Source organism: Xenopus laevis, chromosome 5L (assembly GCF_017654675.1).
Source record: "Xenopus laevis strain J_2021 chromosome 5L, Xenopus_laevis_v10.1, whole genome shotgun sequence".
In the NCBI taxonomy this organism is placed as follows: Eukaryota; Metazoa; Chordata; class Amphibia; order Anura; family Pipidae; genus Xenopus; species Xenopus laevis.
In genome coordinates this window covers 145,694,616-145,936,590 of record NC_054379.1, presented here as the reverse complement: position 1 = coordinate 145,936,590, position 241,975 = coordinate 145,694,616, and the positions used below count along the sequence as shown (strand labels likewise).

Below are 241,975 nucleotides of genomic sequence, written 5' to 3'. Positions count from 1 at the left end.
GGGAGTCAGCGACGCCCATTTGAAAGCTGCAAAGAATCGGGATAAAAAGGCAAATAACTATAAAAAATAAATAATGAAAACCGATTGATAAGTTGCTTAGAATTGCCCATTCTATAACACACTAAAAGTTACTTTAAAGGTGAACCACCCCTTTAAGTTGAATTTGTATGTAAGTTGGAACATATACATTTACTTATTAAAGGAGAACTAACCCCTAAAAAAGAATGTGGCTAAAAATGCCATATTTATAACTTATTGCACCAGCCTAAAGTTTCAGCTTGTCAATAGCAGCAATGATCCAGAACTTCAAACTTGTCACAGGGGGTCACCATCTTGGAAAGTGTCTGTGACACTCACATGCTCAGTGGGTTCTGAGCAGCTGTTGAGAAGCTAAGCTTAGGGGTCGTCACTAATTATCAAGCAGAAAATGAGGTTGTCCTGTAATATAAGCTGATGCTACAGGACTGATTATTAAATTCTGATGCTAATTGCACTGGTTTCTGTGCTGCCATGTAGTAATTATCTGTATTAATTACTAATCAGCCTTATATTGTGACATTTCTATTCTATGTGTACTGTATATTGTGAGTGGGTCCCTAAGCTCAGTAAGTGACAGCAGCACAGAGCATGTGCAGTGAATCAGCAGAAAAGAAGATGGGGAGCTACTGGGGCATCTTTGGAAACACAGATCTTTACTGCTAAAGGGCTGTGGGTGCCTTGGGCTGGTACAGAACCCCAAAATATAATGCACAACATTTCTAGCCTATTTCGTTAAGTTAGACTTCAGTTCTCCTTTAAATGCAATTTAAATAGTATTTATTTTTACCTTTTTGTACATATGTATTTTTACCTTTTTGTGCTCTGCAGTAGATAACAGGCAGGTGGATACGTTTAGCACTGGTTAAATCAATGTATAATACAGAAACCAAGTAGGGTAACTGCATCGTTGGTTTATTTCCACCCGCTGTGGTACCTGATCCCATCCAAATAGGATTGGGTGTGGGTCATACAAGAGAAAAGGACTTTGGTGCTGATTATCGTTGGAAATTAAGTAGAACTTTGTTGGTGTAATGAAGCTTGTCAGATCTTCACAAACATCTGATGTATTCCACTTCACATGGGAGGGACAAAGAAGTAAAAAATGTGCCTGAATTTCAGGATGAGATAGAGGGGGTTCATTTATCAACACTGGGCAAATTTGCCCATGGGCTGTAACCCATGGCAACCAACCAGATTACTGCATTCGTTGTTCTACTTGAGGCTGGCTTCAAAAAGGTAATCACTGATTGGTTGCTATAGGTAACTGCCCATGGGCAAATTTGCCCAGTCTTAATAAATGAGCCCCACAGTGTGTGCGTGCGTGCGCACAGTGACTAACTGCATTCATTACTGTCATTACACCAAGGCACAAGGTTATAGTTATGTGAAAAAACTATGTAAGTCATCCTTCTATACTTTTTGGGATATTCAAGGAAATAGATAATCATTCATTCTGAAAGCTCACTCTAACTGGCCTTCATGCAGCAATAGCCACCATACAGTGCAGCCGGGAAGCACTGGTTTACTGAAAACTGGAGCTGATTTTGTATCCGTCAATCTCTTGCACTTGTGTACTGGGCATTAATTAATAACCCCTTATATTTATTCTATAATAACAGCCAGGTCTGGACTGAGAATCAAAATAGGCCTTGGCATTTCAGGTACCCAGAGACCCCAGCAGGCCACACAGAGGCCCAAAATAGTGAGTGTCTATGGCATCTTACAGCAGCCCCTCTGGCATTTGCCAGAACCCACAGATTGCCAGTCCGGGCCTGATAACAGCAAGAAACATGCTTCTCTTGATTTTGCTTAATACAACTCTCAGTACTCTGAGCCACTAGAGGGCACCATGGTACTGATATTGTAAGGTACCTGATTCGGTACAATACAGGCAATGGATGCATTGAATTTTATTTTGTGTCAGGAAGAGATTGTTGCCTTGATATGTTGCATGCCCAGTTTAATACTAGGGGGCAAATAGAGATTTAATGGATTCCCATTTGGATTCAGCTAGCCCAGAGAAGGTGGATAAATGTTTTGGGTATTTGATGTTTCCTTCTTTATAATGCCAAACTATTTATAAGACCTTCTAAAATGCCAGCCTTGGGCAAAGTACCTGAGAGACAAGTGTTTTTTATCCTTATAGGGGTTGTTCACCTTTAAATTTACTTTTTGTATCATGTAGAGAGTGATATTCTGAGACAATTTGCAATTGGTTTTCATTTATTATTTTTTGTGGTCTTTGAGTTAGTTCGTTTTTTACTCAGCAGCTTTCAGCAGTCTGGTAGCTAGGGTCCCAATAACCCTAGCAACCATGCATTGATTGGAATATGACTAGGAAAGGTCTGAATAGAAAGATGAATAATAAAAAGTGACAATAACAATAAATGTGAAGCCTTACAGAGCATTTGTTTTCAGATGGGGTACCCCCATTTGAAAGCTGGAAAGAGTCAGAAGGAAAAGGCAAATAATCAAAAAAAATATATAATGAAGACCAATTAAAAAGGTTCTTAGGATTGTCCATTCTGTAACATACCAAAAGTTATCCTAAAGGTGAACCACCCCTTTAATTGCTTTGAGACTCCATAATCACACTGAGCATCACTGCCCCACTATTTATTTTCTGGAAGAATCCTTATATGTGTTTTGCAGTATGTTCATGCCTTTGGGAGGCAGGATTGATTTAAAGGGGACCCAAAACCCAAAACATGTATTCCAAATCCTATTTTATCATGTTAGTCAAACAAAATGAACTTTAATTACACTGTATAAATTATTTGAATCTTGTTTCCTTCAGTCTGGGAATTCATAATTATAGCAAGCAGGCAGGAGCCATTTTGTGGACACTGTTATTAAAGGAACAGTAACGTCAAAAAATAAGTGTTTTAAAGTAATGAAAATATAATGCAGTGTTGCTCTGCACTGGTAAAACTGCTGTGGTTGCTTAAGAAACACTACTATTGTTTATATAAATAAGCTGCTGAGTAGCAATGGGGGCAGCCATTCAAAGAAGAAAAGGCTCGGGTTACACAGCATATAGCAAATAAGCTCTGTCTGTCTAATGCTGTTATCTGTTATCCATTAGGTAACCTGTGCCATATAGCCATTTTTCAATTACCGCCATTGCTCCACAGCAGCTTGTTTATATGAACTATAGTAGTGTTTCTGAAGCAAACAGATCAGTTTTACCAGTGCAGGGCAACAGTACATGATTTTTTCATTACTTTAAAACACCTACATTTTTTGGTGTTACTGTTCCTTTAAGACAAGCCTTGTTTGTGCACCAGAATGGGGGACCTGATGTCCATCCCCATGCCCTGGCTACACAATTAAATGGTGAAGTGAATGGGGGAATGTGTGGAGAGCAGTGACATCTAGGAAGTGCTGAATGGAAAGTGAAAGTAACTTCTGGCCCCGCCTCTATACCCAAGGCATAGAGGAAGGGCAGGCAATATTTGATTGACAGCTGAGATTTTTAAATGAGAACAGCTATGAACGCTTTAATGAAAAAAAAAAAGAATTTGGATTTCATGTTTAATATGAAAAGTACTTTTATTATACAGCCATTTATGTCGGGGTGACATGTCCAGTTTAACCCAGGGGTGAATGTTGCAGTGCTTGTAGGGGCAGCTAAGCCACAGAAAGTGTTCTTAGCCATGTTTAACCTGTATGCCATTTTGGCTGATTGTGTAGTCTGTAGGGCTCTTACAGACGAGCGTTTTTACCTGCGCTCCCCTGCGTTCCGTTTTTCTGCGTTCAGCCGCAGGGGAGCGCAGGAATAGACGCATTACATTTTTTTCCAATGGGGCTTTACTCACACAGGCGCATGTAGGCGCCGAACGCAGGTTGAGATGCAACATGCTGCATTTTTCCTGCGTTCGGCACCTACACGCGCCTGTGTGAGAACAGCCCCATTGGAAAAAATGTAATGCGTCTATTCCTGCTCTCCCCTGCGGCTGAAACGGAGCGCAGGTAAAAACGCTCGTCTGTAAGAGCCCTTAAAGAGATTTTTCACCATTTAGTAAGTTATGGAGTAGCTAATTCTAAGCAACGTTTCAATTGGTCTTCGTTATTTATTTTATAGTTTTTAAGTTATTTGCCACCTTCTTTTGACTCTTTCAAATAGGAGTCACTGGCCCCATCTAAAAACAAATGCTCTGCAAGGCTGCAGTTTTATTGTTGTTGAAAACTTTTTATTACTCATCTTTCTATTCAGGCCTCTCCTATTCAAATCAATGCATGGTTGATTGGGCAATGTGGACCCTAGCAACCAACTTGCTGAACCTGCAAAACTGGAGAGCTGCTGAATAAAAAGCTAAATAAACTCGAAAACCACAAATAATAAAAACCAATGACAAATTGTCTCAGAATATCATGGTCTACATTATAATAAAAGTTAACTCAAACTTGCATTTGTTTTGAGGTTTACATTTGTCTGTCTCCTAGTATATTCATTAGGGATGCACCAAATCCACTATTTTGGATTCGACCGAACCCTCGAATCCTTTGCGAAAGATTCGGCCGAAAACCGAACAGAATCAGAATCGTAATTTGCATATGCAATTTAGGGCTGGGAAGGGGAAACATTTTTTACTTCCTTGTTTTGTGACAAATGTGATTTCTCTCCCTGTCCCTAATTTGCATATGCAAATTCAGATTCGGTTCGGATAGGCAGAAGGATACAGGCTGATACATTAGATAGCTTTAAGAAGGGGTTGGATGGCTTTTTAGCAAGTGAGGGAATACAGGGTTATGGGAAATAGCTCATAGTACAAGTTGATCCAGGGACTAGTCCGATTGCCATTTTGGAGTCAGGAAGGAATTTTTCCCCCTCTAAGGCAAATTGGAGAGGCTTCAGATGGGTTTTTTGCCTTCCTCTGGATCAACTGGCAGATAGGTAGTTAATAAACAAAAAAACAAAAAAAAAGGTTGAACTCGATGGACATGTGTCTTTTTTCAACCTTACTTACTATGTTACTATGTTACTATGATTCGGCCGAACCCGAATCCTGCTGGGAAAGGCCGAATCCTGAACTCGGTGCATCCCTAATATTCATACAGTAACAGATACAGTATGATAGCGGCAGCAGTATGCAGGCCAGCTATATAGGTCTGTGTGGCACATAGTGATTCTATTGCACTTAGCCAACACTACATGGGGTTTTAACCAGGGTTGCCAGCAGGTCCGAACTGAGAATTAAAATAGGCCCTGGCATTTCAGGTACACAGAGGCCTAATCAGCCCACACAGAGGCCCAAACAGCCCCCACCAGCCCACTAAATACTGACTTTCTATGGCACCTTACAGCAGCCCCTCTGGCATTTGCCAGAACCCACAGATTGCTTGGTTGCCAGGTTGGCCGTTTTCCAACCAAATTGGGCTACTAATTTAAAGCTCAGGCGGGTTTTCAAAGTACAAACTAGCTAAGGTACGGATTTGGGCTACTTTTTGGGCCTTTGGCTGGTTTGTACCAGCGAAAGATTTTTCTTGCCAAATGTGCCAAACCTGAGTCTCCCAATGCATGTTGGGTAATGTAATTGTTTAACAATTTGCCTACTGCCAAGTTTAATGTAAGACTACAATACCCAGCATGCAATGGGACTGACTTGTGTAGAATTCAGGAGTTACCAGATTTTGGGCTCTGTACCCCAGTCTACCTTCACTCTGAAGCATTCTCGCATTTTCTGGTGACTTTCCTCAATTTCATACAATTTTGGGACAAAAATCTGCTGGCCACCAAAATGTCTAGAGGTTGAGCCGTTTTACCAATATTTATTGAAATTGTATTTGTATTAGGGCCTTATGGGGCCCCTATACCTCCTGGGCCCCCTCTATAGTCACCTGGTAACGGGTGAATCTGTCCCATTTTGCTTCATGGAAAAATATTCAAAAGTGAAAATTTAAAAAAGGCGTATTTTCACATATATTCATTTATTTTTTAGACTTTTTTCACTGCACACATTTTACTATTTTTGGGCTACTTTTGAAGTGCCTCTTGGCTAGTTTTGGGCTAGTGTTGTAGCAGACTTGGGCTGGTTTTGTAAATTAGACCAGCAACCCTGAGTCCATAATATTAAAGTTTCAGCCAGTATAAGGTGGAGTGACACTGTTCAGCGAGGCTGGGCTTAGAGACCAATGAGATGCAACCATGACTGAAAGGCTGGAGCCCCAATATGAAGGGAAACTGTAAAGAGTACAAGATCAGGGATATCCACCCTATTGACGTCTTCCAAATGGGACGTACCAAATCGTTCTGCTGTGGGGGTAGTTATCTCTAGACATGTCAGAGGGTACTGCTACAATACAAGTGCAGCAAATCAGTCAGGCTGAGGTTGTTCTAGTGTAACCGAGTTAAAAAAAAACTGTGATTTGCATAAGGAACAACGTCATATAACAGAGAGCCCTGAGCTTTATGAGGAAAAGTTAAAATCGCGCATTTGGTTACACCTGAGTCTAGTGGCGCGCTCTGCAAACCTTAAGCTCCGCCCGTGCCGTCATGCCCCTCCCCGACGCTGCCCCACCAAAACTTGAGGATTCTTTAGTTCGCCGTCGGTGTGAGACACGCCTTTGAGTTGCTCGTGTATCTCCTCACTTAACGCGATGCCATACGCAGTGCGCCGCGGCCGCCAGGTCGGAGTCTATGATACCTGGTAAGAAAAAAATACTAGTGATGAGTGTGAATCCCACCTCCTGCGCATCTTTATTCCCCTTTAGAGGCGTTCCTTTCTAGGGCAGGGAAGGGCTAATGGCAACCGCTGCTGTACTACAACTCTCAGCATCCTCCGATAAGCTTTTGATAGCGCGCGGCGCGGGCGGGTTGTCTTCAAACGTCGTTCGGGTTTTATATTGGGAAATTAATAGTGATTAAGGATTACGCTCATATAATTCTTATTTATGCGTACGGCCCTACCTGTCAGTGCAGGACGTATGGGGGTTAAGTTCTCCTCTCTGGAGGCAGGACAAACAATGATTAAATCTTTAGGCTCCTCCTCTTCCTGTGTCTCCTCTATCCCCAGTTTTTTGTTTGTCCTGCTCGGAGGTGGACACTCCCAACAATCCTCTTCCAACAAGAACATTAAGGATTTACCTGGAGTGCTCTGTCTAAGGTGAGCCCCTTACTAAGGTTATGTGCTCCTTTAGTATAAATGCATGAGCCCCGGTTCTCTTACTGAGCCCCTTCCTTATGGTTTGGTGTTGCTCCGCTTATTCAGCGTGATTCCCGGGTTATGGTGAGCCCCCCCCCCCTCACTCGGCGGGCAGTGTGTGCTCCCTAACCCCTGTAATACAAGGGAAACTCTGGATGACCGGCGGGACCCTTCCCCCTGGCATCCTACGTGCCTCAGAGCCTTCAAGAGCTCCCCATGTGTGCACCATTGGTTCCATCTCCTCTGCGCCTCTGCCTAATCGTGCACGCTGTTCTATAACAGCCTCCAGGCGCGGGGGATGAAAATTCTGCAGGCGCGTCGCCTTCCTAGGCGCTGTGGATGACGTCAGTAGAGGCGTTCCTTGTCTTCGCGCATTTTTTCCCTGACTAAGGCGCTCTTTGATGACGTCACGGTTCCAGCTTCGCGCCTTTTCTCTGTGCTAAACAGAGGACATCACGGAGCAGAGACATAAGAACAGATAAGTTCCTGTTTTTTTTTCCTGTTTCCTCAGTCTGATCATTGCACACTGGGTTTTCCACAGTTATGGCACATTCAAAGGAGCTAGCAGATCTCATTGCAGATCTTTCTGAGCCAATAGTCATCCCCAGGAAATCTTCCAGAGTCACTAAAAAGAAAGCAAAAAAAGCTCCTCTTTTACCTTCACCATCTCCACCTAGGCTAACAAGGATGGTTAAATCTCACCAAATTTCTGACTCAGACCCAGATGTACAGCAACCCAAATCTATTACTACAGCTTTGGGGCATGCAGCTCAGGACACTTCAGATTTTGAGAATAACCCACAATTTTCTCCTGGTCCTGTTAGCTCTGCAAATGCTTCACCACAGCAGCAGCCAGATCATAATATACCTTCTATTTCTGCCAATACATCTACTGTAACTGACAATCAGTTCTCTCATTTTTTGGGGTGGCTACAGACCCAGATTAACTCATCTGTACAGCAAGCTGTGTCTGTTCAATCTTTCTCTAAGCCTAGACCTAAGCCTAAATTTCCAAAACGTTTTCACGATAGTTCCTCTTCCTCTCTATCTGACGAAGAGTCCTATAACAGCTATTCCTCTGACTCTGATAATTCAGATTCTGACGAACCTGCCTCCCATAAACAACCAGAGGACATTAAACTCCTACTTAAACACCTTCGTGATACCCTAGAGATCACTGAAACACAACCACAACTGTCAAAGGCTGACAAGGTACTTGGCAATACACCTAAAAAGTCTAGATCCTTTCCTACTAGCAAATCCATTTCTCAGATGATATCTAAGGAATGGTCTGATCCAGACAAGAGAAATAACATTCCACAAAAGTTTTATGCCAAATTCCCCATAACAGAGGAACACAAGCAATGCTGGGACAAATCACCTAAAGTTGATCCAGCCATTGTACGTTTATCAAAAAACACTACTCTTCCCGCAGAAGATGCGGGTTCATTCAGGGATCCCATGGATAAAAAGATGGAATCTGCCCTAAAAAGGGATTTTCTCCACTCCGCAGCTATTATTCAACCAGCCTCGGCTGCTTTTAGCGTAGCTCGCACCGCCAAATTTTGGTGCCAAGAATTAAAACACCCCTCACCTCACACAGATTCCGATGCCATCCTAGACAAGCTCACACTAGCGTTGTCCTTCCTCAGTGACGCTTCACTAGAAATATCTAAGTTGGCTGCCAAATCTTCAGCAGCAGCCATAGCCGCAAGAAGAGCACTCTGGCTCCGACAGTGGTCAGGAGATGCGGCCTCCAAGAACAGGTTAGTCTCCTTAAAATTCGAAGGTCAACAACTTTTTGGTCCTGAACTGAAAAAAATCATTTCAGAAGTCACAGGAGGTAAAGGTGTCTTCCTTCCTCAAGGCAAAAGACCACAGAGAGACTCCCATAAACGCAACTACCATCGGCGTTCTTGGGGTTCCTTCAACAGACAATCCAGTAGAGGCAGACCCCCTACACAACAGGCCTCCAACAAGAGGTTCAAGTCCTGGCAAAACCATTCCAAGGCACCCAGGAAAGGTGGCCCATCAAAGACTCAGGATTCCTGACTCTCTGCCTCCTCCTCAAAACAATACACTAGGAGGCAGACTAAAGGAATTTTCCAAGATTTGGCAGACATCCATACCGGATTCTTGGATTCTAAGAACTGTCTCTCTAGGTCACAAGATATTTTTCAACACCTTTCCACATCACCGTTTTGTTCCTTCCAAACTGCCTTCAAACCCCGTCAAAGCTTTAGCAATGTCCAACATTGTTCAAGATATGCTTCAAAAAAAGGTCATTGCTCCAGTTCCAGTGAAAGAACACTTTCATGGTTTCTACTCAAACCTTTTTCTAGTACCAAAAAAAGACGGTGGTTTTCGTCCCATCCTCAACCTTCACTCCCTCAACAAGTTTGTACGTTATCAACGCTTCAAGATGGAGACAATTCGCTCCATAACAGCATCCATTCCATCAGCGGCCTTCATGACCAAAGTAGACTTGAAGGACGCTTACTTACACATTCCCATTTTCCAGGAACATTACAAATACCTACGCTTCTATATAAATCAGCAGCATTACCAGTTTCAGGCCATGCCCTTTGGACTCACTTCGGCCCCACGGATATTCACAAAGGTCCTCGGGGCCCTGATAGCCACAATTCGTCACCAGGGCATTCATATCTTTCCATACCTGGACGATATCCTTATTTTCGCAGACTCCGCACAGAAGGCAACAGAAGCAACTCAGCTCTGCATTCAACAGCTGACAAGACACGGTTGGATAATCAACTATCAAAAAAGTATCCTTTGCCCCAGTCAAAATCTTCCCTTCTTGGGCATGATAGTAGACTCCAAACTACAACGTCTTTTTCTACCAGCAGAAAAGATCACAAAGATTCAATTCCTTATTTCAACACTGGCAGGCGAAGTAACAACCACTTTCAACGCCCTACAACTATTGGGTCTAATGGCATCTACCATAGATGCAGTTCCCTTCGCAAAGTTTCACATGAGGCCTCTACAAAGAGAATTCCTACGTCAGTGGAACGGAGATCATCAAGATCTTTCCCAACAAATTCTGCTTCCCCAGACTGTACAAATCAGTTTACGTTGGTGGTCTCTCCATCACAACCTAGCCAAGGGCAAACCCTGGCACTTGCCCCCACCCCTGGTTATTACCACGGACGCGAGTCTCAGAGGATGGGGAGCAACCTACCAACACCAAAGTTGCCAAGGGCTTTGGAACCAACAAGAGCAAAAGCTTCACATCAACATTTTAGAGATGCGGGCTGTGTTCAATGCACTCCTTCACTGGACCCCACTCTGTCAGTCGGCCCATGTGCGGATCCAGTCGGACAACTGCACAACAGTTGCCTACCTCAACAAACAGGGTGGCACGAGAAGTGCAGCAGCAATGGCGGAAATAGCAAAGATCATACATTGGGCCGAGTCCAACTCAGTTCATCTCACAGCCATCTACATTCCAGGCCTGCTAAATTGGCAGGCAGACTATCTCAGCCGCAACACTCTAGACCCAGGGGAGTGGAAACTGAAAACTTCCATATTTCAAATGCTGACAGTCAGGTGGGGAACACCGTGTGTAGACGTGATGGCGTCCAGACACAACAATCAACTGTCAAGGTTTTTCTCCAAGATCAAGGATCCAATGGCAGAGGCTGTAGACTCGCTGGCTACTCCCTGGTCATTCAGGATGGCCTACGCCTTCCCGCCAATACCTATGTTGCAGAGGATACTCACCAAAATTCGGCAAGAACGAGTACCCACGATCCTGGTAGCACCAGCATGGCCTGCACGGACATGGTTCGCGGACATAATGTCCATGCTAGGGGATCAACCTTTCAAGTTACCAGCACTACCGGATTTGCTAACACAGGGTCCATCCTGGTACCCAGACGTGCACAAGCTTCATTTGACGGCATTTCTTTTGAATCCCGTGTCTGGGAACGCAAGGGATTTTCAGCCCCAGTCATAGCTACACTACTAGCGGCTAGACGTTCCTCTACAGCTAAGGCTTATCATAGAGTTTGGCGGACCTTTCTTTCCTGGTGCGAATCTCATAGCATACTATGGGATAGTTGTCACTCTCCACAAATCTTACAATTCCTGCAAGCAGGCTTCGACATGAACCTTAGCATAAACTCTCTTAAAGTTCAAGCTTCCGCTTTAGCAGCCCTTCTTCACATTCAGTGGGCTGTTCTCCCAGAAGTAAAATTATTTTTTCAAGGCCTATATAGAATTAGGCCTCCGTCCCGGAGACCAGTCCCTCAGTGGGATCTCAACCTGGTATTAACAGCTCTTCAAGGACCTCCCTTTGAACCAATAGAGTCCATTGACTTAAAATATCTCACTCTCAAAGTGGTTTTTCTTCTAGCCATAGCCTCAGCTAGGAGGGTTTCCGAGTTGGCTGCCCTCTCATGCATACATCCATGGTTAAAAATTCACGCTGACAAAGCGGTACTTCGTACCAATCCAACCTTTCTTCCAAAGATGGTGTCAGAATTCCACGTCAATCAGGACATTGTAATTCCGGTCCTTCGTCCTCTAGGTTCAGAGGATCACACGCTAGACGTTTCGGTTCTTGATCCTGTTAGAGCCTTAAAGACTTATGTCTCTAAGACCAAGTCCCTCAGACAGTCAGATGCCCTTTTTGTCCTTTTTGGGGGTAACAGAGAGGGATTTCCAGCTTCAAAACGTTCCATTGCCCGATGGCTGGTCACTACCATTTCGGAGGCTTACACCAAAGCTGGTCTAAGTCCTCCGACGCTACTTACAGCCCATTCTACAAGGAAAGTTAGCACTTCTTGGGCTTTTCAACTAGATGCTTCTCTAGAAGCAATTTGCAAGGCGGCCACTTGGTCTTCTCCGCATACCTTTTCCAAGTTTTACAAGTTTGACATTTTTAATTCAAGCCAATCAGATTTTGGAAGGAAGGTGCTACAAGCAGCAGTAGCACATAGTTAGCTTCCTTATTCCTTTTTTTTCTTTTCTCTTTCCATTTTGACCAGTTAATAGTTCACCCTACCCTTTTTAGGACGACTTTGGGACATCCCCATACGTCCTGCACTGACAGGTAGGGCCGTACGCATAAAAGTAGATTTTCTTACCTGATAAATCTCTTTTGCGTAGGCCCGTACTGTCAGTGCAGCATCCCGCCCTTGTATTTTTGGTGGGGTGCCGGTTGCTGCCGTGCCTGAGTTAGATAGGGAGTTAGTTTCTCTCTATGTTGTGTGTGTGTGTGTCTCCATTCACAGACTTTACAATAAACTGGGGATAGAGGAGACACAGGAAGAGGAGGAGCCTAAAGATTTAATCATTGTTTGTCCTGCCTCCAGAGAGGAGAACTTAACCCCCATACGTCCTGCACTGACAGTACGGGCCTACGCAAAAGAGATTTATCAGGTAAGAAAATCTACTTATTTCGCACAAGGGTAGAGCTGGATTATTACGTAACGCGCCATTATCTCCCGGAATAACGGCGCCAGTATATACGCGATCACGTGGTGCGCATTAGGCGGGAGCGGGACTGGGTGTGGCACTTAAATCTGTGTGCTGGGTTGCCGGGTCAAATTTTCAAAATTAGCTACAAAACCAGCCACGAATCACTTCGTAGCACATGTAGCCCAATATGTGCAGGGGAAAATAAAATATAAGTGGAAATATGCTTTCTTTAAACTTTCACCGATTTGCAAAGTTTCCCATGAAGTGAAATGGGACAGATTCGCCCCTCACTAGGGTTGTAACTACAGAGGGGGGCCCAGAAAGTATAGGGGACCCTAATTCATATATAATTTCAATAAATATTGGTAAAATGGGTCAACCTCTAGACATTGTGGCGCCACATGATTTCTTTGCCCGAAAATTGTCCAAAAAACGCGAGAATGCTTAAAGGAGAAGGAAACCCTTTCGGCGCAACACCCCTCCCCCCGGTCAAATGCCCCTAAATTGCTACTTACCCCTCGGCGCAGGTCCTCTCCCGTGGAGTTCGCAGACGCCATCTTCTTCCTGGATTCCCTGGCGCGCATGCGTAGTAGGAGCATTTGCCGGTTGGAATATACTGCGCATGCACCAAAAGTCAAAGTTGCCGAAAAAGGAAATCGGAAAACTTTGTGACTTTCGGCGCATTGCGCAGTATATTCCAACCGGCAAATGCTCCTGCTGCGCATGCGCCGCCAAACTCCAGGGAGAAGATGGCGCCTGCAAACTCCACAGGAGAGGACCTGCGCTGAGGGGTAAGTAGCAAATTAGGGCCATTTGCCCAGCAGGGGTTTTGCGCTGAAAGGGTTTTCTTCTCCTTTAAGAGGAACAGGAGACTGGGGGTACAGAGCCCAAAATCTGGTAACTCCCGACTTCTACACAAGTCATTCCCATTGCATGCTGGGTACTGTAGCGTTACATTAAACTTGGCAGTCAGTAAATTATTAAACTACTTTACCCAACATGCATTGGGAGACACAGGCTTGGCACGTTAGGGCAACAAAAAACTTTGGCTGGTTTCCAAAGTACAAACTAGCCAAAGGCCCAAAAAGTAGCCCAATTTTTACTTTCATAACCTGCCTGGGCTTTAATTTAGTAGCCCAATTATGGCTGGAAACATGGCAACCCTGGCTGTGTATTCTTCCCCAACTCTTTGCCCTTTTACTCCTGTGTCTGTACCCTGAACCTTTCCTCATTCACTATTCCCAACGCCTCAAGTCTCTCTCCCCTATACCATCTCCCCATTGGACCAGACCAGTGATCCCCAACCAGTGGCTCCTGAGAAACAAGTTGCATTCCAACCCCCTTGGATGTTGCTCTCAGTGGTCTCAAAGCTGATTCTTTTCATTTTGTGCTTGGAGGCAAGTTTTTGTTGTATAAAATCCAGATGTACTGTGAAACAGAGCCTCCTGTAGTCTGCCGGTCCATATAGGGGTACCTAATAGCCAATCACAGCCCTTATTTGAAATCCCCAGGAATTTCATGCTTGTGTTGCTCCCCAACTCTCTTAACATTTGAATGCAGCTCACAGGTATAAAGGATGGAGACCCCTGGGCTAGAGGCTAATACCTCTATTATGACCAATACCGACTATTGGAATCAGTGTTTCACATTGTCATGCGGTTACGGTTTTAATGGGCAGGCAGAGGTTCCATCTCTTTTCAAATACAAAGGTGTTTTAAGTTTTTTTTTTTTTGGATCTGCCCGACCCCGTGCCTACACTAAGGGACACACAGTATTTTAAAACATTGGGAGAGTCTTTCCAGGTGCCCATTGTTTAATCCGCCTGGCTGAGCCAAATCCTAATTTGCATATGCAAATTTGGGGTGGGCAGGAAAATCGCATGACTTTTTGTCACAAAACAAGGAAGTTAAAAATGTTTTTCCCTTCCCACCCCTAATTTGCATATGCAAATTTGGTTCAGTTTTCGGCCAAATCTTTTGCGGGGGATTCAGTAAAGGACTATAGAGACAAGGTTTGTGCTACTGCCACATCATAATGAATAAATGTGGTACCCTTTAATAAATAAATCGATATTTAAATCAAAAAATACCAAATAAAGTAAAGAATGAAGGAGAAAACACTCACAGTTCACCTCAGTCCCAAGGTGCAAAATCAAAATTACTGTGTCCAAACGGAATGTGAGGTTCTCCAAAAATGCGAAAACAAATGTAAAAAGTAGAAAATTTATTAGGACATGATACCTAACGCGTTTCGTGCCAATTGGGGCACTTACTCATAGGATACCTAACGCATTTCGTGCCTATTGGGGCACTTACTCATAGGATATGAGTAAGTGCCCCAATAGGCACGAAACGCGTTAGGTATCATGTCCTAATAAATTTTCTACTTTTTACATTTGTTTTCACATTTTTGGAGACCCTCACATTCCGTTTGGACACAGTAATTTTGATTCAGTAAAGGACTTCTAACAACCTTTATGCCATGAGTGCTTCCTTTTATTTTTGGACTACAGTGGTGTGAAAAACTATTTGCCCCCTTCCTGATTTCTTATTCTTTTGCATGTTTGTCACACAAAATGTTTCTGATCATCAAACACATTTAACTATTAGTCAAAGATAACACAAATAAACACAAAATGCAGTTTTTAAATTAGGGTTTTTATTATTTAGGGAGAAAAGAAATCCAAACCTGTGTGAAAAAGTAATTGCCCCCTGAACCTAATAACTGGTTGGGCCACCCTTAGCAGCAATAACTGCAATCAAGCGTTTGCAATAACTTGCAACGAGTCTTTTACAGCGCTCTGGAGGAATTTTGGCCCACTCATCTTTGCAGAATTGTTGTAATTCAGCTTTATTTGAGGGTTTTCTAGCATGAACCGCCTTTTTAAGGTCATGCCACAACATCTCAATAGGATTCAGGTCAGGACTTTGACTAGGCCACTCCAAAGTCTTCATTTTGTTTTTCTTCAGCCATTCAGAGGTGGATTTGCTGGTGTGTTTTGGGTCATTGTCCTGCTGCAGCACCCAAGATCGCTTCAGCTTGAGTTGACGAACAGATGGCCGGACATTCTCCTTCAGGATTTTTTGGTAGACAGTAGAATTCATGGTTCCATCTATCACAGCAAGTCTTCCAGGTCCTGAAGCAGCAAAACAACCCCAGACCATCACACTACCACCACCATATTTTACTGTTGGTATGATGTTCTTTTTCTGAAATGCTGTGTTACTTTTACTCCAGATGTAACGGGACGCGCACCTTCCAAAAAGTTCAACTTTTGTCTCGTTGGTCCACAAGGTATTTTCCCAAAAGTCTTGGCAAACATTGAGATGTTTTTTAGCAAAATTGAGACGAGCCTTAATGTTCTTTTTGCTTAAAAGTGGTTTGCGCCTTGGAAATCTGCCATGCAGGCCGTTTTTGCCCAGTCTCTTTCTTAAGGTGGAGTCGTGAACACTGACCTTAATTGAGGCAAGTGAGGCCTGCAGTTCTTTAGATGTTGTCCTGGGGTCTTTTGTGGCCTCTCGGATGAGTTGTCTCTGCGCTCTTGGGGTAATTTTGGTCGGCCGGCCACTCCTGGGAAGGTTCACCACTGTTCCATGTTTTTGCCATTTGTGGATAATGGCTCTCACTGTGGTTCGCTGGAGTCCCAAAGCTTTAGAAATGGCTTTATAACCTTTGAAATTGAACTCAGGTGTGATAAACCACAGTTAAGTTATTTTTTAACAAGGGGGCAATCACTTTTTCACACAGGCCCATGTAGATTTGGAGTTTTTTTTCTCCCTTAATAACGTAAACCTTCATTTAAAAACTGCATTTTGTGTTCAATTATGTTATCTTTGACTAATAGTTAACGGTTTTTGATGAGCAGAAACATTTAAGTGTGACAAACATGCAAAAGAATAAGAAATCAGGAAGGGGGCAAATAGTTTTTCACACCACTGTATATATATATATATAGAGAGAGAATAGCGTATAGAAAATCTGTAGATCTTGATGAGTGGACAGTGCAAATGCCCGTGAAACAGATGGTATATGGGTAGAATGGCTGTACTATATTGCTAACGTTCAACTACCCAGCTGTTTACTGCTGTTAATAAATGCTGGGAATGGTTGACAAACTTAGGTATAGGGGCAGAGGTCAGGTGGTTGGGGATAAATCAAGGGACTGTAAGGAGAAGCTGTTGGTTGGGGGCACCTTTCTGGGCTCTTAGGGTAATGGCAGATTGTCCTTGCGGTAAAAATTCGCTACCACGGGTGACAGATCTGATAATGCTGCCTTGTTTGCTAACATTTGAATCTGTGCACGTAAATTTACATTACTTGTGGTGATTTGGCTTAATCTTTGGAAAATGCAAATGAAGGCAGATCTTACCATGTGCCATTGAACTTATCTGGAGGCAGCTCCCTGGTTACTTACTATCCCTGAGTTTACTTTGCGTTACGTGACTTCTAATTGATCTTAGTGCCACTGTATCTGGGGCAGGGACAAACATTAAAGTTGAGTAACAAGTAATTGCAGTTGAAATAATGGGTAATAATACAGTAAGTGGCCTGTTCTGCAGTATAGAGGCAGTGACGCAGTATTTTACCTCTGGGTTCAGTTGTGGATGACAAAATGCTGTCTTATTGCCCATAATGTAAATGGCAGCTGAGGAATTACTCAAATGTGATTTTGAAGTCAGATTTAAAGGGGACGGTATACACTATTTTCAACATGAGTTCGACAATTAGGGCTTGTGCTGAACATCACTTTGCTTGAGCACCAAACGGAATTGACACAGTATTTTACCTCTGGGTTCAGTTGTGGACAACAAAAGTGCTGTCTTGTTTCCCATAATGTAAACGGCAGCTGAGGAATTACTCAAATACCCTAATTGTAGAATCTGGCCTCAAATGTGATTTTAAAGTCAGATGTATACACTATTTCCAACATGAGTTCAACAATTAGGGCTTGTGCTGAACATCATTTTTGCTTGTTATTTTAACCATGAAAAAGTCTACTCTCTTTTTGAACGAAATGGGTAAATTGAAGCTACTCCATGTCTGGTCCTTGTGCAGTAGATAATCCGACTCCCAGTAATTAACCCCTTCCCTTATTGCTTCCAATAAGGATTAATTACGGTATATCTAATATCGTAGAACAAGGTACTGTTTTATTATTGCAGAAAAAAAGGAAATCATTTTTAAACATTTGGATAAAATGGAGTCTATGGGAGATGGCCTTTCCGATATTTTGAGCTTTCTGGATAATGGGTTTCCAGATCCCATACCCATAGTATGCTTATTTGCCTCGAGAATCCATTGATCTAAATACATTTCTCTGACTTCCCATTTTAAATAAAATTAAAATTCAATTTTTATTTTTTTTTACTAGTGGGGCTTAAATTGGCACAGAAAGGTAGTAGCCATGCTGGCAGTGAACCTGAAACCCATCTCTGGGGGCAATTGTTGCCCTGAATGTGCCCAACCCAAGTGTCACTAGTATAGAATTAGTTGTGAGGAGGGGGATACAGCACTTTGTGTCTGATATTTCTGTTGATGTATACATTTAATTTGTACATGGGTTCTAAGTAAGCTCCTGGTATGCCACTTAGGGAGGAATGCAGAGAACAAGTGGATCGCTATCCCTATGCAAGCTTTAGGAAATTTCCAACATACAGACAAGCGAGGGACTTTTCAGAGAGCCACGAGAGATATTCTCCTTATTCCTCAGCAGGTGAGTGTGTGTGTGCAGGGAAGCTTGCTATACAATCCGTGTATATGATTCTGAATAAAGAACTAAGGTACATGCTACATCTTCATTTTCTACATCTTTAAAGGAAACTAAAAGCCCACCTAAACTTTCAGGCATTTTTCAGTTTTTATCATTTTTGCGTTATTTAGCTTTTTATTCAGCAGCTCTTCAATTTGCATTTTAACCAATCTGGTAACTAGAGTCCAAATTACCCTAGCAGCCAAGCATTAATTCGAATAAGAGATTGGAATAGGAGAGACCTGAATAGAAGGATCTGTAATAAAAAGTAGCCATAACAATAAATTTGTAGCCTTACAGAGCATTTGTTTGTTAGAAGGGAGTCAGCGACGCCCATTTGAAAGCTGCAAAGAGTCTGAAGAAAAAGGCAAATAACTTAAAAACTATAAATAATGAAAACCAATTGAAAGGTTGCTTAGAATTGGCTGTTCTATAACATAATAAAAGTTACCTTAAAGGTGAACTACCCCTTTAAAATGCAAAGAAGAGCAACAGAGCTCCTGGCCGCCACCCTGGTATATACACAGTATCTGAACTTCCGGGATTCTATTTTTAAATAAAACACAAACTGAAGAAAACTCTGATATTTCCAAGGATCTATTCATCCTCTTCCCATGGTTTGTCCAAGATGAATTCTGGGACTTGACATCCCTCTACTTAACATAGTCCAGGGATTCACTAGGGGGTGATGCACAGATTCACTGGAGAGGAGAAGGACTTCAAGTCCCAGAATTCATCATTTTACAATGGAACAAAGGTTGCATTACAGGGAGGCTCTAGGAGGGTGGGGAACTGACAAACAACCAGACATGAGTTCTTTTGAATCTAGTATCGGGTATGTCTGTAAAAAAAAAGTGTATATCCTGGAAAATTTGTGTCATTTACCACTTTCCTAAATAAGCCCAAGTGAATGAGCTTATGTCTAAAATAAATTGGGGCCTATTTCCCTTTAAATCTGCCGTTTAGCAGAGAACAACATGCATTTATATCATGTAGTTCCTCTAAAGAGGCTTCTCTCCTGAACTGCACTGCTGTGCATCCCCAATACTACCCCATTCTCAGTAGCTGTACAGAAAAGGGAGAGTAGCACAGAGGGGTTGTCATCTTCCACCACTTGATGTTTTCTGCCGAACAATTGGCAAGGATTCAGCTGCAATTGCTTCTGGTGCGACATTGCTGGGAAGAGAAGATCAAGATGGTGCCTGTGACGCTACACCAGGGACCTTATTGAAATGACTGTTGGCATAAAGTTCTGGTTACACCTGCAGTAATAATGATAGTACTGATGCCCCCCATTACAATGCTGAGCAGGATAAGCATTCTATGTCCTTAGATCAGTAGTCTTGTGGGTGTTACAGGGCTGGGTAATTGTTTAGTCCTATAGTAAAAACACTAGTTTGCTCATCTAGTCCTGCTGTCTAGAACTAGTGATGCTGCTGTTTCTTACAGGACGTTCAGCTGAGGTGTATACAGACGGCTGCTGCTCCAGGAATGGTCAATATGGTGCAAATGGAGGCATCGGGGTTTATTGGGGTCCTGATGACTCAAGGTATGTTTCCTAATTCTTCATGAGCATCCTGTGTGTTACATTGCACAAAGCTGAAGACATTTAAGAGGCTGTACACTTGGCTACAAGTTATGTCATAACTATCGTGTGGGGGCATCCGAGCTGGTTTCTTTGAACAATGAAAAAATGTATTGATCTATGAGATGAAAATTTCAGTTAAAAGACCAGTAACTTTTTTTTTTTAAAAAAATGTTTTCTTTCTACTGAAAAAAAACCCATCAAGACAGTTTTCACTTTTAATTCACAATGCTTTTATCAAGAAATTACTTACCGATTCTTTGCTTGCGCTCCTCTTCAGAAACGGCGATAGGGCGGCAATCCATTGTGCTGCCATCAATTTATCCTCCCTCCTATAGGTGATAGCCAGGGAGGAGAAATTGAGCACCACACGATGGATTGTCGCCGTTTCTGAAGAGGAGCGCAAGCAAAGAATCGGTAAGTCGTTCCTTAATAAAAGCTTTGCGAATTAAAAGTGAAAACTGTCTTGGTGTTATTTTTTCGTTAAAAAAACATTTAAAAAAAAATTAATGGTCCTTTAACTGGACACTTAGGGTATTATCAGCCAACCAGAAACAAGTGTGGGCCACTGGCTGAGCAATTGAAAGGCATCAGTAGAAGTCATATGTGGAGGGCTATTGGGCCACTGACACACAAGAAGATTAATCTCCTGCGAGTGGTTTCCCACCAGAAATAATGTTGCCTCCCGAGGAAACTTCAGGTGACCTTGGAAAGCTAAAGAGACTCACCAGTGATTTACATTGCCGGTGGGAAAGTATTCAGAGGAGATTAGTTACCTGCACTAGAGGAGATATAATGGGTCGACTAATATCTTTGTATGTCAGTGGCCTTGTTTGCAGTTTTATCACCAACTTATGGTGTAACATGAAATGTAAAAAATGTCCTGTGGTGAGTATGTTAGTCTTATGTGTCTCCTGCTTAGTGTCACCTCTATCCTGCAGACTTAATGGAGCCTTGTGTGATTTCCTCAGCAGCTAACGTTAGTTTGACATTCAGTGCAGTTAAATGTTTGTTTTGATATTATTTGTTGGTTTAGAAACTTAATTCACAGAAACCTGAAATGAAGGGGGGCGTGTGTGCAAAGGCCAGTTTGTTTTCTAATGCCTTTGCCTTCATTGTTCTCTGATTTGTACAGCGTGTCCTTATGGTCTGTTCTAAGGTAGCCCCAAAATTAAGAAGTACTTATGTTACATTAGCTGACACAGAGAATGCTTTCCCCTTTCTGTATACAGGTATAAGATCCGTTATCCGGAAACCCGTTATCCAGAAAGCTCTGACGTACGGAAAGGACATCTCCCATAGACTCCATTTTATCCAAATAATACAAATTTTTTAAAAAAAAATGATTTTCTTTTTCTCTGTAATAATAAAACAGTAGCTTGTACTTGATCCCAACTAAGATATAATTAATCCTTATTGGAGGCAAAACCAGCCTATTGGGTTTATTTAATATTTACGTTATTTCCTAGTAGACTAATGATATGAAGATGCAAATTACAGAAAGATCCGGAAAACCCCAGGTCCTGATCATTCTGGATAACAGGTCCCATACCTGTACTACTTAGTTTTATATACAGCATGGATATGTTTCAGAAGTCTTTTACATGAATTTGTAAACGTAGCAAGTGGCTTTTCTAAATGAGTCCGTGTTTTTTTTGTTTTAATATTCAGTTAAGACTACTGCTATGATGTCTGAAATTGAGTTAAGAATGGACTTCCCTCCTTCTGAGTGCTTTAACTAATACCTTTTTAATATACATATTATTTTCTTTCACAGAAATGTTTCTGCTAAGCTTAAAGGAAGGCAAACCAACCAAAGAGCAGAAATTGAGGTGAGCGTATTTTAAAGGAGAAGGAAAGCTTTAGGACGGCATGTCTTGTTTACCCCCAACTGGAGTGCAGGCTCTATTAGCCCTCACTTTTGGTTGGAGATATTTATTTGCCCAACAGGTGCCCTTTAACTTTCCTTCTCCTCCTTTAAGAAATACATTGTCAGTAATTATGTTCTCCCAGTCCTTCTTTCCACCACGGACATTCATTTGTAACCAATTGTAATGATTGTCTTTATCAAGGCTGCCAGCACTGCTGTGAGACAAGCCCGGAACGACAATATCACCAGTCTTAAAATAAATACGGACAGCAAGTTCACTATAAATGGTAAGTCTTCATACTGGCACTTGTGTATTCAAATTGTTTAATTCATGTATTTAAATTGTTTTGTTTAAACAAAATTAAAAATGAACCTAGAGTTATACCACACTTCGTCTGGTATCTTAATTGGCTGCCATTTCGTTTATATAGTCTCATGCCTGAAGTATGGACCAATCAAAGATTATAATAAAGAATGCAAGCTTGTTTATGCAAAATCATTTTGGATTTTTAATTATATGAAGTCCCTATCTTGAAAGCACAACAGGCCATATACATGATTAATGATCCATTTCAACTAATTTATAAAAGGCTGTTGCAATGTATTACCCCAAATATAGTTACTTTTTCTGAAACAATTGAATGCTGTTGATATTGGTATGAATAAAGGGGAAGTACACTCATTTCTAAATTTTAAATCTGCCAACTAAGGTACATTGAAATCATCTGGTCTGGCCAGTCCTATGATTACTTTCATCACTTTCATCATGCATCAGATAATGGGTGGACCTCGTGTCTTTGTCAATACTGATACGAATCGGCCAATTTGATCTTTAGGAATTCCCAGCAAATGTTACACAGTTAGGAATTCATAAGGGATTTAATTTAGGATAATGATTAGCCCCTATAACTTGAATATTTTCGGTTCTGTTAAGGTATGACAAAGTGGGTGCCACAGTGGAAAGAAAATGGTTGGAAAACAATTGATGGTAGAGATGTGATCAACAAGCAGGACTTCCAAAAGCTTGATAAAGCGTGTGAAAACATGGACATCAAATGGGTAAGAATAGCTGCAAAAAATAAATAATTATGGATTAAATTATAGGCGTTTCTGCTTAAATGCTGTTTGAGATGATTTTTGTTTTAAAAATATAAAGGTAAACTACAGTAATGTTTTGGTTATGATGTTGACTGATCTATTGTTACACTGCAGTTGCCCTTCATTTTATTTGCTGTAGTTTTTAAAATGATCTATTTTTAATCTAGCCGGGGTCTAACTTGCTCTTTCAGTAAACCCCTGGACTGATGGGTAATTGTAAGATTAGTTAAAGGTAGGGATACACTGAATAATTTGTGAAATATTTGGCCCAATCCTAATTTACGTATGCTTCTTAGATGTCACTGCTCTCCCCACATCTCCCAGTTCTCTTAACCATTTAATTGTGTAGCCAGGGCATGGGGATGGACATCAGGTCGTCCCCCATTCTGGTGCACAAACAAGATTCTGTGATGATGCAAGGCTTGCCTTAATAAGTGTCCACAGTGAATTCCCAGACTGAAGGAAACAAGAATCAAATAATTTATATAATGTAATTAAAGTTCATTTTGCTTAACTAATGGGATAAAATAGGATTTTGAATAATTTTTTTGGGTGATGGGTCCCCTTTAATAAGAGGGCCTAAAAAGAAAAAAGTAATAAAATGGTAGCTATACAGAGCAAATCTGAACATACAGCTGAAGGGGTAGCCTTCAATTTTCCAGAATTGTTCTTTAATAAAATAGGCTATAAGAGAACACTGACACTGCCACCAGTGTCCCTGTTTTGCTAGTTAAGTCTGTGATGACTTTTTTCCTATGTTAATTGGATTGTAAACACCATGGAGGACCTGTAAGATCATACATTTATCTAAATATCAAAGTTACAACATGTAATACCACCATTATCAATTTCATTTTCTTTTATAACAACAAAACTAACTACTAAGTGTGTATCACTTGCCCTTTTTAAATGCATGATGTGTTTTTACCTGCTATTGCTTGAAAATAACACACAGATTTTCTTATACCTCTGTTTTGTTACAGAACTATGTCCCGGGACACTCTGGCAGTGTGGGGAATGAAAGGGCTGATCATCTGGCTAGAGCTGGATCGAGAAAATAAAGAGCAGAAATTTAGGCACCAGCTTTAATTATATGACACTAAACCAGCCTTATGCTACATACAAGTTGTTGTTTTATTACAGACCTAGTTGGGTCGGCAGTTGATTTTCATGTGACAACCTGCAACAATATATTTATGCTGAAATGCTTGCTCAGTTGTCCTTCCCTGAAGTTAATGTTGCTGCTGAGTGATGCCTTCACCTTTTTGTGACATTGTTTACAGACTGGGCATAAATATGAGTGGGGGGGGAAGTGTTAATATATATGGTTACATTATATAAAATGTGAGAGGAAGTGATGTTCTGTAAGATTATTGTGCAGGTGTTCTATTTACAGATTATTGTGTTCATGTTTTCTGAAGTTCTGAAATACTTGAGTGGTGCCTATAAATTCATATTTGCCCTGATGCCTTTCAGTGTTTTTATTAAGAATTGACAAAAATACATGCCACTCATTAAAAAGCCCTAAGGCAAAGAATAAGCAAAGGTCCATGTGACTAGGGATCGTATCTGCACTGTAACCACAGCAATGGTAGGGTCACTCATAGGAACACTTTTCTCTAGTCGGCCCTCCTGTCAGTGCAGACGTATGGGTTATGTCCAGGTTCACCTTTGCAGGCAGGACAGAAAAATTGGTCTCTTGGCTCCACCTCTATTCCCCAGTTCTTTTGTCCTGCCTTGGAGGTGAAGGATAGAAATCTCTCTTCGGTTTTTATTTTACCTTTCCTTTACAGCTACTACAAACTATGGAGGCATGCAGAGCTGTCTCCCAACACAGATGTCCGTTCCCTTCTTGCTGGCATATTGCAGCAAGTGGAACATTGATCAAAAATTCCATGGATACATGCAGTGCTGTATCCCAACATTAATGGCTGTTCCCTCCTTGCTGGCATATTGCAGCAGACGCCAGATACCACTGAGGCATGCAAGAGCTGTCTTGCTTTGGTTATGCCTCTCCCTCCTTGCTGGCAGTTTGCAGCAATTGGACTGGCTCTGAATATTCCAGTACCCTGGTACAATAGGGTTTTGGGCTAGGTATGTAGAGCTACCAATATACCCATTATCTATGGCATGGTATAATTGCAACACAGAGGTTTGCCGGGCTAACTCCACTTCCTGTGCAGTTACATTAACCAGGCTGCCCCCCTTATCTAAGATACGCATAGCATTCAATCGGCTTACTGATTGCCTAAATGAGGAGACTTGCGGCGGTCAGAGGGGCAAGCTGAATCAGCTGTTCCGCACTGACTGCGAACATACTCTGATTGTGCCATTAGGAGTTGGACACGCTACTATTTTGGCGGGCGCGCATTCTCGGAGCGAACAGTGGGACGTAACGCGCATGCGACGTGATGATGTCATTGTCACCATTTAAGATCCCCTGCATGAACGCACGGAGTGCTGTGTCTCTCACAGATAAGTGGCACAAGGCTAATAAGCCTGGCTCCAGCTCCTCAGCTGTACTAACAGGGAGCTGCAACACACTTTGGTGAAGTGAAAAACCCAGTATCTGGTAACTATTCCAACTTACTATACGATGGAAAGATCAGATTCATTAAGAGAATTAAGGGAAGGCATTCAAGCTGTAAAATCTGTTAAGAAGTCCACAAAGGAGCCTGAGAAAGTGATAAAATAGGCACACACTTAGAAAGTTAGAATCCACATACTGTACTGTCTGCAAGCCTACTGAGCCACCAATCTTGTCTCCGCGACCGCTCACAATTGAAACCAATTCACCCATAATGGAATTCCAAAGTAATGAGGAGTCTTTACCTCATACACCCACAACAGGCAATGCAGTACCACAGATCCCCCCGCAGATAGGGGAATTTTTAGAATGGGTTAAAACTGCCCACCAGCCTTCCACTTCCCAACAACAGACCACTAAGCGCAAGGCGCTTGACTCTCCACCTGATATTTCAGACGGTGAGCAAGGCCCTCCCTTCCGCTTAGATACCATGTCAATAGCACAGGAATCCGATGAAGTGACTTCAGACTCCCATATTGATTCAGACACTGAACAACACACCTCCATCCCCAGAAAACTCCTAAGGGAGATGATGGAGACATTAGAGATAAAAGATGAATCTGTGACAGTCGCTAAAGCAGATAACGTACTGGGTGTTCACCAAAAGAAAACACATGCTTTTCACTATGTTTAACTCAATCACTAAAACTATTGGTACAGAATGGTCACAACCAGACCGAAGATTTACCTTGTCAAAACGATTTTATAATACCTACCCTGTTCCAGAGGAACAGCGTAAAGTATGGGATAAGCCTCCAAGAGTGGATTCGGCCAATTCTAGACTCTACAAAAAGACTACTTTACCAACTGAAGAGGCAGCATTCAAAGATCCCATGGATAGAAAATTAGACTTCACTAAAAAGAACATATACTCAGACAGCGGCAATCCTCAGACCAGCAGCAGCAGGCCTTGCACGCACAGCTAAACATTGGGCACAGGAAATTGCCCAAAACCCACCTGTCTCAACTCAGGAGTTAGCAGGGGACATTAACAGACTTAACACTGCCCTTTCCTTCTTAGCCAATTGGGATTCGAAGTCATCCGGCTAGCAGCAAAATCCTCAGCCAATTCTGTGATAGCTAGACTGGCTCTCTGGCTACCCACTGGTCAGGGGATACAGCCTCCAAGAATAAACTCTTGGGACTATGCTATACCGGTGAGTCCCTGTTTGGACCAGACCTCAAGCAGATTATCACTGAGGTCACAGGAGGGAAGAGTACCTTTCTCCCACCAGGAAAAAGGGGGTGCATCGATCAAACCCAACAGATCCACCAATAGACTTACATGGACCACTTCTAACCACAATTTTCGCTCCTTTCGTTCCCCTACCTTTCGTAACACCAGCACAGAACAGGGAGCGAGAGGCACTAGACAGCAGTGGCAGCAACACAGTAGACACAAAAAGCCTACCACCACAAAGGCCACCTCAGCCTGACTGTCTCCAGAAATTTCCCAACGTAGGAGAGTGCCTGTCCAACTTCTCTCCTGCTGGGAAACACATGTTCTGGACAGTTGGGTACTTCAAATTATCAAAGAGGGCTACAGAATACACCACAAAATTACCAACAAGAGGATTTGTTCTGTCGGTAGTCCCTCCGCACAGACAACTTGCCTTAAACCAAGCAATTGAATCACTTCAACAATCGGGGGTCACCATACCAGTGCCACAGAACCAAAGATTCAAAGGGTTCTATTCCAATCTTTTCCTAGTCACAAAAAAAGAAGGATCATTCAGACCAGTGTTGAACCTCAAAATATTAAACCAGTTCATTTAGAGCCAAAAGTTCAAGAAGGAATCGATCAGATCAGCCATAGCCTTCATGGAGCCCGAGTGCTTCATGACATCGATCAATCTCCAAGATGCGTACCTTCATATTCCCATACAACCGTACTCCCAGCAGTTCCCCAGGTTCGTAGTCAGAGACCTACACTTTCAATTTGTGGCTCTACCCTTTGGACTCTGCACAGCCCCACAAGTCTTCACCAAAGTGCTTGTACCAATGACAGCCCACTTGAAAACAATGGGAATTCATGTCTTACCATTTCTGGACAACCTTCTCCTCAAAGTTACATCTCAGAATCAAGCAAACAAAGATACAAAGATCACCCTACAAGTCCTAGCTCAGCACGGATGGCTCATAAACCACCGAAAGAGCTCCCTCATTCCATCCCAGGCCATAATATTCCTGGGTCTACAATTCAACTCCAGTTACGAAACAGTACAACTCACAGAAGACAAAATAGACAAATTGATCATTGTCACTACAAGCCTCTTCAAAAAGTCGACAGGTCCTGGGGTTCATGGTGGCAGCCCTGGAAGCCGTGCCATTCGCCAGGTTTCATTTGCGTCCACTACAACGTAATTTCTTACAGTACTGGAACAAGGATCATCAAGACCTACAGCAGATCATTCCCATAACAACAAACCAGGAGCAATCTCTCTTGGTGGATGAACCGCTCACACCTAGCCTCCGGCAGGACCTGGGCCCCGGTCAAGTGGGACAGCGTCGCTGGACTCCACAAGAATCTCGTTTGCAGATCAATGTACTAAAACTGCGAGCGATAGTGCTGGCCCTTCAGGGCTGGACCAACCTCCGAGCTTTCCCAGTCAGACAATGCCACTGTAGTGGCTTACGTCAACAAACAGCAAGGAACCCGCAGCAAATTAGCCTTGCTCGAGGCCAGAAAGATCTTAACATGGGCTGAAAACCATGTGCCAACCATCTCGGCAGTATATATACCCGGGGTACTAAATTGGGAAGCAGACTTCCTCAGCAGACAAACCATCGACCAAGGAGAATGGAGTCTACATCAGGAAGTATTCTCCCAGATAACAAGCAGGTGGGGGACCAGATATAGACATATTGGCATCCAGACACAATTTCAAAATTCCCTTCTACTGCTCCAGAACCAGAGATCCAGGAGCAGCGTTCACAGACGCACTAGTCATTCCTTGGAATTTTCAAAAGTTGTACGCCTTTCCACCACTACCAATCCTACCCAGAATCATCGCCAAGATCAAGCAAGAAGCAGTGACCACTATACTCATTGGTCCAGATTGGGCCAACAGACTTTGGTACACGGATCTGATCAGCATGTCCATCTCCAGACCGTGTAGACTTCCCATATGGTCAGATCTTCTCATGCAGGGTCCAGCACGACACCCCAACCTGCCAATGCTACGTTTGACGGCCTGGCACTTGAGACCCAGTTGTGGTCCCAAAAGGGGATTCTCCCCAAATACAATAGATATTCTCCTACGGACATGTAAGGAGACCACCGCCAAGGCCTACTACAAAGTCTGGAGAACATTTATAAACTGGTGTTCAGATGAACAACAGAACTGGGAAGATAGTACACCACAGCTTATTACAGACTTCCTTGCTTAAGCTGGCCATAGATGCAAAGATCCGATCGTACGAATCATCGTACGATTGGACTTTCACATCTCCCGACCCGCCACTAACCATTCAGATCAAAGTCTTACCAGTCAGATTAGTTAAAGAACAGATCATCAATGTTCTGCCCCTGACAGCAATCGTACGATATCTATGTCCAACCAAAGCTAGTGACAGTCTCCCACTGAAAATCGTACGATCGGCAATACACGCAGAGATATTATCGGCAGCCGACAGAAATTTTCTAACCTGTCCGATCGACCAAACGACCGATCTCCGCCGGACGAAAAATGTCGGGACTCTCCACACACGGTCCGAAAATCGTACGAATCCTCGATTCGTACGATCAGATCTTTGCGTCTATGGCCAGCTTTAGGGCTTCGGAAAGGGTTTGGCACTAAGAACATTAAAAGCAGTTATCAGCCTTGTCGGTACTATTCCAATTTAAATGGGCAAAACAACCTGATATGCAGCAATGTTTGCAGGGGTATTGAGTCAGACCTCCCTTTAGAAGCCTTACACCTTCATGGGACCTAACAATTGTCAGCTGTACAAAAAGAGCCCTTTGAACCTCTTCAATCCTGTGACCTAAAATGGTTAAACCTTAAGGTTGCCTTCTTCATTGCAATCACTTCAGCCAAAAGAGTGTTGGAGATAGCAGCATTATCCCATACCGAACCGTGGCTAGCCATCCATAAAGACAAAGTAGTCCTTAGGACAGTTCCTGGTTTTCTTCCAAAAGTGGTGTCGGCTTTCCATATCATATCAGGACATTGTCCTTCCATCCTTTTGTCCAGATCCTGCTAATGACAAAGAGAGACAGCTAAATAAGCTGGATGTTGTACGAGCTATTAAGATCTACAAGAAAAGAACGTCTAAGTTTAGACGATCAGATGCACTCTTCGTTTCCTACTCACCGATACACAAAGGCTTAGCCGTGTCCAAACAAACTATTGCCAGATGGCTAGTAGAGACTATCAACCAAGCCTACATTCTTAGCCAAAAACAGAAACCATTCCGAGTGGTAGCTCACTCTACAAGGGCACAGATCACCTCTTGGGCTCTCCAAAATGTATCTACTCCAGAGCAAATCTGCAGAGCAACCACATGGGCTTCACCCAACACTTTCGTTAAATTTTACCAGTTTCATGTTTTTGCTTCTACACCGGCCGTGTTTGCCTGTAAAGTTTTACAAGCTGCAGTTGCAGAGCGGCATACTTAATTCAAATTGTGGGTTAAAATCAGACATTGTAGTACCCACCCAAATTATTACGGGACAGCTTTGGAACGTCCCATACGTCTGCACTGACAGGAGGGCCGACTAGAGAAAAAGGGATTTATACTTACGATAAATTCTTTTCTAATAGGCCCGAACTGTCAGTGCAGTAAGTCCCACCCAAGCTGATTTTAGTATGGGTTTCTCTATCTCTAAATTTTCCTACTATTGTCTCTTGACCTTCCTTCATATCTTGCTGTCTCCTCATCACCTCACCGAGCTTTACAACAGAATTGGGGAATGGAGGTGGAGCCAGCCTATATATCCTGAGGGAGGGGCCAAGAGACCAATTCTTCTGTAACCTGGACATAACCCATACGTCACTGACAGTTCGGGCCTACTAGAAAAGAATTTATCGTAAGTATAAATCCCTTTTTTGTGGTGCTTATTCTTTCAGGTCTTGATTTTGCAGCAAAGTGTTGCATAACCAAGTACAGGCATACAGTGTATGAATGTAATCAATGACAGAGAATTCAGAAGTGATCACTCGCTACAAGAAAGCAAACATTGCATCATTCTTCATATTAGGCCACGGTTTTGTTACAGTTTATGGAAGTGGACGCAAACAATCAGTTCAACAAGGCTTGTTGTACAGAACCATCTACAGTAAATAATATTTATTTTGAGGAATTGAATAGTACAGGTATGGGACCTGTTACCAGAATGCTTGGGACCTGGGGTTTTCCGGATAATGAATCTTTCCTCAATTTTGATCTCCGTACCTTAAAGAAGCAGGAAAGGCTAAAACTATGTAAGCTTTATCAGAAAGGTCTATATAAATACACCAGTAAACTGTCAAAATAATGCTGCTCTGAGTCCTCTGTAAAAGAAACACAGCATTTCTTTCCTTCTACTGGGTACACTTGGGCTTCTGTATCAGACTTCCTGTTTTCAGCATAAACCGCTAGGGCTTGAGCATGCTCAGTTTGCTCCTCTCCCTTTTCCCTCCCTGCTGTAATCTGAGCCCAGAGCTATGAGTGAGCAGGGAGAGACTCCCGACAGGAAGTTATGTCACACCAAGATAATATGGCAGCTGCTATCCTAAACAAACAGAGAGAGCATCAAGAGCTCAGGTATGGTAAAGCATTCTACCGAATAAATAGTGTTATAGCTTGCACTATTGTGGATAATCTATTGGCAATAAACTGCTTCGGTAGCTTTCTTTCTTCTTTAAGTCTGCTAGAAAATCATGTAAACATTACATTTATCAATATTCTGGTTTTGCTTCCAATAAGGATTACATCTTCGTTGGGATTAAGTACAAGCTACTGTGTTACAGAGAAACATATCATTTTTAAAAATTTGGATAAAATGGAGTCTATGGGAGACGTCCTTTCTGTAATTCAGAGCTTTCTTGATAACTGGTTTCTGGATAATGGATCTCATACCTGTAAACCAACAAAAAAACTATTTTTGGGGGCAGAATGAGCCATCTTCTAAGGTAAAAGAAGTCTTATAATTCAAAAATAGAAAATGACACCCAGCATGTTCATGGAAGCAGTGAAAGATTCACAGTTGATGTGGGATGTAACTTTGGGTCCAGTGAATCAAACAGTTGCTACTCTGAAATGTCCGTGGCAGCCTGTAACAGCACTGGAGATGATCATACCAAAATATTATCAATATTTAATTCCTTCAGTTCACACATAAAGAGCAAAAGAATAACAGCCACTGAAACAGTATATGTAATACATGCTGCATTGTATAACTGTAGCACTCATTCTGTAACTGGAGTAGAGTGGATGCGCCTCCAGCTTGTATTGAATCGAACTTTCCTTTCAGGCTTCTGTAGCACCCCTGCTTTGTTTTTCAGGAGCCCAGACCAAAAAAGGTGTAAAATCAGGGCAAAGCAAAATGGAACAACGCTGTCTTGCATTTGAGACCAGGGCATTAATAAATTACCTTTTATATGTATTAAAATAAACATCAAAGCAACAGGAATGGGCTTCTGTAGATTAAGAACTGTATTCTATAGATGCAGTACAGCCACAAGAGGGCTCCATGTCACTGATATTGTAGTTAAAGGGATACTGTCATGGAAAACATGTTTTTTTTCAAAATGCATCAGTTAATAGTGCTCTGAAATTCATTTTTCAAAAGAGCAAACAGATTCTCTTATATTCAATTTTGAAAGCTGACATAGGGCTAGACATAGTGCAGAAAAACTTCACTCACTCTTTACTGCTGCACTGCAAGTTGGAGGAATATCACCCCCCCCCCCCAGCAGCCTAACGAAAGAACAATGGGAAGGTAACCAGATAGCAGCTCCCTAACACAAGATAACATCTCCCTGGTAGATCTAAGAACAACACTCAATAGTAAAAGCCAAGTCCCACTGAGACTCCTTCAGTTACACTGAGTAGGAGAGATAACAGCCTGCCAGAAAGTAGTTCTATCCTAAAGTGCAGGCACAAATCACATGACTGGGGGCAGCTGGGAAACTGACAATATGTCTAGCCCCATGTCAGATTTCAAAATTGAATATAAAAAAATCTGTTTGCTCTTTTGAGAACTGGATTTCACTGCAGAATTCTGCTGGAGTAGCACTATTAATGCTGCATTTTGAAAAAAACATGTTTTCCCATGACAGTATCCCTTTAAAGGAACAGTAACATGAAAGTTTTTTTTATAAAAAATTTGTTTGCCCTTAACGGAAAAAAACCCCACCAGCATACATTTAACTTTACATACGCTAAGACTTTATTAAGAAATATCTTACCGATACTCCGCTTGCGCTCCCCTTCTGAAAAGGCGACGATCAATCTGGCGGCGCTTGATTTCTCCTCCCGGCCTTCTATAGGAGATAGCCAGGGAGGAGAAATTGAGCGCCGCCAGATGGATCGTTGCCATTTCAGAAGAGGAGCTCGAGCAGAGTATCGGTAATATATTTCTTAATAAAGTCTTTGTGAATGTAAAGTTAAATGTGTGCTGGTGTTTTTTTCTTGGTTAAGGACAAATTAATTTTTTATAAAAGAAAATGTCCTGTTACTGTTCCTTTAATTGATTCAGTACAGGGCTGGGCCTGGATGTGGCTCATTCCAATGAAGTACTGGACTAAGGGCAGGATAAGATTGTTGCCTACAAGGTCCATTAAATAGAGTTTGGCAGGTCCACAAATCACGTGGTGCAGAAATGTCAGCATGTTTGCTATATATTATGGATAGCCTTGAGACATTGTAATAATCCAGTGTATCGTGAGAAGCACGCGCACAAATCTGGGCGTGGCAAAGTGTAGGGGCGTGTCTCCTAAGCGCCGAGAAGGCAGGCGGGGCTTGTGGCTTAAGCAAGTGGTGTAAAACTAGCAGGGCCCTCAGAGCGCAGGTTTATGCAAACTTCTACGTTCACAGGCTCTCTATAAACACACACCCCTCCCATACAGCGGCACCCATTCCCTCTATCCAGTGTAGCGTGAGAAGCGCGCAAATCTGGGCGTGGCAAAGTGTAGGGGCGTGTCTTTTAAGCGACGAGAAAGGCAGGGCTTGTGGCTTTAGCAAGTTGTGTGAAAGTAACGGGGACATCATGGTGCAGGCCTGGTATATGGACGATTCCGCGGAGGATCAGAGGAAGCCGCACCGCCTGCAGCAAGATGTGCCCGTGAGCTTAGAGCAACTGAAAGCACTCGGGGTGGACTCGTTATCAGTGAGTAAAGTCCCTATTACATGCGCTGCTTATCAACTTCCTGCCCTGTCCCGGAAGTACTCTCCTGTCAGCTAACTCCCAGCATTCCTCTGTACTGTACTCCCCTATACATGCGTGTCAGGGCAAAGTTTGCTCTTATCCAGTGTCCGTACAGGCATGACTAAACCGTTCTCCCCTTTCCTGTTTATATATCAGTGTGCTGTCCCAGCTGCTGTGTGTCTGGCCAATTGGGAATGCTGGGAATTGTAGTTGCATTGCTTTACACTGGTACTTGTCATTGTGCTACAGCTGCTGCTGGTTCAGTCCCAGTGTCTGTAGAACTTTACACTGCTTTTATTATTGGCTGAGGAGGAGAGCAAGGCCCACGCCTCAGGGGAGTCACATGAGCCCCATGATCACTGCTGCTTCTCTAACTCCTCCAACTGTAGGAATGTAAAATCAATTCAATTTTATATAAGATCTGCCTTTATAATGACACGCACACATTATATATATATATATATATATATATATATATATATATATATATATATATATATATATATATATAATATATGTGTGTATATATATATATATATATATATATATATATATAAGCTGAACTTTATATCCACCTCATTCACCCATTGGCCCCCAGTGTGCAGCACCCTGAGCAGTGACGTTGGTGAAGGTCTCCCTGCTCCCCTTTCCTATTTCCAGCAAACATGTCACATGTAGGAGAGCCGCCATCAGTGGGGGACAAAAGGGTTGCCAGGTGTAATTTACAAAACCAGCCAAAGTCGGCTACAAAACCAGCCCAAAACTAGCCAAGAGGCATTTCAAAAGTAGCCCAAAATAGCACAATATGTGCAGTGAAAAGTATAAATAATAAATGAATATATGTGAAAATAAAAGATTCACCCGTGACCAGGGGCGTAATTACAGAGGGGGGCCCAGGAGGTAAAGGGGCCCCATAAGGCCCTAATAAATATACAATTTCAATAAATATTGGTAAAACAGCTCAACCTCTAGACATTTTGGTGGCCAGCAGATTTCTGCCCCAGAATTGGCTGAAATTGAAGAAAGTCACCAGAGAATGCTTCAGACTGACGGTAGACTGGGGTACAGAGCCCAAAATCTCGTAACTTCCGACTTCTACACAAGTCAGTCCCATTGCATGCTGGGTATTGTAGTCTTACATTACAGTAGGCAAATTGTAAAACAAAAACGACATTACCCAACATGCATTGGGAGAAGCAGGTTTGGCACATTGGGCAAGAAACGACTTCGCTGGTTTCCAAAGTACAAACCAGCTAAAGGCCCAAAAAGTAGCCCAAAACCGTACCTTGGCTAGTTTGCACTTTCAAAACCCGCCTGAGCTTTAAATTAGTTGCCCAAATTGGCTGGAAAACCGCCAACCTGGCAAACCTGGGGCTCAATTGTGCCTGGGCTGGTTGCTTTTAAAGGGGTGGTTCACCCTTAAGTTAACTTTTAGTATGTTCTAAAATGGCTAATTCTGAACAGCTTTTCAATTGGCCTTCATTTTTTATGTTTTACAGTTTTTGAATTATTTGCCGTTTTCTTGTGACTCCAAGCTTGGGGGTCAGTGACTCCATCTAAAAACAAATGCTCTGTAAGGCTACACATTTATTATTTAATCCTCATATTTCTATTTAGGTAATCTCCTATTCATATTCCAGTCTCTTATTCAAATCAGTGCATGGTTGCTAGGGTAATCTGGACTCTAGCAACCAGATTGCTAAAATTGCAATCTAGAGAGGTGCTGAATAAAAAGCTAAATAACTTAGAAACCACAAATAATAAAAGACAATTGCAAATGATCTCAGAATATCACTCTCTACATCACCTTATAAGTGTTTAGGGGGGCCCAGCCTTTCTGCACTTCCTGGATTAGTCTGTACCCCCTTTAGTTGCCAAAAGGAGCTGGAGGTAAGAAACTTGAAAGGTAAGTTCCACTGAACACAAATGGTATTTATTTTTAAACCCCTGCCCACCAATGTTGTTTAAACTTGTACAGGGGCTACTGTTGTTTTTTTATTTGCAGGGGGGCAGAAAATTTTGTCTTTTGGGGCCCCTTGATTTCTAATGGCGGTCCTGTGTCACAGTCCTGTACTATTCCTTATGCAGGTATCGGACCTGTTATCCAGAATGCTCGGGACCTGGGGTTTTCCGGATAACAGATCTTTCTGTAATTTGGATCTTCATACCTCAAGTCTACTAAAAAATCATGTAAAAATTAAATAAACCCAATAGGCTGGTTTTGCTTCCAATAAGGATTAATTATATCTTAGTTGGGATCAAGTACAAGCTACTGTTTTATTATTAATACAGAGATAAAGGAAAGCATTTTTAAAAATTTGGATTATTTGGATAAAATGGAGTCTATGGGAGACAGCCTTTCCGTAATTTGGAGCTTTCCGTGTTCTATTAGCATTTCCATACATTATACATCTATTATACATTAATATGACTACCTTCTCTATTCAGATTTCAGGTGGAGAGTAATTGCCTGTGAAAGTCAAAATCTAATAAATGATTATGTTTGGGGCGCCTCATTAGTTGTACTGTCACGGTACCTGGGATTTTGGCGCAGGTTGTGCGAATACAATTTAGATGCAGGGCAAAGGCCAGTTGGGACATTCCATAAGGTGGGGGGGGGGGTAGAAATATCAGTTTCTCTGTTATATGTCCCTGCCTATAAGTAATGGCTTGTGCCGGAGGGTGAGACAGAAGAGCTGAACAGTGGGATAAATATTAATGGGAGTTGCGTAATTCTTGTTACTTTGCTGTATTGCACCAAGAAACCTTTCACTGCAGTTGTGAGCCATTTGTCTCCTGCTGCACTAGTGACGACAACAAAACTGCACTCGGCAGGACTTTACATCCCAGCTCACGTACACTGCGACAACATTCCCGGGAAATTGTGTCCTTTAAAGGGACAGTGTGCAAATGCACATTATACTAGGAGCCAGTCACATTTAGGGGGTTATTTATCATGGGTTGAATTTAAGTTTTTTTTTTTTTAATACCTCGAATGGTTTCTACTTTAAAGGGGTTGTTCACCTTCAAACACTTTTTTTCAGTTCAGTTGGTTGCAGATACATCACCAAAAATAAAGACTTTTTACCAATTACTTTCTGTTTTCTATGTGTGACTGATTTTCTAATCGAAGTGTAAAGTAAATTTTTCACCTTCTAAAGCAGATCTGGGAAAGGGGGCGGGGGGGGTAGCTGACTCCGTAAACTGGTCTAAACTAAGTTGATACATTTTCTTGTGTTTGTCCCTGCTGAGCAGAATGTTGCAAAATTGTAACCATTCAGATGCTCCTGGATCATTGAGCTGCCAGACTGAAACTCCAGAGACTGGAACATTACATTTTAAATTTTGGGAAAATAGTAAAATATAAAGAATGGAAAGCAATTGAAAAAAGTCTTTGTTTATGGTGAACAATCTGAAAACAACTCAACTGAAAAAGTGTTTGCAAGGTGGACAACTCCTTTAAAGGAGAATTCAACCCTTAACTAAAAAAAACCCTACCCTACGTAGACTATGGATGTAGCTCCATGGAACTGCTGAGATTTCACAAGTGGGTTTTGAGTTAGAATTCTATATTGGGTCAGGTAACCACGGACTATCCGATGTGTGGGAGGAATGCAGTCAAAATCAGGGCACTGTTCATTACCATGTTAGGTGGGTTTCAGTTGGACCATGTTGGATCTGGTGTAGGACACAGGTGTGGTGATGGGACAACTCTTCTCCATGTACAAATGAGTTGGGTGGTCTCTGACACAATATCACACACATTACATTCTGTTTCTGACTAACTTCCAGCTCATTGAATGCCTAAACCATATATCACTCCAGCATGGGGTGTTTTCAGTTGCCGGGGTGCTGGTCAGGTTCAGGAGAGGGTTGGGTATGGGTCAAGCTGTGGGCGCAGGCCTGAGCTTCAGAAATTGGACCTGCACCAGACCCTAATTTGTCTATTAGTAATACATTTCTTGTGCCACTTCCAGTCACACTGTAAGGGTAGGACTCCACTGGAGATTTCTGCACAATCCGATGCGCTGAGCAAAACGCAGGCGTCACGTCTGTGACACGACTGTTGGATGCAGACGCATCAAAATCACCCGTGGAGTCCTACCCTCAGCGATGGGAAACATGGCAGCAATGGAAATGAGATCCAGGGACGGCAGCAATAAGATTGGCAGCGTGAGTGGCACCTCCCATAAAATCCAGACTCTCCCCTCGTATCCTCTCATGATCAGCCCAATAATGGCAGACATTGGATCCATGAGGGATTTATTGGGTCACTAGGAGGCTCATCTGAAGTAGTTAAATTCAGCTCCGACACATGAATTCCATGAAAGTTAAGAGACTGATCCATCGAGAAAATGGATCAGTTAAAGAGGTGGTTCACCATAATGTTAACTTTTAGTTTGTTATGGAATGACTTATGCTAAGCAACTTTTCAATTGCCCTTCATTTTTCTTTTTAAGTTTTTGAGGCCCTGTGTACATACCCATGTCCATAAACATTTGTCTGCATATTGCTGAATGGCACAGGACTTACACTCACATATACCAATTTTTTGTGCTGTTTTTAGGCTGACCAACCAGAATGAGAGATGCGATTAGCTGGTATATTATTGTGTGTGTGGATATGTATATATAGTCCGAAAGCCGGCACAACACGTCAAATGGTCATAGCTGCCTGGGTGCAAAAAGCCCAAAAGTTAGGTAGAAAGGTAAAGAAGCTCACACTCACAGGTCTTATCAAAATCCAAAATGGTGTTTATTCAGTAAAAAGCAACTAACGTTTCGGCTTGCACTCAAGCCTTTCTCACTTTGAGAAAGGCTTGAGTGCAAGCCAAAACGTTAGTTGCTTTTTACTGAATAAACACCATTTTGGATTTTGATAAGACCTGTGAGTGCGAGCTTCTTTACCTATATATATATATATATATATATATATATATATATATATATATATATATATATATATATATATATATATATATATATATATATATATATATATTCAACCCTTTTTTAATATATAGATATATAGATATAGAGAGATAGATATATAGATAGAGAGATATAGATATAGAGAGATAGATAGATATAGATATATATATATATATATATATATATATATATATCCCCCATGTGCAGTCCCTGTTCTTCTGCTTCCATCACTATCTTGGCTTCTCCCCTTGCCCTGCAGTTGGATGCCGATAGATACGAGTCTGATCCAGAGCTGGCCAAAATCCGCAAGGAAAACAATTACACCTGGATGGATATAATCACCATACACAAAGATACAATGCCAAACTACGAGGAGAAGGTAATACTTAGAAGCACATTTATCCAAGGTCAAATTTTGAGTTCATGTGAGTTTTAAAAAAACTTCCATGAACTCGAAATTTGAAAAAATTTAAATTTATTAAAAAAAAAAATTCAAATTTAATTAAAATTGAATTTGATTTGAGTTCTAAAAAAAATTTGAATGTCAGAAAGGCTGCAAACAACTCCAAACTGATCCCAGGACGTCTTCCATTGACTAAAACAGCAGGTTTTAGGTGGTGAATAGACAGTGTTCTTAAAGGGCCAGTGTATGATAAATCTTAAAAATTGAATTGTAATTTTTACAAAACTCGAATTGAATTTTAATAATTCCCTAGTCGAATTTGACAGTTTTGGCCATAAAAAAAACTCGAAAATTTACATTTTCACTTCAACCCTTGATAAATCTGCCCTAGTACATTGCATGCCTTGTGACCCACTGGCAATCCCCACAATGTCCTGTGTAGCCAATCACATATTAGGGAGCCCTAGGATTACGCCCTAGTTTGTCACAAAAGCCTGTCCTCACACTGGCACCTAAGGAATATATGTATCTGTAACTGTTAAAGAAATTGTTCAGTGTAAAAAAATAAAAACTGACTAAATATATTGGCTGTGCAAAATAAAAAATGTTTCTAATAGTTAGTTAGCCAAAAATGTAATGTATAAAGGCTGAGGTGACTGAATGTCTAACATAATAGCCAGAACACTACTTCCTGCTTTGCAGCTCTCTTAGCAGTAACCAATCAGTGACTTGAGGGGGCCACATGGGTCATATCAGTTGCTTTTGAATGCTGAGGATCAATTGCAAACTCACTGAAAAGTTATGGCCCATGTGTTCCCCCTTAAAGTCACTGACTAACTCAGTGATCGAGAGCTGCAAAGCAGGAAGTAGTGTTCTGGCTATTATGTTACACATCCAGTCACTCCAGCCTTTATACATTACATTTTGGGCTAACTAACTATATTAGAAACATTTTTTATTTTGCACAGACTATCTATTTACCCAGTTTTTATTTTTACACTGAACAATTCCTTTAATAAATATAATATGTAAATCTCTTTGCATTCTGTCTGATTCTCACATAGAGAAATGTGCGACTGTAACTTGGCTACGTCTGGTTTCTGCATTGCTCACACACTGACGGACACAGCAAGTAAACACTTTCACTGGCAACAATGACACAGGTTTCCCATGAAACAATCTGCCCGTTCCAGGTAGTGTTTGTCCTGCGTCTCACATCACACAGGAACTGGCCGTCCAAGCCAAGTAATGGGCTCAGCAGTTAATGGCTTTAATAAGTCACTATTTACTGGTTACTCTCTGGCTGAAGCACTGCTGTTCCCAGTAATGAGCTGTGATGTTCCAGTCTATGAAGAGGGTTTATGCCGCTCTACAGGCTAATTGGACAGAATAACTGTTTGACAAATCTCCATCCAAGGCTCAATCACTTGTATACATACGTATCTATGATTGTGTGTAATGTTTGCCAGGGAAGAATTCTGGTTCTGAAAAAAAATAATATATATACTGCAAATCTTAGACCCATTATTATTTTCACCTTTAAAGGAGAAGTCAACCTGTAATAAAACAATAAACCCTTTCCCTCCCCCCCCCCCCCCGTCAAATGCCCTTCATTTTTTACTCACCCCTCCATGCAGATTCTGGCCTCGAAGTTCGCGGCAGCCATCTTCTTCTTCTCCGGTAATCTTCATGTCTTGACGACATTTTCGGTGCATGCACAGTTGGGGTAAATTTACGGTCCCGAAAAAAAAATTTTGCCAAAAAATTTTTTGCCAAAGAGGTAAACATTGTAAATTATGGGAACAATAGCGTGAATTTCTAAAGAATGAAGGATTATAACAACTAAGAATGGGGTGATCATATTCCTTTTTTTTTTTTTGTTTTGTGTTGTGCCTTATTCGTTATTATTATTTCTATAATGTATATGTTTATGTAAACATATAAATGTACTTTGAGTCGAAGATGATTATGTAATGAGAAAACATTTATTGCTTTATTGTTTCATCGTGTACTTTATTTCTTGTTTTAAAAAACAAAAAAAAAAAAAACAATGCGCAGTGGTTCAGGACCAGAAATTGACTCCAACTGCACATGCGCCGAAACTTACAAAAAAGACAGAAGAAAGAAGATGGCTGCCGTGAACTCCGAAGCCAGAATCTGCACAGAGGGGTGGATAAAAAATTAGGGGGATTTGCCCAGGGGGCTGGGTAGGCTGGAGGGGAGAGGGTTTTTTTTATTTTTTATTACAGGTTGAATTCTTCTTTACGTGAACTTTTAATATGTTTTAGAATGGCCAATTATAAACAACATTTTTATTTTTATAGTATTTTAATTATTTACTTTCTTCATCTGATTCACTCCAGCTTTTTAATGGGGGTCACTGACCCCATCTAAAAACAAATGCTCTGTAGGGCTACAAATGTATTGTTATTGCTACTTTTTATCACTCCTCTTTCTATTCAGGCCTCTCCTATTCAAATTCCAGTCTCTTATTCAAACCAATGCATAGTTGCTAGGGTCATTTGGACCCTAGCAACCAGATTGCTGAAATTGCTAAATAACTCAAACACAAATAATAAAAAATGAAACCCAGTTGCAAATTGACTCAGAATATCACTCTCTACATCATACTAAAAGTTAACCAAGAGCTGAACAACCCCTTTAAGCTTGTTTAATAAGGGAACAGAACAAAGGCCAATTATTTCTTCTAAATATTTGGCTGATACATTAGATAGCTTTAAGAAGGGGTTGGCTTTTTAGCAAGTGAGGGAATACAGGGTTATGGAAGATAGCTCATAGTACAAGTTGATCCAGGGACTATTCCGATTTTGGAGTCAGGAAGGAATTTTTCCCCCTTCCTCTGGATCAACTGGCAGTTAGGCAGGTTATATATTAGGGATGCACCGAATCCAGGATTCGGTTCGGTATTCGACCAGGATTCAGCCATTTTCAACAGGATTCGGATTCGGCCGAATCCTTGTGGCTGGCCGAACCGAATCGGAATCCTTAAAACCATCTGACTTTTCATCACAAAACAAGGAAGTAAAAAAAAATGTTAAACCACTGACTTTGTACGCAGCTCTCTTCCACCCCCCCTTCACTGATTTGCATATGCAAATTAGGGTTTGGCATTCGGCCAACTCTTTCACAAAGGATTCGGGGGTTCGACTGAATCCAAAAAAAGGTGGATTTGGTGCATTCCTATTATATATAGACATAAAAGGTTGAACTTGATGGATGTGAGTCTTTTTTTTCAACCTAACTATGTTACTGCGTATATTATTCATGTTCTGCTCTTACTAGTGACCATTTGAAACATGCAGTTAATATATCATATACATGTGAACAAACCCTCGACTGCTGTGAAGTGTAAAAAGCACGGGCACATTGGGCTCCATTCCACTCTATCCACGTGCAGAACCAAAGTACCGGCCTGGCTTATAGCTGGAGAGCATACCCATTACACCTGTTAAATAAATTCCTTCTAACCAACTAATCCCTCCCCTGTAGCTGAAAATCTTTTATGAGGAGCATCTGCACCTGGACGATGAAATTCGCTACATCCTGGAAGGCAGCGGTTACTTTGATGTGAGAGACCAGAAGGACAAGTGGATCCGGATTTTCATGCAGAAGGGGGACATGATCACTCTGCCTGCCGGGATTTACCATCGCTTCACCCTGGATGAGAATGTGGGTGTATATATATATATATATATATATATGCCCCTCCCATTGGGAAACCACCACTTGTGCTGTCGGCATGTCCCATTCAGGTTAAAGGAGACATTTTATGTAAAAAACAGGAACGTGCCAATGCAATTTTACTCTTTCAGATAGAGAAGGAATGCGCTTGAAAAAGTTTCTGGTTACTTTATTGAAAATTTTTGTAAAAAACCCTACTAGTCCCGCCCATCTGTTCCACTTCCCGCTGCCTCCTTTCCCAGGCTGTGCAGGGGAGCCGACAGCACTCCGTACACTGCACTGTAGGACAGGAATCAATCAGCAGCTAGCAAGACCTGATAGAGAACTGAAGCCTGTATTTGCTTGTGTGACTGCAGGGCTGTGATTGGCTGTCCCCCCTCCTGCTGTGCTTCTAAATAGGGTCTGATAGGACACGCCCACCCCTCATTTGAAATGGGGACCAGTGAACATCTATAGGGAGCTCAAATAAAAGAGCCATTTGTAAAGATATTTTAGCACAATTTGAAAGCAACACCATATATTACAGGTATGGGACCTGTTATCCAGAATATTCAGGACCTGGGGTTTTCTGGATAATGGATCTTTCCATAATTTCATACCTTAAGTCTACTAGAAAATCATGTAAACATGAAATAAACCCAATAGGCTGGTTTTGCTTCCAATAAGGATTAATTATATCTTAGTTGGGATCAAGTACAAGCTACTGTTTTATTATTACAGAGAAAAAGGAAATCACTTTTAAATAATTGGATTATTTGGGTAAAATTGAGCCTATGGGAGACAGCCTTTCCATAATTCTGAGCTTTCTGGATAATGGGTTTCCGGATAATGGATCCCATACATAATTGCCTAGAAAATGAGGATTTCTTAATTTATCCTATATGTCTCCTATAACCTGCTGTATAAGCTGTAGCTAGGGTTGCCACCCTTTCTTATATTTTTACCGGCTGGTGGGGGGCGGGAACAAAGGGGCGGGTCGTGCTGTCAAAAGGGGCGGGCCATGATGACAAGGGGTGGGGCCACATCGCAGAGAACCGAAGACTGAGGAGAAAAGATAAGTTACAGGGGATTGAGGGCAGGCCGAGGGCTCTTTTTGAAGGGTATTATAAATTTACCAGCAGCTAAATTGCCGGTAAATTTATAATACCGGCCCCAGCCTTGGCAGGTGGCAACCCTAGCTGTAGCCTTTCTGTTATATTAGTTAGTGGGGTACAAGGAGCACTTACTGTAACACCTTTTGTCTCCTCTTGTAGAATTATGTGAAAGCCATGAGACTGTTTGTGGGAGACCCAGTGTGGACCCCGTTCAACCGCCCAGCTGACAACTGCGAGGCTCGTGAAAAATACGTTCAGTTTCTGGCACAGACGGCTTGAGCTTTATTTCTCTTTAGCTTTGAATGACTGGTTTTATTCAGACAATCAGTAGAAATGGAGACCAGACTTATTCCAACAAGTAATATCCAATCAGAGCTCAGCATGTGCAGAACTGCGATTGGCTGGAATTGTGTTCCTGTCTTTGGATGAGGCTTCTCTGCCCCATAAGTGTCATGTGACGTAGGATGGAACCATGTTTATTTAGTGCTGTCAGTGAATTACAGGAGAGGGGCAAAGGCAATGATGAAATGATTACATAGTAAAAATAATCTGTCCTTTCCTCATCACAAGTCTTTTATTTCTTTTATAAATAGAGATAAAGGATTCCCCCCGTAGTTCCACAGTTATTAAACAATTGATCAACAAATGATTATTTCTAAATTGGTAATCTGATGAAAATATGAATGATAGATTTAATTTCTACACCGATTCATTTTACACTCCAAATCTATTTATAATGAATTCACTAACCGCTATGAATACTTATTCATTTACCACAACAAAAAAGAAGTCGGATTACAGATTAAACCACCACTTTTATACTTGTGAAAAGGGCTTCGTGCTGATGCCAAATTTCAATAGATTTAAATATTATTAGGGATGCACCGAATCCAGGATTTTAATTTGCATATGCAAATTTAGGGATGGGGAGGGAAATTGTGTGACTTTTTATCACAAAACAAGAAAGTAAAAAATGTTTTCCCCTTCCCACCCCTACTTTGCATATGCAAATTAGGATTTGGTTCGTTAATCGGCCGAATCTTTAAGGAAGGATTCGGGGGGTTCGGCCGAATCCAAATATCCAGGATCCAATCCAAAAAAATCCAGGATTCAGATTCGGCCGGATCCTTCTGCCTGGCCGAACCGAATCGGAATCCTAATTTGCATATGCAAATGAGGTGAGCGGAGGGAAATAGCGTGACTTTATGTAACAAAACAAGGAAGTAAAAACATTTTCCCCATCCCACCCCTAATTTGCATATGCAAATTAGGATTTGTGTGTTTGGCCGAATCCAAAATAGTGGATTCGGTGCATCCCTAGTTATAATGCCCTACACATGAGCCCACTGTATATGTATGGGGGAACCCGGTTACCCCCCAAGGTTGCAGGTTATCACTCTGAAAAAAGGAAAATTTGCCTGGTGTGAATGACTGCTATCGTCTATCTCCTTTGCTAGTGAAGTTACGCCTGCGCCCGTCAGTAAATCGGCAAAGTGCTTAAAAACGGTAACGCAGGCAAATCGTCATAGTCACTTCGCCCTTTAGTAAATTTACCACCATATTGGCTATTCCGTGAGTAGTGATGTGCAGGGTGGGTTTTTCGTGGTGTAGAAAGAACCTCACGGCACACAGGTCTGCATGAAGTTTTCAGTGATTTATTGAAGCGGAGTGCACTCCGCTTCAATAAATCACTGAAAACTTCATGCAGACCTGTGTGCCGTGAGGTTCTTTCTACACTACTGCTTTGGGGGGTTGCCGAGCCTCCACCCACGTGCACCAGGCATATTTTTGCTGACCCAGAAGGTGGGTGTGCTAATCCACACTACATTGCTTGGGTTTTTCGTGGCCCATCCGCCTCCGCCCCTCTTTTTATAGGCCCACAGCGCCTCGCTGATGATGTCACCAAAAGGGATGGGCGTGGTGAGTGTTCAGCAATAGAAAAAAACGCGGGCAGGGAGAGCAGGCAGAAAAGCTCAACCTGAATTCGCCCACGACCAGCAAATGAAGTGCTGAGGTCAGAAGCCGCAGGTCCAGTAGGTGTTGGGCTGCCCCACACATTATTACTGTGCGTACCTGACCTAACATAGGACTCCAGCTGTGGCTACAGACAGCAACAAGTGGGCTCCTTTAACTCCTTCCTTCCTGTGCTGTAGAACATAAAAAAACCACTCCATGGGAATAGACCCCCTTAGTCATGTGACTTTAAAACTCAAGATGACGGAAGCTGCCAGTCTTTGTCCAATCCTTAGTGATGGAGTCAGTATTGGTCTGTATCCAGACAAGATGATTGTGTGTATCCCTAGGGATCTTACATATTCCCCAAGGATCACAGCTGCTGTCCCACAAGATATAAGGGAATCCATTAGTCTTTATCTGATCGGTTCATTAACCCTTTACTGTACAGTGGCATGGAATTCCTATTGTCAATTCAATACGGAGTGATAGAGATAATGAGGCTTAGCTGAGCCTGTGTATAAATAGATTCTATCTGATGTGGCAGCGAAATACACCAGAGTGCAAAAATAAACCCACTGTTGTACAGGTATGGGACCTGTTATCCAGAATGCTCGGGACCTGGGGGTTTCTGGATAATGGATCTTTCCGTAATTTGGATCTCTATTCCTTAAGTCTACTAGAAAATCATGTAAACGTTAAATAACCCCAATAGGCTGGTTTTGCTTCCAATAAGGATTAATTATATCTTAGTTGGGATCAAGTACAAGCTGCTGTTTTATTATTACAGAGAAAAGGAAATAATTTTTAAAGATTTGGCTATAACTGAGTCTATGGAAGACGGCCTTTCCGTAATTCGGAGTTTCCTGGATAATGGATCCCCATACCTCTCGATATGGGGTGCTAAGCTGCAGTGTGAGTTTTTAGAATACATTTGCCATTTAAAGGGGTTGTTCACCTTTGAGTTAACTGTAAGTATAATGTAGAGAGTGATATTCTGAGACCATTTGAAATTGGTTTTTCCTTTTTTATTATTTGTGGTTTTTGAGTTATTTAGCTTTTTATTCAGCAGCTCTCCAGTTTGCAATTTCCCCAATATGGTTGCTAGGGTCCTAATTACCTTAGCAACCATGCATCGATTTGAATGAGAGACTGGAATATGAGTAGGAGAGGACTGAATAGAAATGAGTAATAAAAAGTAGCAATAATAATAGCTGTGTAGCCTTCCCTGATCGATATCTGTCTGAAAGTTGGCCAGATGTCGATCAGGCAGGGTTAAATATCATGTCGGATCACGCCCGTATTGGCTCCATTCTGATCCCTAGGGCCCATGATCGAAACGAGCGGATCTCCCTGTGCATGGCCCCTTTACAGTGCATTTGTTTTTAGACGGGGTCAGTGACCCCCATTTGGAAAGAGTCACAAGAAGATGGCAAATAATAAAAAAAATATATAACATTATTTGTGGGGCTTTAGAGGTTTTTTTTTTTTTTATAAAAAAAATGAGTGTCCAAAATGACCGGCCCCAAACCTTGGGAACATGCTTGCGTATAGAAGTCATTAATGTGGAAGAAGCAGTGAAGAAGAGAGGTATAGACATATATATAGATGCTGTATTTATGGATTTGTTTCAATGGAAACCATAAAATAAGAACAGATTGATTGTATGCGAGCCAATGAAGCTGTGAGTGAGATGTTCCCAGATGAGACAGGGATTGTGACCCAGTTCATTCTGGGATCTGCAGTGCATAGCAACAACAGTGCATAGCAACAACAGTGCATAGCAACGACAGGCTCAAGGGCCCCAGACAAGCATTTGTACTGATGCAGGGAGGGAGGTGGATAAATATATATCACATGTGACTTCCCCGGCTGCACTAGAGGCAAATGTGAGGTTATATACAGGCTCTGGGGATCTGCCATATGTTTAAAGCAACAGTGCAGGGAATCAGGGAAAGACTAATAACTGGAATGCTGCTGAACTGGCCAAAAGATGGGTATCACTACATATCCCAGTGACTCACAGGAATCACATGTGCAAAGACAACAACACAAGGTACTTTTATTTAATATGAAACACTATACACCAGTGGTCCCCAACCAGTAGCTTGTGATCAACATGATCCTCTCCAACCCCTTGGATGTTACTCCCAGTGGCCTCAAAGCTTATTTGTGAATTCCAGGCTTGAAGGCAAGTTTTGGTTGTATAAATACCCATATGTACTTCCATATAGTCTGCCAGTCCACATAGGGGCTACTAATCACAGTCCTTATTTGGCCTCCCCATAGCCTATGATGGAGTCATAAAAGCCTTCTCATGATCTCAGCCAAAACCTCTAGCTGATAATACAGGACAAGGAATAAAACTGCCCATATATCATCTTTGTCTGATTTGTTCGTCTGAGTGAAAGGAAAAAGGACAGCATCTAAGATCTGATGTGGTGCTCACAAGATTTTTAGTCAATACCTGAATGAGGCCCAGTCAGACATTAGACAGGGAGGGTATTGGTTTAGTAAATAAGCGGTTACCTTCATCAGGAGTGGACGGTCAGCAGCCATAGTCGGCTAATGGAATTTTGGGCAATATTGAGCCTTATAACGCCTCCTGAGACACACACACAAATAACGTGAGGTCCATACAAATAGGTTTGCTGAGAACTTAAAGGGGAACTATTGCAAAAATTAAAATTCATCATACTGAAATAAGAAACTTTCTAACTACAATCACTTAAATATTCTGCATCGTTTCTGAAATAATCAAGTTTATATTCACTATTCCTCTCTCAGCATCTGTTTCTCTTCATTCTGTCTTCATGCAGCAGTTGGGTGTCAGATGAATGATCCAATATATCTTATAGGGGGGGCTTCCTTTCCTGGCAGATTTGTTAGAGCTCACTTAAATAAATGATTCCAGCACAAACAATATAACTGCCTTTTGCATTAAAGGGGTTGTTCACCTTTGAGATAACTTTTAGTATGGTATAGAGAGGGATATTCTGAGACAATTTGCAATTGGGTTTCCTTTTTTAAAATGTAAGGTTTTTGAGTTATTTCACCTTTTTATTCAGCAGCTCTCCAGTTTGCATTATTATATTATAACAATCTGGTAACTAGGGTCCAAATTAGCCTAGCAACCATTCATTAATTTGAATAAGAGACTGGAATATGAATAGGAGAGGCCCTTACTAGAAAGAGGAGAAATAAAAAGTAGCAATACCAAAACATTTGTAGCCTTGCAGAGCATTTGCTTTTTAGAAGGGGTCAGCGAAAGCTGCAAAGAGTCAGAAGAAAAAGGCAAATAATTATAAAAAATAAATAATGAAAACCAATCGAAAAGTTGCTTAGAATTTGCCATACTATTACATACTAAAAGTTACCTTAAAGGTGAACCACCCCTTTAAACTCTGCATGTAGAGAGACATGATGTCTGGTGAGTTTAATAGAGTGAGCTCTAATACATCTTCTAGGTTAAATAAGCCCCCCTATAAGATATATTGGATCTAACTGTCAATGAATATCTGACACCCAACTGCTGCATGAAGACAGAATGAAGAGAAACAGATGCTGAGAGAGGTATAGTGAACATAAACTTGATTATTTCAGAAATGATGTAAAATATTTAATTGATTGTATTTAGAAAGTTTCTTATTTCAGTGTGATGAAGCTTATATGAATTTTTCAAGATAGTTCTCCTTTAATGAAACTGCATAGAGCCCTGACGTCATTCTTCTGGGATGAATTGGAATTGGAACCCCAAGTCAGGTCTGATTCCCCCAATATAAGAGTCCAACCTCACTAAATGAGAAGCAAATCCCACGAGCAGTATCTATAGAAATCCTTCCCAGAAGAGCCGAGGAAAAGGACACGTTATTGGCCTCTTGCCCACCCCTCTCCAACGAGCTTCCTGTTGTGAGCTCAAGCTAAAATGATAAACCCATTTATATAAAAATGAAGTAAATGTTAAAAGTTGGTGTTAATTGGTTTAATACGTGATTGCATAATAATCTGATAAGTGGGATCAGAGCGCTAATGTCTCAGTCTCACTTAGCATCAATAATTGGAGCCGCCGAAAACTGTGAAAGGAGTTCTGTAACACCCCTGCCATTTCCCACGGAAGCTCCTTGTGTGCGGCACAAATCCGGTTGTGTAGGAAAGTCACACAAGACACGGCACAGATGTTACAGGATGAGACTGGTTTGCACTTGCAGCTTGAGGAGAAACGAGGAAAGTGGATATACAGTGAAACCTCAATTTTAAATCCCCCGATTGTAAGTTTTCCCTCATTTTACATTTTTAATGTTTCTAATGCATTTCAATGGGTGCATTTCCCTGATTTCAAGTCATGGTTTCCCGGATTTTACATCTAAAACTGTTTTTTTTTCCCCTCTATGAATGTTATTATTTGTGATAGAAAGAGGTTTAAAGTATTAATCAGATGAATATTGTGCCATGGTTCTGCCTGAAAATGGTCAATTCCAATTAGTCTGCCCCTAAGGGCAGAGACACACGTCGCTATTTCGGGAGATTAGTCGCCCAGTGACAAATCACTTCTTCTTCGGGCAACAAATCTCCCAAACTGCCTTCCCGCTGGCTACAATAGCCAGTGGGATGGCACTTGGAACGCTACGTTTTTCTAAGTCGCCCGAAGTTGCCTTATGAGGAAACTTCAGAAAGCCGAAGCGATCCGAGTGCCATCCCGCCAGCGATTTAGGGTCTAGCCGGAGGGAAGGCAGTTTGGGGAGATTAGTCGCCCGAAAATGAAGCGATTTGTCGCTGGGTGACCAATCTCCCGAAATAGCAGCGAGTCTCTTCCTTGTTTTGTGACAAAAAGTCACTCGATTTCCCTCCTAATTTGCATATGCAAATTCGGTTTAGCCGGGCAGGAGGATTCGTTTTCCTGCTGAAAAAGGCCGAATCCTGGATTCCTTGCATCCCTAATTTTTTCCTGGTCCCCTGAAAAACATAAAATGGGTGTTCTACTGTATAACAACTAGGAAGGAATAATAGAAAAAAGAGCAATAAACTGATCAAACAGGAGAAACGTTAGCCTTGTTGCAGGTTTCCATCCCAATACAACCAAACCCCTATTGATCCATTTACCTGTCCTCGGCCTACGCTGGTTTCCGAGCACTTTTGGATCAGAACCAGTTTGACGGTATTTGTCCTGATTTCCCACTACTACACTTTACTCGCTAGTGACACCTCTGAAGCTTGAACCTTTCACTTCAGCCAACCCCCATCTTCTGCCTTTAGATTTTTTGCGAAGCACCACATTGTCTGAAAACGCTCCTACAAGCCCTGATGTATTTAAAGTGATATACAAAGTCTTGTTGATGCTTGCTTGATGATTGAGCCTCTGCCAACCCAAATCCATGCTTGGAGCTCACATACTTAAAGGGATACTGTTGTGGGAAAAACATGTTTTTTTTACAAAATCCAGCAGACTTTTGCACTGAAATCCGTTTCTCAAAAGAGCAAACAGATTTCTTTATATTTAATTTTGAAATCTGACACGGGGCTAGACATATAGTCAGTTTCCCAGGTGCCCCCAGTCATGTGACTTGTGTGCTAATAAACTTCAGTTACTCTTTACTGCTGTACTGCAAGTTTTAGTGATAACATCCCCCTCCCCTCCTACACAGCAGCCCATCAGCTAGGGTTGCCACCTGGCCGGTATTTTACTGCCTGACCAGTAAAAATGGTGGTTGATCTCAATGATATTAATAGGGAAAAAAAGATAAATATATAGGAAGGCTGGTATTTTTTTTCAAGAAAAGGTGGCAACCATACCATCATCAGAACAATGGGAAGGTAACCAGATAGTAGCTCCCTAACACAAGATAACAGCTGCCTGGTAGATCTAAGAACAGCACTCAATAGTAAAATCCAGGTCCCACTGAGACACATTCAGTTACATTGAGTAGGAGAAACAATAGCCTGCCAGAAAGCAGAAAGTGTTGGCTCTTTCTGAAATCACATGACCAGGTAAAATGACCTGAGATGCACCTACACACCAATATTACAACTTAAAAAAATACACTTGCTGGTTCAGGAATTAAATTTTATATGAGTGAATTCTTTACGGTGTAAACAGTGTAATTTAAAAATAAAAACGACATTATAAAAATCATGACAGAATCCCTTTAAATACTTTATTAACGGCACAATATCATTTACATTCCAAGCTGAATATTTACAGATTTTGCAGCCTTTCACTGCGAAAACATAAAAAAAAAGGGAAGAGATTTAGCGATGAGAGAATTAGATGAGCTTCAGACACTGAGTGTTAAAACTGTCACCTTCTCTGACAGCCACCGCCTCCAGCAGCGCCTGCTTCTTCTGCATGCTCCGAGACGACTCCAGCTCATACATGGTTGTCAGGTTGAAGAGAACGCTCTCGTGCAGATAGTGCTGGGGATCCTGCTGAACCAGCCCCTCCAAGTGCCCGAGAGAATCCTTTAATTTGCCCAAGTACAGCAGGCAAACGGCGGCGTTATTATTAGCCTAGGTAACGAGAAGTGCAATTAGGAGAAACAGACTCGTTAATTAGCTCGTTGGTTATATTAGTCATAGGTTGGAGCAGAAATGATCTAATCCAGTAAAATGTGCAGATTATCTCTCTGTATGTTATTAGGGATGCACCGAATCCCTAATAACATTCCCAAATCCTTTGCAAAAGATTCGGCCATTTTTTATTTCCTTGTTTTGTGACAAAAGTCACACGATTTCCCTCCCAATATGTTTTGCATATGCTAATTAGGGTTCGGCCGGGCACAAGGATTCAGCCAAATCCGAATCCTGTTGAAAAGGGCCAAATCCTGAACCAAATCTTGGATTCGGTGCATCCCTAGTTAATATGTCAGGTCCTGTAAAGGGAACCCCTATATAGCGGAATAGCTGGGGTGGGATTTAAAGGGGTTGTTCATAGAGATGCAAATCCAGGATTCAGTTCGGGCTTCAGCCAGGATTCGGCCTTTATCAGCTGGATTCGGATTTGACGGAATCCTTGTGACTGGCCAAAAAGAATCTGAATCCCAATTTGCATATGTAAATTAGGGGCGGGAAGGGAAATCACATGCCTTTTCATCACCAAACAATGTAAAAAAAATAGTTTTCCCCACTTTTTCCTTTCCCTCCCCTAATTTGCATACACAAATTCAGCTTCAGTATTCGGCAGAATCTTTCACAAAGGATTTGGCCGAATCCCAAACAGTGGATCTGGCGCATCCCTAGTTGTTCACCTTTGAGTTAACTTTTAGTATGATGTAGAGAGGGATATTCGGAGACAATTTGCAGTTGGTTTTCATTTAATATTTCTGTTTTTTATTTAGCTTTTTATTCAGCAGCTTTTCCAGTTTGCAGTTTCAGCAGTCTGTTAATAACCCTAGCAACCATGTATTGATTTGAATAACAGACTGGAATATGATAAGGAGAGGTCTGAATAGAAAGAAGAGTAATAAAAGGTAACTAGGGATGCACCGAATCCAGGATTCAGTTCCTTTTGCAGGGCCGAACTGAATCCGAATCCTAATTTGCATATGCAATTTAGGGGCCGGGAGGGAAATTGTGTGACTTTTTGTCAGAAAACAAGGAAATAAAAAATGTTTTTCCTTCCCACCCCTAATTTGCATATGCATATGCAAATTAGGGTTCGGATTCGGTTCGGTATTCGGCCGAATCTTTCGCGAAGGATTCGAGGGGTTCGGCCGAATCCGAAAAAGTGGATTCGGTGCATCCCTAAAGGTAACAATAACAATACATTTGTAGCCTTACAGAACATTTGATTTTAAGATGGGGTCAGTGACCCCCATTTGAAAGCTGGAAAGAGTCAGAAGAAGAAGGCAAATAATTAAAAAAAAAAAAAACAGAAATTTAATTTTGAAGATCAATTAAAAAGTTGCTATGCTATAACATACAGTAATAAAAGTTAACTTAAAGGTGAACCAACCATTTAATATCATTACCCTAAGCTTGATTTTATGAATCAATATGGAAACTCATTTTGACATTGTCCTTCCAAGATTTGATTTCAGTTCCAGTGAAAGGGTTTCTAATTGTGCCATAATAAAGCAGCGTGGATCATGTTGTGGGGTCAGGTGAGTTGTACAGTTCGAGCACTGGGCAAGGGCAGAGAACTTACCACAGCATTTGCAGGGTCTATCTTTAAAACTTCAGAGAAAAATCTGTGCGCCTCGGCAAAATTGTTCTGTCCAAGGTGCAGGAACGCTCTGAGAAAGGAAACAACACAAAGTTGTGTTAAACATCAGTGCCAAAAAGTGATGACCTGACCCTCTAACAACAGACTGAAGCGCACACACCCCGGGGGAACCTGATCCCTCACTCACTCTGGGGTTCTGTGTTCATCCTAGGGATGCACTTAAAGGAATTGTTCAGTGTACAAATAAAAACTGGGTAAAGAGAAAGGCTGTGCAAAATAAAAAATGTTTCTAATATAGTTAGTTAGCCAAAAATGTAATGTATAAAGGCTGGAGTGACTGGATGTCTAACATAATAGCCAGAATACTACTTCCTGCTTTTCAGCTCTCTTGGTTTCCACTGATTGGTTACCAGGCAGTAACCAATCAGAGACTTGAGAGGGGCACATGGGTCATATCTGTTGCTTTTGAATCTGAGCTGAATGCTGAGGATCAATTACAAACTCACTGAACAGTTATGTCCCATGTGGCTCCCCTTCAAGTCGCTGACTAACTCAAAGTTAGAGAGCTGAAAAGCAGGAAGTAGTGTTCTGGCTATTATGTTACACATCCAATCACTCCAGCCTTTATACATTACATTTTTGCCTAACTATATTAGATAAGTTTTTTATTTTGTACATCCTATTTACCCAGTTTTTATTTGTACACTGAACGGTTCCTTTAATCCAGGATTCGGCTTTTTTCAGCAGGATTCGCATTCAGCAGAAATCTTGTTCCTGGCCGGACCGAATCCAATCATAATTTGCATATGAAAATTAGGGACGGGAAGGGAAATCGCCTGACTTTTTGTCGTACAACAAGGAAGTAAAAAATGTTTGTTTTTCCTCATTTTCTCTTCCTGTCCCTTATTTGCAAATGCAGGTGCTCATTCGTCCAAATCCCAAATAGTGTATTCAGTGCAGCCCTAGTTCCTCCAATTGTCTCGAATACTGGTTATATATATATATATATGACGTAGTTGGCCAGCTTAAATATATTGCAATATATGGACAAACAATCCCTGTTTTGTTTAAAGGGTAAGGCATTTTTCAGTAGCAGTATGCACAAAATGTCTCAGTGTCTTAAATATATTGATAATGGGTTGAGTGCAGAGGACTCTTGTAGTTGACTATATATATATATATATATATATATATATATATATATACATATATATATATATATATACATATATATATATATATATATATATATATATATATATATATATATATATATATATATATATATAACAAACAAGGGAAAGTTGTGCTCACCACTATTTTTTAAAAACCATTAGGCGGGGGTGCAATGAGGCTGTGACCACAAAATACATATAGTCAACTACAAGAGGTCCTCTGCACTCAACCCATTATCAATATATTTAAGACAGAGACATTTTGTGCATACTGCTACTGAAAAATGCCTTACCCTTTAAACAACACAGGGATTGTTTGTCCATATATTGCAATATATTTAAGCTGGCCAACTACGTCAAAGTCATCCCATATCTGGCCAGTCCTACGCTGAATTTTCATCTGATTCATTAAGAATTCAATTGCTTATACATTTTACAAAGGGACTAAGTTTTAACTCCCAAACTTGGGCAGCCTTACCCTGTGTTGTTTAAAGGGTAAGGCATTTTTCAGTAGCAGTAGCACAAAATGTCTCTGTCTTAAATATTGATAATGGGTTGAGTGCAGAGGACTTCTTGTAGTTGACTATATATATATATATATATATATATATATATTATATATATATATATATATATATATAATGTATGTACTATAACATAGTGATGGGCTGTGCTGCTCCGAGTCAAAGTGATGGACAGATCCAGCCCTCCTGTAAGTGGATCACATGAAGTCCTATGTGGTTCTTTAATCTATTCCACCTCAAACCAACCCAAACAAAAAAAGAGGTGGCGCCGAGTCCAGTCGGATATGTAATGGGGGGGCAGGGATTTGGCAAGGCCAGTGATTTTCCCTAAATAATGCCACTGAGGCAGATGTTTAAAGTCACAGAGACACTTTCTTGGAGGAAACAAGAATATGACGGGATCACTTTAATAGGGGAAGACCTGGTTGCTAGGCCTGCAGACCCCAGCAACCAGGAGTGAAAAATAAATAAGACAGGGCCACAACACAAAGCAAAAACGTTACCTGTTCATCAAAACGATCATTTTGTTCTGAGGCGAGTCGCTGGCAGCCGAATTCTGGATCACGCTCTCTGCGTCCTGAAAGTATTTCTCTGCTGTTTTTATGTCTCCAATCTACAATGGAAGGGAATGTATAATGAGACTGAATATACTAAAGACCCACAACAGGGGCAGATTTATCAAAGGTCGAAGAGAAAATTCAATCAAAGAAATTGTAATATTTTTTGTGTACTTCAACAAGGGAATAGTCTAAATTTTATTAGAAATGTATCATGTACTGTCTCTTTAAAAATTCGACTTTGACCATTCGCCATCTAAAACCTGCAGAATTGCTGTTTTAGCCTATGGAGGACCTCCTAGAACCCATTTGGAGTCAATTGGTGGACTATGAAAAAATCGAAGTTTACTTTAGAAAAAACTGCAAATTGAATACAATGTTACTTCGATTCGCACGATTCAAATTCAAACAAAAACAGCCTATTCACCCTCTTTTTTTAATAAATTTCGGTTGGTTTTTCTATATTCAAATTTCTAAGTTTTTTTTATTTGAAATTCGACCCTTGATAAATCTGCCCCACGGTGTCTCTTCCTCACTGCTTTATATCACAGAATTATTGTTCACGTGCAGATTAGCGATGGGCGAATTTGATCTGTTTGGCTTGGCAAAAAATTCGCTAAACAGTGAAAATTCCCCGAAAAGTATTTAAGTCTATGGGCATTTTTTTTACAGTTAAACATTTTTTTAAAATTTTTTGACAAGCGACAAATTTTAAACACGCAATCATTTTTTTTTCACCCATTAGAGTCTACGGGCGTCATTTTCGCTTCATATTTCCCAAGTCCCTTGTGGGATTTTATTGTGCGGATACAGAGGTGAGAGCCAAATAGTCGTGTGCGTGTCACAATATGATCTGTAGGAGGCAGCCAATCAGATGCTTCAGTCACTTCTATAGTGCCTTTATAGTCTAACATCTGGTAAATGCTGTATATGAAATAGCCAATAACATCAACATTATCATTAGAGAGAGAATGTGAGAGTTTAGTAAAGAATTGGGAGTAACCCTTTGTATGCCATGAAGTTTAGAAGGACGGGGTCATGAGCATAACATTCAATTGAGAAGATTTCTTCTCCCCCAGTACTGAGTGTGTATGAAGGAATATTATTGTACAGGGTCAGACTGGGGGGCCCGGGGCTGTTGTCTCAGGGTCCCCCTCCTCCCCCCCACCCGCTCACCGGCCGAAATAAAGGGAGGTCGCAGATCTGGGCTGGCGGGCTCACCGGGTTTTTTCCGGGTGTCCCGCCGGCCCAGACTGTAAGGCTACAAATGTATTGTTATTGTTCCTTTTTATTGCTCATCTTTCTATTCATGCCTCTACTATTCATATTACAGTCTCTTGTGCAAATCTAAAATAAAATCCAAAAATTTGGACCATAGAAACAGCATCGGACTGGGGTGCCCAGGGCCCCCAGCCCCTTTAAAGGGAATGTAAAGGTAAAAAAATAAAATACCATTTTTACTTTCTTTAATGAAAAAGAAATCTATCTCCAATATACTTGACTGTGCAGTGAAATTCTCCCTTCGTTTTACTTGCTCTGACAGCTGAGGATAGGAAACTTCAGACGGTCCCTAACTGCTCTGCAGGGAAACAATCATACTTTCAAACGACAGGGGGGAGGCCCCCTCACCTTACTTTCCAGAACTCGAGCAGCTTTGTTTGTTTCTCTGTAACAACTGTGTAGATTTGTATCCACAAACCCAGTGCAGTCTGTATATTCTGATTATTAATCAGTCTTGCTGTATCAGGTTCTATGGCAGATGTTATTTGACTTGTGCTGTTTTCATCATTTATGAAGATCCCTAAGTAGCCCAGACCACACTGAGCATGTGCACAGTCTTGGTCTTGCAAAGATGTTTACAAACTTTCAAAGCATAAATCATTAGTTTAATTGGGCTTCTGGTGCAGTAAGTTCATGTTTATATTTAGTATACAAAATACAGCATTTCTAACATTATTCTATTTTAGACTTTAGTTGCCCTTGAAGGACATCCCCACATGTGCACCTGTTGTGCAAGGGCTGGAATTTTCCTACTATCTTTATATCTACTGTGCCCTAAGCGCCTGCAAAAGGCCAAGCTGTACTGGAGAGACTGTACCAGTCTTTCTGGATATCAGATTCCAGACACAGGCTGACATTCCAGTATGGAGATCACACGAGCAGAAGGCAGTTTTGTCCCTGAAGGAATTACCTGTAGAAAGATCCGTCCGATGCCACTAAGCAGCTGCGGCTCCTGCTCAGGGTAATACTTTACGACGGTCTGATAGGCATCTACAGCCAGAACATAGTCCTGAAATAGAAAGGCAATGACATTATATAGAAATATTCCTCCAGGACTGCATGGAAGAATACGTGTGATTGGGAAACAGGTACAACCGCAGGCACACTTAAACCACAGTCTTATAGAAGACCTGCCATTACAATTCATTTCACACTGCTAATAATTGAGCGAGCCTTCACTAGTGCATGCTGCAAAGCTGCCATAAAGCAAACCACCTCTAGATGGCAACAAAACACAGACATTCTGCAGGAGGGGAAGACCTATTTTTTGTGTAGAATGTGCCCAGGAGACAAAGGCATTATAATCAGAAGCCTAAAAACATCCCGACCACATTCCTTTCTGCAAATACCTCAACATAGTGTTATAATGGTCTGTGACAAAATTCAATGAAAAATCTGGCAATGATGAGCCACCCCCCTCCCCCAAAAAAATAATAAAGGTAACCGGTTATATATAGAATGTGCTATACATCTATAAGGGATCTATAAGGGTAGTAGTAGTTCTACTGGAAGCTTGTAGAGACTGAGACAGCCCTGTGATAGGGCAACATTAAGACAAAAATTACTGATACATCTGGCAATAATGAGCCACCCCCCCCCCCCCAAAAAATGAAGGTAACCTGTTATATAATATGTATGTATGTATGTATGTATGTATGTATGTATGTATGTATATATATATATATATATATATATATATGTATATATATATATATATATATATATATATATATATATATATATATATATATATATATATATATATATATATATATATATATATATATATATATATATATAGAGACTGTGTTATCCATCTTAAGGGTAAGGGCACACTGACAGATTCAGGGAGATTAGTCGCCCCAGAGACAAATCTCCTCTTCTTCGGGGCGACAATCTCCCCAAACTGCCTTCCCCTACCTTCCCGCCAGCTAGAATGAAAAATCACCAGCGAGATGGCACTCGCGGCACTTCGTTTTCCGAAGACGCCTGAAGAACTTCGGACAACTTCGGAAAACGAAGCACCGCGAGTGCCAAACAGCTGGCGATTTTTCATTCTAGCTGGCGGGAAGGCAGTTTGGGGAGATTGTCGCCCCGAAGAAGAGGAGATTTGTCTCTGGGGCGACTAATCTCCCTGAATCTGTCAGTGTGCCCTTACCCTTAAGGGTAGTAGTAGTTCTACTGGGAGTTTTGCTTGTACAGACTGAGACAGGAATCTACAGCTCCCGTAACAAAGCATATCCAGACTCCGTTAAGGTAAGGCCACACGGGGAGATTAGTCGCCCCGGCAACAAATCTCCTCTTCTTCAGGGTGACAATCTCCCCGAACTGCCTTCCTGGCGGCTAGAATGAAAAATCGCCAGCGGGATGGCACACGTTTTCTGAATTCGCCCGAAGTTTCCTTGTGAGGCAACTTCGGAAAACGAAGTGCTCATTCTAGCCGGCAGGAAGGCAGTTCGGGGAGATTGTTGCCCCGAAGAAGAGTAGATTTGTCGTTGGAGCGACTAATCTCACCAAATCTGCCCGTGTGCCCTTGAGAGCAGCTGATGTGGGCTATATGGATGATGCTATTGGCTAGTATTGCTTACGAGTCATTCCTGTGCATAAATGTGACAGTAAACACAAATAAAATGTATAAAAATGTATATTTTTTCTGTGTGTATTAAAATGAAAAGCTGCCACAGACTAAGCAGTGCTGGAGATGCCCAATATCCAGTGTGAGGGGCACTAACCCCTGCATTTCTGACTCATTTAAAGGTGCAGGTAGGTGGAAACTGAGTTACTACATGGGGCTTAGTTAGTGGAGATCATTGCCCTTTAAGACAAGCGATAAAACAGAATTATTTCTAGCTGGATGGGGAGTGGAACAAACAAGAAGCATTTCAGCTGTCAGTGCATCTCTGGAACACAGCGAGACTCTGTGGGTCTCTAGGGGTTAGTCGGGAAGCAATGGGCAAATTACTCGCTGCTACCTGCCTAACAAATGAGGGTCTCTGGGGATAATCATGTTTGTACATTTACAGCACTAACACTGTGGTTCCCATATGAAAGAGAGAGAAAAAAAAGATCTGGCTTCCCCCCAGAGGTTCTGACTCGAGAATCTAAAGTGACTACTGCTTCCTGCAAAAATATGAATTATTGCTGCTAAAATACTTTTCCTACTAATAAATGGGCAGGAGCCGTAATTACAGGCACACTGTACAGGTGTAAACACACATATATATTTGTAATTAAGGGTCCTGCCCATTTATTACTGGCGATTACTTTCCAGTAAGCCCCACCCCACTACAGGAAGTAAGGTATATGGGAAGTCATTAGGAAAGGAAGGGGAAGTTATGACGGAATTTTAATTTTATAATTATTCCAATATGCCCATTGGCTACAGCCAAATTCTAAACCATGTTGGGGTTCCAATGACAGTTTGAGCTCCCCAAACCTTGCAGAGAGAAGGACAAAGGGCCTGTGCTCACACCCCAACACATATTAGATTATAGGGATGCACCGAATCCAGGCCCGGGCTGAACCGAATCCGAATCCTAATTTACATATGCAAATTAGGGGCGGGGAGGAAAATCACATGACTTTTTATCACAAAACAAGGAAGTAAAAAATGTTTTCCCCTTCCCACCCCAAATTTGCATATGCAAATTAGGGTTCGGATTCGGTTCGGCCGAATCTTTTGCAAAGGATTCGTGGGTTCGGCCGAATCAAAAAAAGTGGATTTGGTGCATCCCTATTAGATTACGGCACAGATCTTGTTATAATTCAATGTGACAGCGAGTGGGAGATTTATTCAATACAGTTCCCTAAATTAGGGATTAGAATGCAGGTTTGGAGTTTTTAAAGACCAGGCCCAGAGGTCCGTTAAAGGGGTGGTTCACCTTTAAGTTAATTTATGTTATAAAATGGCTAATTCTAAGCAACGTTTCAATTGGCCTTCTTTTTTTTTATAGTTTTAGAATTATTTGCCTTCTTCTGACTCTTTCCAGCTTTCAAATGTGGCTCAATGACCCCATCTAAAAAGTAAATGCTGTGTAAGACTACAAATGTACTTTTTATTACTTATCTTTCTATTCAGGACCCTTTCCTATTCATATTTCAGTCTCGTATTCGAATTATTGCATGGTTGCTAGGGTAATTTGGATCCTGGCAACCAGACTGCTGAAATTGCAAACTGGAGAGCTGCTGAACAAAAAGCTAAATAACTGAAAAACCACAATTAATAAAAATTGAAAACCAGTTGCAAATTGTCTCAGAATATAACTCTCTACATCATACAAAAAGGTGAACAACCCCTTTAAAGGCAATGAACTGCAGCCAATAGGACAGCAGATAGAAGGGAATGTCTGTATTCCAGATTGATGCAGTTTGAGCTTTGGCTGCAGGCTACATATTACTGACTAGAAGGCAAAATGTCTCATGTAAGATAGGGGAAAATGTCCATGGCCAGTGCATCTTGTGCATCTGTAAAGACGTGCATTAAAGAATCTCCTGCAGTCCTAGGCGACCCAGCCGCCACCGCGCTCCACCCCGTGCTCGCGCTAGGGTTGCCACCTTTTTACAAAATTTTCATTGGCAGTGGTGGGGGCGGAAACAAAAGGGGCGGGCCGTGATGTCAAAGGTGGTGGAGCCACGGCAGATGATGGGCAGAGGGCAGCAAAAAAAGGTAAGTTTTGATCGGATTGGGGGCGGGCCAAGGACCTTTTTAAGGGGTATCACAAATTTACCGGCAGCTACATTGCCGGTAAATTTGTAATACCGGCCAGGTTTCAACCCTAGCTCGCGCGCGATCCCCTCCGTGCACGCATGACCATAAACGTTTGTGTGCACGCATGTGCATAGCGCCAGAGGGGAAGGGGGCAAGAGAGAGTGCCGGAAGGGCAGGGGAGAGAGCCAGAGGGGAGGGAGCTGGGAGGGAGGGGAAAGAGGGTAGAGGAGAGCAGCGAACATGGACTAGAGGTGGGCAGAAAACCAGTACCTGCTCAGCGCCCCCCTAGGCCTCTTCTGCCTACACCTAGTTCCGGCCCAGCCTGTAGTTGCCCCCCCCCATATGCGATCCCTTTCGGAGAGCCACACATAAAGGGTCAACAGAGAAACAAACATGAATGTGGAATATTTGCCTTGTTGCAAATCATGGATACATGTGTATATCTATCCCAGTAAATTCAATATTTCAGCGTGAATAAAGGAAAAATGACAATTGGAGCAATAAAAGGGCTACTGCGCTGTCCACGGTGCCTTGGCAGAGCTTCTTTGTCTGTCCCCGTGTGCTGCCAGACAGAATTTTAGCACACAGGGGCTCTGCCTGCCTGTGCCGCTCTATTCAGGTATATACGGTAAGTCTGCAGTTGGCAGTCGCCCACGTACCTTCATCATTAGCAGACAGTTTGCCATGGAGTACATCACCCGGCCCAGACGTGACCTCCACTGCTGAACAGAGGCTGCAAAATAAGATCAGCTCGTGAATGTGCACAAATAAATTACAGCTCTTTTCTAGCCATCAATCAACCGGCGCTGGGAATTCTGATTTAGAAAAGATCCCCCTTGTTAACACGGCCGTGCTTCAGGCTGGAATTCTAATGCTCTGCGGGCTGCAACTGGAAACAAAAGGACAGGAAAAAAAATATACATATATTCATCCCCCTGTCCCCTTAGGATGAATAGTGACCGGCATAGCGAGGTAGGAGGCAGCCCTACTATACTGCCAGCAACTCAGATAATAATACTAATAATCATGGGAAAAAAGGAGAAATAAAGAAAGTATAAATATGAGAGAGGAATGGGTATAGTCTGGGAGCTGACACCCTACATACATACAGGTATGGGATTTGTTATCCAGAATGCTCGGGACCTGGTATTTTCCTGATAACAGATCTTCATACATTAAGGGGTTATTCATCAAAGTCCAATTTTATCTCAACATGTTCTGCTACAAACTCTGATCAAATCCGCTCAGGTTTTTTACGCTTATTTATTATTACATTTTCCCGAAAATTTGCTTTTCACGTTTTTTTCATCCGATTTTCACGATTTTTTTCAAGTTTTTCATCAGATTTTCACCCGACATCTTCGGGGTATTGCACAAAACCAGGCGCACATTAAAAAAATCATTGGGACTTCTCCCATTGACTTATATACAACCTCAACAGGTCTGAGATGCCGGATTTTCAGATTCAGATTTTTGCATCCTCGGGGGTTTAATAAATTACGAAAAATTTGCGTTTTTTTTTTTAAAAGTCCGAGGATTTCCAGGTGTGGGAATAGATGCGGGTCTCATCTAAATTTCTTATTTTATGTAATATTGTCTATATTTTACTCCTTTTAACGTTTGAGGTTTGTCACTTCCGGCTTGCAGCACCATCACTTCCTGTTTGGGTTGTGGATAAGGCAGTTGCAGGTCCGGGTCGGGTAAGGGATCAAAGTAGGTAAATATGTGGGTTTGGTTCGGGTCTTAGAAATTGGTTCCGCGCAGGACTCTAGTTCTAGTAAGTATTTTTGGCTGAAAAGGGCCAGAACTAGGGTTGCCACCTTTGCTGATAAATATTACCGGCCAGTGGGGGGCGGGCACCAAAAGCAGGCGGTCCATGATGCAAAAGGGGTGGGGCTTTGTGGTGTGCCGCAAAAGGGGGTGGAGCAACATCTCAAAGATGTCCACAGCGCTGCAAAAAAGGTAAGTTCTCTGCATTGCCAAAGAAATTTGTAATACCGGCCCCGGCCTTGGCAGGTGTTTTACCGGCTAGGGTGGCAAATACCGGCCGGGTGGCAACTCTAGCCAGAACCAGTGCAATCAAGTACTGCAATGGGAGCTGACGTTACAGAGGGTGAATTGTATTTAGCAGCAGCAGCCATGGGGAAACCATGTTAAAAATAAGGGGATGTGTGGGAAGAGACATGGCAATAAAATAGGATATCATAACCAGCATCTGGGCACAATCAATTTGAGCCTAAGCTCGTGTATGGCAAAGGGGAGGCAGAATTCTGACTGTATTGATTTTAAATGTGTAGCGAGAGAGACTGTGCGGATATGCGGAGCTACCCAGTCATGGTGAGATGTGTCTGAAAGGCTTTGCCCTCAACTGCCCCCTCCTTTGACATGACCTTCCAATCACAGCAGCTCACGCTCTAATCCCTGTGTCGGAGGCAGACAATCCAGTACTTGCAGCATGCATTTAATTAGATGGAGATCAGCCTCGCACATAATCCTCTGTATATCCCACACTTTATAGCAGAGATTCCCATATGGCACTTCATACAGACGTGCACTGCAAGAATGTTATTTATTAACAAGTTACTTATATGGCAAACGTGGCTTAAAAAAACAAACCTTGTTTAAAGATCCTTTAGACTTAACAAGGCATGCTGGGAGTTGTAGTCCAGTAGCATCAGAGTTGTACTGCTGAAGCGATATTGCTCAGTAAACCTTTTCCCAGACGAGAATGCGAGTCTGAATCCATGTTCTTTGTTCCTGCAATCTGAGTTGGAAGCTCTATACACATTTTTCCTAGCACTGAACTAGTCTGTCCTTTATCCCCAGTGTAATATAATGAGACTAAAATGACATAATAATCAGCGACATGCCCGACATGCAAAGCAGGGAATCCCCATTCTCATTGGTGAATTCTCTTGCCTCTATAATGACGTTTTTGGTCAGAATTCTCATTAGTAAATCGTTTTCTATGTGTAATTGAACAAGGAGCGCAGTGGTACAGCGTTTTGGGCGGGTTCAATGTTCCTTTACAAGTAATAGGATGACAAAAGAGCTGATCTTTGCCCCATTTGATCACCCTGGTAGTGGCCAAATCATGTCAATTAAAGGGTTGGACCCACACAGTCAATAAAACAAATCCATAGCCTGTCACCACTGCCCAGCTCAATTTGTTCATCTTTCCCAATCAATATTTTGGTAATTCCCAATAATATATTGCTCGAGGCAGACGTGGTTTTGGTACCACACATGGGCCGACAGATTGGCAAGGGTAGCTGAGATGACAGTCAATAAATGATCGAATGGCGGAGGTGAGTGCCGGCAACCAATGGCTTTATATCTATATATATATGGCAGTGTGTTGGGAGTTTCCTTAAATGAGAAGGATCTAGGGGTTCTGTCTTGCATAAAAAAGGGCATTAACTCAAGGGATGAAAACATAATTTTGCATCTTTATAGGTCCCTGGTAAGGTCTCATCTGGAGTATGCAGTTCAGTTTTGGACTCCAGTCCTTCAGAGGGATATAAATGAGCTGGAGAGAGTGCAGAGACTAAGTGCAACTAAACTGGTTAGAGGGAGGGAAGACTTAAATTATGAGGGGAGACTGTCAAGGTTGGGGTTGTTTTATCTGGAAAAAAAGGCATTAGAGGACATTATAGACAAATGGCAGGGGACCTTTTTACCCATAAAGTGGATCACCGTACCAGAGGTCACTCTTTAGACTAGAAGAAAAGAACTTTCATTTGAAGCAACGTAGGGGGTTCTTCACAGTCAGGACAGTGAGGTTGTGGAATGCACTGCCGGGTGATGTTGTGATGGCTGATTCAGTTAATGCCTTTAAGAATGGCTTGGATGATTTTTTGGACAGACATAGTATCAAAGGCTATTGTGATACTAAACTCTATAGTTAGTATAGGTATGGGTATATAGAATTTAATTAAAAGTAGGGAGGGGTGTGTGTATGGATGCTGGGTTTTCATTTGGAGGGGTTGGACTTGATGGACTTTGTCTTTTTTCAACCCAATTTAACTAACTATATATATATATATATCTATATCTATATATCTACTGTGTAGCTGGTGCACACGGCAAACGATCCAATGCCCGTGTGCTGGTTTACAACAATCACATAGTCCACTGAAAAAAAACCGCATCAACCAGGTCTTAGTATGAAAAATCAAATATCAAAAAAAAATTTTATTGTCAACGTTTCGGCTCCATAGATTGAGCCGTCTTCAGGACGGCTCAATCTATGGAGCCGAAACGTTGACAATAAATTTTTGATTTTTCATACTAAGACCTGGTTGATGCGGTTTTTTTTCAGTGGACTATATCTATATATATATATATATATATATATATATATATATATACAGCCAGTGTATCACACTGAAAAAAGCTCCATTCTTTTCAGAGTATGCATTAACAAAATATACCTGGCATGGTATCCATTTATTTCTGCACCCTTTCCAAAAAGCGATGAAATATTCTTTTTATGTCTAGCCAACTTTACAAAGTTATTAGGCATCACACTGACTAGTGATCCCCAACCTGTGGCTCGTGAACAACATATTGCTCACCCACCCCTTGTTGTCCCCAGTGGCCATGCTTGTATTGCTCCTCAACTCCTTTTATATTTGAATGTGGCTCATGAGTAAAAAAAAAAAAAAAGCTTGGGGACCTCTGACATGAGTCTGAAATGAGTAGCTATTAGGCAGGGCTACATTGTGTCCCCTTGGGAAATAATTCAAAATTTCAAAATATCTCAAGTGTCATTATTAATCATGTATGGGATCCGTTATCCGCAAACCCATTATCCAGAAAGCTTCAAATTACGGGAAGGCCATCTCCTAGACTCCATTTGAATGAAATAATTGAAAATTTAAAAAACGATTTCCTCTTTCTCTGTAAAACAGATACGTAATATATAATTAATCCTTACTGGAAGCAAAACCAGCCTATTGGGTTTATTTAATGTTTACATTATTTTCTAGTGGACTTAAGGTATGAGGATCCAAATTACATAAAGATCTATTATCCAGAAAACCTCAGGTCCCAATCATTCTGGATAACAGGTCCCATACCTGTACTTTTGGCCTTCCACAGCACTGCATGGATACCAGCATTGAATTACTCTATATACTTTATAAGGGCATCAGTCTTCTCACATACACAATTCCCATTGGGACCCAGTCAAGCAGTGTTGGGGTCTTTCTCCAGGTATTCAAACATCACAAATTGCCCCCCCCCTCCCCAGCACTAGAACTTACTGAAAGCTTCACTTTCTGTCCATGTATTTGTACAGCCATTTTATTACATTTAAACCTTCCTGCCTTTATACTTTTAGAACTTATGGCATGTACTTGTGAGAATATAAAGGCTCTCTCATTAATACCTGATGGCCTTTCCAATTAAGTGGCTGAGTTTTGTCTTCACAACACAATCGTAAGCTTGTTAGAGCCGTGCTGATTAGCAGAGATCAGCCACTTATTATGGGCCTCCGCGTATGATAATGTCTATTAAACCAGTGCATATACTTTGCAAAATACAACTTCTCCAACAATTAAATCTGATGCAATTCATTTGTCTGCAAGAAGATGTTAGTGGCTTCAACGTTCAGGCTTGGAAAAGCATCCATTCCTCACTGGTTGTCTGGCTTCTCTTTATTGTACCCCCAAATCTCTCTGCAGTGATATCGTCCCTAGGCAGTGGAATGCGTGCCAGTAAGTCAGACTACTTGTGACTATGTCCGACTGTACAATTTCTCATTGGTGCTCTAGTCACCCGGGTGGGGGGTTTCATAATACGGTTCCAACAAGAAGCAGATAGGAACACACTTTAATTAAGGTGCCCATACACTTGTTTGAGCTCAATTTGAGTCCAATAAAGTGATACTGACACATTCCTATAAAAATAAGAATCAATGAAAATAAGCTGCACGCAAAATATAAGCAGCCAAAGTTCCCTCGTGAGGCTACTTTGAAAAAAGAGGCGCCGCGAGTGCCATCCTGCTGGCAATTCCTCATTATAGCCGGCGGGAAGGCAGATTGGCGGCCCGAAGAAGAGCCGATTTGTCGCCTGGGCGACTAATCTCCCGAATCTGCTCGTGTGCCATTACCCTTATGCTGCTTAATAAAAAAGTGTGTGCTTTATTGAGATAAATCCAATTAAAACACACTTAGAGGCAAGTAGTAGTCTGCTAAATTTGCCGCGGCCTGTATAGAGATATCAGCCTAAGCAAAACGCAGCAGGAAAATGTAAGTATCCAGGGCCCTTTAAGGTTTAGGGGAGAAAACCATTATGAACAAAGAACAGAAACTGCAGTGTATCCCCAATTGAGACATCTCACAAGCTTTATATCCCAGCGTGGCTAGGCAATTCCTGATGCTACAATTTAACATTCAGCCCAGTCTCTAATGCTCATGTTTCATTCAGTAAATCACATCTAAATTAAAATATCTTTTAGGCAGCCGTCCAACCATCAAATGTTCCCTAAAACACATCATCCAATCTTACCAATTAGATAGCGGAGATATTTGGAAGCGGAAGGCGCCAGCGTTTCACTGTACTTGTGTTCTGGGGGGGAAGCATTCTGCGGAATGATTTAAGGTGGACCTCAAATGGAAAGACGTTGGATCATTTATCACCGAACATGAGAGATATATGCCGGGTAGATTTCCATTTTGAAGCTGTGCTGAGCCTGGAGTTTACAAGGGGAATACTTTCCTACTGAATTTATTGAACCTTTATACTTGGATGACCCAGAGCTCGTTTTCTCAAGCCACACGTCTTCCAATCTATTTTGTGGCTCTCAGTGGGGGTGACTGAATATTGTAGTTGGCTTACGTATTTGTCATTGTGTGCCCTCACCAGGCTTGCACAGTGGATCTCTATTACACACACGGGGCTTAGGATAAATGGGCAAGTAATGATATTGCAAACGGTTCATTTTCAGCATCTTGCGCTCTATTAAAGTCATTAAGGTTTCATTTGGGATTCAGATAATTTGGAAGAAAAATATACATGGCTCAATAATAGACGCCAACCATAAGCTTCTGCACTTCATGCTTCCAAAAACACTGCATTACAAGCTACAAATACAAATGTCTTATGTGGAGACAGTAGGAAGAGAACCTACTGTAATTATTTGGTATTTAAAGGGGTTGTTCACCTTTAAACTCATTTTTAGTATGATGTAAAAGTGTGATATTCTGAGACCACTTGCAGTTGTTGTTTTTTTTTTATCATTTGTGGTTTTTGAGTGATTTAGCTTTTTATTTGGCAGCTTTTCAGTTTGCAATTTCAAGGTCCACATTAACCTAGCAACCATGCATTGATTTGAATAGGATTGATTTTGAATAATGGAATAGGAGAGGCCTGATCAGAAAGAGGAGTAATAAAAAGTGGCAATAACAATAAATTAGTAGGCGAAAAGGGCATTTGTTTTTAGATCCATTTGAAAGCTGGTAAGAACCAAGAGGACTTTTGAATTGAAAAGTTGCTTAGAGTTGGCCATTCTGTAACAAGCTAAAAGGGAACTTTAGAGTGAACCACCTTTAAGGGAAAACCTTGAATATTTTTAAAACGCCAATCATAAATGAAAGGTTGCTCTATCCTAGCCATGTTATGGATGGCTGCAATCATTCTTGTTAGGTAATTGTTATATATACACACATATATATATATATATATATATATATATATATATATATATATATATATATATATATAAAAATATATCTCTCAAACCAAATCCTTATTAGTATGTAAATTAGGGGTGCGAAGGGGGAAACATTTCCTTGTCTAGTGACAAAAAGTCATGCAATTGCATATTGCAATTGCATATTGCATTTGCATATGCAAATTAGTATTCGGATTCAGTTAGCCCGGGCCAGTGTCAGAATGGCCCATCCGGATACCAGGAAAACTCCCGGTGGGCCCAGGTGTTAGCGGGCCCTCTTATTTCTAAATATTTGGCCTATTTCATGGTCATTCCCTATTTCTTTATGGGGAAAAATGCTTAATAATGGGAGAATATTGTAAGTATATATAAAAGACTAGGAGAATAAAGAGGTTGAGTGAGTAGAGGAGGAATAATAGTATGGAAAGGTCCACTGTTTTCTGGCGGGCTCACGGTTTTAGCCTTTCTGGTGGGCCCCTGGCTTCCCAGTCCGACACTGGGCCGGGCAGAAGGATTCGGCCAAATCCTGCTGAAAAAGACAGAATCCTGTCCGAATCCCAGATTCGGTGCATCCCGGATATATATAGCAGTCTATAGAACAGCCGGCACTCACGTCACTAAGTTCAAACGTGCCTGGGTGCAGTGTCCAAAATTTCTGAAAATTTATTCCACAAAGAAGGTCCGCACTTTCAGGTCTTAAACAAAATAAAAAATGTTTTATCAACTACAAGGACTAACGTTTCGGCCTCTCCAAGGCCTTTCTCTAAGTCACTTTGAGAAAGGCCTCAGAGAGGCTGAAACGTTAGTCCTTGTAGTTAATAAAACATTTTTTATTTTGTTTAAGACCTGAGAGTGCGGACCTTCTTTGTGGGAGATATATATATATAGTCCACAATGGAACGCACAACCATAAATTTAATCCAAGCCTGGGTGCCAGTCCGTATTTTGTTAATAGTATAAATCTTCTGGTGACAGCACTCCGAGTTAAGTAAATAAGAAAACAAAAAAGTTTAAACTGTAACAGGTTTATTATATCCAACGTTTCGGTTCTATCTAAGAACATTTATTTATATCTATCTCTATCTATATCTCTCTCTCTCTCTCTCTATCTATATATAATAATGCACATGTTCCGCACTCCGAAAAACAAAGGCTCAACCTGGGTGCTAATCCGAATAAAAATGGATACAAATGCAGGGTGGCAGCACTCCAAGGATTTTGCAACAAGATAAGGTGTCAAATAAAGCAGGTTTATTAAATCCGACGTTTTGGGAACTGAAACGTTGGATTTAATAAACCTGCTTTATTTGACACCTTATCTTGTTGCAAAATCCTTGGAGTGCTGCCACCCTGCATTTGTGTGTGTGTATATATATATATATATATGATGAAAGTTCCTGTGAGGAACTGAAACGTTGGTTCAGTCCTAATAAACCTCCTTTATTTTCAAATCTTTTGTGTTGTTGCAACTCCTTGGTGTGCCGTCATTTTGCATTGCCTATTGGATTTTTTCTAGACTGGCACCCACATTTACACCATTTTGAAGGTGTGCGTCCATTACACACACACACACACTCTCTCTCTCTCTCTCTCTCTCTCTCTCTCTCTCTCTCTCTCTCTCTCTCTCTCTCTCTCTCTCTCTCTCTCTCTCTCTCTCTCTCTCTCTCTCTCTCTCTCTCTCTCTCTCTCTCTCTCTCTCTCTCTCTCTCTCTCTCTCTCTCTCTCTCTCTCTCTCTCTCTCTCTATATATATATATATATATATATATTTTTTTTTTTGTATGTAGGAGGAGAAGACCGGCAATCTTCCTTAGGCTGTGCACCACAGTACAGATCATTTTCCAGAGAGTGCTGCTACAAGTGTGTTGTTTATATATATATGGACAGAGACAACTTTTTTTTCTAATTTTGGTTCTGTGCATTACCACCATTAATTTTAAATGAAACAACTCAGATGCAGTTGAACTGCAGACTTTCAGCTTTAATTCAGTGGGTTGAACAAAAAGATTGCACAAAAATGTGAGGATTTTAGGGGCTCAAAAGTAATTGGACAATTGACTCAAATGCTATTCCATGGGCAGGTGTGGGCAATTCCTTCATTAAGTCATTATCAATGAAGCAGATAAAAGCCCTGGAGTTGATTTGAGGGGGAAGGGGTGCTTGCACAAGGAAGATGCAATACAGATACAATAAGAAAAGTGCTTTAACAGGAATCCAACATGTAGGGGTCACTATAGACAATTATAAGGCAATGGCAACAACCCCTTTAATTTGCAACCTAGACTGGAATGTTTCCTAACAATATACTATGGGGTCAAATAAGTACCCACCTTGCCGGTTGCTCTGAGAGATTGTAATCATGCTTCCATCTTCTGCACGTCCCTTTTCCAAATTGTCCAAAATCTACAATAAGATTAGAACAAAGGGTAAACACATACATGTTTGAATACGATCGACACCATTGCTAAAAAAATTAGAATGAAATTCAGCAAAAGTGCACTGCAATGTACCACCGACAATGGGAGCCTCCTCCTGCTTATCTAATTGTACCTACTTGCAGACAGACGGCTTTCATATTGTGCAGTCGATCAAGAGACTCCTGCGGGTTCCCAAGATACTGACGCAGCTCGGCATGTAATATGCGCATGGAAAATGGAACTATGGACCCTAAAAAGAAACGTATTTTAGGATTGAAATGGAGAAAGAAACCTCTACAAAAGTATTGATTATGTGTCTCGTAATCACAGCTGCCTGGTTTCCCAGGTAAGTGCAAGAATGTTTCCCTTTAAAGGAACAGTTCAGTGTACAAATAAAAACTGGGTAAATTATGTGCAAAATAAAAAATGTTTCTAATATAGTTAGTTAGCCCAAAATGTAATGTATAAAGGCTGGAGTGACTGGATGTGTAACATAATAGCCAGAACACTACTTCCTGCTTTTCAGCTCTCTAACTCTGAGTTAGTCAGTGACTTGAAGGGGGGCCACATGGGACATAACTGTTCATTGAGTTTGCAATTGATCATCAGCATTCAGCTCAGATTCAAAAGCAAGAGCTATGACCCATACGGCCCCCCTAAAGTCAACGATTGGTTACTGCCTGGTAACCATCCAGTCACTCCAGCCTTTATACATTATATTTTTGACTAACTATATTAGAAACATTTTTTATTTTGCACAGCCTATCTATTTACCCAGTTTTTATTTTTACATTGAACAATTCCTTTAAAGGAGAAGGAAAGACATTTTACCTTGGGGGTGCATAACTTTTAGTTATTTGAGTGCGCTCTAATACATATATTGGATGTAACTGTCACTAATTATCTGACACCCAACTCCTACACGCAGACAGTGAACAGAGAAACAGTTGCTGTGAGGCATACTGAAGATAAACTTGATTGTTTCAGAAATGATGCAGAAGATTTAATTGATTGTATTTAGAAAGTTTCTTATTTCAGTATGATGAAAATTTGAAATTATCGCTATAGTTCCCCTTTAATGAAGTGACCCAAGACACCCGCAGGCCTGCCACAGCCTAGATGGAGCGCATGCTAATTAGAGCCTGCAGTCACAAGGCTGCCCAGCAACATAATGAAAGATGCAGAATGACAGTTTTATCAGAAGAGCTCTTTTGGGACAAAGGTCATATTGGCATTTTCTACAGAGGGAAAATGAAGGCGATGGGAGAGAATTACAGCACAAATAAAATGAAGATGCCCATTTCAAAAGTAAAATAAACGACCGCAATTTCCCATGATTAAAACGGAGAAAGGTGCTGCTACATTGTTTCTAGAAAATGAAATAAGGGAGGGAAAAAAAAAATATTTATCTATTAGGGATGCACCAAATCTACTATTTTGGATGCGGCCGAACCCCCAAATCCTTTGTGAAGGATTCGGCCGAATACCGACCCAAATCTGAATTAGCATATGCAAATTAGGGGTGGGAAGGGGAAACATTTTTTACTTCCTTGTTTTGTGACAAAAAGTCACGTGAATTCCATCCCAGTCCCTAATTTGCATATGCAAATTAGGGTTCGGATTCAGTTCGGCCGGGCAGAAGGATTCAGCCGAATCCGAATCCTGCTGAAAAAGGCTGAATCCTGGATTCGGTGCATCCCTTTTATCTATATCTCTCTAGAAAATGAATGTCTTAAGGTGGCCAGACACGGGCCGATAAAAGCAGACTGAGTCAGCAGCTTATTGGCCCGTGTATGGGGGCCCCCGATCGAGATCTGGCCGAAATTTTTAGAAATGAAGTTTAGCGGTTTAATGTTCTTTTCTCTGGTGTATCAGTCTGGCAGCTTAGTAATCTAAATAATCGATCAGATGGGACCAAAAATCCCATTGGATCGCGGCCGCATCTGTTCGTTGATGCGGTCCCGCGATCCGACCGCCTGTTCCCTAGGATCCGATCATTAGGCCCACGATCGGATCAGCCCGATATTGCCCACCTCAAGGTGGGCATATCAGAGAGAGATCAGCTCGTTTGGCGACATCGCCAAACGAGCGGATCTCTCCGAGTATGGCCACCTTTACTCAAGCCTGGTCCTGCAGCCCCACAACAATGGGAGGCACATTTATCAAGGGTCGAAATTTGAATTCATGTGAGTTTTTTAAAACTCCCATAAACTCGAAATTCAACTTATCGAAATGTAGGAAGGCTGCAAACAACTCCAAATTGATCCCTGGACGTCTCCCATTGACGTAAACAGCAATTCGGTGTCTTTTAGGTGGTAAATTTGAGTTCTTAAGGGGCCAGCGTATGATAAACCTCGGAAATTGAATTTAAAATTTTTTGAAAAACTCGATTCAAATTTGACAGTTTTGACCATAAATTTGAAACTTGATAAATCTGCCCCTGAATGTTAATGCTCATTATCCAGAAGAATAAAAAAACAAGCCCTTGATTTATTTTTGTCACTTGATGCAACCCCACACATCCAGGGGCACACGTGAGCTTGCACTTTTGCCTACAACTGGCAAACTTTTGCCTTTGGGTGGCACAGGAGCATCAGGGGGCTCCTCCTAGTGTTTATTTCCAAGGTCTCCATGCCGAGGGTAGCAAATGTTACATGCAGATATTGCAGTGGTTGAAATAAAGAGAAGGGAGTGAGGAGGGACAGCTAAAAACAATCCCAGGACTTGGATTTGTTTCAAAACTGGGGGGACCATTTATCAAAGGTCGAATTTTTTTTTTAACTCGAATATACTCACAATTTGACTGGGGGGTTATTTAAGAAAACTTTTGAATGTCTAATATTCGATCGAATAGTTCTGACCTGAAAATTCTAATCGTATTAGATTCGTATTATTCAATTTGTGTTTGATTCATATTATTCGATGCTCGTTCTATTTGTGTTGTTTCGATTTGTGTTGTTTTGATTTGTGTTCAGTTTGTATGAATCGAGTTTTTCTCAGGAAAAAAAAACCTTGAATGTCAGGAAGGCTATTTACATCTCCAAATGGCTAACGGACCTCTTCCATTGACTTGTACATGAACACGGCAGGTTTTAGATGGCGAATATTCGAATTAGGACTGTTTCCATGGCCGATGTGTGATAAATCTGACATTCAAATTTACATTGAAATAGGGGGATTAAAATTACAATGTGTGAGCTTTAACACTCGAAAATTCGAATTTCAATTTGCTATTTAATCCTTAATACAAAGTTATGGGACAATTTTTTTTATTAACAGAATATGCTTTTTTGTTTTTCTAATATGTAGTTCATATTAAATTTGGTATTCACAAGATCAGTTGTATTAATACAAAGTGGCTAACTGGCTGCTTTGCATAACCATGAATGTTTAGTGGCTGGAACCTTAAAGGTGTGGTCTACCTTTAAGTTAACTTTTAGTATGTTATAGAATGGCCATTTCTAAGCAACTTTTCAATTGGTCTTCATTATTTTTTTTTATATAGGTTTATTTAATTATTTGCCATCCTCTTCTGACTTTTTCCAGCTTTCAAATCGGGGACCTCATATAAAAAAACAAATGCTCTGTAAGTATAAAAATGTATTGTTATTGCTACTTTTTATTACTAATCTTTCTATTCAAGCCTCTCCTATTCATGTTCCACTCTGTTGTTCAAATCAGTGAATGATTTCTAGGGTAATATGTAGGGATGCACCGAATCCACTATTTTTGGATTTGGCCGAACCCCTGAATCCTTCACAAAAGATTCGGCCGAATAACGAACCAAATCCGAATTTGCATATGCAGTTTTGTACTGAAAGGATATATAAGCACAGGAGTCCGTTTAACTTTGAGATACAATATTTAGTGTGTTAATAACAAGGGTCAAACATTGCAGCATTAATGTTACACTATGGGGGGCATGTGCAAGACTCTCTGTCACATACACAACCTAAAGCAATAAGTGATTGGTGCAGGACTGTATAATGGGCAGACTAATTGGAATTGACCATTTACAGGCAGAACCATTGCAAAATATACATCTGGTTAGTACTTTAAACCTCTTTATTTCATAAATAACATTCGTAGAAGAAAAAAGCAGGTTTTGGGGACATCAGGACAAAAGTTAACTTAAAATCAGGGAAAACTTAAAATCAGGGAACTGCACCCACTGAAATGCATTATAAATTGGTGGGACCACAAATAAATAATGCAGGGAAACTTAAAATCAGGGTACTAAAAATCAATATTTCACTGTATTGTCATTCCTTTAAAACACTTTCATGTTTTGGTGTTACTGTTCCTTTAAGAGAGAAGGCAGTACTTACCTCTGCGTCCAGGATAAACATGAGGGTAATATTCATAATAAAGATCTGGCTGATCCAGGTTTTTAAAGGGCTCAAATTCCATTTCAGCATTTTGGAAAAGACCAAGCTTCACCAGTAAGGATAATCTTACAAACCAGAGCTGGAAGAGCAGAAAGAGGGGGAATTTCTTTAGTAACAATAAACATGCTTTGTAAAACATCTCATACAATTAAAGGGTATATGGTACATGGTGCTTTCTATGAAACCATACATTTAAAAAGGACAAGGAAACAAGATTCACCGTGGGGTGCCAATATGTATATAAGCCACTGCCTTCACCCCACAACTGCATCCAATCCTTAAAGGGGGTGGCATGTTATAGAATGGCTAATTGTAAGCAACTTTTCAATTGCCTTTCATTTTTTCTTTTTTTTATAGCTTTTGAATTATTTGCCTTCTTCTGACAATTTCCAGCTTTCAAACGGGGTCACTGACCCCATCTAAAAACAAATGCTCTGTAAGGCTAGACATTTATTGTTATTGCGTGTTTCAGATGGCTGAAATTGCAAACTGGAGAGCTGCTGAATTAAAAGTTAAATAACTGAAAAACCATAAATAATTAAAAAAAATGAAAACCAATGGCAAATTGTCTCAGAATATCACTCTCCACTGCATACTAAGGGGGTTATTTACTAAGCTCCAAATACCCGAAATCCGAAAAATTTGTGGGTTCTTTTATAAACAAATTTTTCGGAATTTACTAAACCCCGAGGCATCTCAAACCTGTCGAGGTTGCATAAAAGTCAATGGGAACAGTCCCATTGATTTTTGGTTGTCTCAGGGGTTTCGAAATGTTTTTGGAGCTTTCAGGTGAAAACTCCAGAAAATTCACGAAAAAATCGTGAAAAGCAAAGCAAAGCAAATTTTCGGGAAAATATAATAATAAATAAATAACCCGAGCGGGTTAGATCGGAGTTTGTAGCAGCCGATATTGATAAATTCGGACCTTGATAAATAACCCCCTAAAAGTTAACTCAAAGGTGGAAAACCCCTTAAAGTTGAACTGTTAGTATGATGTAGAGAGTGGTATTCTGAGACAACTTGCAATTGGTTTTCATTTAGTATTATTTGAGTTTTTTAGCTTTTCATTCAGCAGCTCTCCAGTTTGCAACTTCATTAATCTGGTTGCACCACGCACTGATTTTAGTAAGAGACTGGAAGATGAATAGGAGAGGCCTGGATAGAAAGATGAGGAATAAAACGTAGCAATGACAATAAATTTGTAGCCTTACAAAGCATTTGTTTTTTACATGGGATCAGTGACCCCCATTTTAAAGCTGGAAAAAAAAGTCAAATAATTCAAAAACTATAAAAAAGAAAAATGATAGCCAATTGAGCCATTGCTTAGAATTAGCCATTCTAGAACATGATAAAAGTTAACCTAAAGATGATTCGCCCCTTTAAACCACTGTGAGTGAAAGTGTAAATACACCCTGAAATAAGATCCTTTGTGAGAACCGGCACTTAGAAAATCATGAAGCATTCCTGCTTGGCAGTGGTTCCTGTGGCTCCTACTCCTGGATCCTGCTACAGAATTCCTCAGCAACTAAATGTGGGAAGAATGCACCAATCTGAACAGTGTTTGCAACACACGTTCTACTTTAAATTGTACAATTTAAGTGTAAGACCCGGTGAGTGGTCCCCACCTGCAAGGAATCCGTGGTGTGATTTGTAGGCTGGCCACTCTTTCCATATCCTTGGCCATGGACAGTCAGAAGCCGCCCACAGAGATCAACAGCCCCTCTCCAGTTTTTGCTCTCCTGTTGGAAGACAAGATGGAAGGAGGTAAACAAATGATGCTAATAAAGTACCCAGCACCTTAATGGGCTTGAAACAGCTCTATCCAGTCATCTGTAATGATGACAAGGTCAGTAAAGATGGCCAGATAAAGCTGGGGTTGTTATTTGGCAAAGCCAAAGCTACTGTACAAGCTACTGTTTTATTATTACAGAGAAAAAGGAAATAATTTAAAAAAAATTGGATTATTTGGATAAAATTGAGTCTATGGGAGACAGCCATTCCGTAACTTTCTGGATATCGGGTTTCCGGATAAGGGATCCTATACCTGTAATAATAAAACAGCACCTTCAATTTGATCCAAAGGAAGATATAATTAATCCTTATTGGAAGCCAGCCAGCCTACCAGGGCTTATTTAATATCTAAAAGACCGTCTAGTAGACTTACCGTATGAAGATCCTAATCATGGAATGACGGACAGATCAGTTATCTGGAAAACCGCAGGTCCCAAGCATTCTGGATAACAAGTCCCATACGTGTATGTGTATATCTACAGTATACTGTATATCTATCTATACCTCTGATTACATGGAATAAACCTACAGATCCTTTTGTTTCCTATGTGATTTCAAACACAACATTTCCACAACTTCCTCCAAATTCCATATAAACTGACCAGAACAAAAAGGGGAACAGGAGAAATGTCACACACACACATCAGAGAAATCAAAAACATTACATTTTTAAAAGGAAAAATGTGCAGAAGTAGAAAGACGAAGCACGCGGCTATATACTTAGTAACTCAACATGCGCCCGAGACGTGCGAGTACCTACTTGCATTTTCCTCCTCTGAAACAAAGACTCAAAGGGAGCCATTAACGCTACGTGTGACACCATTAAAGTGATTAAAATGTCGTCCTCCTCCACTAGCGATGACATTCATTTCCATCATAAATTAAATTTTTCTACCACACTGCCACTAATTTGGAAAACACATTTATTAACCCCTGCCAGAGCCTACCTTACTTACTGGGGGGAATATCAGAGGTTTTACATTAAAGAATTAAAAGCATTTTAGCAATGTGCAAGTGCCACCAACTCCCTGCTCGGCTGAAACCCATTCATTGACCTGTCTGTCTTTTGTGGGTGAGTAAAAAAAAAAACACCCATGATGGTGGGGGGTTTTTTTCTCCTTTTTATCTTCTCTTTTAACCCCTGATCATTTTTTAATTATGGAATTGTTTTTCCTAAAGAGATTCTGTGAGGAAGAAGTGGGAAATGCTTTTCACAGGGTTAAACACAGAACAAAAATGGGAAGTCTTTAAAATGCTGCTTAATAAATATACTTGTCAGTATATTCCACTTGTAAGCAAGGAACGTCGTTGCAAAGCAAAACCTTTTTGGTTCAATAGAAGCGTTGGTGTTGAGGTGGGTAAGAAAAGACGTGCTTTTAAGGCTTTCAAGTTAGCTGGTACAGCCGAAACATTTATAAGGTACAAGGAGGCCAATAAATCATGCAAAGAAGCTATAAGGCAAGCTAAAATTGCTATAGAAAAGGATATTGCAGCAAGCAGTAAAAAAAATCCAAAATTATTTTTTAAATATGTCAATAGTAAAAAAATGAAGCAGGAAGGGGTGGGACCCTTACTATCAGAGGGGGGTCAGCTGGTTGATGAAAACAAAATAAAAGCGCAGATTCTGAACTCGTATTTTTCATCTGTGTACACAAATGAAGAACCAGTAAGTGAAGGTTTCCTTTTTAACACTCCCAATTCTAGTAATACAACTAATGATGCATGGTTCACACATGAAGAAATTCAAAAGAGACTTGAACATGTTAAGATTAACAAAGGTCCAGGGCCAGATGGTATTCATCCCAGGGTAATTAGCGAGCTTAGCTCTGTGATTGCCAAACCTCTTTACTTAATTTTTCAGGATTCATTGAGATCTGGCATTGTGCCGAGAGACTGGCGAATTGCTAATGTGGTGCCTCTATTCAAAAAAGGATCCCGTTCTCAGCCTTAAAACTATAGGCCAGTTAGTCTGACGTCAGTATTAGGAAAGCTTTTCGAAGGGTTAATAAAGGATAAGATACTGGACTTCATAGCAAATCATAATACTATGAGTTTGTGCCAGCATGGTTTTATGCGTAATAGATCTTGCCAGACTAACTTAATTTCTTTTTACGAGAATGTAAGTAGAGACCTCGATTCTGGGATGGCAGTGGATGTGATTTACTTAGACTTTGCTAAAGCATTTGATACAGTGCCACACAAAAGGTTACTGGTTAAATTAAGGAATGTTGGCCTGGAACATAGTATTTGTACCTGGATAGAGAACTGGCTAAAAGATAGACTACAAAGAGTGGTGGTAAATGGAACATTTTCTAATTGGACCAGTGTTGTTAGTGGAGTACCGCAGGGCTCTGTACTAGGTCCCTTGCTTTTCAACTTGTTTATTAATGACCTGGAGGTGGGCATTGAAAGTACTGTTTCTATTTTTGCAGATGATACTAAATTGTGCAGAACTATAGGTTCCATGCAGGATGCTGCCACTTTGCAAAGTGATCTGTCTAAACTGGAAAACTGGGCAGCAAACTGGAAAATGAGGTTCAACGTTGATAAATGCAAGGTTATGCACTTTGGCAAAAATAATATAAATGCAAGTTATACACTAAATGGCAGTGTGTTGGGAGTTTCCTTAAATGAAAAGGATCTAGGGGTCTTTGTAGATAACACGTTGTCTAATTCTGGGCAGTGTCATTCTGTGACTACTAAAGCAAATAAAGTTCTGTCTTGCATAAAAAAGGGCATTAACTCAAGGGATGAAAACATAATTATGCCTCTTTATAGGTCCTTGGTGAGGCCTCATCTGGAGTATGCAGTTCAGTTTTGGACTCCAGTCCTTAAGAGGGATATAAATGAGTTGGAGAGAGTGCAGAGACGTGCAACTAAATTGGTTAGAGGGACGGAAGACTTAAATTATGAGGGTAGACTGTCAAGGTTGGGGTTGTTTTCTCTGGAAAAAAGGCGCTTGTGAGGGGACATGATTACACTTTACAAGTACATTAGAGGACATTATAGACAAATAGCAGGGGACCTTTTTACCCATAAAGTGGATCACCGTACCAGAGGCCACCCCTTTAGACTAGAAGAAAAGAACTTTCATTTGAAGCAACGTAGAGGGTTCTTCACAGTCAGGACAGTGAGGTTGTGGAATGCACTGCCGGGTGATGTTGTGATGGCTGATTCAGTTAATGCCTTTAAGAATGGCTTGGATGATTTTTTTGGACAGACATAATATCAAAGGCTATTGTGATACTAAACTCTATAGTTAGTATAGGTATGGGTATATAGAATTTTAATTAAAAGTAGGGAGGGGTGTGTGTATGGATGATGGGTTTTCATTTGGAGGGGTTGAACTTGATGGACTTTGTCTTTTTTCAACCCAATTTAACTATGTAACTATGTAACTATGTAAAGCCAGCAGTTTTGGGAATGGTGACTGTATTTTCAGGCCAGGTTTATATAGGATGCAGTGTTTCGGCAGCTCAGTATTCATTTACAGTGACCACCCACATGTACATGACCCCATACCATAAAGATACAGATGTCATGAGACTGGTATAAATGCCCAAACCTGAGAATCATAGTGCCCATCATGTAGCTTTCCATATGCCAAACACTCACTCAGCCTTTCGTCTTTATGAAGAAGCACTCTCCTTCCAGGAGGCCACACAGCTTCCAAACCCTCCAAAATCTCCAATACATGTGGTAACATAATACATAATGCCCTCTGAAAAAACTCCATAACACCCCTAACAACATAAAAGTGGAATTTAAGAGTATTGTATACCTCAAATGAACTCGAATGATTGCTAATTTAAAGGGGTGGTTCACCTTTTAAGTAACTTTTATTATGTTATAGAACGGCCAATTCTAAGCAACTGTTCAATTGGTTTTCATTATATATTTTTTATAGTTTTATAGTTATTTGTCTTTTTCTTCTGATTCTTTGCAGCTTTCAAATGGGCGTCGCTGTCCCCTTCTAAAAAAGCAAATGCTCTGTAAGGCTACATATGTATTGTTATTGCTTTTTATTACTGATCCTTCTATTTAGACTCTCTCCCATTTATACTCCAGTCTCTTATTCAAATCAGTGCATGGTTGCTAGGGTAATTTAGGCCCCAGTTACCAGATTGCTTAAAATTCAAATTAAAGAGCTGCTGAATAAATAACGCAAAAACATTCAATAATAAAAAATTAAAACCAATTGCAAATTATCTTGGAATATCACTCTCTACATCATACTAAAAGTTATCTCAAAAAAAGTCGAATCAGCGAGTTCGGGGATAACAATCAAAAAACTAGAAATTGAGTTTTCAGCGGAGGAAAAAACGTGAAACTTGCAAACATCATGAAGGTTATTAACGTTCAATTGGTTCAAGGAACCTCTGCCATTGACTCCTACATGACCTAAACAGGATTTAGATGGTGTATTTTCAGATTCAAGCTATTTCTTGGTCTGGGTATAATATATCTCGAAATTATTTTTTTTTAAACTCAAAATATTCGAGTTTTTTTAACCCAAAAGTTTGGATTTTGACAAAAAAAATCAACTAGAAAACTCAGATCTTAAAGGGATACTGTATTGGGTTTTTTTTTTTTTCAAAACGCATCAGTTAATAGTGCTGCTCCAGCAGAATTCTGCACTGAAATCAGTTTCTCAAATGAGCAAACAGATTTTTTTTAAATTTAATTTTGAAAGGTGACAAGGGGCTAGACATATTGTGATTTTCCCAGCTGCCCTCAGTCATGTGACTTGTGCTCTTATAAACTTCAGTCACTCTTTACTGCTGTACTGCAAGTTAGAGTGATATCACCCCTCCCCCCCAGCAGCCTAACAACAGAACAATGGGAAGGTAACCAGATAACAGCTTGATAACACAAGATAACAGCTGCCTGGAAGATCTAAGAAACAGCACTCAACAGTAAAATCCAGGTCCCACTGAGACACATTCAGTTAAATCGAGTCGGAGAAACAACAGCCTGTCAGAAAGCAGTTCCATCCTAAAGTGCTGGCTCTTTCTGAAATCACATGACCAGGCAAAATGACCTGAGATGGCGCCTACACACCAACATTACAACTAAAAAAAATATACTTAGTGGTTCAAGAATGAAACTTTATATTATAGTGTGAATTATTTGCAGTGTAAACAGTGTAATTTAGAAATAAAAACTGCATCATAATAATCATGACAGAATCCCTGTAATGAATAACCTCCAAACAGTGAAGAATCTCTAGACACCTCAATAACACAGAATTATAAAGATCAGTCTACACAGTGGCCCAACTATAGTGAGTCACAAGTTCTCATTGTTCCCCCAAAACTGCACAAGCTATAGTGTTAATTTATTATAAAGCCAAATACACATTGTCACCAACAAACAATGAATGGTCCCACAAAGCCACTGTCTAGTTTTTACCCCAATTTTTTTTTTTACCCCAGTTTCAAAGACTGGGCTTAATGAATGTCAGTCGAGCCAGTGCAGTTCATATCATCAGACTCAATAATCTACCAGGATTGGGAGAGCCAGGTTTTTCTGATTGGGGTTAACGGGCCTGTAGAAACCAAAGGAAGGCACACTGGATGCCCATTTGCCAAGAAGTTCCCTCAAAGCTTAGTATAATGTAATAAGAGTGATGTTAAGAAGCACAAGGGCGATTCTGCCCCCCCCCCAGTCAGCCTTCCCAATGCTGCCTCTTTAAATTTGGCGCTTATCTCTTTTTGTGTTCCTATGGGTTGACGGTTGCATTGCTAGCCGGTGTGCTCTCTACACTAGAAGAGCCAAACTTCCAGTTCAAAAAAGGAATTTTGGCACTTATAATTACCATGGTAACCTGCTGGACACTGTCAAATAAAGCAAAAAGTCTCACCTTGCCTCATGGCAGGAGCTCTACTGAAGAAGTGGCCAACATGTCCTTATTCTACATACACATACAACATAACTGCTTACTGGTGGTCATGATATATTTTATAACTTGTATAGTCCGTTTTGCACTGTAATTGTGCAACTTGCATCCAGCCATCACTGCAAGCTTAAAAAAAAAAGCTGGACCTGTCCCCAAAACAACATAGTTTCGACTTTCGATTTGACCCAGTTTCGATTCAGGATTTGACCAGGTTTCTGACTTTTTCGGCAGGATTTGGACAAATTCAATTGCCTGGCTGGACTGAATCCAAATCCTCCAAACTTGATGACTTTTCATCACACGAAGGAAATTGGGATTTTTTTGGGGGGGGGGGTGCACTATACATTTTAACCCTTCCTTTGGATCTGGTCTGGGAATTTGTCGACTCTTTCATGAAAGATTCGGGATTCATCCAAATCCCAAAATATTGGATTTGGTGCATCCCTATGTTGTAGCTTTTGTCTAGTTTTCAGAACTTTGAAACCTGGTCAGGCAAGAGGCAAAACTAGCTTATTCAACAAGATATTGGGAAAACCGAGAAGTATCTTTTTACTGCTGCAGGTCAAAATCAACTTCTAAATCTGCAAGCTTATTGACTTAAGGTGGACATACACTGAGAGATCCACTGAGAGATATCCCCCGATATGCCCACCTTGAGGTGGGCAATATCGGGCTGATCCGATCGAATCCTAACGATGCCTAACGGGTGGTCGGATCGCGGGACCGCATCAACGAACAGATGCGGCCGCGATCGGACAGGATTTTTAGTCCCTTCCGATCGAGATCTGCCCGACTTTCGGCCAGATCTCGATCGGGGAAGCCCGTCGGGGGGGGGCCCCATACACGGGCCAATAAGTTGCCGACTTGGTCTGTCGGCAGCTTTTATCGGCCCATGTATGGCCACCTTTACATCTTCACACAAGCTAGAGAAAACATTACAAGCAGATAATAATACAACACACTACATTTAGAACATAAAAAAGGAAGGTATAACCTTTAAACAAGAGGCTTTGTAATTCAGTGTGTATATTTTACAGTGAAGAAAGGGTATGTTGTGTTAACTGCCCTTTAAATTTTATAGGGAAAACAATAAAAATGAAAAATATAGTTTAGAGGATAGCAGAAAGCAAATGGAGATATACTTTTACATTAAAAAGCACCAAGAGGTGTTTTACATTTAATTACATTTAAATAAGCATATCTAGCGAGTGTAATTAGAGCAGAACCTTAATGAAGATTGATTTGAAGTATTCTAACTCCAATTGGTGGATGCAAGTAAATTGTGTCATTATTCATAAGTGATATAGCATGACAAAGTTACTTATATGCCCTAAGGGAGCCCATGGGACAAATACATTGCAATTATTTAATATACTTTATCAAGTTTCCCTTTGCTCTTTCTATACATAAACCAGAAAAAACAGTATGTGGTTATTCACACCATAGTATTTCCATACTTATTTAGATCTTCCTACTTTAAGTCTACTAGAAAATCATGTAAATAAACCCAAGAGGCTGTTTTTGCTTCCAATAAGGATTAATTATCGGTTATTTCTGGATAACGGGTTTCTGTATAACGGATCCCATACCTATATTTGCTTAAAAAGAATTCTATGGAAGATATAATTCCCATATTTCTGAGCTTTCTGTATAACAGGTTTTCAGATAACAGTCTTGTAATTACCACATAGGTACTATTCATTATTTAATGTCATTTCTCTTAGAGTTATGAAGTCTATCACAGTTTACATTTTAAACTATTGAAAATCATCTATTTTAACTGGATGATATCACAGACAAAACAAACTCTTACTAATTCTCATTAATGAGCTTTGAGTGCATGGAAAAATACAAGTTAAACTTACAATTAGTTTCTTCAGCCCCACGAACGTCTGCTCGACAGAAAGAGAAGTCAGCACCTGTCTCCTCGTCGCAGCCTGTTCCCCCAAAAAGCGCAGCATGAGATCTCGAACAGCATCGCCCTAAAATGGCACAAACTGTGTAAATGTAAAATATTCTAATGATCTCAAATAATGAGGCATTGCCTTTCAATATAAATGGTCTAAGTCTTTGGTTGGCAGCAGGTGTGCACCTCTCAGTTCCCAATTCAGTCGAAAACAGCTTCATTACTTTAAAGGAGTATTCAACTTGTAATAAAAAACCCTCCCCCTACCCTGGGTAGACCCCCCTCCCTCCTGCCCCCAACCTACCTGTCCCCCCCGGACAAATGCCCCTAATTTTTTACTCACCCCTCCATGCAGATTCAGGCCTCGGAGTTCATGGCAGCCATCGTCTTCCTCTCCGGTAATCTTTGTGTCTTGACAGCATTCTTGGCGCATGCGCAGTTGGAGTAAATTTCTGGTCCCTAACAACTGTGCATGCGCCGAAAGTCACGAAAATTTCAGAAAATTTTTGTGACTTTCGACGCATGCACAGTGGGTTGGGTCCAGAAATTTACTACCACTGCACATATGCCAAAACTTCCAAAAAAGACCAAAGAAAGAAGATGGCGCCGTGAACTCCGAGGCCAGAATCTGCAAATTAGGGGCATTTGCCCAGGGGGGGCAGGTAGGTTGGGGGAGGAGGGTCTACCCAGAGTAGGGGGGGGGTTATTACGGGTTGAATTCTCCTTTAAGGGTCAGCGCACACGCTCAGATTCGGGGAGATTAGTCGCCCAGCGACAAATCTCCTGTTCTTCGGGGTGACGAATTTCCCCGAACTGCCTCCCGCCGGCTAGAATGTAAATCGCCAGCGGGTTGGCTTCATTTTCCGAAGTCGCGCGGTTGCCTCACGAGGCGACTCCGGAAAACTAAGCCATCCTGCCTGTGGTTTACATTCTAGCCGATGGGAGGCAGTTCGGGGAGATTTGTCGCCCTGAAGAAAAGGAGATTTGTAGCCGGACGACTAATCTCACCGTATCTGAGCGTGTGCCGTGACCCTTAATGGTTTATCGTATGAGAATTAACATTAGCAAGCACTATTTTTTCATTATCTTAAATACAGTATTGGTAAAGAACATGACACAGCCAACTAGTTCATCTTTAGAGGAGGCCGTACAGCAAAACAAAGCATCCATGAGCTACATTATTAGCAAAAGCATGAAAAATTAAGAGAATGCAGGACTGCTGTGGAAAATCTTCCATGTTATCCTCTAGGCTCCTGTTTGGGGGTTGAACCAAAACACCCATGCTGTGAGTAACTGACAGATTTCACCTGCTTTAATTGGCTGACAGTCAGCTTCTTGCAATTCACTATTGACAAGCAATGTTGCCGAGTTTTTTGAAGCAGGAAAAAAACGTTACAGTATGTTGAGAAAGCACACAAATAAAGCCATAAATATCATAAAACAATAAACAATATAATAAACCTTATTCATGATTTTAATGTACTTTTTATTATAGGGAGAGTCCCCTTTAAGCATAACAATTAAATGTAAATTACCTTTTAATATGATGTAGACAGATATGGTAAGACTATTTGCATTTGGTCTTTTTTTGCCGTACTACAATTATTTAGCTTTTTGTCCAGCAGATATCTGGTTGGCAAGGTAAAAATGTATTTTAGCTGCCAGGCAGTGGTTTGAATGAGAGACTGGAAAATCAATAGTAGGGAGCCTGAATCGAAATATAAGTAATAAAAAGTAGCAACGAAAATAAAAAAAGAATTCCTTTGGTAATGTTCTCCCTTTCTCTGCTTCCGATTCTTAAGAAGCATGCTGAAATCCATTGGAATACACAAGATACAGTATGCAAACCTGCAAATGTAATGCAAATCACTACTCTCATGTAATCCTTGATACCCACATAAATGCCAGCAGCTCCAACATCCAGTCTATGCCATTATGTTTTATATAGGACGAAAAGAAATAATAGAGGACTCCAAGTAGTTCCAAATTTCTAATTTTACTTCCAGTAGAATATTAGGAGACGGAATGAGGCTATTGCTGAATGAAACTTTCTGTGCAAAGCCAGCTGACGAATAAATGACGGCTAGTGATGCCTTATGTTGTGTCAGCACTAACAGGTATGGGATCCCTAATCTGGAACCCCATTATTGTATATGCTTAGCTAAGGCATAAAAATTAAAGAGGAGCTAACTCTCCCAAAGAAAAAAAATGGTTTAAACTTACCTAGAGTGGTCTTCGGAGCACTTTTGTAGTCTTCATTCATTTTTAATTTTAGGTGGTTTCTGAGATATTAGCGTTTTTAGACTACAAGAATAGGCTATCTTAGCTAGAATAGCAGACTCAACTCTTTTTGAAGACCTTTTGCGTCAGTGACCCAAACTATCTTTAAACTGGTATCTAGTTAACCCTAGGTTTGGTGACTCTCAGTTGAGACAAAAGCCTTAGCAATTAGCAGTCTAAAAGTGCAAACAGAACTTAAAAATGAATACATGAATGTAAATTGCAAATCGCTCAGAGAAGCACCCAGAGTAAGTTTGCAGCAATAAATTTTTGGGGGTTTAAATCAGAATAAGGTCTCACTTGAACGCATTGGCAACGACACAACTAGAAATAATGACACACTATTACAAATTTGTGCTTCATTCAGAAGGCACAGGTTACTGGCAGAACACTTATAATGACAAAAATCACAATAAACCTTTTATCTTAAAGGAGAAGGAAAGGCTAAAATTAAGTAAGCTTTATTGGAAAGGTCTATATAAATACAACAGTAAACCCTCAATGTAATGCTGCTCTGAGTCCTCTGTCAAAAGAAACACAGTATTTCTTTCCTTCTATTGTGTATACATGGGCTTCTGTATCAGAATTCCTGTTTTCAGCTTAAACCTCCAGGGCACTGCCTTGAGCATGCTCAGTTTGCTCCTCTCCCCCTCCCTCCTCCCCTCCCTGCTGTAATCTGAGCCCAGAGCTATGAGGGAGCAGGGAGAGACTCGGGCAGGAAGTGAATTCACACAAAGCCAATATGGCAGCTGCTTTCCTAAACAAACAGAGAACACTTCTAGAACTTTTTACTCATGTATGGTAAAGCATTCTGCAGAATAAATAAAGTGTTATAGCTTGCACTCTTGTGGCTAATCTATTGGCAATAAACTGCTTCAGAAGCTTTCCTTCTCCTTTAAAGCAAGCAAGATTTTTGGCAGCTGCTTACAATATGTTGACAGCACACCAGATGTGTTCAGTGTAATAATAAAATGTTGGGTAAATAGACAGGCTGTGCAAAATAAAAAATGTTTCTAATATAGTTAGTTAGCCAAAAATGTAATGTATAAAGGCTGGAGTGACTGGATGTCTAACATAACAGAACACAACTTCCTGATTTGGTTTCACTGATTGGTTACCAGGCAGTAACCAATCAGTCACTTGAGGGGGGTCATATAGGACATAACTGTTGCTTTTGAATCTGAGCTGCATGTTAAGGAGCAAAAGCAAACTCACTGAACAGTGATGTCCCATGTGGCCCCCCTTAAAGTTGCTGACTAACTCAGAGTTAGAGAGCTGCAAAGCAGAAAGTAGCTTTCTGTTTTGCTATGTTAGACATCCAGTCACTCCAGCCTTTATACATTACATTTTTGGCTAACTAACTATATTAGAAACACTGTTTATTTTGCACAGACTATCGATTTACCTATTTTTTATGTTTAAAATGTTCTCATTAAAGAAAACTCTCACGTCACACATGCATAACAAGGTGTCTAGGATGAAAGAATGTTTAAAGAAATATATGAGCCATTAGGAGTTATTCCCTTTCCAATATGAGTTGGACACAGTGTAGGCAGTAAACAGTTCTGTTTGAGCAGGAGGGAAAAATATGCCTCCCGACAACAACTGCAAATGCATTTTGCTGTGTTTGTAAAATATTTTATTGCTAACAAGGTATACAGGTGAGCTAAAGCAAGTAAAGGGGTCCCTGCTGAATGCATTATATTGTAAGCAATTCAGTTCTCTTACCTGAATGTTATCAAACTTTAAGCCTGGCATGGTGAGCTTTTCCTTATCGATAAACACGGTGCTGTATTTTTGTGTGGCAACAGAAATAAGTATGTTTCTGGTATCCTCTGAAGGCAGCCAAGCGTCATTTCTCCGATCCACTTCACTCATATTCAGAGCCGTGCCAAACGGGTCATCGCTTCCAACAAACACACTGTGAATCTGAGAAAATGGTTTTGGGGACTGTGGAACCTCAGCGGCGAGAGAACTGATTGAGTTCAGGGACTGGTTTCCAACAAAGAACGTTACACTGGCGGGGTCCGTAGGTGTGCCGCTCTCTGGCGTTAGAGACCCGTGGCTGATCTCTGGTACAGAAGGGGCTGCGTTTGGATTACTGACGGAGATAAAATTCGACGACATCGTAAAGGAATCGAAGAAGTCCGTCGCCGGGGATGGTGTGCTGCCGTTATCAGAAAAGAAGTTGCTAAGACTCGGACTAGGCTGGACAACATGAGTTTGAATCTTTGTCATAGTTTTAATTTCACCGGTAAAACTTGGAGACTTGACCATCTGCAGTTCAAAGCCGTCACTCCCTAAAAATGAATGATGGGAATTCCCTTTACTGAAGATGGTGCACACAGGTATAGCATCATCAGTTTGAGGTTCCTTACTAACTGGACTAACCAGTTCAAGTTCGTGCTCACTGCCTGGGCTCTGCAAAGAGTTGTCCTCTCCTTCAGGTTCACTCTCGGATACTACAACTTTAATGTCCACATGCAGCGGGCCTGAGGTTTTATCGCCATGAGTTCCAGCGAGCTCAATGCCATTTCCACTTTCATTAAACTCCTTTTCCGCTTCTTGTTCTAATGGCGGTACTTCTTGGCTTTCAATTTCATCAACAATATCCTGCAGGCAACCAAGTTCCCCAGCATCGTCTTCACTGATATTGGGGGAGTCTGAAATGATTACACTTTCCATCATTTGGTCATTTAGTTTCTCCAGCAAGTTTCCAGAGTCCTCCGAGAGGGTGACATTTTCTTCTGACCCAAACGCGTCTGCGTCCAGATCTATAGTTTCTTCATTGAAGAGAATTTCCTCTTGCACCTCCGCTGAAAGGTCTTGACTTCGCTTAAATCCATTAGGGCCAATGTTTTCTCTGCTTGTTCCGGCAACATCTTCATTATTGGTCTCGAGCTTTTCCATTTCACCTTTAAGAGATGAAAAAAAAAAATCTAATCACAAAAAATTACTTTTCCTTTATTAAATATAACTTGTACAGGTATCGGACCTGTTATCCAGAATTCTCTGTACCTGGGGTTTTCTGTAATTTGGTTCTCCATACCATAAGACTACTAAAAAAATAATTTAAACATTAAGGGGCATGTTTATCAAGGGTCGAATAGTAAATTCGAATTTGAATTTTCGAGTGTCAAAATTCAAACATTCCAATTTTAATCCCCCTATTCGAATGTAAATTTGAATGTGATATTTGTCACACCTCGACCATGGAAACAGTCCTAATTCGAATATCCGCCAACTTAAATCTGCTGAATTCATGCACAAGTCAATGGCAGAGGTCCGTTGAGCCATTTGGAGAATAGCCAAATAGCCGTTGAGGTTTTTTTGTTCGGGAGAAAAACTTGATTCGTATGAATCGAATACAATTTGTATTTTCAGGTTGGAACCATACGATCGAATATAAGCCATACAAATTTTTCTTAAAGGAGAACTAACCACTAAAAATGAATATGGCTAAAAATGCCAGGTTTTACATACTTAACTTATTGCACCAGCCTAAAATTTCAGCTTGTTAATAGCAGCAATGATCCAGGACTTCAAACTTGTCACAGGGGGTCACCATCTTGGAAAGTGTCTGTGACACTCACATGCTCAGTGGGCTCTGAGCAGCTGTTGAGAAGCTAAGCTTAGGGGTCGTCACTAATTATCCATCAGAAAATGAGATTGGTCTGTAATATAAGCTGATGCTACAGGACTGATTATTAAATTCTGATGTTAATTGCACTGGTTTCTGTGCTGCCATGTAGTAATTATCTGTATTAATTAGGGATGCACCGAATCCAGGATTCGGTTCGGGATTCGGCCAGGATTCTGCCTTTTTCAGCAGGATTTGAATTCGGCCGAATCCTTCTGCCAGGCCGAACTGAATCCTAATTTGCATATGCAAATGCATATGCAAATTAGGGTCAGGGAGGGAAATCGCATGACTTTTTGTCACAAAACGAGGAAGTATTAAAAGTTTTCCTCTTCCCACCTATAATTTGCATATGCAAATTAGGATTCGGATTTGGTTCGGTATTCGGCCGAATCTTTCGCGAAGGATTCGGGGGTTCGGCCGAATCCAAAATAGTGGATTCGGTGCATGCCTAGTATTAATTACTAATCAGCCTTATATTTTGACATTTCTATTCTATGTGTACTGTATAATGTGAGTGGGTCCCTAAGCTCAGTAAGTGACAGCAGCACAGAGCATGTGCAGTGAATCAGCAGAAAAGAAGATGGGGAGCTACTGGGGCATCTTTGGAGACACAGATCTTCACTGCTAAAGGGCTGTGGTTGTCTTGGGCTGGTACAGAAGAACAAAACGTAATGTACAGCATTTCCAGCTACTTCTTTAGTTACGCTTTAGTTCTCCTTTAAGGGCAATTACTGGCTGAGGAGGCATGGAGAGGGGGGATACAGCAGCTGGAGTTGGTGTTGGGGTAGGTTTCCCTAGTGGGCCCCAGGTACTAGGGATGCACCAAATCCAGTATTCGGTTTGGAATTTGACCAGGATTTGGCCGTTTTCCACAGGATTCGGCCAAACCAAATCCTAATTTGCATATGCAAATTAGGAGTGGGGAGGGAAATTGTGCGACTTTTAGTCACAAAACAAGAAAGAAAAAATTTATTATTTATATTATATATATTCAGTATATTGTGAGTGGGTCCCTAAGCTCAGTAAGTGACAGCAGCACAGAGCATGTGCAGTGAATCAGCAGAAAAGAAGATGGGGAGCTACTGGGGCATCTTTGGAGACACAGATCTTTACTGCTAAAGGGCTGTGGTTGCCTTGGGCTGGTACAGAAACCCAAAACATAATGTACAACATTTCTAGCTACTTCTTTAGTTACGCTTTAGTTCTTATTTAAAGGCAGACAGATGATGCTTTCCACAGACAACGTGAAAATGTTTCATGTATATTGGAATGTTGGTAAGAATGACATTGTCTTTCATTATTAATCAATAAATATTCGCTACTTCTCGGTGCAGTTCACCTTTAACCCACGCTACAGTGGCCATTTTACGCGTGACAAAAGTGTGACATTCGCTTACTCACCGGCTCACCGGATCACACCTGCCCTGTCACGCAAACGCTACCGGCAACCCCTGCGCCTGTGCATTTCTCTGCCCCCGCCCATTCCCATGCAGCGCGCCTGCGCGATGACCCCTTCCAGGAACACGCCGCGCATGCGTAGAGATCTCCATTGGGTCACGTGGTGGCGCAGGGCAGCCAAGTGATTGGCCGACTTAGGACAGTCAGCTGTTTAGTTTCATTCATTTTTTTTTAATGTTTACAAACTTTATGAGTATTATCTAATTCACAGCCTCGGCTGCCGGGATAAGGAAAAGTATAATGAATAAAATAAAAAATGTTCTAAGTGCGTTGACAGAGAAGCGGTGAGTGTTATCCCTCTCTACCCCGGAAGCAGGATGGAGGACGACGCGCCTGTTATCTACGGGCTGGAATTTCAGGTGTGTGACGTGCCTTTCGGGGTCGTGACGTATTTTATGACGTCAGGGATGAATGCAAGGGTTATTGCTTTTTAGTGGGGGTCCCCATGGACTCAGACTTTCCCCCATACACAGACACAGGCAGGTCAAGTCAGTGGCATAACTACTGGGCCTCACAGCAAGTTATTTTCCAGGCCCCCAAAATGTCTAGAGGTTGACTTGTTTTACCAATATGTGTTGAAACATGAATTAGGGCCCCTATAACTCCTGGGCCCCCCTGCAGCCGCTCTGTAGTTACACCCCTGGGTCAAGTGGCTCCTGATAAAATTGACACCAGGGGGTAGGGTTGCCACCTTTGCTGATGACTAAACCTGAACACGGGGGCAGGGCAGATGACATTGGGGGTGGGGCAGTGATGTAGGAACAGGCTTGATGACATCAGAGGTGGGCACAATGATGTTGGTGGAGTTATTATGACACCAGGGCAAGGTTATTGCATCACTGAACGGGCCGAATTTCTATATAGTATTCTCAATGTTTTACTATAAAGTGTTGATGCCCAGTTCCAAACCACACAGATGGCAACTCTATCTCGAGCTATATTCTGCTTGATTATTAAGCCCAATTCTTTAATTACAGGTATGAGATCTATTATACAGAAATCAGTTATCCAGAAAGCTCTGAAATACAGCAACGCTATTTTAGAAAAAAAAAAAATATTTTTGATTGATTTGCTTTTTTTTTTGTATCTGTAATAATAAAAAAATGTTAGTGACTAAGTCATGTTGAGGTGAGTATCTTAGTATTTAAATGCTTTTCGTGTATTGGCCAGATCATTGTTCAGGTTTCATAAGGCTGAAAACCGAAAAACAGACAGTTCAGACCCGAACAGACCTTACATAAACCGAACTGTTTGGGTCAAAACCGAACAGATGGCAACCCTACAAAGGGGTCTTAGGGAGCAACTCCACGGACAATTTTGGAGTGATCCGATGCGCTGTGCAAAAATGCAGGCGTCAAATGGGATGCAACGTAAATAAGGTAAATGAATGCATTGTCGGATGGTCTCGCAGCGTTGATCCGGCGCGACACGACTTGTCGGATCAACGACTTCAACTGACATTTCCATTACTTACCTTATTTCTGTCGCATCCGACGTGACGCCTGCGGATCGCGAGGAAAATGTCCGTGAAGTCCTACCCTTATTTATAAACACTGGGCAAATCTGCACCTGGGCACTAACCCATAGCAACCAATCACTGATTAGATTTGAAAGGTAGAACATCTGATTGGTTGCCATGGGTTACTGCCTAGGTGCAGATTTGCCCAGTTTTTATAAATGTCCCCCACTGTGTGTAATGGAAATAGAGGCCTTAGATTGTAAAATCCTTTTGATCAGGGACTGAAAGGGAATGATGTATACAGTGCTGTACAGTGCTGCTTAATATGCACTATATATAAAAAAAAGTAATCATATGGTCACACAGCCAAAAATACTTTTACCTTTTATTAAAATGGCCTCTTTTCATAATGATTACTACAATGCAGGGCAGACATCAGAAGTCATGGGGCCATGTACCACAAATTTATCAGGGTACCCCCTGGGTGCCTAGTGTTTAGAAACCAAACACACATTGGTGGCCAGGTAGCTATTTGTCCCAGTATCTCCATTAAAAAAGAAACCTATATTCAATATAAATTCATTAAAAAATGCATACAATTTTTGTAAAAATTGCAATCTCTGCTTTACTCCGTTAGCTCTGATTACTGATCACACAAATCTTTATAGAGCTGTCAACTCCCCCGATTTTATGGGAATTGCCAGATTGTCCGCTCTGTCCCCTGGTCTCTCATTCCCCCGATTTAGAAGCAGCTCATCCAAGTAAGTGTAGCACGACTGGGCTCCCCTTTAGATCCAAAAACCCACTAGACTGGAATGACTCCCCCACACTGATGGCGGCCCTGCTGCAATGCTGCAATGTATCAGGGAGATAATGGTGCAGTCCTGGATTTTTTGAAAAACGAGTCTTTATCTTCTGGGCATCTCGCGATGTGGCCCGCCCCTTTTTTGTGACATGATCCCTCGGCTCCACCTCTTTTTGAGTCACGTTTCCTCGGCTCCACACCTTTTTGCAGCACACTTCCTCAGCCCCGCCCCTTTTTGCGACACGACCTGCCCCTTTAGTTCCCTTCCCCATCACTGGCTGGTAAGTTTTTTTTAAAAAAGGTGGCAACCCTAGGCGTGGATCACCCTTTTAACATGGGGTTTGTTAACGAATCCATGTAAGAAAAGGGAGAGGAACTCTGGAACTACTGCGGGAGGGACCCAGGATTGTAAGGGCAGAGAAGTCCTAAGGCAATTGCAATTTATAAGATATTTAGAGGTTATCTTCCCAGGGTTATGGGAGCCTTAAAAAGATTTTGTGGTGGTGCCAAGTAACTTTTAGTAACACTGTTAATAGAATGTAACCTTCCACAAAATTCTATCACTTCTCCCTATGTCCACCCCACTGCTGTTCTTATATCTTCCTCAAATGCTTGATATCACTGCTCCCTATGGTTGATACTGCAGCTCCTCTACTTACCCTCTTCCTCTACTGCTCCCTATGTCTACCATAACTTTATCCTGCTCCCCACCATACTTTAAAGGCTAATATCTCTGCTCCCTGTGCTGCCCCCAAGCTCGATACTGCAGCTTCTCTACAAGATACCATTTATGGTGCAGGTGGTTGGTCAGTTTTGCATTGAATTATATATGGAAGAGACCATGGAAAATTTTACACACTGGAATCATGGATTGGATTCTGTGCATTATTTGCCATATAGGCAGACTATAAGAGGCCCATTTTCAAAGGTAAATTTTGAATTCATGTGAATTTTTATTAATTCGAATATACTCACAATTCGACTAGGAGGCTATTTAAGAAAAAATTTGAAAGGCTAATATTCGATCGAATGGTTCTGACTCGAAAATTCGAATCGTATTCGAATTTTATTCTGCCATTGACTTGTGCATGAACTCGGCAAGTTTTAGGTGGCGATTATTCAAATTAAGACTGTTTCCATGGTGGAGGTGGGTGTGATAAATCTCACATTTGAATTTACATTTGAAAAGGGGGATTAAAAGTCAAATGTATGAATTTTGACACTCGAAAATTTGAATTCAAATTTACTATTTGACCCTTGATAAATCTGCCCCTCTATACAAAATTGGACTTGAAAGGGCTCATTTGTAATTGCAAGTATTTGGGCCTTCAGTTTGTAGAGAAAAGAAATGCCTCCATTGGGAATCCTGTGATTTACACCTACCATGGAAGGAGAAGGGTGTGGGTGTCCTCTTGGATGCCTTTAATTTGAGCCTTGTGCTACAATCAGCTTTGCATAGCTTTTGTATCCCTTTATAGCAAGTGAGCCCTGTATTTATTTTAAATATATAGATTTTCTTTAAGGAAGTAGCTATCACCTTGAAGCAGTTACTTGGCCATGCTTATTTTTGTCTATTAATAGTAATCTTTTTGGCTACTTCTCCTTTCCAAAATTATCTTTGTCTCGTGCAGGCGCTGTGTAAATACATTTTTTTTGCAGGATTCCCATTATGAGGGTATCCCCTGATCATATTGGTACCTGTACTGGAGGACACACATACTCAGCATGTCTGTGTGTGAAACATAACCCAAATGCAATGGCTGTGCATGACATTAGTCTAAGCTAATTCTAAGCTAAAGATGTAGAGTTGACTAAAGAGAGTAGAGTAGAGTTGATAACTTCGCAGTGGGAGAATATTTAAAAACTTTCTTACCAGATTATCATTCTGAGAGAATTTGCAGTTGGTTTTCATTTTTTATTATTTGTGATTTTTGAGTTATTTAACTTTTTTATTCAGCGGCTCTCCAGTTGGTGATTTCAGTAATCTGGTTGCTAGGGTTCAAATTTACCGTCAAATGTTTTTGGTCACACCCATTTTATGGCCACACCTCCTAATTACCATGTCCCGTTTTACAAAATTTGTCAGGTTATGAAAGTCTGAACAGATTTCTGTGAGTTTTAAGGCCATGTTAATGAAGGCAAATTGCCCTTTAAGCTGCTAGTCTCAGTTCTCCCAAGAGGCCTGCTTATCTTAAATAGTTACAATTGTATCTTTGCTTATCTTAAATTGTTTCATATGTATCTAAGTGCAGCTGTTGAGAGTTCTGGACTCTGCCAAAAAGCATCAGCGCAGGAGAGCAAAGAGAAATGTGGGACATTTTAATTAAAAGGTGGGACTGCTGGCAGAAATGTCAAAATCAGGACTGCCTGCAGAAAACGGGACAGTTGGGAGGTAGTGGTGTGTTGGCTACTGCATAAAATCTTTGAATCACGGCATGTACGTTTTGAGCGCTCCCTTCTGCACTTCCTTCTGCTCTCCCTGCCCACTACCTCACACTGCCAGCTTCCAGCCTGTCAGTTTATAGACTTGCTCTGCCCCACCCCGCGGTGATGTCACATCGGGCACTGGTCTATAAATAGAGAAGACAGAGTGGGCCAGGCCAGGTTTGGGTTGGGAGGGGATGAGTGCAGATCGAGGAAAACTTGACCCGCACATCACTATTGGGTGGTATAATCTAAATAATGAAGGTTTAGAACTGGCCACTATAACATACTAAAAGTTAACTTAAAGGAGCACTAATGCTTATCTAAAGAAGTAGCTAGAAATGTTGTTCATAATGTTTTGGGCTTCTGTATCAGCCCAAGGCAACCACAGCCCTTTAGCAGTGTCTCCAAAGATGTCTCCAAAGATGCCCCAGTAGCTCTCCATCTTCTTTTCTGCTGATTCACTGCACATGCTCTGTGCTGCTGTCACTTACTGAGCTTAGGGACCCACTCACAATATACAGTACACATAGAATAGAAATGTCACTGACTGATTAGTAATTAATACAGATAATTACTAAATGGCAGCTCAGAAACCAATGCAATTAGCACCAGAATTTAATAATCAGCCCTGTAGCATCAGCTTATATTACAGACCAACCTCATTTTCTGCTGGATAATTTGTGATGACCCCTAAGCTTAGCTTCTCAACAGCTGCTCAGATCCCACTTTCCAAGATGGTGACCCCCTGTGACAAGTTTGAAGTCCTGGATCATTGCTGCTATTGACAAGCTGAAACTTTAGGCTGGTGCAATAAGTTCACTATCTAAAACATGGCATTTTTAGCCATATTAATTTTTAGGGGTTAGTTCTCCTTTAAAGGTGAACCACCCCTTTAAATGTTTTTGCCTTTTTATAGGTGTGTTTTAATATTGGCTAAGCATGTGGTATATTTGTTAGTTTCTGTGTGTGTTCTCACTTTTGAAGTAGACAGGGTTAGAATCAACCTGTAGCATACAACCTGCTGTTTAGAGTCCAATGGCCGACAGACCTAACTGCTTAATGCAATATAAACACAAAAACATATATGTGTATAATATGAACAAAGTTCATGCTGACTACTTGTTGGTTTTTTCTATTATTTATTGGCTATTGTAATAATGGAAGAAACCAAACAAATCATCTGCATGAACTTTGTTCATATTATGCACATATATGTTTTTTGTTTATATAGCATTTAGCAGTTAGGTCGGTTATTGTAATTCTGTCTTCCATATCATGTTGTCTAATAAAATGCAAGCTACTGTATAAAGGATAATACAGTGATTCCTGCATGAATGAACAGACTCTTACTTAGTATAATTGGACCATTCTTTATCCCTAGTCCCAATTTATGGTGACTGTCAGGGTGCCTTAGAGTTGTCACATACATGCTCATGCTAGTTAGTGACTGTTAAACCTTAGCACCCTTTGACAAATCCAACGCAATATTAGATATATATCTAACAAACTATTTTAGAGGTTGATGCCGCACTTTGCATATCCCATAGCTCTCCTGATGTTTTAACAATACTAATTAACTCCAGATTATGAGATTTGCTCGTTAGGAGTCTCACTATATCAAAATACTCTGCTCAAAGTGTGGATCAGCTGCTTCCTTGGCAATTATTTTCCCTAGATTCATGTAGAGAAAGTGAAATTATTTCAGGTGCTTTATTATCATCTTCATTTTTACCTGAGAGATTAATTCTGTAACACCTAGAGTGTAATTCTATCCGTCCCATAACTAAGTCTGTAAGAAAATACTTTGATAAACAGCATCATTTGGACTTGGTATCAGGATAAATCTGTACAGAAGCCAGACGTTTCTATATATTTGTCTGCTGACTGCTATGTTGTTTTCGCTGTATTTAGAATCAGTGTTTTCCATTTTAAACAGACAAATCCCTTTCCAACTGTTTCTTTGGGAATGACATTTGATTATATTTCAAGCCAAGTGACAAGTATCATCACCCCACAGGAACATATACGCTACTTATAAAATTGCTATTTATTCAGAAAAATTCCTCTCTGATTTCATGAGAATCTTTTAAAACACAATGACCATTTGGGGGTTTGTTGTAGGCAGGTTGCCACCTTTTCTTTTTTTTTTATACCTTATATTACCTTATTATAATTAATCCAAGTTGGAAGCAAAATAATCCAGTTGGGTTTAAGTAATGCTTAAATGATTTTTTTAGTAGATTTAAGGTATTGAGATTCAAATTACAGAAAGATCCGTTATCTGGAAAACCTCAGTTCCCAAGCATTCTGGATTACAGGTCCAATACTTGTAATAACATTTGCATCAAGCAATATTTTTTTATTGAAAAAAGTGTCACTCAAGGAAGAGACGTCCCTGAAAAGGTGAGTTGGTTTATTACAATTTTCAAGAAATACCCCATAGGCTAAAGTTTACTCAGTGGGTTTAAAAGCACAGCCAAGGCAGTTGCCATTCTGAGTCTAGCTGCAGACTAGTATGGCCTTACTATGTAGTGTAGTGATGGGTCCCCCAACCTTTTTTTACCCATGAACCACATTGAAATGTAAAAAGTGTTGGGGAGCAACAAAAGCATGAAAAAAGTCCAAATAAGAGCTGTGATTGGCTATTTGGTAACCCCAATGTGGACTGGCAGTATAATGGAGACTCTGTTTGGTAGTATAACTGATTTTTATGCAATCAAGAATTGCCGCTAAGCCTGGAATTCAAAAGTCTTTGAGGCCACTGGGAGCAACATCCAAAGGGTTGGTGAGCAACATGTTATTTATGAGCCACTGGTTGGGGATCACTGGTGTAGTGTATATGTAGAGCCAAGGAAGTGGATCCACATAAAAAACATTTCCATAAGCTTCCCTGGCTGTGAAACCTCACTGGGTGATCTTAAGCTTATAGAAATTGTGAGATTAATACTACTTTGGATATACAGATCAAAAACCCTGCACCAAACTCAGGAGCCCTGGTAAGGGTCAAACCAGTGTTTTGTTGGTATCTGATCAGCAACATCAGTGGGCGATTTTTAGGCTATAAGATATTACACCAAAGTAAAAATGTAAGAGTGAACTTTTACCAGGATTCCTTCTGCTTCCCAGTTCAATACCCAGTTGATGAAAATCTTCTGGACTTACCTGTCTTTAAAAAGCATTGTTTGTTACAACTCTCTGCGTTGTAACCTAAGGGTAATGTTTTATTTTCCATTGTTTTAAGACAAACTGTTTGTCATTTGAGCCGGCCAAGTGAATTTCAAGATGGAGAATATTTGTTTTTGTGTGAATGTATTTATGCTTCAGCTGTGCATGAATTCATGGACTTTGGCTTAGTATCATACATTGCACTTTACATGCTACGCAAGCAGAAAATTATGTTCACTACTTGCAAAATAACAAGGATGGCTTCAATTCCAGGCTGTTTAGGTGGTCTCCAAATACTCTGTTGAGAAGTACTGGTCTAAAGGAGGTGGCTAACCAGAAGAATTAACTAAAGAAATATTAATACTAATACTTCAGCTTGTGCCTATATTAACAGAGGTACTTATTGCCCCTTTGAAACTTAAACAAACAGAAAAATTTAAGTGTTTTAAAGGAAAAACAATGCTATGTACTTGTGCCCTGCACTGGCAAAACTTGTGTGTTTGCTTGAGAAAAACAACTATATTTTATATTAAAAAAAGGTGCTGTGTAGCCATGGGGGGCAGCCATTTAAGCTCAGGATACACAGAAGATAACAGATAAGTTCTGAAGGATCCCATTGTATACTACAGAGGTTATCTGTTATCTGCTGTGTATACTGTGTCTTTTCTCCTTTTTCAGCTTTGAATGCCCCCATGGCTACACACCAGTTTATATAAAATATAGTAGAGTTTCTGAAGCAAACACACCAGTTTTACCAGTACAACACAACAGTACGTTCTATTTTCATTACTTTAGTACACTCATATTTTTGTGGTACTGTTCATTTAAAGGAAAACTATACCCCCCAAACAATGTAGGTCTCTATTAAAAGATACTGAGTAAAACAGCTCAGGTGTAAAACCCTGCTTCATGCAAATGAACCATTAATATACTTTTTTAGTAGTATGTGCCATTGGGTAATCATAAATAGAAAGGGGGTAAGCACTACATTATAATGTGTGAAGAATACATTAAATACAGTAAGAGATAGAGAGAACTTTAGCCCCAAATACATTATATGCAGTGAGAAGCAATGGATCCTGACACCCCAGATTCCCCCTTACACTTCCAAAAAGAATGAAAGAATGAAATCACCTGCATTAGAGATCTGTTTTTTTAAGACCCGCGCCCAACACTTACCTGGAGAGGAGGTGGGGTTGATGAAATAAGTGGGCGGGCCCGTGATGCAGATGGGCGGGCCCGTGATGCTTATGATTGGCCAAATCACTCCAGAAGCAGGGGGACAGACTGGCTTGCCCTGTTTTCAGACTTTTCAGACATTTTCCAACCGGACAGCGGGTGTAAAAACCTGACTGTCCAGTTCAAAACCGGACAGGTAGCAACCCTAGCTAGACACCACTCAAACCGTCAGTGACACTGCAGTGACTTTTTTTTGTACATTGAAAAAAGATTTTAGTTTGTTTCTCCCATTGATTGGCCGCCTGTAGCCCCCACTGGGACATCAAACTTATTCCGCACGAGTCCTGAGGTATTCCACTGCAGGACTGTAACCCGCATCGATAAAAAATGCTCTCAGCTAGTAGTAAATAGAAGAATTGCGCCCGAGACATTGGAGCAAAAGGAATGCCTGCATATATAATAAAACGGAGATGGCTCCCTACACACCATTGGTACAACTAAAAAATACAATTATTAATTTGAGAATTACAGTTGAAATGGTATGTACACAGTGTAATATAGTATTAAAAACCACACCATAAAAATCAAAACAATTGACATAATTCAGCGTAAAGTTATAGGATCAGTTATCCGGAAACCTGTTATCCAGAAAGCTCCGAATTATATGACTGTCTCCCATGACTGACTCCATTTTATAGACCTAATCCAAATCTTTAAAAATAATTTCCTTTCCCCCTGTAATAATAAAACAGTGGCTTGTACTTTATCCCAACTAAGATATATTTAATCCTTATTGGAAGCAAAACCAGTCTATTGGTTTTACTTAATGTCTACATTTTTTAAAATATTTTTAATGTTTACATGATTTTCTAGTAGACTGGTATGAAGATGCAAATTACAGAAAGATTCCTTACCTGGCAAACCCCAGGTCCCGAGGATTTTGGATAATCAGTCCCATACCTGTATAAACAAAAAAGTAGTGCACAACCCAAATGTAAATTTAATGTCTGTTAAAGGATTTCGAATTTAAGCTCCGGAATAACCTTGAAGAAAAGCAAAGAATGATTTAAAATACTCTTGGTACCTGTAGTTCTTTTGTAGACTTTTGGAAAATTAATTGATTAGTTCAATAGCTAATGTATATACTGATATTAAGGGGCAGATTTATTTATGTATGAGTTGTGTTTTCCATGAAAATTCAAGTTTTCAAGGTTTTTTTTGTTCAAAAAACTATATTTTAAAAATTTTACAGTTTTTTTTTAAATACGATTTTTTGGGGATTTATTATACCCGACCCTGGAAATAGCTTGAATCCAAAAATACACCTGTTACCATGTAAAACCTGTCACGGTCATGTAGGAGTCAATGGCAGAGGTCCTTTGAACCATTTGAAGACATTAATAGCCTTCATGATGTTCAAGGTTTTTTTCAGAGGGTTTTGCCCGAAAACTCAATCAATTCGAGTGATTTGAGGTTTTTCCCCCCGAAAACTCGATTAAATAGAGTCTTCGGGTTTTTAACCCCAAACTTGCTAATTCGACTTTTTTCCATACTAGTTGTGAGTTTATTCAAGGTAGAAAAAAACCTCTAAAAATCGACCTTTCATAAATAACCCCCTAAATCTATGTTAATAACAGACTAGTTCATCATAATATATTATACTAATGCTATGCAATTTTTGATTGCTGTACCACCTCTTGCTGAATGTAGTAAACACACTTTAGAAATATTAAAAGGGGATTATAACTGTGATTATGCCATTTTAGTGGTGTTTGAGGACAGGAGGGATTGCCGGGAATTGATTGTATGGTATTTATTTTTGATTAAACAACATCATTGAAAACCAAGTGTAGCTTTCATAATGTCTGCGTGTTTATCTTCATTCTGAATGCATTTTCAGAGAGTTTCCCTGTACCTGAAATCAAAACAGATTTCTATTGTAAAGGGACCTTAAAGAGGGGCTCTCTCTCTTGTAACTAAACAGTAGTTTGGAATGATAGAGTTAAAGATAAATAAGGATGGCTCAATAGAAATATATCTATGAAATAACACCTGTAGAAAAATAATCACATGCACAAAATTTTACCCGATTTCTACGGTGAGTGGAAAGACGCATTTTTAAAGGAAAACTAAACCCTAAAAACAAATATGGACAGAAATGCTGTATTTTATATACTGAACTCTCTGCACCAGCCTAAAGACTAAGCATGTCTATAACAGTGATGATTCAGGCTTTCAAATTTGTGCACAGGAGCTCACCATCTTGGATTTTGCTCAGAGTGTCAGTCACAATGCACATGCTCAGCTATTGAGAAGCTAAACATAGGGGTCTTAGCAAATTGCCAAGCAGAAAACGAGATTCCCCTGTCATAGAAAAGGATTCAAATCTAACGTGTGCCCTGACCCTAACTGTGTCCAGTTGGCTCTTTGTTCCTTTTCTCCGTCCTATTCCCTTACTTGTCTAAAAAAAATTAGTCACTATTAGGGATGGGCGAATTTTTTCGTCTTGTTTTGCAGAAAAAATGATGCCCATAGATTTGTATGGTGTTGTGCGTCAAAATATAAAGATGTGCGTCAAAAATTTTTTGCCATGCGACAAATTTTTTTTTGACGCCCATAGGGGTAAATTTATCAAAGAGTGAAGTTCCGCCACTAGAGTGAAATTCCGCAGCTCTCAATACATTTCTATTTGAACGGCGTATTTATCAATGTGTGAAAGTGAAAGTTCACCCTTTGATAAATAAGCCTATAAAAATCCCATAGAAATGAATGGAGAGTGGCGGAATTTCACTCTAGTGGTGGAATTTCACTCTAGTGGCGGAATATCACTATTAACTCCACTCTTTGATAAATATACCCCATAGACTTTAATGGGCGTCGGCGACATTTCGCCAGCGGAAAATTTTTGTCGAAATGAAACGGGTCAAATTTGCCCATCCCTAGTCACTATTTCTGCATCATATGGAATTTAGGTTTAGGGCAATGTCCAGGACCTGTTTTCCAGTGAGACCTGGAGTTTTCAGGATAAGGTGTCTTTCTGTAATTTGGATCTCCATACTATTAATTCTACCACAATATCATTTAACCATTAACTAAACCCAATTTGAATCCAATAAGGATTAATTATATCTTAGTTGGGATCAAGTACACACTACTGTTTTATTATTACAGAGAAAAGGGAAATAATTTTGAAAAATGTAAATTATATATATAAAATGGAGTCTAAGGGAGACATCCTTCCCATAACATTGGGTTAAGATGTTTTCAGAAAACTGATCCCATACCCGGACAATTCAGAAACCTGAATGCCAGTTCTCTGTATGGTTCCCCTGATGCATTACCACATGCAACATTATAAAGCTACAACCTAAGAGCCTCCGTTGATTTCAGAAGTTAATACGTGTGGTTGTCATATTGAGCCGACGCTTTCACATGAGCCCCAGGCTTTAACGGCCGCTCCCGCCTGCTAAGTCTATGCGGTGCCTTACGAGGTTCCCCAGAGGTACCATAGAATTAAGCTCTTACTAACATACATTACTGCCTGGGGAAATAGACAGGTTAGGAGTCCACTGAAGTGAGCGAATAGTAATGGAATAATGAAGTAAGAACCTGCATTGAACCGAGGGAAGCATTAACATCCTCTGTATTCTGGCTGGCTTGGGAAATTATATTCTTCCAGCTCTGCACCAAGGCATTCTCTCTCTCTCTGTACTGTTTGCTACTGGCTTTGCATGTTAATATTCCGACTGCGTACACTTTGTAGCGTGTCATGGTTTTGACATGCAGCCTTACACTGTGCTGTAGGATTTTAGGCTGCTCCCCGAAGCTTCAAGTCAGATACCACTTACGTGTCTCAGTGGGGTTCAGACAGCTTTTGTTTTCTTGCGATCAGAGGCTGATGTACAGCGAGTGGGAGGGTGAATGAGCGTGAGGCTTTGACAGCCGCCGTTGAGAGATTGCGTGCAAGCTCCCTTTTTTATTTTTTTTTTATTTTTTTATTCCATCCTAATCTCTGGGGCTGTCTTGTGGAACCGCCGCTTTCTGTTCGTTTGTACACAGGAAAACTTGGATTTCAGCCCTTGTGGCTTTATGAACATGTGTAATGGATGAGCAGATTTTTAATTGGGATCACAAAGGGTCTCTGTCCAAATGCAGTGAAGCAGGACTTTGTATATGTGGGTGTGAATTTCATTCCTAGTGACATCCAATGCACAAAGTATGTTATTAGCTAACCAGTCTGACCCCCACTGACCAGTCAGGAACGTATCCATCAGCCTCACTAAACAGATGCTTAGAAAAATAATCTGAAATATTTAGAAAGTGCCAAAGATAAAACTTAGAAACATAACTATGGAGCAATGGTGCACTTTCAATGTTAGGCGCCAATAGATCAGTCTATTGGCACCTTACATTGAAAGTGCACCCAATGAATACAGGTATGGGACTTGTTATTAGTGATGCACCGAATCCACTATTTGGGATTCGGCCGAATCCTCTGTGAAATATTCGGCCAAATACCGAACCAAATCCTAATTTTCATATGTAAATTAGGGGCAGGAAAGGAAAAAGTGGAAAAAATTCTTCTTTTGTGATGGAGTCACATAATTTCCCTACCCACCCCTAATTTACATATGCAAATTCAAAATTCAGTTTGGCCAGGCACTAGGATTCAGCCAAATCCGAATCCTGCTGAAAAAGACAGAATCCTTGATTCAGTGCATCCCTACTTGTTATCCAGAATGCTCAGGACTGGGGGGTTTTCTGGATTCTGTAATCTGGATCACCATACCTTAAGTCTACTAGAAAATTGTTTAAACATTAAATAAACCCAATAGGATGGTTTTGCTTCCAATAAGGATTAATTACATCTTAGTTGGGATCAAGTACAAGTTACTGTTTTATTATTACAGAGAAAAAGGTAATAGTTTTTGAAAATTTGAATTACTTGATTAAAATGGAGTTTGTGGAAGATGGCCTTCCTGTAATTCGTAGCTTTCTGGATAGCAGGTTTCTAGATAATGGATCCCGTACCTGTAGATGAAATAATGTAGTATGGCAAGTGTAACACCATGTCAGAGAGAAGCTTAGATCAGATACATGCCTCCCAACTGTCCCGATTTTGACAGCTCGACCTGCAGTCCCGGATTGTTACTGAATTGACTTTCTCTTTGATCTCCTGCACTGAACAGCCAGAAAAAGATACAAAGTTTGTAACTTAATTGTCTTTTGGTAGAGAGTCCAGAAAAAGTATCGAAGTGCACTTTGTAACAGTTTTAGATAAGCAAAGAAACAATTGTAACTATTTAAGATAAGCAGGTCGCTTGGGAAAACTGTGACATGCAGCTTAAAGGGCAAGTCACCTTCATTAGCAAAACTGTAATAACACATAAAAACCACAGAAATGTGTTCAAACTTCCGTAACCTGCCAAATTTTGTAAAATGAACATGGTAATTAGGGGTGTGGCCACAACAATTGGCGTGGTCAAACAATTTTCACTGCGATATGCGCAACAAATCTTTATGTCCCTCTTTCTATTTCCAAAATGTTGGGAGGTATGCAGATATATGGCTTGGTAAACCAGGCAAGCAGTCTGCGATTCTTTCAAGATAGTTTGACCACTGTTCCATAGAAGCTAGTAGTAGACAAATTTATTAAAGGACAAAAAAAAGTAAATTTACTGGGGGTGCCAATGTGTTAGGCACCCAGAGCCAGATTAATAGTAAATGGGGTGCTAGTCAGGGTAGTGCTTTGTGGGCACCCCGCTTAAAACTATAGTTTAAGAAATGACGTACCTTTATAACTCTTGTGCAGTGCCCTCTTTGCTTCTCCCACCCTCCCTCCTCTTTACAGACATCCAATAGAGCCAGAGCCGCAGGATTTGAAAGCTGAAAGAAGGCGCATAATTAAAAAACTATAACAAATAAATAATGAAGACCAATTGAAAAGTTGCTTAGAATTGTCCATTCTATAATATTCTCAAAGTTAACTTAAAGGTGAACCACCCTGATCGTTATACTATTGTGCAGGGCCGCCATTAGAAATCACGGGGCAATGTACAACAACATTTTCAGGGGCCCTGGGCCCCGCCCACCCCAGATCCCACCCACACCACAGTTAAAAGTCCACACAGACATCAGTGCTAAAAAAGGTAACCCACCATGCACACAAGCTATTGATGGTCAGGGCCCCCTTATAAGTCGAAAAAAATTGTGGTGCTAAGGCCCCCCTATGAAAGTTTTATATAAGAAATTGGCGGTCAGGGCCCTCCTACAAATTAAAAAAATAATTGTGACTAGGGCCCCCCTATAAGTTAAAAAAAAACTGACGCCAGGGCCCCCATAAAAGTTTTAAAAAAACATTGGTGCCAGGGCCCCCCTTACAAGCATATGCCCAGAGCATATTTTTTAATAAAACATTGGTGGCAGGGGCCTATAGAGTATTAAAATAATACATTGGTGGCCAGGGGATTACAAAAAATAAAAAAAACACAAATTGGTGTTCAGTAGAATGGAACTCGTGGCTTCAGAACTTCAACTTCGCCTCGTGACTTCAGGTCTATTCGCCACTTCAGGACTTCAATTTCTGCTGTTTTCGTGACTTAGGGTCTTTTCGCCGCTTCGGGACTTTGGCTGTTCGGGACTTCAGGAGAGGCAAGGCGATGCAGCACGACTTTGACACTGTCAAGGGGGGCCCGGCTGTTACGAAAAGTGCAGCACAGCTGGGCCCCCCTTCAGGTCCGGGCCTGTTACACTTGTAGCCCCTGTGCTCCCCCTGATGGCAGTCCTGCTACTGCACATGTGCAGTATCATGGACACCCGAAGAGGATTGGTAGCTTTGTATGGCAGGATTAGGCCAATCTATGGTTAATAATGTAAAATAATAAGAAATATCTCTTTTTCCGCTGTAGACATTGATTTCTTGCTACTTAAAGGGGATCTAAACTGCAAAAAAAATAACTGATATAATCAGAGAATACTGTATTAATTTTTGTGATTTCTAAGATACTAGCAGATTTAGACTGCTATTTGCAAGCTTTTTTTAGCTTAAAGGAACAGTAACGACAAAAAAAGAAAGTATTTTAAAGTAATTGAAACATAATGTCCTATTGCTAGGCACTGGTAAAACTGCCGTGTTTGCTTCAACAACAGTATTTAATTTTACTGTATATTAACAAGCTGCTGCGTAGCCATGGGGGCAGCCATTCAGAGTTGAAAACTGAGAAAAGGCACAGGATACTCCACAGATAACAGATAAACTCTGTAATATACAATGGGATTCTTCAGAACTTAATCTGTTATCTACTGTGTATCCTGTGCTTGAATTACTGCCCCCAGCAGCTTGATTATATAAACTACCTGTTTCTGAAACACACCAGTTTTACCAGTTCCGAATTGCAGTACATTATATTGTCATTCCTTTAAAACACTTGTATGTAAATGTATTTTTTCACACTAACATACATGTTTCCACATATTGAACGGAAACCATGAAAGTCTGTCTGTTATCGCAAGGACCAGTCACCCCATCCCTTAGGCTCACAGTATAATTCAACCTTTCCCTTACTTTGTTTCATTGTGAACTAATGGAATCTGGGACTTGAAGCTTCTCTGCTTTCCATAGAATCTGTGCACCGCCAACTGTAGAAAGCTGTGGGATTTCAAGTCTCAGAATCCACTTACCATGAAGGACTCGTCTCCATGGCAATTCACATAGTTATTATGCCCTTTTTGTAGGGGAACTATCCAGAAAACGAAAATTTTATATAAGCTTCAGCATACTGAAATAAGACGTTTTCTAAATATAATCAATTAAATATTCTGTACTGTTTCTGAAATAATCAAGTTTATCTTCACTATATCTCAGCATCTGTTTCTCCTCATTCTGTCTTCATGCAGGAGTTGGGTGTCACATAATCATTGACAGTTAGATCCAATATATCTTTAGGGGAGGGCTTCGTTTTGCCTAGAAGATGTATTAGAGCTCACTCAAATAACTGATTCCAGTACAAACAAAATCTAACAAAATAACTGCCTTTTGCACAAATCCTGCATGTAGAGAGACAGGATTTCTGATGATTTTAATAGAGTGAGCTCTAATACATCTTCTAGGAAAAGAAATGTTTTGAATCTAACTGTCAATGAATATCTGACACCCAACTGCTGCAAGAAAACAGAATGAAGATAAACAGATGCTGATAGAACGACAGGGAAGATAAACTTGATTATTTTAGACGCCATGCAGAATGTTTAATTGATTGTATTTAGAAAGTTTAGTGTGATGAAGCGTATATTAAGTTTTCATTTTCAAGATAGTTCCCCTTTAACATAAACCCAACTGAATGAGACCATGTCAGAAATAGAGGTACAAGGTAGATGCAACATATTATGCAGCGTTTTGCAGAGATTGAATCACAAAAATATTTCTGGACAAAATACTAAGCCAGTTTGGCTTAATAGTTTAACAGGGAACCAGCTAAGCACACGGCAGTGTTTTTTTTTTTTTCTCAAACATGATTTCATGAAATGACTTATTTTTTTTGGTTGGTTTTGTGAACATTCTCCTTTTTCCTAGGCTCGAGCCCTGACTGCTCAGACAGCAGAAACTGACGCCATTCGATTCCTAGTAGGGACACAGTCTCTTAGATATGATAATCAGGTGAGTGTTACTTGTGCAAAGCTCTTAATTCAACATTAGAAACACAAATATGTCTGCAAATATTAGTACAAACTACATCAGCAATATTAGGGTGAATATTCTTTGTACAAAAAATAGATCGTTTGAAACACCCAAGTACAATCCAAACCCCATTTTATGTTTCCCAATGTTATGTATTCTCGTTTTTTATGGAGTTTCAATGGAGGATTTGTTGGATTTTAAACCAGGTTATTCCTATAATTTATGAAATCATTTTGGACTATTTTCCATAAAAATACCTGTTTTCTAGCCGTTTACTCTTCTGGTTTTTTTTTGGTCCATTGGAAAATGTAAAATTAGTGCCAAATTAAAATAAATATCAGGGACACTTGTAATAAATTAAGTAGGGTTGCCACCTAAAGGTGGCCATAGATGCACAGATAATATTTTGTACCAATTTTCATACAATATTCGGTGCGTGTATGGTGGGAAAAGAGCGACAGATATCAGCAGAAGACTTGGATATTGGTCGGGTCCTCGATAGGGCTGGACGGAAAATTTTGCCTTTGAAGGCACCCAAACATCGGCCATTGTTAAGTGCTGAATCGTCAGATACAGGTAGCATTCTATTGTTTCTACCTGTATATCTGACGATTCAGCTCTACACGTGTGTATTGAAACAAACAATCTTTCTTGGAAGGATCTTTTCCAAGAAAGACCGTAATTGTCATGCCTTTGGCCACCTTACCTGGTTGATTATGTGGGAGAGGGAGCAGGATTAAGAGGGGTGGGGAATGGCATCAGGGGGAGGGGTTAGGACCCAATCAGGGCAGGGCTATGACACATGGATGGAGCTACAACATGGATGACCAGTGGAGACTGAAAATTTGGGAGGAGGCAAGGTTGAAGATGTGATGGTTTGGAGCAAGGAGGCAGGATTAGGACTGAATGGATGTGGGCAAAATTAGTAGGGACTGTAAATGTACAAAATAAAATTGTAATACCAGCCCCATCCATGTCTGGAATTGTACTGGCTAGGCTGGTGAAACACTGACCAAGCGGCAACCCTAACTGCATACAGATTAAATCAGTGCATCCCTTGCAGGTTGCTTTTCTAGAAGTGTCCCTGATTTTTCACATTTTCTAGTAATCTTATTCTAAATGTTTGTCAAAAAATGTTATATACCGATTTAAATGAAAACTATACCCCCAAACAATGTAGGTCTCTATAAAAAGATATTGCATAAAACAGCTCATATGTAAAACCCTGCTTCATGTTAATAAACCAATTTCATATTAATATACTTTTTTAGTAATATGTGCCATTGGGTAATCATAAATAGACAATTGCCATTTTAAAAAATAAGGGCCACTCCCTGGGATCCTATGATTCACTGTGCACACAAACATACCAACAAAACATACATGTTAGGTCACATGAGCCAATTAACAGACAGAGTTGCATCTTTTGCTTACACACTTCTTCCTGTTACAGTTAGAGCTGCAGTATTTCTGGTCAGGTGATCTCTGAGGCAAGCACACAGACCATCACTAAATGGTGGTTCAAGGCAAGAGATGTAAAAGGGCAATATTTACTTAAATATATATTCCAGTTTGGTAAGAGTCTTTAATATGCCACTTAATTTGTTTTAAACAAGTTTAAGCTTAATTATTCATTTTGGAGGTATAGTTTTCCTTTAAACAGATGATAGCTAAAGCCCAGATTAAAGCCCCCTTACAACTGAGGTACTTCTGCATAGAGCTTGGGTTCAAATCCATTTGTGTATCAGCCATATTCAGCCCAGCTATATTTTTTTTTCCTGGGGTAAAATACCTCCATACTTACGTTTGTGCAGCCAAGTGCCCATTGCTTGTTAGAAAGTATTGGAAATGTCCAATTCATAAATTGGGAGTTTATGGTGAAGTCATCTCTAATTGCTTTATGTAAGGGCTATGGTTCTTTTCGAAACCACAGAATCTGCATTTATTTTTATTTTACAATTACATTTTCTGTGCCATTTTCCTTCATTAATGTAACTGTTTATGTATAGATTCATGTGATAGACTTCGATGATGAGAATAATATTATCAATAAGAATGTTCTACTTCACCATGCGGGAGAGATCTGGCAGATTGGTGCAAGTCCAGCAGACAGGAATGTGCTTGCAACATGCTACAATAAAAGTAAGTAATGCTTTTATTTTCCATGATAAAACTAGTAGGGTGCATCCAATCCACAATTTGGTTTGGAATTTAACCTAATCGCAATACTTTTTACAGGAAGTACTCATCCAAAATGAGTCTACACCCTCATGGGACTTTCAGGCTCGGGATAAAAAAAACCTGATACATTTCTGTTCAAAATTAGTGCATTTTTGTAAATGTTTCACAGATTTTAATACACAAATTAGGGTTTGTGTTTGGTTCTGTATTTGGCTGAATCATTTGTGGATGATTCAGTATTTGGCCAAACCCAACAATTACGGGATAGGGGCATCAGTAAAATCTGCAATCCAAAACGTTAAAAGTTGACAAAATATTTATTCAAATTGATGCAGGACAGTCCTGAATCGCTGACCCCATCAGGATTAGATCTTCCTGGTAAATAGGCGGGGTTTTGTGTTTTAACATGTCCGTTTTCTTTGTGTAGGTAACAATAGAAAGTGAAAACACTGCTACTGTTTCAACTTTGCCGATTGGTATATACCCCATGGACATACAATAATGCAGAGTATAACATACCTCCCAACATTTTGGAAACAGAAAGAGGGACAGATTTTTTTACCACGACCCTTTTTTGTGGCCACACCCCCTAATATTCATGTTCATTTTACAAAATTTGGCAGGTTATGAAAGTTTGAACACATTTCTGTGGTTTTTATGTGTTATTACAGTTTTGCTAATGAAAATCAGTTTCCCCAAGAGACCTGCTTATTTTAAAGGAGAAGGAAAGCTACTGAAGCAGTTTATTGCCAATAGATTAGCCACAATAGTGCAAACTATAACACTATATTTATTCTGCAGAATGCTCTTGAAGTATTCTCTGTTTGTTTAGGATAGCAGCTGCCATATTGGCTTTGTGTGACATCACTTCCTGCCTGAGTCTCTCCCTGCTCCCTCATAGCTCTAGGCTCAGATTACAGCAGGGAAGGGAGGAGGGAGGGGGAGAGGAGCAAACTGAGCATGCTCAAGGCCGTGCCCTTGAGAGCTGAAAACAGGAATTCTGATATAGAACTTCATGTATACACAATAGAAGGAAATAAATATGGTATTTCTTTTGACAGAGGACACAGAGCAGCATTATATTGAGGGTTTACTGGTGTATTTATATAGACGGTGGCTTATTGTGGCCCTCCGACAGGCTTCCCCGATCGATAACTGGCCGAAAGTCTGCCAGATCTTGATCGGGCAGGTTAAAAAATCCCTTCGGATCGTGGCCGCATCTGTCAGTTGATGCAGTCCCTTGATCCGACCACCCTTATGGACTGCGTTGTAATCCGATCGTTGGGCCCTAGAGTGGATCTCCCTGTGTGTGGCCAGCTTCAGTATCTATTCTGGGCTTTCTGCCAAAAGCCAATTGAGTTAGAAACGTATCTTTTTCTGGCTGTTCAGTGCAGGAGATCAAAAAGAAAGTCCCGGACATTTCTGTAAAAACAAACCCAGGACTGCGGGCTGAGCTGTCCTGCTAAAAACGGGACAGTTGGGAAGTATGGTATAATGCCAATGAATCCTCTTATGGAACAGAAAGCAACAAATTAGTCTACACCTCTGGATCTTTAAAACCATTCTAAAATCATCATAAAAACTGGCGCGTTTCAGACCATACATCTCCTTTCTCATAGGCTGCCATCTAATCATGTCACAAGAATAAATATCACATGATAGGTGCTCATGCCACAGAGAAATCCTTGCACAAATTCTCATTCCTTTCCCCAAATTTCTCTATTTGACACATACGACAACCATTTCCGGAATATTGGACTGACTCGTTTTTTTTTTTCTGTTTATAAAATATATCCCTTCCTAATTCAGCTTGTTACTTCTCTTGTAGTTGTGTGTGGCAGTAGCTGCAGAAACATCATCGATAAGGAGTAATTCTATGTATTGGAAAACGAATGCAGGAGTTTTATTTTGTTTATACCTCTCTTTTGTATATAGCGAAGGAGAAGGACCTCCAAATGCCTGTGCTCAAATGGTACCGTGTAAATACAAGAGTTATCCGCCAATGCATTGGGGGTCCAGATATCGGTGAGACAAGCCGTCTGGTAGGGCCCATGCATGGGCCACTAAGCAGCATCCATTCCTGTGGTATCACCTTTTATGAAATTTACAAATAGACTTTTATGTGTGGAATATCATGAGGTTTTGTGTTTGAAAGGAGATTTTTTTTTGTACTTCTTTCCTTTTTTTCCCTTCCAATTACAGGCATGAGACAGCAAGACTCTATACTAAATAATGTCTAAGAAAGCCTCCAAATATACGAATTAGCCCGACTAGAAGTGAAATAGCCTTCGTGAAGTGCATTGGAAGTTTTGTGACAGATGAGGTCAATTTTGCCAACAGCCTGAAAGAATATTTTGCCTCTGTATTCATGAGACAGGCTGGATTTAATATCCCACTGACTAAAATAAATTATTCAGTTGAGGAAGGTGAAATGCCAAAAGGACTGTAGATCATTCCAGGAGAGAGTAGTAGTAGAAAATTAGAACTTGACAAATCCTCAAACAAGTAGAAATACTGCCTCTGAATTTCCACAGATGTTACAAGGTGCAATCGAAAAAAAACCCTTGCTTCAGTAATTAAACCTTAATCAAGTACACTCTTCCCGTTCAGTCCCACTGCACATTATGGACTTCAACTGTGTCACATTAATGCATAATATTAACTCGTTGTTCACCTTGTGATGAAAACCAAGGGGCTTTCCTGTAGTATTAAGATTTGAGGAGGACAAGATTTCCATGAGGTTTAGTTCCCTGACTCTAGCAATGGATCTTGCGCCACAGACTCATGTTCTAATACATGTGGTACAGGTATGCGATCCGTTATCTGGAAACCCGTTGTCCAGAATTATGGAAAGGCCATCTCCCATAGACTCCTTTTTATCCAAATATTCCAAATTTTTAAGAAATTATTTCCTTTTTCTCTGTAATAATAAAACAGTAGCTTGTACTTGATCCCAACTAAGATTTAAGAATTATCCCTTATTGGAAGCAAAACCAGCCTATTGGGTTTATTTAATGTTTATTTGATTTTCTAGTAGACTTAAGGTGTTAAGGTCCAAATTACGGAAAGATCTGTTGTCCAAAAAAACCCAGGTCCCGAGCATTCAGGATAACAGGTCCCATACCTGTACCTCCTTGTGACCCAAAACAAGACATTTAGGGGGTTATTTATCAAGGTCCGAATTTTTCTAAGTATTTCTAACATAAAAATCCGATCAACTCTGACTGCCCAAATGGACCTTATTTATCACTTAAAAAGTCAGAAAAAATTGGGTCGGGCAAAAATCTGATAACTTCGTAGCTTTGCCAGAAATTTACGAATTTTTTTTACCAAAATCCCCAAAATTATTGGATAGCAGTACAGACAGCGGCACACTGGGACCTTCCCCATTGATACAGGACCTCGAGAGCTTTGAGATGCCAGAATTTATGAGTCTGACTTTTAAGACCATCAGGCCTTAATAAATTCCGAAAAATTCATAGTTTGTTTTTTTTTTTAGTGTGAAAACTACGAATTTCGGATATTCAGAGCATAATAAATAACCCCTTTAAATGTAAGGATGCACCTAATCCAGAATTTGATTTAGGATTCGGCTGAATCCAAGCATGTTTCAGCAGGATAGGGATTCGGCCAAATCTAAGAGCCTTGGCCAAATTCGAACCCTACAAAGTATTAAAAATTTGTGAGAACCAACTCTTTTGTCACAGAACAATCGTTTGCGGCCCCAAGGAAAGAGTTCGGATTGGTATTCTGCCAAATCCTGTGTAAAGTATTTGTGATGCAGACGATTCCCGAAAATTAGGGTTCGGTACATCCCTAGTACTAAATCCTGTATCTGGTTCAAGGTTTGGCAGTGTCTAAAGTCCTGTGCTCAGTGGTAGGAATGTTCAGCTGAACCAAAAAGTTGTAAAAAATGAAGTATGTAGAAAGGGCTTCTCTGAGCACTTTTGTAGCCTACTTACATTCTTATTTATATGTTTCGTTTATAAGTCTCTTTGCCAGCCTCCGCAGCAGACCCCCCTGTGCCCAAACCATGTCTTTATCAGTAATCTGACTGGCACCTGGTATTTTCTGTTAGGTACATCAGAAAAAAACACTTTTTTTGAGATGGAATTTTAGTGTGATTTCATAAAGGGACAAGCCTCAGTATTCAGGCTACATTGCTCAGGAAAGGAAATGATGAAAGTGGAGTCCGCTCCGATTGGCTGGCCCTTAAAGTGGACTTGTCACCCAGACACAAAAAGTTGTATAATAAAAGTCCTTTTCAAAGTAAACATGAAATCCAGCTTTTCTTTTTTATTAAAGCTTTCATATCTGTTGTAAGCTCATATAAAAATCTTAGCTGTCAATCAAATATAGGCATAGAGGCAGGGCAGACAATTGCTTTAACTTTCCATTCAGCAGTTCCTAGATGTCACTGCCGTCCCCACATTCCCCCGTTCTCTTCACTATTTAATTGTGTAGCCAGGGCATGGGGATGGACATCAGGTCCCCCATTATGGTGCACAAATAAGATTCTGAGATGATGCAAGGCTTGTCTTAATAATGATGTCCACAAAATGGCTCCTGTATGCTTGCTATAATTATGAATTATATTATACTGCTCTGGGTTGGCCTGTTTTTAAAAAAGGAAAGATTCCACCCACTCCACATCACAGTTACAAGACCACATAGACATCAGCGCTAAAAAAGTAACCCCCCCCCCCACACACAAGTTATAAAAAGCTATTGATGGTCAGGGCCCCCTTATAAGTTACAAAAAAAACATTGGCGCCAGGGCCCCCTTTACAAGTTAAAAAAATTGGGGCCCCAAAAAATTTATTAAAAAAAAAAACATTGGTGCCAGGGCCCCACAGACTTTTTTTTAAAAAACATTGGTGGCAGGGGCCTATAGAATATTTAAACATTGGTGGCCAGGGGATTAAAAAAAAAACACAAATTGGTGTTCAGTAGAATTGAACTCATGGCTTCAGGACTTCAACTTCGCCTCCTTTCGTGACTTTGGGTCTTTTCGCCGCTTCAGGGCTTCAATTTCGGCTGTTTTTGTGATTTCGGGTCTTTTAGCCGCTTCGGGACTTTGGCTTTGGCTATTTTCATAGCTTCGGAAGGTCGGCTTCGGCTGTTTCCGTGGCTTCGAGTCCTTCGGCTGGCTATTCAGGACTCAGAAAATGGCCAAAGGCTTCGGCCCTCGCAAGGGGGGGGGGCGACTCTTTCAAAACTGCAGCACAGCTGGGCCCCCCTTAATGCCCAGGCCCGGGACACTTGTCCCCCCTGCCCCCCCCCGATGGACAATACATTTATTGCTGGCAGTAACAGATTTCTCTTCAGCAGAGATTCAAGATGGGGAACCTGCTCAGTATGAGCTGAATCTGCTGAGAAATGGCAGCAACTAATGTAACTAATATTATAGCAGCCTGGAGAAGTGGTCAGACCACTAAATCTATAACAGGGATATAGATAAGATAATAATAAAATATTGTGTTCCATGAATATCTAGGACAGCAGATAAGTGCTCATCCAGAAAGTTATTCTATATCTGAGAGCAAATACATTGACTTTCCAAAATCTCAACTCAATGGGGATGTTCACCGTTAAGTTAACTTTTAGTATGAGAGAGTGATATTCTGAGACAGTTGTTTTTCATTTTTTATAATTTCAGTTCTCTCCAGTTTGCAATTTCAGCAATCTGGTTGCTAGGGTCCTTGTTATCCTAGCAACCATACATTGATGTGAATAAGAGACTTGAATATTAAGGATTATTAATATTATTAGGAGAGGTTTATTACTCTAATAAACTTGAATTTACTCACAACTCGAATGGGTTTATGAAAAAACTCAATCGTTTAAAATTAGATTGAATGTAAACAACCCGAAAACTGTAATCGAATTCGAACCCAAAACTTGAGTGTCAGGATGGCGATTAACATCTTCAAATGGGTCAACTGACTTCTGGGATGGACTTCTACATGAACTCGACAGGTTTTAGGTGACGGCATATCAAATTTGAGTTTTTTCCGGGGTAGGGGTATGATAAATCTCGATTTAGAATTTGAGTTGGTAGTTTTAAACTCGAAATTTTGAGATTCGAAACTAAAAACCAACTTGAAATTTTAAATTTGAATTTACCATTTGAGCCATAGTAAATCTGTCCCTAAATGTGTAGCCTTACAGAACATTTGTTTTTTAGATGGGGTCAGTAACCCCCATTTAAAAGCTGGAAAGAGTCAGAAGAAGGCTGGGGGTTGATTAATAATCCACATCTTTAATAAGAAAACAGCACAGATTTTTTTTAAAATGATACAATCAAAAAATATCAAGATGTGTCACTGGGGGGGCACATTTACTATTGGTCTAATATCGAGGGTTAATTAACCCTCGATATTCGACTATCGAAGTTAAATCCTTCGACTTCGAATATCGAAGTCAAAGGATTTAGCGATATTCGTTCGATCGAACAATCGAAGAAATAATCATTCGATCGAACGATTAAATCCTTCGAATCGAACGATTTGAAGGATTTTAATCCATCGATCAAACGATTTTCCTTCTATCAGAAATTGGCTAGAAAGCCTATGGAGACCCTCCCCATAGGCTAACATTGATGCTCAGTAGGTTTTAGGTGGCAAAGTAGGAGGTCGAAGTTCTTTTTTAAAGAGACAGTACTTCGACTATCGAATGGTCGAATAGTTGAACGATTCGTTCGATTCTAAGTCGAAGGTCGAAGTAGCCAATTCGATGGTCGTAGTAGCCAAAAAAATACTTCAAAATTCAAAGTGTTTTTCATTCTATTCCTTCACTCGATCTAAGTAAATGTGCCCCTAACAGTTGCAAATAGTGTTTATTAGAAAACATTGTTTTATATGTGAAATGACATACATTAGAAGGGAACAAGAGCAACTAATTTTTCCCATTGAACCTGAAATGTATTAGAATGACTGAAAACCAATTACAATATTTAACTGTACATTTGGCTTTTATTTTTATCTGAAAACAGATATTATTACAGCAAGAGTCTAATTTTTTTCCCCTTTATGTAAAAGCAAATGAACATTGGAAGAATGTGAACGTGTGTCAGCGACTATTGTAGAACATTGTGGGTTGTTTTTAAAAAGAAAAGCCAAAAAGATGTCCGTCAGCCTAATTTTAGCATGGTACCAACACAGAGCTATACCATTAGAAATCTTAACAGGGATTAGAATTCTGAAACATTTAGAAATGTGCAAGTTTGAATATATGAAAAGGAGATCACGGCTGACATGTCTGCTGGAGATCTTTGAACATATTGTCAAGCCGAGAGACAAAGGAGAACCTGTAGACATAATTTAAGTGGATTTCTGAAAAGCATTTGATATAATGAGCAGTGCCCACGGTTCATCTACAAAGTCAATAGCTGGAGCAAAGAAAATTTGGCTTGAGCACAAAGTAAAAGCAGAAATGCAAAGGGGTATTAATGCAAGGGCCATTTTGTTTCTGGTATTGTTGCTTTTATGATGCCTACCACTGTGCCACAGTATGAAGCGATTAAAAGCACTGTTCACCAATGCAAGTTTTATAGATAAGTCTGGATATCTGAAATGTCACTTAAAGGGGAACTATCACGAAAATGAAAATTTTATATTAGCTTCAGCATACTAAAATAAGAAACTTTCTAAATACAATCAATTAAAAATGATGCACCATTTCTGAAATAATCAAGTTTATCATCATTATTCCTCTCTCAGCATGTTTCTCCTCATTCTGTCTTCATGCAGGAGTTGGGTGTCCGATAAATGATCCAATATATCTTATAGGGGGGCTCCTTTTGCCAAGAGCTCACTCTATTAAAATCACCAGACATCATGTCTCTCTACATGCAGAACTTGTGCAAAAGGCAGTTATTTTGTTTGTACTGGAATCAGTTATTTGAGTGAGCTCTAATACATCTTCTAGGAAAGGAAGCCCCCTCCCTATGAGATACAGTTAGGCCCATAAATCTTTGGACAGAGATGACTTTTTTTCTAATTTTGGTTCTGTACATTACCACAATGAATTTTAAATGAAACAACTCAGATGCAGTTGGACTTTGCTAAAAAAAATCGAAAAAAGCCAGCATAGTTCTGGAAAAACATTCTTTGGACAGATGAAACCAAGATCAACCTCTACCAGAACGATGGCAAAAAAAAAAGTATGGAGCAGACGTGGAACAGTTCATGATCCAAAGCATACCACATCATCTATAAAACATGGCGGAGGCAGTATGATGGCTTGGGCGAGCATGGCTGCCAGTGGCACTGGGAGACTAGTGTTTATCCATGATGTGACACAGGACAGAAGCAGCCAAATGAATTCTAAGATATTCAGAGACACTGTCTGCTCAAATCCAGCTAAATGCAGTCAAATTAATTGGGAGGCGTTTCATAATACAGATTGACAATGACCCAAAATATACACCAAAGCAACCCAGGAGTTTATTAAAGCAAAGAAGTGGACTATTCTTGAATGGCCAAGTCAATCACCTGATCTGAACCCAATTGAGCAGCATTTCACTTGTTGAAGACTAAACTTTGGACAGGAAGGCCCATAAACAAACTAAAAGCCGCTGCAGTAAAGGCCTGGCAGAGCATTAAAAAGGAGGAAACCCAGAATCTGGTGATGTCCATGAGTTCAAGCCTTTAGGCTGTCAATACCAGCAAAGGGGTTTCAACCAAGTATTAGAAATTACCATTTTATTTTCAGTTTTTTAATTTGTCCAATTACTTTTGAGCCCCTGAAATAAAATGATTGTGTTAAAAATAAATGCTTTAGTTCCTCCCATTTTTATGCAATCTTTTTGTTCAACCCACTGAATTAAAGCTGAAAGTCTGCAGTTCAACTGCATCTGAGTTGTTTCATTTAAAATTCATTGTGGTCATGTACAGAACTAAAATTAGAAGAAGAGTTTTCTCTGTCCAAAGATTTATAGGCCTAACTGTATATTGGATCATTCATCCGACACCCAACTCCAAAATCAAGCGTATATATACTCCCAAAGGGGGTATGTATAGGAAGAGATCAGCGCCTGTGGCAACAGAAATTAAAAACAAGCATAGCGTAATACGTTCATAGTGTAAAAATCACCCCGTGCATACACTAGATGTTGAATAGGTGTATTCTCCTTTTCCTTCAAGTAGCTAGTGATAGGGGTATAGATTAGCGATAGAGGTAAAGGAAGGATGGTGCCTTTTTTGTAAAATAAAATATATTCCAGCGGTGAAGCACCTCCACCTTCTATATAAAATGCCTACTTACAGACCACTACTGTGGTATTATGCATATAGCAAGGCGCACTTTCTGGTCCCTCCTTCAAGGTTCGCCGCTCCTTCCAGGTCCCAAATCAGGAATAAAACCAGTAATAGTGTAATACCATTTATTATTAAAAAATAATTAAAATCAATTAAAAAATTCACACTCACATTTACCCTGGCGGGTTTTGCGCATTGAGTCCAATAAAAAGTTTGTATGGGGTTCACAGGGATGGTCCTGTCAGCTCACTCCAGACTCCCTTGTGGTGCCTTGCTTCTGGGCTGTTGTGTCCCCCAAAAAACCCAACTGCTGCACGAAGACAGAATGAAGAGAAACAAATGCTGAGAGAGGGATAGTGAATACAAACTTGATTATTTCAGAAACAATGCAGAATTTTTAATTGATTGTATTTAGAAAGTTTCTCACTTCAGTATGAGGCTTATATTAAATTTTCATTTTCGCGATAGTTCCCTTTAAAGAATTCTGCGTACCCTGAAATATCTTATCTTATATCATTAAATCTGTGTAATTTATCCTCACCTCTGTGCTCATTGGAGAGTTTAATGATCATATTGTAAATTCTATAAATTATTATAAACAGCCCATTCTGCCTTCAGAGTATAGATTTACTATAGCCGCAGCTGTTAGAGTAGTGCCAGTAACAATGGAGGGAGGCACTAAACAACATGCCATCAGGTTCCATATTAAAGCATACAATAACTTCCATGCCAGTCCTGCAGCTGTGAAATATGTGACCAATGGAGCAGCACCAATAGTAATGCTGAAATACTCTAAAATGGACATCAGTTTCCTCTTTAAGGAACCCAGAGCAATGGTTGCCACAGACTGCCCTGCAAAGACATGAGAGCATAGAAGCTATGAACCTGCAAAAGAAAAGGCACCTCTACCACCCTCTAGGAAGTTCTGCCCATAAGAAATAAGGGGTGACCCCCTCCTAGTCTGCTCCTGTAGTTTATTAAGGATTATACTGTATATGTTTTAAACCCTTTCCAATTGCCGAGTGCATCAATTGTCATCTCTAATTTATGACCTTGTCTTAAGTACAGGTATGGGTTAAAGCACTGCGTATCTTGACAGTGCTATATAAATAAATGATGATGATGATGATGATGGGATCAGTTATCCAGCAACTCATCCAGAAAGCTTTGAATTATGGGAAGGTCATCTCCCATTTTTTAAAAATGATTTCCTTTTTAACTAATAGTAAAATAGTATTTTGTACTTGATCCTTAGTAGGATAAAATTCAAATGTATTGGAGGCAAAATAGTCTTATTGTGTTTATCTCATGCTTAAATGATATTATAGTAGACCCATAGAGATCCCTTATCTGGAAGACCCCAGGTCCTAAGCATTCTGGATAACAGGCCCCAATATATTCAGTCCCATGACCTCCTGCTTTAATATAGACACTGACCTCCATGGTAACATCTGATTTACCCCAACTGCCTTATTAATTGCAGTTGGGGTACATTAGCCTGTATATATTATATGGTGTACTCACCAAGAATCATTGGCTTTTAGGCCCTTTGTTCAGAATTATAAATGGACTCACAATGCAAGTTTTAGTATCTCCCGATGAAGGGACATGTCACTTGAAAAATGGACCCTGTAGTGCTCATTTATAGACACTAGGTAGGCAGTAACCCATGGCAACCAATAAAATGTTTGCTTTCATTGTCCAGCCTGCAAATAGCTGGAAAAATGGTTGTGATGGGTTACTGCCCACGTGCAAATTTGCCCAGTGTTTATAAATGAACCCCCCGACCTGTGGACTATGCAATGTATAGGGCTGATACCAGAACTAAGTGATGTGTTGCCAGTGTACTATTGCCCTAATATATTTAGAATAATTTAAAATAATTCTTCAATCTCGAGCACTCGTTTGTCTACCCCCCCCTATGATTCACATACTATTCCTGTGTTTACATTCAGCTGATGAAAGCCCTTGGTATTTCTGAGACAGCCTCCTCCTGCCTCCAGAACACTAAATATCATCCAACTGGAACCGCATAGAGCTGGGCACAGTTATCACACATATCAGCTTTGATTTTCAAATATTTAATAAGCGCCTGTCGTATCATGTAGTTTTCCAATTGCAGAGAAGATAAGGAATAAATAATGCTAAACTACTATCATACCAAGCATTCCTGATATATAGGGGGTTCTCTGCTTATTCTGCTGTTCCACAATAAGCTTACTTGAATTTAGGATTGTTTTTTTTCCTTCTGTATATATATATTTCAATAAGAAAATTTGGGCAAACCCTGTTTGATCTGCAGTATTCCTGATGGTGCAGATTCTGCAGCATTAGGGTTTAGGAGATACACGTACCAGCGAGGAGCTGTGTGGTGCAGTGCAGAGACATTGTCTGATGATACACGGGTCACTGCATAATGTTCTGCTGCTTTAATATTCACTGCACAATGTTCTGCTGCTTTAATATTCACTGCATAATGTTCTGCTGCTTTAGGTATTCACTGCATAATGTTCTGCTGCTCTAGGTATTCACTGCATAATGTTCTGCTGCTTTAATATTCACTGCATAATGTTCTGCTGCTTTAGGTATTCACTGCATACTGTTCTGCTGCTTTAATATTCACTGCATAATGTTCTGCTGCTTTAGGTATTCACTGCATAATGTTCTGCTGCTTTAGGTATTCACTGCATAGTGTGCTGCTGCTTTGGGTATTCACTGCATAATGTTCTGCTGCTTTAATATTCACTGCATAATGTTCTGCTTTAGGTATTCACTGCATGCTGTTCTGCTGCTTTAATATTCATTGCATAATGTTCTGTTGCTTTGGGTATTCACTGCATAATGTTCTGCTGCTTTGGGTATTCACTGCATAATGTTCTGCTGCTTTAGGTATTCACTGCATAATGTTCTGCTGCTTTAATATTCACTGCATAATGTTCTGCTGCTTTAATATTCACTGCATAATGTTCTGCTGCTTTGGGTATTCACTGCATAATGTTCTGCTGCTTTGGGTATTCACTGCATAATGTTCTGCTGCTTTGGGTATTCACTGCATAATGTTCTGCTGCTTTGGGTATTCGCTGCATAATGTTCTGCTGCTTTAATATTCACTGCATAATGTTCTGCTGTGCTGCTTTAGGTATTCACTGCATAATGTTCTGCTGCTTTAGGTATTCACTGCATAATGTGCTGCTGCTTTGGGTATTCACTGCATAATGTTCTGCTGCTTTAATATTCACTGTATAATGTTCTGCTTTAGGTATTTTCTGCATAATGTTCTGCTGCTTTAGCTATTCACTGCATAATGTTCTGCTGCTTTAATATTCACTGCATAATGTTCTGCTTTAGGTATTCACTGCATACTGTTCTGCTGCTTTAATATTCATTGCATAATGTTCTGTTGCTTTGGGTATTCACTGCATAATGTTCTTCTGCTTTGGGTATTCACTGCATAATGTTCTGCTGCTTTAGGTATTCACTGCATAATGTTCTGCTGCTTTAATATTCACTGCATAATGTTCTGCTGCTTTAATATTCACTGCATAATGTTCTGCTGCTTTGGGTATTCACTGCATAATGATCTGCTGCTTTAGGTATTCACTGCATAATGTTCTGCTGCTTTAATATTCACTGCATAATTTTCTGCTGTTTAGGTATTCACTGCATAATGTTCTGCTGCTTTAGGTATTCACTGCATAATGTGCTGCTTCTTTAGGTATTCACTGCATAATGTGCTGCTTCTTTAGGTATTCACTGCATAATGTTCTGCTGCTTTAATATTCACTGCATAATGTTCTGCTTTAGGTATTCACTGCATAATGTTCTGCTTTAGGTATTCACTGCATACTGTTCTGCTGCTTTAATATTCATTGCATAATGTTCTGTTACTTTGGGTATTCACTGCATAATGTTTTGCTGCTTTGGGTATTCACTGCATAATGTTCTGCTGCTTTGGGTATTCACTGCATAATGTTCTGCTGCTTTGGGTATTCACTGCATAATGTTCTGCTGCTTTAATATTCACTGCATAATGTTCTGCTGCTTTGGGTATTCACTGCATAATGTTCTGCTGCTTTAATATTCACTGCATAATGTTCTGCTGCTTTAGGTATTCACTGCATAATGTTCTGCTGCTTTAGGTATTCACTGCATAATGTGCTGCTGCTTTGGGTATTCACTGCATAATGTTCTGCTGCTTTAATATTCACTGCATAATGTTCTGCTTTAGGTATTTTCTGCATAATGTTCTGCTGCTTTAGGTATTCACTGCATAATGTTCTGCTGCTTTAATATTCACTGCATAATGTTCTGTTTTAGGTATTCACTGCATACTGTTCTGCTGCTTTACTATTCATTGCATAATGTTCTGTTGCTTTGGGTATTCACTGCATAATGTTCTGCTGCTTTGGGTATTCACTGCATAATGTTCTGCTGCTTTAATATTCACTGCATAATGTTCTGCTTTAGGTATTCACTGCATACTGTTCTGCTGCTTTAGGTATTCATAACTGATCATCAGTAGTTGGTACCAGCAGAGCTTGGGTCCTGCTCTCCACTATCTCCTCCAAGTTATAGCGGCTCCCAATTGTTCAGCCTGGGCACCTGTATCTTCAGTACACATAAATAAGTAAAAGCAAGTGCATCATTTATTCAGAACCACTTTGATGAAATCGCAGATATCATCAAACAGAACATAATGTATATTTGGGAGGGCTACCCTAAAACTACAAAGGTTTGAGACTGGCCTTGCCTCAGAGGATGAGGGAATAGAGAAAAATAGTCTCTTTTGGCACCCGCTCTTCATAAATATGGCAACTACAGTCATTGAAACTGCCCTTTAAAGGGGTGGTTAGAGGCACATTTATCAAAAGTCAAATTTCGAATTCATGTGACTTTTTAAAAACTCCCATAAATTTGAAAATCGAAATTTATTTAAAAAAATTCAATTTTTCAAACTCAGATAAATTAAATTGACCTGAAAACTCGTTTATAATTAATTTGATTCAAATTTTAAAAATTCAAATTTTTTTTTTTAAAACTCGAATCAAATTTGAATAACTCCCTAGTTGGATTTGACATTCGAATTTTCAATTCGACCCTTGATAAATCTGCTTCTAGTATGTTATACTATTTTTAGTATATTCTAAATTTTTTTCTTCATTCATTTATTTGCCTTCTTCTTCTGAATCTTTGCAGCTTTTCAAATGGGTCTCACTGACCCCATGTATAAACAAATGCTCTGTAAGGCTACACATTTATTATTGCTGCTTTTTATTACTCGTCTTTCTATTCAGGCCTCTCCTACTCATATTCCGTCTCTTATTCAAATCAATGCATGGTTGCTAGGGTGATTTGGACTCTAGCAACCAGATTGCTGAAATTGCAAACCGGAGAACTGCTGACTAAAAAGCTGAATAACTCGAAAACCACAAATAAAAAATAAAATGAAAACCAACGGCAAATTGTCTCAGAATATTCTCTCTACATCATACTAAAAGTTAATTTAACTGTGAACAACCCCTTTAATATGGAAACTTTTAAAGGATGAATAAAGAGAAATATGTGGCAGTCCCAGTGTATTAAATTGCTAACACTTTCCCCAGACTGTTTGGAGAAAAATGGCACCTGTAAAATTGCTGGGGATGCACCGAATCCACTATTTTGGATTCAGCTGAACCCCCGAATCCTGCACAAAAGATTTGGGCGATTACTGAACCAAATCCGAATTTGCATAGGCAAATTAGGGGTGGGAAAACATTTTTTACTAACTTGTTTTGTGACAAAAAGTCATGGGATTTCCCTCCATGCCCCTAATTTGCATATGCAAATGAAAATTCAGATTCGGTTCGGCCGGGCAGAAGGATTCAGCCAAATCTGAATCCAGCTGAAAAAGGCCGAATCCCGAACTGAATCCTGGATTCGGTGTATCCCTAAAAATTGCAAGTATAATTGTAAGCTCTTTTGGGCAGGGCTTTCTTCACCTCTTGTATTGGTTATTGGTCGCTATGTATGCAATTCTGCATGTTCACTGTATAAAGCAATTATTTGTACAGCGCTGCAGAATATGGCCGAAGGCAGAATCCTGGTCGAATCCCGAACCGAATCCTGGATTCGGTGTATCCCTAAAAATTGCAGGTATAACTGTAAGCTCTTTTGTGCAGGGCTTTCTTCACCTCTTGTATTGGTTATTTGTCGCAATTCTGTATGTTCACTGTATAAACCAATTATTTGTACAGCGCTACAAAATATGTTGGAGCACTATAGTAAAATTTTCTGATTTTAGTATACTGTACATGCACAAGAGAACCATGGGTAATACTAAAAAATGTGGCAGTTAAGCGCCAGTGTATTCCCTTTCTTTGTCCCTTTCTTTGGGCTCATTCATAAATGATACCTACAGCAACCGGCCAGCTCTTTGTTTTCATATTGTAACTTGTAGTAGGCTGGGCAGAATTAATTTTCGGCACTCATGTTAACAGATCAGCCCCATTATGTGGACATTTTTGGAATTTTGGCTTGGCCAAGTTTTGGGTCTTTTATAAGCTGTTGTTGGCAGTCCTGCTTGCAACGAGTGGGGTTGATAATTGTCAGACTCATGCAATACACACCTAGGGGTGATATTTGTGTCTTTCCTTTCTGCATTGGTTTGTTCAAGTGTATTTTCACACTACTGCAACCTTTAGAAGTAAAAAGGAATCCATGTAAATGTACTCAGAGTGCTTTTCTAAACATTTTTGCAGTTTACATGACACAGCTTGCACCTCAAATCAGTTTAGTGTAAAAATAAAAGCTGGGTAAATAGACAGGCTGTGCAAAATAAAACATGTTTCTAATATTGTTAGTTAGCCAAAAATGTAATGTATAAAGGCTGGAGTGACTGGATGTGTAACATAATAGCCAGAACACCACTTCCTGCTTTGCACTGAACAATTCTTTTAAGGGGTGATTTACGTGTGGTCCTTTAAAGGGGTCATGTCACCCGAAAAAATTATTCCAAATCCTACTTCTTTTTACGTTAGTCAAGTAAAATAAACTTTACTTTTACACTATATAAATTATTTGAATCTTGTTTCCTTCGGTCTGGGAATTCACAATTACAGCAATCAGGCAGGAGCCATTTTGTGGACACTGTTATTAAGACAAGCCTTGTATCTCAAAATCTTGCTTGTGCACCAGAATGGGGGACCTGATGTCCATCCCCATGCACTGGCTATACAATTAAATAGTAAAAAGAGAGGGGGAATTTGGGGAGAGCAGTTACATCTAGGAATTGCTGAATGAAAAGTGAAAGTAATTGCCTAAGGCATAGAGGAGGGGCAGACAATATTTGATTGACAGCTGAGATTTTTAAATGCGTTTATAATAGCTATGAATGCTTTAATAAAAGAATTTGGATATCATGTTTAGTTTGAAAAGGACTTTTATTATACAGCTTTTTATGTCTGGGTGACAGGTCCACTTTAATTCAGGTCTGGACTGGCAATCTGTGGGTTCTGGCAAATGTCAGAGGGGCTGCTGTAAGATCCAATAGACAGTCACATAGTGAGCCATTGAGGGGCTGTTTGGGCCTCTGTGTACCTTAAATGCCAGGGTCTATTTTCATTCCCAGTCCAGTCCTGCTTTAATTCCAGGTGAAACATGTAGAGAAATAGAATCAGGACACTGAATATTGTTTAACCAGAGGCAGCTGGACAGACAGATGTAGGTCTATGTAAAGAGTATACATTAACAATGGAAATGTACATTCATTTTCTGTTTTAAAGGATAACTACACCCTAAAAATTTATATGGCTAAAAATACCATATTTTACATACTGAACTTTTTGCACCAGCCTAAAGTTTCAGCTTGTCAATAGCAGCAATGATCCAGGACTTCAAACTTGTCACAGGGGGTCACCATCTTGGAAAGTGTCTGTGACACTCACATGCTCAGTGGGCTCTGAGCAGCTGTTGAGAAGCTAAGCTTAGGGCTCGTCACTAATTATCCAGCAGAAAATGAGGTTGGTCTGTAATATAAGCTGATGCTACAGGGCTGATTATTAAATTCTGATGCTAATTGCACTGGTTTCTGTGCTGCCATGTAGTAATTATCTCTATTAATTACTAATCAGCCTTATATTGTGACATTTCTATTCTATGTGTACTCTATATTGTGAGTGGGTCCCTAAGCTCAGTAAGTGACAGCAGCACAGAGCATGTGCAGTGAATCAGCAGAAAAGAAGATGAGGAGCTACTGGGCCATCCTCTGAGACACAGATATTTACTACTAAAGGGCTGTGGTTGCCTTGGGCTGGTACAGAAGTCCAACACTTGGGGGCAGATTTATTAAGGGTCAAAGTGAATTTTCGAAGTTAAAAACTTTGATTTTCGAACTATTTTTTGGGTACTTCGACCATCGAATAGGCCAAATTCAACTTCGACTTCGATTCGAATGAAAAAGTTCGACTTCGAAAATCAAATTACTGTCTCTTTAAAAAAGTTAGACTTCGACACATCGCCACCTTAAACCTGCCGAATTGCAATGTTAGCCTATGGGGACCTTCTAGAACCTATAGCCAAGATTTGGCTACGTTTTTAGAAGTCGAAGGAAAATCGTTAGATCGATCAATGAAATCGTTTGATTCGAAGGATTTCATCGTACGATCGAACGATTTTCATCTGACCGAATTTGGCCAAATTCGATTTAAAAAAACTTTGACATTCCGTGAAAAATAGAGAATGTATGTAAATTGCAAAATTGCTGGCGTTTTCTATTTGCAGCTGTCTCCTGTAGGTTCAGCCAAGAGACTTGCCCTGTGTGTGTGGAGCTCAGATGTGTTGAATTCAGAAAGAAGAGAACTCAGCAGGAGTAATTGTTTGTGATGGACACAGAGCTGTCGTGCTTCTATAGGTGCCTGTATTCATTTAATAGTAAATCCGGACCTCACATCATGTCCAATGTAAGAAATCTCCAGAGCAGCTAAAGGATTTATCAGCCCTTATTACCTATGGAAAAATGTGAATAGTTTTCTTCCAGCCTGGCACAAGCAATGTCTCTTCTCTCTTTGGGGCAAATTCACTAAGCGCCGAAGCGCCTAACGCTAGCGTCAATTCGCTAGCGTTGGGCATTTTCGTTACTTCGCAAATTCACTAACGAACGCTGGCGTAAATTCGCTAGTGTTACTTCGCACCCTTACGCCTGGCGAATTTTCGCTACGGACGTAACTACGCAAATTCACTAACGCGCGCAGTGTACTGAACTCTACCTTTTACGCTAGACTTCCTTCGCCATCTCAGACCAGGCGAAGCGCAATAGAGTAGATAGGGATTGCTTCAAAAAAAGTTCAAATTTTTTCTAAGTCCCAAAAAACGCTGGCACTTTTTTTATATTATGGGTGATAGGCTGAAAAAGATCGAAATTTTTTTTGGGGCTCCCCTCCTTCCCCCTACATTTCCTAACTCATGGCAACTTAACTATACAATGGGCACATGTATAGGGCAAAAAAAAATGTTATTTGATGTTTTGAAGGTTTCCCAGTATTTGTAGTGATTCTACGTATTCCTCCATTGAAATTTGAATTTGGCGCCGTATGCAAATTAACCATCGCTAGCGTAACTTCCCTTCGCTTAGCGAATCAACGCTAGCGCAACTTCGCAACCTTACGCTACCCCTGTGCGCAACTTCGGATTTTAGTGAATTTGCGGAGCGCTGGCGAAACTACGCCTGGCGAAGTGCGGCGAAGTTACGCCTGGCGCAACTACGAATCTTAGTGAATTTGCCCCTATACCTGATATCCCACACTTTGTCCATCATTGATCTTCAACTTACCTTTGCTATTTCCAAATTGCACAAATTGATGTGCTTATGAGTGGCGCTAAATGAATGAAATGAGGGAAGATAACCCTGAGGTCTTTCCTGGAACTCTCTGTAATGTATTTTATTAAGGATTTTATACCGAGTCATTCATCTCTCGCTCCAAGAGTCACATCATCTCCCATCCTCCTAAAGTCAATTCCCCGGCTCCTCATTAAACAGGGAATAGTCAATTATATCATCCTTCTGCCACTCAGCTTTCTCCATTCATTCATTCCATCTTACTGCCAGTCAATGATTCCCCCCGTTATCTTGTATACGACTGGCCATTTTTTTTCTTCCTCAAATCTCTCTTATTTGGTTTCTCTTTCCCTTTCTACTCTAAAAACAAACCACTTCTAGTAGAATTAGCCCACTGCATGAAACTGGAGAAATTCACTGCTTAAACCTTGGCCATAAAGCTCTGTATTAGGGGGTCATTTATCATAATCCACATTTATCTCAATATTTTCTGAAATATATTCCGACCAAATCTGCACAGATTATTTCCTCTTATTTATATTAAAAAGAATTCTAGTTCTGGAAAAAATTTTAAAGTTGTGTAAAAATTCAAATCGTATGAATGTTTCTGATTTTCTGTCTGAAAAATTCCAAATTTTTTCTGATTTTTGCCTGAAACCCACATGAAATTCGGATTATTGCATGAAACCCAGCACAGATCAGAATAACTTCGTGACTTCTCCCATTTACTCATATTAGGGATGCACCAAATCAACTATTTTGGATTCGGCCGAATCCTTCATGAAAGATTCAGCAGAATATCGAACCGAATCCAAATCCTAATTTGCATATGCATGGAAGTAGGCTCTCACCTGCCACAGGTGTTTTAGTGGGTGAAGGGAAACTGTATTTTACAGAATTAAACTTCCCTCAAATGTCAGGCTGCAAGGAGACAGGTAACTTGTATATAAGTGAAAATAAAACATTATACAAGCAGTTTTAGTTCCCCTTTAAAGGAGAATGAAAACTTTACTAAAGAAGTAGCTAGAGTTGCTGTACATTATGTTTTTAGCTTCTAAACCAGCCCAAGGCAATCACAACCGTTAAGAAGTAAAGATCTGTGTCTCCAAAGATGCCCCAGTAGCTCCCCATCTTCTATTCTGCTGATTCACTGCACATGCTCTGTGCTGCTGTCACTAACTGAGCTTAGGGACCCACTCACAATATACAGTACACATAGAATAGAAATGTCTCAATATAAGGCTGATTAGTAATTAATACAGATAATTACTACATGGCAGCACAGAAACTAGTGCAATTAGCATCAGAATGTAATAATCAGCCCTGTAGCATCAGCTTATATTACAGGGGAAGCTCATTTTCTGCTGGATAATTAGTGACGAGCCCTAAGCTTAGCTTCTCAACAGCTGCTCAGAACCCACTGAGCATGTGAGTGTCACAGACACTTTCCAAGATGGTGACCCCCCCCCCCCCACCCCCCACCCGTGTGACACGTTTGAAGGCCTGGATCATTGCTGCTGTTGAAACTGTAGGCTTGGGGCAAAAAGTTCAGTATATAAAATATGGCATTTATAGCCACATTCATAGGGTTTAGTTCTCCTTTAAATGGGCAGTATACGTCATTGTGAAACATAAGATAAATCAATAGAACTTATTTTGAAAATACCTTTTTGCCTACTGTTGTACTCATGAAAAATCTATGGTGGATAATTCACCAGTATGCAGACCCTTCCCTTCACCCTTTGTTGTGACATTTTTCAGGTTGTCTCAAGAACCAAACAGAGTAGCTTGATTAGCTTGTCCTTGTTTGTCCAGTTAAGCTCAAGCAATAACACAAACCATAGACTTTTCATGATTAAATCAAAAGGCAAAAAGTAAGTTTGGCACTCAAAGTAAGCTCTGTCCGTTGCACTCACATTGAATTAAGAGGATATACTGGCCCTTTAACCTGCATTTTATTTGTGGCTGAGGTAAAAACCCAGTGGGCCCTGTATGTATGATGACTATATGTATGATTACTGTATGTACAATTAGCCCTGTATGTATGATGACTATATGTATGATTACTGTATGTACAATTAGCCCTGTATGTATGACTATATGTATGATTACTGTATGTACAATTAGTCCTGTATGTATGATGACTATATGTATGATTACTGTATGTACAATTAGCCCTGTATGTATGACTATATGTATGATTACTGTATGTACAATTAGTCCTGTATGTATGATGACTATATGTATGATTACTGTATGTACAATTAGCCCTGTATGTATGATGACTATATGTATGATTATTGTATGTACAATTAGTCCTGTATGTATGATGACTATATGTATGATTACTGTATGTACAATTAGTCCTGTATGTATGATGACTATATGTATGATTACTGTATGTACAATTAGCCCTGTATGCATGATGACTATATGTATGATTACTGTATGTACAATTAGTCCTGTATGTATGATGACTATATGTATGATTACTGTATGTACAATTAGCCCTGTATGTATGACTATATGTATGATTACTGTATGTACAATTAGTCCTGTATGTATGATGACTATATGTATGATTACTGTATGTACAATTAGCCCTGTATGTATGATGACTATATGTATGATTATTGTATGTACAATTAGTCCTGTATGTATGATGACTATATGTATGATTACTGTATGTACAATTAGTCCTGTATGTATGATGACTATATGTATGATTACTGTATGTACAATTAGCCCTGTATGCATGATGACTATATGTATGATTACTGTATGTACAATTAGTCCTGTATGTATGATGACTATATGTATGATTACTGTATGTACAATTAGCACTGTATGTATGATGACTATATGTATGATTACTGTATGTACAATTAGCACTGTATGTATGATGACTATATGTATGATTACTGTATGTACAATTAGTCCTGTATGTATGATGACTATATGTATGATTACTGTATGTACAATTAGTCCTGTATGTATGATGACTATATGTATGATTACTGTATGTACAATTAGCACTGTATGTACGATGACTATATGTATGATTACTGTATGTACAATTAGTCCTGTATGTATGATGACTATATGTATGATTACTGTATGTACAATTAGCACTGTATGTATGATGACTATGTATGATTACTGTATGTACAATTAGCCCTGTATGCATGATGACTATATGTATGATTACTGTATGTTCAATTAGCACTGTATATATGATGACTATATATATGATTACTGTATGTACAATTAGCCCTGTATGTATGATGACTATGTGTGATTACTGTATGTCTAATTAGTCCTGTATGTATGATGACTGTATGTATGATTACTGTATGTCTGATTAGCCCTGTATGTATGATGACTATATGTATGATTACTGTATGTCTAATTAGCCCTGTATGTATGATGACTGTATGTATGATTACTGTATGTACAATTAGCCCTGTATGTATGATGACTATGTATGATTACTGTATGTCTAATTAGTCCTGTATGTATGATGACTGTATGTATGATTACTGTATGTCTGATTAGTCCTGTATGTATGTTGACTGTATGTATGTTTACTGTATGTCTAGTCCTGTATGTATGATGACTGTATATATGATTACTGTATGTACAATTTGCCCTGTATGTATGACTGTATGTATGATTACTGTATGTACAATTAGCCCTGTATGTATGATGACATGTATGATTACGGTATTTCTGATTAGTCCTGTATGTATGATGACTATGTATGATTACTGTATGTACAATTAGCCCTGTATGTATGATGACTTTATGTATGATTACTGTATGTCTGATTAGTCCTGTATGTATGATGACTGTATGTACAATTAGTCCTGTTTGTATGATGACTATATGTATGATGACTGTATGTACAATTAGCCCTGTATGTATGATGACTGTATGTTTGATTAGTAGTGGATGACAGGGTATATGCACTTGCTTCCATGCTAGATATAGGAATTACAATGCTTCTCATCTGTGGGCTGCTTTGAATATATATGTGTAGTTATTCGAGCCAGTTATTAGGCAGTGTGGGTGTTGGGTGACAGATCTGATTTTCATGCATAAGGCGCTGCAGACAAAGGTGTGAGTCTCCCCGCAGCTCATTAGGGCTAGAGAAGGCTGGCATGGCATGTGTTGGCAAGCTGCAGTTCATGGCCTCTTGCCACCGCCGGGATTCACATTAAGCCCCAGTGACAAGCCTCTCCTCCGCTATCAATTCTCCACATCTCATTTCAGTGATTGTTGTGTTCTGCTGATGAGGAAAATCGAGCAATCATGAAATCCTTTGCATTCTGCTATTCCATTCCTCCAAACACGGGCTGTTGCTGCTCGTTATGAAAGAGCTGGCGGGGAGGGGAGTAATAAGCCCCTTTGGTTTGTCAATGGAAAAGAAAGAGCTTTTTAAATCTGGCTGCTTGTTCCTCACACAGGGAGCATTAATGGGCACCAGCTGTGCTGCAGCTATAGCGGCTCCAGCACTTCAGATTCGCACAGCGAGATGCCGTGTGGTGATGGCGCACAAGTACCTCCTGCGCCGTATCAGGAAGCTTACACTTCACTCGTCGTTCCCTGGGCAACAGATTAACCGCAGCCAGCTGGCCATGCACTTCCCTCGCACATCAAAGCGCCAGCTCTGCTGTTTACTGCTCCATCGTGGATGTCTGTAGGCAGCCGTCAAGCACAAAGCATTACAAGTTACCTTTCAAGGTTGCACATGGGAGGGAGGGAATCATTAAATGACCAGAAAAGGGAAAAGAGATTAAATAAATTCACTCAAAATATATCTGCATGACAGTTGCGTTTAAACACCCACACCCTTTCCAATTGCCGAGTGCATCAGTTATCATCTCTAACTTATGACCTTGTCTCAAGTACGGGATCCGTTATCTGGAAACCCATTATCCAGAAAGCTCTGAATTACGAAAAGACCTTCTCCCGTAAATTCCATTTTTAATTTTTAAAAACTATTTCCTTTTTTCTCTGTAATAATAAAAAAAGTACCTTCTACTTGAGCCAAACTAAGATGTAATTAATTCTTTTTGGAAGCAAAACCAGCCTATTAGGTTTATTTAATGTTTACTTAATTTTCTAGTGGACTTTAAGGGGTTATTTATCAAAGGTTGAGTTTTTCATAGCTCGAATGAACTCACAACTTAAATGGTTTCTAATTCAAGAAAAAACTCGAATGGAAGAAACTCAATTCAGCAAGTTCAGTGAAAAAACTAAAATTTTTTGGGCAAAACCCTCCGGAAAAAAAACTCAAACATCTTGAAGGCTCTTAACATCTTCAAATGGTTCAAGGGACCTCTTCCATTGACTTCTATATGACCTTGACAAGTTTTAGATGGTGTATTTTTGGATTCAAGCTATTTCCAGGGTCGTGGTATAATTCTAGTTTTTTATTTAACCTGAAAAAAACCTCGAAAACGCGAATTTTCGTGGAAAACACAACTCGAACGTTAATAAACAACCCCCTTAAGGTATAAAAGATCCAAATTACGGAAAGATACGTTATCCAAAAACCCCAGGTCCCAAGCATTCTGAATAACAACTCTCATACCTGTATTGGCATTTTGGATAGTTAGTTATAATTTTGAGGTGGTTACACAGGTAATCCTGCACCCAGGCCCGCGGTTTCCACGTTACATCACTGTTGGTTGCTATGAATTACTGCCCATGGGCAAATGTTGCAAGTGTTGATAAATAAGCCCTACTAATAACTTCAGGGCTGTTTTAATAAATGGGCAATTGCTAAGGGCCCACCAAGACTGTGATGCCCCAACATCAGACCTTTTATCTGTTAAAAACGTTCCCTATAAATGGAAGACCCCCTCATTTTAATGATTTGCATTGTGGAAACTGTCCATAAATCCTCAACAGAACGGCTAAACTAAGGGCTAAACTACATTAGAAATTATGATCAGATTTTGTGGGTCAGGCTTTATCTGAATCTCAAAATCTTGACAGGCAACGGCACAGAATACTTGTTGCGAAATCTGATTCCCCGTGTCATGTAAAGTTGGTTCAGATAAAGTCCAATGTGTATCTTGTTCATGCATCTACATCCAACAGTCAATGTATTTCAATGAGAAAAAAAAAAAATCTTTTGGATTCAGATGATGTATTCCAGGGGTGTCCAACCTGCAGCCTGAGGGCCACATGCGGCCCAGGATGAATATGAATGCGGCCAGTGGAGTAACTTGATGCTACTAGGCCCCACAGCAAATTAATTTTAGGGTAGGGATGCACCGAATCCACTTTTTTGGATTTGGCCGAACCCCCGAATCCTTCGTGAAAGATTCGGCCGAATACCGAACCGAATCCGAACCCTAATTTGCATATGCAAATTAGTGGTGGTAAGGGGAAAACATTTTTTACTTCCTTGTTTTCTGACAAAAAGTCATGCAATTTCCCTCCCGCCCCTAATTTGCATATGCAAATTAGGATTTGGATTCGGTTCGGCTGGACAGAAGGATTCGGCCGAATCCGAATCCTGCTGAAAAAGGCCGAATCCCGAACCAAATCCTGGATTCGGTGCATCCCTATTTTAGGGCCCCCAACATTTCCAGAGGTTGTCCTGTTTTACCAATATATATTGACATTTCTCATTAATTAGGGCCTCATAGGCCCCTATACCTCATCGGCCCCCCTGCAGCCGCAGGGTCTGCTTCCTCTGTAGTTACGCCCCTGAATGCGGCCCAGCTTGAACATACGCCAATATAGGAAACGTCATGTTGCAATGTCACGCACAGAGATCGAATGTATGCGGTCGCTAATTGTGTGCATGTGTGGTTTAAATTTGACATGGGCTTTCTAGAGCAGGAAAAGCATTTATCAAGTGAGCGTTCGGTTACTTACAAAGGCAAGTAAGTATTCTTCAGCGGCATTGCCCACTATGCTAGGGATATATGCAGCGCCTACATTTGTGAGCAACTTTTTCAAGAATGAACACACTAAGAGAAAAATTAGAACCAAATTATCTGATGAGCACCTTGAGAATTCACTGAGAATTGCAACTACTTCCATTGAACCAGATACTGATACATTAGTTTCTCAAACACATGTCAAAAATCCCACTAGGTTTATGATACCCTCTTTTCTTTTACTTTTACAATAAAATAAATCAAATATTAGCGTATGTGTATAAGTGTATTTCGAGTGTGGCCCCAGAACATTTTTCTTTTTCCAATGTGGCCCAGGGAAGCCAAAAGGTTGGACACCCCTGATGTATTTCCTTCTGTGAGGAATGTTGTGTCAGATAGCAAGTCTTCCTTATAGTGTATTTTTCATTCAGTCCCATTATATTTGGACAAGTTCGACTCCATCCGACCAGACCCAGATTTGTGGAAAGGCCACCTAGGCCCGGGCCTAAGGGGGGCGGCATGCTGCCCAACCACACCCATATTGGTTCAAAAACACTGGAGATACAATAGTTTTTTACATTTTCTGTGCCCCAATACCCATTGCTCCAGTCCAGGTGATGAAAATTCGCATGAATAAAGGGGAGGGGCGACAAACGGCAGTGGGCCTAGTGGAGCCCACTATGTAAATTCAGCCCTGCATCCGACTCGTAGTATGCAATCTGTCGATCTAACAAATCTCTTATGTAGCTTAGGTATAATATGGCAGCTTCCACCAATTTGATTAAACACAGGCGCTGACAGAAGTAGAGAATCCAGGATAATTTCCAGTTGTTTAGTCTGTTTTACCAAACTGAATCCATAAAATGAATATGGTCAGAAATGCAGTATTTTAAATACTGAACATAGTTTATATACTGAACACTGTATCTAGTAATGATCCAGGCCTTTACAGTTCTGCACAGGGGGTCGCCATCTTGGATTTTGTTAGTAGTGTCCGTGGCACTGCACATGCTCAGTTGGCAGCTGTTCATGAGATAAGCTTAGGGGTTGTCTCAAATCATCAAACAGAAAATGAGGTTTGTCAGTCATATAAGCTGATGCCACAGGGCTGATTAATCATTGCTGATTCTGAGCTGCCCTATAATTGGAATATAAACTAATCAGTCTAGTACTGTGACTTTTATATTTTGTATATACACAGCACATTGAGAGTCATTCCTAAGCTCAGGTAAGTGACAGCAGCCCAGAGCATGTGCTGAGAATCAGCTGAAGAAAAGATGGGGAGCTTCTGGGGTCACCTGGGCTGTGCTGCCTTGGGCTGGTACAGAACCCCAAAACATAATGTGCAGCATTTGCAGCCTATGTATTTGTTAAGCTTTGGTTCTCCTTTAACAACACGTATTTAAAGCGATTCTTTCGTGATTTTTACAATGCCGTTTTTATTTCTAAATTACACTGTTTACACTGCAAATAATTCTCTCTACCATATTAAATTTCATTCCTGAACCAATAAGTGTATTTTTATTAGTTGTAATAGGCACCATCTCAGTTCATTTTGCCTGGTCATTTGCTTTCAGAAAGTGTCAGTGCTGCACTATGGAACTGCTTTCTGACAGACTATTGTTTCTCCTACTTAATGTAACCGAAGGTGTCACAGTGGGACATGGATTTTTACTATTGAGTGCTGTTCATAGATCTACCACGGAGCTGTTATCTTGTGTTAGGGAACTACTATCTGGTTATCTTCCCATTGTTCTCTTGGTAGGCTGCTGGGGGGAGGGGGTGATATCACTGATATTTGCAGTACAGCAGTAAAGAGTGACTGAAGTTTATCAGAGCACATGACTGGGGGCAGCTGGGAAACTGACAACATGTCTAGCTCCATGTCAAATTTCAAAATAAAATATAAAAACATCTGTTTGTTCTTTTGAGAATGGAATCCAGTTCAATCCAGCTAATGCGGTCTGAAAAAAAAAATCATGTTTTCCCATGACAATATCTCAGGCAGAATGATTTACTCCAGGGGTCCCCAACATTTCTTTTACCTGTGAGCAACATTAAGATTTAAAAAGAATTGGGGAGCAATGCAAGCATGAAAAATGTTCCTGGGGGGTGCTGAATAAGGGATGTGATTGGCCATTTGGTAGCCCCTATATGGACTGTCAGTCTACAGGAGGCTTATTTTGGTAGTAAACCTTTTTTTTATACAACCAAAACTTGCCTACAAGCCAGTAATTAAAAAATAAGCACCTGTTTTTAGGCCACAGGGGAGCAACATTCAAGCGGTCGGGGAGCAACATATTGCCCACGAGCCACTGGTTGGGGATCAATGTTTTACTCAATATTTCTAAACGGAATAGTCAGAGACAAGCAATGTGCCTTGGACAAGTCCTCCAACCAGTTGTGGCTGCTTCCAGGGGACAACAGGAGGTCACTGACCAGCAGATACACAACCTAGGAGGTTGGTTATGTGTAAGAACCTGTTTAAAATAGTTTTTCCTAGTTAGGAATGATTGTTAGGCTATGATTGCTTACTACAAGTAGCCTTTGGACATGTTGCTTAAAAACAAGCATCTGTGTGTTTTCTTGCTACAATTTTAGTCAGACTGTTTGTAATTCCATTTATTGCAGCGTTTGGACTCAGTAGCCGTAATCAAAATGCTTTGTGTACCAAGGTGGTGCTGCTGTTTCATGTGGCTACTAATGGCTGTGCACTTCCCAATGTGTCTGCATAATCCTGTTCCAATGATCAGTACTAACAGGTAGGAAACATCCCAAATCATCGCTGAAATCAATTTCCTCCCCCTTTTTTTTCCCCTGAAGCCGGAACACCGCATTAAATGACATTGTCATCAACCCCTCGCTGGTGAAATGCGAGTGCGATTAGACTGATAGAAAATCGCTTATCTGGCACTTTCCCCCCCAACCTGAAAAGACGGCGAGAGCTCAGAACTATGGCAAATACACGTTGCAGCAGCGAATCTGGCAGTCGGAGGGTTACCCAGCATGGGGAGCTGTAAGGAACAAAAGGCGGATGATTGAACAGCTGTGAGTTGTAATGCCAACTAATGAGTCCCCACACAGCTATAATCAGAATCCAGGCCAGTTATCCGCCATATCCTTTATGTACAATATCCAACACAATGTGTTTTAATCCTTTCTATCCAAGCAGAAAAAGAAGGTGCAAAATACCAGTCCACGTTTCTCAAACGCTTTACCATTCTTTCCCTGAATGCTGTTTAGACTTATTGCAATATGCATTCGTCAGAACTGCCTGTATTTGCCATAGACAGAGGTATACAGGATTTCCAAGTGTTCACTTTGAGTCAAAATGATCAAAATGTATATTTTTTTGCTCCTATAATCAGTTAATGGGTAGGGAGCTGTGCTCTCCACCCTCTGTGTCTATTGTTTAACCTTGTTCCTGCAGTTCTTAAAGGGTTGGGGAAATGGTTGGACTTTGCAAATTAAATTATTTTCACAATATAAGCAAGTTAAAAAATTGCCCCCTTCTTAAAGGAATGTGTTATCATTAATTTACTCTGATTGGCTGCCAGGGTATGCTTACGCACTGTCCTCAATTCCGAGCCCTGTGTGGAGGGGGTTGGCAACCCTGTTCTGGATAAACACAATCTGGAGGTTTAGGGCAGGGGCACACAAAGCTACTGGGGAGATTAATCACCCAGCGACAAATCACTTTCTTTTGGCGACTAAACTCCCAGAACTGCCTCCCCGCCGGCTACAATCTAAATCACCGACTGGATGGCATTCAGAGTGATTCGTTTTCGGAAAATGAAGCGCTCCGTGTGGCATCGCGCTGGCGATTTGGATTCTAGCACACGGGAAGGCTTTTCAGGGAGATTAGTTGCCTGGAGAAGAGGCGATTAGTCGCCGGTTGACTAAATCTGCCTGAATCTTCCCGTGTGTCTCTGCCATTAGGTAGGAATATGTATATGAGTAGTGAGGGGTGAAACTGGATTTTTGACGCTGGCAACAAAATTGACGCCGGTGACTTTTGACGCATATAAAAGTCATTGTGTGTCCGTTTAAATGTTGCCAACGTCGGAACTGTCACCAGCGTCAAAATTTGTGAATTTGTTCGCCAGTGGCAAAACGCGAAAATTCGCTGCGAATTTGCGACTGGCGAATAAAGTCATTCATCACTATATATGAATGATTAAAGTGTAAAGAAGGCCATACACAGGCAGATTTTAGCTGCGATTTGGTTCCTTCAGACCTTATCTGCCTGTGTATGGGGCACTCAGTCAAACAGATATTTATCACCCTGTATCCCAGTCATTGTGTCTGATTGTTTCTCTCTAGGGCCAAGCGATTGGCCAGCTTAACACCATGGGAAATATTGCAAGAATCATGAGCAAATATCCCTAGAGTCTGTGCCCCAACTAATCAAAGCAGTTCCAAGGGAAGAAGAGGATGAAACAAAAAGGATGATGTGCTTTATTATCTGAACTCTGCAATGGGTCAATTGGAGAAGAGCAGTTGTTTATATTGTTTTGAGATGAGTCCATGCCTTAAAGTTGGTCTGGTCTTATAGCATACCTGCAATACAGGCCAGAACCGACCATACAAAACCTATGTCTATATACACAAATATATCTATAATCTATCTATAAAGGTGGCCATACACTATAAGATCCTCTTATTTGGCAAGGTCGACAAATGAGCGGATCTTGACCCGATATGCCCACTAACGACTGGGCGATATCAGATGAATCCGAATGTTTGGACCTAGGGCTGAACGATCGGATTACGATACTACGAATGGGCTCTGACAGGTCGCAGAACCGCATCAACTAGCTGATGCAGTCCTGGATTGTACGAAAAATCTAACTGCCCGATTTTTTAATTTCTATGGGATTTTTACATGCATATTTATCAAAGGGTGAACTTTCACTTTCACCCATTGATAAATAGTCTTTTAAAAATCACATAGAAAAGAATGGAGAGTGGTGGAATTTCACATGAGTGGACTGTGGTGATCTCTAACTTCACTCTGATAAATATACCCGTAGGTCTAGGCCCATGTCAAATTTCAAAATTAAATCTAAAAAAATGTTGCTCTTTTAAAAAACACTATTAATTGATGCGTTTTGATAAAAAAAAATTCCCGCAACAGTATCCTTTAAAGATACCGTACATAATTGTAAGCACCTAATAAGAAATATATATACAGGTATGGGATCCTTTATTTCAAAAGCTCTGAATAAACAGAAGGCCGTTTCCCGTAGACCAATTTTAAGCAAATAATTCTAATTTTTAAAAATTATTTCCCTTTTCTCTGTAATAATAAAACAGTACCTTGTACTTGATCCCAGCAAAGATATATTTAATCCTTATTGGAGGAGAAACATTTGTATTGGGTTGAATTCATGTCTCAATTATTTTTTAGTAGATTCAAGCTATGGAGGTCCAAATTACAGAAAGACATGCTGCGTAAAACCGCATCTTTGTCTGGATTCTGGATAACAGGTCCCATACCTGTGTAATGTATGTACAAGTTACAGTTCCACAAAAAGCCGAACCACATTACATTGCCTGTTGCTCAGCTGATTCATAGGAACACATTATCAGAGTCTCCCAAATCAGTATAAATACATTGCGCCCCCGACCAAAAAACAAAATGACATGAGCAGCTTTAAGCTTGAGGTACTTAGTGCCAATCAGTGGGGAGACCAAATCCAAATATGAGAGTGCACTAAGAGAAAAACTTTTCTCCTGATTCAATTTGAGATTTTCCTATATACTTCAGTGGAGTTTTTTGAAGATTCTCTCAGCGAACTGAATGTAGCCCTTTTTGGGAAGGGGTATCCAAAAAATAAACTCTAACTCTATCTAAATAAATCTTCTAACAAATAAATACAGAGTTCCTCAGACTGAGATTTGGTGAGTTCCCTTGGTATAGCAGCCTTGGATAGCCATGCTGCCCTGCTTACTAGAGTCCTGCATGGAACCAATTTATTAAAACCAAACCCGACCCACATACTTACCCTCTTGGACCCGCTACCAGATCCGCAAGGACCTTATCCGCGACCCGCTGACCATCAGGAAACAGGACGTGCTGTCATTGTAAACCAGAAGTGACCTCATTAGAAGTAGGTGTGATCAGAAAAAAGGAGTAAAACAGGAAGACCCACGACCCGACTCACGACCCGCAAACCCAGAGAACCGCTGACCAGCCCCCGAAACTTCTACCTGCAACCCGCAGGTTTTTGCGGGTAACCCGCGGGTGCCCGACCCGCTGCAGGACTCCGCTTACTACACAATCATGCACCCTTAAATATACATGCTTCCAGAGCCAGTTTTAGAGGTTTTTGAAGCCAAGATTAAACTCACAAAAAACATGTTGGACGATACACAAAAAAATACGAAAACCTAGAGAAAAAAAAGTGAATACATCTAAAAGTCCAAACTGATTAAAAATGGTCCACTAAGAGCAATGCAGCTTCCAATGATTTCTATACGAACTCACAGATTTTTGTATTAAAGGTTTTTGTGTTTTTTACACTTAATATTTACACTTAATATTAAAAAATATTTAAAAAAAAACACATTTTTTAGAGGTTAGTGAAATAAGAGAAATCCAAATGTTCGTAAATCGGCCCCTCAGTCTTTACAACACACCACCCAAACAAATCATTTCTCCCCCACTGAGCCATTTTCTCAAGCACAGAGCTTCATGTGACCAGACTGAGGCTCAAAAAAGATTCAAAGTAACAAGTATGAGGCTACAGTTGCTAGGGAGTTTTGCAACAGGTCTGGCAATCTGTGGGTTCTGGCAAATTCCAGAGGGGCTGCCGTAAGATGCAATAGAAAGTCTACTATTTAGTGGGCTGGTGGGGAGCTGATTGGGCCTCTCTGTACTCTGAATGCCAGGGCCTATTTTGACTCCCAGTCCAGACCTGTTTTGCATTATAATTAGGAGAGGGGCCCAGAAACAGCACTTGCTGTGACCATTTTAAGTACCACCCATTGTGGTTCTTAAAACCACAATTGGTGGGTTTTTTTGTGGAGGAGGAAAGTGCCCTCCTTAGCCCCCCAGTGAATATTGTGCACCCCAGAACATTCTATCTATGAAATTTCTGACTAAAGTAGCCATGCGCAAACGCTAATTCTGGTAATTGAGTTATAAATACGCCTTACAAATGTTGTGCCTGACAAAAGGCAGTTTTCATCATTTGCGTATTTGCATAACAACAAAAAAACAAAGTACAAGTCTGATGGTTTAACAGAATTCTGTTTTTTTCCCCAACACCAAATGAATTAAAATTTCATTAAGACGCGAACGCTGGCATCAAAACATGGGGAAACTGGGTTAAACATATGCTAATTAGGAGTTCTGCAGAGGACTGATTGCCGACTTCAGGGTTTTGCCTCTATCTCATTTCTGCATTCTGTGGCTTATAACAAAAAAAAAATGGTCTTAAATATTTTAAGCAGCAGATGCGCATGGTTGCTGTGCTTGTGAATACCGATGCATCATAGCTCCTAATGTGTTCTCTAGCCACTGCTGACTTCTTTATTCCTTTATTTAGTTTCAGATAGCAAAGTCATGACATGTGCCGCAGTGTGGAGGATACCCAAGGAACTGCAGGGAGGCAATCACGAATCCCCCGATGATACATCAAGCAACGCCCAGTCCCTGGAGCTCCTTTGTCACCTTGACAGCACTGCCCATGGCAATATGGCTTGGTAGGCTTCTGATTATTTTACTCTTAACAACACAAATCATTTAAATCATCCGTTAAAGGAAAACTATACCCCAAAATGAACACTTAAGCAACAAATAGATTACATCATATTAAGTGTCATATTAAAGATTCTTACCAAACTGGTCTATATATTTAAGTAAATCTTGCCCTTTTACATCTCTTGCCTTGAACCGCCATTTTGTGATGGTCTGTGTGCTGCCTCAGAGATCACCTGACCAGAAATACTACAACTCTAACTAACAGGAAGAAGTGTGGAAGCAAAAGACACAACTCTGTCTGTTAATTGGCTCATGTGACCTGTGAAGTAAGGGTAACACAAACAAAGCAATATCCTACTCACAAGAAAATGTCGATCAGCTTACTTTGTCCATTACATATACATTTCAGAATAAGTCTACAATCACCTTTCTTTACTGACATTTATACAGTACATTTATAGTTCAGCCATTTTTTTTTAGCTTTCTTCTTCTAGCTCTGTGCTATTAAACTTTTTACATGTACAGGCATAGGATCCGTCTTCCGGAAACCTGTTATGCAGAAAGATTTGAATTATAGGAAGGCCCTCTCATAGACTCCATTTTAATCAAATCATTCACATTTTTAAAACGTATTTCTAGGTAATAATAAAACAGTAGCTTATATTTGATCCTATCTAAGATATCATTAATCCTTATTGGAGGCAAACCCACTGATTTTTTTTATTAGGCTAAACTATGCAAATCCAAATTTTGGAAAGACCCCTTATCTGGAAATCATTCTGGATAACAGGGTACATACCTGTAGTGGGCCTGATTATTTCTCATTGGACTGGATTATATAAAATGTTGATGTCTTGCAAATAAGTGTATGGAGCTTTATATAGACTGATGGACTACTTAAAGATTGAGAAGACCATATCCAGCTCGTAGGCCTGCAGCTGGACAGCCTGCTGTAGCTCTTGCTCATATATATATATAGAAAGAAAGACCAGCAACACCAGGGTTTTGCAAAAAGTTGAAAAAAGTGTTATTGACCTTTCTCAAGGTAAAACATGTGCCAAACAATTCACCAAATATATACCCCTCCCCTCATTAATTCATACAGGAAGTGACTCAATTCTCATTTTGCATATCAATATAACAAGTGCATGATATATGCAATATTTAAAGTGCTTATTATGTGCAATATTTAAGGTGCTTAGTATATGCAATATAAAGTGCTATGGCTTATAAATAGTACTTCTAGAAAGTGCATATATTATTGCTGCATAAAATATCTAAAAACATGACAAACATGAGAGAAAAGTGCCCATCATACAAGCGAATAAAAATTTTTTTTGTAATAACATTGTGGCCCATATATAACATTAAATATATCACTGTAGGGCCCTCAATCTGAAATATAAGTTAACAATTAAGTTGCCTGTGAAACTTCAGAAATGGTTACTATTATCTCATCTTAATGGTAAAAAGCTACTATATTGCAGGTAAGTATTTAACCCGCTGGGAGTCACACTGTCCAACTCATGAGTCCAAAAGGCCTCCCTCTGAAGCAAAAGACAATCCATATCCCCACCTCTTGGCAGTGTTGGAATATAGTCAATGGGCATGCACTTAAAGGATGCAATGGGGTAGGCCTGCAGCTGGGCAGCCTGCTGTAGCTCTTGCTCATATATATATATATATATATATATATATATATATATATATATATATATATATATATATATACACCAGGTATGTGTGGTTTACGTTCACAATTCTTTTCTGTAAATATCCTGCTGTAGAGTATATTGGTTAGTGTACCCAGGGTAGACGTCCTCCTGAAGGCAACCTCCCCACAGCCCAAGACAAGATCTAAACTCAATGAATCAGTCTAAATGGGATATGCAAAAAATGTGCAAAGTTTCAGTTTGGTGTATCAGCTTATACAGACCAGTCAGGCCCCCTAGTTTGTTTGTGAACAAGCTTTGATTGGAACTTGGGTATTGGGTAAATTACCACAGCAGTTATGCAGAATAATAAGAAATGTTGACATCACTGTGCCCACCAGGTACTGGGCACTAGTGAAACACCCTCTGTGGTCCTTGTTATAGCAAATTGTTGTTTATTGTTTGTTATAATAGGGTGCTTTAAGGTACCACTGGGCTAAAGGGGGAAAATTTCATTGGTGGGCCCCCAAAGTTGCCCCAAAATAATGTAATAGGACAACCCTCAAGCAGGAGAACTTGCAGATTATAAGGCAGGAAATAAAGAAAAAGTATGTGCTTATTGAAGTAGACATGAGGTCCAGACACATCTCCCTGGACCAACAGGGCTGGCAGCGGATGAACTGGAATTGCAAAGCAGCTTTTTATTAAACAATATCCCATAGGAACATTTGATCTAATAGAAAGTTCAAGTAATTTTTATTTTAAAAAATTATCTGAGCTCTTGCAACTGATTGAAAGAAGGTGTCTGCTGTTTCTGAGGGATGCTTTAGTCAAAAGTTATAACAGATAAATTGCCAGTTTATTAAAACAGCCCTGTAATTAGAGGAAAAGGCTATGTAGTGGCCCAATGAGGGTTCATTTGCTTTACAGCCATGAAAAACAACTGGGTAGATACTACTGGGCAAATCTTTAGAATACAGGACTTGTTCAACTGTGGCCAGAAAAGGGTCCACTAAATTTGGACTAGCTGTATTTTTAAATTGAAGACTATTATATTGGCAATCTGTCCTGGGGTCTGTCTCCATTTCCACACATTTCTTTGCCTTCTAACATAAGTCTCTAGAGAGCTCATAGTGTGTTGTAACTTAAGAGCTATTAATTGATCAGTTACTGGTGAAGAATTCTAAGCATTGTGCTGCAGACAAAACACAACCTAGAAGAAATGAGAAAAAGCAACATTTACCAGTTTGGTGTGTTCTGGTTTTCCTGTTTTAGACTGAACTGAGGACAGTGACAAATGCATGACCAGCATCTTACTATGTTACCATGCTACATAACATAATTCATATCACTAATTTAGTTGAACGTTGATATAAAGTGCACTGGGTTGTTAAGTCAAGTTTAATGCATAACTCAGTACCTACCACATCTACTATGGGGGTTATTTATCAAAAGTCGAATTTTAGAGTAATGTGGATTTTTTAAAACTCTAAAATTTGATCAAATTGTCCCGACCCAAAATTCAAATCAAATTTGGATCGAGTTTTCCTCCGAAAAAAAAATATTATTTTTGACGCACAACATTTTTTTTCTCCCATTGAAGTCTATGGGATTTTCAAAGTGAAACTTGGCAAAAATGTGACTCATCACTACTATTAACATCATAGTTCAATGGACCTCTGCCATTGACTACATGAACTCGGCAGATTGTAGACGGAGAATAGTCAAATTAGCACTGTTTCCAGGTTTGAGGTGTGATAAATCTCACATTCAAATTCGAGTTTGAGTTTTGACCAAAAATAAAATGCTAATTTACCATTTCGAACCTTAGTAAATCTGCCCCTTATTATCTAAAGGTCCCCATACATGGGGCGATAAAAGCTGCCGACAGACCAAAAGTCGGCCAGACCTTGATCGGCCAGGTTAAAAAATCCCGTTGGATCGCGGCCACATCTGTGCGGTCCCACGATCCAACTGTCCAAATCAGATCCATTATGATCCAATCATTGGGCCCTAGGGCCCATGATCGGATCACCCTGATATCGCTCACTTGAATGTGGGCACATCGGGGAGAGATCCGCTTGTTTGGTCACCAAACGAGCAGATGTCTATGTCTATGGCCACCTTAAATCTAAGGTTACACATCTAAAGCCTGATTTCATAATAAAGAGTGAGAATGGTGGAACATGTCTATTTACTCTTTTAAGTACAAGGAAGACCGATCTGATGTTGAATCTCAACTCAATACCAACTTCATTAGCTGTTGGTCATCGTAAACCCTACTCTGTAGATTATAAAATTCCAGTGCGCTCAACAATAGCAACCAATCAGCAACTTGGTTTGATTAGCCTACGTCAAATTAGAAGATGAAAGAAATGATCTAACTGGTTGCTCAGCAACTGCATAGGATGGCACTGCAAAAGTCCAAAGAACCGTACGTGCCTAATGAGCATGCTCCTATCAACAGGAACAGATATCAACCTGACCTCGAGTGCACCAAACTGATTGGGACTTTAATGCTGAGACTGCTGCAGCCCCAGGAATCTAGCAATTTCAACAAATAAATGTGCCATCCCCAGGCCCTGTGGATGGCACAGCATAAATGAAAATATGTTGTCGGTATTCCTTCTGGGGGGCCCTTCTGATGCATTTTTATGGCATGCTGTTCTCTCTGAGATCCCTGAAGCAGCTTATGTACAAACTCAAGTAATGCTACCAGCTATGAATCCTTGGTCTCACCGAGTGACAAGATGAATAGCCTTGCCCAATCAACAGAATCTTTATAATAATAAATCCTTTCCTTCTATCTCTTTTACTAAGCTAAATTAGCAGACATAATTAATATCGGTTATCATCAAACAGAGAAGTCAGCTAATTTGTAACGTGAGTTTCACCGAATAGCGTAAATCCTACAGTTTTGACAATCCATCCTTATTACAGAGATTCATTAACCTTTGGTGGAGGTTCCTGATCTGATATCTTTTGTTATCTCCTGTACAGATCAATGGCAGGTAACTCTGGGAAGTGTCACAGGTTAGGCAATCGGCTCAATGAGAGCTGACAGGGCTATTACTGCACTGGTTCCCGATCCTTCTTAAATATGTCATTTTATAGCCTGACACCTATATCATCGGGGGAAACTGAGAGGGGAGACTGCTTGCAGAGGATTTCAGTCGGAAAAGGGAAAAAAAAACACGTCAAACTCAATGTGAAGGTTTTTTTAAGCTCCTAACTTTTCTAAGATGGTTATATCATTTAAGTGCTCTGGGAAAAGAATGTGCTTAAAAAGAAACTATTGGACGTGTCTCGGTGGATGTATATGAAAGGAAGATTGTCTCTACTGTATCCTCCATGGCTTTTTCATCTGTGCAGTAAGGAGAAACCGCACTGTTGACAAAGTCACTTAACTATTTGTGGCTTTCAAAACAATGCTTTCCATTGCATAGCTAAAAATACATTAATTACATATTTTGTTATTGAGATTTTTTTTTACAAAGAAAGATTTTTCATTCAACTAAACAAAAACCTGAGGATGGCAGCCCGTGGAGCTAGACTATCTTGTACTTACCCTCTTCCTTCTGGGGTATGGGGTAAAATGTCAGCTTTACCATGGATTGTTGCCCTTTTTGCCAGTGACAGAGCTACAGTAGGTACTTTTATCTAATTCTAACATATCTTTTGTCTCTCTTGCCTAAAGAGGCTTAATTCCTTGCATGACACTTCAGTCTGACAATCCAAAGACAGCGCTTGCTAGTAACAAATGCTGCTGTGAATAATACAATAAAATATTAATTCCCAGTTAATTAGAGGGAAACAACAGGCCAGCTTCCCGTTTTCATTTTATATCCAAATGAATATTCTCCTGCTGCTGAGCTCTTCAGCAGTTTAATTTCGTGTTTGGGTTTTTGGCTATTAAATTGATACTGACACAGGGAATGGGGGAGATCACAATATTCGCTTTTTAAAAATCCGCCTGCCAGTCCAACTGTACTTACTTCTTCATGTATGGCATGCTCTTCTGCCTATAACAACCACCTTTGGCTTTGGGCCTGGCCCTCAGCTACTTGGGTGCTACCAGGACTTAACACATGAGAATCCAGTACTCCCACAGGGGCAGGCAAGGGTGCAAAACATATACTCTGGGATGGAGCCAGTAAGGAAGGCGCTGTACATAGATAGGCCGCGTCAGAATCAGATAACAGGAGCAGAATGGTGAGGCAAACACAAGGTCAGGAACAAGCTGGGGTCAGAACCAGGAAGTCACACAAGGGCAGGAACAGGAACAACAATCACAGGGAACAGAGCACCTAGGACTAAGCACACGTGATCTATAATGGCAGCGAGTCAGTGCAGAACAGGGGGTTATATAGCCAGACTAATGTCTAATACTGAGCATCTCTGGCCAGATTAGAAACAGCTGAGTTCACCATGCCTACCAGGAAAAACAAGGATACCAAGAATAGTGACCCAGGACCTTAGGTGTCTGCCTGTGTAGCACAGCAGTAAAGGAGACTACATAGCAACCTGCAGACCGCTGTTTCAAACCCAGGCAAGATGTTACACTTCTCCTCCCATATCCTGAAGGACACAATGTAAGGAGTGTGTGTAGCCAATATTTACATGGGCATTATGTTGGCTGTCCAAGGCTGATTCCAGTACAAACTAAATCTAACAAAATAACTGCCTTTTGCAAAAATCCTGCATGTAGAGAGACAGGATTTCTGGTGAGTTTAATAGGGCTAGCTCTAATACATCTTCTAGGAGCCCCCTATAAGATATATTGGATCTAACTGTCAATGACTGACACCCAACTCCTGTATGAAGACAGAATGACGGGAAACAGATGCTGAGAGAGGGATCATGAAGATAAACTTAATTATTTCAGAAACGGTACAGCATTTTTAATTGATTATATGTAGAAAACTTCTTATTTCAGTATGCTGAATCTTATATTAAGGTTTCCTTTTTAACGATAGTTCCCCTTTAATTAACTTGACTACAGTTCCAAGAATTTCCAGGTCAACAAAAAATTAGTTTTCACCACAGACCTTATTTATTATTGCATAATGCATTTAAGGAACATTCTCCCCAAATCTCACCCTAGCATGCCTTCAGGCTAAACCCCACTGATACTGCCCAAGGCCATCCACCAGAGGGCAAAACCATATTTTCTATAGAGAAAGGGGAGAGGGAAAGCTTGGCCTAGGGCAGGGGTCCCCAAATGTTTTTACCCGTGTGCCACATTCAAATGTAGAAAAATAATTGGGGGTCAACACAAGCATAAAAAAATTACTGGGGATGTCAAATAAGCACTGCGATTGGCTATTTGGTAGCCCCCAAAAAGCACCTGCTTTGACGCCACTAAAAGCAACATCCAAGAGATCGGTGAGCAAAATGTTGCTCATGAGCTACTGGTCGGGGATCACTGGCCTAAGCAATCAGAATGCATCATGCCAAGTGCAGTGCCAGTTGTAAATGCAACACTATCAGGGGTGCCAACCCCACAGTTTGGAAACCACTGATCTATGTATTAATAAAGATGTCCTGTCGATGACCTCAGTCTTCTAAAGTCTGGTGCACTCTGGCAGCATTGGACCCTTATTCCAGTATGACATGTAAATAGATTTGCTGCATCACACTTAGTATAAGCATTTATTTCTTATGTAGTATATATGCTTTTCCAGACCAAGAATATGGTTAAACACATCAAGGAAGAAATGCAGAAACCCATCAGGAAACAGCTAGGCAAATTACTGGTGGAGAAGAGAGGCTGTAAAATAAAAGGTGATAATTGATGCATCTGGGTATAGCATTTAGGCAGAGAGTTGGAAACAGTCTGGGCTTTAACAGCTGTTAAATACTTCCGTAGACAACAGAAATACAAAAAGATAAGAAAGCTTGTATTTGTTAACCCATGGTGCCGCAGGTTTCCTTGTTTAGTTCTTCTGCTGAACTGTCTGGCACGGAAATGGGCACTTCAGTTTCTCATCTATTACTGTTCATAACAGTTTCTTAAAAGTCCTTTGTGCACCAGTTGTGTGTAATTCATGACACGATGTGGAACTTTGTTTCAGATCTTAAAGTGTTAAAAAAAAGTATTTGTCTGACTGTGTTCATCTAATTTGCATGTGATCTGCCATTTTTTTAAAAAAATGTCTATAGCCCAAAATGCAAGCTGTTCCTTACAAATGAAGTGTAAAGCCTCACGCTACTAAATTCTGTTGTCAAGACACCTACTGATATGTGTTTGTTGGGTGACTTTGGAAACAGTTTCCGATATGCAGTGCAAATTTACATCCATGGAAGCGCAGAACTGGAAGAAGGTTGATTATTGTTTTTCAAATGAATGGAAATATAAAGAACAAACAGGCTAAATATTTTCTTAGTGTTCTGCCCATTTTAGGCCTGTTATTGAGGAGCTTTCACCCTCAGCCCTTATGCCTACTGATAGTACGAATGCTTTGCAAGAAGCTAATAATCCCATAGACTCCATTATATCCGAATAATCCAAATTTTCAAAATGATTTTCTTTTTCTCTGTAATAATAAAACAGTACCTTGTGCTTGATCCAAGCTAAGATATAATTAAGGTATTAAGATTTAAAGTATGAAGATTACAGAAGGATCCGTTATCTGGAAAACCCAATGTCTCAAGAATTCTGGATAACAGGTCCCATACCTGTAGTCTGTAACAGAAGTATGTTTTTCTCCAGGTCTGCTAATCAAACTAGCTTCTGCTACATTGTCTCAAAGGTCAGAACCAACAGTGCAGAGAATGTAAACAGCCGGGCATATACTGCTTTCCATAGCATGTACAAATAACTTTAAAATCACAGAAAATGTGTACTTTGCATACAGGTATGGGATCTGTTATCCAGAAAGCTCCGAATTACAGGAAGACAGTCTCCCATAGACTGCATTTAATAAAATAATTCAGATTGTTAAATTTGATTTTCTTTTTTTCTGTAATAATAAAGCAGTACCTTGTACTTGATCCCAACTAAGATATAATTAATTCTTATTAGAGGCAAACAATTCTATTAGGTTTATTTAAAGTTTAAATTAAACTTAAGTAGACTTAATGTATAGAGATCCAAATTAGGTCCCATACTTGTATATTGGAAATTTGCATGAAGTTAGAGTTTCTTTCCTTATTTTTGCGTGGAGATTCTCTATAGTGTTAGGCAGCCTAATATATATCAAATAATACTTATTATACCTTTTATTAAGTCATGCTTATAGTACATCCTAATTGCCAATTTCTGTGGTTGCCCCTTATGTTGAGCCCTTCCTACCATGAATCAATGGCCCTTTTAAAGAAGAAGGAAAGTCGTTAACTAAGTGAATGTATTTACTTACCGGGCCGTTGCTGCTATCAGCAGAAAACTGCACCGGCCCGGGGTTATTCCACCATGGAGTAATCCTCTCCAAATTTCCCGGGACAGACACATGCGCAGAATGAAAATTTAAGTTAAAGTTTGGCTTTTCACTCTAATGCGCATGCGCAGCTGCGAGAAGTCAGAAGAAGCCGTAAGAAAATCGCTCCGTGGTGCTCACTAGTAGAACCACGGGCCTATGCAGTTTTCTGCTGATAGGAGCACCGGCCCGGGGTTTCAGGTAAGTAAATACATTCACTTGGGGATGCCTAAAATTTGGCACCCCAAGTGGTTACCGACTCTCCTTCTCCTTTAATACAGCTCAAGACCTTATTTGCACTTGATGCTGCTGAATAGCATTTCTTGCTACAGCCAAGTTTATCATCTACAAGGAATCCAAGGCCCTTTCTCATTATGGATTTGCCTAGTGCAGTCCCATTAAGGGTATGAGTGGATATTCTTACATCCCAGGTGCATGACTTTACATTTATCAACATTGAATCTCATTTGCCACTTAGCTGCCCAGATTGCCAGTTTGTCAAGATCCTGTTGCAAGGATGCCACATCCTGGATGGAATTAATTGGGCTGGATAGTTTGTGTCATCTGCAAACACTGATACATTACTTACAACACCCTCCCCTAAGTAATTAATGAACAAATTAAATAAAAGTGGACCCAATACCGAGCCCTGAGGGACCCCACTAAGAACCTTACTCCAAGTAGAGAATGTACCATTAACAACCACCCTCTGTACCCGATCCTGTAGCCAGTTTCCTATCCATGTGCAAACGACTTCATTAAGCCCAACAGACCTTAGTTTAGAAAGCAGTAGTTTGTGGGGCATGGTATCAACTGATTTGGCAAAATCCAAATAAATCACATCTAAATTTATAAACTTGTTCCCATTAACTGATCTGGCAGTACTGTTGCTCCAGTCAATATCTGGGTAATTGAAATCCCCCATTATCATCACTTTCCCCAAACTAGCAGCCTTTTCTATTTGCATCAGGAGCTTAGCCTCCTCCTCCTCACTTACATTAGAGGGTCTATATCATACGCCTACAATTAATTTGCTGGACTCTTCACAATTGGTGAAGAACTCCACCCATAAGACTTCTGCCCCCTCATTTTCTAACATAACCTCCTCCTTTATATAAGCTTCCTTATATCCTGCCTAACAAACAGACATACCCCTCCTCCTTTTCTATTGCCTCTGTCCTTCCGAAACAAAATATAGCCACTGAAATTAACTGCCCAGTCATGCGACTCATTCAGCCATGTTTTGGCCACACCAATCACATCATATTTTTCCCTCCAGCACCAGCACCTCCAGCTCTCTCATTTAACCAGGTAGACTATTTGCATTTGCAAACATACATTTAATACTGGTACCATATTGAACAAATGACATGTGGTCCTCCCTATCCTTAACAGTACCCCCAACCAAATCTCCTCCCCTATTTTCCCTTCCTTTGCCCACTATCTCTTCTAACATGTCTTCCACTGAATCCTTAACTGCCCCTCCCCCATGCCATTTAAAATCTCCTCCAACCCTCTAGCCATCTACTTTCCCAAAACAGTTGCATAATCATCATTAAGGTGCAGTCCTACACCAATCTCTCAGCCACGCATTAATCTTCCTAAGCTCCCACTGTCTTCTAAGCGTTGCTGGTGGCACAGGTAATATCTCTGAGAAAATTACCTCACCCTCAACTTTACACCTACTTTTTTTAAATTGTTCTTGAGGACTTCTCCACCTCCTCTAACTTTGTCATTGGTACCTATGTGTACCAAGACCGCCGGGTCTTTCCTAGCCCCTACCAATAATCTGTCCATTCATTCCATCACATGCCGACGGGAAGGCATTTCGGGGAGATTAGTCGCCTGCAGAAGTGAAGATTTGTCGCTGAGCGACTAATCTCTTCATTTGCCACCACCCTTAAAGACCCAGTCACAAGCAGAGATTTTCTGTTATAGCCAGTGATGTGGCATGGCGTAGATTAAGATGGACAGTTACCAGTTATGTACCGGCAATGTTTCACTGGTGCAGTAACCCATAGCAATCAATCAGGAATTTGGTTTGATTAGTCTTTTGCAGGTAGAATAATGAATGTAATTGTCTGGCTAATATGGGTTATGGCAGTTGTTGATAAACAAGTCCTAGTAATAAAGGGTATTTGAGAGTTAATGCCTTATGAAATGTGTAGAATTTCAGTTATCGGACATCATTTGAACTCCATGGATTCTGAATTCACAAAGAGTCAGAACCCAGAACAGTGGAATCACATATTTTTATAGGCTTGGGAACATATGACATGAGAATGTACGAATATGGGAGTAAAAGGGAGTTACCATAGGAAGAGCATAGAGATTTAGTCCACAGCACAGAAATGGAATCTGCATACACAGAATTTCGTTCTCTCTCAATAGTGACCTGGAGGCTTTTCTCGCTTACTTGCACATGGTAGCTAACTGTCTATCCCAACTGCCATTACAGATCTATCTTAGAAAGCTACAAGCTATATCACACTCTGTCATATAATCTAAGTATTTAAATCAGAATATCCAGTGTCTGTTGCATTTGCAGCCACTTTAGGCTCTTCAGCCACCGTCCCGATGCCTTTTGGTGTGATATTAGCCACCTGACACTATGATTTCCTCCCATAGTCAAAAACCAATTAGCCAAGTTAATTGACTCCTTATGAAGCTGACGCTAGTGGGAAGAATATTAGATTGTAAGTTCCAGGGGGGCAGAGATTGATGCGTTATATGTGAGCTATATAAAGGATGTACGTAGGGCCGGTATGGTATTTTGTTCGAAACAGAGAAGAGGGCTAATGTACATGATGTGAGATAGGGAATAAATGGTCACAGTTTTATGTGCACAGCCACTCCTTCAAGGCATCGCAAGGCTAGTTCTGCAGCCATCATTTGTGGTGACCTATTTAGGTCTGTGACATATCACATCTATAATGTGCCTGTAGTACCCGAGCAAAATGAGCCAGTACATCAGGGCTGTTTTCCTGGCTGTGAAGCTTGGTGCAGCTGAGGATAAGGACAGAAGAAAGATGAAGTGGCGCCGTGCTCGTACGCATGGGCTAAGCGCAGCAAGACACAGAGAGACAGCAGGCACTAAAATCCTTTGCAGGAAGATAAATTAGAGAAAGAAAGCACTCAGCGGAGATCCGGGGAACAGCAGCAGCAGCATTTTCAGGAGAAAACAGCAGCACTGAGAACAGCCTGGCAGGTTTTAAAGGTCACATCATCTTTTGCAAATTAGAAATCAGTCAGAGAGAATTAGCCATCCAGGGTGCTCTTGTCTTTCCACAAGAGTGCCTTACTGCTGCAGTGCATTAAAGGAGAAATGTGCCCAGGTTGGCTAAAATCTGTGATAGGCAACTGGAAAGCTGACAAGAAACAAGCAGAGAGAAAAATTGGGAATGTTCCACTAAGCAAGCCTGTTCTGTTAAACATAAGCTGCACATTCCCCCTTACTTTATTGACATTACCCCCCTAAATTACATGCATTTTATTAATTGCCTTGATATTACGACATCCACATATAGAGCATCTCCCTGGTGCATCATTATCACGGTCGGCTTTGCAGCAATGTTTGCCCACGACAGCTATAGTTTTTAACGCTGCCCTTTTTCCACCTTGCCCTAACGGGTCCATTAAATAAAATGCATTCCTCTCATTTTTCATCTTTATTACAGCTATGGCATCTATTATACAGAATGCCAGGGACCTAGGGTTTTCCAGACAATGGATCTTTCTATTCTTAAAAACCTTTAAACAATCCAAAAAACACCCAGCAGGACAATTTTGCTACTGCCTTTTTATTTTAGAGAAAATAGCAAATGGGTAAAAAAAAATAATATTTAAGTAGGACAGTGCCGGAAATGGAAATGTGGCATTTTGGAGCATTCTGGATAATGGGTTTCTAGATTTTTTCCTAGACAGACAGGAACACCAGACAAAGTCCACACTGGACTGTACCTTTATTTTATTGACATGCAGGCAAACAAAAACAAACGTTCTTTTTATACAAGTTTACATATCTGACCACACAGTAGGCCCAGTACTTACAGTCTTCATTAGCCAGGAACACCCCCCCCCAACTAGTTTTGTAGCAAACAAGAGTCTAACAGACTTTAGTGTAATTTGCACTTACAGTTCTTTCACTCTTCATAAGGGTCTGCATTCAGTTTAATGTTTTCCATAAACTCTCTTAGGACCTCTTGTCCTGAATCACCCAGAGCTTTACTGAGCTCCATGTTGCCTCCGGGTAGAGCATTGTCTCTCCCGCTCACACTCAAGAAAGGCCCGTGCCTCTTTTTATATCCAAGCCAGAGCTGTCTCTCCTTCTCATAACCAGGGCAGAGCTGTCTCTCCCTCTTAATGTAAGGCTCCACAGGCCCCTTGGTTTTCTCTCAGGCTTCTGCACACCGATAATGGGAAGAGCCAGAACCTCCAGGAATTGGAGCACAACCCTTTTACCTCTACAGTCAGCTCCGCTCACAGCTGCCACCTAATTACCTGACTGAGAGGGAATATTAACCCTTTTTCTTCTAGACATCCCTCTGCAGCCTATATCATTCATCTTAAATGTACACATTGCTGTACTAGCTGTCCTATCAAAAGGCATAAATATATTATATTTCCTTTGTGCTGGCAATTTGACATTTAAACTGGTGCCGTCATTTCTGTGCACACGCATGATCACTCAACTTACAGGGATCACTGATTCACACCAAGACATTCTCATTCAAAGATTTGCTTTTCATGTGACCAGCCAGATTGGATGAAGTGGTTTACTGACTTTCAAAACGCAGAGGTGGGTAGAGGTCTCCACAGTCAAGCTAAAAACCATACATAGGAGAAAGTGAAAGACACAAAGAACTATGGTATCTTAATAGCCTCTTATTATAGACTACGGGGCAGATTTATTAAGGTTCGAATGGTAAATTCGGATTTTCAAATTGTTTTTGTGTCGAAACAAAGTAGCAACAAATTTGAATTTAAAAGCACCAATTTGAATGTGAGATTTATCACACCTCGACAATGGAAACAGTTCTAATTCAAATATTCACCTGCTGTGTTCATTTACATAGTCAATTGCAGATGTCCGTTAATCCATTTAAAGATTTTAATTGCCTTCCAAATTTGATTCGAATTTTCGGGTCGGGATTATTCAAACGAACCTCCCAGTCGAGTTGTGAGTACATTCTAATTTATTAGAGTAAAAAAAATAATATATTCACATAAATTCAAAATTTGACCTTTGATAAATAACCCCCTAAGAGTCTGATCAGAAAGTTATGCCTGCTTTTTAACAGAATTGGCCTATACATTTTGATTAAATGCTTGGAGAGAAAGTGAAAGTGGTTTAGTACAGCAGAACTTGCTCCTTTCATAGAAGCACTACCCAATCCCCCTAATCTTGCATTGTTCCTTATATAGAGGTACCATCTTAATATCAATAGATTTTATTTAAACATCACAGACATGATTAAAAATGTCTGTTTTGTTGTATTTTTTTTCAAGCATGGAACATGTCCATGAAGTCATTTGATACAATATTATATTTGAAGCAAATATAATCATTTTATGATTTTTATAAGAATAATTTAAATGAGAAGTAAGATCATTCTATAAATGCAACAATAAGAGGGCGCACTGGCACTGGCATGAAATATATTTAATTCATGATTTATCTGTAAAAACAAAGATCACTGTGTCCAGGTTATGTTCTATTCTGTGACTCTTTATTGATGTGGAAGTTGAACATTAAAGAAGCAGGGCAAGAAGGGTATTGACGCCTTTAAACAATGGCATTTGGGGAAGACTTCTGAGATTACTGTGGACAGCAAGGAAAACAAATGGATCCTTGACCAAATGAAACCTGACTTTCTATTTAAAGCAGACATTACCAGAAGGGAACTGTGCTATATTGGACATATTATGAGAAGGCCCTGTCCATTGAAAAGACAGCTGTGCTCTAAAGAATTGTAGTGAAAAGTGGAAGAGGACAACCAGCAAGATGGATGCATTCAATCACAACATAAACATTCCACTGAGAAGCCTAAAGACCCAAACAGGAGGCAGGAGATTCTATGGTCCCAAAGATTCAAAATAGATTTGACAGCTCTTAATAGTAAGAATACGAGACACCCAGAGTACAGCTATTGCAGGGGTTGTTGACCTTGAAAGTAGCTTTTCATATGGTATTTTTATTTTTTTGTTGTACTTTTTTTCAGCTGCATTTTTCCATTTCAGAATTTCAACTGCTACCTGCTTGCTAGGGTCTCATTTATTGTGACAGCCAAGCTCTTGTTTGGAACAGGAGAGGGCCTTTACAGATATATAGGAGACGAGACTCACAAATATGCTATGCAATATTTCCTTATAAAATGTGCTTTCAGATGCCATTGGTTATAGTCGCTGCTTAGTGATTTAGTAATCAAGACTCACAGAACCCTGTTATCCAGAAAGCTCCAAATTATGGTAAATCCATCTCCCATAACCTTTTTTTCTCCCATAAAATTGTAATCAAATAATTCAGAATTTTAAAAATGCTTTCCTTTCTGTAATAATAAAACAGTACAGATTTAAGGTATGGAGGATCTAAATTACAGAAACATCCCTTATCTTGAAATCTCCAAGTCCCGAGCATTTTGGATAGCAAATCCCATGCCTGTGCAACTATTGTAACCCTACTGTAAAATATTATGATATTAGAAACACAACAGGGAGAAGAATAATTCAAAAACCATAAAGCATAAAAGACCTAGACCAAATTACATCAAGTAGCAGGCCAATCTCCAACATACTTAAAGTTAATTTGAAGGTCACCTTAACCTTTAAATCAATAATTCCTTTGTGCCAGATAATCCCAGTTTTGTAATCACAACATTTACAGTGTGATTGTATGCAGTCATCTATGTAATGATGGGTCTGCAGAGTCCATAAAGCAGCAAACCTCTGTTCAACACGAGTGAAATAAATGGAACATGAAAATGTTTAACTTAAAATCCATATTTTTTTCCATTATAAAGTGATAATGGGTCATAATTTTATTTTTACCCTTACAACATCACCCTGGGAGATAACGAGCTCTGTATAAATGAACCTATCTTTGTCCTAGCTGCTGCCTGTGTCTTAGGTTTACACATAAGGAGAATTTCTTATATATATAGTGGTTTATTATGACCTATAATTTGATTAAATGCTCTAAAGAATCCAGAAGGTGGGATCAAGTGTAAAGTAAAGGAGCTGTTGTCATTATTCTGTTCAATATATATATATATATTTATTAAAGTGCTGCTGATCACAGGTCTATATAATCCCATTAACCCAGTGGTTCCCATATTGTAACTTTACAACCCAAGGGGTCATAAAGCAGTGACCTTAGGGCCAGTAATGGCAGGAATTGGAGAAAATGTCACTTTTGCTGTGGCGGATGGTAACTTATGGTTAGACCCTGACTTTCTATAATATTTTTTTCTTATGGACATAAAGTTACTAACATTGTAAATTAGGCTGAAAAAGGACACACAAAATCCAGAGGAAGAAAAAAAAAACCCATCTTAAGCCTCTCCAATTTGCCTCAGAGGGAAAAAATTCCTTCCTGACTTCAAGATGGCAATCGGACCAGTCCCTGGATCAACTTTTACTATGAGCTATCTTTTATAACCCTGTATTCCCTCATTTGCTAAAAAAATTTTGCTTTCAATAATTTAGTCCAAGCCAAGAGACATTCCCATTAAAGGCTGTGGTGCCCCATCTCATTAAGTAATCTTTTTTATTGGTCAGCTAGGTGCAATGCTGCCTTTATTCTTTAAAGGAATTCAGTGTGACGTTAAGGCTTGTATGTGAACTAAACAGATCTGCCTCGCTCTATTGGGCTTTCGTTTAAAGGGAATTTACTACTGAGAAAGTCTATTCACTTCCACCTAATTTATTTTCTCTACCAGTGAGTTGTAACATTAAAAAGCCTATTTAGTTTTCTTTTAAATGTACTACAAAACCCCTCCTATTCAGCTAGTTTACCTTATGCAATTCGAGCTCTTGCTGGAAAAAACAGGCATTTAAATGGCCAGAAGAGAAGGTATTTTTTATGTATATAAACACATTTGTTAATTTACATATTATCTATGATATGTAGATAATAGTCAACTGGGACAGGGGAATTGCTTTCATCTCTCAGAAAAAATCTAAATATGCAGTGTAGATCTTGTAACAGGTCTGGCAGTATTAAAGATGATATCTTTTTGCCCCCACGTGCTAGGATAATGCAAAATAATCCATTGAATGTTAGTATTTATGAAGATATTTTCAATTACTTGTGTTTTGATTATAGCTTGCACTTATTGATTGACAGTTGCTTAGGAAATGCTTAAAGTTAGGACTCCTGCAATGACTTGGCACACGACGGGACGAGTTGGTCTGGAAGAACCCCAGTAATGGGGTGTATAGATGAGTGAGGTTCAGAGACTTGCGGTGATTGAGGGCAAGATGAACAGACAAATCTAGGGCAATTTGTAGACCCACATCATAAATAAATCAGGCCACACACAAACATACATATATTTAACTTAGTTTTCAGTTTCCAGCTAAACTGTATAATCATCAATGTGTCCATCATATACATCTCTGCACCGAACTAAACTCTACTGTCTACTGAGCTATCCAGATAACGGCCTTTGTAAACATACATCTAAGCACAAATATATTGATGGAACAAACCTCAGAAAGCAAGAGTTTATCTGTTCCTCACCATGAAAGTGGGTCTCTATTCCATACTAGCTTAACCCAAAATATCTTGGGGAAGAGAGATAAATATGATTTTTTTTACAGAACAGTAGAAAAATGATTCTGAAATTGTTGCAAGTTTCAGGAACCTAAAAAAAGTCTTCTGAATAGAGAGGTATCACACCTTACCTACGTTGCAAAAGGTTGGTGAGATACAGAGGGTATTAAGGGGAGATAGGCAACTCATCAAACATATAGTACTGGGAATGTATTTTACATACAGACATACAGAATGGGAACATTTGGAACCCAAACTATGTGGCTGGCCCCTTGGGGGAGGGGAGGCTCAGCCTCAATGTCTTTTAGGATGAGAATTGGGATGAGCAGTTATTGGTTCTCCTAGGTGCACTTGGAAGCCCAACGTGAAGGTTATTTATTGCAGAACCGTTTATATTGCAAACGTCAGTTAGAATGAGATTTGGGGTGAAAATGTATATTCTTAAAACTATGACTGGTGCACCACTATCTGTCTATCACTCATTTTTTTAGAAGCTAGGGGTCCTGACCAAAGGTTGGACCTTCATGCAGACCCTAGTCAATGGTTGGACCTTCACCTGATACTTAAACTGAAATATTTAACAACCAGTGATATAAGCAGTCTCCTAAACACAGTTAAAGCAAAAATGATGCTAAGACCTTGCTGGAAGCTGCTTTTTTGATGCCATTAAATCTGTTATCCCTCTCTACTGGAAAACACAAGATGTAATAGAGCTGTACTTTGCTACTGGGACTAAAGGCAATAAAAGCGGGCTGTCACTCTACCAGATGCAACTTGATATTCAGGGTAAATAAATTTGTTTCATAAAAATTCCATTGTGGATAAAGACCGCTGTTTTCATTCATATTTTAAACATTGCTGCTCCCTATCCAGCAATCCAAGCCAGGCAGCATTTGGGGCAATACTTGTTTTTTGTGCAATATTTATAATGTACAAAAGATGGATAGTAATTGGTTTCCATAAACAGGTCCTAAGATTCAGACAGCGATCATTCATTTTGGGGATTCAAGATCTTCTAAACTGAATCTATTTAAAAATGAAATATTATCAGCGTTTTCTTACGAGTTATATTTTCTAGTTACTAGAGATTTATTCGTCATTTGCTAGACCATGTATGTAATCTTGATGCCTGTTATAGCTCCAAGCTCTCTAATCCAGTGGAGGGATGCTGGTGATTCAATAACATCTAGATAGCGTTAGGTTGGGCAACCCTGTTCTAAAATGCTTCTAGAAGGCTAATAAGAGTATGGGATCTGCTGGAAAGCCATTATCCTGAAAGCTATAAATTATGGAAAGGCCATCTGCCATAGACTCCATTTTATTCAAATTTTTAAAAATGATTTGCTTTTATCTCTGTAATAATAAAATAGCACCATGTACTCAATGCAAACTAAGATATAATGAATCCATATTGGAAGTAAAACCAGCCTGTTGGGTTTATTTAATGTTTACATTAGTTTCTAGTTCACTTAAGGTATGAAGTATGAAATTATGGAAATATCCATTATCTGGAAAACCCCAGGTCTTGAGCATTCTGAATAACAGGTCCCTTACACATACCATATGTTTTTACAGAGAATAAAATATGTAATTTTCATAGATTCTTTATAATTATAGTTCCCAATTCAAATATGCAGAGGAATGTTTGTTAATTGTTGTCAGACGTTATTGAGTGGTGGTTATTCAGCAAACTTTTGTATTCCTTTTTGCATAATCACTGCTAAATCAAGATGGTAAATGATTTTCAACATTTAGCAGCAATTTTCTCTGCAACAACGGGACATTTTGTGCTTGTGTTGTTGTGATTATATGAGTTCTTTTTTCTTTTTAATACATTTGGCCTTAACAGGGCCATACATGATTCAGACCAAGTCGGCAGCTTATCTGCCCAAGTATGGAGCCCTCCGACCGATATCTGGCTCAAAAATGGGGAGATATTGCTCTGGTAGATTTGGAAATCCATTAGGGCAAGTACTGTACCATCTTGTTGATGTCGTCCTTGCCCTGGTGGCTTACATTCCAGTCATTGTAATTTTATCCTTTAGCCTTATGAGCATATCACGTAAATATCCCCTCATTTGGCAAATGAGCAAATATTTCAATGTATGGCCAGCTTCAATGTGTCGCCAAAGATAACATTTCTGTAAATAATTGATATATGTCTCTGTATCCTTTAATACCACCAACACAATGTCTACTTTGCCCATTTCCATATTTATTACACTTTAACCAAGGTACAGTAACAATAGCATTACTTAACTTGCTCATTCCTGGCCCCATCACTTCTTTTGGGAGTATGAAGACTCATTGCCATACATTTTATTCCTTTAAAGACATTTTCACAAGAGCTTTATCAGCTTCCTCCCACTTCTCTGGAAATCCTTCATATAAGTAAAGGCCGTTCATGAAAAAAAATTTCTAACAGTAATTTTTCTTATAGTATGTGCAATGGGAAAATCACATAATGCCATTTTAAAGGGATACTGTCATGGGAAAACATGTTTTTTTCAAAACGGATCAGTTAATAGTCCTGCTCCAGCAGAATTCTGCACTGAAATCCATTATTCAAAAGAGCAAACAGATTTTGTTATATTCAATTTTGAAATCTGACACGGGGCTAGACATATTGTCAATTTCCTAGCTGCCTCCAGTCATGTGATTTGTGCTCTGATAAACTTCAATCACTCTTTACTGCTGTACTGCAAGTTGGAGTGATATCACCCCTCCCTTTTCCCCCAGCAGCCTAACAACAGAAGAATGGGAAGATAACCAGATAGCAGCTCCCTAACACAAGACAACAGCTCCCTGGAAGATCTAAGAAGAGCACTCAATAGTAAAAGCCAAGTCCCACTGAGACTGATTCAGTTACATTAAAGGGATACTGTCATGGGAAAAAAATTTTTTTTCAAAATGAATCAGTTAATAGTGCTGCTCCAGCAGAATTCTGCACTGAAATCCATTTCTCAAAAGAGCAAACAGATTTTTTTATATTCAATTTTGAAATCTGACATGGGGCTAGACATTTTGTCAATTTCCCAGCTGCCCCTGTTCATGTGACTTGTGTCTGCACTTTAGAAGAGAAATACTTTCTGGCAGGCTGCTATTTTTCCTTCTCAATGTAACTGAATGTGTCTCAGTGAGACATGGGGTTTTTACTATTGAGTGTTGTTCTTAGATCTACCAGGCAGCTGTTATCTTGTGTTAGGGAGCTGCTATCTGGTTACCTTCCCATTGTTCTGTTGTTAGGCTGCTGGGGGGGAAAGGGAGGGGGGTGATATCACTCCAACTTGCAGTACAGCAGTAAAGAGTGTTTGAAGTTTATCAGAGCACAAGTCACATGACTTGGGGCAGCTGGGAAATTGGCAAAATGTCTAGCCCCATGTCATATTTCAAAATTGAATATAAAAAAATCTGTTTGCTCTTTTGAGAAATGGATTTCAGTGCAGAATTCTACAGGAGCAGCACTATTAACTGATTCATTTTGAAAAAAATTTTTTTCCCATGACAGTATCCCTTTAAGTAGGAGAAATAACAGCCTGCCAGAAAAGTGCATCCTAAAGTGCAGGCACAAGTCACATGACTGGGGCAGCTGGGAAACTGACAAAATATCTAGCCCCATGTCAGATTTCAAAATTGAATATAAAAAAAATCTGTTTGCTGTTTTGAGAAATGGATTTCAGTGCAGAATTCGGCTGGAGCAGCACTATTAACTATGACAGTATTCCTTTACGTAATAAAGTCCTACCCTATAGTTCTTATGAGGCACTGTACTCACATACAAGCTAATGATACAAGTACAACCTAGGCTACATCAGCCAATGAATGGACAGAGCTGTGTCTTTGTCTCACACATCTTCCCGTTACAATCAGAAGCCACAGTTTGTTTGTTCCTTGCTGTCAGATGACTAATAAGCTTGCAGATCACAAAATGGCGACTCAAGGTAAAATTCATTTACTCAAACTACCAGAATCATCTCCTTAGGTTTAAATGAACAGCGAGTGTACTCATTTTTGTTCTATTGAATAACCCCCACCCGAGAAATATTTTCCTTATTAGAATTGTGGTTTAAATTCTAATTCTATTTTGTAGTGTTACTTGGGAACCATTGGGCGACGGAAAGAAATTGCTCTCCTTGGCTGACAATTATCTTCTGATCTGGGATTTACAAGAAAGTTCTACAAAGTCTGTGGTAAGGACGTGTTTGAATGTTTAGTTATTTATATTTCGTTTATATGCACTAAAAATATGGATATTACTTTTTTCCACTATATTTCTTGTTCCTGTCCCTGTCAGTAAACAACATTTTTGCTATATGGCGCAGGAGTAGAAATAATGTTTTCTACTTATTTCATGAGATTGCAGAATTTCCTTAGGTATAACCAAAGTCATGTTTCGAAACTTAAAGGAATAGTTCAGTGTGATAATAAAAACTGGGTAAAGAGAAAGGCTGTGCAAAATAAAAAATGTTTCTAATATAGTTAGTTAGCCAAAAATGTAATGTATAAAGGCTGGAGTGAACAGATGTCTAATAAAACAGCCAGAATCCAACTTCCTGCTTTTCAGCTCTCTAACTCTGAGTTAGTCAGCGACTTGAAGGGGGGCCACATGGTACATTTCTATTCAGTGAGTTTGTAATTGATCCTCAGCATTCAGCTCAGATTCAAAAGCAACAGATATGACCCATGTGGCCCCCCCCTCAAGTCTCTGATTGGTTACTGCCTGGTAACCGGGTAAACCAAGAGAGCAGAAAAGCATATTATATGCTATTAGAAACATTTTTTATTTTGCACAGCCTATTTATTTACCCAGTTTTTATTTTTACACTGAACAATTCCTTTAACTTACCCGGAACCTCTGCTAGCTGAGATGCCCCAATTTGTGGCATCATATCTTCCTATGCACATGAAGGGGGTTATTTACTAAAATCTTAACTTACTTTTATCTCACTAAAATCTGATTTTAGCTCAAACTCCCATACCCGATTTGACCTTATTTATTATTTAAAAAGCTCAAATTAATCGGTTCGGGGGGTTTGTTGGCCGAAATTATCGTTTTTTCGGGCTAAACCCAGTGCAGACCGTGATAACTTCCAATTAGGAGAGGGACCTCTGCCATTTACTTATACACAACCTTGGCAGGTCTGAGATGGAAGATTTTGAGATTTGGGCTTTTTGCAGCATCAGGCTTTAATTAATCTCGAAAAATTTGAGTTTTTGAATTAAAAAAAATTTTTTTGCCCCAAAAAGCACTGCCAGATAAATTTGGAGTTGAATTTCCCACTTTCATCTATGTGACTGGAAATGCGGTATTTAAATATATGCACTTGACGGCTTTGAATTGACAGACATGTAGCACATCAGCAAGTGCAGTGAGCAAATGGCATTTGCCACAACTGATGCTTGGGCCGTGTCAGCCTGCAGATCCAACTGGGAATGACTGTAGAGGGTGATAGTTGCTCCGAGTCCCAAAGAGCCGCAGGTTAAAGAATACTGTTTTACCGAATTGTGTAAGTGGAGTCACAAAATGTACTATATGTAAGGCACGCTGCATCATGGTTAGTGATTCATTGCATGCATTGGGGATTTGTTATAATAAGTGCTGGCATGCAGTGATACTGTTCCAAGAACCGACCCCCTTTTTATCTTGCCACTATGACAGCAGCATTGACGAATCTCAAAGAAAAAATGGATTCTTTCTTATTAAAAACTAAAAATTTCCCTGGGAAATAATAAACTTCTGAACCGCTCCAATCCTTTATGACCTTAAAGGGAGTGTCCTTGGTTTGCACACCATCTCCATTGTGCCTTATGCGAGACTGTTCAGATCTCTAGCCTATCATCTACCTGCCACATTTCCAGCCCAGACGCCTAGTAATGAAGAGGGCGTGCAAAGTCAGAGTGGGTAGCATCTAATTAAGGCACAATGAATGCTCTGAAAGCTAAATCCATTTAAAGTAATGCCACATTATGTCAATTTACTTGATGCGCCGTGGCAATCCTTCTTCCTAATGGCAGGTTGCAATGCTGCTTTGTATTATTAATGGCAGTCTGCAAATCAGCAGTGTTCCGTGTAGAAATGTTCTGGCTGGAACTGTGTGTTCAGGAAGAAGAGTTTGAACATGCCGATATGCGTGTCTGATTTTTGAAGGAAAGCATATTCGTGCCCAGAAGATTGCTGAAATTGCTCAAGAACAGCTCATCCTTGTGAAAGCCTTTCCTGAGTAGCCAGATCAGTGAATGCATGGCTTATCTGCCATACAAGATTTGTGTTCAATATTCAGCCGGACACGCTCTTTTCTCCCTACATCTTCCTTTTTCACATTCTCCCTGTATAGACATACACACGCACATACTTTTATTTACTGTGAGTGACATCAGTGCTAGCCAGAACGACAGAATGGATTCCTGAGTACTAGGCAGTAAAGCGTATTAGAGGTAATAGCTTTCTTCCATCACACACATATACAGAATATTTATTTCCAGAATGCTCAGGACCGGAGGTTTTCCAGATAAGGGATCTTTCCCTAATTTGGATCTCCATAACTTGTCTGCTAAAAACCATTTAAACATTAATAAAAACCCAATAGGATTGTTTTGACTCCAATAAGGATTAATTATATCTTAGTACTGTTTCGGCCCATGCCTGGGCCTTTATCAAGGATAAAGGACCAGGCATGATCCGAAACGTTGGAAGCACAAGTTTGAATAAAAACTAATTTTCTTCACTCAACAGTGGAGTGTGGGTCCCTGTTTAATTGCTGTATGCTCAAGCCTATATATATTTATGTATAAGGTCTGTTATCCGGAAACATATTATCCAGAGAGCTCCGGATTACAGCAAGGCCATCTCCCTTTGTTTTCCTTTCCCAAGTTTGAATAAAAACTAATTTTCTTCACTAAACATTGGAGTGCGGGTCCCTGTTTAATATAAAGAGAGAGAGATTAGTATTCAGATTTGATCCACATTTTTATTCATTCGTGCTTTTTATATTAGGATATTTTAATAAATGACTTGGCATTCGTGGTTTTAGAGAAAATCCATTTTTTCGTGCAATCTTAAAACCACTAAAATCAGAATATCGCTCAACGGGTCTCTAAGAGGCACATTTACTAAAGTGTAAATTTTCTCCTTGTCTAAGTTCACCCAAGTTCAGCTCAATTTTCCTAGTATATATTCACTACACATCTCATATTTACTAAAACGCGTAAGTATTATTTTTCAAAAGAAATGCGGTTTTCTCCTAGCGTAAATTCACCAGAGAAATGATGTATGTGGAAAATGAGCTAATAAAGAAAAAACATTTAACGTTGTTAATAAGACATCAGTGTTAATATTTTGGATAAAAAATTAGCACAGTATCACTTCGATCATAGAAAACTGAACATGTTTTCTCCGGGTACAAAAAGGGGGTTATTTATCAAAGGTTGAATTGAAGATCTTTTTTATCCCTCGAATGAACTCACACCTCGAAATGTTTCTAATTTAGGAAAAAACGACACTGTAAAAACCCCGAATCAGTGCAGTCGGGGTGAAAAACTCAAATGCTCAAATTTTTCAAAAAAAATCTCACATTGTTTGTGTTTTTTTTTTAACCCGAAAATTTGAGTTTTGACTGAAAAAAACTTTAAAACATTTGTGGAAAAAACAACTCGACCTTTGATAAAAAATCCCCTAACAGTGTCTAGCGGGGAAAGCCGCTGGAAATGAAATGTGATTATAGGGAAATGACTAGCTGGTTCTCTTGATGATGTTGAATCTGAATTTTTTTTTCCATTGTCTCTTTGACTGTCTAGCCGCATCCCATCCGATTCCCTATCCAATCCCACAGGCCTTGTTTGTATTATTCTAATGATGTTACAAGAAGTCAGGAAAGGGGAACTTGACTAGAAGTCAGGTGCCATCACTGGAGTTGTGCCATGTAAAACTGGTTGAATTTAAGAGTTTATGTGAGTTTTCTTTACTCTAATAAACGCGAATGTACTCACAGCTCGAATGTTAGCTTATTTATGAATAATGTTACCGACCTGAAAACTCAAATCGAATTCGAACGCAATGCAAATAGAGCTTTCCTAGAAGGCTATTAACATCTTCAGAGGGATCAACGGACCTCTGGCATTGACTTCTACATGAACTCGGAAGGTTTTAGGTTGCGACCTATCGAATTCAAGTTATTTCCTGGGTAGTGGGATGATAAATCTCAGATTTGAATTTGAATTTGAGTTTTCAACTCGAAAATGTGAGTTTTGACCAAAAAATTAACAATTTGAAAATACCATTCGAACCTTAGTAAATCTGCCCCTAAATGTAATTTCACAAGGAAAATAGTGTCACCTTTAAGCATTAACAAAGCTGGTACCTCAATTCTAAGATAAATTATTCATGAAGATGTGTTACTATAGTGGCTCTTTAAAAACATCTTCTTTGCTATGCCCCAAACCCACCCGGGCTTTACCCAGTTCCACCTAGAATGAAACTTCCTCTATTAAAGGGAATACTTATCCTTAAAAGGATTTTATTGATATAGACAATAATATTTATGGTGAAGCTTGGATCTTGTCTTTGTTTTTATTCCACAAGACTTTAGTAATATAAGTCTGGTAGAGGTACTGAACCCCATAGAAAAATGAAAGTCAACACCTTAATCACCTTTGTAGGTCCATTAAAAACGTTCTTGACAATCGTTGAAGTTAGAATAAATGGAAAAATACACTAAATTCCTGCCCCAGTTTAAACTTTCATGAATATGCTGTCACGTTTGGCACCCTAGATCCAGAACCAGTGCTGGGCTCCCTGGTCTATGCTCGGCAGAGAAGCCCTCCGCTAATTGGATGCCGCCAGGTCTTAATAAGAGAGGAGCAAAGCAAAAGGTTCTGGACAAGCAAAGGAGCATAATCGTTTTACCAAGGATACTGGATGGAAGGCACGCAGCTCAGAAGACAAGCCAGATAGATGAGCGGGATCAGCCAGACTGGGCCGGCACAAGCTGAGTTCAAGAAAAGTCAGACAGGCCGGGTCGGTGCAGGCAGAGTTCAAGGAATGGTCAGACCGGCTAGGATCAGGATTGGAGAGGTCAAAATGGTCAAAACAGGCAGGCCAGGGTCAAAACCAGGATAATCAGAAAGGAATCACTAGGACTATACAGCCAGGAACCAACTAAGTTGAACCTTACAATGGGCCCTGTCTACTAGCCCGAATCCCCTTTTTATAACTTTGAATTTCGTGCCATTGCGGCATAACGTCATCACGCCGGCGCATAAACCCAGAAGCGTGCCCACGCACGCCATAGGAGAACCGGCAGCGAAGGAGCAGAAAGGAACCACGCGGCAGGCGTCCCTGCCGCCCGCTAGACCACCAGGGTAAAGCTGGCCGTAGACACAAAGATCCGATCGTACAAATCGTGAATTTGTACGATTTTCGGACCGTGTGTGGAGAGTTCCAACATTTTTCATCCAGCAGAGATCAGTTGTTCGTTATCGGCTGCCGATAATATCTCTGCATGTATTGCAAATCGTACGATTTTCAGTGGGAGACTGTCACCATATTTTGTCGGACATAACTTTTGTAGTATTGCTGTCAGGGGCAGAACATCGGCTCATCTGTTCTTTTACTACTTTATTTGATCTGAATGGTTAGCGGCAGGTCGGGAGATGGGGAAGTCCGATCATTCGAGGATTCGAACAATCGGATCTTTGCATCTATGGCCAGCTTTAGGGATCCTTACATATGCCCTATAAAGTTAGAGTGAAGATGAGTTCTCTTTAAGTCAAAGGGTCGTAGATCTGTTTATGTTTAAAATGTTCTGTTTTATTCCTAATGTGATAAGTTCTGTAAGTGAATATTTATAGAAGATGTTGCCTTCCTTCATATTGAATTTACTGATTGAAAATCAAACTCTACCTTTCTGCCTTATCTCTCCTTTTTTCCCCCCTCAATACTGGGAAGTTTTGCACAGCTGGTGAGCAATGCACTTGAAAGGTTTTTCTTTTAACAAAGGTTTCCTTGATGATCTGACAAAGTTAGAGCACTGAGCTCTGAGAGAACTCCAAAGTCAATCTAATTTAATCATTAAGCCTTTAGATAAGAGTCTGCATATAGAGCTTACTGTATGAGATCCTTTGACTACAAAGTGGTGGTGATGTTTCTGCTTACTGATACCCCGTTACAGCCGATGCTAAAGATTTCAGGTGATGCTTTGAACAGTGCTCTAGATTAGAAGGCTTCTTCATGTGAATTAGTGCTTACTGGCCCGTTTATGGGGCCCTTGAATGGGCTTCATCGATCGATATCTGCCCGAAAGTTGGCCAGATCAGACAGGGCTAAAAATCCCGTCAGATCACAGACTGCATCTGTTCTTTGATGCATGTCCATCGATCCGCCCACTTGTATTCCTTGTGTTGGGCCCTAGGCCCTCAAGGCGGGCATTTCGGGGAGAGATCTCTATGTGTATGGCCACCGTTACGGCTAATGGCAGATATGGCAATTTTCCTGCTGGCATTTTTATGCTTTCAGAGAGTTGTGAACACCTGATGTTGCCCCTGCCTCCCGCCATTAGTTTCAGTTGCATCAACCTGTCAATGCTCATTTGGAAGCCTTTGAGGAAGTTGTTTAGACTTAACACGTGAGCCCAACATCGGATGCTACGTTTGGAACTCCGGCAACTATTACCTAAACGGCTTTGTGAATTCTGGAGCAGGACACCACCGAGAGATTGATTATTGACGATTTTAAAGTGTATATACTGTATACTGTTTGTGAGTGCAGTGATTGATTTATTAACAAGGTCTTTTACACTATTTGAGCGCATCTTTTCAGAGCTATTGATGGTTGCAGCTGAGGAGCAGGAGTATATCAAGGCTTGCAGATTTCTTGCAGTATTTAATCTCAAACCCCTGAATGTGTTAGAAAATCAGCTAAAGGGTTAATTAACCCTGCAGGTGAAGAAAAGAGCACTTCCCCCTATGAGTATGACTTCACAAAAAGAATGTAGAATATAAAAACAACAACACTATATTATATATTATTACTTTTTCTTTTGCTGCCTGAGCTTCTCTCTGGTTCATTTACAAACTGTTTTCGTTGTTAAACAAAACGGAGAATGTACATTGAGAACCAGCTAAGGGAGTGGACTACAGAGTACAGAGGTATTCTATTGTGTTTTTTCAATGCTCACATAAACCATATTTAGAACTGAAGATGCACTACAAAAATTGAAGCAAATGGAAGGACCAGTATCAGACGGCCATTGGCGTTTCTTCACCGGTGGTGGATCCATCCATTTGTGAAAACTAGCACAGCTGAATGTAAATGAGAGGGAGTGGTGTTTCAGTCCTCATTGCCTTTTAGCAGATCCCTAAACAGTGGCTCGTGAGTAGATGGGCGAATTTGACCCATTTCCGTTCGCCAACAATTTGCCCCCACCGAAATGTCGCCAATGCCCATTAAATGGGCGTCATTTTCGTGGTGAAACAAGATGAAAAAATTCACCCATTCCTACTCGTGAGTAACATGTTGCTCACCAACCTCTTGGATGTTGCTCCCAGTGGCCTCAAAGCAGGTGCTTATTTTTGAATTCCAGGTTTGGAGGCAAGTTTTAGTTGCATAAAAACCAGATGTACTGCCAAACAGAGCCTCCTGTATTCTGACAGTCTACATAAGGGCCAAATAGCCAATCACAGCCCTTATTTGACATCCACTGGAGTTTTTTTCATGCTTTTGTTGCTTGCCAACACTTTTTATAAAGGAATGTTGCTCACGGGTAAAAAAGGTTGGAGACCCCTGCCTTAGAGCTGTCAGTGTATGTGACGGAATGTCAGGAAGCCATGCCATACCAATGGTGCCAGGTGGTTTGTGATCAATTTAAGGAAGCATGGCCGTTATCTGGCATTTCCACACTGGCTGAAATACACAGGTGGAAAAATGTTATGTGTGCCCTTAGCCCAATACAGCTATGGGATCCAATATCCATAAAACCCATTATCCAGAAAGCTCACAATGACAGGGAGGCCATCTCTCATAGACTCCATTTTAATTAAATAATTCACATTTTAAAAAATAATTTCTGTTTTTTCTCTGTAATAATAAAACAGTACCTTGTACTTGATGGTAACTAAGCTGCATTAAACCATATTGAGGGCACAACAGTCCTATTAAATTTAATTAATGTCTTAATGATTCTTTAGTAGACTTAAGGTATGGAGATCCAAATTAAGGAGAGATTGTTTATCCAGAGAACCCCAAAACCCATGCATGCTAAATAACAGGTCCAATACCTGTAATACTATTTGTGACGCTTATAACTCTTGCTTAAGGAAAGGTGCAGAGCAATTAACCTTATTCTTGTCAGTCTTCTAATCCATACAAATAAATACAACTCTGTAGTGGAGCAGAAAAGAAGTTAATACACTGTTCATATACATATGCCTGGCTATTAACTTGTGTTCTTTTTTTTCAATATGAGGAGAGGTGTGTGTGTTATAATCATTCAAATTTAGTGTATAAAGGGATCGGTGAAAAAAAAATTGCCCTCTCTTTGAACCAAAGTTTTTTGTTTCTTCCACCTTTCCATTATTATTAACATGTATTTATATAGCGCCAACATATTGCGTAGCACTGTACATATTGCGTAGCACATATCCCTTTATCATTCTTTTTTTATCCATTTTGGCTGCTTTATGTTCTCTTCTTTAAAGGAGAATTCTACCCCACAGTGCAGATTCTCCCTGCGGGAGTTCACGGCCACCATCTTCTTTCCTTTGGTTAAACTTTAGAAGCAGAACGTTGTTTTTGGTGCATGCGCAGTTGAAGGAATATTCCAGTCCTGAACAACTGGGCATGCGCATAAAGTCACAAAAATGTCCGTGACTTTCGGCACATGCGCAGTTGTTCGGGGCCCAGAATATTACTCTCAACTACGCATGCGGCGAAAATGATAGTCTGCTTCTGAAGTTTAATGAAGAAAAGAAGATGGGGGCCTTGAACTCCCAGGGACAGAATCTGCACTGTGGGGTAAGTAAAAAGTTAGGGGATTTTGCCCCGGGTACAGGTAGGGGTTTTTTATGTTAGGGGTTGAATTCTCCTTTAATTTTTTTGCTGTCTGTAGCCCCTCCATTTTTGATTTAATCTTGTGTTGTCTTAATAACGCGAGTATTGTATATAATGTTCATTAATGCTAAGTATTTTTTGGCAAGTGGGCATTCATGGTGCCTTTTCAAAGGCAATACCTGGGTTAGACAAGACTAGTCCACTTCTTATGCTAAAGATGGTGAAGTCCAATATAAATATAACATTTTCAAATTTTTCTATATTTATAACTCTAATGATGAGACCTACGGTATATGTGCTTGAGCCCTTAACTATACGTGTTTATAAGCAATTTAATTCTAATGAACAGCTCTCAAGTTCTGCGACGTTGGAAGGCAAAGGGCAACTGAGATTTACCTTAGGCAAATGGAGTCCTCATCACAACTGTACCCAAGTTGCAACTGCTAACGACACAGCGATTCGAGGCTGGGACATACGAAGCATGAGGTAATAAAATAGACATTTATTTGATTGTAAGTACGTAAGATATATATATATTTTGGACTAGCAACTTACTTACTTATTATTTACTTCCCTTGAAGTTTCTGATGACATGCTGAACATCTACAAATGGACAAGATATGTAGAAAGGTTTGGCTCCAGATAAGTGTAAAAGGTTCTACAGGGTTTATGGCTTTATGGGTTTATGGGAGTGCTGCTGGATTTATTGTCATACTGTGGATATATTCCTTGGCAGAGAGGAACACAGCGGTGCACACGACGCTTCAGAAGGCGATATAGTGTAAGTGTGGCACCACTACTGACTTTATTACAGGGTTTATGGCAATAATTGATTTTAATACATCAAAGGTCATAAATTACATTTCTGGAATCCAATTCAGTGACAGATCTTTACTCACAATTCAAGGCCATCTCTAGTAGATAGAAGAGATAGAAGAAGAAGGTTTCAAAATCGTAATCTTGGCAAAAAAAAAGGGCAGTCAGCATAGTCAGGGATCAAAGCAGAAGGGCCAGGAATAGTGTTGCCACCCGGCCGGTATTTTACTGGCCTAGCCGGTAAAACACCAGCCAAGGCCGGGCCCGGTATTACAAATTTACTGGCAATGTAGCTGCCGGTAAATTTGTAATACACCCTTAAAAAAGCCTGTGGCCTGCCCCCAGCCTGCTCAAAACTCACCTTTTTTCCTGGGCTTCTTGCCAAATGCGCGCGTCCGGCCAGCCAATAGCGTGTCACTGCCCCGCCCCCTTTAGCGGCACACCCCACCCTTTTAACCCTGCCCCCTCCACCTGCCTATGAAGATTTATTTAAAAGGTGGCAACCCTAGCCAGGAACCAGTCAAATAGCAAATATAGTACACCTAGAAACTCACAGAAGCAAGACCTATATTTAGGCATTGAACCCGGGTCTTTGGCGTCAATTTATTTCAGCGTAATATTGTGGCCATGGGTGCTGCCATCTTGGGAACGAAGTGAAGCAACTGAGTGCTCTTGACACCACTTTTAGTATGATGTAGAGAGTGATGTTGTTTGTGATTTTTTTAGTATTTTAGCTTTTTATTGCTAGGGTCCAAAGTACCCTAGAAACCTTGCGCTGATTTGAATAAGTGACTGGAAATGTGTTGCCTTACAGAGCATTTGTTTTTTTAAATGGGGTCAGTAATTTGAAAGCTGGAAAGCGTCAGAAGAAAAAGGCAAATAATTCAACTATAAAAAAGAAAAAAGGAAGACCAATTGCTTAGAAGTAGCGCAATTTCTTGCCCAATCAGAGCACTGCAATTTTCACAAATGGAAGACAGACGAAAAACCTGGAAGCGCCACTTTACAAATGAACGTGATGGTGAGGAGGTTTAGGGTAAGGGCACATCTGGCGATTCGGGGAGATTTAGTCATATGGCAGCGATTAATCTTCCCGAACGCCTTCCGTCTGTCTTGCGCCGGCTATAATGAAAAGTCACCTGGGGCATGGCACACGCAGCGATTCGTATTCCGAAGTTGCCACACGAGGAAACTTCGGGCGACTTTGGAATACGAAGCATCGTGTGGATAAGCACTTTCTCATGGGCTAGTAACAGTACTGAGGAGGATAGGACAGACTGTTTCACGGAATTCCTTACAGTGGAGACAGACTTTTGTAGTTTTCCGCTCTTCTCATTCAGTTCATGGTAGAATTCTGTGACAGGGACATAGCACAGATAAAGCATAGAAATAGCATATTTCAGGTTGCCAAGGGAACTACCCAGTATGGTGTAAAAGTCTCAAGAAACTCTGACAAAAGCTTATCAGATTGAACATGCACACTGTGTCTTAATTATAGAACCTTCTCAACTTTTCATTGGTGTTATTTTATTCTGATATTGGAGATAAAACCTGCATTTTAAAAAAACATATGATAAAATGGCAGTTTTTTGGGCAATGAAGTGTACAGCTTAATTAATTTATCATAAAAAGTTTTCAAGCAGAATCATTTAGACATTAAGGGGCAGATTTACTATGGGTCGAATATCGAGGGTTAATTAACCCTCGATATTCGACTGGGAACTAAAATCGTTCGACTTCGAATATCGAAGTCGAACGATTTTGCGCAAATCCTGCGATCGATCGATTCGAAGGATTTTAATCCAACGATCGAAGGAAAATCCTTCGATCAAAAAATCACAGGCAAGCCTATGGGGACCTTCCCCATAGGCTAACATTGACTTCGGTAGGTTTTATCTACCGAAGTAGGTGGTCGAAGTATTTTTTAAAGAGACAGTACTTCGATTATCGAATGGTCGAATAGTCGAACGATTTTTACTTCGAATCGTTCGAATTCGATCGAATTCGATCGAATTTAACCAATTCGATGGTCGAAGTACCCAAAAAATACTTCGAAATTCGAATTTTTTTACATTCGAATTCTTCACTCGAATTTTGTAAATCTGCCCCTAAATAACCCCAATTGGCTGGTTTTATTTCCAATAAGAATTATTTATATCTTAGTTGGGATCAAGTTGAAGGTACTGTTTTATTATTACAGAGAAAAAGGAAATCATTTTTAAAAATTTGGATTATTTAGATAAAATGGGAGATGGACTTCTCATAATTTGGAACTTTCTGGATAAAGGATTTCCAGATAACAGATCCCATACCTGAAAATAATAGAATAATGGATAGACGTTATATAAAATCTAAAACTAGCACCATCTTTTCAATACCGTAAGACAGATGCGGCGGATTTTGGAGCAGAAATGTGATATTCCGCATTTCATGCTGAAATCTGCAGTTGAAAGGAAAGTCGAGTTGAAAGGCAAGGGGAGCAGTGGGCAGCGGATTCAAAGCCTGCTGAGAATCTGCATTACTTAAAGGGATAATGTTATGGGAGAAATAGTTAATAGTGCTGCTCCAGCAGACTTCTGCACTGAAATCCATTTCTCAAAAGGGCAAACATATTTTTTTTTGTATTTAATTTTGAAATCTGACATGGGGCTAGCCCCCAGTCACGTGACTTGTGCTCTGATAAACTTCAGTCACTCTTTACTGCTTAACAACAGAACAATGGGAAGGTAACCAGATAGCAGCTCCCTAACACAAGATAACAGCTCCCTGGTAGATCTAAGAACAGCACTCAATAGTAAAATCCAGGTCCCACTGAAACACATTCAGTAACATTGAGTAGGAGAAACAACATCCTGCCAGAAAGCAGTTCCATCCTAAAGTGCTGGCTCTTTCTGAAAGCACATGACCAGGCAAAATGACCTGAGATGCACCTACACACCAATATTACAACTTAAAAAATACACTTGCTGGTTCAGGAAGGAAATTTTATATTATAGAGTGAATTATTTGCAGTGTAAACAGTGTAATTTAGAAGTAAAAACGACATAATTAAAATCATGACAGAATGCCTTTAACATCATCTGGCCCTAGCCTAACTGGAAAGCTTTTGCTTTGTGGAGAAATAGCTTTTGGTTGCCAAAATCAGATACTTCCACAGTTGGAAAGCTGCCCAGAATAGACCATTCTATAACATACTAAAAATGTATCAATTGCTTCAGGGGCCTTGCTCATGATTGACAAAATTGTATTTGTTCGAGGACCAACCAACTGGATCACAGAAGAAGCTGTAGGGAGGTGTGACTTTGTCATTTTATATTGACTAATGTCTCCCGTCCTTGCAGAATAGTGTAGTGGTATTGACTGTCAGGATTCCAGTCTTACAGATACACGTATCAGTTACTCAGTTCAGTAGATAAGGAAATTCAGTTGAGCATTGTGACCGCATTCAAGATATATCAACAAGGAACATTACAACTCCAGAAAGGGTTCTTGAATTATTCTGCTCTATCATTAATACATTAACGATATTTACTTAGTAAATTAAGTTCATTGTACTTTAATGAGTATTCTTTATATTAAAAAAACAACCCTATTTCTCCATCCGGGGGAGGTCAGGACATGCAATGAAATGGATTTGATTAGATTAGAATAGGTGAAAATGTCTTTGTTGAATGATGTGTGGCATTTAATTCCAAAGACTGTATTTGCTCTGCTAAGAAGAGAACAAGAATATAAGGGTATGGGAGATTGGGAGATACAAAGAATGCTGAACGGCAGAGGGAGTTTCAGTTCTTCTGTAGAGAGTTGCAATCAAGATGGAAGACCTGAACTCCATTGGGGAAGTATAAGGGCAAGTTCTAGCACCCACCATTATATCAGATTATTGACGTCTCTCTCACTCTTTTTCTATGAAGAAGTCTTTGAATCATTTCTCTCTTTTATCCTGACATCAACCCATAGTCTCAGTTTCTTCCTTTCATTCCCCTCACAGAAAAGTATTGCGTGGGTATCAGTTGGCCTTTACTCTCTATATACAGACTTGAAGACTTTATTACTTCATCTTTATATGTGCTTCTGGCATCTGACCTGAATGGTTTCATATTCAAATTATTTTCTTTAGCTTTGTCACAGTTGGCACAATGTTCTTATCTGCTTATCATACCACTTGACCTTGCTGATTCCTATTTTGTTTTGGTCCCATTGTACAATACAGTTAGACATTTGTGCCTCATATGCACCTAGCCTGAAGCCAACAACAGTTATTTAAAAAGGGAACTAATAGAACCAAACAGAATTAAATATCCAGGTATGGGATCCATTATCTGGAACCCCGTTATCCAAAAAGCTCCGGGATGGTCATCTCCCATAGACTCCATTTTATCCAAATAATTCAAATTTTTAAGAATGATTTCCTTCTTCTCTGTAATAAAAAACAGTACCTTGTACTTGAACCAAACCAAGATATTAATCCTTATTGGAAGCAAAACCCGCCTATTGGGTTTATTTAATGTCTAAATGATTTTCTAGTAGACTTAAGGTATGAAGATCCAAATTACAGAAAGATCCGTTATCTGAAAAGCCCAGGCCCTGAGCATTTTGGATAAAAGGTTTGATAACTGTACCAGAAAGGGATTCTGCAATCAAGATGGCTCATTTTGTGTCTCCACCATAATTAAACCACAGTCCAGGCCCGGACTGGGAGTGAAAAGCAGCTCACGTATAAATATTGGCAACCAGGCCCCCCAAGTTAAAAAGAAGCATTGGTGGTCAGGGCCCCACCAATAAAAAAGACCATTGGTGTTCAGTGTTTCAGGTGGTCTTTTTCTCTTCTTCTCCTAGGTGAAAGCAGCTTCTTTGTTCTCGGAGGCTTCGGTTCTTTTCAGTGGCTTCAGCTCCCATTCCGGCACTTCCACTTCGGCCCCTGTATGGTTTTTTCTTACATGTGGTTTCGGCCCCAATTTAGCTTTGCTTCCATTCAGCTTCGGCTCCAATCAGTTTCAGCTCCCATTCAGCTGTTTCCCTGGCCCATAAATGGAGCAGCCGACCGGGCATTTGCCCAAACGACCCCCAATGGCCAGCCAGGGGCTGGTACAGTCTAAGAAAGACTAAACATATTATTTATTTAATTGTAGCAATATTTTCATTGAATTCTCAAATAAAGACATTGTTATACAGGTATGGGACCTGGGGTTTTCCAGTTAACGGATCTTTCATATGGATCACCTTATGTTAAAGAAGCTATAGAGCATAAGCAGGGCTTAGAGCCCACAACTAAAACATTGGTAGAAAAGTAGTTAGTAAATAATGGCTCCACCCAAGATATGTCCAATATTTTATCAAGTAAAAGGGGAAATCTCAATAGGCATGTTTTTGCTGGCAATAAGGATTAATTATATCTTAGTTGGAATCAAGTACAATGTACTGTTTTATTATTACAGAGAAAAGGGGAATCATTTGTAAAAATTAGAATTATTTGTTTAAAACGGCTTTCCTGTAATTAAAAGCTTTCAGGATAATGGATTTTTGGATAATGGATTCCATACACTGTACAGCTACGGGACCTGTTATCAAGAATGCACCTGGGGTTTTCTGTATAACGGATCTTTCCGTAATTTGGATCTTCATACCTTATGTCTACTAGACAATAATTTAAACATTAAATAAACACAATAGGCTGGTTTTGCTTCCAATAAGGATTAATTGTATCTAAGTTTGGATCAAGTAAAAGGTACTGTTTTATTATTACAGAGAAAAAGGAAATCATTTAAAAACATTTAGATTATTTGATTATAATGGAGTCTATGAGAGATGGCCATTGTGAAATTCTGAGCTTTCTGAATAATGGGTTACTGGATAATGTATCCCGTACCTGTACTCTATCCTAACAAAGATGTAATTAAGCCTTACTGGAGGCAAAACAACTTATTGGGTTTATTGATGAATTATTTTTTAGTAGATTATGGAGATTCAAGTTATAGAAAGATCCCTTATCTAGAAGACCCATGTCCCAGGCATTCTCAATAACCAGTCCTATGCCTGTGCTATTAATCTGGATTTTCATGGCAGCTAAAAAAACATGGTCCTTTTAAATGAGTCCTGTTATAAGCTACAGCAAATGAAGCACATGCCCTTTACCGAATACTTTTGTAAAAGTGCTTTTTTCCTGAATAAACTGTAGATGTATTTAATATAGTAGTAAGTCTGTTTGGAAAGGTCTCAGTCAACATTTCAGACCTGGAATTTGCAATTCAGCTTTGCAGAGCAGTTCAAGCTCAGACAGGGAGGGGATCTCCTGTGTACAGAGCTTTTTAAGTCAGTCCACAGATATTGTGTTGGATTGAGCTTTAAAGCTTGAAACAGCTATTTGAGGGCATTGATCTTCCCCTTTTAAACCATTCCTGGGTTGAGTTAGCTGTGTGCTTTGGACTCTGAATGAATACATGTACAGCAGATATAATTTATGTATCACTGTCTGTATGAAACACGATTTCCTTGTAGATCAAACCTAGGAAATCACAAAGCCGCCCCCTATGCACATTTCACCCCCACTCACAATAGTATACTGTTTAACTGCTATAGGGAGCTCATAGCATTGTCTCCGCACAGTTATACAGGCATGGGACCTGTTATCCAGAATGCTCGGGACCTGGGGGTTTTCCAGATAATGGATCTTCATACCTTAAGTCTACTAGAAAATCACGTAAACATTAAATAAACCGGAATAGGCTGGTTTTGCTTCCAATAAGGATTAATTATATCTTAGTTGGGATCAAGTACAAGGTACTGTTTTATTATTACAGAGAAAAAGGAAATCATTTTTTAAAATGTTAAAGGAAAACTATACCCCTAAAATGAATACTTGAGCAACAAATTGTTTATATAAATTAAGTGGCATATTAAAGAATCTTTTCAAACTGGAATGTATTTTTTTTTTTTTTTTAAGTTTTTATTTATGCATTTTAACATTACAACAGAGAATAAAGACAGTAGAAAAGAACCATCATATATTGCATTGACCAACTATACATGAGTGCATATGCTAGGTATTTTGTGCTGACAGTTGATCGGAATAGCTCAGTGGGTGGGGTTATCATAGTTGAAGGGGCTGGGGGCCCAGTGGGATCACTATAAGGAGGGGAAAGCTCATGCTCCTAATCAATCAGGACATACATCGGGGTTCACATCAAGCCAGGGTGTCCAAATCTGTACAAACTTCTCCGGGCAGCCTCGGCCTTCATAGGTCAATTGAATCAAGGGGAGCATTTTGTTAATCTGTTGGATCCATACCTGCTTCTTGGATGATTGACGAGCCATCCATTTAAGTCATCAGCAGTTTTTTAGCATAAAATAAAAGGGCAAGGAATAGCAGCCTGGACTTGTTGAAAGGTATTATTTAGTCTACCGGCCCCAGTAGGCAGATTTCTGGTGTGCATGGGCCTGGGAAGGCCAGTTCCTCAGTGATATATTTCACAATGGAGGCCCAAAAAGACCAGATCTGAGGACACAACCAGGTCATATGGAGGAAGCCCGCTTCACCCTCCCCACATTTAGGGCAGACGGCCCCTGGATTTCTGCCCATTTTCTCCAATTTGCTAGGTGTGATATACATTTGATGTAGAAATTTAAGTTGAATAAAGTTTGTCTATCAAGGCAATCAGGCCAGAGTAAACCGATTCCTTAGCTTCATCCCATGTCTCGTCTGTTAGTGACGGAAGAATAGATTGCCACTTGGGCAAGGCCTTGTCAAAGCGAGTAGTGCCCGTTTTGAGCAGTGCTTTATATATCCTGGAAGTCAGTTTTGTGCGCTGTGGATTTCTATGGACTAGTTCGAAAGGGGGGGTGACATATTGCAGCGTTAGATCTGAGAAATGGGAACAAAATGCGTGCCGGAGCTGCATGTATCTATACAGCTGGATATCTTGATGTCCGGTTCTATCTTTAAGTTGGGAAAGAGTGGGAAACTGCATGTTCACTAAAAGCTCCCCTAGTATCTTAATGCCCCGGGGAGGCCAGTAGCTAAAGTCTTGCAAGTCTCTGAGATGAGTAAGGTTACTGTTCAACAAAAGTGGCAAGAAGGAGGAAAGGACGGAGGGTTGCACTGTAGTCAAACGGGAATGTATTTTTAAGTAAATATTGCCCTTTTACATCTCTTGCCTTGAGCCACCATTTTGTGATGGTCTCTGTGCTGCCTCAGAGATCACCTGACCAGAAATAGTACAGCTCTAACTGTAACAGGAAGAAGTGTGGAAGCAAAAGACACAACTCTGTCTGTTAATTGTCTCATGTGACCTAACATGTATAGATTGATTTGTTTGTGTGCACTGTGAATCCTACAATCCCAGAGGGCGGGCCTTATTTTTTAAAATGGCAAATTTCTATTTATGATTACCCAATGGCACATAGTTCTAAAAAAAGTATATTATTATGAAAATGGTTTATTTACAATGATCAGGGTTTTACATATGAGCTTCTTAATGCAATATCTTTTTTATAGAGACCTACATTGTTTGGGGGGGTATAGTTTTCCTTTAATTTTTTTTTTTTCTTAAATGAAGTCTATAGGAGATGATCTTCCCATAATTTGAAGCTTTCTGGATAACAGGTTTCCAGATAAAGGATCCTACACCTGTATCTTGTCTAGTGTTTATTCTGTGTTTTGGTATATATATATATATATATATATATATATATACACACACACAAAAGGTATAGCTAATGAATTATTCATTCTTTTCATTTCAGCATCAATGAGTGATAGATGAACATTTTTGTTACATCTTTTCCAAATTTCACCTCATTTTTTTGAATGTCGCGTTTGAACCCAACAGATGTCTCTGTAACTCATGGTTTTGTTTGTAGGCAACCGCAGCATAACACTTGTAGTGTGCCTCATAGGAGATAGATATATATATATATTTTCTTTAGTTCTAGTTGTGATTTTGATAAGCAGCCGAGTGATGCTATACACATCCGTTACCATGACAACTGAGGTCTGTGCAGGCTTTTTTAAGATACCGATTATCCCCTCAGCACACAGTAATTTATCACTAAACTGAGGAGACAGATCTTTGCAATAGCGTCTGCTGCTGCTGCTATAACGGCTGTGGGGGAAGTTCTCACTTTTCTCTTTTTTTATGATTTTTCTCATGCTCGCTGCTCTCACCTGAAATACTCTTCTATAGGTGGATTCACCCTTATAACAAATATGATTTTGTTTTTTGGTGCACTTTACCCAAAAGCAACATAAGACATTCCAAATTGAAAATATGTTCTTTTATTCCCCTTTTAAAGAGAGACTGTGCTCCTATATGTATCATACTATTCCCCTTTTAAAGAGAGACTGTGCTCCTATATGTATCATACTGCCTCCTTGTAGGTGGATTTATTATTATTATTATTATTATTGGACATGTAAAGCCTACATTTTCCTACCATATATATAAGTTGGGCATATCTTCCCCACACAAGCTCCATCTTTTTTACTACATATAAAAAAGAAAAAAAAAGAAAATGAGGGGGCAGAAGTCGTATGGGTGGAGTTCTTCACCAATTGTAAAGAATCCAGCAAATTAATCGTAGGAGTATGCTATAGACCCCCTAATGTAAGTGAGGAGGAAGAGACAAAGCTCCTAATGCAAATAGAAAAGGCTGCTAGTTTAGGTAAAGTAATGATAATGGGGGATTTTAATTACCCAGATATTGACTGGAGCAACGGTACTGCTAGATCAGTTAATGGGAACAAGTTTATAAACTTATTGCACGACAATTTTTTAGCACAGGTTGTTGAGGAGCCTACCAGAAAAAATGCCATTCTTGATTTAGTGATCTCAAATGACCCAGAACTTATAGCAAATGTGCAAGTCATTGAACCACTGGGTAATAGTGACCATAATGTTATATCTTTTAATGTCTGGTGCAAAAAACAAAAATATACTGGGGCAACAAAAACCATGAATTTTGGAAAAGCTAATTTTAGTGCCTTGAGGGCTGCCCTACAGAGCATTGATTGGGGCATTAGGTTTTCAGCTAAAAACACAGAACAGAAATGGTTGTCCTTTAAAATTATATTAAATCATTACTGTTCTCAATTTATTCCCTTAAGGACTAAACGTAGAAGCTCTAAGAATCATCCTGTGTGGCTTAATACAGAGGTAAAGAAGTTAATGGGGAAAGAAGAGAAAGGCATTTAAAAACTACAAATCTGTAGGGACAGAAGCTGCATTTAATGAATATAAACACTGTAATAAATGTTGTAAATCAGCAATCCGGAAGGCTAAGAAAATAAATGAAGAGTTAATTGCGGTGAAAACTAACCCTAAAAAGTTTTTTTAAATATATTAATAGTAAAAAGATACAGGTTGAGAGTGTTTCTCCATTAAATAATGGTACCAGTATGGTTGTAACAGATACAGATAAGGCAAATGTGTTAAATCAGTTCTTTTCTTCAGTGTATACAATAGAGGAGTCTGGGTTCCCAGGCTCACTTAATAACTGCACGAATGGTTCAGCTCAATCTAGTCAGTGGCTGACTCAGGATATGATTCAAAAAGCTTTAATACAAATTAATGTAAACAAGGCTCCAGGGCCTGATGGCATACACCCCCGGGTTCTAAGAGAGCTTAGATCAGTTTTAGACCAGCCCTTATTTCTGATTTTCTCAGATTCACTGTTATCTGGTATGGTGCCTATGGATTGGAGAAAAGCTGATGTTATTCCAATATTTAAAAAGGGATTACGATCTCAGCCTGGCAATTATAGGACAGTAAGCTTGACATCTATGGTAGGCAAATTATTTGAAGGCTTGTTAAGGGATCACATTCAAAATTGTGTCCTAATGAATGGCATTATGAGCAACAATCAGCATGGCTTTATGAAGGATAGGTCATGTCAGACAAATTTGATTGCTTTTTATGATGTGGTAAGAAAGATGCTGGACAGTGGGGGGGCAGTAGATGTGATCTATTTGGATTTTGCCAAAGCGTTTGATACTGTGCCCCACAAACGACTGCTTTCTAAACTAAGGTCTGTTGGGCTTAATGAAGGCGTTTGCACGTGGATAGGAAACTGGCTACAGGATTGGGTACAGAGGGTGGTTGTTAATAGTACATTCTCTACTTGGAGTAAGGTTCTTAGTGGGGTCCCCCAGGGCTCAGTATTGGGTCCACTTTTATTTAACTTGTTCATTAATGACTTAGGGGAGGGTGTTGTAAGTAATGTATCAGTGTTTGCAGATGACACAAAATTATCCAGCCCAATTAATTCCATCCAGGATGTGGCATCCTTGCAACATGATCTTGACAAACTGGCAATCTGGGCAGCTAAGTGGCAAATGAGATTCAATGTTGATAAATGTAAAGTCATGCACCTGGGATGTAAGAATATCCAAGCCACTTATGCCCTTAATGGGACTGCACTAGGCAAATCCATTATGGAAAAGGACCTTGGAGTCCTTGTAGATAATAAACTTGGCTGTAGCAAGCAATGCCAGTCAGCAGCATCAAGGGCAAATAAAGTCTTGAGCTGTATTAAAAGGGGCATAGAGTCAAGGGAGGAGGGGGTCATTCTTCCACTGTATAGAGCACTTGTAAGGCCCCATCTAGAATATGCTGTACAGTTTTGGTCTCCATCACTCAAACAGGACATTATTGTATTAGAGAGGGTACAGAGAAGGGCAACTAAGCTGGTAAAAGGTATTGAAAATCTTAGCTATGAGGAAAGACTGGCCAAATTGGGGATGTTCACGCTGGAGAAGAGGCGCTTAAGGGGTGATATGATAACTATGTATAAATATATAAGGGGATCATATAATAATCTCTCTAATGCTTTATTTACCAGTAGGTCTTTCCAGCTGACACGAGGTCACCCATTCTGATTAGAAGAAAAGAGGTTCCGCCTAAATATTGGGAAGGGGTTTGTTACAGTGAGAGCTGTGAAGATGTGGAATTCTCTCCCTGAATCAGTTGTACAGGCTGATACATTAGATAGCTTTAAGAAGGGGTTGGATAGCTTTTTAGCAAGTAAGGGAATACAGGGTTATGGGAAATAGCTCATGGTCCAAGTTGATCCAGGGACTAGTCCGATTGCCATTTTGGAGTCAGGAAGGAATTTTTCCCCCTCTAAGGCAAATTGGAGAGGCTTCAGATGGGTTTTTTGCCTTCCTCTGGATCAACTGGCAGATAGGTAGTTAAAAAAAAAGGTTGAACTCGATGGACATGTGTCTTTTTTCAACCTTACTTACTTACTATGTTACTATGTGTATATACCCCCTCCATTAGCCAGCGCCATCACATTTTCCTAAAACAAATAGCAGCTTTCACCCGGTGGCCATTTTCCCTCTGACACATCTTAGGTAACATTAACATGTGCAAACAGGACATGTATGCTGTAAAGTTCATGCAATGCAGAATGCAGGTTTACATAGGTACAACATACTTTGATAAAAAGCTCTGCTAGGGTTGAGCACTGTAATGGTAAAGCTCAGCTCAAGAGAGGTTAAGAGTTAAGAGAAAGAGTTTCTATTGGAACCAGCAATGCTATCTCTTCATTGGCTGTTAGACTGGAGAGTGTGTTTAGTAATCTGAGCTGAGAAGAACTGACCATGCCAAAGTAGATTCCTGAGGGAGAGGGCTGAGGTGGTTAGAGGAGGAGAAGGAATTCTAAGTGATTAAGGGGATGCTGTAGCCTTACTGTTAACCTTTTAACAACCAGAGTAACAGTTATCTAAAGATTTCAAAGAGACTGTTGACTGATTACATTTTTCTGTCCTTTAAGGATATTTATAGGATATGAATTATACATGGGATTCGGTAGAACAAAACAATTATTTGTGTTGGGTCGCTCTTTGACACAATGCTGCATGTGTGAAACGCCTTGGTACTTCCACAGTGGCGCATCCTGCATTATCCAAAGAGACTATTCTGCTGCTGGGTGATGAATTATGTTCAGGGACATTGATTAAATATGGGCTTTGGTGTCCTTAGAATGTTTACCTATTATTTATAAGTATCTCGGTAGTTTTATACTTTAGCAAAAGTGGAACTTCTAAGGCAATGTTGGGGGCAAGCTGTATAACCTGGCCAGGCATTACACATGTTGGGGCCTTGGTGAGCAGCAATTATAGGCAGGGAGAGTATCGGAAAGCTTCAGCTTGTGTTTTTGGGTGTGTGTATGTTTATAGCTTGAACTGCCCTTAGCCATTATTTAAAGGAGAACTAAACCCTAAAGTCAAAAAAACCCTACCCTACATAGACCCTCCTTCCCCCCCAGCCTAAGTGTTACCTTGGTCAAATGCCCCATAGTCTTTACTTTCCTTCCGTGCAGATTCTGTCCAGTGGAGTTCACTCGCGCCATCTTCAGCCGATTCGGTAAACTCCGGAACGAGACTGGCGCCAACTGCGCATGCACCGACACGGCACTTACTTCCCAAAAGTTTACAGATGAGAAGAAGATGGCTCCCGTGAACTCCATTAGACAGAATCTGCACCGAGGGGTAAGTAAAGACTTAGGGGCATTTGCCCAGGGTAATACTTAGGCTGGGGGGAGGTGGGAGGGGGGTCTATGTAGGGTAGGGTGGTAGGGTTTTTTTAAATTCTCCTTTAATATGAAGACCCTAGCCCAGGGGTGTCCAAACTTTTTGCAACAAAGGCCAGATTTAGTGAGGTGAAAATGTATGAGGGCCGACCATTCAGCCTGACATCCGTTCAGAGGTAGTTAGCTTGTGATCAGGATCATTCACTCCTGGAGATGGACACGTACACAGCGTTTAGGAAGTGGAGTCTGTTTGGACTTATTCTCCGCGCCTCATTTAGACAAGGAATCGCGTAGCCTATTGCTAACATCTTCAGCACACACGCAGCACTATAGACGATCATTTCACTAATCGTGTGCCCAAATATTACTGCTACGGCTACATGATTCCTGATTGCACTGTGTTGGGGGGCCACATTATTATTAATTTCATGATGGACGCTGAGGGCCTGACTTTGGACATGCCTGCCCTAGCCTGTAGGCGACATTTTCCCCTTTCCATTCCAGACTATGATGTCTGCTGTTTTAGCCACATCCTTAAAGGGGTGGTTCACCTTTAAGTTAACTTTTAGTATGTTATAGAATGGCCAATTCTAAGCAATTTTTCCATTGGTCTTCAGTGTTTTTTTTAAAGTTTTTGAATTATTTGCCTTCTTCTTCTGACTCTTTCCAGCTTTCAAATCTACTGACTGACCCCATCTGAAAACAATTACTCTGCAAGGCTACAAATATATTGTTATTGCTACTTTTTATTAGTCATCTTTCTATTCAGGCCTCTCCTATTCATATTCCGGTCTCACATTTAAATCAGCAAAATAATCAAATCAGTGCATGGTTGTTAGGGTCCCATGATAACTCAAAAGCCACAAATAATACAAAATGAAAAAAATTGCAAATAGTCTCGGAATATCACTCTCTACATCATACTAAAAGTTAACTCAAAGGTGAACAACCCCTTTAATCACGAACCTAAACGATACACCTCAGCAAAACATTTTTTTGCCTTAATGGTAACCCATTCATGCCTTTTCTAAAAAAAAAAAAAAAAAAAAGTACAACTAAAAAGTAAATATCACTTAAACTGTCTTAAGGTCCCAATTTTGTTACCTAGTGAGAAAGAACATCTTGTCCAGCGCAAGAGGCAGCAGTTGTTATTTAACAAGCTACATTCACAGTTCTTCTTGTTAGCCACCTTTTATAGATCTCAGTTTGACTCATTTCGGGTCCATAAAGCTGTCCCAGGGGATAGTGCAGTAGCCTTAATTGGGTGGCATTATACAACTTGACGTTATCCTTGTAAAACATTTATTTTATTTAAAAAAAAATTTGAATCCTGCTGTTATTCTTTGAACAAAAACCTGAAAAGAAAACATATTTAATGAAAAGTCTGGTGTGCTAAAAATTTAAGTATTTGTTAACACAAATACAAACCCACATACCTTTATTTAAAGGGATCCTGTCATCAGAAAACATGTTTTTTTCAAAACGCATCAGTTAATAGTGCTACTCCAGCAGAATTCTGCACTGAAATCCATTTCTCAAAAGAGCAAACTGATTTTTTTACATTCAATTTTGAAATTTGACATAGGGCTAGACATTTTGTCAATTTCCCAGCTGCCCCCAGTCATGTGACTTGTGCCTGCACTTTAGGAGAGAAATGCTTTCTGGCAGGCTGCTGTTTTTCTTTCTCAATGTAACTGAATGTGTCTCAGTGGGACATGGGATTTTACTATTGAGTGCTGTTCTTAGATCTACCAGGCAGCTGTTATCTTGTGTTAGGGAGCTGTTATCTGGTTACCTTCCCATTGTTCTTTTGTTTGGCTGCTGGGGGGGAAAAGGGAGGAGGGTGATATCACTCCAAATTGCAGTACAGCAGTAAAGAGTGATTGCAGTTTATCAGAGCACAAGTCACATGACTTGGGGCAGCTGGGAAATTGACAATATGTCTAGCCCCATGTCAGATTTCAAAATTAAATATAAAAAAATCTATTTGCTCTTTTGAGAAACGTATTTCAGTGCAGAATTCTGCTGGAGCAGCACTATTAACTGATTCATTTTGAAAAAAAAATTATTTTCCCATGACAGTATCCCTTTAAGGTCCATAAACCTCCAGTAGGTAAGGCAGGTCATTTTTTGATTTTGTTCACTCAACTACTGTCAAGGATTAGGTAGGGGCGCTGCAGAGACTGAAGGGAGAAGGCGACTCCTTTAGGCAGGGACTGGTTGTGTCCACAGAACACAAAGGGAAAGGCAGGAACAGGGAGACGAGGGCATAGTCGAACTGGAACAGGTGCAGAGTGAAGCAGGACAGATCGGGCGAATGTCAGGACCAGACTGGACAGGTCGATGAGGGTGTAGATCGTGGGCAGACTAAGAGGATGAGACTAGACTGTGCAGTCGTAGATTTGGGGGACAAGACAGTGGGAGGACAGGATACAGAAGTATACTGGAGCAGAAGGAGACTGGGTAGCAGGGGAGGACTGGATAGCAGGAGAGAACTGAGTAGCAGGAGAGCAGAGGGAGACTGGAGCAGAATAGCAAGAGGAGCAAATAACACAGGAGAGTGAGATAGAGAGAGAGAGATAAGGGAAGCTATAAGACAGGGTTCAAGGCCGAACAGGACAGGAAGCAGGAAGAGGCAAGGCAAGGTTGGTACAAGGTGAAGTCAGGGAAAGGTACATGGAGGAATAGGAAATGAGCACAGGCAAGGCAAGGGTCAGATCAAGGTCAAGGCTGGTAGACAAGATAGACAAGGACAGGCAGACCAAGGCAAGGAGGAATAACAAGGAAAAGGACAAGAGCTTGAACAACCTAGTTAGGGGCGCAGCTGCAGCACTAGGGAGACCATGTAATGCTCCGGCAAGGAGTGTTCTAAGGGCTGCCTTAAATAGGGCAGTGTCAGCCCTGATTGGCTGATTGCAACTACTCAGGCAGCAGCTAGGCTGGGGCTGCAGAGGCCAGGTAACACATAGCGAGCAACCCTACAGGCTGCTCACCTGGCCATCGAGGCATCGAGCCAGAAACCCAGCAATACCTGACAACTACTGTAAAAACATTCACTTTCAGACACAGCTCTCTGCACCTTGAAAGGTTTTCTTTAAATGTGTCCTTTAGACAAGGGCATTAAAGTTGCCCGATATGACCTCTTTCAGATTAAGCTAGCTCCCACGAGGGGCGAATTACAGAATACAGCGTCTATAAAAAAAAGTATGTGCCCCCCTTGGAAGTGTTCATGTTTCATTGTCATAGAACACGGAATCACAATGGATTTCATTTTCAACAGAAATAGATTCTTTCATGTCAAAGTGAAAACAGATCTCTGCAGAGTGACTCTAAGGAATTAATAAATAATGGCACATGTAAAAACCTTATTCAGGTCAATATTTAGTAGATGTACCTTTGGCAGCAATTCCAGCTTTGAGTCTTTGTGGATAGGTGTTTATTAGTCTTGCACCCTCAGTGTCGGACTGGGACGCCAGGGGCGCACCAGAAAACCGCAGACCAGGGGCCCAAACTATTATTTCTCCTCTCCTCACTCAACCTCTTTATACTCATTATATTTTATATCTACTTAATATATGATATTCTTCCATTATTAAGCTTCTTTTTTACTATAAAGAAATAGAGACTGACCATGAAATAGGCCAAATCGTTAGAAGCGATAAGGCCCACTAACACCTGGGCCCACCCGGAGTTTTCCTGGTATCCCGGTGGGCCAGTTCCCCACTGCAAAAGTTCAAGTTCAGGCTGCATGGGGCATCATCAGTGCCCTTGTCAAATTCTATATTGGATTGAGATCTGGACTTTTTGATGGGTCTGAAATTTCTGTACTGTTAATATCTAGCCTGTGCCTCACTGGCTGGTGTCAATTTAAAATTCCTGCTAAGGAAGATATGAGCATATGTAGGTGATCAAATATATACAGGTATGGGACCTGTTATCCAGAATGCCTGGGACCTTGGATCTTTCCGTAATTCAGATCTCCATCCGTTAAGGCTGCTACAAAATCATTTAAACATTAAAGCAGAAGGAAAGGTTAAAACTAAGTAAGCCATATCAGAAAGGTCCACCTAAATATACCAGTAAACCCTCAAAGTAATGCTGCTCTGAGTCCTCTGTCAAAAGAAACACATCATGTATTTCCTTTTATTGTGTACACATGGGCTTCTGTATCAGACTTCCTGCCTTCAGCCCTGGGTGTGAAGAACCTCCTTGCCCTGGGCGTGAGCATGCTCAGTTTGATCCTCTTTACTCCCCCCCCGTCTCTGCTTTATCTGAGCCCAGAGCTATAAGTGAGCAGGGAAAGACTCGGGCAGGAAGTGATGTCACACCAAGTTAATATGGCAGCTGCTATCCTAAACAAACAGAGAGCTTTTATTGCTTTTTACTCAGGTATGGTAAAGCATTCTACAGATTAAATATAGAATTCTATCTTGCACTATTGCAGCTAATCTATTGGCAATAAAATGCCTCTGTTGGGGGTTGCAGCATGGCCCCATGTACATTGTCATATTTAGAGGCATAATTAATTTTGTTTGTGGGGAGGTAAAAAATCTACTTGCTGTATATATTCATAGTCGTATTATTTCTGGCTGTAGATATTATGTATATGGATCACAAGCCAAATGATAGAAGATAAAGTCACAGTACTGTATATCAGTACAGGTCTAGTGCAAGAAACGGAGAAGGCCGAAATCTACACATCTCAACACAGTAAAGGTACCCCCCCCTGCAGATACAAAGTTCCAGAAACAGTTGCTGCTATAGCAACAAGAAGAATAAAGAGAATATTAGCACCCTATTTTGTAAGAGCAAGATAGATGTATATATACTTGTCTTATCATGTCTTTCTCTTTCTGCACCGTCTCCCTACTTAGTACAGAATAGACTCTAGAGCAGACATGGGCAACCAGTGGCCTTTCAAGGTGTTCTTGAATTACAGCCTAATAGTTTATAGCGTGTTCAAAGATATTCCGTAAATGTATGCGATTTTCTTGCACAAAGGACAAGTCAGGGGGAAAATGTTAAAGAAAATGTTTCTAGTTTCCTTCTTATGGTATTTGTTCTCTTTGTATTCTAATCCAACAAGAACACAGGTGTGGGACCTGTTATCCAGAATGCTCAGGACCTGGGATTTTCTGGATAAGGGGGTATTTCTGTAATTTGGATCACTATACAGGTATGGGATCCATTAACAGGAAACTAGGGATGCACCGAATCCAGGATTCGGTTCGGGATTCGGCCTTTTTAAGCAGGATTCGGATTCGGCCGAATCCTTGTGCCTAGCCGAACGGAATCCAAATTTGCATATGTAAATTAGGGGCGGGTAGGGAAATCACATGACTTTTCGTCACAAAAGAAGATTTTTTTTCCCACTTTTTCCTTTCTTGCCCCTAATTTGCATATGCAAATTAGGATTCGGTTCGGTATTCGGCCGAATCTTTCACCAAGGATTCGGCCGCGTCCCAAATACTGGATTCGGTGCATCCCTACAGGAAACACGTTATCCAGAATGCTCCGAGTTATGGAAAGGCTGTCTCTCTAAATAATTCAAATTTTTTAAATTTTAAAAATAATAAAACAGTAACTTGTACTTGGTCCACACGGAGATATAATTAATCCTTATTGGAAGCAGAACCAGTCTATTGTGTTTATTTAATGTTTAATTGATTTTCTAGTAGACATAATGTATGAAGATCCAAATTACAGAAAGATCCGTTATCTGGAAAGCCCCAGGTCCCGAGCATTCTGGATAACAGGTCCCATACCTGTACCTTAAATCTGCTAAAAATCATTTAAACATTAATGGGCAGATTTATCAAAGGTCGAATTAAGAATTGATGTGAATTTTTTTGACTCTAATGAATTCAATGTACTCACAACTCAAAGGGAAGGCTATTTATGAAAAAAATTACAATGTCTGAAATTCGATTAAATGGGAACAATCTGAAAATTTGTTTCATATTTGAATCAAATACAAACGAAACTCGAATCGAATTTTCCCCCGAAAAAAACTTGAATGTCAGAAATGCAATTAAAATATTCAAATGGATCAATGGACCTCCGCCATTGACTTGTAAATAAATGTAACACCTTAGGTGGTGAATAATTCGAATTAGAACTATTTCCATGGTCGTGGTGTGATAAATCACAGATGAGTTTCTGTGAGGCTACCATATTAAAGGAAAACTATACCCCCGAACAATTTAGGTTTCTATAAAAAGATATTGCATAAAACAGCTCATATGTAAAACCCTGCTCCATGTAAATAAACCATTTTCATAATAATATACTTTTTTAGTAGTATGTGCCATTGGGTAATCCTAAATAGAAAATTAACATTTTGAAAAAATAAGGGCCGCCCCCTGGGAATCTAGGATTCACGGTGCACACAAACAAACCATAAATGTTAAATCACATGAGCCAATTAAAAGACAGTTCTGTCTTTTGCTTACACACTTCCTGTTACACACTTCCTGTTACAGTAAGAGCTGCAGTATTTCTGGTCAGGTGATCTCTGAGACAGCACAGAAAATACGATAAAACGGGGGGTCAAGGTAAGAGATGTAAACGGGCAATATTTACTTAAATATATATTCCAGTTTGATAAGATTATTTAATATGCCACTTAATATGATATAAACTGTTGCTTAAATATTTATTTTGGGGGTAAAGTTTTCCTTTATCTTGAAGAGTTCCTGATATGGGTTTGGGACAGCATTAGTCATCCCAGATAAGAGATTGCTTGAATTCATAATTGTTGTATTTCTTTATTTTCCAGACAGATCTACTGCATTGAAAATGCTCATGGACAGTTGGTTCGAGACCTGGACTTTAACCCCAATAAGCAGTACTATCTGGCCAGTTGTGGAGATGATTGCAAAGTAAAGTTTTGGGATACCAGAAATATTCATGAACCAGTAAAAACCCTAGAGGAGCATTCTCACTGGTAACACTCCGTTCTTTTGTATTGAAATGACTTATTCCGTTTATATATTGTGCATGGACATCGGACATCCTATTAACCATTTTAAAATGAATTTAAGCATAAGTACGGGCACAACACAGTCCATCCAATTGTCTTTGTAGTGGTAGGTGACAGCAATAACACATAGCAAGTGTATACATAGCAAGTGTATAGTGTAAGACAAGAGTTTCATAGAATTTCTTTAATAAGTGGAATATTAAAGAATCTTACCAAACTGGTCTATATATTTGAGTAAATTTTGCCCTTTTACATCTCTTGCCTTGAGCCACCATTTTGTGATGGTCTGTGTGCTGCCTCAGAGATCACCTGACCAGAAATACTACAACTGTAAGGGGCAGATTTATAAAGGGTCGAAGTGAGTTTTCGATGTTAAAAACTTCGAATTTCAAGCTATTTTTTGTGTATGTCGACTAGGGAATAGTCCAACTTCAATTCGAATTTGAAAAAAACGTTGAATATCGAAATTTATCATGTACTGTCTCTTTAAAACTTCGACTTCGACCATTCGCCATCTAAAACCTGCCGAAGTGCTGTTTTAGCCTATGGGGGACCTCCTAGAACATATATGGAGTCAATTGGAGTCAACGTTTTTTGGGGGGAAAACTTTGAATCAAATTCGATCGCTATTCCTTCAATCGTACGATTAGAATTCGGCTGAATACGGACCTCTTTGACCCAAAAAAAACTTCAACTTCACTTTGGTTGGTCTTTTTGAAATTGAATTTCGAAGTTTTTTCAATTCGAATCGCGGCCCCTGATAAATTTGCCCATAACTGTAACAGGAAGAAGTGTGGAAGCAAAAGACAGAACTCTGTCTTTTAAAGGAGAAATTAAAACTAAGTAAGCCTTATCAGAAAGGTCCACCGCAATATACCAGTAAACCCTTAAAGTAATGCTGCTCTGATTCCTCTGTCAAAAGAAACACTGCATTTCTTTCCTTTTATTGTGTACACTTGGGCTGTATCAGACTTCCTGTTTTCATCTTAAACCTCCTTGCCCCTGGCATGAGCATGCTCAGTTTGCTCCACTTCCCCTTCCTTCTCTGCTGTAATCTGAGCTAAGAGCTATGAGTGAGCAGGGAGAGGCAGGAAGTGATGTCACACCAAGCTAATACTGCAGCTGCTATCCTAAAGAGATTCTAAAGCTATTTACTCGGATATGGTTAAACATTCTACAGAATAAATATAGCATTCTAGCTTGCACTATTGCAGCTAATCTATTGGCAATAAAATGCCTCCGTAGCTTTCCTTCTCCTTTAATAGGCTCATGTGACCTAACATGTATAGTATGTTTGTGTACACAGTGAATCGTACCATCCCAGGGGCTCTTATTTTTTGAAATGGCAGTTTTCTATTTAGGATTACCCAATGGCACATACTACTAAAAAAGAATATTATTATGAAAATGGTTTATTTACATGAAGCAGGGTTTTATATATCAGCTGTTTTATGCAATATCTTTTTAGCAGAAAATGAGGTTGGTCTGTAATATAAGCTGATGCTACAGGGCTGATTATTAAATTCTGATGCTAATTGTACTGGTTTCTGTGCTGCCATGTAGTAATTATCTGTATTAAAATCAGCCTTATATTGTGACATTTCTATTCTTTGTGTACTATATATTGTGAGTGGGTCCCTAAGCTCAGTAAGTGACAGCAGCACAGAGCATGTGCAGTGAATCAGCAGAAAAGAAGATGGGGAGCTACTGGGGCATCTTTGGAGACCGATCTTTACTGCTAAAGGGCTGGGGTTGCCTTGGGCTGGTACAGAAGCTCAAAACATAATGTACAACATTTCTAGCTACTTCTTTAGTTTAACTTTCCTTGTCCTTTAAACCTTCTTTGCAATTACACAAAGGTGGCTCTTGGCACACATAACTTTTTCTCTGCTTTCATATTTCCACAAGCTCCTGTGCCGCCTGCCATTGACTTGAATGGATTTTGACCAGATCGAAGGGTCTGCTGTCCATGGTCGTCTAATATTAGGTCTTTCCTTTCCCATTCCTCCTTACAGAAAAGTTGTAATAACCATAAAAATCTATCCTATTCATCCTCTCCTACCCACACCCTCCTCTGTCAATTAAAAGCCTCTAAAATCTGTCTTACAAACAGCCAATACTTTGTTCTTATAGTTTCTACCATATTTAATACTTTATTAGTGATCTCTAGACTCTTTTCTAGTTAAGTCCCAGACAGACAAAAAGTAGCAACTAGTTCTCTCAGCTGAAATTCTTAAGTTGATGGAGCATGTGTCAGTAAATGATTTATTAGCCTTCCCCAACTGACGTGAGTCAGCAATTTGGAATGGGCTTCTGCCAAAGAGCATGACTGAGTTGTTTGCAGCAGAAATAAAGTGGTTTATTAGCAAGTTCCCTGGGCAAAGTATTATATATCTCAAGAGTTGGAAGCAAATAGAAGGCTACAGTATCTGCACCATGCACCCTCCTCCTACACATTACTCTCCCCTCTTGGCAGACAGTTGTGTAGTAAGGGGTTGGGGTAGCTGGGGGTTGCTTTTATCTATTTGACCTAGAGGGGCCCCAGAAAATTATTTTGGGGGGGGGGGGCCCAGGGGAAAAAAGTTACACGTCTGACTCTTCCCCTACGAACAATAATTGTGAAGAGAATTTCAAAGAAAGAAAATGGACCTGGTCAGCAAATAATAATAAGACTTCAGATCTGTACACAAGTGGACAAAGTTGACTTGTTTATTTACGAAGAAAAGGCTATTAAGAAGGAATAAAATACAAATGGTGACACAGTGACTAACATCATTGTATTGTATTGCTGGGTTCAGTTCCCTGTTCTTACTTACTCCCACAATCCAAAAAACAGTAGGTTAGCTGTCTTCTATTGAAATTTACCCTAGAGTCTGTGACTATTTTTATGAGTTTTCAGTTTTTATAAAACACTTATATATATATACTATATATTATATAGTATGCAAAAGCCATGAATATCTTGTAAATGACATCCTTATAAACGGTGAGTTCTGATGTCATCAGTTATAAACGGTGAGTTCTGATGTCATTTCTGTCACATGACTCATTGAAATTTGTGTATTATAATAAATAAAGTACCCCCAGTTGTAAAATATGAGGATATTAGAAGTCACCTCGGAGTTCCATGACCTGTATAAAAACACTCGGCCTTGTGTTTTTATATGGTCATGAAACTCCTCTGTAACTTATAATTATCCTTATATTTTACAACTGGGGGTACTTTATTCACTATATAATACACAAAAGCCATGAATATCTTGTAAATTATATCCTTATAAACGGTGAGTTCTGATGTCATCAGTTATAAATGGTGAGTTCTGATGTCATTTCTGTCACATGACTCACTGAAACTGTTGTAAAGTACCCCCTGTTGCAAAATATGAGGATATTAGAAGTTACCTCGGAGTCCCATGACCTGTATATGGTCATGAAACTCCTCTGTAATTTATAATATTCTTATATTTTACAAAAGGGGTACTTTACTCACTATATATACTTGGTGGAATCTGGTTGCCTGACACAGGGTCCATTTAACATCAGTTAACCAGTAGCAACGAATTCTAATTCTACTGCAATTTAGCCAAAGAAAACAAATGTTGCTATGGGTAACTTAAGTTTATTCATATTGATTCTGGAATTTTTAGTTAGATTTTTTTGCTAATTTTATAAGGCATTACCCCCCCCACTCATTTTTTTTCGGAAAAGTGTTCTTCAGACCAGTCAAATTCCATTATTTTCTATGGGCTAAAATCTTGGAAGCTGGTTTAAAATGATATCCTTAAAGTCACAGACAAATGGGGGGTGGGGGGTTGTAGGGACTGGTCAATTCTAATTATAAGTCTTGTTTCTTAAAAAAAGAAAACCACAAAAAAAGAACCACAAAAGATTTATAAATGTGGAGGCGCAGGAATAATGATACAGAACAGCTTGTATGAGCTGAAGCTTTGCCTAATGGCAAACCTGATATTATCTTTTAAATGGACATTCTGGGACATAATGACGAAACAGGAATACAAGTCAATTGGAAATTATTTGTATAACAGATTGTAGAACAACCTTATGAAGAAAAAACGTCACTTTTATGAGAAAAAAATATATTGTTTAGTTTTTTTTTTTCTTTAATTCAGTAGACAACTACTGAATCATTGTGTCTGGAGTATAAGTGTAGTAGTAAGAGGTTACCATGGGAACCTTATATTGAAGAGATAAAACTGAACATGTTTTAACACTATAATATAAAAAATATATATAAATATATTATATATATATATATATAGATATATAGATATATATATAAACATTGCAGAAGAATGGCACTCACAGGATTTTCTAAATTAGTCTTTGAAAGGTTTATTTTTCTCATGTATCTATGTGTGTGTGTGTATATATATATATATATATATATATATATATATATATATATATATATATATATATATATATATATATATATATATATAGCAAGTCCAAAAACTGGAGCACACTTTTCTATTAAGGCAACTGCCCAGGTGCTGGTTAAATTACTAACTTGTACATATCTCCACAAAAACCGCACACATAGGACTTGTTAGTGCAAAAAAATTGAAAGAATGTTTTATTCCGACGTACCCCACCTGAAGAAGGTTCCTGTATGTGAACCGAAACGTCGGAATAAAACATTTTTTCAATTTTTTTGCACTAACAAGTCCTATGTGTGCGGTTTTTGTGGAGATATATATATATATATATATATATATATATATATATATATATATATATACAGTATATATATATATATATATATATTTATATTAGGGATGCACGAAACCAGTATTTGGGATTCGGCCGAATTCCCGAATCCTTGGTGAAAGATTCGGCCAAATAGCAAACCAAATCCGAAAGGAAAAAGTGGAAAAAAATCTTCTTTTGTGACAAAAATTCACGTGATTTCCCTACCTGCCCCTAATTTACATATGAAAATTAGGATTCGGTTCGGCACAAGGATTCGGCCGAATCCGAATCCTGCTTAAAAAGGCCGAATCCTGGCCGAATCCCGAACTGGATCCTAGATTCGGTGCATCCCTAATTTATATGCCCAATGGCAGCCACACTCAAATCCAGATTTTATGTGCTGGATCAAATACTTGTATGTATAAATGATCACATAGATCTGCACTCCACTAGTGAATCATATAATTTTATTTGTATGAATCTAGTCTCCAAAGATTTGGCCCCCCTTGGGGCCTTTTTCATCCTTGAAAAAGGCCCCAAGGGGGGCCGAAACGTTTGCATACGCAAATTAGGACTGGGAGGGAAATAGCATGACTTTTTGTCACAAGACAAGGAAGAAAAAAATACTGGCCAGGTGGCAACCCTAGATTCAAAACATAAATAACATATATTGGTGCAGAAGGACCAGATTATAGGAGAGGCGAAACAGAGGGGTGCTGATTTTGTAAGTTGGGCTCTTGTTACTGTTAGAGAGTATGATGGGCTCCCTCCAGCACTGAGAGCACCTGCCTCCTTACCCAACTCTTGCACCATTGAGACTCTCCACAGTGATGCTGGTGGTTGGGTCAGAGCAGCATGACATTGGGGTAACTTGGGGCTCTAGGACATTTTGCAAAGAATGCACGTCATAGTAGGGTTGCCTACTGTCTGGGCCTGTCTGGTTTTGACCGGACAGCCCGGTATTTTGAGAGGCTGCCCGGGCTTATATTTCCTGCCTGGTTTTCCAAATAAGGAAAACTGGGCGGGATTCCCTTGATTGACACGGCGATCGACCAATCGCTGATCGCCATAGCCACGCCCACCGATGACGCGGGTCCGCCCACTGACATCACGGACCCATCCCCTGCCCCGGTCTCAGCCAGACATAAAGTTGGCAACCCTACCTCATAGTGACATAGAAAACATGGTTTGAAAAATGACCAAAGTCCAACCTTTCCAAATGATCCCCAGTTCACCTGTATCACATACCGATATAGACCTAACTATACACTCACGTATATAAACTATATAACAAAACCCATACAAACTAAATGTAGATCTTAAGGTCCCAATAGCATTGGATGTTATGTTTGTCCAAAAAATCATCCTCTCATTAACATCCCTGGAGCCCAAAACTGCACTGCAGACACAAGGTGAGGTTTTCCCCAACACGATCAGTTTAATTCCCATTTTGCCAGTTGCAAGTCATTCCCTTAGTTGCTGTAGGTTTGTTCATATTTTGCACTTACACAAATACAAATGTGCTTGTCTGTGTCAGCGATTGGAGGGGGAGTTAAAATGAAATAATGAAATAATTTTGGAGCTTTTCAGCTTAAATGATAAGGAAGGAATTGCTGCATGGTAAATGTAATGTAGTGCTGTATTTACTACTGAAACAAGTATACTAGAGTTTCAGTCTCCTTAAAACTGTGACTGAGAGGCTATATCATGGCACACTTATAGTATGTACTCAGGTGCACAGTTGTGAAGAGGTGGGATACAGATGTAGGTGTAATAAAGGGGGCATTCTGAGAAGAACAGTGTGGGAAGTGTAATTGTGATGGAGAGGCAGCAGAATAGCTAGGTGGTAATAGTAGAATGCAGTTAAAGGAGCTGGGGCAAGCAGTTATAAGTATCCATTTTTATTTCATATTCAGAGGGGAAACGTAGAAATGGAATTGGATTTGGGGATCTGAGGACACAGAAACAGTGGGGGACATTTATCAAAACTGGCCAAATTTGCCCATGGGCAGTAACCCATGGCAACCAATTAGATTGCTGCAGTCATTGTTCTACTTGCAGCTGGCTTTAAAAAGGGAACTGCTCATGGGCAATGCCCAGTATTGGTAAATGAGCCCCAGTGTTAGACTGTAGGTGAGACTGTTCTATGTGAACTTGAACTCCTGTGGATTGGAAATGGATCACAAGGCACAGGTCGTAGCAAATACATTTAGTTTTTATTGTACAGTTTATATATGCATTATGTACACTGTTTGCAAGGAAGATTTTTGAGAAGGAGGGGGCAATGGCCTGTATGAAGGTTGGCATCGTCTATTAACTCAACCGGAGAAATTGGCAAGTGACATGATTAACGTGAATCTGCTTGTCCTTGTGAGGACTCACCCTGGTGGTCTAGCGGGCCGGCGGCAAACTCTCTCCTCTGTTGCTGGCTCTCTATGGTGCATGCGGCGCGCACTTCCGGGTTTTAGTGTGTCACGAGCGTCATGACGTCATCGCAATGGCACGAAATTCAAATATTTAAACTCATTGCCCGTTGTTAGGTCTAACTTGTTAGTATCTGGGTGCGATTCTTCTACTGTCTGATTCCTGTTTTGACCCTTGCCTGCCTGACTATTCTGAATTCTGCCAAATCTGCCCCTTGCCTGCCTGACTATTCTGAACTCTGTTTATCCTGACCTGTCTTGCCTGCCTGACTATTCTGTTTCTACTGATATTGACCCTTGCCTGCCTGATGATCCGTGAACGCTGCCTGTAACGACCCCGGCATGATTGACCTTGCTTGTATTCTGCCCGCACCAACCCGGCCTGCCGACTATGCTTTTGTCTGCTCCTTGAACTGTACCTTTCGTCCAAAACCTTGCTAACGTCCGTGCCCCTTTGCTCGTTCAGAACCTTTGCTCCTCTCTTATTAAGACCTGGCGGCATCCAATTAGCTAAGGGCTCCTCCCGAACTGAAAGGCGACTGTTAAAGGCTGAAGCAAGAGCCAAACCCAGGGAGCCAAGCACTTGTTCTGGATTTAGGGTGCCAATTGTGACAGTCCTATGGTTAAAGTGCTGGTGATTATGGTGTATGAGTGGCCTACCAGGTTACCGGGGAAATCCCAGTCGGCCCTGGTGTGAGCCCTTCATACAGCCCCATTCCCCACTCTTTGTATCAACCCTGTGGCCCCTTGCAGCACAAAAATATATAATAATGTACATATTCTCCTTCAGACTGCAAGGAGCTGGTGCACTTCTTTAGCAAAGGAACTGTGTGCCCATTGTGAAAGAGAAGTATTCCCCCAGAGAAGAGTGCCATCAATAGTAGAGCATGCCAACCTGATCTGCAGTGACCCCAGCAGGGTGCAAATGCTCTACACCTTCTCTTCTCTCTGCTCCCTGGAACCTCCAATCATTTCATTTCTCTTACTCCTTATGGCGACTGTGCCTGTGGCGACACAGTTCTGGATCTTCATGTATCTGATTGTGGAGGAAGTGAGTGGTTTCCAAGGTGTTAATGGGGGTTTAAATGGCCCAAAGTGGGGGGCCTTAACCATTTTTGTGCTGGACGCGGGAAGGCCGTAACCTCGTCACTGCTGATATATTGATAATGTAACGTGCATATTAAAGGGGTTATTTATCAAAGGTCGAGTTAGTGAGTTCTACCTGAATAAACTCAGAACCCAAATGTCTGCTTATTTATGAAAAAAACCTGAAAGTAAAAAACACAATTGAATGCAATCAGGGAAAAAACTGGAATACCTCAAATTTATAGAGTTATAGGTTAAAACCCTTGAATACCTTGAACTTATTGAGTTTTCGAACTCAAACCACCGTAAAAAAAGAAAAAATCATGAAGGCTACAAACATCTTGAAATGGTTAAAGGGACATCTGCCATTGACTTTTACATGAATTCGACAGGTTTTAGCTGGAGTGTTTTCAGATTCAGGCTTTTAGCAGCTTCAGGGCATAATAAATCTCAAAAAATTCTTGTTCTCGCCCCCCTAAAAATTTTAGTTTTTCTGTGAAACTTCCCTCGAATTATTAGAGAAAACACAATTCAACCTTTAATAAATAACCCCCGTAACTCACAGAATGTTATATTGGCCAATTCCCTGGAACTACACCCCCAAATCTGTGTAAATGTGTTGCCCCAGTGTCAGTACAGGGTTGGACTGGACCAGAAGGACGCCAGGAAAAAACCCGGCTCTTTTAGGCCCAGACTCGCTACTGTTCTCCTTCTTCTGCGCCGGAAAAACTGTAATGATGCAGCGCCAGAAAAACATACGCACGTGTGCAGGGGGGAGGAATCGGCGGCGGCTGGGGACCTGGGGGATAGTATGGGGGCCCCCCGAGGCTGCAGGCCTCAACACTACACATGAATGATGTGTAAATCTAAAGGCACAAATAAGAAGACCATGCAACCAGACTGCAGTGCTCTAACAGGACAATTAAAGGAGAACTAAACCCCTAAAAATAAATATGGCTAAAAATACCATATTTTATATACAGAACTTATTGCACCAGCCTAAAGTTTCAGCTTGTCAATAGCAGCAATGATCCAGGACTTCAAACTTGTCACAGGGGGTCACCATCTTGGAAAGTGTCTGTGACACTCACATGCTCAGTGGGCTCTGAGCAGCTGTTGAGAAGCTAAGCTTAGGGCTCGTCACTAATTATCCAGCAGAAAATGAGGTTGGTCTGTAATATAAGCTGATGCTACAGGGCTGATTATTAAATTCTGATGCTAATTGCACTGGTTTCTGAGCTGCCATGTAGTAATTATCTGTATTAATTACTAATCAGCCTTATATTGTGACATTTCTATTCTATGTGTACTCTATATTGTGAGTGGGTCCCTCAGCTCAGTAAGTGACAGCAGCACAGAGCATGTGCAGTGAATCAGCAGAAAAGAAGATGAGGAGCTACTGGGGCATCTTTGGAGACACAGATCTTTACTGCTAAAGGGCTGTGGGTGCCTTGGGCTGGTACAGAAGCACAAAACATAATGTACAACATTTCCAGCTACTTCTTTAGTTCAGCTTTAGTTCTGCTTTAAGGGCAATTACTGGCTAAGGTGGTATGGAGAGGGGGGATACAGCAGCTCAAGTTGGCGTTGGTTTCCCTAGTGGGCCCCAGGTACTAGGGATGCACTGAATCCAGTATTCGGTTTGGAATTCGACCAGGATTCGGCCGTTTTCAGCAGGATTCAGCCGAACTAAATCCTAATTTGTGACTTTTTGTCACAAAACAAGGAAGGAAAAAATGTTTCCCCTTCCCTCCTCTAATTTGCATATGCAAATTAGGATTTGGTTCGGTATTCGGCCCAATCTCTCATGAAGGATTCGAGGGTTCAGCCGAATCTAAAATAGTGGATTTGGTGCATCCCTACCAGGTACCCCAGTCTGACACTGTACATTGGGTACTTTAGAGCCTGAAGGGATTCAAAATAGATTTCAGAATTCAGATCTACATTCAATAAATATCTATTGGTTTATGTTAGGTTCTACTTTCTGTTTTATAACAATATCACAGTATAAAGTTCAGATGTATTTTTCCCCCCTAGGGTTTGGAGTGTCCGATACAACCATTCCCATGACCAGCTTGTTCTGACGGGAAGCAGCGACAGCAGGGTGATCCTATCCAATATGGTGTCCATTTCTTCTGAACCATTCGGTCATCTTGTGGATGATGAAGATCTGAGTGATCAGGAGGACAACCCGCAGGAAGAAAAGTATTATTCATTATTATATATATCTCTGGTCTTCATTGTTTATTTTTTAGTCATTTTCAATTATTTGCCTTGTTATTCTGACTCTTTCCAGCTTTCAAATGGGGGTCACTGACCCCATCTAAAAACAAATGCTCTGTAAGGCTACACATGTAGCTTCTATCTTTCTAATCAGACCCTCTCCTGTTCTGTTTAGTCTCTTATTCAAATAAGTACATGGTTGCTAGGGTAATTTGGATACTAGCAACCAGCTTGCTAAAATTGAAAACTGGAGAGCTGCCGTATAAAAAGCTAAATAATTCAAAAACCACAAATAATAAAAAATGAAAACCAATTACAAATTGTCTCAGAATATCACTCTCTACATCATACTAAGGGGCACATTTACTATTGGTCGAATATCGAGAGTTAATTAACCCTCGATATTCGAACCTCGAAGTAAAATCCTTCAACATCGAAGTTGAAGGATTTACCGAATTTCGTTCGATCGAAGGAAAAATCTTTTAATCCATCGATCTAACGATTTTCCTTCGATCAAATAAAGCAAGGAAAGCTTACGGGGACCTTCCCCATAGGCTAACATTGGTGCTCGGTAGGTTTTAGCTGGCGAAGTAGGTAGTCAAAGTTTTTTTTAAAGAGACAGTACTTCGACTATCGAATGGTCCAATAGTTGAACGATTTTTAGTTCGAAGGTCGAAGTAGCCAAAAAAAACTTCGAAATTCTAAGTTTTTTTTATTCTAATCCTCCACTCGAGCTTAGTAAATGTGCCCCTAAAAGTTAACTCATAGGTGAACAACCCCTTTAAGGCATTGTTTTCCCTTTCCTTAACTCCCTAACACAAGATAACAGCTGCCTGGTAGATCTAAGAACAACACTCAATAGTAAAAATCCAGGTCCCACTGAGACACATTGAGTTACATTGAGTAGGAGAAACAACAGCCTGCCAGAAAGCAGTTCCATCCTAAAGTGCTGGCTCTTTCTGAAATCACATGACCAGGCAAAATGACCTGAGATGCACCTACACACCAATATTATAACTAAAAAATACACTTGCTGGTTCAGGAATGACATTTTATATTATAGAGTGAATTATTTGCAGTGTAATCGGTGTCATTTAGAAATAAAAACTACATCATAACAATCATGACTTAATCCCTTTAAATAAACCCAATAGGCTGGTTTTGCTTCCAATAAGGATTAATTATATCTTAGTTGGGATCAAGTACAAGCTACTGTTTTATTATTACAGAGAAAAAGGAAACTGGTTTTAGAATTTTAAATGATTTGATTAAAATGGAGTTCATGGGAGACGACCAAATTCGATTCAAAGTTTCTCCTAAAAAAACCTTTGATTTTTTAAAGTCCGCCAATTGACTCCACATGGGATGTAGGAGGTCCCCGATAGGCTAAAACAGCAATCCGGCAGGTTTTAGATGGTGAATGGTCGAATTTTTAAAGAGACAGTACATGATAAATTTCTAATTTTCTAATTCTTTTTCAAAATCGAGTTTGGACTATTCCCTAGTCAAAGTACACAAAAATTAGCTTGAAATTCGATTTTTTTTTTAATTCGAATTTTCACTTCGACCTTTGATAAATCTGCCCCCAAATGTAGCTCTTTTGGATCACGTTTCTCCTATCAAATATTATTCATTAAAGGATAAAGTACTTTTGCCTAAGTGAACTCCTAGTCATGTTTTTAGCCGTATTTCCCTGGATTTCAGCAGATCTCTGACTGAACGAACTTGTTGAGCGTCAGTAACAGCCATTATCTGGGCTCCACTTCGAGGGCGTCTTATGGAGAACCAGTAATGACACATTTAACTCTTTTTCAAATCAAATTGCTTGACGTAAAAAGGGGCCTATGAATATGTATTAATGCGACGTGACCACAAGTTTGTCATTTTCCCTGTCATTCATTTGCCGTGCCCACAATTACCGCGTTGGCTGAATCAGTGACATTGTTTTTCTCACTTCATTTCTTTGTGTCCCTTTCAGGACAAAGGAACCACTGCAGGACAGTATAATAGGCACGTATGAAGAACATGAAGACAGCGTGTATGCCGTTGAGTGGTCCTCGGCCGACCCCTGGCTCTTTGCTTCCCTAAGTTATGATGGAAGGCTTGTTATTAACAGAGTGCCAAGAGCACTGAAATATAACATATTGTTGTAATTTGTCTGCCTGATTGAGCCGACGTCATCGCTTGTTTCCACCCAATTATTTCCTGGTGTTTGAAGGCTCGAGAGCACGTATTCTGGATATGTTATTAGATTTGTTTACTGGAGAGGATTAAACGGTGGGACCAAATGCAATGGCCGCTTTTATTGTTCTTTGGTGGTGGCTGCAGACCAGGAAAGTCTGAGCAAGAAGCATCTTTCCTTGACACTTTTAAAAGAAGTCAGTGTGTGGGTATTTGATGGAGATGAAACGCAGGAAGTGATAGAAACATTGATTGCATTTTCAAGCTACACACAACACAACTGTCGGATAAAGACACAGCATGAGGCGGCCATATCCGACAGTTGTGTCAGATACGTGTTGTTTGTACCTGAGATCACTACCATTATATTTAATCACCGCGCGACACATTGTACCGAACCGTTCCTTGGAGTTCAGCCCTAAGACTAAAAGTAAGAGCTACTTTCAATCATATTAGGGATGCACCGAATCCACTTTTTTGGATCCGGCCGAACCCCCAAATCCTTCGCGAAAGATTCGGCTGAATACCGAGGGTGGGAAGGGGAAAACATTTTTTACTTCCTTGTTTTCTGACCAAAAGTCATGCAATTTACCTCCCCACCCCTAATTTGCATATGCAAATTCGGATTTGGGTCGGCCGAATCCGAATCCTGCTGAAAAAGGCCGAATCCCAAACCGACTCCTAGATTCGGTGCATCCCTAAATCATATGTGTACAAATTACAGGTATGGGACCTGTTATCCAGAATGCGGGGGTTTTCTGGATAAGGGATCTTTCCTTAATTTGGATCTTCATCCTACCGAATCGTTCGGTGGAGTTCAGTATAAACACAAATAATTCAGTGATGTTCGGGCCAGCTGCGCCCGCCACCATCAAATGCCGGCTTGTGACTTCCGGGTTTGTGTTTTATAGACGAATCGGATGCAGGCAGCTAAGGGAAGGGCGGGTTAGGGTCGGTGAAATCCCGACCTGCACATCACCAAAATAATTAGTGAAAGAAACCAGAAGTGATAGCGTCCCTATTAAAACGATATTACTAAAACTGTTCCAGGAAAGAAAGTGAACACAATGTACATGGAGTATAGCTGTTGTTTCCGGTTATATAAGTTTTCCTTTTAGTGCAAGTACCAAATGTGCTGGAGACAGCTGACCTTGCCAGTGTGGGAAATGATGAGCTTTAGGTTGCACAAATCAATAAGCCCCGAGAACAAATTAATTTGAGAATAGACAGCTACAGACCATCTACTAGACAATATATAAAGCTGATAAAGTCCCAGCCTCGCAGGGTAACCTTCCTAAGCCGAACACAGGGAGCTCTCAAGAGGCCCTGAGTGTTTTCTTTTTTAGGAACATGAAAAATATGTTCCTAATTTTGCTAGAAGAAGTGAAAACACCTTGTTTATTTCTCTACACTTAATGTTTGTAAAGCAGTGCCAAGCAATACGTTCTATATCAAGGGCAACCCAAACTAGTGATTGGTTTTCTACAGCTCCCTAAGTGTTGTTGCACAATCCCCCGAGACCAAGAGATGCCGGAGCAAAGTCTGATATTGCTGACAAGCTTTGTATTCAAATCTGCTGCCGACCCCCGAACAGAGCCCTAAATCCCAGAAGGAACTGAAGCTGGAAAGAGAGGGCTTATTCCAACAAGGAAATTCCTCAGTATCAACAACTAAATTCTATAGAGCCCGGACTTGTAAATTGACTGAAGATCTCAAGTGTAAGAATTGTTCAAGTGAGAGCAAGATGAGTTAAGACTTGACTGTCCACTATAGGAACTGGGAGTGATGTTTGGGCTAAGTCTGGAGACCTGACGTCTGCACATAGATAGTTCCTACAGATACTAGAAGGCAGCACTCTAAATATTCTGATTTTTATTTGGGCCCATGTCCTCACATTCTCTTTCTTCCATGGTCTAAGCCAGGGGTCCTCAACCTTTTATACATTTAAATGTAAAAAGAGTCTGGGAGCAACACAAGCATGAAAAAAGTCCCTGGGGTGCCAAATACGGGCTGTGATTGGCTCTTTGGTCGCCTCTATGTGGACTGGCAACCTACAGGAGACTCTGGCAGTAAAGCTGGTTTTTATTCAACCAAAACTTGCCTCCAAGCCTGAAATTCAAAAATAAGCACCTGCTTTGAAGTTGAATTCACTGGGAGCAACATCCAATGGGTTGGAGAGTAACATTTTGCTCACGAGCTACAGGTTGGGGATCACTGGTCTAATAAAATTATTTAATGGGGTGGTTTACCTTTCACTTTACTTTTAGTATGTTAGAGCAGTGTCGGACTGGCCCACAGGGATACCAGGAAAACTCCCGGTGGGCCCAGGTGTCAGGCCCTCATGATGTTAAACATTTTGCCTATTTCATAGCCATTCCCTATTTCTATGAGAACAAAGTGGCTAAATAGGTGGAAAAATATAGTATGTAAAGAAAAGTGACCAGGAGAATAGAGGTTGAGTGTGGAGATGAAGAAAATAGTACTGAGGGTGGGCCCCTGGTCTAAAAACTTTTGGTGGGCCCCTGGTCTAAGATTTTTTGGTGGGCCCCCGGTGTCCCAGTCCGACACTGTGTTAGAGAATGGTCCGTTCTCAGCAGCTTTTGAATTGGTCTTGATTATTTATTTTTGCATTATTTGCCTTCTTCTTCTGACTTACCATCTTTCAAATGGGGGGGGGTCACTGACCCCATCTAAAACACAAATGCAATTTGGACAGGCGCGGGGCCGTGTCACAACTGGGCGGACTTTGACACAATTGGGCGGGGCCGGGCTATGACGAGGCCATCAGTGATTGTCTAGTTGCCACGTCAATCACAGCCCTTCAAAAAAAATTGTTGTCCAGGTCAAAACTGGCAGGTGGCAACCCTTGATCCCATACCTGTATACTTGAGATTCTCCACATACAGAATTGATGTGAGCAGCATTATTCTCCTATTTGAACAGCACCGCTCACTACAAAAGTGTTTGAATTTTTGTCCTTAAAGGACAAGGATAGTCTAAAATAGAATAAGGCTAGAAATGCTGTATTTTGTATACTAAATATAAACATGAACTTACTGCACCACAAGCCTAATTAAACAAATAATTTATGCTTTCAAAGTTGCCTACAGGGGGTCACCATCTTGTAACTTTGTTAAACATCTTTGCAAGACTAAGACTGTGCACATGCTCAGTGTGGTCTGGGCTGCTTAGGGATCGTCATAAACAAAGCTTCTTGAATTCTGCATGGCTGTAACTATGGCGGGGGCTCCCCCTGCTGTTCATAAGCATGATTGTTTCCCTGCTCAGCAGTTAGGGACCGTCTGACAATTCCTATCCACAGCAGTAAATGAAGGGAGAATTTCACTGCATACAGTCAGGTTTCTTATAAAATGGTACACATTTTTTAATTAAAGTATATTGGAGATAGGTTTCTTTTTCATTAAAGAAAGTAAAAATGGGATTGTATTTTTTTGCCTTTCCTTGTCCTTTAAAATGATTGGCTCGGAGGAGTCAGCACACGGCAGGACTGTTCCTAACTGAGTGTAACATGTATGGGGTAACCATCAATAATTAAAGCTACAGAAGTAAAGCTCACCATTGGCAGTTGTGCTGGTCTGATGGATCAGGATCACAGTGATTTTCTAACGCTCACTCTTCTTCCTCCTAATACAGGCAACACCTGTTGCTCAAAACGGATATTGTACCAATTCATTAAAACAAATGAAATACCAGCGCAGTGACAGATGAAATTAATATGCAAATAGATTATTCGCAAATGTAGACATGGTATAAAGTAGTAAAATGTCCATCTAACGGCAGATGAAATGCTCATTTATAAAGGGGGGAAGGTGCACAGTGATACAAACTGGTGCTAATTGGCGTATGCTTTTGCCCAAAATTCACCTTAAAGGGATTCTGTCATGGTTTTTATGATGTAGTTTTTTTTTCTTTACACTCCAAATAATTCAGGAGCCATCTCAGGTCATTTTGCCTGGTCATGTGCTTTCAGAAAGAGCAAGCGCTTTCTGGCAGGCTGTTTCTCCTATTCAATGTAACTGAATGTGTCACAGTGGGACCTGGATTTTACTACTGAGTGCTGTTCTTAGATCAACCAGGCAGCTGTTATGTTGTGTTAGGGAGCTGCTAACTGGTTACCTTCCCATTGTTCTGTTGTGAGTCTGCTGGGGGGGAAAAGGGAGGGGGTGATATCACTCCAATTTGCAGTACAGCAGTAAAGAGTGACTGAAGTTTATCAGAGCACAAGTCACATGACTGAGGGCACCTGGGAAATTGACAATATGTCTAGCCCCATGTCAGATTTCAAAATGAAATATAAAAAAATCAGTTTTCTCTTTTGAGAAATGGATGTATGTGTAGATTTCTGCTGGAGCAGCACTATTAACTGATGTGTTTTGAAAAAAAAATGTTTTCCCATGACTGTATCCCTTTAATCTTTTGCTTAGTGCATAGTGTTTTCAGGCACCTGCCATTTAAATAGTGATCATGTCAGAGCATAGCCGTCCACACGGACCTCACACGTGTGACCCATTACTCGCCTGTCATTTATGAAGTGCTAGCAGGGACACATGGCCTGATATTACATTCTGCACCTTGCACTTGATCCTCAGCCTGAAGGTACTGACATATGTGATTTTGTGAATTGACTCAATGGTGCACCCTTAGGTCTATGTAACCCTGCTTATACTAAAGGCATCCTTAGAGGGAAAGGTGAAACAGAACACTCAATGTCTGTGCAACATCATTCTATCAATTATTTCAGTAGCCTACGTCTCTGTAGAAATGTGATAAAATGATATCCCTATGGAGGGAGAGTCCCCAGCAGTAACTGCCTCTAGTACATAGAGGGCTAGGGATCCAAGTAGCAAAGTATTGGGTAACCCCACCAGGTATGATGTCAAGATCCAGTAAGTGGTTCAGATACAGTTTTGATATATAAATATATATAGTAATACAGGTTTGTCAGGTGATCACCCAGTTACTACAGTGTCTATGATGCAGAGCCTAAAGCTGGCCATACACTATGGCGACTTCACCAAACGAGCCCAGATATGCCCACCAATGGCAGGGCTATATTGGCTTAATCCGAACGATCAAATTACAACGAGGAGCAATGGGCTCCGACGGGTCGATTGCCTGAAAACATAAAACTTCCCAATCGATATCGTGGCCAGCAAACGATCGGGAAGACCCTTCGGAAGCCCCCATACACGCTCAGATGAGTTGCTGAATTGGTCTAAAGGCCAACTTAAGGCTGAGTAAGCACCCAAGCCATAAAAATGAGCCCTGTGAGTGTGTTGCTAATCAAATGCGAACTCTAGAGTTTCTGCAGTCACATTACATAATTACGGCTTTTCAGATTAAGCTCCAACAGTCAGTGTTTGTGGGGTCACTCACTCAGTTGCCCTCACCAGAATAGGGGCACGTATGTTAAGAACAGGGGTGATTAGGATTGCAGGGGGCCTGAGAGATTAGGCATTTCCATTGTTCTCCAGATGATACTGAGTTGTGACCTGATGCTGGGAACACCGGTCAGTGTTTACTGCTGAATCATCAGATAGAGGTAGAATTCTATTGTTTCTGCCTGTATAACTAAAGATTCGGCTCTGTATGTCTGTACTGAAAACGAACCAATGATCGCAGGAAAGATCATAATTGTCACATCTATGGCCACCTTTACTCAGAGAATCTGTTGTGCTTAACTGGCATCCACCAGTTTTTGTGTGAAGAGCCAAACTGACATATACGTCTAAACCAGAGTCAACGCAAGGGCCCAGACTGAGCGTATGTTGTCCAATGTGACCTTTGTTTTCACCATGAGAGCCACAAAACAAGGACATCTAGGCACTAAAGGGCACATTCATTTATAGAGGTTTAAAAAGTATGTTCACCTAATGCCAAATCATCCTTTTCTTTTATGCCATGCTAATATTTTAACAGTGTCATTATAATAAACCACCTCTGACCTGGAGAAGCCATGGAAGCAGGATCTGGTCTTTATAGTATCTGAAGTATCAAAATGCTCCATCTAAAATGAAGTGTTTGATTGGAGCTCTGGAAACACAAGGACTATTTGTATGGAGCAGGGGTGGGATGGGCAATAGGTGATCAGATGAATAAACCTAACATCCCCGTGCTCAATGTCAAGTGTCATTTTGACTAGTGTAAAGGTCACCGCCACTGGATTTTGGAGCAGTCAAAATGTGATTAATGAATGGCATCTTTAACAGTAAAAAAAGTCAGGTTATGATAGATGCCAGGAGAAAACTACTTGCCTGAATGCTTAATGCTGATGGTTAGTAAAGATCAAATCTGTCTTGTTTTGCTTCACCAAAAAAACAAAAAAACAATTTGCAAAATATTTGCGGAACGCATTGATGGCAATGGGAGTTTTTTTTTGTGGCAACTTTTTTTGTCCCTGCAACTTTTTTGTCCAAATGCTTTAGGGCAGAGACACGCTCAGATTCGGGGAGATTAGTCGCCCATCGATAACTCTCCTCTTCTTCATGGCCAGGGCCCCTAGGCCCACTGCTGTTCTTTGCCCCTGTCCCCTCCCTTTTATCATCTGGCCAGAGCTATGGGGATTGGCGCACGGAAATTTAAAAAAATGGTTGTATCTCCAGCGCATCCCCACTGTTTTTGAACCAATGTGGGTGTGGTTGGGCAGCATGCCGTCCCCCTAAAATCCTGTCGCCCTAGGCCCGGGCCTAGATGGCCTTTCCACAAATCTGGGCCTGTTTGTGGCGACTAATCTGCCTGAAGTGCCTCCCGCTGGCTAGAATGTAAATCATCAGCAGGATGGCACTCGGGAGAGCTTTGTTTTCCAAAGTTGCCCCAAGTTTCCTCATGAGGCAACTTCAGAAAACGAAGCTCACTGACTTTTTTGTTGCAGCAAATTTTTGCTGAAGTTTTGCGAAAAAAATTAGCAGCTGGCAAAATTCTGAATTTTGCAGCGAATCCATGGCTGGCAAAAAAAATTTACTCAATGCTACTGATAGTAAAGTTTAGTGGAGGAGGAATAATGGTCCATGATTTACATATTTGGAGTAGAGACTGCAGGGGTCCTTCGATCTGTTCAAGTGAGAGGTTGCAATGGCCTGTGAAGTGGTTAGAGCAATAGCTGAGATTTGCTCATGAATCTTTGCCCATTTGAGATGTTAACCAGTAAATAATACAAACTAGAGTCCTGTATCCTCTGCACTCGAAATTCTAGCATCAGGCTGGGCTTATTAAACCCACCAGCGAATTGACCTTGAGGGGCATTTAGATGTAGACAGTGCTGAATGTAATAGCAGACCTATAGAGGAAGACATAAAGGGCAGATGGTAATTGTCCTTGGCTGGGGCCAACTAGAGCTGGGGCTCACCATGAGATACTCTACCAGCCAGTCCAACCCTGGTTCTTCAGCATCTCTTTATCCATCTCTTGTAAGCACTAAGTTCATGTAAGTTCATGCATGCCATGATCCCCTCCAAACACCAACATTATGGCCTGGCCAGTTTTCATGGATAACTTTGACACTCTCCATTTCAGAATTTCGGAATTTTCCACAGACTTTTGCTTTTTTAGCTCTGTTTTCCCTGCTCGTTACTCCTTTTCTAAGACTTCTGTTATCTGTTACTATGACAACCTTAGATGTCTTATTAAGTGTGATTGGCAACACTCATTAAAGCATCACAAAGATATATATATATATATATATTCAGCTAGAGTAATAGCCAGTGCTTTATGGGTAGTTGTCATGTCTTTTATGCCTGTGTGCCAATTGGAGTAGAGCTTTTCTAAAGCTGTTTGATGTGTCTGGTCATTATTATTTACACATTGGGTGAACTGATGTTACACTGGGAAATACATGCAGTTTTATGAAATATGGATTTTCCCAAAAAAAAATTTTTAAATATGTTTTTATTACATTTTTTTCCATAACAATGTAAAGAAAATTATACAAACAAAGGAGAGTTTGGAGGTAAAGGTAAACAAATAATACATTCCATACTCAATTACTTTCTTTTGCAGTTTCCAAAGTATTTCTAACCATACCGTTAGAGTCATTATCACATAGGAATAAAACCATGCAATTCGATATGTTCTTTTCCACATTTTATGGGTACCTAACAGTTTGTATGTAGCATCCAGTTTATTTGGTGACTCCTGGGGGTCGATTGTAAATTCTGTTCCTGTGGACGACTTAAGTTTTGAATATAATGATCCTCTTCTTGTAATATGGGATTGTTAAGCAGTATTTCCGTATCATACCAAGTTGTTTGTCTGAATGCATAGATTGTGAGATATTTAGTATGTGTAGGAAGTGTAGCTATATAGTTCATCCATATAGAAAATAATTTTTCCGTATGTAGTTCTTTATTTGTAGTGGATTCCAACCAATCCATATGGAAAATATGATGGAGTTTTTGTTTGACTAATGATAGTGGAGGCGGGGATGTTGAGAGCCAATGGTGTAAAATAGTTTTTCTTGACGCTGCCATTAATCTTACTTCTAATTGTCTTTCAGATCTTGTTAAAGGGATCCTGCCATTGGAAAACATGTTTTTTTTCAAAACGCATCAGTTAATAGTGCTACTCCAGCAGAATTCTGCACTGAAATCCATTTCTCAAAAGAGCAAACAGATTTTTTTATATTCAATTTTGAAATCTGACATGGGGCTAGACATTTTGTCAATTTCCCAGCTGCCCCCAGTCATGTGACTTGTGCCTGCACTTTAGGAGAGAAATGCTTTCTGGCAGGCTGCTGTTTTTCCTTCTCAATGTAACTGAATGTGTCTCAGTGGGACATGGGTTTTTACTAGAGTGTTGTTCTTAGATCTACCAGGCAGCTGTTATCTTGTGTTAGGGAGCTGTTATCTGGTTACCTTTCCATTGTTCTTTTGTTTGGCTGCTGGGGGGGAAAAGGGAGGGGGGTGATATCACTCCAACTTGCAGTACAGCAGTAAAGAGTGATTGAAGTTTTTTAGAGCACAAGTCACATGACTTGGGACAGCTCGGAAATTGACAAAATGTCCAGCCCCATGTCAGATTTCAAAATCGAATATAATATAAAAAAATCTGTTTGCTCTTTTGAGAAATGGATTTCAGTGCAGAATTCTGCTGGAGCAGCACTATTAACTGATTCATTCATTCAATGGAGTTATGTAAGATGTGTAATGACATCTCTTGGTATTTGCTGGCAGATAAAGTTTTCATCGTTTTTGCATGATATTGAAGTATTTTGGAAGAATCAATCGATGGGATTGCTAAGGTCCATTTATTCAAAAAGGTATCTGATTTTCCAGTTTGTAATGTAGTTCTAATTGTTTGGTAAATTTGAGATATGGTATTGACCGAATTGTTTTTGGGCCATAGTGTATTTATTGGATTGTTTTTATCTGTTTGTCATAGATTCTGTATAATTTTAGTAGTAAAGTGGATGATTTGAATAAGGAGCATATGATCATCAGCTAGAAATGAGAATTTCAGGATCTTCTCTTCTTTGGTTAGTATCATAGAGTTATCTCTAGTCATGTCTTTTATTAGTCTCAAATTTTGGTTTTGCCAATCAGTGTCTTATATTTGCCAATTGGAAATGTTGGATTCCCAAGCCATGTGAGATAAATGGAATACTCGGATGTCAACTTAAATCTACGTCTTACCGAATTCCAAATTTTATACGTGTCAATGAAAAGGGGGTTTTCACGCATGTCTCTGGGTATATTTTTTAATGGGGAGTGGAGACGGAAATTAAGGGATAATAACCGTTAATAACTGATCAAGCTCTGTAGAAGTGTAAATGTTTCTATTATGTAACCAATCCCCTGCAAATCGTAATAATGCTGCTTCGTTGTATTCTCTTATGTTCGGAAAATTGACCCCTCCCAGATCTTTTGTTTGTTGTAATTTAAACAGGCGTATTCTTGGTCTTTTACGTTTCCAGATAAATGTACGAAAAGATTTAAGTAATCTTCCATAATCTGAGGGTTTAATAGTATATGGTAACATCTGCAATTGATAAAGCAGTTTAGGAAATAGGATCATCTTTATTAAATGGATTCTGCCCAAAAAAGTTAGATTTAAAGGGATCCTGTCATCGGAAAACATGTTTTTTTCAAAACATGACTTGGGGCAGCTGGGAAATTGACAATATGTCTAGCCCCATGTCAGATTTCAAAATTGAATATAAAAAAATCTGTTTGCTCTTTTGAGAAATGGATTTCAGTGCAGAATTCTGCTGGAGCAGCACTATTAACTGATTTATTTTGAAAACATTTTTTTTCCCATGACAGTATCCCTTTAAGGATTCCCATTTTTGAAGTTCTTGTTGCATGGAATCTATGGTCTGTTGAATATTTAATGAATATATTTCCCTATGCTTTTTTGGCAATTTGATTCCCAGGTAAGTGATAAAAGATTGCGTTTTTTTAAAAGGAAGGGTTATATTTCTATTTGTTTTTCCCCCATCTCCCAAGTCTAATGCTTCCGATTTACGTATTTAAGTTAATGCGGAATCCCGCAAATGTACTAAAGGTTTGTAGGGTGTCTAGTATTGTAGGTAGTTCCTTTTGGGGAATATTTTCCTGTCAGCAGAGAAACCACATCTGAAGTTTTTGTAGCAATAAAAAAAAAATGGACGATTAACTTAGCATAGCTGAGCAGTTGGAAAAATGTGAAAAATTAAAAGAAGAGTTAGAAGCCCAAGAAATGAGTGAATACATTTGGCTTGTCATAGTATTTTTCTTATTAGCATTGGTTTATGGTTTGGTGCAAGCAATTTGGGATCTAAGGAAGAAGCCTAAAAGATCCTTTATTAAAACAGTGTAGGAAGAAGAAAAGCTTTAACATTGGTTACAGTTCGTTTTGTCTGATCCTGAGTTTTGAGAAGGAGCCAGCTCTTCGGGATGGAACTGCTTCGATACAGCTGTTATTTCTCCTCTTCCCATTTGTTAGTGGTTGACATGAGAATAGCCACCAAGCAGAAAAAAACCAGAAGTGCTCCTGCTTTGGTGCTTTTCTCATGTCTAATTTTAATTGCTTATAACTATTTTTATCGTTTTGAATTATTTGCCTTCTTCTCCAGCTTTTAAATAAGGGTTAATGACCCCATCTAAAAACAGAAGTGCTGTGTTATTGTTACTTTTTATGACTCCTCTAGTTAGGCCTCTCCTATTCCAGTCCCTTATTCAAAGCATTCACAGTTGCTAGAGTAATCTGGACCATAGCAACAACATTGATGAGACACAAAGAGCTGAATAACTCAGACACCACAAATGCTAAATAATGAAAACCAACTGCTAATTATCTCAGAATATTGTGGCAAGCATTTCTCGATTTCAAGTTCTTTTGGGCTTGAGTAAATGATTACAATTGTTATTGTTATTGCAATTGTTAGAATAAAAATCAGTGTTTTCATTCCAAGAAAAAAAAAAAAACAATACAACTTTTACCTATATAAAAAAAAAGTAGCGTGTAGATAATAAAATTGGGTTGCACTATTCATAACTCAATATGCTCAGTCTTGTTATTCATCACGGGAAGCAAATTCAGTATCAATTTCACGTTCTTGGGAACTCGTCTGATTTCCATATACTTATGGCACTCTTAAATATATATAATATACTTTATTTGCCTTTATATGTTACTCTTTTATGTTGGTTGTTTTTTATGGGGGCCCAGAAGGAGTAGGAGCCCCATGGGTCGATAAGCAGTTTTGTAAAGAAAAAGTCTCATCCCAAACTGTATATGGATGTAAAATGAATTTAGTTTGTTACTCCCAATATCCACCATAACTAGTACGGCTCCGGCTAATAGTGACTGAGCCTCAGATGGCATATGAAGGGACTCTTTGGTGCCGTGTGGAACCCCCAGAATGCTGCTCATTATATCCTTCATACTGATTGATTGTTTTTACTTCTGTAGGGACCCATAGATTTAATATGCCCCTATGGCTTTAAATCCCTACCCTTTCTCTTTTCCCTAGTTGCTGGGCAAAAGCCCATGTTTATATTTACATATCCAGTGTTATTTGCCAAGAGGTGTAATGACCACTTCTACCACACTTCAATATAGTGTTTGGAAAGAGGTGGATCTTCCTCTTCAGCTGCTGGTGTCCTTACCTACTGGTTGTGCTCATTGAGCCTGGGGACAACAAAGCCCAGTAAAGCCACCGCCCTAAAGGGACCAGGGAACCCTGTGAAGGAGGTTTGCTAGAGACAGGGTTATATCTGTTATAGACTCTCTAGGAGAGTAAGATAGAGAGCTTAGATATCAAGAGCAGCTTTGTGCTAGACTTCTTCTCCCTGACCACTCCACTGGGTGGGATCTGGACCACTTCAAGGTACATCTCAGCTGTGTCATCCAATCTATTCCAGCCAATGTGATGTATTGTATATCTACCTATACCTCTTAACAACTGTGAGTAAACCTGGGGACAATGTTCTTGTAACAATAAACTACCATTCTGTTATTTCACCATAAGAACCTCCTGGTGTCCATCATTATTCCTATTTTTACTGCACAGTAGCCTGAGAGTTGTAGTTATACTACATCCTACCTGAAATCTTCCAATTAGCCAAGGCCCTAGCCTGAAGTGTTGAGTCACATGTTACCCATGCTCCTCTCACTAGCTGGGAATTAACTCCGTTTGGTCTGTATAACCCAAGTTAGTGTTACACTTCTTATTATATTTATTATGGAAAGATAGAAAGAATTACATTTGCTTCTTGTTCCAAATGTTGCCTTTACCTGGGGGGTAAAGGTTTTGCCAGCCTTTATTTATTCCGGAGGACGGTTTTTAGACATCTAAGAGCTGGTTCTGATTAAGGCTGAAACTACACAGTGCGCGTCCTTTCTGAACCGACGCGATGAGAGAAAGCACAGGCATCACGTCGGATGTGCCGAATAATGCAAGTAATACAAATGTTGCATCTACAAACTGATTGCATCCGATACTACACAACTGTCGGATGAAGACGCATCGTGTCATATGCAATCAGTTTGTAGATGCAACATTTGTATTACTTGCATTTGATTCGGCGTATCCAACATGACGCCTGCGCTTCCTCTCTTCGGTTAGGAGGGGGGAGGGGATATTTCCCTAAAAGGGGTAGTTCACCTTTAAGTTAACTTTTAGTATGTTATAGAATGGCCAATTCTAAGCAACTTTTCCATTGGGCTTCAATTTCTTTCTTTTTTTTTTAAAGTATTTGAATTATTTCTTTCTGACTGTTTCAAGCTCTCAAATGGGGTTTGCTGAACCAATCTAAAAACAAATACTCTGCAAGGCTACAAATATATATTTACTGCTGCTTTTTATTACTCATCATTCTATTCAAGCCTCTCCTATTCATATTCCAGTCTCTTATTCAAATCAATGCACGGTTGCTGAAATTGCAAACTGGAGAGCTGCTGAATTAAAAGCTAAATAGAAAAGGACCTGGGGTTTATCCGAATAATGGATATTTCTGTAATTTGGATCTTCATACCTTAAGTCTAGTAGAAAATCATGTAAACATTAAATAAACCCAATAGGCTGGTTTTGCTTCCAATAAGGATTAATTATATCTTAGTTGGGATCAAGTACAAGCGACTGTTTTATTATTACAGAGAAAGAGAAAATCATTTTTAAAAATTTGGATCATTTGGATTAAATGGAGTCTATGGGAGACGGCTTCGGAGCTTTCTGGATAATGGGTTTCTGGATAAGGGATCCTATACCTGTACAAAGTAATGCCCAGCCAAACTACATTTTTTTATTTTTAGTAAGAAGAAGTCGGAGAGATTTTCGGATGGAGCCGGGGCCTGTGTATGTGAACAAGCCTAGAGCAATACAAGAGCATGTGGGAGAGTTAATCACAGCTGAGAAGACATTGACTGTGGCTGCTTCTCCTAATGCATCACAGACAAGTCTGCTTGTCATAGCTATAATGATAAAAGATACGACTTGGCCAATATTTCTTGCCTTTCCCTGTACAGCCGAAGCAATTTTATGGATGTGAACAGAAACATTATTTGCTAAGCCTTGGGGAAGGTGAATGCAGTCGGGATGCCGGAGCTCCATGCAAATAACAAAGCCGGCCTTCCAGAGAATGAGTGAAAATATATCAGTTCCTTATTGATCCCTTGGAGGACGAGGCTGAGCCACTGACATATATTGTTGTGCTTCCGTGGGCTGTTCTGCCTGTAAATCATGTGCCCTGACTTGCTGGCCTCGCTCCCTGACTGGGCTCATTGCAATGTACTCTGGGATTGTACTAAAATCACTCAATCCCTCTGCACTGCATGCTGGGAGGCAGGACAACAATTTAACATAAAGGACTAGAGGAAATTTAGGCAAATTAAGCTTTTTTTTTTTTTAAAAAAAAGGAAATAGTTTTTTTCTTCTTAAAGTCCATGATTAAAGCCGGGGGAACTGACACAGATTACTGAGCGATGGTGATAATTCTCATTACAAATATATTTGGCCTTTATACAGATGCAGTTTAGTAACTGCTAAATAGTAAATGAGGTTAAATGAATACATAAGTACATCTCATTAACCCTTGGGAACAGTCTACAAGTGAAAGGCAAACTAATCCCTAGCAGGCGTGCTGTAAAGCATGGAAATAACTTCCTGAACTTGTGGCCAATGTCACGGACAGCAGTTCTTTCATAAGTGATTTTTGGCTACAGAAAATTTGGGCTCCCTACTGCCCCATGTAATGTATTTACATACCTCCTAACTGTCCCGTTTTCAGCGGGACAGTCCCGCTTTTAAAAGCTTAACCTGCAGTCCCACATTTGTACTGGAAAGTCACGACTTTCTCCACACTGAACAGCCAGAAAAAGAAACAAGGTTTCTAACTTAATTGGTTTCTGGCAGAGAGCCCTCTTTTTATTTCCAAATTGTTGAGAGGTATGTATTCAACACAGTTGTGCAGTGACAGGCAGATTTCCTTCCAGTATAGGGTGGTTGGTAGGACTGCACTTGGTTTTGACCCTGACAACTTGATATTCAGAAGGGCTATCAGGGTCACAACTGCCTGATTTTCCAAATTAGAAAATCCAGACAGGACTCTCCTTGATTGATGCAGCAATCAGCCAATAACCACATCATAGCCCCTTCCCCAAAATAATGGTCCCAGCCCCTGACATCACACATTCTGCCCGTGATGTCACTGCCCTACCCATATGACATCAGCATCTGACCCCTGCTTAGCGTTACAGCCTGAAGGCATTAAACCCTAGTGGTTATGGGCCTGAGCTAAAATGCCTGTGGAGAAACCATTGTGTCTGACCTTAGCAAAAAATGTCCCTCTGCTTATAGTGACAGGCATAAATATAGACCCACCTGTCACTGCAAACTCAGAGGAGAAAATGTCTCAAGGCCGAGTCGGCAGCTTATTGGCCCATGTGTGGGGCCATCCGACGGGCTTCCGTGATCGATATATGGCCGAAAGTCTCAATCGGGCAGGTTAAAAAGTCCCATTGTATTGCGACCGCATCTGTGTGTTTATGCGGACCTGCCATCCCACCGCCCTTATCGGATGCATTATGATCTGATCATTGGGCCCTAGGACCCACGATTGGATCAGCCCGATATCACCCACCTCAATGTGGGCCAACATCGACAAACGAGCGGAACTCTATGTCTATGGCCACCTTTAGAGCAATGGCACACGCTGACATTGCAAGTATTTTGCCTGACCTGCAACTGCACTTGTGACTATAATTAAAGTCAGTTGCAATTGTGATTTGTTGGGGGTGGGGATCTGTTAGAATACCCCCTGTGATTCTATTCACAATACACCGGCGGACTGGAAAGCAGAAGAAGCAAGGTCAGAGTCAGGTAAGGACAAGGCAGAATAAGATTAGGGCAAGACAGGAATAGAAAAAGTCAAGGTAACAAGGCAAGGTTCAATGTAAGACAGGGCTAGGCAAGGAGGCTAGAGCTATAACCTTTAGCTAGGGGAGATGATACAGTGCTAGTATAGGTAGCCAGTGCTCAAGCAAGGAGGATGAGGAGGACTGGTCTTAAATATGGAAGAGACAGCCCCGATTGGCTGACTCCAAACCACCATCTTCTCCCGAGCACTCTTCTTCCTGCGTTTTTTGGCGCATGCGCAGTATGGGGCATTTACCGGTAAGGATATTTTGCGCATGTGCCGAAAGTCACAAAGTATCCAAAAAAAAAGATTGAAAACTTTGTGACTTTCAGGCACATGCGCAGAAGATCCTTACCGGTAAATGCCCTATACTGCGCATGCGCCAAAAAACGCCGGGCAAAGCAGGAAGATCGCTCGGGAGAAGATGGCGCCCGTGAACCTCGCAGCAGAGGACCTGCGCCGAGGGGTAGGTAGGCCGGGGGGAGGAGGGATGGGGGCCTACACAGGGGAGGGGGTAGGTTGACTTCTCCTTTAAAGGAACAAGAACATCAAAAAATGTAAACTGATGTGTTTCTGTAGCAAACACATCAGTTTTGCCAGTGCAGGGCAACACTGCATTATATTTTTATTACTTTAAAACACTTTCATTTTTTGGTGTTACTGTTCCTTTAACAAAATGATCAGAATTTCTTTCTTTTATTAAATTCCAGTACTGTAGTACTAACCAATATATATAATGTACCAAATCCTTTATGGTCTTCTCAGTTATACTATCTATATCAGGTGCAAAGCAGCCGAGTCCCATGAATACTGTGAAGAACAGGTTTCCATAAAAAACCACTGGAAGCTTGTGGTGTTATACAGAAGAGAGATCTCTCTAGAGAGGGACTGTCAAGATCAAGATTGGTTCTGCATTGCTGCTGCTACATTTGCTACATGAGCTTCAGAGCTTGCTGGTTTTTATGCCACAGGCCTCCTACTTCCATCTTCTTTGGAGCATCAGCATTTTCCTTCTCCTTTCATGTGAGCTGAATATCTGGAGCCCTTGAGTTAGTTTGAGTTATCAACCTTACATGTGCATGTGTGATACAGAGATTTCACGTAAATAAAATGCAATTGGTCCCTTCTGTATTCACAAACAATGGTCAGTTTTATCAGGGGCCAAATAGCCTGCCTCTATGTTATTGGGGTGTGGGGGGAACCAAAGTAACCAGAGACGCCCTTGCTGGAATTGAACCTAGGACCTCAGTACTAAATATTGCCTAGCTGATAAAATAGAATCCAAGGCTGTTGGGTTTATTTATTGGTTAAATGATTTTTAGCATAATGTATGGTGATCCGAATTATAGAAAGATCCCTTATCCGCAAAACCCCAGGTCCTGAGCATTTTGGATAATAAATTCTACTTATTAGAAAGAAAAGAGAACTGACTTAGTAAGTGGTCGTTATTGGCTAGAACCAGAAAGCCTAAAAGAACACAACATCACTACTTGATAAAAGTGGAGGGTCGGAAGTGGAGGGTCGGAGAGAAGTGGGTCTGGGTCGAGGGGGACCACCAAGTTTTTACCTGGTGTCCTTCAAACCCTGCTTTGTTAACGAGACTGCAAGTGACTACAGGTATGCGACCCGTTATCCAGAATGGTCAGGACCTGGGGCTTTCCTGATAACGGATCTTTCTGTAACTTGGATCCTCATTCTTTAAAGGGGTGGTTCTCCTTATAGGGGCATATTTATCAAGGGTCGAATTTCAAATTGAAAAAACTTTGAAATTCGAATTCAAAAAGAGCAACCGAAAGTCGAAGTTTTTGTTGTGGTCGAATAGGTCCGTTTTTGATCGAATAGGTCCGTCTTCGGCCGAATTCGAATCGTACGAATCGACTTAATATCGCATTTGATCGAATTTGATTTCGAAGTTTTTCCCCCCAAAAAAATTAGATTTTTCAAAGTCCACCAGTTGACTCCAAATAGGTTCTAGGAGGTCCCCCATAGGCTAATACAATATAATTTTTAAAGAGACAGTACATGATAAACTTCGAAATTCTAATTTTTTAATTTTTTGCAAATTCGAATCGAATTTGGACTATTCCCTAGTCGAGGTACACAAAACTAACTCGTATTCACCATCGACCATTGATAAATCGGCCCCTTATTGTTAGAATGGCCAATTCTAAGCAACTTTTCAATTGGTTTGCAATATTTATTTATTTTAGTTTCATAGTTATTTGCCTTTTTCTTCTGAATCCTTTGCATCTTTCAAATGGGCGTCACTGGCCCCTTCTAAAAAAACAAATGTTCTGTAAGGATACAAATTGTTATTGTTACTTTTTATTGCTTACCCTGCTCAGGGCCTCTCCTATTCATATTCCAGTCTCTTATTCAAATCAATGCATGGTTGCTAGGGTAAATTGTACCATAGTTCCCAGATTGCTTAAGACGCAAACTGGAGAGCTGCTGAAAAAAGGTAAACAACCCCTTTAAGTCTACTAGAAAATCATGTAAACATGAAATAAACCCAATAGGCTGGTTTTGCCTCCAATAAGGATTAATTATATCTTAGTTGGGATCAAGTACAAGTTACTGTTTTATTATTACAGCGAAAAAGGAAATCATTTTTAAAAACTTGGATTAGTTAGATAAAATGGAGTATGGGAGACGGCCGTAATTCAGAATTTTGTGGATAACAGGTTTCTGGATAATGGGTCCCATACTTGTACCAGGAAGCACAATCTCTTATTTTTGCTTAGGGCTATGGCACATGGGGCATTTTAACTGCCACGAGCACTTTATAATAGCACTTTATAGTAATTCCATATGTAATAAACAGCATAAAGTTTGTCCAGAAGCAGTAACCGATAGCAACCAATAAGATGCACACAATGCAGGCTCTTGAAAATGCTGTTTTTCCCCCCCATTTTTTAATATAATTTCTTGTGTTCCTCTATACAAGGATTTATATAATGCATTTCCATTTGACATTGGCTGTTGAACAGATGAGAGTAGATTTCTGTCTATTTACAAGCCATCGCGCAGCTCACCTTCCTGTACAAATATCTTTCCGGCGCTGAAGCTGTTAAGCCCATGATTATCCGAGCGCCCCAGTGTATTTTTCTGTACAAGCCTGACTGTCTGATTTAGTGTGATGGATTCCATCACATGATGCAATGACTTTGTGAATTAAGCTAGCCCTGGATTTGCCTTGACATTTCAAATGCCTGCTGGGCTGTGGGATGTCTGGAACCGTATGAAGCTATGAGAAGCTGGGAAAATAAATCAAATTCACCATTTCTGTGTTGTTTTCTTCCAGGTTTCTCACATCACTGTCCTGAAGATTGATGGGAAGTTTCTGGGGACACAGTAATATGATCATGTTAAGTTTCTGAAAGGACATTTCTTCCTTTTAGATTATTTCTCAAGTCTTCCTTAATAACGTGTTGGTAAAAACAACTGTATTCTTCAACAGGACTGGCTACAGGGCAGGGGACATTTGCCCTGGGCCTTTGGGGCCCAACTAGGATTGCCACCTCTTCTGGAAAAAAATACCATCCCTCCTCAATCATTTTCTTTTTTCCCTATTAATAACATTGCGATCAGCCATCATTTTTACTGGCCAGACCTGTAAAATACCGGCCATGTGGCAACCCCAGCCCCAACAGGAGGACGATTAAGAATCCAGAGAGTCCTTGCTATCTGCATTTAGGCAGACTATAAATACCCCTAATTATTGCAGAGTCAGTGCAACAGAGTTTACGAGGGGCCATCTTTAGTCGCTTTGGTAATCTTCGGGTCTTCTTCCAGTGCTTCGGTACTTTTCGTCACATGCGCAGTTGTAGCGAACCGGGAAAATGCTCCAACTGCGAATGCACCGATATGGAGCTTCCTTACTAACCGAAGTGGTTAAAGATGGCCCCCGTGAGCTCCGCTACGCTGAGTCTGCAACAAGGGATATTTACTTGTATTAACTCCTGTGCGAAGGGGGAGGCTATGGAGGGTAGGGATTTTTATTAGAAAGGGGGTTTAGTTCTCCTTTAAATCCCTACACTTCCTTATTCCCTAGTTGCTGGGCAATAGGAAATGTATCTAGTTTGGATTATTAACACAATGTGTATTGGCCGAGAGGCTGATGACCACTCCCTGTCACACTGAAGCTCTGTAGGAAAGTGAGACAGATAGAAGTCGTGAGCAAGAGCAGCCTGGCTCAAACTACTAGGAATAGCAAGGGGGTAACTCTTCCCTCAGACAACACTGGCCTTTAGTATAGGGATCACAGATTAATAGAGATTTAAGTTATTTGATTTCCCTGTCAGGATCCAGGTCACAATTCAGAGATGCTGAGGGTGTATCTATCAGTCTGGTACATTATCTCTACAGTCATGTCACAAGGTGCTGGCTCTGAATTGCTGTGATGTCACCTGACATGTATGTGTATACTTCACTTAAGAGAATAAAGCCTGTTAACCTTTGTTATGTTTAAGGTTTCTTTTATTTAGTGACACAGCATAAGGAAGTTGTAGTTCAACTACATCTCCCCTTAACCTATCCGTGTAGCAAAGGCCCATCCTGTGGAGAGAGGATCAAATGTAACGGGTGCTCTAGCCTAGCCTAGATGGGGTCACAGATGAAAGGTTTTTGCTATGGGCTGTGCGCTTAGCAACTCTGTTCATGGGGCTGAGTGGGTCTCAGTACAATGACTCCAGCAAAGGAGACCTGTTAGCATTTAAGGGAACAGCTTGTGCATTAGCTGCTACATTTGCCAGCATGTCTGGCAGATTCCCAAAAATGCTGTATGGCAGAACCAGGGGGATACACTGGGCAGCAACTGGGGGAAGAACTATGAAGCCTATGATTAAGGGAAGGTGTTCCCGAAACGCGTAAGGCCTATGTATATTTGCAGTACTCTACAATAAAAACCTGTTTTTTACCGGAGTGCCGTCCTCCTGTTCGTGTATTTACTGGGGGAAGAACAACTGTATGTAAATTCCTTGCAGGGTCGGCCCAGACCTGCTCCGCCGGCTGACCAGTTGTTGTCCTGCGCATGCAAGCGGCATTTTGAGGTCAGTTGGAGGCCCCTGGGGACTGCCAGGAGGGTCCTTTGTTTTGCAGCCCCAGTGGGACCCCAAGGCTCCAATCCGACCCTGATTCTTTGAGATGAACATGCTGCACCCCATTGTAAGGTATTAGGCCAAATATGTACCTCCAGGGGAGCATAACATTCCCACCTGCTCCAGGACAAGCTATAGATAAAGGGTCCTGTTATTGCATGCTAACCAGGGAGCAGAGGGCGCATTTGTACCCAAGTAATATATCATTTCCACCAAAGGCCCAGACTGTCCCTTTTCCGCCACTGTTCCAGCTGTAAATCTCCCCCCACATGTCCCTGCTCAATACCTTACACCGTGTCACAACTACTCACACTGCAGGGAGGGAGATTGTGCACATACATAACTTATAGGTGCATATTTATCATGCTGTGTAAAACCAAATTTTCCGGGGAAAAAATAAACTGCAAATTTATCAAGGTGTGTGCAATTTTACGCCACAAAAACGCCAGTTATGCTGTTACACAGCAACGCCTGGCGATGTGTGGTGTATTATGCTGCTGTTTTTTACACTGCATAATAAATAATAACCCCACTTATCTGTGTATTTGCTGAAAGGGGTTGTTCACCTTTAAATTATCATTTGGTATGATGTAGAGAGAGATATCCTGATACAATTTGCAATTGGTTTTCATTTTTTATTATTTGTAGTTTTTGAGTTTTTTTTATATTATTCAGCAGCTCTCCACTTTACAATGTCAGCACTCTAGTTGCTAGGGTCCAAATAACCCTAGCAACCATGTATTGATTTGAATAAGAGACTGGACTATGAATGGGAGAAAGACTGAATAGAAACATGGCTAATAATAAGTAGCAATAACAATAAATGTGTAGCTTTACAGACCATTTGTTTTTTAGATGGGGTCAGTGACCCCCATTTGGAAGCAGGAACGAGTTGGAAGAGGAAAAATGATAAGATGGGTTTAAACTGCTTTTCAGTCAGAATTATATTTTGAATGGTTTTCCCCTTGCAGCCAATCACAGCTGAGTGTGAACCATTTTAATTTATGCTATCAGAGCTGAGCAAAGCTTACACACACATTGGGGCAAGTATTGGAGAAATGACAATAGATGTGAGGGATGTCAGTATCAGTATCTATTGCAGGTATTGCCTGGGATATTATCTTTTTAAGTAAAAGAAAACTTCTCCAACGAAATGCCACTATTTGACCCATAACAGTGATACACTAAGGCTTTCTGTAAATACAGTGCATAGTGTCATTACATTTCCAACACTGGTACTGTTTACATACACTGTTGCCTAGCAACCATGTGGCAGCCATCTTGGAATGGGTGTATATGTTTGTTTACTGGTGGTGACTCTGTTTCCTATTCCTGACAAAGGTCCTGGTTTAGGACCAAATCGTTGAATAAAATCTCCTTTTTGAATATTAAACAAACCCTGAGTTTGTATCGGTTTGTACCCTGAATTTGTTTTGTATCAGTTTGAGGAGTGCACTGATTTAACTGAGGCCCAGGGGGCCCAAAGCAGCAGCAGGGACACGTTTCCTGTGCGTCCTGCTGCTGCCTGCACTTCACTTCCGCCCAGCTCTGCCCCCCCCGCCTGATGACCGTTGGAGCTGGAGATCTGCTGCGTGGGGCCCTTTCTCATCGATCTGATGCATCTTCCCCAGGTTAGTGTAACATTTACACACACTTATTACAGTAATATACACTTACATTCACACTTACACACACTCACACATAGATTTTTGGGGATTGGGGGGGTCACATACACTCACAGCACCCATGCACACTTGCACATGCGTAAATAACATGCAATTTACCTGTTGTGCACACGCATATGTACATATATGGCTTTGTGGATTTTTTTTTTTCTTATCACATCGTCTCTTTTTTGGCACCGTACTGTGCACACCAAAATCCCCAAAATTGCAAAAATAGCTTTTGTATGTTATTTCGGTGATTATATTGCAATTTTGGGGATTATGGTGCTATTTTAACCATTTTATTGAATTTTTAGCCATTGTATTGCATTTTCAGCTCTGCATTTGTGTTGTTCACTTGTTTCTGTCCGTATAATAGATTTGGCCAAGCTAAAATATTCAAACGGTAATTCTGACGGCCGATTACACTAGTCTGAAAAAAAAGCATTGATTTTTGTGGTTTTATTAGATTTTAGTGATTTATTTGCATTTCACACTGTTCTGTGTTATTTTGTTTTGCCTATGTAAATTTTATCTACTATATATCCATTTGGGGGTCTCTGTACGCCACATAGTCTGGTAAGTCTATGCATATTGGGCATCAAAGTGTTCAGTAGACCCCTGTCGTTCATATTAAGGATGTTTTATGCTGATACGTTACGAAATGTGGGGCATATAATGGGGTAAAATAAAGCTTTGTGACGATTTTCAGAAATTCAATAAAAACTGCTACGTTCAGCATAGCTTTGCAGTTTGCTAGTTTGCAGTAGAATTATGTAATTACCTGCTTTATCAGAATCATCAGAATGTGTACTTTCTAAAATCATATGGTTTTCTAGGGTTTACATACTGTTAGGGGGTCTTATGATGCAAATACACATACTGGGTGCTTATTTTAGATTCGGTAGAATGTGTCCTTTCATAAAATATATGGTTTGGGGGGTAAACATATATTTCTGTGTTTTTACCCCACAAAAAATGCAGTCAATGTGTTGATTTTTCATTAGCTGAAGTTACCCACAGGACTATTTGTATGCGCTAACTTCATTTTGGGGCTTCTAGATGCCAGATACTTTGGTAAACCTATGAACAATGGGCACCAAACTGTTTGGAGAAACCCTGGCAATAATATTTAGGGTGTTTTTTCTTGGTATGTAATGATACATGGGTGATATGGTGCTGGGAAGTTGAAGCTTTGAGGCGATTTTCAGATATTTCACCAAAACCGACAATTTTGGGAAAGCCTTGGCGACTCAGTAGTTTGGAGCAGAAAGGCATGGGTACCCATTTTAGATTCGGTAGAACCTGTCCTTTCCAAAAATATATGGTTTTGGGGGGTAAACATATATTTCTGTTTTTTCACCCCACAAAAAATGCAGTCAATGTGTTGATTTTTCATGAGCTGAAGTTACCCACAGGACTATTTGTATGCGCTAACCTCATTTTGGGGCTTCTAGATGCCAGATACTTTGGTAAACCTATGAACAATGGGCACCAAACTGTTTGGAGGAACCCTGGCAATAATATTTAGGGTGCTTTTTCTTGGTATGTAATGACACATGGGTGATATGGTGCTGGGAAGTTGAAGCTTTGAGGCGATTTTCAGATATTTCACCAAAACCGACAATTTTGGGAAAGCCTTGGCGACTCAGTAGTTTGGAGCAGAAAGGCATGGGTACCCATTTTAGATTTGGTAGAATGTGTCCTTTCCAAAAATATATGGTTTTGGGGGGTAAACATATATTTCTGTGTTTTTACCGCACAAAAAATGCAGTCAATCTGTTGATTTTTCAGTAGCTGAAGTTACCCACAGGACTATTTGTATGTGCTAACTTCAATTTGGGGCATCTAAATGCCAGATACTTTGGTAAACCTATGAACAATGGGCACCAAACTGTTTGGAGGAACCCTGGCAATAATATTTAGGGTGTTTTTTCTTGGTACGTAATGATACATGGGTGATATGGCGCTGGGAAGTTGAAGCTTTGAGGCAATTTTCAGATATTTCACCAAAACTGACAATTTTGGGAAAGCCTTGCGACCAATAATTTTGGGAAAGCCTTGCGACTTAGTAGTTTGGAGCAGAAAGGCATGGGTACCCATTTTAGATTCGGTAGAATGTGTACTTTCCAAAAATATATGGTGGGTAAACCTATTTTTCTGTGTTTTTACCCTTACAAAAAAAGCAGTCAATGTGTTGATTTTTCAGTAGCTGAAGGAAAGTCCTGGACAATTTGGATGTGCCAACTTCATATTTGGGTCTCTAAATGCCAGGTGCTTTGGTAAACCTATGCACAATGGGGATCAAACTGTTCAGTGGACCCCTGGAAATCATATTCAGGGTGCTTTTTCTTGGTATCTTATATAGTGTGGGATATGCGGAGCAGCAAAATAAAACATTTGAAATGATTTTTCAACATTTTGATACATTTTTATAAAAACCGCTACGTTCAGACAAGCTTTGATGTTTGGTAGTTAGGAGTAGAAAGAGATAATTACCCATTTTGGAATCAGCAGAATGTGTACTTTCGAAAAATATATGGTTTTCTGGGGTAAACCCACTGTTTCAGGATTTTGTGGCCTTGGAATCTAAAGTATGTCATTTTCTGCCTTCTGCTTTCAAAATTTGGTAATATACTGCTGGGAGTTTTTGCTGTACAGATGTCCTAAATCTGCGTAAAACTATACATATCTGGTATTGGCACGTTCGAGAGACATGAGGCTTTCCAAATCAGTTGGATTTACATGCGTAAAATGAAATATTTTTCTGGTATAAGTTCATATATTGTGAAAAATAGTCATTTTTCCTTTTTTTTTGTATTTAGTACTATAAATCTTTTTACAGAGGTGGAAATACATGAAAACTCAGACAGATTTAGAAAGCTCAGTTTCTCCCGAAAAAACAATGTATAGTTTTCCTAGGTAAACTATAGGTTTCCCCTCAGAAAATGCCCCTAAAGTTAGAGAGCACAAAATGTTTCAAAAAACGTCTGGCATTTCGCGTAACGAAAATGGTCAATTCTGCTGGCACTTAAAGGGTTAATAAAGGGGATTCCCTTTACCAATGCATAATAATTGACAAAGAGTGACTAGAAATTTAAGGTGCACCTGGAGCCTCATGTCACCAACTATGAACCTTAGGGGCCTATTTGCGAGGCCTCAATTTTTTTGTGGTCAGGTTTTTAAAGGGGAAAACTTGAGGGGAAAAAATGAATTTTTTTTAGAGATTTATACCCCAAAGCTGCTAAAAATCCAAAAATACTTCAGCTAAAACCTGTCAAGGTCGAGTAGAAGTCAATGGCAGATGTCCCTGAAAACAAAGTTATGGTTTTCAGGTTACAACACAAAAAGATTGTACAATTTGGAAAATAATACGATCCAAATTTTCATACAATTTTATCACGTATTTTTTGTCATTTTCAAGCTGATTATTTGATAAAATAGTTAAATTCATGTATGAAAGTTAGGTCAACTTTGTTTTAATAAAACAAAAAAATTGACAAATTTGACTTTTAGTAAATACCCCCCTTAGTGTAAACTAGTGGCTATTAAAGGAGAAGGAAAGCTACGGAGGCATTTTATTGCCAATAGATTAGCTGCAATAGTGCAAGCTAGAATGCTATATTTCTTCTGTAGAATGTTTTACCATATCCGAGTAAATAGCTCTAGAAGCTCTCCGTTTGTTTAGGATAGCAGCTGCAGTATTAGCTTGGTGTGACATCACTTCCTGCCTGAGTCTCTCCCTTCTGACTTATAGCTCTGGGCTCAGATTCCACCAGCATTAACCTGGTGATGCATTTCTGTTTCTCACAGTGCATCATGGGATATGTAATGCTGCTGCATGTGTATAACAATTTCATGGCAGTATATGAGGAATAAGAGTTACCAATGACATTCAAAGGGAAATTGTAACAGCAAGATGTCCCCTTGAAAATTCTGAGAGGGGTCAGTAAAGCCAAATCCCAACTGATTTATCCTGCATCCCCACATAAATTATGAGATGGGTTTATACTGCTTTTCAGTCAGAATTTTATTTTGAATGGTTTCCCCTTGCAGCCAATCACAGCTGAGTGTGAACCATTTTAATTTATGCTATCAGAGCTGAGCAAAGCTTACACACACATTGGGGCAAGTATTGGAGAAATGACAATAGATGTGAGGGATGTCAGTATCAGTATCTATTGCAGGTATTGCCTGGGATATTATCTTTTTAAGTAAAAGAAAACTTCTCCAACGAAATGCCACTATTTGACCCATAACAGTGATACACTAAGGCTTTCTGTAAATACAGTGCATAGTGTCATTACATTTCCAACACTGGTACTGTTTACATACTGTTGCCTAGCAACCATGTGGCAGCCATCTTGGAATGGGTGTAAATGTTTGTTTACTGGTGGTGACTCTGTTTGTTTTCTATTCCTGACAAAGGTCCTGGTTTAGGACCAAAATGTTGAATAAAATCTCCTTTTTGAATATTATACAAACCCTGAGTTTGTATCGGTTTGTACCCTGAGTTTGTTTTGTATCAGTTTGAGGAGTGCACTGATATAACTGTATATATAGGTATATAATGAAGTACCAGAGGGAGATAACACTGCTGGCAAGATGGATAAATAATCATTTATATATTTCTATATTACTCTTCTAATTCTACTTATCTGCACATTTTGTCTCTCAGCACTGCTAGTTGGAGAATTACAAGCATACACACAAACAAAGGCATACAGAACATTCCTTAATAACACTTACATATGTGTTATAATCATAACAATCATAATAATAATCCTGGTGTGTTAAATAAAATGCAGAATGTATAGGAGCTAGGTCCAAGCAGGTGAATTCAGTTACAGGGAAGCCAGATCAGACAGGAGCCAGCTACAATCTAAATTTCCTATCACATTCCTTTCACCTATCAGTTACCTGAATCATCCAGGCAGCCGTATATAGTATATAGAGAGCAGGGAAATATGCCCAATACGTTTCAGTCTTAGGTGACTTTTCCTCTTTATTGAGTTGTCAGTGTCATATTCATAAACCAGAGACACCAGGTACATGCCAAAGGTAGGGAGACTGCAAACATACATTACACTGCTGACCTTTTCTATTTAGAGGAGCCATTACCCAACTGTTGCATTTGCTGGCCAGCCTCACTTATACATTATAAACCTTCTCCCTCATCTATTGGCACTTCAGTGATGTATTTCTGTGTATGGCAGTGTCACTTTGCATCATGGGATATGTAGTCCTTCAACATGTGTGCAACAATTAGAGCATAGAAGGAGAAAGAGCTGCTAGTGACAGGACTTTTAACAGGAGGGGACATTTATCAGCAAGATGGCTACATTGAGGGGAGTGGTGTTTGATTAGCTCCTATATGTTTTCCTTACCTGCTCATAGAATATAGCTATTTATCAATATATGTATGTATGGATGCAGGATAGTGGTTGACTGTGAGCCATTTGTCTGTGTCCCTATGGGCTGCTTGGTTCTAGTAAAACCACTGGTGATTGATGTTCTTCTGTACAGTAGAACCCCTATTTTACATTTTTTAGGGGACCAGGAAAAAATGATGTATAATCAGGGAAAATGTAAAATCAGGGAAATGTGTTAAAGTAACTTTTTCTTCAAGTGCTGAAAGGATATAAGCACAGGAGTCCGCTTTACTTTGAGAAACAATATTTAGTGTGTTAATAACAAGGATCAAACATTGCAGCATTAATGTTATACTATGGGGGGCATGTGCAAGACTCTCTGTCACATACACAACCTAAAGCAATAAGTGATTGGTGCAGGACTGTATAAGGGACAGACTAATTGGAATTTACCCTTTACAGGCAGAACCATTGCAAAATATACATCTGCTTAATACTTTAAACCTCTTTATTTCACAAATAATAACATTCGTAGAGGAAAAAAGCAGTTTTTGGGAACATCAGGACACATTTTTGATCTGGTAAAACATTACTTAAAATCAGGGAAATGCATCCATTTAAATGCATTATAAATTGGTGGGACTACAAATAAAAAATGTAAAACAAGGGGAAACTTAAAATCAGAGTTCTTAAAATCGAAGTTTTACTATATTTAGGAGCAGAGAGCGCAGTACAACTAGGAGACGCAGAAACAGTACAGGCCCCAATATATTGTGAATGAATGGCAGAGAGGAGCAGGCTGATGAGAACTCACATCTACAGTGAAAATTTAGAGCAACACATCAATTTTTTCAGTAATTTTTTTAGCAATTGTAGCACCTTTTTTGGCGGTATTTAGACAAATACCCACTAGCAGGATAGAGCATTGGCTACATGCGACTTACACAACAGGGTCAGGGCCCTAAGGTGTAGTGCAACTACCACCCTCAGGCTACTGTGCATACAAAACATACAAAAATGACTGGGCGCCAGGAGGTTCTTATGATGCAAACAAGAAACTGTTTATTAGTCCAAAGACAAAGTCCTTAGGTTTACTCACATCAGAGGAAAAGTGCGCAATCACATCACATGCAGCTTTTCACTTGCTGACACTCCCTTAGGACAGATTTGGCAGGCATACAGTCACAACCCGCTCACACAGAACTTCCAAGGTAGATGTAGACTATACAGGCAGACCTCTGCGACATATTCCAGTAGTGGTCTCTGGATCAACCTCAGGGAAATCCTCTATCCTGATTCCATATCCGCTGGGATCCCTATACTACAATATGGCCTGGGAGAGATACCTCCAATCTATCACTCCTATTTTGGAGCTCAGAACTGCTCTTTTTAGCTCAACCCTGACTATCTTACACTCCTACAGTGTACTGCTACAGGAGCTACACCTTCCACTTTCTATTCCTCATTCACGGGGTTGCCTGGTCCCCGACTTGGACACATGCCTTCTTCTGGGCCTGGTGTACCCAGTTTCCCCTGGGCACACCCAGCTGGATCACCATCAACAGCAAAGAGGAAGAGGCCACTCCCTACACACACTATAGTGCAGTGTGGCAGGAAGTTTTCATTACACCTCTTGCAAAAATCACTGAGCTAAGGGTGGGGCCTTAAAGCCATAGGGCAGATTAACCCATAGGAGCCCCTACACAATGTTTTTTGATTTTTCATCAAATTTAATTCCATTTTGTGAATAGTAGTAACATTGT

The 241,975-nt window shown here is 40.1% G+C and overlaps 4 protein-coding genes across 10 annotated transcripts; 3 read left to right on the top strand and 1 right to left on the bottom strand.

Annotated features, from left to right (window-relative positions):
* The first annotated feature begins 6,532 nt into the window (after positions 1–6,532).
* On the top strand, positions 6,533–24,397 carry MGC146443.S (uncharacterized protein mgc146443 S homeolog). Of its 3 annotated transcripts, XM_018263997.2 has the most exons (7): positions 6,533–6,689; positions 18,221–18,342; positions 19,828–19,927; positions 21,741–21,795; positions 22,036–22,120; positions 22,768–22,892; positions 23,915–24,397. In XM_018263997.2, the coding sequence occupies exons 1-7, from the start codon at positions 6,640–6,642 to the stop codon at positions 23,990–23,992; spliced, it is 615 nt and encodes a 204-aa protein (XP_018119486.1). In that variant the 5' UTR covers positions 6,533–6,639; the 3' UTR covers positions 23,993–24,397. The 3 variants fall into 3 exon arrangements, 1 of the variants encoding a protein (XP_018119486.1); XR_005961402.1 differs by lacking the exons at positions 6,533–6,689; positions 21,741–21,795; positions 22,036–22,120; positions 22,768–22,892; positions 23,915–24,397 and adding an exon at positions 6,997–12,590 and having other exon boundaries at positions 19,828–19,843; XR_005961401.1 differs by lacking the exons at positions 6,533–6,689; positions 21,741–21,795; positions 22,036–22,120; positions 22,768–22,892; positions 23,915–24,397 and adding an exon at positions 7,004–12,590 and having other exon boundaries at positions 19,828–19,843.
* Positions 24,398–33,533: 9,136 nt separating this feature from the next.
* adi1.L (acireductone dioxygenase 1 L homeolog) lies at positions 33,534–44,647 on the top strand. Of its 2 annotated transcripts, none has more exons than XM_041562327.1 (4): positions 33,534–33,832; positions 39,062–39,181; positions 42,716–42,978; positions 44,161–44,293. In XM_041562327.1, exons 1-4 carry the CDS (start codon positions 33,713–33,715, stop codon positions 44,168–44,170), a joined length of 513 nt encoding a protein of 170 aa, XP_041418261.1. In that variant the 5' UTR covers positions 33,534–33,712; the 3' UTR covers positions 44,171–44,293. The 2 variants fall into 2 exon arrangements, with proteins under 2 accessions (XP_041418261.1, NP_001089795.1); NM_001096326.1 differs by having other exon boundaries at positions 33,693–33,832; positions 42,716–42,895; positions 44,161–44,647.
* A 7,445-nt stretch (positions 44,648–52,092) lies between these two features.
* trappc12.L (trafficking protein particle complex subunit 12 L homeolog) lies at positions 52,093–93,878 on the bottom strand. 2 transcript variants are annotated; one of them, XM_018262105.2, is made up of 13 exons: positions 93,760–93,878; positions 90,444–91,630; positions 86,395–86,511; positions 78,465–78,578; positions 78,251–78,364; positions 76,780–76,918; positions 72,589–72,701; positions 72,365–72,437; positions 63,017–63,090; positions 58,560–58,658; positions 56,315–56,424; positions 54,095–54,182; positions 52,093–52,458 (listed from the first exon to the last, which is right to left on the bottom strand). In XM_018262105.2, exons 2-13 carry the CDS (start codon positions 91,623–91,625, stop codon positions 52,216–52,218), a joined length of 2,466 nt encoding a protein of 821 aa, XP_018117594.1. In that variant the 5' UTR covers positions 91,626–91,630; positions 93,760–93,878; the 3' UTR covers positions 52,093–52,215.
* A 136-nt stretch (positions 93,879–94,014) lies between these two features.
* Positions 94,015–212,333, top strand: eipr1.L (EARP complex and GARP complex interacting protein 1 L homeolog). 3 transcript variants are annotated; one of them, NM_001096651.1, is given in 9 exon segments: positions 94,015–94,175; positions 111,424–111,507; positions 113,538–113,670; positions 147,236–147,392; positions 169,321–169,420; positions 178,622–178,758; positions 199,397–199,564; positions 209,860–210,027; positions 212,024–212,333. In NM_001096651.1, coding segments are annotated over 9 exon segments (1,164 nt in total). In that variant the 5' UTR covers positions 94,015–94,133; the 3' UTR covers positions 212,199–212,333.
* The last annotated feature ends 29,642 nt before the right edge of the window (positions 212,334–241,975 follow it).

Coding starts and splice junctions, on each gene's coding strand:
- MGC146443.S (XM_018263997.2), top strand. CDS start 6,640: ATGCCATACGCAGTGCGCCGCGGCCGCCAGGTCGGAGTCTATGATACC. Junction 19,928..21,740: donor TGGGGTCCTGATGACTCAAG/GTATGTTTCCTA, acceptor TTTCTTTCACAG/AAATGTTTCTGCTAAGCTTA. Junction 22,893..23,914: donor AAAACATGGACATCAAATGG/GTAAGAATAGCT, acceptor GTTTTGTTACAG/AACTATGTCCCGGGACACTC.
- adi1.L (NM_001096326.1), top strand. CDS start 33,713: ATGGTGCAGGCCTGGTATATGGACGATTCCGCGGAGGATCAGAGGAAG. Junction 33,833..39,061: donor TCGGGGTGGACTCGTTATCA/GTGAGTAAAGTC, acceptor CTTGCCCTGCAG/TTGGATGCCGATAGATACGA. Junction 42,896..44,160: donor GCTTCACCCTGGATGAGAAT/GTGGGTGTATAT, acceptor CTCCTCTTGTAG/AATTATGTGAAAGCCATGAG.
- trappc12.L (XM_018262105.2), bottom strand. CDS start 91,625: ATGGAAAAGCTCGAGACCAATAATGAAGATGTTGCCGGAACAAGCAGA. Junction 54,183..56,314: donor ATGATCGTTTTGATGAACAG/GTAACGTTTTTG, acceptor TTCCTTTCTCAG/AGCGTTCCTGCACCTTGGAC. Junction 52,459..54,094: donor TAGACCCTGCAAATGCTGTG/GTAAGTTCTCTG, acceptor CTCGTTACCTAG/GCTAATAATAACGCCGCCGT.
- eipr1.L (XM_041562336.1), top strand. CDS start 147,253: ATGACATGTGCCGCAGTGTGGAGGATACCCAAGGAACTGCAGGGAGGC. Junction 169,421..178,621: donor AAAGTTCTACAAAGTCTGTG/GTAAGGACGTGT, acceptor TCTAATGAACAG/CTCTCAAGTTCTGCGACGTT. Junction 210,028..212,023: donor GACAACCCGCAGGAAGAAAA/GTATTATTCATT, acceptor TGTCCCTTTCAG/GACAAAGGAACCACTGCAGG.